Source organism: Pleurodeles waltl, chromosome 1_1 (assembly GCF_031143425.1).
Source record: "Pleurodeles waltl isolate 20211129_DDA chromosome 1_1, aPleWal1.hap1.20221129, whole genome shotgun sequence".
Taxonomy (NCBI): domain Eukaryota; kingdom Metazoa; phylum Chordata; class Amphibia; order Caudata; family Salamandridae; genus Pleurodeles; species Pleurodeles waltl.
Window position 1 is genome coordinate 653875843 of NC_090436.1, and position 288358 is coordinate 654164200.

The window sequence follows — 288358 nt, forward strand, 5'->3', positions numbered from 1 at the left end:
CCCTTCCAAGTACTGTTTCCGCCGTGCTTTTGATGGCGTTGGTACCGCCCCGGAAAAGCTGGCGGATGGGTGGGTTTTAATGGGGTGGGCGGTACATTGTCTTTCGTCTGGCTGTTGGCAGTTACCGCTGCGGTGTTTGTTGCTACCGCTGTGGCGGTCGGAGTGTAAAAGTGGCTGTATGTGTTGACGGTTTCCACAGTGGTCGTGATCAGATTTTTTTTACCGCCGACCTGTTGGCGGTATTACTGCTGCTTTAACACTGACCACCAGGGTTATAATGAGGGCCACAGTGTTGTTTCTATAACATTAGTATATGCCAATGAAAAGCTGTCTGAATTGCACCTAAAAAGTAGAGCTTTGAATATTTATTTTCTCTAACCACAAGGCACTAACTTGTACTCTCTCTTATACACAGTTCAGTAAAATGTGTGTAAAAGAAAGCAAGTCGCTGAGTGGATATGAAGGTCTAATGATTTCAATTGTCTTAGTAAAGTAAAGTGGCAGCATTTCAAATTAACACAGTTCTAAAAACAAATCTTGAACTGCATATATTACACATACATTGAGTAAAGCGACTTGCCTCTTCTTTCTGCTGTCAAGCCGATTTTGTCATTTTGGCATCCAATAATTTTCCTATGAAACTGAACTTTCTAAGGTATGTGGTTCGCTCTATAAACTTTGCAGAAAGTGAATAAAATAATTCAGGGGCATAGTAACAAAGAGTTTAGAAAACAGGCTGCTACCCTCTGAAGCAGCTTTGCCGAAGCGAACACTACATACTATCACAGGGAGAACTATTTTAGGAGTGAACATAAGAATGTTGCAATCACCAACGATAATCCCGATGCAATATGCGTATTTATTATTTTATGGTTATGCGCCTTCGAATTTTTTATTTGTTTGTTAATAGAATGATATTTAGGTTTGCCACAGTTCAACTTAGATGAACATCGCTGCTGGTTTTACCCTATCTTTGATTGACTGTGACGCCTATTCTTTCTGTCTGAGGACATTTAGAAGTCACAGGGCAGTATCCATGTGATGTGTTTTTGTCCTTCACTGGTGTCATGGGGCATCAAATACCAGTTAGCATTCAAATGGATAACCAAGTCGCTCCCCTTGTACGGTTGACTATCCTGTCCTTACCTGGATGCCGCAGTTAGAGCTTAATCTAGAAAGTGACAGTGGGTTTCAGACTTGGCATAGTGATGTTACACAATACAGATCAATTTGGCGTTATTACATTAAAAATGAATATGCCTTTTATTTATAAAACCTGGGCAGTTAACATTATTCACACCAGAGAAAATAAGGGCTTGGTAACTTAAGGAGCTGAAATAAGGCCTTAAATCACGCCTCTAGCATCTTGAAGTGAAGTCATAACGACAAACACTGTAACGTCTTCCAAAAATAGTGTTTAAGGAGCTTATTGGAAACAAATGAACATATACAAGTCTGCTCTACTTTCAAAGTTTTTAGTGACATCTAGGGTCATCGATTGGGAAACTAGTTCTCACCAGTAACTGAGATAAGCCATATGTCTTTAGACCTGTACATTACAGACGGATGGTTGAAATAGTTCCTCATTTATGGCTCTGCCTCATTCCAATTATGTAGCATGAAAATAAACCTTTTCTGTCTCTCTGTGGGGGAGTCAAGGAACAGTGCAGGCTCATCAACAAGTGCAGTTCTTTCATGGTCCCAGCACCTCCTCAATCTTGTGTAATGCACGGCAGATGCAGCTGTGCTGCAGATCCTCATGACTCCTGGGAAGGCTCATGGCCACAATGTGCTTGAAAAAGAAGACAGGAGATATCTTTAACCTTTCTGACCTCCTCAGGTAGGATGTTGCACAGTATAGCCCCTTCCACCTGCCACTAACTAGCCATCTCTGTCCTGGGCTTTTCCTTCAGTCTGACTACTCACATGTGCACTGGATCGTTACCTGGACTATATCTCCAGATCATAAGGTCTCCCTGGGACACGCCGCCTGACTTTATCTGTTATGTCTTACATAGTGAGGTCAGAACGTGATATGCCACCTAACTCTCCAGGCGGAGCCAATGAAAGCTATTAAATACAGACATTATTTTGTCGCTAACATAAAAAATTCTGTGTAGGTTGTGGCACTGTAGCTTACCCTATAATTTATTTCAGGCCACCAAGAGCATAGTATTGTAATAGTCTAGGAGAGCGCTAATATTTGACCTTGCTATTGTTGTTCTATCTTACTTTTCAAGAAAGAGCTGTAGCTTGGCCAGTATGAATATAACTATTTGAGACCAGTGGTTAACTGGTTGATGGGATCTTCCAGGGTCAGGCGCTTATCCTGCACAAAGACCACTGGTTTCGCTGAATCAGGAACTCTCACTGATGTATCTCCTATCCTGATCAATCAGTAGCCTTTATCACGATTAGTGATGGCTGTTTTAGACCACATGAGAACTAGCACAGTTTTTCTGAGACTAGTGCCAGCCAGCTTTCCTTCATCAACTACTGCATGAAATTCGCAATCACGTTCATACTACTGGTGTCCTACGCAGTGTTCCCACTAGGTACCTTCAGCATACATACATAGAATCCAAAGCCTCTCACCATTATTAAACTACTTGCTATGGTGTCTGTTTTTTGATTGATACGGAAAACCATCACAAGCATTCAGACACAGTTTAAGAATTAGCACACGGATTTTACAAAACAACTAGTACAATAAAATATTTTTTTAAGCCATTTATTAGATTATAGAACTTTTATGCTCTATTGGGATCTGTGTGTCACAACAATTCTATAATGAAAGAAGTGTGAACTAACTATAGGACAGGTAGAACCCTATACACAAAGCTTTTCCAGTAACGAGTTGCACCTTACTCCTGTGGTAGGTGTGAACAACTCTTGGATTTCTAGCCTGGTTTAAGTAGCCTTTTCTGTGACTGATTATGTCTCCTCAAAGAGATAGCTGTGTGTTAGGAATGGGTCTTTGGTTGTCAGTCAGGTTACCCCAGTCCAAACAAGGACCCTCCCTTTAGTCAAGCTAAGTCACACACAATTCAAATTATCCTGTGCCCACCCTCTGGTAGCTTCGCACTGAGCAGTCAGACTTAACATAGAAGGCAATGTGCAAAGTATTGTGCAATAAATCATACAATAACACCATAAAGCACCACAAAAATGCACCACACAGTGTTTAGAAAAGTATATAATATTTATCCGATAAGATGCAGGTAAAACGATTAGAATGCAATAAGTAGATGTTGAGATATCCCTGTAAAAGTGATATAAAGTGTCTTAAGTCTTTAAAAAGCAAATAAATGTCTCTTAAGAACAATAAATGTCTGTTGCAAGCAGAAAGTACCTGGTTCGCGTTCAAAATCCCTGCAAGGGACAACAGAGGAGGCGATGCATGGAAATCGGGGAGGTGTGCGTCGGTTTTGCCCCTTTGCACACTGACTTGCATCTTTATTTTCCACGCTGGGGAAGACTTTGCTCAGTTTTACAGCGCACAGACTTGTACCTCTTCTGGTTGCGTGGTTTTCTGGTGCCCCAGTAACGGTGCGTGGAATCCTGGGCTTTCGGGATGAAGTCACAAGCGCTACGTCGATCCAGTGGGCGTTGCGTGGAAATTTCTCCCACACGGCAGGCGCTGCGTCGATTCCTCTCTGGAAGTCAGGCTGGTTCATTCCGGCCCGGCTGTTCGTCGATCCAGTGGGGCGTGCGTTGAAGTTCTGGTTGCTACGCTGGCGCTTCATCGATCTTCTTGTTGAGAAGTCGGGCTGCGTTATTCTGGTTCGGGGTGCAGTGAATTTCTCACTGCGATGCAGGCTGTGTGCCATTTTTTTTACTTTTTCGACTTCAGGGAACAGGAGGCAAGCTCTATCCAAGCCCTTGGAGAGCACTTCCCAGCACAGCCATAGAGCAGCAAGGCAGCAGTCCTTCTCAGAAAAGCAGTCCAGGTGAGTCCTTTGGGCAGCCAGGCAGTTCCTCTTGGCAGGTCTGGTTCAGGGATTCTTCACCAGCAGGTTTCTTGTCCAGAAGAGTCTGTGAGGTAGAGTGTCTACCCCAAGAAGTGTCTAAAGTCTGTGGTTTTGGGTGCTCTTCTTATACCCATTTTGGCCTTTGAAGTAGGCTTACTTCAAAGGAAAGTTTCACTTGTTTGTGAAATCCTGCCTTGCCCAGGCAAGGCCTCAGACACACACCAGGGGGTTGGAGATTGCATTGTGTGAGGGCAGGCACAGCCCTTTCAGGTGCGAGTGACCACTCCTCCCCTCCCTCCTAGCACAGATGACTCATCAGAATATGCAGGCTACACCCCAGCCCCCTTTGTGTCACTGTCTGGAGAGAGGTGAAAACAGCCCAACTTTCAAACTTACCCAGACAGGGAATCCACAAACAGGCAGAGTCACAAAAATGGTTCAAGCAAGAAAATGTCCACTTTCTAAAAGTTGCATTTTCAAACACACAATCTTAAAACCAACTTCACTAAAAGATGTATTTTTAAATTGTTCTAAAGAGTTCAGAAGTCCCAAACTCCCCAAAGGGAATCTACGATTCAATCATGTTTAAAGGCAGCCTCCAGGTTAACCTATGAGAGAGATAGGCCTTGCAACAGGGAAAACCGAATTTGGCAGTATTTCACTATCAGGACATATAAAACACATTAGTATATGTCCTACCTTCCCCATACTCTGCACCCTGCCCGTGGGGCTACCTAGGGCCTACCTTAGGGGTGTCTTATGTGTAGGAGAAGGGAAGGGTTAGGCCTGGCAAGTGGGGACACTCTCCAAGTCGAATTTACAGTTTGAAACCGCACACACAGAGACTGCAGTGTCAGGTCTGAGAGATGATTACAGGGCTACTCATGTGGGTGGCACAACTAATGCTGCAGGCCCACTAGTGGCATTTGATTTACAGGCCCCGGCCACCTCTAGTGCACTTTACTAGTAACTTACTAGTAAATCAAATATGCCAATCATGGATAAACCAATCAACAGTTCAATTTACACAGAGAGCAAATGCATTGGTTAGCAGTGGTAAAGTGCTCAGAGTCCTAAAGCCAACAAAAACAGGTCAGGAAAAATAGGAGGAAAGAGGCAAAAAGTTTGGGGATGACCTGGGAAAAAGGGCCAGGTCCAACATTATGACTTACAAATTCCTACTAGTAAAACCTGTCTATTTGCTCAAAAAGTGTTACTAAGCACGAATGGAAATTCTGGAATGAATAACAACTAAGACTGGAACAAGCCACAAACGCTCACAGAAAAAGGTTTGTGGATCCGATCTTAACTGACAAATGCATCCAGTACTACAGAGCAAATTACATCCGAGGAAGGTGAGCCAAGCAATATCTCTATAAGTCTGTGCTACTGAAAGAGTCTTTTTATAGTTTTCTTAAACAAAAGAATGTGTATTATTATTATTAAACAATAGTGGAATGCTTGGAACTAAAACATTACAAAAATACAAATGATTTAATTAAACATTTAGACAAGCAAAATCTCACTAAGTCCAATAATAATTTAAGAGAAAAGTGCATCGAGGCCTATGTGGCATCCATTGCTCTAGCAATGAGTCAGTGTCTTGTGAGATGAGCACAGTTCAGGAAAAGAATTGCCATTGATAGCGCGTCGGTATCTTAATAAGTAAACTTACAAGGGGACACATATAGGTCGATGAACCTTCTGACTCGTTTAAGATATTCTTAACATAGTTCCAGAACAGAAACAATAATCAATACACAATAATCAATAATCATTAGTCAAATCAATAGTCATTAATTGTCACACACCATGAAGTTTCCACACCACACCTTCAATAAAGTTTAGTAAGTTTATTTCCCTTATATTAACAGTGCTAAAGTCATGAAGATTAATCTCAAAATCAAATCAAACGCATATAAGAACAATACTGGTTGACCAATGCGACTGAAAAAACACAATCTAATCAAGGCTTAAATCACAACACATTCTAAGGCAACGGTGCAGATCAATAGCAAAGTCAGCTGCAATAGTGATATATGATACAGAGAATTCAGCAAGATAGTTCATCAGACATTTGTCCCTGCCAATTGTCAGTCGTCATGTGAATAACCTCAGATAACCCAGATTAGCATCAGCATGTGGGGCTTCATGCAAAATAATTTAGAACACAAATTTAGGAAAAACATCTAGCTAAGGAAACTATCAAGACAGCGCAGTTGGTACCTAGAAAGAAAAGGCATAATAATGCAATTCAGTCACATTGTCACATCTACCCATTCACGGTATGGGTCAGCAAGCAGAATCAGTCTTCGCCCTCAGGTCATCAGTCGATCAGAAAAAACATCAAGCTCCCAGTCAGAGAGTATGAGCCCAATGACAGAATCTCGAATCTCTTCTTCTCCCAAAGTCACTCTAGATCTCTGGTCTCGTCATCTGTCTAAGTTCCCTCTGTCAAGTTGTTATATTAAAGTCACCTAAACTATCCTCTAATTCCCTGTTGGTCAGTTATTCGTATGTTTATACACTACCCAATAATATTTCCAGCCCAAAACTATGAATTCTAATATTTCACTCTTCACACGAAGTTGATTGGTCCGCTTCACGATGTTCTCATCATCCGGCTTGTCAGGTAACAAATTTGTTGCATCTTCGTCTTCAGTCAGTGTCTTCACTGTTAGCGTCCTGGGAAAGTACATCTCACACACATTACACACAGCTTGTTACAAATTTGAGGGACATCATCTCCTGTTAGTTGGATCTCATGAAAAGCTTCTGCTAAGCACTTTTAACAAGACAATGAACATTTCACAGTTTAATTCACTCAATCAGCAATTTTTATTAATAGCTAAGAAATACAGCTTCTGCATGAGGCCTGGCAAACTAGGCCAAGACACTCGCTAAGTTAAGGCCTACAATTAATAAGCTAGAACATACTTCTTAACCCTAAATATGACATATTATTACTACATTAATCTAATACATTTTTTCAATATTTCATTTAGTATTAATCATCAATTAGTACATTTCGTGATCACTGATGGCCATTCTCTGAGGTCACATTTTCAAATGTGTGCATTATTTTTCTCTACGTTATTCATTTTCTACATAATTCATTATTCAAAACACATAAGATTCATTAATAATTTCTAATTAAGACACTTGCTTCCGCACCATCAATAAATGAATGGCATCACAATCAAACTGACGAGTTTGGAACAGGCGTGCTGGCAGCCACCAGGCATATTTGATAGCGCTGTTTGTGAGTCTGCTAGTCCTACTAATTCCAAGATATGGCAACCATTTAAAATGGACATGAACTGCCTTCAATTTGGTGTGCTGTGAATTTCTTCGCCTTATTATCAACTTTTGGGACTCTTTTGATTTAAAAGTGCCTGTCTGTCTTGAGGAGGGTCTTGTGTACTTTTGAAGATTTGAGACCGAAACATCGACTTCAGTTCTGCTGCCAGTTAATTATAAGGATGTATCTCCCCTACTTAAATAAATAACTATAACGGATAGCTAGTAGTCCTCAATCAGACAGCTGTTTATTCATATATCTTGAGCTGAGCTCCATATTTTGTTTGTGATTTTTGAGTGTATTGGTTTTTGTGCTCTTATGTTTGTTTGTTATTAATACATACATCAATTTAACTATATATGTAAATAAAACAAGTTCTTTTCTAATGAAATAAAGGCATCAGTACATTTCAAGAAGAGTTCACTAATATTTTTTCATGGTGCTTCTTTAGCTGGTAATTCAGAATAAACAAGATTCTCATGTTGCTATTCAAGCCTATAGAGGAGTTTAAACTTTATTCCAGCATTAATCATGCTATTTCGTGCATAGCAAAACAGTGGTACAGCTCCCCCATAATGCCATTAGAGTTCATGGGTTGAAGACGCATGCCGTATAGTACTTTATTTCAAACATTTCTCCCCTCTCAGCAAATTTTCATCTACTGATTTATTTAGGAATTGACTGTTCAATCACATTGGACTACTAAGCAGAAATGTGCAGTGGCGGACTGCCAACTTCAATGTAATAAAACAGAACATCTTCTCACCATATATCTAAATATGTGTGCATCCCCAAAAAGCATTATGGCCATCTATAGGCACTGGCTACATAGTGTGATTTCAGTTCATTGAAAAGTGAATGCTTTTATTCTAAGCTAGAAATGTTGTGCTTTTTCAAATGATTGACAAGAAAAGTCTTCGTATTGGACCTATTAAAAAAATGCTGCATGAGTAAATAGGGCTGCGTTGCTTACTTCTAGAATTAGAGAGAGGAATGCAGATAATATGCCTCTAAGACTGTGATACTCATTCTTGGCCGTGGTTCTAAACAAGAGTGGTTATACCCGACTGAAAAGATGTGTATGACTTCCACCATCAGCCTCTACACCGACCGACCACTGGATTTTAAACTACATATTCACTACTGTGCTGCCACAGTAAGGAAACAGTTTTTGATGTTTGCTGCTTAAAGGTGTATCTTTGCAGGTGCAGTGGGGTGCCTGGTGTGTAGCAACCCCTAAAATTGTGTTTAGATGAGAAGCTGGGTATGGAGACTCCAGCCCTCATTATGAGTTTGGCCGTCTTCGGGTAAGATCGCCATGCAAAATCCTGCCACCATCCCCAGTGTTGGCGGTACAGTGTCCGCTGTATTATGAGTCACAAACACCACCTCACTACCAATGCCAATTACAGCAATGTCAAACAGCAAACCCACAACTACAATTGATATGAAAAGCATGGCCCAAAGGCCATCCACCATGCCGTGTCAGCATTGCTGCAAATGTCATTGCCATCCCCGAGTAACAATCCCACCCACTAAAAGCAGCGCACCATTACACTACAACAACGTTTTCATGTTTTAACTCTCCCACTTTCTATCCACAACCAACCCTGCTACTGCCATCCAGCAGGAGATGCCAGGGTCAGACAGCCCTCCCCAGGATGAAGGCCCCAGTAGATGTCTGGAGGACGACAAATTGCCTGGACCATCTGCGGCGACTGGTCAGTCCACCTCCAGCAGCCCCAACCTAGACACCCCAGACTTACCCTTCTGTGTGGCTACAACACCATAGCTAGCCCTCTTCCCCAAACCTGTGCCTCAGGGAATACTCAATTAGAGGTGTGCCCCACAGTACAGGGGTCTGAGTCAAGGGCACCTGCCTCAGACAATAAAGGCCTTGGTGCTACTGGGAGTGGGCACACTGTGTCAGGGGCACAGACACAGGGGGCCAGGGCAATTGGGAGGGGATCTGTTGTCCAAAGGAAGGGGCAGCAAGAACATCAGACTGGACAGGAGGCCCTCAACCAAGTCCTGGGTGCATACCACCAAACCCAGGACACCATGGTCCAGATCTTCACTACCCCGCAGGAGAGCCAGAGGCTACAGAAGGAGAACCATCAGGAGGCCATGCAGCAGTGGCAGACCCACAATGCCACCATGGCCACCATAACAGGGGTGATGATGGAACTTACCACCGTCCAGCGTCAGTCCACCTCCCATCAGCAGGCCCCTACTATAAGTCAGATCACAGCTGAGCCCTCCAAGTCAACCACAACCAGTGGAATGGAGGTGGTGCCACAGGACACACAGGACACCAGCACCCCTTCCCCTGTAGCTGAGGAGCCCCCACGCAAGTGAGGACGTCCAACCAGACATCCAGCCTAAACTGATCCCAAGACCAAGATCACCACCAGGAAGTTAGCCACTTCAGAACATACCCCCCCTTTGTGTGTCACAGCAACACGCTGTTGACTGTCCACTGTCATAACACTTTTTTCACATGGCCATCATACTGGACAACGACTCCCCACAGGTGGGCTAAGTAATCTGATGATCCCACTTGCCATGACCCCACTCATCAGGCCTTGCACTTGTATTATAAAAATAAACACCTTTGAGCGCAGTTTCTGTCTACGTCTTTACCTACCATTAGTAGAAAATGTATGTGACAGAGCCAGAAGGGGGAGCAATCACTACAAGTTCTGTAATACAGTTAACAGCACCACATCTAAAGTAATGGGTTCACCAAATACCCACATTGAACACACAATCCTGGTAGCAGCCCTGCACATGGCACACATTGCTACTGGTTACATAGCATAGCTCTGATACATACCTGTATGTCAGTGAAAGTATTATTGTATCAGCTCTGCTCTGGAATCAGCTGCATCCTCGTCATCATCCTCCTCATCACTCCACATGTCCCCTTCATCAGCCACTGGCACAGCTGCACCCTCTTCAGCATCCAGTAATGGGATGTGACATCTGAAAGACAAATTGTGCAACATACAGCACGCCACAATGATCTGGCACACTTTGCTGGTCTGTACAGTAGGGCCCATCCAGTAAGGTGCAGGCACCTGAATCTGGCTTTCAGCACTCCAAAGAGGCGTTCAATTACCTGTTGGATCCTACCATGGGCCTCACTGAAATATTTTTCTGCTGCTGTAGTCGGATGCCTGAGAGGTGTCAGTAGCCATAGCAGGTTGGGATAACCAGAGTCACCTGTGTGCATAGAAGTAATAGACATATTGAAAACTGTAGGTAAATCTGGAAGGTGGTGTGGAGCGTGCAGAATACAGAGGCACAAATATGACACAATACATACCGATGAGACAGGCATGATCCCTTGCAGTGGTGCCATCAGGTATGGGATACTGCTGTTCCTCAGTATGTAGGCATCATATACTGACCCTGGGAACCGGGCAGTCACTTGACTGATGTAGAGGTCTGCGAGACATACCACCTGAAGATTGTTTGAGTAGAAGTTTTTATGGTTCCTAAACACCTGTTCACTCCTCCTGCGTGGCACCAGGGCATTGTGGGTCCCATCAATAGCCCCGATCACATGTGGCACATGTGCTACAGCGTAGAAGGCTGCTTTCACAGTGGACAGATCGCCACGTGGGGGAACCTGATATAGCTGTCAATATGTTCCAGGAGGGCACATAGGACGTTCCTCAAGATGTTACTGAACATGGGCTCGGACATTCCGGCAACCCAGCCCACTGTTATTTGGAAGGACCCTGAGGAAAGGAAGTGGAGGACTGCCAACACCAGTACTGTGAGTGTGATGAATACCAGGCCGCAGATCCATCTCCAGCAGCCTCACAAGATCCATGATAGTCTGACGGTTGAGCCGATAGCACTGGATGATGTGCCTCTCCTTAAGGGTGATTGACCAGGGGCCTGTAGACAGGAGCATTCCTTAAAATCATTCTTCCACCGTATCTGGGAATAGGAGGGAGTGGCAACCATTATGTGCATAAAGGACTGTGTGGACCCAGCTGAGCTGTGCACAGGTCACTATTAAATGGCTTTCATTCTGTACTGAATTGAATGTGTGTCAGCATGTGTGAAACTCATGTGCATGACTGAGGTGGCATACATGGGCTGTCATTGCAGTGGCATATGTGTGTGAAGGCATGGCATGTAATGACATGTTACTGGAGTATTTTGTAGTGACTTGTGTGTGGCTGTTGTGCTGGCAATGACCACTTGCTCTCTGCTTCTCTTTCTTCCACCCTGTCTCTCACTGTCCTACCATCCCTCCCTCTGCTCCTCTGTCTTTGTGTGCAACAGCATCATCTGCCAAAGGAGAAGAGGCACTGGCAAGTGGGGAAGCTGCATCCCATGGGACCCAGGAGGCTGATACCAGAAGAGCTGAGGGGACCAGTGGGACGGAGGAGAACCACAGGGGAGACAGGAACATCTACACCATCATCTGACTCTTCCTCCAATGGTGTCTCCCTGGTGGTGGCGGAACCTTCAGGCCCTATGCCTGTACCATCCTTGTCCACCACCCCCTTACCAGCACCACCCTCCCTGTAGCACCCCACCCAGTTTCCCGTGCCCGCTCACCCAGGGGGGGTGGGCATCTCCTTTGCCGCAGGCAACTCTGCCCCTGCCCCAGTCAGCCCTGCTGCCCGAGGTCAATCTCTGTTGGGCAGACAACCATCATGAATGCCATCCAGGGACTGGCATCCCAGATGCAACAGTCAAATGCATTCCTGGAAGGCATTCACAGTGCCCTGTCTGCCCTCAGAGATCGTTTCAGGCTCTGGCCTCCTCATTGATGGCAGCCAGTGTTCCTTCTTCTTCCACCCCCACTCCAACTACCTGTTTCGACTCCCACATCCCTTTCCCATTCCCCATCCAAAGCACACTTTCATACCAGCATGCATCCCCACCAACAGATCCAGAGCGCAAGGACAATCACATGCACCACAAACACCACCATACCCATTCACACACCCACCATTCAGATGCACACACACCAACATCCACTACCTACCCTGACTCCCCTCTCACAGTCACATCGCCACTCACACATGCAGACACCACATCATCAGTTCCAGGTCCAGACACATGTCCTGTCACTGCCACTGTCGCAGACCGCCATGCACGCACCCCATACACCACATCCGCACAAATAACAGTCAACAGAACCACATGCAGCACATCCACCAGACCTCCACTCCTCCTTCCAGTATACTTTTGCCTCCACACTCATCCACCCAACAAACACCCAGCACACACATATCATACACCCATGCACCAGCATCCAAACCACATCCACGTACACACCTGTCAACCATCCCCTCTACCTCCACTCCCAAACACCTAACCCATGACCGATCCTCTGCCCCAAAAAAGAGATTCCTGCATGAGTTTTCCCTGTTCCTGTCTCCTGGTCCAGTCCCTGTTCCCCCCAAATGCCCTGATACCCTTCCCAGACTCCTGCCTTCTACCTCCCAGTCCTCCTCTGGGCTGAGCCATGTCCCGCAGTCAGCAGTATGCAGTGCTGCCACAACAGGCACACCTGCCCCTCACTCCTCCAGCCCTGGTAGCACTCCATCTGGGTCCCCTGCTGTGCTGGCCTCCACCACTGTCCAACCTAAGAAGGCAGGAAAGGGGGGCAAGGCTAAGGCATCCCCCCGAAAGCAGGACAGTAAGGGGGGAAGCCTGATAAGAATAGGAAAGACCCCCATACAAACTCTGATCACATCACCCACCCCCCATCCCTGCCTGCAGGATCCATTGATGCGCATGCCCAGTGTGCCCGGGACATTTGGACAATGATGCTCTGGCTCTTGAGGCATTTTGTATATAGTTGTTGTCATTACATTTTTTATATTTCAACTAATATTTACCTACAATGGCACCATTGGTGTCGATGCTACATAGCTTGTCCTGGCTTTCCTTGCGCATGTAGATGGTGACTGTGAGTTTGTGTGTGTGTGTACTAATTTCCTTCCCGCCAGTGTGTGCTAGGATGGGGTACCTACGGCTAGCCACTGCCAGGGTTCAATGCCCATTGAGTCCAGCAATGTCCTCCCTCTGTCAGCAAACCACCGCCAGTACACCACCTGCAGGGCTCTAAAATCTAAACACAGCAGGTGGAACACAATCAACTTGATGGTCTTCTCGGGTATGCTGTCGCTGCAGTTTGGAGGTAACACCACCAAGATCTAAATTGAGCCCTTAGTGTTAGCTCCAATTTGACAGGAGATTTGAAAATGCTCCCACCAGACAGGAGTAGGGCAATTGAGCCTACCATGGGGCATTGGGTCCCCGGGACCATTACAGGCTCAGGAAGGGGGTCATGTGGCCCCTCTACCTTTCATTTAAAATGATGTCCCTGGGGGATGGAGCCCCCTGAGAATTTTTAAAGGCTCAAATAGGGGGGCTGTGCCATGCTCTGGGAGTGGGGGGCAGAGAAAAGATCATCATTTCCTAAGTTTTTGCAGCCTTTCTTACTTGGGGTACTGTTGGGCTACTATGTGCTATTTAGGCTACTAATCATCAAACTGCTACCTGACTATATGAGGTGAGTGTACTTTTGCTTTATGTTTCCTGAGAGTGCCTTTCTACAAGCAGTTTAACACAGCATCCATCTCCTCAGAAGTAGAATACCCTGCCACATAAATGTGTGACTATTTCAGTTTCATTGTACAATTCCTTTACTGGCAATTCACTTCTAACAGCAACTTGACTGAGAAAGACCAGATGGAACAAAAGATGGGCATGAAAAGATTGAAAACAAGTCATCTGATCCCTTAATCTCCCCTTAAGCCCAAATGTGAATCACTGTCTACTATGTAGGTGATACTTAAGAAACTGGATAAGGCACATGATCTGGCCACCTCTGCTAAGAGCAATACAGTCAATGGGCATTCTGACAGACCTACGATCAAAAATGAGGTTAAGCAGATAAATAGCAGAATTTGCAGTGGTGGAGGACAGAATCAGAAGTTTGGAGGACAGAGAATCTTTCCAAGGGAAGAAGATTGCTTTTCTTATGACCAGCTCTCTCACATTGCATAGAGAAATAGTGGATTTGGAAGAATGGAATAGGATGGGCAACATTCGGATTTTTGGCTTACTTGAACGATCATAGGGCCAGGACTTTAATGCTTGTATCAAATTCTTTGAGGCGTGGATTCCACAAATAAAAGACTTCCTTTTCAAAGAGACTTTGAATTAGAAAGAGTTCATAAGCTCTCTGCCCACTTTAACCCAAATAAGAAGTCTCCAAGACCAATTGTGTACAAACCTCTCAGATTCTAACACACAGAACTCATACTGATCTATATGAGGACAAAGAACCAATGCATTTGTAAAAGTCACAAGATATATATATGCCAGGACTTCTGGAAAACCACAGTGGATATTAGGAAAGCCTTCCTGGCCCTTTCTTTTGCAGGTCCATCAAAATATCAAGTTTATTTGAATGGTTCCGCACATATCTTTGCATCGGGCATGGAGTTGAAAAAGCTCCTGGATGATCTTGATGATGCTGATATGGATACTTCATTGTCTAAGTCTACATCTTCTCCAGCCTGAGACAAGTAGAAGATTTGCTACAGCTAGTTCTTCATGCAGCTGTTACTCTTTTTGACATTCTATATGTTCACACCGTATTGTTCTGTTTCCTGATAACAGAATCTTATCAGCTTTGGTGTAAATCTCAGAAATGTATAAAGAGGGGACATCCTTTTATGTCATTAATGTTAATGCACCAAATAGGGGACAACAAGGTTGTTGGGAAGAGCCCCCTTCAAATATGACCTTTATACCTGACAATGCATTGATACTCTGTGGGAGAGACTTTAACTTACCTGTAGATTATACAAAAGATAGCTTATCAATTGTTCCTACTGGCCACTAAAGCTCATAGATCCTTTAAAAACCTATGCTGAAGGCTTAATCTAAAAGATACATGGAGATTCAAGCATCCCGATAAGTTAGATTTCACATTTTTCTCCCTGCTGCACCTTTCTTACTCAGGGATAGAAGCTATCAGTGTAGGAAAGTGTAGGAAAGTGTCCAGTTTGTGTGTGGTCATCCCCACTTTTTGACCCCAATGCTGATGTTTATGTCCTTTAGTACACTGGAGCATGCTAACCAGACCCCAGTGCTCATGCTGTCTCCTATAACAATTTTGTCAGTTTGGTAATTCTCTAATTAGCAAAGACTTTACCCTATAATAATTCCCTAGTAAATAGTACTCAAGGTACTCAGTGCATAGGTGGTAAAGGAGTCCCCAGGGCTGCAGCATGAGTTTCTGTCACCCTAGGCAACCCAAACAAAATACTGATAGCATGTCAGCCATTTCAGACCGCAGAAGCAGTGCAAACTGCTCAAGTGGGATTGTGCCCCCACCATGAGTGGCAACGTCCAATGCACTGCCTTACATATAAGTCAGACACACCTAAGGAAGGCCTCTGCAACCCAAGAGGCAGGGTGCATTATATTTAGTGTGTAGGCATGTAATCATGAGCTTATATATCTCTATACTGTCTTCTCCATTAAACTACACTATAATTGCTGGTCGGTTCATAGGACAACATTGGACTTGCACCCAGGCAGACCCGGGTTGCTAGCTCTATTATGACACGCCTGCTGCTGCCAAGACATGGTTCTGGCCTCCTGCCAGGTAGTGTGGACACTCCCAGGAGTCAGAGACAAGGCTGGGGCAGGAAGGAGGTCACACCTCCTGCTTCCCAACCAGGGTAGTGAATAGGCAATTCAGGGCAGTGAGCTTCAAAGGCCTCACCGCCCCTCATAGCCATCTGTGCTGTCCTACAGAGGAGGAAACAACCCCCCGCCACTAGGCACATTTTCTCGTAGTCAGGTGGAAAATTAAATATATAGAACAGTGCACACTCCCAGCAAGCTGACCACACCTCCAGGGTGAACAGCCGGGTATGTGCACTAAATTTTGATTTCTGACATTTTAGGAATGGCAGAATAGAAGGTTCTGCATAGCAAAGGGTGATTAGCTCTAGGAGCTAGCTTCCCATTGGCCACTAATCTCCACACCCCTACATCCCGTAAATCCAGGATGTAAGGGACACTCTTGATACCGGAACCTGAAATCTGACCAATGACCTTCTAAAAAGGACCAGGAGGAGCCCTGTATCACCGACAAGCAGACTTCACCCACTGCAACAAAGCAAAAGAGGGATACCCTGTCCATGAGGCAACAAACTTGGAACTGCATAAATGAGTCTCATCCTTGGCGCAAACTCAGCAGTCCTGACCAGAGGGACCCCTCTGGATGACAGAAACACCCTCAGTTTCCCTTGGGCTAGTGGCAATAGTCCCCTGCAAACTTCTTGTAAAAATGCTTGCAGGATCACAACATTCACTGGCCATCAGGGCCTCCATGTGATCACCCAAATCCAGGTGGTCCAATGTCTTCTGGGAGTTGTAGTCTCACCTGCCCCAAAGGTTCAGGCCACTACGTCACTCCCCCGGACCAGTGAAGATCCCAAACCTTTTCATCACCTTTACTGCTGCTGAGGCTCGATAGTTGCCATTGTGACAACTGACCCCCACACTCAATGCTGCAACTGCAGAGCCCTCTATGCAGCCTTCAGCTGACATTGCCAACCCAGCCCCAGCTGAGTTTTTGTATCTTCTTCACTGCATCAATGAGTAGGCCAGGTAAAACTATATAGACTGTTGTGGCCTGGTCCTAGGACCTGCACAACATAACCCTGCAAGGGTTCCAAGTAACTCGACCTCTAAGTGTTTTTTTTGTCACTGTTGTGTTTTTTCTCTATTGATTTCAGTGTAAAGTTTAAATGGCTTTTTTACTGTGATTTAATTTTGCTTCAAAAATCCATAACTCTGGTTATACATATGCACTTCTGTTCATTTTGGTGTATGAAATAAACTGAAAACAAGCTCTATTTTTATAATTTGGTGTCAGATTTCTTTCGAGTCGTGCCAATTACTGAACGTCCATATCGATACTCTGAAATGCTTAACCTGATCCTCTAAGTAAAGCCTGACTGCTCATTGCCATACTACCAGGACTGAGCTAAGGATTTACTGGTGTGAATCCAAGGACCATTTCTGGGATATTGTGAGAATATTATATGATGAAGACTAACCCCCACACAATTTAATACTCCACTTTTCTACAAGCTGCATATTTGAAATGTAAAAACTGCAAATCTTCGATAACAAGTATAAGAGACTCTAGTGGCATAATAGACACCAATCCATATCGGATAGCTCAACTTTTGATATATTTCTATATAGATCTATTTTTTTAAATATCAAACAATTAGATTCTGAGCAGTGTACAGAATTCCTTAAAAATTGAAATCTCCCTACCATACTGATGAGGAACGAATAACCGTTGCTGCACCTTTTTCTGTAGAGGAAGTTTGTTCAGTGAAAAAACTATTAGAAGTCCTCCACGGCCCTATGTCCCAATGGATACAAAGCATCCTGCTAATAACATTTTGGGCAGAGCTAAATTCCCCTTTGTTATATTTATACAAGCCATTTTCCTCCAAAGGAAAAATTACTGGCACACTGACTGACGCAGTTATTGTTGTCATTTCTAAGGAAAGTAAAGATCTTTCACTACTGGAAAATTACAGGCCAATATCATTGATTAATATAGATAAATCTAAACTAAAGTTCTTGCCACATGGTTGGATAAACTAAATCCTAAACTAATCTACCCCACCCAAGTTGAATTAGTTAAATAAAGACTGTCCAGTGATAACACCGGATTGTTTTGCCATCTTATTCAAAAGGCCTTGCTGTCAACTTCCCCTACATTTGCAACAGCCCTTGATGTTAAAAAAGCATTTGACAAGGTATCCTGGCCTTTCTTGAAAGCAGTTCTTAACAAATTCAACATAGGAGAAGGCTTCATTAAAATGGTTATGATCTTATAAATGTGTCCTAAAGCTAGAGTTAGACTCATTGAGAGCATTTCTGACTATTACCATTTCTGACTATTGCGACCTAACAGAGGGTACGGGACAAGGCTGTCACTGTCAGCAGCACTCCTTCTTCAAGTAACTGAACCAATTTAACAAGCCATAAGGGATAACAAGGATATTTAATCTTACAGTTAAAGCAAGTGCATACACAGAGTACATGTTAACATTTATGGAACACACTGAATCCTCTATTCAGGCCTTGACAAAAAATACTGAAACTTCTTCATGAGTATCAGACATAAAGGGCCATATTTATACTTTTTGATGCAAAATTGCGCTAACGCAATTTTGCGCCAAAAAAATTTGCGCCGTCTAACGCCATTTGGATGCGCCATCCGGGCGTCAAATTTATACTTTGACGTACGGCGGCGCAACCAACAGGTGGGAGTCATTATTTCGTTACGCAGACAGCGTCGGTCTGTCGTAAAGGAAACCAACGTAAATGCGACGCACATCACTGTGGGTCGATTTACGACAGCGCAATCGTGAAAACGCCGTTTTTTTTCACGCAATTGCATCACATTTTTGCGCGAAAACTGCCCTTTCAGGAGAGGAGACCCAAAATGGATCCTAGATGCCCCAACAGACCCCAGGAGGATGAGAGCAGACCAGGAACCAGCCAGGAGGAAGCATACAGGAACCAGGACATTTAAGAAAAAAAAAGAAAGTGTCGCTTCAGTGCAGAGGAGCAGGAAATCCTGGTGAAAGAGGTGACGGAACACCAGCACCAACTTTTCATCACCTCCAAATTGCCACTCAGTAGGAGAGAGGCCATCTGGAAACAAATTGTGGACAAGATTAACAGTGTGGCTGAAGAACGCCGGACAGTCACCGAGTGTAAGAAACGCTGGCATGACTGCAAACGTAGGACCAAAGAGAAAATGGCCAGGAACAGGAAGGCAGCAATGCAGACTGGAGGGGGGAGTCCAGCACAACAGGAGGCCCTGGACCACATGGAGGAGATGGTCGCAGCCGTCATCCCGGAGGAGATCGTCACAGGGATTCAAGGACTGGACAGCGCAGACTACCACGACACTACGCACATGCAGGGTAAGTCGCATGGGGAATCATGATACAATAATGGGGACTGTAAGCAGGGGGGGGATACCTACTACACAATGCATGTAAGTCAGCACATATATGAAGTGGCATGGGGAAAGGGGCACGGCAGGGGGGCATGCCCAGTACTGACCGAAGCTGGGGCACGACAAAATACAGCAACAACAACAGTCCCACGGGGACATCCTGTAATTACAACAAGAGAGCCAAGGGAAAGCAGTGACAGGTGGGAAGGACACTACCTCAAATCCACATCCAGGCACTTGTATTGCAAAATCTATTCTACATCAACTAGGTCCCTATCTGTAATGCAGTAGCAAATACAACAACTGTAACTTAACTGCAAACACAGTTGACAATAACACCTCTCATCTCTGTGCAGCTATAGTACCAAATGGCAGAAACCCCACCCTGGAACATACATACCTAAATTAGGGGGTGAGGGTGACATCTGCAATTACTCCTAGAAATAAGACAAAGGTACCAGTACACTCAAATGCCGAATGTCCATAACTGACACATACATAAGCCTAAGTAAACAGCAATAGGAGCCACACAGCACTAACGATACACACATGCTGCATACGTCAGGGTCCCTCACGTGCCTGGCTAACAAGGCTACATCACTAATGTCATACTGCTCAGACAACAACATTGAGGAGGGGACACAGGCAACTGGTCACTGAAACACACCTGCAAAGTCGGACAAACAAATAGGACCTTCATACGATAAACAGGCCAATCCAATTCAAAACACATCACCCAACATCATCTCAAAACATCAAGAATGTTTACATCCATACCACATCCTAACATTGACATGCATAGGTAATGCCACGTAACATGTACAGATCATGCAATGTGAATAAAAAGTGTATGGGGCAGGGCCTGAGAGGCAAGTGTGCTGGCAGGGCAGTCACAACACCCACAGTCAGTCAAAGTGTAGTGTGGCAAGTGAAACGTATACTTTGCGCATTAGCCTCAGGCTGGAGGCCTTTGTGCATCTTACCCTGAATGTACTTATACTCATTTGCTCACATCTAAGTTCCTCAGAGCAATTTGCACTAAATGATTCTCATTGCCCTTCCTATCAGTTAATGTAGCAAATAGTCAGTCCTAAGGTGTTGTCAATTAGTCAAATCACACTGTTTTGCCTACTTCTGCACTGGAGTTTGCCAGAACATATTCACTCTGTGCCCCAGTCAAGGATACCGTCTGGTACGTTGCTGATAGATGTGGTAGGGGTCAAGGTTTGGCATTCCTGCGTAGGGAAACTTTGTCATCACCATGACATATGTCTTTTACATTCACTCCCTTGTCCCAAGACACGCATGGGGGAGTTTCCAAACAGAAAATAACAACTAGATGCTGCCTGCCTTGCTGCTGATGCACAACCAGATCCTAGCCCATTCCTCTGATATGAGGGATGATGTCTCCCCTGTGATTCTGACAGGCAACCTCCAAACTTAACAAGCTGTGCTATACATAGAACATGCAGGGGGAGAGTAGAAACAGTTAGGCACCATGAAAGCTGTGTACTAATGTATTACTCTCCTGCGGACTATTTCAATTCTAACATTGTGTATTGTTTCTGTAATTGGGGCTCACACCTAAATTCCTACAAGTCAGTTGTACAATGAAACTTCATATCAAACTAATACTGTCTTTGTCATTTGTGTATGGGAACATACCGGAAAAGATAGAAATGTGTAGGACCTGAGTGACCACCACTTCCCTGAGAAGTTCCAAAGATGTCATGCGCTCGGATGTCTAAACATTCCTTTGATGTGGGAGACCAGAGGCACTGCTAGTTAGTCTTAGCTAAATTGAATATCTGGGTGACAGAGTTATTTACAAGTGGGTCAAACTTAGTCCCCCACACCATTAGCTATCCTGCTGCCTAGAAAGCCAAGAATCACATGTTGGATAATGAGAGCCCACCCTACAAAATGTCCCTCCATAACAATAGTGAAACACCGAGTGAGGAGTAGGAGAAAAAAACGCCTATTCCTAAATAATTACAAAGCAACACATAGAGGCGACCTGGCAGACATGTCTGAAAGATCCATATCAAACATGTGACACACAGGTGGGCCATAGGCCTACAACAATGCCCTATGATGGACAGCAGATACCTAGACAAACACAGAGTACAATGTTAAGGCATCCAAAGGCTTGTATCTTACTGCAAAATTGTCACAACACAGACACACTAATTGTACCCTGTTTCATTGCAGAGGAACACGGATCTCCTGCTGATCTGCCTGTCCATGAGTTCCCTGATGACATGGATGATGAGACCATCAACCTCCCACAAGAGACCATTGACATGGTCCTTGAAAGCCTCCAAACCCCACCTTCAGTCACAAGGAGGAGCACAGAAGAAGCAGCCACCACAGTAGAACCACCCGCCACCCCAATTGTAAGACCTGCCAGCTCCAACACAGCTGAGGACTCTGACGACACTGGCACCAGCTTCGAAAGAACTGTCGTTGGGGTCCAGCGGGAGCTGGCCAAGGAGGTGCGGGTGGGGATACAAAGTATGGCAGCCAGCCTTGAGGGGGTGCGTTCGTGCATGTTGTCAACTGCTGATCAGGCAGCTGCAATGCAAGCCAGAAATTTTCTCTTGGAGGACATTTCAAAAACACTGAAGGAAATTGGCACAGCTGTCATCCAGTTGACACAACAACTCAAACTGCAAGCCACTCAACGTGTGCACGAATGCAACATAGAACCCCTCAGGGCCGACCTGGCTGCCTACCATCGGGATGTGGCTGCCATTCTGAAAAACCAGCAGGCCCTCCTTGCTGCAGTACTGCCCTTCCTTACTCAACAGGGATCAGCCCCCGGGATGTCTGCCTCCATGTCTTCTAACACTGAGGTGTGTGTTGCCCCTTCACAACCAACAACAACAAGGACACACCAGGCAACACACACATCAGAAGAAGAAGACATGGAACAGATAACATTCACACGCAAGAGTACCCGGAAGCCCTAGTCCCTGCACCATGCCCTACTCTGACCAAGATCCTACGTTTTGACACATGCCAGTCTCACTACAACTAACCTCAATGACTGTTCGGCAATCCACTGTCTGACTTGTCCACCTTGCCAGTGAATGTTTCTCTCCTACCATTTGGCATTTCATGTTCCTCTGCACTGTCTGTGACATCACCCCAGCATGTCAGGAGCATCATCCACACCCCTTCTGTAGGATCACCATGTAATAATGCACCAGAAAGGAGTCAGCAAACATGGTGAATGGACATTTTGCACAACACCACTTATAAATAAATATCACTTGCACACCTATTGTGTCTCTGTGTCATTTCAAAATTCAACTGTGCAGTAGATAACTCCAAAGTGGCTGTGTGGAAACCATGTCGATTCTCTATACTACTGTCCTGATTTCATGTATACTGAATCAACTGTGCAGTGGCCAGGATTGCATCATAGCTTTACTATACTGAGGAAAATAACTGATGAAGGGACTAAGCACACACAATCATGCTGTGTTGGACAGAATGATGCACCATCTATAGCTATTCTACACAACTAATGGTGGCTGAGAAATGTAGGCACCATGCAATACTAAAATTTGAAATTATGCTGTAGAATGAAAGGAATGATAAACAAATTACACTGCATCAATCACCCTTACGGCGTACACTTCCATGAAGGAAAGTCATGCTGAATCAGTATACACATGATGTAGGTCAGCAATGATAGCAACAAGACAAGAGTGTGAACAAATCATCATCTATAAAGCTCTCCCTGAACTTCACAATGCTGTCCGACCTATCTATTTACCTACAATAACAAGTCTGGAAGCACTCTTTGTGAAGTAGGATACATACCAACCCCAAACCTTGATGATCAATGCACACTACCAATGGTGGCTCTCCAACATGGTGGATACTTACCAAGTTAGCACACGGGTAGCTGGCATGTTAAACCTCATAAGTCTGGGGATAGGGAGCATGGAACACAAATGTCATACTTAACATTTCTGCTACACTGATGTCAAGGCCATGAAAAGGTAGCACCTAACGCATCAGGTAAAGGGTTAACAATTTTTTTATTTAAAAGTAGTAATAAAAGAGGCAACTAAGGGAAAGGTAAACCTACACTAATCTAACCTGACTACTACTAACCCACAACTGTCCCTAACTAACCTAAGCTAAACTTACTCTACACATGTAACGAAACGATCTAAACATCAACCCCCCGCCCACCATTAAGAGACAAGACACATGCAGGACAACACTTACTAACCTACACACATACTATACTATCCTAAACAAACATATATATATATATTTTTTTTTTTTTATTAAACAGGAATCCCAACATTGCCCCCCACCCACCCACCCACACAAAAATATTAGATAGAAAGTATAAGGACCCCCCACCCTCTTACCTAACACTAACTAAGCTAATTACCTATACTTATCCTATAACTAACCCCCCAAACCCAACTAACAGTATGAAAAGAGGAAAGAGGGGAGAGGGGAGAGGGGAGGGGTAAAAGTTCAGGAGGGCAAAATAACTAAAGATTTGCCCTCTGAAGTGTGCGCCGGATGGAGCGCACCTTCTTTTTAACCTCCGCCATGTCCTCCGTCAGGTTGTCCACATTTCGAATTAACCTGTCCAGTTTCCTAGACAATGCCTGGAAGGCTGCAGGGTCAATTGGAGGGTCACTGCTGGTCTGCGTGCCGGTGGAGGTGGAGGTTGTCGCTGGAGTGGAGTGGCCACGGGACAGCCCTGCTCCCAACACACGGCTGGGTCCAGGTCTTGAGGAAGATGGCTGGTCCGTCGCTGGGTCCCCTTGGGCAGACCTGGTGGTTGTAGGTGGCACCGTTGGTGGAGCCTGTGGTGTGGCATACCACGCCCCGGAGGCCCGATCGGAATTGTATCTGCGGGCCATCCTCCGATACCCACACTGCACCTGCAGGATGTGACTGTACCTCATTGCCCTGCGCTCAAAATGGTTGCGCTCTGCGGCACTCAGGTTTGCAGCTGTGAAGAGAAAAGGGAAATATTGAGCATTGAATTTACAGTGGGTTCAATCCCACAATGGCTCATTTGTCCATTACTAGAAATATATTGTATGCAGCAATTGTTACAACATAGTTCACGGAAATGCTCAGAGGAAGTACATGTGAATCATGCATCCCTAAGGTCATATCACACCTAGCATATCCATGTCTCTACATGATGGATGACATCACCCTAAACTACTCATCCAAATCATACCTAAGGCATTTGACATTATGGCACCAGCTCTTCCGCATACTGACTTCAGTACATATGTCATTCTATGTGATTACACTCACACTCCTCACTCAATAGCATTTTAATTAGTTGTCTGCTAAGATTGAACCCCTGGCCCAGAATCATGTGTCCACACTAGGTGTCAGATGTAGGAATTTAGGAAAATCAACTAGCAAATTGCAAAGCAGAACGGTGTCTCTGACACCGTCTGCGAGTCGCTATGGGGTCCCTAAAACCCACCTCATGAACATCAATGATGTGGGTTTCAAGTTGCCCCACCTTAGCAACATGGGCACTCACGGGATGGTGGCCTGCTGGGACCAGCAGAACTCCATAGACGTGACTGTTTTTAAATTAAGCAAGTTATTTCTCCCCAAGTGTAGGCCGTTTACCGGAAAGAAAAATGAGCTGCAATTATTTTTAAATCACAACAATTGTACTTGGAAATTTTCACTGTAATTATTGGTCCCTTAGACCACTGGCTTTTTTGCGCAAGATTTTTTTAGTCCACTCACAAAGGCTGAAGCTTTACAATGAGGACCCCTTCCAGTCAGCAAGGTGGTTACCATCCACTTCAAGTGGATGATAACAGCTACTCACTTTGCAACCACGTACTCGGTTGCAAATGGGATTGCCTACCACTGTGATTTGCAAGTAGGTCTGGTAAAACCCTTCATTATATCAATTTTGAAAAGCATTTTACTCATATGTACATGACCACCAAATAGATTTTGGATTAGGAAACAGACGTTTGCAAATCCCACACATATATTTATGCCATTTGCAACGTGTAGACATTTTTCTCACTCTGGCCCAAGGTACTAACTTAAGTCACAAAAGGTGTTAAGTACGTGTAACATACTGGTTGCTACAGTCCTAGGTACCCGGTTTCACAGTAACATCCCAGTCTTTGTGGGTGGTGTGGGAAGAACAACCAACAATCCCATGTTCAATGCACACCCAGGAGTGTACAGAAAGTTCAACAATTATGTGTCTTCACACACAACACCTATGAAGGGCTAGCAACACGTTGTAGTCAGCCCAACCTTGTCACATCCCAGGTCCACACATGTCAAAATGTTATGACTTAGCCCAACATAACATACTATTAGTGAGGCATGTTTAACAACACACACAGGGGAGGTAGTACACCCATTCACATGATTCAACTGAACACCTAGGGCATTGCACTCAAGTCACACACACTTCGAGTTCACCTTGTGGAAGTACATGCCCACGGAAGATCCAACCTACAGTGTACACAGTCCATCCTCAACTAGGAAGAAGCACTTGTCATCAATGCCATGTGCCTAAGCTATCTGGGAGACTGTCAGTCTGATATGCAGACTCAGTTCATGGCAAGTCCCTGACCAAGTCTAACATTGACCAGTCTATTCCAAATGAGTCATACCATTCCCAATTGCCGCCATAATTGAATGGGCTACAGCCCCTCAATCTGAGAGATGACTATGTATTGCTTTGCAGAAACATTATTCAAATTTGATATCACACTAAAAGAACAAAGCCAATGAACGGCCAGCACATCAAATCATGAATTCTCTTGAACACACAGTAATCCATCATGCGTCATTACCAAACAATGTAAATAGCACTCAGGCGACACTCACTGTAGGTATCGGGGTCGTCAAAATGGGCCACCTCTCCCACGGTGTACGGGGCTGGTCCACCTGTAAAGCATGAAACAAAGATTATACTCAGACTGGGTGAACGGATTTCTGTTACAATGACACTGTGTGAAAATGACACGGTAATGATAGACTTTCACACATGCTCATCCTGCATGGATCACTTTGTATTCAACATTAACATTGGATGAGTCTCCTGCTCCAGTGTCACACCCTACTACACTCATGCAGTGGTCAGGACAGTCATGTGTCGTCCAAGTTAATCCTCCATTAGTATGCCCCAACAATAATGTTATCCATACATCTCAGCATGTGCATCCCCGAGAGACATTCCAAAACTGGTTCCATGAGGACTGCATGACCACTCACAATTAAACAGGCTATTTGGACAGGGTCAACAGACAGCAAACAGACACACATGTGACATATGTGTGAACAACATGACTAACTTCATGTGACGTGACGGCAACACACATGTATAGCATCATCATGTGTTTCCAATTTTCTGTCTAGCTATGGCGTCTGCATATGTAGGTATGTTGTTTCTACATGACGTACTCACTGGCCATTATGACCAGTGGAGTACAAATAGAGCCGTTCACGTGTTGCTTTTCTGACAAAAATGCAACACTACATTACATGCAGCTACAGGCATCTGGTATGTGTTGCAAAAATGATCCATCGGACTGGTAGCATAGGTCTTCATACACATTCTGCAACAAATACACATTAGGACACATATGTATACCTTTGTAGCGTAGCATTTGAAACATTTTGGGACGCAGAGAGGGGGCGACTTAGCATAATACAAATAGATGTTGAATTTATAAAGCTGTCATTGCGTGTACATGTGTTGCAAGAATGGGGATTAATGTGTATAACCATGGGCCTAGGTTTCCCTGGCATTACACACACTCAGCTACTTATTTTGCAGATTCGCTAACAATCATCACATGTTCACACACCGATTTCTGTCATTCCCATGTAATTGTTTTTTACTCACCAACATGGCCACCAATCCGGAGTCCCAGGTGGTCCAGCAGGTCCTGTTCCCTGGTGATCAGATCTGCCCAGCGGTGCTTGAGTTGGTGTACATTCCTGAGACTCCCATAGACCCGGACCAGGTGATGGCGCACCTTCTCCCACCGGATTTTCCTGGCCTCCGTGTGATACCCCTGTATCACACGGCCCCCAGCTTCCAGCATTAGTGGGAGGAAATGGCTTACGAGCCATATGAACCCCCCCAATTCGTCTTCCCCCATCCTGGACAGGCGAGGCCTACCTGACATATTGAGAGGGATAAGAATGTACCAACAAAATATAAAATATAAAGGGGGAAATGGGGAAAGGTAGAGGTGTGAAAGAAAAAGGAGAAGTAGAAAAATAGCCCAACTAACCCCCAAAACTATGCTACCCACAACAGACTCCCACAGACAATACAAACTATCACTGGTATAGACAAAATAACACTAAACAGACTGAGACAATGTGATACAACAATAATAGATTGACACTAAGACAAAATACAAGGCACACAGGACACAAAAGCAGTAAAACACAGGACAACACCTTTCACACAACCACACAGTCTAGAGAAATCTGAGACTGCAAAGTGAAAGTGAAAGTTACCTCCCAGTACATATTTTGTAAACAGGATATCCTATTACATCACTTCCTGCATAAAATGGCCGCCGTTTTTATTTTCCCGGTATGCGTCATATTTTCACGCATACACAGTTGTGCGTCAATTTTTTATGACGCATTACAGTGCACATGATGCGGAGTGAAAAAATATGATATGAATATTAATAATTAATACTGTACATGAAATGACCAACATATTGTCCATGTAGCGTCAATTTCACCACGCATACATCATGGGCGTCGTTTTTTTTACACGTACAGTGGTGCACATGATGCGGAGTGAAAAAATATGATATGAATATTAATAATTAATACTGTACATGAAATGACCAACATATTGTCCATGTAGCGTCAATTTCACCACGCATACATCATGGGCGTCGTTCTTTTTACACGTACAGTGGTGCACATGATGCGGAGTGAAAAAATATGATATGAATATTAATAATTAATACTGTACATGAAATGACCAACATATTGTCCATGTAGCGTCAATTTCACCACGCATACATCATGGGCGTGGTTTTTTTTACACGTACAGTAGTGCACATGATGCAGAGTAAAAAATATTGTGGATGTAAATAATATTTTGAAGGCGAAATATCAAGACACTTTTAGATACATTTGTATCTGACTCTGCATTGTGTGCACTCATGTACGTGAACAAATTATGACGGCCATGCTGTATGCGTAGAATATGGAGCAAATTTATCCAAATGTCTTCATGTGTTTAGCTTTGGAAAGGTGATTTGTCATGGTCAAACGGTGCGATGTGAGACACATTTGTGTTTGTATATGACAAATGTCCGTACTTTTATGTATAGAAGGCCTTCACACTGTGATGTTTGGGATACGTTAACTAATGTATTGACCATATTTGACAACATATTTGGTGTAATTGCTGATGGCTATTTTGAAATGATGTTTTTGATACCATTATGTATTCCGTCTCCAAAATGTGCCCACCTTTATGATGGGGATGCTTTTATCTGTAGTCCTAACAGGGAGTGGGAGAGTCACTTTCAGTTTTTATGGGGCTGACCATGTCCCATTATGATTTTGTGTTTCATATTTGTGTAGGACTTGTGACATGGAGGCCACACATGTGCCTTATGCATGTGTTTAGTTCACAAGTACATGATTCTTGTATGTTTTGGGGGTGGTAGAGGTGGACTTAGGCCCCCAGCACCCTAGGATTTGACCATCCAGAATAGCTACTGTATCCATGGAGTATTTTTATCATATCATGGCAAACCTGCAGCAGCGTGCTAATGTAAGGCCATATGGTATGAATGACTGTTGACCATTCATTCATCTCATTAGCCCATTTGACGTTTGCAGTAATGATGATTTGGAGCTAAGTTGCATACCATTTTCATATGACTAAGTTTGCAAGACACTCAGCGTTCACGATGTGATAATGCGAATAATTTTTTGCTTGTCTGTGTCCCTTTCTGCATAAACTGGTTTAGTGTCATGTTACAATCTTCCTGCTAGGTTCAAACTGGGACACAACTGTGATGGTCTACTTTCAAATATTATGTTGGTTGTATGACATATGTGTACATGTGTGTGGGAATGTGGATCCAGTATGACCTGTCTGTGTGTATGTTGTCACTGTAACTTCAAGGTCTCCTCCTGAGTTAGTGGCAGCTGATGTTGTTGCAATTGTGTATTGCTCACATCATACACTTGAGAGAAGCCATTGATGACATGTTCACGTACACATGGATGGTTCCACCCTGTCTCTGAACACGTGTGATGTGACTTTCAAATGATCTCACATTTTGGGCTGGATGAGAGACTGTTTCAGTTGTTTGGATCCGGCATGTGTAATTGTCACATTTGTACTCTTGTTGGGCTCTGTGTATGGTAATGTAACATGTCACATCCTACCCTCTGTGCATACAGTTGTGATGTTTATTTTTGGTGTGATTAATTTTAATGGCATTCTTGATCAATGAGACGACATTCATCTTCAGCTATTTCAAACTAAAGGTGGTCAGAAATGAATAGGCCAAAGCATGATGTAGTGTTTGTTATCTGTGTTTATTTACAAGTGTGGAATACAAGTGATTATAATAACTTAAGTAAAAAAATTGTTCACAAGCTGTTGGCGCCTACGCACTCCTGCTGCCGTGTTAGGTTGTTCCCCCTCCTGTTGCAGGCCAGCATCCTTCTCATCATCATCCTCAGCCATGTCTGGGTCCGGTTCAAGGAGGGGAATGTTCCTTTTTACACAAATATTGTGTAATATGGCACAAGTGAGTATGATCTTGCAGACCATCTCTGGGGAGTATAGTAGGCTTCCGCCAGTGATGTCAAGGCAGCGGAACCTTGACTTTAGGATCCCAAAGGTCCTCTCCACAATGCTGCGTGTCCTCTTGTGGGCGTCATTGTATGCCCGCTCAGCAGCAGTATTTGGGTTCCCATATGGTGTCATTAGCCAAGGCTGGATGCCATACCCCTGATCAGCTGAAAGAGAAACACAGAATGGTATCAATTAGATGTAGGAGGCACTGTTGTACGTATCTTTGATGGCAGTAGTTGTGTTGTGTTGTCTGTGACTATTTTGTGTACTAATGTGACAACCTATGGTTGTTGGTGGAAACTTTGGCATTGTTTTTTTTCCTTGACTGAGCAAGTGTTTGTTGTCTAACTGTTTGTCAGCAGGATGTATTGGTTTCTCAAGTACAGTGTGCCCTCCCTTGCATTGTGACTTGTGACACAGGTGTCCGTGTGTCCTCACTGGGGGTGTGATGATAGTTCCATGCAGAGTTGAAACATGAAAGGGTATTAGAAACGTTCATATGAACATACCCAGGCCATCCCATCCCTTAAAAGTTATGCATTGTATTAGTGTACAGGTTATTGTGAGACTTCCAATTTGCAAGGTGACTTTTAGGCAACCACAGTCATGAATGTCTTCACACTAAGCTGTGGAGTAAATTCAAATGTGTGAGAGGTTCAATGGTGACTTGTGACACATGGCTAGTGATGTGAGTACCTCAGTGTGTTCCTGTCTAGGTGTTGCTATTGTGGTGTATGTGATGTTTATCCTAGAGGGTTTCTGTGCAGTGAGTATATAAGTAGATTTTTGTCCTTACCAACAAGTAGTCCATTGCCATACCGTCCATCCTGGAAGTGTTGGTTGATGGTGCAGTGAGGGAAGATGAATGCGTCATGTACACTCCCAGGATATTTAGCCACAATGTTGCTGATCAGTCCTTGGTGATCGACTATGGCCTGCACGTTGATGGAATGTGTGTGCTTCCTGTTGCGGTAGAGGTGTTCAGTCGCAGCAGGTGGCACAAGACGTACGTGTGTGCAGTCGATTGCACCAAGGACGTGCGGAAAGCCACTGATGGCGTAGAACCCCTGTTTTGTTTCCTGCTGCTTCTGCACTCTGTTAGGGAAGCAGATGTGGCGGGGTGTCAGTCCAATGATGGCATCCAGTACTTTAGGCAGGAATGCGGAGAAATATGGTTGTGAGATTCCACCAACCAGGGCACCAGTTGGTTGAAACGAGCCACTTGCCAGCAGGTGAAGTACGGCAAGCAGCTTTGTTTCTGTTGGGATAGTGCGGGGAGTCACTAAAGTGGGGGCCAATTGCTGTTCAATATTTGTCAGCAGCTGCTGAATGGCCTGCCAGTTCAACCGGTACCTCTGGATGATGTCTCGTTCCCTGAGGCCATGCAGGGTTGTTCTTGGGCGGAATATCCTGTCCTGCCTTCTGCGCTGTCTTTGGGGTCCCTGCTGTTGTTGTTGTGGCTGCTGTTGTTGCTGCAGGGCTCTGCGTCTACGTGCACGTTGAAGAAAAAGCACCTCCATGTCTCCCTGTTGCTGCTCTGCTGCTCTGCTGCTCTGTTGTTTGTTCTGTGTGTTCTGATTAAGTACAGGTGTGTTTGCCCCATTTTAACGCCTGCCCTGACCCAGGCGTTAAAATTTCACGATATTCGTGCTTTGCGCCATTTTTTTGCGCCGCCTGCCGCGCGGGAGTGATTTTTGCCCTCGAGCATAAATACCACGCACCGCTATGTGCGTCTGTTTTTGGACGGGAACGCCTACCCTGCATGTCATTAACGCAGGGCGGGGTGCCGCTTCCAAAAACTGGCGCACATAGCGCCATTTTCCTGGTGCGCCGGATCGGGCGTCAGGGTTTAAATATGGGGCAACGTTTGCGCTGAAAGTGCGTCAAAATTTTTGACGCACATTCGGCGCAAACGGAGTATAAATATGCCCCAAAATATTAAATATCAGACATTAAATAAAAATAAATCTGAATTGATGGCCTTGGAAGGGTTGGGAGGAAAGCACTCATAGGCAAATCTGGCCTAAAGTGGTAAAATACAATTATAAATACCTAGGTACTGAATTTATTGATGAATTGAATGAATCCCTTAAACATAATGAATCTATCGATAGCGAAAATCTTGGACGGCTAGTTCCCAGAATTTATGACTTGGTGGGAGAGAATTGAAACACTACAAATGATGATCACACCCATGATCAATTATATGATTTCTAGGATTCGGGTCTCCTTATCGAAAGACTTCTTTTGCAGACTGGACAATCTTATTAACAAATTCTTTTCAAGAGATCAGAGAGCTCCCTGAAAAAAATTAACATTGCCTAAAAACTTGAGATGGTCAGATTATATCATAAGGCCTTCCCCTTCAAACAAAGCTCTAAATGGTTATCACAACCAGACCAATACTAACCAGTTTAGCTTGAAGTAGAACTTCAGAAACAACAATCCTTCAATCTTATCTCTCTTTTTTTAACAGTTTCTAGGGTGCATCTTCCAGACCTCACTGAGATATTTAATCAATCCAGACAAGTGAAATATCTATTTTCTTGAAATCAACCATAAAAACTTTAAAAAAATAAAAATTCAATGTAGCTTCCTTCTGGAATAATAACTTAATTAAACTTGATGGCACAAGTGTCAACTGGCAAAGTTGGAGCTTTGTTGGTATACTTAAGCTGGACCAACTTGATCCTCCTCAGTCCCCTCTGTCATTTGCAGACATTTGTAAACTTACAAATGAAATATTGCTTACACATTATGGAATTCTACTAGTTCCTTAAATTGAAATCGGTCATCTCTAAACTTAACCTCTCATTATCCTCCCCATCTTTTCTAGATTTGATAGCCTTGTACAATCGTACTGGTCCTTTTGTTTCCACAGACTATGCCTCCCTTCTCTAAAAATCCTCTGTTAGTCATGTCTACACAATCTAAATGGGAATGTGCAACCAATATAGATAACTCCCCTTATAACTGGCAAGAGAAGTGGAGCTGTAGTTTTAAATATAAATTCATACCTTCTTTATTGCAAACCAAATATTTCATACTTAGACCTTTTTGGACCCCGCAATGGTTATCTAAAATAAAGTTAAGGAATGACCTGATATGCTGGAATTGTCATGTTTTAACAGGAGACCTTTTTCACATGTTTCTTTATTGTCATTTTGGCTAAAACTCTTTAGCTTTATTGAAGATGTTTTGGAAATTAAACCAATATTTTGTCTTTTATATCTTGTTTTTGGTCCTCATGATAAATGGCTATCAGATGTAAATGACAGATATCTTCTAGACTTCATCCTTATAACTAGTTGTAAAACTAAACTCAGCAAACTAGAGTTTGACCAAGATCCACTCCCAAGACTGGAAAGAACTGCTATTCTACATGAGAGGAGTGGATAACGTCACATCACAGCAGTTTCCCTAGCGGACACAAGACCCGAACATTTGGGCCCAGATTTATGAAAAATGACGCACAACTACACTAGCACTGTTGTGCACCAAAAATTGTAACACAAGCTACTGTCATTCCCTAATGCCATCATTGTACCATACTTAAAAAAATACACATGATGGTGCTAAGGAATGATTAGCATAAAAAACATTACACTAACCATCGCTACATGCTGCTAATGCTGCAAAAGTGGAGCTGGAATGTTTTGCATCACGTATTTTTTACGTAAAACAGGTCAGCTCCATATTTAACCACATTAGCATAAAAAAATACACACAAGCAAGAAACAAACATTTGGGAAGACAAGATGGAGAATGCAGGCCCAGGGAGACCCCAGTCATTCAAGTATCAGCCAGGAGGGTCCAGCAAAGTCCCAGGAGTAGGAGAAAAGGGAGCGCAAGTATCGCTTTAATGGGGAGGAGCATGACATCGTGGTCAGAGAGATGAGGAAGCACGAAAACCAACTCTTTGTCACCTCCAAATTGCCAATAGGTAGGAGAGAAACCATATGGCAGGCAATAGTAGACAAAGTCAACAGCGTGGCAGAGGTGAGGAGGACTGTCACCGATTTCAAGAAGCGCTGGCATGATTATAAGCACAGGACTAAGGAGAAACTGGCAATGACCTGGAAGGCAGCACTGCAGACTAAAGGTGGAAGTCCTGCACCACAGGAGGACTCGGATAAGCTGGAGGAGATGGCTTCAGCGGTTATCCCAGAGGAGCTGGTCACTGGAATCGCAGTACAGTGCAGGCCACCAAGAACTACCACAAGTGCAGGGTAAGCTGCTGGGGGAACTTTCTGAAATTTCACAAATGGTAGAATGGGGAGGCATACAGGACACACTCAATGCATGCAAAAGGGTTGCATCGGGACAGATAGGCCCTGAATCAAAACTTGTAGTGATGCTGTGGTTGTGCAATGCACTCTGACATATACAAAACATTGAGATAAGCCACTTACTATTGCTTTACATCACCATTAAATATGCAGCACATTGCCTGGAAGGGGCGTGCAATTAGTGTGGCTGTAGCTGTGCCACAACAACACCCATAGCATATTGTCACTTCCCCGGATCCAACACAACATGTACATCAGCGACTGGGACTGAAGTCAATACTACCCCAGGGGTAGTGTCAGAATGGTGTTACAAGGCAAAATGCTTTCCTTCCTCCTTGTGTCATTGCCCTTCTCATGTGTGCTGCATCCTGCAGCACACATTGAAATGCCACCTTGCCAACATAGCTTGTACATTTGCAGGAAGGGACCCCTCCCTGCACATAAACAAATTATCCCCTCAACGCAGGCACCCCTTCATTATTGTGCAACGATTCCTGTGTTGGTGCAGGGAGAATAAATCTGCGCAGGCACAGGGGGATTCACAGGGGTGTGCCATATTCCAGTAAACATGTCTGCGTTTCAAAACTTGCACAGCGCCATACAACACATATTGCTGCTGCTCTGAGCTGTGCCACTTGAGAAAAAATCAGGTCTTAAGTGTGCAACCTGTGGAATGCAAACCGCACAGGGTGGACCAACAATCATTCTCACACATTTCCATGCACCATTTGGGAATGGCCACAAAAGTCAACTCATACAACACATGGGGCATGTCTGTGAACATCATTTGTGCAGCTGTACAAGTAGCTGCAATCTCACCATCTAACAAGATTGAGTGTGTTGTGTGAATGGTTGGTGTTATGCTTAATGGGACATTCAACATGCGTAAGAACTGGCACAAGTGGCATCAAAGTTGCACTACAGACACTAAGGGGGTCATTACAACCTCGGCGGTCTTTTAAAAAGACCGCCGAGGCTGCGGGAGTCAGAATACCGCCATTGACGGCGGTATTCCTGGCTCCCTATTATGACTTTTCCGCTGGGCCAGCGGACGGTAACAGTGTTACCGTCCGCTGGCCCAGCAGAAAAGTCACATCAACATTGCTGCCGGCTCGTAATAGAGCCGGCGGCAATGCTGATGTGCAGCGGGTGCAGTAGCACCCGTCGCACATTTCACTGCCCGAAATTCGGGCAGTGAAATGCGCGACGGGGCCATGCCTGGGGGCCCCTGCACTGCCCATGCCAAGCGCATGGGCAGTGCAGGGGCCCCCAGGGGCAATCCAAGTCCCCTTTCCGCCAGCCTTTCAATGGCTGTGTTTACTGCCACGGACAGGCTGGCGGTCGGGGACTCATAATCCCCAGGGCAGCGGTGCTTGCACCACTGCCCTGAGGATTATGACGGTATAGTGGAGGGGCCGGCGGTATGGCAGTGGCTATTGCGCCACGGTCATAATAGCTGGCGGAACACCGCCAGCCTGTTGGCGGTGTTACCGCCAACTTACCGCAGGCCGCCAGGGTCGTAATGACCCCCTAAGTCACTAGCACGTAATGCAGCTGTATCATCATACAAATAGTTGCCCATGTGGATCCAAGCTGCACTTTCCCTTTTTGCCACATCAACAAAGTCTCAAAATGCATGCATTGATCCACATTCTACATCCTTTGACCAAAATATACATGTGGCAGATATGCTGTATGCAAAGAAATGTCCCAAATGTAGGGAGGGACAAACTAATGGGGCAGACAATCCATAATGGTTGCACCGTCTCTTCTAATTAGTACATGTGTGGGGCCTGATAGAGGCAGATGAGAATGTAACACAACCATTGTTTGCAATGGACCTAGCTTTGCTATGCTTCACTTGTGTCATCATTCATGGGGCCAATGCATTAGAGTCCAAAAGAGAGACTGCACACATTACACTACTATTGCAATGTCCATCATGGTGAATAGGAAGATAAATTATATGCCACCATGGTGTCAGGGACAGGGACAAGGAGCCTGCAAGGAAGTAGGTGGTGTGGGATCGAAGCACAACATACCTTGTAAGGTTGCTCCATGTGTGATGCACAATGCTGCACATAATATACAACTACAACCTGGGGTCTATAACGTGTTACCTAGCCTCTATTAGCAAGTACATCATGTGCTATGTCAACAGCCACCACAATCAAAGATTGACATATCACTATTTCATTGTAGAGGACGATGCTTTACCTCCTGCTGACCTGCCTGTCCTGGATTTTACAGATGACATGGATGACCAGCTGCCAACCATCAATGAAGAGACTCGTTGTGAGGTCTCCACATGAACCACCCCGCTACCAACACACATCACTAGGTAGTCCTGACACAGCCCTCGTCTCCAAAGACCCAGACATCACCTTCAAGAGGACAGTGGTAGGAGTCCAGTGAGAGCTGGCCAAACAGGTGCAGGTGGGGATGGAGACCATGACAAGCTGCCTAGTGGGAGTGCAGAGGTGCCTCAGTCCAATTAAGAACAACTCAGCTCCAATCAGAGGCACCCACTTCCCCCTACATGGACTCTAGCAGTCCCTGACCGACATAGCTGCTGGCATGAAGAAGAGGCTTCAACAATTGCCCTCCCAAAGTGGCAGCAACATGATAGACAACCGGCTGGGGGCTATACAGAATACCCTGAAGTCAATACAGCGGGAAATGGCCTCCCTCAGGGAAAACATGGCTGCCTACCACCGTGATGTTTCTGCCGTGTTGAGAAATCAGCAGTCCCTCCTTACTGCACTGATCCCTTATGTGTTCCCACAAATGGCAGATGTTAGGTCCTTTACTCCACATCCCTATCCCCTGATGTGTGTGTGGCCCCCTCAACAAAAGCACCTCCAATGGCACAGGAGGCACCACACACCTCAGAGGATGAAGATGTGGAAGACAAAACATCCACAAGAAAAACTACCCGGTAGCACCAGTCTGTGCCACATGGACAATATCTCCTTAGTTCTGTGCTTAAGATCATGCCAGTGTTGTGGCAGCAGGCAATGCGACCCCTCCACTCAACCACTGCTGACCTGTGTGCTATGTACTGTCATTGTCACAAATCTTACCTATTGGCAATGTGGACACCTCCTCACTAATGCAAACTTCTTCTAATCATGTCTCATGACATTTCCCTCACCCCTAGACTCTGATTGTGCAACAAATGGCTCAGGATCTCTCATGTGGTCTGAGAACTGGACATTGTATAGCATTGGAAAATATACTTGTCCCTGTAAATAACTCACCTTGCTCACATGTAACATTTCAGTGTTTACTGTGATCCATCAACTCAGCCAAATGTATGTAATGTGTGAAGCTGTGTCAATGAGAACAAAACATAATTACATGTGTGAATTACAGTCAGACACAAAGCCACACGATAGGATCTTAACATGTAAAAAGGTGAATGACGGTGTTGTAGGCTACAACCAACTTACAGAGTCTTAAATACATGTATTGAAAATATATCCATGGAAGCTGACCTATGGCATGTATGGGTCTGAACCAAGTGTTTGGTAATTTATCCAGATGACCCACATGAGAGCACTAGTTCAACTAATATGTGCGGTTTAAAAGAGGCAACACAAATCAGTGACAGGCAGCTCTCAGTGTGGCATGATACAAACCCAAATATGGCAAATGTCATATGTGCCACACTTTCCAACAATACTATGACGCCAGCTATGACGGTTGAAGTTCCATATTTACCTGTCCAAGATTCCATATTAATACACAATGTGAATGGCTGGAACTGTGGATGACAAATGTTTGGACTAGCTGATGTCATTTAGCAGCAATCTGACAACTCCTTGGTCATAGGGGATGCACATGGTCATCCATGGAAATAAAGACAAAAAGCATACCCTAAGTCATCCCACATACTTGGCCAGTGCACACATGAGAACACCCAGACACTCAATCAACATGGAGAAATAAATGTCTAATACTAACAGGATTTATTACAACATATTAAAAACCTAATATCAAAACCTATCCTTTACACTACCCTATACTACACTAACCTAAACTAACTTAACTTAACTTACACGTACACCAATCTATCCTATTCTAAACTAATCTTACACATGTAACGCTCTAAACATTGTCCCCGCCAACCCCTCTTAAGTGACAAGACACGAATAGGACAACAAAAACTAAGGTTACACATGTACTAACCTGAACTATTACCTAAACAGATATATTTTGTTTAGATTTTTTTTCTTCATTTTTTGTTTATAAACATAGAATCCTCAACATAAATTACCCCCCACCACCCACCCCAAGATAAAAACATTACTGAAACCACCCCATCTAGACTTACACTAACCTACACCGAAACTACACTAATTTACTATCCTAACACTACCCACCTAAAACCCTCTTAATACTTTAACATCAGTAAAAGGGAGAGGTACGAACTGGGATGATGTGGCACACATTATTTTATTACTTTTTGAGGTTTTTTTCATGCAGTACTTTAGACGTTTATAATTTGGGCATTGCCTCTCTCCAACTTATCCAGCCTGGCCATATAGTTGTCAAGGCCCGTCTCATGTCTAATTCGAATGTATAGTTTGTGGCTGGAGCAGGTGACTGTTGGGGTGCCTGGCTGTGGATTTGTGTTGTTGAACTGGTGGGGGTAGGGTCAGGAGAGCCCCCCTTAGTCCCAGATGTCCTCCCCGAAGTGGCCTGACCAGTTGTGGGCTATAGCGGAGGTCCCCCATTTGAAAATGCACACCAAGGCCCAGTCGATTTCTCCCTCCTATGTCTTTACTCCATCATTTGGTACCTGGCCTGTACTACCATTATGTGGCGGTACCTGTCAGCCCTCTTCTCAACAGTGTGTTTTTTACACTGGAGTCATATTTGCAGCTGAAACATGAGGAGAACATGGCAATAAATACAGCTTTGGATGGATGTAGAACAGATAAAATGTACAAAGCATCCTCAAATTACACATGCTGTTGATCACATATTCCATAACACTGACACACTCCAAATCGATATAAACTTCATACCAGCCATCTATGGTATCATGTACATGTCACTCGGGTAACAGTTATCCATTATTGAGCATGAGGGCCCGGAGTTAAGTGGACTACTCCGTCCTTGCTCAACATGTAAGTCATCAGACTAGTGAGGATCAAGTGGCCCTACAATTCCAGAATCCCTTGCCATTGTTAATATGTGGTGAAATTTATGCAATCCACCACTTTGACACCCCTGGTGCCACATGAAGCCTTGGCCAGACATCATGGATGGAAGGTGGGGGTCATCTGATGGGGGGACAGGAAAATTCCTTCTGGCAATCATAAGGTTTGGCAAAGCATCATTCATGTGCCCTTGGATTAACACCTGCTCAAAGCATGCATTACAATGGGGCACACCATTGCTCACAATGTACAGTTCAGGTTTGGCGTCCATATAGTTTGGCCAAAGCATGAACAGTACATCTATGTTGTCTACAGAATTGGTACCTATTGGCCGCTACCCTATGTTGTGTTGTGCAAATTAGGTAATGTGGCACACATGGTTGCTGTATGGGTTCCCTAAGGGGCACAGTAAGATTGGCAATGTACTGGGTGCAACTTCAGTATTCCTATGTGTTGAACAACATGTGCACATGTATGTCAGATATCTCCTATGTACCAGGTACACACTCAGCATTCACATTCTATGCACGAATGATGTCACAAAGATCACCCACAAATATCATGATGGGTAGACCATGTTGGTAAGTCTGCACACATCTAGCCTGCTACATACCGTAGATATGTACTGCAACCTACTTGAGCAGAGTTGATTCTCATTGTGTACACAATTGACTGTGGGCCAGCACAATAGGGCTCCTTTCTCGACTGCTGCCTCACTCAAAATCAGAAAAATAGTGAGGCACAGGGGTTGCAAGTATCTGCTACATAAGGCCCCTAGAGACCTCTAAACATGTACATCATCTGTACAATTTCCTGAGTAGCTGAAAGCTACGTCTGGTACACAGTGCTGTCAAAAGTGCAGTTACATATATGTTGCAACAGGCATGGTAATCAGATAAACAGCAGCTCAGACACATATCATGATTGACATCAATGTATATATGGACATGCTTTCCTATTCCTAACACCCACTATTCCATAGCTGCACACGTTGGCACTTGTGCAAAAATCAACTCATACTCCATGTTCAACATAGCAAAGACATGATGTCCATATCCTAACTCAGATGACGTCATATCATTGGTCACACATTACATTTCATCATTGCATTGCACACATCAAAACTTCTCACACGAAAATCAGGAATGACATGTGACGCATAAGATGATACTTACTGGCTACACTGGGGTCTTCAAATCGGGACACTTCACATCCAACTTGTTAAGCTGAATAAGCAAGTCAACTTAGTGGTAGTTCAGAACATCTGCCAAACATTTAAAATCTGTTTGTGAGATGAAGGGCCAGATAATGGAGCGTTTCCCTGACGCTCCTGTGGTGCACTTCACTGCACCATATGCACCTGGATTTGTCATGCAGCTGTTTATTAGTGTTACACCTCCAAATCCATATGGGACAGCATGACACAGTATTCTGCATCAGAGGGGCATGCAATGGTTGTTGATGTGGCTGTCCCATTGTAACGTCCATTGCTTTTAACCCTTCCCCAGATGTTGAACACATCTTAGTCATTATTAGCTCTAAAAAATCTAACAGCTGTCCAGGAGTGGTGTGAGCATAGCAAAATGTTGAGGAATGCATGGATACATCCTTGTTTCTTGTCACTAATATGTGTGTGCCAAGTCAAGGCACACACACTAGAGCTACAATGCCATGACAGTTTCCTCATGTTCACATAGTTTTCCCTTCCTGCACATTAACTGAATAACATTACGAATGTCTTTCTAACACTGTGTGGGCAGCCATTGTCGCCATAGTAGACCAAATATGTCCAGAAAGGGATACCAACCTGTGCATATATACTCCCCTCAAAACAGACACACTTGCACTGTGGTCCAAGTATGCCTGTGTTGGTGCTGGCTACTGAGTTATGTGCTAGTGCTGCTGCAGATGTAGGCCTGCCTCATACTGTCTGAAAAATGGGGCAGGCCTGTGGTACAAAATTTGCACATGTGTGTCAGATTTAATTGCATAATGTGGTGTATGTGATACACGATGTACACAAAGAGGAATGTGCAAGTAGTCTGGACTCTAATCTCCCTTAAGTGCCGTTGGCAAAAGACACAAAGGGGCTGATTTAAGGAAAGTGGTGCCCTGGATTAGCGTCATTTGTGAATTTCACAATGGCAGCACTAAGGTGGCACTAGGGGCTCTTTAATGTATCCCACAACAACCTGTCCTGACCCTTGACAAAACATGCTGCAGTCAGCCTTATGTGCACCTGTCATACACATGCAAATAAAGATGTGGCTTTGCTAATGGGGTACTTACCAACTGGTCCACCAATCTATATACCCAGGTGATCCAGTAGATCCTGCTCTCATGCTGTCAGGTCAGTCTAATGATGCGTCAACTGGTGGTCGGTGCGCACCTGCCCCACTACAGCTTCCTTGCCTCTGTGGGGTAGCCCTGGATTACGCAGCCACCCCAAACTAGCATTATTGGAAGGTAATGCTGCACTAACCAAATGAACCCTCCCACTTCATCACCTACCATATTGGTTGCCCTCCCTTTCCTTGACATTATGCAGTGTGTACAAACTGCAAAAGTACCAACCCAAAATAAAATATTTAACAAACCACCCCACCTAAACCCAATTCCCCCAACAAACTATCTTACCCTAGGACAAACACCGCACAATACAATAACACATACAGGACAAAAACACTACAAAAGACTGAGGAACAATATAACCCCTTCGCTGCCAAGCCTTTTCCCCCTCCTGTGCCAGGCCTTTTTTTGGCTATTTGGGGCAGTTCACGCTTAGGCCCTCATAACTTTTTGTTCACATAAGCTACCCATGCCAACTTTGCATCCTTTTTTTCCAACATCCTAGGGATTCTAGGGGTATCCAGAATTTGTGGGTTCCCCTGAAGGAGACCAAGAAATTAGCCAAAATACAATGAACATTTTAATTTTTTCAAAAAAATTGGAAAAAAGGGCTGCAGAAGGCAGCTCGTGGTTTTTTATCTGAAAATGGCATCAACAAAATGTTTGCGGTGGCAAGATCACCATCTTCCCAGCTTTCAGGAACAGGCAGACTTTAATTGGAAAACCCAATTTTTCAATACAATTTTGACATTTTACTGGGACATACCCCATTTTTACTATTTGTTGTGCTTTCAGACTCCTTCCAGTTAGTGACCAAAATGGGTGAGAAACCAATGCTGGATCCCAGACAGCTAAACACTTCTGAAAAGTAGACAGAATTCTGAATTCAGCAAGGGGTCATTTGTGTACATCCTACAAGTGTTTCCAACAGAAAATTACAGCTGAAATAAAAAAATATTGAAATTGAGGTGAAAAAAACAGCAATTTTTCGCCACGTTTTACTCTGTAACATTTTCCTGCAATGTCAGATTTTTTAAAACAATATACCGTTACGTCAGCTGGACTCTTCTGTTTGTGGGGATATATAGGGCTTGTAGGTTCATGAAGAACTCTAGGTACACAGAGACAATAAATGAGCTGCACCTTGTAATGGGTTTTTATTCTATACCGGGTATACAGCAATTCATTTGCTGAAATATAAAAAGTGAAAAATAGGTATCAAGAAAACCTTTGTATTTTGTTGAGAAGCAGTGGTTCAGTGGTTATTTGCACATCTCTGAATTCCGGGGTGCCCATACTAGCATGTGAATTACAGGGCATTTCTCAAATAGACGTCTTTTTTACACACTGCCTTTCATTTGAAGGAAAAAATGTAGAGAAAGACAAGGGGCAATAACACTTGTTTTGCTATTCTGTGTTCCCCCAAGCCTCCCGATAAAAATGGTACCTCACTTGTGTTGGGAGGCCTAGCGCCCACAAAAGGAAATGGCTCAAAACACAACGTGGACACATCACATTTTTTCACAGAAAACAGAGTTGTTTTTTGCAAAGTGCCTACCTCTGGATTTTGGCCTCTAGCTCAGCCGGCACCTGGGGAAACCCAGCAAACCAGCGCATTTTTGAAAACTAGACACCTAGGGGAATCCAAGATGGGGTGACTTGTTGGGCTCTGACTAGGTTCTGTTACCCAGAATCCTTGGCAAACTCAAAATTTAACCAAAAAAAACCCTTTTCCTCTGAATTTCGGTGACAGAAAGTTCTGGAATCTGAGAGGAGCCACAAATTTCCTTCCACCCAGCGTTCCCCCAAGTCTCCCGATAGAAATGGTACCTCACTGGTGTGGGTAGGCCTAGCGCCCACAAAAGGAAATGGCCCAAAACACAACGTGGACACATCACATTTTTTCACAGAAAACAGAGGTGTTTTTTACAAAGTGCATACCTGTGGATTTTGGCCTCTAGCTCAGCCGGCACCTGGGGAAACCTAGCAAACAGCGCATTTTTGAAAACTAGACACCTAGGGGAATCCAAGATTAGGTGACTTGTGGGGCTCTGACCAGGTTCTGTTACCCAGAATCCTTTGCAGACATCAACATTTGAACAAAAAACACTTTTTCCTCTCATTTCGGTGACAGAAAGTTCTGGAATCTGAGAGGAGCAACACATTTCCTTCCACCCAGCGTTCCCCCAAGTCTCCCGATAAAAATGGTACCTCACTTGTATGGGTAGGCCTAGCGTCCACGAAAGGAAATGACCCAAAACACAACATGGACACATCAAATTTTTTCACAGAAAACAGAGGTGTTTTTTGCAAAGTGTCTACCTGTGGATTTTGGCCTCTAGCTCAGAAGGCACCTGGGGAAACCTAGCAAACCAGCGCATTTTTGAAAACTAGACACCTAGGGGAATCCAAGACGGGGTGACTTGTTGGGCTCTGACTAGGTTCTGTTACCCAGAATCCTTTGCAAAACTCAAAATTTGACCAAAAAAACACCTTTTCCTCTCATTTCGGTGACAGAAAGTTCTGGAATCTAAGAGGAGCCACAAATTTCCTTCCACCCAGCGTTCCCTCAAGTCTCCTGATAGAAATGGTACCTCACTGGTGTGGGTAGGCCTAGCGCCCACGAAAGGAAATGGCCCAAAACACAACGTGGACACATCACATTTTTTCACAGAAAACAGAGGTGTTTTTTTACAAAGTGCCTACCTGTGGATTTTGGCCTCTAGCTCAGCCGGCACCTGGGGAAACCTAGCAAACAGCGCATTTTTGACAACTAGACACCTAGGGGAATCCAAGATGGGGTGACTTGTTGGGCTCTGACCAGGTTCTGTTACCCAGAATCCTTTGTAGACCTCATCATTTGAACAAAAAAACACTTTTTTCTCTCATTTCGGTGACAGAAAGTTCTGGAATCTGAGAGGAGCAACAAATTTCCTTCCACCCAGTGTTCCCCCAAGTCTCCCGATACAAATGGTACCTCCCTGGTGTGGGTAGGCCTAGCGCCCACGAAAGGAAATGGCCCAAAACACAACGTGGGCACATCACATTTTTTCACAGAAAACAGAGGTGTTTTTTTACAAAGTGCCTACCTGTGGATTTTGGCCTCTAGCTCAGCCGGCACCTGGGGAAACCTAGCAAACCAGCACATTTTTGAAAACTAGACACCTAGGGGAATCCAAGATGGGGTGACTTGTGGGGCTCTGACCAGGTTCTGTTACCCAGAATCCTTTGCAAACTTCAAAATTTGGCCCAAAAAACACTTTTTCCTCTCATTTCGGTGACAGAAAGTTCTGGAATCTGAGAGGAGTCACAAATTTCCTTCTACCCAGCGTTCCCCCAAGTCTCCTGATAAAAATGGTACCTCACTTGTGTGGGTAGGCCTAGCGCCCACGAAAGGAAATGGCCCAAAACACATCACATCACATTTTTTCACAGAAAACAGAGGTGTTTTTTGCAAAGTGCCTACCTGTGGATTTTCGCCTCTAGCTCAGCCGGCCCCAGGGTGGGCAGAAATGGCCTAAAATAAATGTGTCCCCCCAACCCCTCCCCGGGGAGCGACCCTTGCCTACGGGTCGCTCCCCCTGCGTGACATTGGCGCAAAAAAAAAGATCCCCGGTGCCTAGTGGTTTTATTGACCTAAAATCAGCCGATCTGCCCCCAAAGGGAACAGAAATGGTCTAAATACAATTTGCTCCCCCAGGGGACGACCCTTGCCTAATGGGTCGCTCCCCACCTCTAAAAAAAAAAAAAAAAAAAAAAATTCGCCCTGGCGCCTAGAGGTTTCTGCCCCCCCGGGGGCAGATCGGCCTAATACCAATAGGCCGATCTGCTCCCGGGGGGGGGGGGGCAGAAATGGCCTAAAATAAATTTGCCCCCCACCCCCCTGGGGAGCGACCCTTGCCTACGGGGTCGCGCCCCTTGCTGGCGCAAAAAAAAAGATCCCCGGTGCCTAGTGGTTTCATTGACCTAAAATCGGCCGATCTGCCCCCAAAGGGGACAGAAATGGCCTAAATACAATTTGCCCCTCCAGGGGAGTGACCCTTGCATCACATTTTCCAATATGCCCCGTTTTTCCCCTCATTGAAGCTGACAAGGTCTCAAGACTTGCAATTGACGTGCAGAGGCCAGGAGTCATTTTTTCCTTAGCAAAGTTAGTAGTATTTGCGTTTGCGTCTAATGTTTTGATGCATGACGGTAATGCGTGATATTCCTTCCCATTTAGCCTGGCAAGGCCTGTGGACATGAGATTGACACGCAGGGGCCAGGCTTCATATTTTTGGAATAGTGGAGCATTGCTGTCTGTGTCAAAAATGTTGACACATAATGGGAATGCGTGGATTTTATTGGAAAGGCTGACAGTGCACCCAGATTCATATACCAAGTCACAGGGCCTATGCATGTATGTAGTAAGTATGGTATGGCTACCTGTACGTGCATGTTTATACAGATCTTAACGATAACATTCATATGTGTTACCATTTTGTTTGTATGTGTGTATGATGCAAGCGATGACGAATACCGTTTGCATATGTGCATGTGTTGCTAGGCTTTGTGCACATACATGTTACCACATGTGTACTAGGAGTGTACATATGTGATTTAACACAAATATGTGGGTCTACCACATTGTAATGTCTGATTTCCAAATGTACATATGACTACAACACAGTAGATATGATGGGCTATGTCCAATGCATGGTAATGCATGTGATACCCATGACAAATCATATTCTGTGGGTACAGTGGACAATGGCTGGGTTGATTTCACTTTACACCTGGCAATGTTAATGCATGTGTGGCCACACTGAGGTGTGTTGTTAGGTTCAGGCTTCATGATGCTCTGCTGCACGTGTGACATATAGGTCCCTATGCATCTAAGATGCAGGAGATGGTGTACTCACATGTTTCAATGAAGGTTGGTATGTGGTGTGTGGGTTGGAAGACATGTGTAGTGTCATATGTGCAAAATGTACCTCTGTGGTGTGTTCATGGGATGTGAAACCTCAGAAATATAACTTCCTGCATGCACACATGTTGGACTTTGTTAAATGGCTGTGTAGTCATATCAGTCCCACCTATGTTTCCGTATGTTGGAACTCATCTGATGGTCATTTAAGTATGTCAATGATCATGTGATGCAAATGCATTTTCATTAGTGGAAAGATGACTTTTCTACAGACTCTAACACAAAATACCAGCCCTGTAACATTTAAGAGGTACATGTGTGCTGCGTTCTCAAACATATGTGTACATGTGACAAACTAGGTACTTACAATTGACCACAATATGTTTGTTATTACTGTCACATACAATGCAATACCACTGTGGAGCAGTGTGGCACTCAGACACTGATGGCAGCCTAGTGATCCTTTGTACTGTGTGACTATTTCTGCCCACACAGACAAATGGCCGCATGTTTAGGAGTGCTCCACTCTGCTCAGTCCACTGTGCACATGCACCAAGCTCCTGGCTGTGTCAAGTGTCAATGCAGCCTCAGCATTGGGGTTGGGGTGTGTTGGGAGGGGATCTAGCCTCCTCATGGTAGCTCTTCAGCAGAGCAAGTTTCCAGCAGACTGACACGTACATTTGTGATCAAATGGCCTGAGATTTACATTTTACTTTGAGGTACTTGATGTCAAGCTTGCCTGTTCATGTACAGAGGACTGGCTACTTGTACGTGTTGGACATGTCTCATCACTTGGCATGGTCTGACAGACATGGTAATACATTCTTTGTAATTTTCATTTGCAGCTTGGTTAGGGCCTGTATCTCTAGTGTAACTTGTCATTTCTGTACGATCCACAGGATAGATGTTGTCATCTGTCACTGCCTTCAGTCAGAATAGTATGCGATGGGCAACTACAACGTTGTTGTTGTAACAAACATGAGTGGGTTATGCACTGACCTAGCCATCCATTCTGTACATATGTTGGGCAATCACATGGTGACATAGTTGTGTTGCACAGTCAGTATTGGTCTACGTGTGTACCTTCTCCATCATTTAAGGCATATCTTGTTTGGGGTAGATCAGGTTCTACATTGCTGGAATTCTTTAGGCTGCTTGCACGTTGTACACATCTTCTACTGCAACATCGTCCGATCATACATGGGCATGATGCAACTTCTGACTTATGTAATTTGGAGATTTGCACATGTTTTACTACTGGCTACATGATAGTTTCCCCCCCATTTCCAGGCTTTACAAGATTAAATGACTTCCACACAAACATGACAGTGTACCTCCCACAGCACTTGTGTAGTTTCCAAGTGACCTGCCCATGTTGTATCTACATTTCTGTGGGATTCTCTCAGCTGTCCTTCCACAGCCTATGTCAGTGTCACCATGAGTGTATCTTGCTAGTGTGTGAGATCATCTCAACGCTATAATATTTTTTGTCCCTTATGCAACATATCTGTCTCCTTCTTCTGACATACATTTTATGATGAGTCTGTGACATAATTGGATATTGCTAAACGTACTTGCACATCCCACACCTGAGTGGCATTTTAGAGACCTAGACATTTTAGGGAATTTTGTCAGTGTTGGTAACTTTCCCTTGGTCAGGCATGTGAGTGTCAATGAGAGGTGTGTTTTCATGTTTGGTGTGTGATGTATCATACAGACTATACTAGGTGACGTTGCTAACACATGTCAACCATTGTAGGTAATTTCAAACCCTTTTCCTGTCTAGGCCATATACCCGTACATCAGTCGACACATGTATATATTCAGATTAGCTGAATGCATGCATCAAGACAGCAGATTTGTGACAGACTGCCTGCAATCCACACAGAGATTAATTTGGTGGTGCATTCCCCCAGTGAAGAGTTAAATCGTGGCTATGGGCCATATGTATGGACATTGGATCAGCACCAATTGCTGATCCACTTGTCTAGCAACCCTTAGTGCACTCCACAGCCAACATGTGCGTGCGATATATGAGGGATAGCATACCATGTGGCAGGGTTGGACCCAATGGTGGTGTCAGAACGTAACGCCTTTGATATATGGTGCAGGCTTAGGTTTAAACTTTGGTTCCTACCCCTTAACAGTCAAGGAAGGTCCATTGATACCAATGGTCTCACCCCTTGTTACACGTGCTCAGTGCTGGAATAGCAGCTAGCTGCCTGAGATGTGACACAGTTCAGTACCTATTTTTCTAATGCACCATTTGGAAACAGACCCTACAGTAAGTATGCCCACCTTGCATACATCTCTGCCATGCAAAGGGTTGATGTGGGAAAAGGGGTAGATATTTGCACAATGGCCACTTAATGCCACAGAGTTTTTGTGGTGCGTGGATCTAGGTCTACGAGAGCCACATGGCCATGAGTTATATGACACTGATGTATGGCATAGAGGCGCTATACCCTCTTACATCACAACCTATGTTTCAACCATATTTATTACTGTTGTGTTTCTTTCCTGTTCTTTGAGGTATGAGCAACATTCCAGTGGTATATGTAGTGGAGAATTAGTAGATCATGGACATTCAGGTGCAAAAACTTTATTGGTGATAATTACAAAATGATATTATTTGTAAAGTGTCTAGGTGTAGAAGTTCTGTACAATGTGTTGTCTCCTGTGAACTCCAGCAGCAGTGTTTTGTTGTTCCCCTCCACTTGTGCTGCACCATTGTCATTCTCCTATTCATTAGGGACATCTACCAGTTCATCCCAGGAAATATTGGTCAGTATATATATGTTAAGGAGGATGGAACATACAAGTATCATCTTGCATACCTGCAGTGGTGCATACAACAGGCTTCCTCCTGTCAGGCCCAAATGTCCTCTCCACCACATTTTGGGGGTCATTCCGACCCCGGCGGTCCATGACCGCCATGGCGGAGGGCGGCGGAAGCACCGCCAACAGCCAGGCGGTGCTTCCTGGGCTATTCTGACCGCGGCGGTAAAGCCGCGGTCAGAAAAGGGGAACCGGCGGTTTCCCGCCGGTTTTCCCCTGGCCCAGGGAATCCGCCATGGCGGCGCTGCTTGCAGCACCGCCATGGGGATTCCGACCCCCTTCCCGCCAGCCTGTTTCTGGCGGTGTCCACCGCCAGAACCAGGATGGCGGGAAAGGGTGCCGTGGGGCCCCCTAACAGGGCCCCACAAAGATTTTCACTGTCTGCTTTGCAGACAGTGAAAATCGCCACGGGTGCCACTGCACCCATCGCACCCCTGCAACTCCGCCGGCTCCATTCGGAGCCGGCTTCCTCGTTGCAGGGGCTTTCCCGCTGGGCCGGCGGACGGCCTTTTGGCGGTCGCCCGCCGGCCCAGCGGGAAAGTTGGAATGACCGCCGCGGTCTGTTGACCGCGGTGCGGTCATTCGGCGGTAACCGCATGGCGGGCGGGGACCGCCTTTGTGTCCTTCTGTGCCCTTCATTGTATGCCTGCTCTTCCACCGTTGTCGGCTTGCCAAAAGGAGTCATCACCCATGGCTGAATGTCGTAACCTTGGTTGGCTGCAAAGGAATGAGAAAACATGTGTTAGAAATGCATATTGTGGTTTTGTATGTTCCATGGTAGATGTTAGTTTTAGGTAGAGTGGTGACTCCTTGCTTCTGGTATTGTGTGTGCTCCTGTTTTGTAGTATGGTTTCATTGGTTTGTGTTGATGGACATTACTATCATGGGTTGTTGCTCAAGGACCTGGTGATCGTCAAATTAATCCAAACTGACAGTTCAACCATGCAAAGCATGTGTTATGTTGTCCATACTTGAGGCTGTGTCCTATTGTTAGTGAGACCTACCACCTCTTTGCACCACAATAGTGTAATTTGTTTTGACACCATGGTAGTCCTACAAAGCCAAACTCAGGCCCCCATGTTACCATGTGGCACTATGCATGCAGTGCAACACTTTGAGACCCTTTGTGGCAGATGATGGCTATGTCAGCCATCATGTGTAAAAGGGTGTGATTCACACAATTGGAGGAGTAACAAAATGAATGCATTGCAATCGCCAAGGTTCCTATACATGATTTCTCACAGACACTTTCAAGACATGCACAGTGCAGGCGTTGGGAGGGAGACACCATATTTTTGCATTGGTCCCTATGTATAGTGCATGAAAGGTCAGGTGTGTTTTAAATGCTCCTACAGAGTCCTACTATGGCATCATAGTATTGCACCTAATGTGTGTCATATTGGCCCGTTACTTGTGTACGGTGCACACATGGTGGGGTTGCGGGACCCTAAAGGGCGCATGTGAAGTGGAATTGGACTAGGTGAAGCACCACGTCTCATTTATCTGCCCCATGGTCTTTCATGGCTGGTGATGTTGTATTCCTGTGTGTGCAGTACAATGCAGCAGAGAGGTGAAGGTGCTCACTACAGGTGCCTCAGGTATTGTAGTTTAGTTGGTCATGCCATCACTTGTGTGGCGTTAGATATTGGTGCTACACCATGGTAAATGTGGGGCAGTGCCTATGTGTGACTTTCTTCACGTTGACATGGCCTATGCCACTCACATGGCTGACCTATTCATTGTTTGGTGTTAAGGGTTTGGGATCACTAATTAGTTGCCAACCAATGGACACTTGCAGTGGTTTGGGCCCCGCTTCTGTTTGCAAAGGGGACATAGTAGGCTATTACCATATTGCCCATCCTGGAACCACTCGTTGATGATGGAATGCTGGCATATGTAAGCATCATGGACGCTGATGGGATATTTGGCTAGTATGTTTATGAAGACCCCACAGTAGTCCACAATGTCCTGCACATTTATGGAATTAGTTTGTTTGCAGTTCCCGTAGAGGTGTTCCATTGCAGCAGGTGGCACCAGTTGGACATTAGTGCAGTCCATTGCACCCAACAGATGAGGGAACCAAGCAATTTGGTAGAAACTTTGCTTGGCCTCCTGTTGCAGTTGCTTGGTTTTGGGAAAGCAGATGTGCTGGGGTGTGAGGCGAATGATTGCATCCAGAACCTTTGGTAGGAAGGCTGAGAAGGATGGCTGGGAGACACTAGCCACTTGTGCACCCGTTTTCTGGAATGATCCTGACTCCAGCATATGGAGGACTGCGAGGAGTTTGGTCATGGGTGGTATATTAGTTGGAGTGTCCACCCTTGCAGTGATGTCTGGTGCTATGTGGTGCAGCAGGTGTACAATGGACTCCTGCTTTAGATGGTAGATTCTGATAACTTCTTGTTCCCTCAGCCCAAGGATGGTTGTGCGCTGTCAGAATATCCTCTCCCACCTTCTGCGCTGCATTTGAGGCTGCTGTGGTGGTGTTTGGGGTTGCTGTGGTGGTGCTGGAGGGACCTGTTGTCATCGCTGTCGTCTGCGGTGTGTGCCAAGCTGGAGAATTAACAGTTCCATGTTGTCCAGGAGGTGGGCAATGCTCTTTCTTTGTGTTTACCCTGAGTTGTGGTGTGTGGGGCTCATTGTAATGCCTTGTCTGACCAGGCATTAAAATTTGATGGAAATCAGGCTTTGCATAATTGTTTGAGACTGATACCTTCCAGTGTGTCATTTTGTGCGTCGAGCATTAAATATGAAGCTAGAGGGTTAGAATCTTTTTTTGGAAGGGAACGTCCTGCTTTGCAAAATTTGTTGTGTTCAAGAAAATAAATGTCACTTTACATCTAAATGGAATTGTGTTGTTTAAAATATCACGGGTGGAAGCAGCACCTAATACCCAGTGGTCGAATTAAAAAAAAGCAGGTGTGGTTTTAGTTGACAAAGTTTTTTTTCGGCCTGTCAGCTACATTTGAACATTCATGAGTGAGTCAGGAATAAATCATGTATCCGTACATACAACTGTTTGTAAATCAGGCCCAATGCGTATATATACATTTCTCTGGTTGTACATGGGAGGCCCGATTCACAAAGGGACTTACAACTCGTAAAGTTACAAGTGCGGTGTCTCCACACTCGGATTGGAATCTGTCCACCCCAAGATGAATCTCTGCACTATGGGGCAGTAGCTCCACACTGAGCACTGTAGTGCAGAGATTCCGGCCTGACTGTCAGTCACGGCTCACGGTAAGCAGACGGGGCGGTGTGGGGGAAATTAAAATTAAATTTAAAATAATTTTAAAAAAACACTTACCTGAACGCTGCACGCTGCTCCGCTCCTCCGTCTCCTTGCTGCATGCACAGGCTCCCAGTCTCCCCTGCGGGGAATCCTGATGCTGCTCAAAGCAGCGTCATGGTTTGGCTGGCAGACTGGGAGCCCACGCAGGCCCTCACCAGGCTGGCAACGTTATTGCTGGGCTGGAGAGAGCCTACTGCATGTGTGTTTGGTCAGCCTGAGACAGCCGGCCCAACACACACACGCTTTGAGGGGCCCCGCCCTTTTACCATTTTTTTAATTGTTTTATGCTGATATTCATCAGATGGTTTTTGGGTGTTTAATGAGATTAGGGAATACTGAGATTCCTATAGTATTTTAAATGTGTTGTTACCATTGTAAAATCCAGGACCTGAAATTAATACATATGGAAATTAGGAACCAAAATAGGGTAATATTTTCTGTTGTTCCTAAAGTCATAAATAGGACATTGTCTGTTCCTCGACCTGGATATAACGTATTTCCTGTCATCTTTTTAACAGGCAATGGGAAGAATGTTATTTTGTAAATACACACATTAGCTGTAATTATTTACATGTTATATTTACAAGTCCCTTAAATTGCGGGTAATGTTTTGTAAAATTGTTTTAATTTGAGAAACAAAGATAGGTTCTAAGGGATTAGGGGCCAGATGTAGCAATTTTTTTTCAAATTGCGACTTGCAATTTGCGAGTCCCAGCGACTCGCAAATTGCAACTCGCAATTTGGAATGCAGAAAGGTGTCTCAGACACCTTCTGCGAGTCGCTATGGGGTCGCAAAGACCCACCTCATTAATATTAATGAGGTGGGTCGCAATTTGTGACCCCATAGCGATTCAGGGCACTCACGGGGATGGTGGCCTGCTGGGAACAGCAGACCACCATGTCCGTGACTGCTTTTAAATAAAGCAGTTTTTTTTTCCTTAAAGGAAAACGAGCTGCACTTTGAAAAAAAAAACCGAAACCTTTAGTTTCGGTATTTTTCAGGGCAGGTAGTGGTCCATTGGACCACTGCCTGCCCTGAAAAATTCTTTTTTGTGCCAGACACAAAGGGGAAGGGGTCCCATGGGGACCCCTTCCCGTTTGCGCCTGGGTTACCATCCACTTCAAGTGGATGGTAACTGCGCTTTTATTTGCGACCGCAATTGCGGTCGCAAATGAAAATGCATACCATTGCGACTCGCAAATAGGAAGGGAACACCCCTTCCTATTTGCGACTCGGAAATACATTTTGCGAGTCGGTTCCGACTCGCAAAATGCATTTCTGCATTCCGGTGAGGCTTTTGCGACTCGCAAACGGCGTTTTCCGCCGTTTGCAAGTCGCAAACGCTTTGCTACATCTGGCCCTAGATGTACACAAAGCCAATCCAAACATGTGTGAGACATAGCCATCAATGTATTACAGTGAGTGTACAGAGAAAAGTCACTTAGCATGCATACTCTAACAGCATGAACATTCTCACACGTAGTTATTTTGTTATTCTACTGTATTAGAACCACCTTTCCTGCAGCCAAGCATGTGTACAAGATTCACACACACCATACAAAACATAATTCCTCTTTGTTGATGGTACACGGAACACAGGCAGCAGCTTCTGAAGTGTGAATAATTAGATTTTATTTAGTTATCTGACAAGTCGTTGTGATTCACTTTTTCACCTTCAATCTGCTTTGATATTTTAATATGCTTAGGTTAGGAACTGTAGCTTGGCCATTGTATTTATCTTCCACATTTCCCATTGTCAGATAACCTATCCATGACTGCATCATTTCTTATTATGACTGACTGGACACTACTGCGGTACGTCTATTTTACTTACTTGGTATTATTTCTTCATATTGTCTCTCTTTTACCCTGGCCTTTTGCCAGGTGGAATCTTCGTCTTCCTGGGTATCTGTTTCTTGTATACCATTTTGACACGTCCACTTTCTCCAATATAATTTCTTCACATTCATCTTCTCTTGACTTTGAATACTGATCTGCACTTGGAGGACATTTTTTTTTTTGGGTCTTTCACTGTACCAAACTATCTCCTTTAATCTGTAGTTTTCCTTGCCGGTTCATCCTTACTTATTGTATGCTGCATGCCTTTGAATGTTTAAAGATACTTCTTATTTGGTTTTGATAATATCTGGGCATGATTATGCTCTTTTACGTGTGTTTGTACAGTTTGCAATAGGTTCTGGTCATGTTGTTATGCAGCACATTATCATTTTCATACTCATGTTGCTAACTTCTTTTCTTTCATTTTTCATTTTTCTGTATATCTGTATATTTATGTTCTATGTTACGTTACAGCCCTGAAGAAGCCCTTTGTTGATGGGCGAAATGCGTTGGCTATCAATCCTAAGTACTTTATGATGCAATAAGACTTCTGTGTGAATACCAAGTATCGGAATTGAACAGTAATAAATGGAAGATTTGCTTCATCATCATCACTGGAGTATTTGACTCTTTGTTAACTGTATTTAAACAATTGCTTTCCTAGCGGTGCACCACCTTTTCGATTTTGCTGTGTTTGGGGCTTTCCTGCCTCATAGGCTCTTTATGCAGTAGGGGCCAAGGTGGAGTTGCACGCTTTCTGATACCTACAACTAAAGGGTACTTATAGGGATTTTTTGCGTTATCTATGAGCTTGCTGCATGTTGTGTTGTTGGTTTACCATGTCATAGAACCTGTAATTTCTAAAAATGTAACACACAAAAAAAGAGTACTTCAAATATATCTAAACCAGCATTTGTACTTATGACTTGAAAATGCCTAGAGCTTCAGTACTACACAGTCTCTCATGGAATCAAGTTATAGTTTCTAATTGACTTCTAGGGAACTTTAACAACCATTTTAATATTATTTGTCTCTGTATTCTTGTTAATGTGCATGTGCGTGCTAGAATTTTAACACAATAGTGTGAAATTCATCTATACATGTGCTAAGTAGTGCAGTTTAAGGTTTACGGATAATTTCTGTTCGTTACAAGAAAACCCCAGTAAAATATAGACCTGGTCATACATTTGTGTAATTTCCTTTGTGTGAAATTATGTAAAATGTAAAAACAATGATGCAAAAATTACGCCAATGGGTGACATTGTGCTCTGCTTTTAAACACCTAGGACCTGAGTTAAGAAAAGTGGTGCTGCCTCTAATGTAGCACCACTTTTCTTGGCCCCCTTAGCACCCCACTGCTGCCACCATGTGTGTTCTGTATTTAATATACAGCGCATCGTGGTGCAGGGAGGGGCAATAGCGCCAACATTTTTCACGCTATTGATGTACTGTGTAGGGTTTGAGCCAAAATTTTGGGGCTAATCCTGCACAGTACATGGGGGCCCATTTAAAATAATGGTGTGCCCCTGTTCTGTGCAGGTGTTAAAAGTAGCCGCAAAAATGATGCAGTGGAATCTCTAAGAATTCCACGGCATCATTTTTGCAGTTCCCCCTAAGGGGGTAACACCCCCCTTGCAGATATTATGCCTGGTGCAGGCATAAGGTGGCGCAAGGGGTTACAAAGTACTTTGTAAACATGGTGTGGCGATTTTGACCTAGTTGGGCCACACTAGCATACAAAACTGGTGCTAATGAGGTGCAAGGAGGGACCAGGCCCTCTTAAATCTGGGCCCAAATGTATCCTCAAATAAATTTTTGGCATAAGGACAAATTTCACACTAAAAGAAAATAGTGCACAATTGAGCATGCTGTAAACAATAGCTGCTTGCATATGTTTGCGTTCCTATCACTCTCCGCAATGAGATTTTTACCTGAACATAGTCACAATTACACAACGTGGTGGGATGGTACAATCTCAGGCATTTTTCATAATAATTGTAATGCAGAATGTTATCAGTTATGTGAAACTGCACCAGTTAAATGAAATTTCACCAAATGTAGAAGTGTTCATATAAGAGTTCAAGAAATAGTTCATAGTTTGTTTTCATTAACATTACTTTCTGAGTACTTCTCTATATAGTATCAAAGGCTTCAATATAAATCCATAAAAGACAATACACTTTGGCAATACAATTAGAGATCCCTGCAGATTTCCAGGTTGCAGAATGTTTTTTAATGACTGCCTAGCAAAGACTTGATGGGCAGGAAGGAAAGGTATACCCAGATATCCAATATGGCTTCCTCTCTCCAGAGGGGCAATGATGGAAACAAAACAACCATTCCAGACACCTAACAGTGTTCAACTGTATGAACAGGTAACCATGCAACTAAACTGTAGCTTGAAACTAGTTGCCTACTGCTATCATTCCTTAACATCCCCTTGAACAACCCACTCTTTCCCACGATCCATCTTGATTGGCTTTTTCAGCTTTCCCATAGCATTCCCCATTTCCTCCAATGTGCCTTATCAACTATTGACCGTCCCGCAGGGGTGGCTCCTCCATTAGGGCACCCCCCCCCCGCCAGCAGCGGCAGATACAAAACCTTTCAAAGAAAAGAATAATAAACTTTGTTTATTATCCTTTTCTTTTAAAGGAGCAGGGCCACTTGGGTGACCAGCAGCGAGGGGGAGTGCTCAAAACTCCCCCTCACTGCGCATGTATGTTTGGCCAGCCATCTCGGACCGGCCAAACACACATGCGCAATAGGCTCTCTCCAGCCTGACAACACAGTTGCCGAGCTGGGGAGAGCCTGCACAGGCTTCCAGTCTGCATGGGAGCACCCTGGCTGGGTGCTCCGAGCCAATCCTGAATCTGCTTTGACAAGCGTAAGGATTGACTGCAGGGCAGGCTGGGAGCCTGTTCCTGCAGCTTGGAATGATGAGGAACAGAGGAGCGGCGCGGAAGAGGTAAGAGTTTTTGTTTCTATTTTCTGTATTTAATTTTTATTTACACCTGACCCACCGTGCCCGTGCCACCCCTCCCCTTCTCATTGACGCGAGCAGCGACTGCCGACCTGCCTCACTCTCAAATCTTTGCACCTCTGTCAGAGCTGTGCTTTCCATGCCCAGGAAGAGTGAACTCTAATAGCTAGGTGTGCTTGCATGCTATGTACTGTGAGCCCTAGATTTAGGCAAGACAAATGGCCATGGGGACAGATGATCACCTGCAGGTATCAAATAGTTAGGAATACACAATTTCCTTGGTGCTTCCAAAATAGCAATTTTTCGCCTTCACCCTTTAAAAAAAAAGGCTAAACAGATCATCATAAATGAATTTATCTTAACGTTTAGTAAAGTATTTCACATCTTGTTAGAAAAAAGACTTAAAACAGCACACAAACTTTATGGGAACAAGTAAAATATTGTAATGGGATATATTAAAGATGGATAAGAAGAAGGGAGATCTATTCCTATACCAGGTGTCAGATCACATAGGACATAAGCACAGTAATTGCTAATTTAAGGCATAGGCACTCATTATGAACATGGCGGTCCGTACCGCGTCACTGGCGGTGGCAGTAAAAAACGCCAACAGAGGAGCTGTCCGGACCGCCAAATAATGAACCAAACGAAACACAGGCATCCAGAAAACCACCCACCGCCCGCAGTGGAGTGCCGACGACGATGGCAGAGTCCGCCCACAGACCGACGTAAAGGCCCAACCCGCCCATCAAAAAATTAACCACTAGTCTGCCGTCAGTTCCGGGGCAGGAACCACCGCCACGCAAAGTCAGACGGAAATAAACCAAATCCAATGAAACACTCACCGGAGGCCCACACAACGCGCCGAAGTAGACATGGGGAGAGAGCTGCAGATCATGCCAGCCCTGCTCCTTGCTATATACCTCCACGACCGAGACCGCCGAAGAAGACGACGACGGTAAGTACTGCAACCTATGAAACAAGGGAGGAAAGGGCACAGTTATATACCCACCCACACCACCCACCCTGCAACACCCCCACAACCCTTCACAGTAGCACAACCCATACACCCCACAGCAAGAGGTACTTACCCGACACAAGGCAAATCCAACTTGACCAATAGTACATACAAATGCCACACACCCATAAACAATGAAACTAAAGAACAGGGTTCAACAGTGTGCCACCAAAGCACGGGCCACACAGAAATATTTTATTAAAGATCACTGAGCCAACTACTTCAAACAGGGCCAATGGACAGTCCGTCACTCTACAAGTGTCAAGGGCCACAATGGACCTAACCTGACTCCCAAAAGTGCATGATACTCCACCTAATGGGGCAACAAAGGGGCATCCAGGCACCTCACGGAACGGGGGCAGGGAGTGGTGGGGATTTGCCACAGGGGTATGGCTTGGACTTTTGTTTGGAAGGTGGAGGGGGTGTGGACTTGTCCGCTGAAGGCGGAGGGGGTGTTTCGAGCGGGTGGAGCTAGATGGACTTGGCTCTGCCCGGGCCTTTTTTTTCTCTGGGGAAGGAGCACAGTAATGTGATGGGTGGACAGGGGTGGGCTGTGAAGTGGAAGGAGTGGAAAGGGCAAGGAGGGGAGCACGATTAGGGACAAGGAGGGGTGGGCCAGTGTGTTGGAAGAGGTCAGCATGGGAGAGGAAAAGTTTCTTCAAAGCAATTGGGGTGGTCCTGGATGAGGGCGAGGGAATGGAGGCAGAGGCAGTGGATGTACGTGGTGTAGGGGTGCGTGTAGTGGGTGCAGGTGACTCGACAGTATGCTGTGGTGTGGTGGATGTGCGATGGGTGGGTGTCTTTGTGCGTTTGTGTGTTTTTGGAGGAGGGTGTGGACACAGTGGGAGAAGACAGGCAGCTAGTGTGGATGTATGTTGTGTGGGTGTCTGCAAGTCTGGTGAGTGTGCTGCATGTGTCAACTACAGTAGTTGTGGTGAGTGCAGGTGTGGTGTATGGGGTGCATGTATGGATGTCTGGTATTGTGGTGAGTGCAGTAAGAGAAGCAGCAACATTGACTGAAGGTGCAGTGCATGAGGGTGTGGATGTAGAGGGGACAGACAGGGAGGCGGAAGAGGTGGGCACACTGGGGGAAGAGGATGTTGTGTGTGCATGTGTCTGTTGACTGTGTGAATGCTTGTGGTGGGAGGTGTGGTGCTTGTGTTTAGAAGTGTTCTTCTTGTGTGTTGATGTGCTTGACTGCATGTCAGAATGTGTGCTTTGGACGGGTGAAGGGAGTGGGGTGCTGGAAGGGGTAGGGGAGGATGGAGGGGGGACATAATGGCCAGGGAAACTGGCTGCCATTCAAGAGGAGGCCAGAGCCTGAAAAGATCTCTGTAGGGAAGACACAGCACCGTGAATGCCATCCAGATAGGCATTTGTCTGCTGCACCTCTGATGCTAGCCCCTGGATGGCATTGACAATGGTTGTCTCTTCTACAGAGATGGTTCTCAGGAGGTCAATAGCCTCCTCTGTGAGGGCAGCAGGACTGACTGGGGCAGGGGAGGAGGTGCCTGGTGTGAAGGAGACGCCCACCTTTCTGAGTGAGTGGGCACGGGCAACTCGGTGGGGAGCAGTAGGGAGGGCGGTGATGGAATGGGGGTGGTGGAAGATGTCAGTGTAGTGGTGTGGCCACTAGGATCCACCACCGCCAGTGAGCCCGCATCGGAGGAGGTCTCGGACTCACTACCTCCAGTGGTAGTTGCCTCCCCCGTGGTACTCCCCTCACCCTCCCACCCACTGGTCCCCTTGGCGTCCGATGTCTCTGCCTCCGAGGATCCGTGGGCCACTGCTTCCCCACTTGCCGTGCCTCAGCTCCCTCGCCAGATGTTGCTGCTGTACAAAACCAACACAAGAGAACAGGGATGGGGAGACAAAACAGGAGATACACTTGTAAATAGCTGAATGGAGGTACATAGTGGCCATACATACACCCACCCAGAAGACACACCCAACAGGCAGCACTGTTCACTATGCCCATGGCCATGCTCCTGACTACTGGCTCTACACTCATCCCCTGAACTACCTAAGGAGGCGATGTGTGAGAGACCTGACAAAGACACTCCTACACCCTTTGGGGACCATCATGTACATGGACACTAGTCAGAGTCCCTGCCTCTAAGCAGCATGAACCCTAATGCACACACAGAATCCTTCGAGACTGAAGTTTGTGACATGAGTACTCACCCCCTTGTGACTGCTGTGCAGCCTTCAAGGTCCCATCCAGGTCTGGGTACGCCACCGCCAGGATACGTTGCATGAGGGGGTCAGTGCCCGACGGGCACCCCTTCCACGTTGGGAGGACTTCCCCAGCTGGGCCCCACAGATCTTACGCGCCCAGCGCCACAGGTCCTCCCACCTCTTTCTGTAATGGGTGCTCCACCGGTTGTAGACACCCAGGGTCCGTGTAAAATGGCATGCCAAAGTGCCCTCTTCTGGCGGGCTCTGACCTAAAAGGGTGACACAGATATGGAACACAGAGGTCAGGCACTTGCAAGATAGGTACAGCTGTCTATTCGTCCACTATGGGACGGACAGTACTCTCAGACTTACAAGCCATACACACGCAGCATGCCATGCACCACAGCCCATGCAGGCTCAGAGGTGCACACATATGTCCATTCATCACCATCCATTACACCCAAACAGTGCCCCCCAGACTCACCTGTACCTCTGGCCGTCCGTAGAGTTTTGCGTACAGGGGCAGGACCCCGTCCACTAGCCTCTCCAGTTCCTACTGGGTGAAGTCCAGAGCCCTTTCCCCAGCAACACGAGCCACATCCATGACCAGAGGCAGGCCACAGCAGTACACACAGTGGAGTACCTATCCGCACAAGATCAGGGACTCAAGTGAATAATAGATGACGAAATTGTGTACATACTGTGGCAATGTGCACCGTCACCACCGGCGGCGATCATGATACGCCATGATTCATCATTGGCATCCATGTTAACCAATGACGGTGCGAATGGCGGTAAACACTGCCTTACGCTGTGACATCAACCGCTAGCGGTATGAGGTCACTTCCACAACGAAAGGCCTGGATTACAGTAGGCAGACATTTTAACAGTAACTACACATCTATAAATAAAAATGTGCAGAGGGCAGACCCTACTAGTCACACGAAGCACCTATGCATGTGACCATTCCGTAATATACCACACATGAAAAACACTGTTCCCTCATTGAGGTGTAGATGTAGATCTGTCGAGAAGCAGTTAATGTTGAGTCACTACAATTAAATATGCAGTGCACAATTGATGACAATGTGTGCCTATGTATGTGTGTTCATCACACCTTTTTGATACCCCTCGTAGGTACCGATCCTTGTGGCGAGGAAGGGCACCATCGGTGTACAGACTACTTGTGGATATGAGGACCATTGTGGAGCATCAGATCATAATCAATTACAGACTCACATGTGCAACAATTCAGGAACTTTGTGCTTTACTGGATCCTGCACTAACTACAGCATGCCATCCCTACTGAAGTGCAGGTGTTCTCTGCACTCCATTTCCTGGCCACGGGCTCATTTCAAGGGACAGTGGTCATGGGTGCTGGATTTTCACAGCCAATGTTCAGCATGATACTGACAAGATTTCTAAAGGCATTTGTACGACACCTGCAGTCCTATGTCAGGTTTCCCCAAAGTACTCACCTCCCTGCCATCAAGTCTGAATTCTATGCCTTTGCCAACATACCCCCTGTGATAGGTGCCATTGATGGCACCCACATACCGATCATCCCCCCAAGAGTCAGTGAACAGGTGTATAAAAACAGAAATAACTTTCACTCCATGAACATCCAATTGGTTTGTACTGCAGACCAGTACATCTCACATGTGAATGCCATGTTCACAGGTTCAGTCCATGATTCCTTTGTGTTGAGGAACAGTAGTGTGCCACAGAAGATGGAACAACTCCAAAAGGACAGCGGGTGGATCATCGGTAAGTGTTTCTGTCACTAACTGACACATAGCAGACAGCCAGGCTGTCTGACTAAGGGGCTTGACAATGACTACTCTGTATTGCACCTTTTTTTAGGTGATTCTGGCTATCCAAACTTGCGTTGGCTCCTGACACCAGTGAAGAATCCTAGGACGGATGCAGAGAGGAATTACAATGAGGCCCATGGACATACTAGGAGGGTGATAGAGCTCACAATAGGTCTCCTGAAGGCCAGATTTCGTTGTCTACATATCTCTGGGGGTTCCCTGGCCTATGGGCCTGAAAAGGTGTGTAGAATAGTGGTGGCCTGCTGCATGCTGCACAACGTGGCAGTGAGACATTCTATCCCCCTCTTGGAGGTGGAGGGTGCTGTATGTCCTGACCAGCTACCTCAAAGAGAGGAGGATAGTGATGGTGATGATGCAGCAGGGGAAGATGTAAATTTCAGGACCCAACTGATACAACTCTACTTCCAGTAACTGTGTAGGACTTTTTGCTGACATTGGGGTTTGTGACACATACTGTCAGTGTGCTCTGTCATATGGGGGGTTGATAATGATATGTGAAACATGGTCCAGTTCTGCATGGTACAGATTTATATTTTCTGCATTTACTTAGGGCCCACATTTAGGCACACAGGACTCCCTTCATGCAACGATTTGACAATAAAGTAGTTATCAGCCAGTTGCACCCATACTTCACTTTGTTCACATTTTAACACAGGGGACAGTGTTACAGGTGTGATATGTGTTTTATTGGTTGCAGGGAGTGAATAGTGCTATTTACAGTGATGGCAAGTCGTAAGGGGTGGGTGTCCTCAAAGCCAACATGGTGCCAGCCATGTTGGTAGTATTGATGGGTCCATCACTTCTTAGTTCAAATTGCCTCTCAGCAATGTGTGGTGGCTGATTGAGTGGGACGGTTGCTGTGCAGATTGTTGCTGAGTTACTTCTTGAAGGGGGCCTTGTTCTTTGCTAGGGTTCCAGTGCCATATCTTGGCCTGAGGGTACGTTTGGGTGCCTGCTGTTGATCTTCAGGGGACGACATGGTAGGCCCTTGGGTTTCCTGTGAGGGATGTTTCTGCTGATGGTGTAATTTCATGGTGGGTGTCCGGTGCTGTAGTGGAGGCCTCCTCTCCTGTGTGGGTCTCAGACTGGGTTTCTACCAGCTGCAGCAGTGCTCCAGCTATGGTGGCCATTTTGGCGTTGTGCTGTTTCCACTGCTCCATGGCCTGTTGGTGGTGTTCCTGCTGCATCCTCTGACTGCGCTCCAGGGTGGACACTGTCTGTGCCGACCTGTCAAGGTATGCTTGTAGGCCCACAATACCTCAGATATCACATCCTAGGGGCTGCATCCATCCTTTGGCCTCCACCCTAGCCCACTGAGACCCTTGCACTAGCCCTAGCCCCCTGTGCCTGTGTCCCCTGAACAGGTCTGGAAGTACCACTTGTACTGGGGCCCTCACCTTCTTGCATGTTGGGAGTGGGAGACTGTGGCCTCTGTACCTGTGTTCCACCAGTCTGTGGCCTGGATACACTGGTGTGGGGACGCTTGCCCTGGGCTGCTGGTCTTGACTAGGTGGTAGGGGTGACAGTGGTTTCCTGGGTGGGACTGCTGCATGGTGATAGTCCAGGACTGTGTGAGGGGCCTGCCTGCTCATCAGTGTCCAGGGATCTTCACCAGTGTCCTGTGAGGTGCCACTGTCCCCCTAGGGGGCACTGGCACTCCTTTCCGCTAGGGTGCCATGGGTGGTGGTGCTTGTTGGGGGACATAGACATGTCTGTTACAGATGCATGAATGTTTCGGGTGCACAGGACTGGGCTATTTTGTGCTGGGGTTACCTTCAGTGGCCTTACAGGGTGCTTTTGTGAGGTTTACACTGCATTTTGCTTCGACTGTGGGGTTGTATTGTGGTGAGGGGTGTCATTCCATTGTGGGTACTTGCAGGGGTAGGTGGCTGTGCACAGGGGGAGGGATGTGGACCTGTTAGTGGGTTTGTGGTCATGGAGGGGGGGTGGATTTAGTGGCTGTTGCCTGGGTGGGGTATTGGTCCTCGTGGGTGTGGGGGGGTGGGGTGGTGCATGCATTACAGGTATGGTGTATATGGGGTAAATGGTGATGACTTACCCGAGTCCATTCCTCCAGTAAGTCCAGTGAGTCCCTCAGGGTGCAGGATGGCCAGTACCTTTTCCTCCCAGTCTGTTTATTCTGGTGGTGTTGGTGGTGGTCCTCCCCCAATCTTCTGGACTGCAATGTGGTGTCTTGATGCCATGCCCCTGACCTTCCCCTGCAGGTCATTCCATCTCTTTCGGATGTCTTCTGTAGTGCGTGGATGGTGTCCCACTGCATTGACCCTGTTCACAATGGTCTGCCATAGCTCCATCTTCCTTACGATGGGTGTGTGCTGCACCTTGGCCCCGAATATTTGTTGCTCCACCTTCAGGATCTCGTCAACCATGGTCCTTTACTCCCTTTCTGTAGAGCGTGCAGGTTTGGGGGGGTGACATGGTGAGTGTGGTGAATGGTGTCGGGGCTGGGAACGCAGTGAGGGTGCTCTTCTGTGGGTTAGTGTGCGTCTCGTGTATGGTGGCGTTCGGTGTCTGCCTCTGGTGCTCTCCATCTTCTTGGCTTAGTTTTGTTGCAAAGGATTGTGGGGTGTGTCTAGGGGTGTTTTATGGGGTTATGGATGTGTGTCAGGTGTGTGGGTTACACGCTTATCCAATGTATGCACTTCTTGCTGTTAAGTCCACTTGCCGCCCGTGGCGGTCAGCACCACCAATGGTCGTCTGGCCTCCACTGTCCGCCAAGGTGATTTGTGGATCATTATTTGGAGGGGGATGTGGGTGTGCTCGGCGGTGGCAGGGAAGAAGATCCAACATTTCTGCCGACAGGGTCATGGCGATGACTGGTGGACTGGTGATTTTTGGCGGGTTCGGGATTTTGGTTTATTACATGGCAGGTTTCTATTCACCACCAATGGCGGTCTTCTGTTCACCGCCGCCACGGCGGTCAGCGGTATTTACTGCCATGTTCATAATGACCGCCATAGTCTCTACCATAGTGTATAGACTGACTAATGTCCTAAATAGCAGAAGACCTGGAACAATGGTAAGTTACCACCTTAGACAATGGTAACTGAATGGTTGTCCCTAGAACATGAATCCCTTCCCCGCCATAGATGTAACGGTTACATTCTTGGCTGGGCCACTGAATCGCTTCCCCTTCCGCCCCTACCTCCCAGTGACTTCTGATGACGTCAGTGCGCAATCGCGCACTGACCTCATCAGATGCTGCCCACATCATGCTGGAAGCTCATGTTTTCATTTCTCTTCCGATCAGGGGTGGAGGCAGGAAGAGAGGCCTTTCCTTTCCTTTGATGTCTTTCTGAGCATTTCTGCAGCCCGATCGTGAAACGATCGGGCTGCAGAAATGCCACCTAGACACCAGGGAGTTTGTTTTTGTGTGTTCATGTGTGTTTACAGATAAGGGCAGTGACCCCTTGAGTTATGGCCATAACTCCACCGCAAATAAATGGGAACAAAGTTGGTCTTCCCACCGGTCAGGAGATGGGGCAATCACCCCAGATCCACTCTCAGGGGGGCAGAAAGCGTACTAGATGGCACAGAATAAAAAATAAAAAAATAGTGGCGTGGTGGCTACCACACTGTATGGGCATGGTTATGCCCACACCCCAACTGAAGGGGGTAACAGTCTTTCAGCCCTCCTTTGTAAACAAAAACATTTTATCCCATGGCATGCAAGAGGACGTTTGATTATTTTGGGTTTTGGTTTTCCATTTGGGCCATGAGAGCTTGCCTAACCCTCAAAATCGTCCCACTTGGAATAGTGAGGGCTGCACTTTTTAGACTTTGAGAAGCTGCCTTGTAGAAAAATCTATGAGATCTTGACACATCTGAAAACCAAAAATCTGGGCGAGTCCAGGGTGGTGTGCTTCACATGCACCTGAATCATTTTCTTACCCACTATGCCCTGCAAACCTCCAACTTTGCTTGAAATCACACATTATTCCCACATTTTTGTGATGGGACCTTCTGGAATCTGAAGGAATCCACAAAATTGCTATCACCCAGCATTGTCGGATCTATACTGATAAAAATTCTCCCCCACTTGTCAGCCTAAAACCTTTTTTTTTCAAACTGCCAATTTGGATCGGCTTTGGTTCCCCCTCATTTTCCACATGCTTTTGGCTCTTCCCTGTCACAGGCACTTGGCCCACCTACACAAGTGAGGTGTCATTTTTACCAGGAGACTAAGGGGAACATTGGTTGGTAGGACATTTGTGCCAGTGCAGTGATCCCACACAGAAATGTGGGAAAAATGTGATTTTGTTTTTCTTAATTTGAGGTTTGTAGAGGATTCTGGGTAGGAAAACAGTGGGGGATCCACGCAAGTCACACCTCCCTGGACTTCCTCAGGTGTCTAGTTTTCAGAAATGTTTGGGTTTGATAGGTTTCCATAAATGGCTGCTGAGCCCAGGACTAAAAACACACGTGTCCTCCCGCCAAAAACAGGTAGTCATATGTCCACGTAGTGTTTTGGGGCATTTCATGTCGCGGGCACTAGGCCTACCCACACAAGTGAGGATACATTTGTATTGGGAGACGTGGGGGGATGCTGGGTAGAAGGAAGTTTGTGGCTCCTCTCAGATTCCAGAACTTTGCAGCACTGAAACATGAGGAAAAGGTACTTTTTTGCCTAATTTTGAGGTTTGCTAAGGATTCTGTAATCGAACCTGGTGAGAGCACCACAAGTTACCCTATGCTGGGTTTCCCTACGTGTCTAGTTTTCAGAAATGTCCAGGTTTGCTAGCTTTTCCTAGGTGCCTGATGAGCTAGAGGCCAAAATCCACAGCTTGTCACTTTGCAAAAAACAGCTCAGTTTTCTTTGGGAAAATGTAATGTGTCCACGTTGTGTTTTGGGGCATTTCCTTTTGCGGACACTAGGCATACACACACGAGTGAGGTACCATTTTTATAGGGAGACTTGAGGGAATGCTGGGTGGAAGGAAATGAGTGGCTCCTCTTAGATTCCTGAACTTTCTGTCACTGAAATGTGAGGGAAAAGTTTTTTTTTTTTGCCAGATTTTGAGGTTTGTAAAGGATTCTGGGTAACAGACCTGGTCAGAGCGCCACAAGTTATCCCATCCTGGGTTCTCCTAGGTGTCTAGTTTTCAAAATTGCACAGGTAAGTTTCCTAGGTGCTGGTTGAGCTATAGACCAAAACCCACAGCTAGGCACTTTCCAAAAAACATGTCAGATGTCAATGTAAAAATTTGATGTGTCCATGTTGCATTTTGGGGCGTTTCCTTTTGCGGGCACCAGGCCTACCACACAAGTGGGGTACCATTTTTAATCGGAGGCTTGGGGGAATGCTGGGTGGAAGGAAATTTGTGGCTCCTCTCAGATTCAGAACTCTTAGTCACCGAAATGTGAGGAAAAAGTGTGTTTTTGCCAAATTTTGAGGTTTGCTAACGATTCTGGGTAACAGAACCTGGTGAGAATGCCACACGTTACCCCATGCTGGGTTCCCCTAGGTGTCTACTTTTAAAAAAATGTATAGGTTTGCTAGGTTTCCCTATGTGCCAGCTGAGCTAGAGGCCAAAATCCACAGCTAGGCACTTTGCAAAAAACAGGTCAGTTTTCTTTGGAAAAATGTGATGTGTCCACATTGTGTTTTGGGGCATTTCCTGCCACAGGCACTAGGCCCACCCTAGTGAGGTACCATTTTTATTGGGAGACTTGGGGAAATGCTGGGTGGAAGGAAATGTGTGGCTCCTCTCAGATTCCAGAACTTTCCATCACCGAAATGTGAAGAAAAAGTGTTTTTTTGGGCCAAATGTTGAGGTTTGCAAAGGATTCTGGGTAGCATAAACTGGTGAGAGCCCCACAAGTCACCCTCATCCTGGATTTCCCCAGGTATCTAGTTTTTAAAAAAGCACATGTTTGATAGATTTCCCTAGGTGCCGGCTGAGCTAAAGGCCAAAATCCACAGCTAGGCACTTTCCAAAAAACAAGTCAGATTTCACTGGAAAAATGTGATGTGTCCATGTTGCATTTCCTGTTGTGGGCATTAGGCCTACCCGAACAAGTAAAGATTACATTTTTATCGGGAGACTTGGGGGAGCACAGAATAGAAGAACAAGTGTTATTGCTCCTTGTCTTTCTCCACATTTTATCCTTCCAAATGTGAGACAGTGTGTAAAAAAGTGGTCTACTTGAGAAATTCCCTATTATTCACATGCTAGTATGGGGACCCTGGAATTCAGAGATGTGCAAATAACCACTGCTTCTTCAACACCTTATCTCGTGCCCGTTTTGGAAATACAAAGGTTTCCTTGATATCTATTTTTCACTCTTTATATTTCAGCAAATCAATTGCTGTATACCCTGTATACAATGAAAACCCACTGGTAGGTGCAGCTCCTTTAGTGGCTTTCGGTGCCTAAGGTTCTTGTTGAACCTACAAGCCCTATATATCCCAGGAACTAGAAGAGTCCAGCAAACATAACAGTATATTGCTTTAAAAATCTGCCATATCTGGAAAAAGTTATAGAAGAAAACATGGACAGAAATGGCTTTTTTTCACCTCAATTTCAACAGTTTTTTATTTGAGCTGTTACTTTCTGTAGGAAAACTTCATACGATCTACACAAATGTCCCATTGCTGAATGCAGAATTTTGTTTACTTTTCAGAAATGTTTAGCTGTCTGGGATCTAGCATTGGTTTCACACCCCTTTCTGTCACTAAGCGGAAGTAGACCAAAAGCACAAAAAATAGTAAAAATGGGATATGTCCCAGTAAAATGCCAAACTTGTGTTGAAAAATTTGTTTTTCTGATTCAAATCTGCTTGTTCCTGAAAGCTGGCAATTTTAGCACCGCAAACTCTTTGATAATGCCTTTTGCAGGGAAAAAGCCGCAAGCCTTCTTCCGCATCCCTTTTTTTTCTTTTTTTTAAAAAAAACACATTTTCTGCTGTATTTTGGCTTATTTCTTGGTCTTCTCCAAGGGAACCCACATACTCTGGGTACCCCTAGAATCCCTAGGATGTTGAAAAAAATGGACATAAATTTGGCATGGGTAGTTTATGTGGACAAAAAGTTATGAGGGCCTAAGAACAAACTGCCCAAATAGCCAAAAAAAGGCTTGGCACCTGAGGGGGAAAAGGCCTGGCAGCAAAGGCGTTAAAGGACTCTGCTGGTTTTGGCAAGATTTAGTGATGTGTCTAGTGTAATGACATACAACATCAAAAAAGAAAGCAAAATAACAACAAAGGAAAAAGTAGGGCACAACACAAGAAATCATTCAAACAAAGTCCAGCATAACACTCATATAATAAAACTGCACAATACAGTGCCATAATACTACACAAACGTGCAAACGCCTAAAAGAAACATAACTACCACACAAAATGCAACACAATAGCACAGAACAACACACTACCAAAACTACCAAAACAATACAGCACAGCAGCCTAAAACACTCTACAAAAAACACAAATCAATCAATTAGGGGGTATTGTAGAGAGCGGCTTGTTATCCTACAAGATCTCTAGGCGCTGGTAGGATTCTGCGTGCCTCGTCTGGATGGCGCTGTTGGTTGAAGAGCCAAGTCTTGAGCTCTTTTCTGAAGTCCTTCAGAGAAAGGAAGGTGCTCAGGTGTAAGGGAGGTTGTTCGTGGACTTTGGGGCAAGGGCGGAAAATAAGCAGCCACCAAAGTGGTTGTGGCAGATGTGAGGGGACTTGGGCCTGGGCAGGGGTGGCTGTGCAGAGTTCTCTGGGTGATCAGTGGAGGGTGAGACATGTGTTGATGTATGTGGGTCTGGAGTTGTGGAGGGCTTTGTAGGTGTCAGTGAGGGGCTTGGAGGGGCATCTTTGCAGGATAGGGAGCCAGTGGTAAGCCCTGAGGTGGGGAGTGATGCGTGTTCTTCTAGGGAGGTTGAGGATGAGTCATGCTGACGCATTTTGGATAGAATGTAGGCAGTTCATGAGATGTTTTGTGGTTCCCTGTGTAATGTACATTGCCATACTTTAGTTGGTTGGAGATGAGGGCCTGGGTGACTGTCTTCCTGGTGGTGATGGGGATCCATCAGAGGATCTTGTGAGCATGCTGAGAATGTGGAAGCAGGGAAGAGGAGACAGCGTTGATATGTTGTTTCATGGTAAGTTGGGTGTTCAGGATAATTCCGAGGTTGCGTGTATGGCCGGTGGGCTGGGAGGGGTACCATAGGGTGGATGGTCACCACCTGTTGTCCCAGGGGGAGGGCTTGCTCCCGTAGATGAGCACGTCTGTTTGTCTGAGTTGAGCTTGAGGCACTTGGTCCTCATCCAGGAAGCGATGATGGTCATGGTGTTTTGGAAGTTGGTTCGTCTGGTGGTGGCGTCATCTGTGAAGGATAGGACGAGCTGGGTGTGGTCAGCGTAGGATACGATGTTGAGTCTCTGGGTGAATGTGAAGTCTGCAAAAGGTGTCATGTAGGTTTTGGAGAGGGTGGAGCAGAGGAAGGAGCCCTGGGAAATACCACAAATTATGTTTTTGGGTGCAGAGACGAAGGGTGGTAGGTTGATCCTTTGTGCTTGGCCAGAGAGGAAGGAGGAGATCCAGTAGAGTGCATTGTCTGGGATGCCGATGTGGTTGAGACAGGTGAGAAACTGTGTCGAAGGCTTTCAAGGAGGATGAGGGCAGCTGTTCCACTAGGCCCAGGAGGCATCTGAGGCATTTGAGAAAAGGTATAGAAGGCTTTCGAGGAGGATGAGGGCAGCTGTTCCACTAGGCCCAGGAGGCATCTGCTGTAATTGGTTGCTGCGATCAGGACGGTCTCGGTGCTGTGATTAGGCCAGAAGCCAGATTGGGATAGGTGGAGCAGGTTGTTGTCTTCGAAGTAGTCCATGATCTGCCGGTTGATGAGGCGGTCGTGGAGGGAGGTGTGGGTTCAGGTGCAAGGGTGGTTGAGGCCAGAGGGCTGGGGGCTGAAGTTTCTGTAGATGTTGGCGATCTTGTTGTGGAAGTAGTCTCATAACGTGTCCACAGAGGGCTTGGGAGGGGTGAATCATGTTCTTTGTGGCAGAGGGGCAAGAGAATTCTCTGGTGTTAATGGAAAGATCTTTGGCATGGTTGTTGCTTGCTCGATGCAGGTAGTGAGTGCCTCTTTCTTGGTCTCCCTGAGTCGGTGGTGGCAGCTGTTGAGGGCAGATCTGTAGGAGTCGAAGTTGGTGGGGGACTTGTTGGAGCACTAGTGTCTTTCAAGTGTCCTGCAGTCACGTTTGAGGGTCATAATTCTGGGGTTTTGCACGTGGAATTCGAGGGTGTCTGCAGAGATGGGTCTAACTTCTTTAAGGGCTACGATCCAGGGTTTTTTCCTGACTTTGCCCCAGTTGTGACAGACAAGGGAAGTGGCCCTTGTTGAGGCCTCAAGCTGTCTGTCGATGGTGAAGTGGAAGATGTTGTGGTCCATCCATGTAACCTTGGTGATGTGGGAAAATGTGTATTGTCACTCCTGGAGCTCAGGGTGTCCAGTGTGTGTCCTAAGTTGTGCATGGGGGCCGTGACCAGCTGCGAAAGGCCGACGATGCTCATATTTTCATTGAGCAAGGTGGAGTGTGTGTCATCAGGGTCTTCCAGGTGGAAGTGCAGGTCTCCAAGGAGGATATAGTGGTTGGAGTTGATTGCCAGGGGAGCAATGAATTCCAAGATGGAGTTGTGGACGTTGTGGCAGGAGCCAGGGGGTCTGTAGCCATGGGTTCCTGTGATGGTGGTTTTGGCTTCAGGTTAGATCTGTAAGTTGAGGTGCTCAATAATTGGTGTTGTGTCCTCGTCTGCAGCAGTGCAGTTGAGGGAGTCCTTGTGGATGATGGCGAGGCCTTTGCCGTGTCTGTTGGGCGGTTGCAGTGGATCATCTTCTATCTGGGAGGAGTTGCAGTGGCGATGTTTGGTGCGGATGCTGGGTGAGCCAGGTTTTAGTGATAAACATTATGTCGGGGTGAGGGTGGTTACGGTGTGCTTGCAGAGGGATTGGAATGGCAATGTGGTGCAAACCAAAAATTGTGTGCAAATGGAGCAGAATGGCACATCACAAAATTACACAGTTACATGCCTAATTACCAAAATAACAAAAAAACAGAACCCAGTCACACAACCAATGCATCAACACAATGCACCACCATATCATACTAGAATTAATTTAGCACATGAATATGGCGCAGAGCAATATAGCAAAAAAGAATAGCATCTCAACAACCACAAAATAACACCAAGCTACAATACCATAACACAAAAACAGAACACAACCTAACACAATGCAATTGCAAAATTGTGCTGCTCATATTGGTGTATAATTATGTTGTTTTTTAGCATGTAGATATGCTCTGATTCATTGATCTGTTGCTAGAATTGCATTGTGTTTTGCTTGTCACTGTGTTTTGTTAAATTCGTCTGGTACAATGTATGGTCCTGTTGTGTTTTTTTGTATAATTGTTGCACTGTAGTGTTGTTATGTTGTGTTATGTTATGCTTAATTATTGTTACTGTAGAGTTTTACTGTATTATGTTTTTTTTTTGTTGCTGTACTTCCACAGCAGTCTTCTCAAATATACACAAATATAATTGTCACAAGTTACTAATCTTTTCCTATAATTTAGTGGTGAAAAGTGTTTGAAGCAAGCAGTGCCTTACTTGGTACCAAGGAAAAAAAATAATGCCATCCGAAAATGTTTTGTAATCCAGCTACCAAATATTGTTTGTTCTAAAGAAATTGCCTGCTTGGCTATGTAACAGGGAAAGACATTTTGTAATTGAAAGACACTAGATTTGAATACCCTAGAGCCTCTGTATAGATTTGCTGAACTGAATAGTAATAGGGCTTATAACATTACTATGCAATCTACATATGGTATGACAACTGTTGCATCTTCAAAATAAGCATTACCACAGCTAAATTAGAATGTTTATGCTCCTATATAATCCACAATTTCAGGACATTCACATTCATACACAAGGTGTGATACATTACCTGGTTGTCTTGTATGCAGCTGAAATATTCAGTTTGGGTTTAGTTTGGTCAAAACATCTACACCTCGAAAGCGCACCAAATGTGAAAGACTCAGAAACAGGGTTATTTTGAACCAAATTGTAGAACATGCTTTGAGTGTTCAAACACTTTTATTTAAATTTTATAAATAGATGCACAGTATGACATACAAACATATATAAATCTCTGTTGAAGCATAAAACTAAGTTACAAAATGAAATAAAAAGTAATGAGCTAATGACTAGTGCAAAGCAAATGTGTACAATTTAAAATGTGTTTACTAAGAATAAACAGTACATGAATATGAAGAACTAGAATTATAACAATCTTAAAATTTAATTAATTATGATTTGAAATATAATCCTCCCGCAAGGTTTTCTAGAACAACGCATGAGACCCAGGAGGTCTCAGTAATTTGGATAAAGATATTCCAAAACCTTTTCTATAAAAACAATCCAGGACCAGCATTCATGTACAGAAAACAGTATTAGTATGTTTCTAATTTAAGGCAATAGTTTTAGTAGCTTCAGAAATATGCAAATGTATCATAAGTGATAGATAAGCAAGAGGTACTTATATTTGCTTTACAAATGATCATGATTTAAGAAATGTTATCTGAGACAGGTACAATGTCTGTAATTACAACCCAAACCTCATCCCAAAACTGTGATATAAGGAAGCATTCAAATAACATGTGAAATAGTGAACTGGTGACTTTAGAACAATGCCACCATAAAAAGGATTCCATTATTTTAGCTTTATATTGCTTTTCAGGGATACAGAAGCATTCACTACAATCCAAATACCTGTCTGATAGACGGTGACAGGAAACAATCCATAAATGTTGATTAGCCATATTTTCTGACAGATTTTCACAGAAAGATGATTTAGTTAGTCTTCATTCCATTTATGCTAATAAAGGTAAATTAAGGAATGGATTTGTTTGTAAATTGCAGATGCTTGGAGTCCCAAATTATGACAAACAGTGAGAAAAAGTATGGAATCTGGAAGTTTGTTAATGGATATCCTGAAAGTGAATGTATGTTATACAAGAATAGCACAAAAGTTAATCTAATAAATTATGTGAAGAATATAGGTACAGTATGTAAAGTTGTAACATGACTGAAGTTCTTCAAATGAATAAAAAACATCAATGTGGTAAATGTCATGTTAGAGAACTATACCTACTTTAATTTATGCATTCCTTTTTTGAATGTATTTTTATTTGAAAAAAATCCACGCAGTCTGACAAATATAAATTTAGATTGGACAATACTATATACAATAATTCATTGGAGAAGGACAAACTAAGAAGAAGCAGAAGAGAGGAAAACAGAGGATGGGGAAGCAAAGGAAAGATAATTAGCACTTTTATACCTTCATATCACATTATGGGCCTGATTTAGAACTTATCGGATGTGGTACCCAATCACAACGGTGATGGACAGCCAGACTGCCCAAATATAAATCCCATTCGAGAGAATGGGATTTATGTTTCGCTGGACAGGATATCCATTACCATAGTGACTAAGTGACCCGTCCACCAAGTTCTAATCAGGCCCTATACTATAAATTGCCACACTTCAGTAATCAAAAAATGCTCAATAGGATAAAACAAAGGATTGATAAAGTAGAATTAGACAATCATAAACAACCAGGGAATGATCAAGTAAAGAGCGGAGCCCAAAGCAGATTTAGGAATCTGCCACCATTTCCCCCCATAGCCCAATGACTGGTACATCTATCTCGTATATCTGGCCCAATAATGCCAACCAATGTTACAATAGCAATAGAAGTGTTAGCGCGTCAGTCCTTAATAAGTAAACTTAGAAGGTGACGCGTATAGGTCGATGAACCTTTTGATTCGCATGGAGTCAATATAAGCACTAAACATCACACCATGACCTTTCAGCCATGAATAAACCACACCTCAGTATACGTTTTAGTAATTTTATTTCCCTATTGATTACAATACTAAGTCATGAGATTAATTCAAACGCAATTCAATTTGATTGAAACCCAGCATCAATTTGTTAGCAGACGTCAAAAACATAAACTGATCAAAGCTTGTAATAGAGTACATTCTATAGCATTAACATTGGTCAATAAGAGAATAACAGACAAATAATCCTTCCTAATCATGAAGTTCAGCAAAACAGTCCGTTAACCACTTATATCGGTAATCTGCCAACGTCATGTAAGCAAACCCTCAACTAACACAGATTAGCATTCGCATGTGGGACTTCATGCTAAAAAAATTAGAAACAAGAATTTAGAAAAAGCATCTAGCTAAGAACACTATTTAGACAGCGCAGTTGGTACCTAAAAAGAAAAGGCATAAAAATGCAATTCAGTCACATTGTCATATCTACCTATCCATGGAATGGGTCAGCAACAGAGTCAGTCTTCGTCCTCAGGTCATCAGTCGATCAGCATCACATCAGGCTCTCAGTCAGAGAGCATGAGGCCAATGACAGAATCTCAAATCTCTTCTCTTCTCAATATCTCAGTTCATAACGAGGTAAGATCTGAAGTATTTTCCCTCTGTCATGTTGGTATATCAAACTCACCCGGACTATCCCCCAATTTCCAATTAGTCAATTAGTTGCGCATTGTTATCCTGACCAATAATGTCCACGTACCAAATCTATGAATTCTAATATTTCACATTTCACATGTAGTTGATTGGTCCGCTTTATGATGTTCTCATCATCCGGCTCGTCAGGTACCAAAAATGTTGCATCTTCTTCTTCAGGCAGTGTCTTCATTGTTAGAGTCCTGGGAAAGTACATCTCATACACGTTACACATTATTAGTTACATTTCTAGACATCATCTCCTGCCCGTCGGTTCTCACAGAAGCTCTAGTTAAGCATTTCATTAAAACAATGAGCACTTCACGGTCAGTTCATTTTGCCAGCATTTTTCCATTAGATGTTTAAGAAATTCAGCTTTTTGCATGAGGCCTGGCAAAACTAGGCCAACGCACTCACTAAGTTAAGGCCTACAATTCTACAGAACATAGGTTAATCAATCAATCAGGGATTTGTAAAGCGCACTACTCACCCGGAAGGTCTCAAGGCACTGGGGCCTGGGGGGGGGGAGAGCTACTGGTCGAACAGCCAGATCTTAAGGTGTTTCCTGAAAGACAGAAGGTCATCGGTCAGGCGGACGTGGAGAGGTAGGGAGTTCCAGGTCTTTGCGGCGAGGTAGGAGACTGATCTTCCTCCGGTGGTCATGCGGTGAATGCGAGGAACGTAGGTGAGGGCATGGTTGGCGGAGTGAAGGTTGTGGGTCGGAGTGTGAAAGATGAGTCTGTCGTTGAGGTATGTTGGACCCGTGTTGTGGAGGGCCTTGTGTGCGTGGATGAGGATCTTGAAAGTGATCCTCTTCGATACTGGTAGCAAATGTAGGTCTCTGAGATGGGGGAGATGTGGTCGCAGTGTGGAATGTCCAGAATGAGACGTGCCGATGCGTTCTGGATTCTTTGAAGTTTTGTCTGGAGTTTATTTGTTATTCCTGCATATAGGGCGTTTCCGTAATTCAATCGACTACTGACCAAGGCGTGGGTGATGGTCTTCCTGGTTTCAATGGGAATCCACTTGAAGATTCTGCGGAGCAGGCGGAGGGTGTAGCAGCAAGAAGAGGAGATGGCATTGACCTGTTGAGTCATGCTGAGTGTGGAATCCAAGATGACGCCCAGGTTGCGTGCGTGGGTGGTTGGTGAGGGTGCGGGTCCTAGGGAGGTGGGCCACCAGGAGTCGTTCTAGGCTGAGGGGTTGGTGCTGAAGATGAGTAGTTCTGTTTTGTCTGTGTTTAGCCTTAGGTGGCTAGCTTCCATCCAGCTGGCTATGGTGGCTATTGAGGTTATAACTCTCAATATGGCATATTACTACATTAATCTAATACATTTTCAATATTTCATGTATGTTAATCACTCATTTAGTACAATTCGTAAATGCTGCTGGCCATTGTCCAAAGTCACAATTTCAAACGTACACATTATTTTTCTACGGTATTCATTTTCTACCAAATTCATTAATCAGAACACATAAACATTCATTAATAATTTCTAATTAAGACATTTGCGTTAACAGAGGCAAACACAGAGAGACATTTCTCCACAATCTATTTATGACCCAGCACAATATCCCTCATATTAAATGTCAGATTACATTGTAGTTGTTGAAAAAGTTTACTAAGCTCACAGAAGAATTGGCAACTTCAAAAGCATCCTTTAAACCAGACTCCTTTGCCTCTATCCCTATTTTAAGACTCCAACTGCTTGCCAATCGGCCTCAATTGTGTCCTTTATGCTCAGTTAATATACAACAAAGTTCCTGAACAGTTCAATTACGATCACACACACACACACACACACACACACAAACACACACACACACACACACACACATATCTATCTATATATGAGAAGCTCAAAGTCATCACTGATAGTTCTATGGGAAACATTGTAGTTGAAATAGTCACATACATGTAGGTTCTTCTGAGGCAAGCCATGCACAGTTTGCAAGATAGCAGAAGAATAAAACCCTTGACAGTCAAACAATTGACCAACTGTTCTAAAACCTCCAAAAGACCATGACCTGGCCACCGCATCATGAAATAAAGCTGATAAAGAAGGACTCCCCTAGAGATGTGCATAATTATGTAATGGTGGGACCTTAAAAACAGAACACATATGAGCCCAGATTCTACAAACCAGCTTACAGTGTACCCCATTAAAGTAATAGGGATCAGTTTGTCTGGCCAAAAGAAACTTCGAGTCCTTCCCCATCACAATCTGAGAAGCAAAAGTGTTGCATTCTGACTGACAATCTATGAGGAGACATTGTAGGCAGGATACAATTATGGCCCAGAAGTAGCTCTTAAAATTGGACAGCATCCAACTGCCTTTGAAAGAGTGGAGTTTCAACAAATGGATAGTCCGTCAGGCCCTTTCATAACAGAAGGCTAACTACCACCCCTTTCAGATTTTCAGATACTGAAATAAAGTCAGGAACCCGTAGGGGGGCAGAGCAAAAAGTGAGATAGAAATTTAGGCAAAATATTTTAGCTCAATGATAGGGTTAACATTTGAGGTAATCTTAATGCCTAGATTAGTTGAAACTGAGACTACACTCTGCTGCCTTGTGGCAATTGTGAAATGATTTTTTTATATAAATTTGGATGATTCTCTGGGAAAATCGCAAATTCCTTGGCTTCTTTGGTAATTATCTTGATAGAATGGAGGATGACAGATGTATAAATGGCAACATCATCAGCATAGGCACTTATTTTAATATTGTAGCCATGAATCTAAACTGGTACTATGCCAGCATTCTGAATTACATGCCTTAAATAGTGTTCCAAATAAAATATAAGCGTGGATAGTGGCATCCCCTGTCAGGTATCATTAGTAATAATATATGCCCTGCTAAGCGGGGCACTGGGCTCCAATAGAAATTCTGCATCCACCTTAAAAACTGTCTCCCAAACCCCATAACCTGCAGAGTTAACCACATACATGGGCACGAGACCCTATGAAAAACCTTCTCAGCATTGAGTAAAATCATACAAGCCTGTATCCCAAGAAAATTAGAAGCATCAGCTGATACTATGGCCGCATTGAAATGGCTTGTAGTATCTTAACCTGGAATACAAAGACATGCTGCTGCAGGGATACAAGCCCTTGAATGTAGGCAGCCAACTCTGTGGATAAGGCTTTAGCATAAATTTTAGCATCAGCCTTAAGCAGATATATGGGGCGATAAGTTCCTCTCTCTTCTGCAGGTTTCCCCTTTTTATGAAAGACCACAATATTAGCATGACTCCAAGAATCAGGCATATCATCTGCTTGCTCAACGTTTTGAGTAACGGAGAAGAACACAGGTGGCACAGTATTTATAAAAGTTTTGTAGAACTCAACAGGTAGAGAATTGTGATGTGCAGCCTTACTAGAAGGTAGTGATCTAATCGCATTTCAGTCTCTGCAATTGTAATAGGTACCTCCAATGCCCCAGCCTTAAAAATCCATGCATTCCAAAGGGATATATTTTTCAGAATTTGTTTATGAAGAAAGAATATCAATTTGAAAGCATAAATCAAATTGTACAAAAGTTTTATTTGTCATGTAAATAATAGGTGAAGAAAGTAACCTATTCCTAACAGAGACAGAAAATAAAGCTGATGATGGAAAAGGATCATCAGATTTCATACTATAGTGTATTTAGGTTCCAACTTATCATCAACATCATATAATCAACGTGTACCTGTAGCAACCAAAAATGGAATATACATTGAGCAATCTGATAATTCCAAACCACCATTTATGTTAGCTCTTTTAAGTTATTGGTAACAAATTTCTGATTATTTAATATTTCATAGAACTTTTGAAAAAGTTCTATCAAACTGAGAGCAAAATGTGGTTGGAAATTAGACAATAGATAATGAAAACAACACTTGTGTCTCTGAATACTTTTTACAGCGTCTGTTCTACCGCACAATGAAAAAAATAAAAGGTCACCTTCTTTAACTCCTATCCACAATCTTTCCTTAAAATAGTGTTGCAATTTTTGTCAACTGTATCTCTGTTGGTTTGAAAGAAATAAAGGCCTAAGGACCATATTTACACTTTTTGACGCAGTTTTGCTTCCAAAATATTGCCGCCGGCTACCACCATTTCTGTGCACTGTGCACGCGTCAAATTTATACTTTGAAGCACGGCGGCGCAAACCACAGGTGTGATTCATTTTCTTTGACGCACACCGCAGTGTCACATCGTAAAGGAAAACAACGTTAACACGGCGGAAATGACTGTGAGCCGATTTACGACACCGCAAACCAGATATGCGGCGTTTTTTGACTCAATAGTATCAAAATTCGCCGCAAACACAGCTATTTCAGCAGAGAAGAGCCAAAATGGATCCCAGATGCCTGTACAGACCCCAGGAAGATGACAACAGACCAGGAACCAGCCAGGAGGACCCACACAAGACCCAGGACAGGGAGAAGAAGAAAATAAAGTGTTGTTTCAGTGCAGAGGAGCAGGAAATTCTGGTTAAAGAGGTGACAGAACCCCAGCACCAACTGTTTGTCACCTTAAAGTTGCCAATCAGTAGGAGAGAGGCACTATGGCAACAAATTGTTGACAAGATGAACAGTGTGGCAGAAGTACGCAGAACAGTCATTGAGTGCAAGAAACGCTGGCATGACTGCAAGCACAGGACCAAGGAAAACATGGCCAGGAACAGGAAGGCAGCACTACAGATTGGAGGTGGGAGTCCAGCACCACAGGAGCCCCTAGACCACATGGAGGAGATGGTCACAGCCGTCATCCCTGATGAGATCATCTTAGGGATTCAAGGACAGTACAGCGCAGACTATCAGGAGACAACACACATGCAGGGTAAGTCGCATGGGGAATTAAAATGCACTAATGTTAACTGCAACGGGGGGAAATACCTACTACACAGTGCATGTAAGTCATCATATACATGGAGTGGCATGGGTAAAGGGGCACAGCACAGGGGCATGGCCCGTTCAGAGAAAACCTGGGGCACACCATTCATTACACAACACCAACAACGTTTCCATGGGTGTATGCTGCCATGCCAACGATGTAGCAAAGGTAAAGCCACGCCAGGAGGGAAGGGCACAATGTCAAACTGGCATCCCGTCACACGTCAGACACTATACTCCCTACATTAACTAGGGCCAATGTGGGGCATAGGCCACGGAGAATGCCCACCTGAAAGACTGGATCAATGAACAGGAACCAAGATCACAATGTGAAAAGCATCACAAGGCAGGCATGTCACATCACAAATGCCACAACACAGACTCACTAATTGTACCGTATTTCATTGCAGAGGACGATGGATCTCCTGCGGATATGCCTGTCCAGGACTACCCTGATGACATGGATGACGAGCTGACAAACATCAGCCACCAGACCCTCCAAGAGGTCCTTGGAACCCTCCAGACCCCACCTTCAGTTACAAGGTGGAGCACAGAACAAGCAGCCATCGCAGAGGATCCACCCACCACCCCAATTGTACAACCTGCCAGCTCCAATACAGCTGAGGACTCTGACGACACTGGCACCAGCTTTGAGAGAACTGTAGTGGGAGTACTCCGGGAACTGGCCAAGGAGGTGCGGGTGGGGATGAAAACTAGGGCAGCCAGCCTAGATGGGGTGCATTTGTGCATGATGTCAACTGAAGAACAGGCAGCAGCTATGCAAGGGCGAACAACTATCTTGCAGGAAGTAGAAAAAAGGCTGAAGGAAATCAGCACAGCTGTAATACAGTTGACCCAACACCTACAACAGCAACCCTGTTAACGTGTGCACGAATGCAACATTGAACCCATCAGGGCCGACCTGGCTGCCTACCATTGTGATGTGGCTGCTATTCTTAAGAACCAGCAGATCCTCCGTGCAGCAGTACTGCCCTTAAGACCCCCACAGGTAGCAGCTACCTGGATGTCTGACTCCACGTCTACACACACTGAGGTGTGTGTTGCCCCTTCACAACCACCATCACCAAGGGCAGAGGAGGCAACACACACATCAGAAGATGAAGACAAGGAACAGGTCACCTTCACAAGTAGAAGTACCTAGAAGCACTAGTCCCTGCCACATGGCCACCTATTACCAAGGTCCTGCGCTTTGTAACATGCCAGTCTTGCAGCAACTGTACTCAGGCACTGTTCTGCAACCCACTGTCTATCTTGTCAGCCTGTCCAGTGATTGTCTCTCACTGACTCATTGACAAGTCCTGTCCCTCTGCACTGTCTGACACTTCACCCTAGTGACATGTCCTTTTGCACTCGTGTAGGATCACAATGGAAGATGTCACTATAATGGACTTACAATCATGGACAATGTACATATATCACTACAGCACTTTTCAATAAATAGCACTTACACAACCACTTTGTCTCTGTGTAATGTGACACATCAACTGTGCAGTAGATCACTGAATTTTGCCTCCTGTCAAATATCATAGATTGTCAATACAACTGTCCTGAAATAATGTGGGCTGATAACTATGCACAGTGGCCTGGATTCTACCATACTCTGCCCTTGCTGAGGGTAAAATCTGAGGAAAAGAGAAACTACACACCATAATGCTGTGTTGGACAGATCAACACTTCCTCAAGGGATACTAAACCTTAAAATAGTGCCTTCAAAACGTTGCTTCAATGCAAAACTAACATATGTAACATTGCCCACAAATATAAGCTAACACTCACCAAACTGCATGAATGGAGGTGTATGAGTTTACATCCAAATAAGTAATCATGCTGAACAGTGTAACAAATGATCTATGTCAGTTATGTACACTATACTACAAGAGAGCGTACTACCACTCCCCTTTTAGGGTTTCCTTGGACATGATAGACATAACACAGTGTACCCAATACTAAATCTGGAAGCACTGTATGTGACATTGAAAACATACATTACGAAAAAAAAACACTTTGGGATCCATAGTAACTGTGATTGGTGGTTGCAATGAATGGCCGAATTTTTGCAAGGTGGCTTTGGGGTAGCTGCCAATGTTGCAGCTCAGTTGTGATTTGTTAGCAGCACAGGACACAAAATGTAATACAAAAGAAGCACTGTACACTCATGCCAAGGCCCTGATCTACAAGCATGTGACACATACTGTAAAGGGTTACCTACATTTTTATTAAACAGTAAAAACAGAAGTGAAAACTCGGGAAAAAGCCTTACCTACCCTAATCTACTCTGACTACTCATTACCCACAACTGTCCCTAACTAACCTAAGCTAAACTTTCTTATCACATCTAACGAAACTTTCTGAACATCAACCCCTGACCCCCCCTTATGAAACGTGACACATGGAGGACAACAGATACTAACCTAAAGACATACTATCCTATACTAAACAAATATATATTTTTTTGTTTTTGTTTGTTTTAATTGGTAATTTTTTTTTTTTTTTTAAACACACAAGAACCCCAACATTGCCCCCCATCCACCCACCCACCCATTTAAAAATAAACATTAGAAATATTCAGGACACCACACCCTACACCCACTAACACTAACTAAACTAACATCCTATACTAACCTAACACTAAGCCCCCTAAACCCACAAAGTATAAGAACCAGGAAAGAGGTGGGAAGGAATCATGTCAGTCTATTCATCTACAGGTTGGCCCTCCGGAGGGTCCTCTTTATCGAACACACCCGCCGGTTGACCTCTCGTACCTCCTCCCACAGTTGACTCATCTTCCGAAGGATACGGTCCAATTTTCGCTGCATTTGTCCAAAAGCAGCAGGGTCAATGGCTGCAGCTGGGGTGGTCTGGGTGCCAGCCGAGGAAGTATATTGCCACGTAGTGTCCATGCCTGTGGGCTGCCCTGCAGGTGGTGCTGTGCTTGGGCCTGAAGCACTTGCTGAGGATGTTCCTGCAATGGTCCCAGCTGCTGGTCATGCCACCTGGATGGTAGTGGTGGTGGTGCTGGTGGTGGTTGTGGTGAGCAAAGAAGGTCCGCCTTGTGGAAATGCCCTCCAGGCTCCAGAGGCTCATTCATGCCGATATCTGCGGGCCATTTTTCGGTACCCAGATTCGACTTGAAGTATGTGTTGGTACCTCATTGCCCGCCGTTGAAACTCCCTGACCTGGATGGGTGTCATATTTGAAGCAGTTAAGACAAATAGAAAATCTAACATTAGGTACTGCATTGTGTGAAATGGCACAAGAAGTAAATCAGACAATACATCTATTGTACTTGTAACAGCTCATATCATCATACAGATCATTGATTGTCCCGGAAGAAGTACATGGCAAGGCAGCCTACAAAGGTCCTATCGCACATAGCACATCCAAACCCTACAGGATGGGTAACAACAGCCATGATTTTGGCATCTATGTTCTGCCAGTTGTCAGCTAACAATCATGCTGCACATCCACCACTACTGCCAGGGCTACAAATGTCATTGTACGCGATGGAAATCTAGGGCCACATGATCTGCAAGTTGTAAATGGACTTGCCAGTATAGTACTCATGTGTGAAACATGAGTGTGTATACTAGGTTCAGACAAGTGATTGACTGATTTACATGTCGGTGTACCAAACTTCTATTGTCAGTCCTAGGTACACTATTCACAAACCTATGCCTGTGTTTGAGGGTGGGGGGTGGACTAACAACTAATAATTTCTAACAACAAGGACACCCAGGAAGCTCAGGAAAGCTGGACATGTGTTTGGCTCAGCACACACACCACATGTAAGGAGGATCTCCAAATAGGAGACAGCAAACCCTTGACCAATCCCAGCGCCACTCATGTTTGGAAATGCAGACCTTTGTCCACATCATTTACTGCCAGTAAGCCATGATTTACAACAAACACAGAGATGCAAGAACACCCCTGGCCGTGAGTTGCATGCACACCTAGGGCATTGCACTCAAGTGCCACATACTCTTAGAACTACATGTGGAGCTACATGCTGCTAGGAAGTTTAACCTACAGTTGAATAAGTACATTAGTGATTTGGGAAGCAGAAGTCTGTGGGTAAGCATTTGGCAGCCCCATTCTGGGAGAATTTGGGTCTGACTGTCTGACTAAATCACAAATTTGGTCCAGTGCGACTCTTTCTGATTTAAGTTTTATCCACATGACTCATCCCTATTCACATTGCGGTGCCTACAGGACTGACCTAGAATACCTAAATAAGACAATAGGATAAGGATTGGCCAACTCACAGATGGTGATAAAATGATATTCCACTCATGGAACAAAACAAATGATTGGCCAGCGCATCACACCTTCCTATGTGTCCAACACACAGGAGTCCATCACAAATCACCAGCAAACACAACACATAACAGACATATCAACACTTACTGGAGTTGTCTTGGTCCTCAAATCGAGCAACCTCGCCAACAGTGTAGGGTGCCGGTCCACCTGTAAGGCATGGAAGGGAGAAATGTGCTCAATGTCTGTGCACTGTACAACAATTCCAAAGACAAATACTATGTGTAAGATTACGTCAGCAAATAAACCCTCTCAGACATGATGATACTGCATCCTATATAGCACGGCTAACATGTACATACCCTGGGTCTCCAGTGAGTGTTACACACATATCTGCACACATGTAGTGGCCCTAAATATCATGTGGTGGCAAACATGCTCTTTCATTAGTGAGCAGACATAATAATGGAGTGTATTCGTCTCGTCATGTGTATCCAAGAAAGACATCCAAAGACACTTTCCGTGAGGACTGCATTACCAGTCAACCAGACATTGTGACTATGACAAATTTATGACACACAGGTACAATGTACAGAGGGGCAGGGACAGTTGTTAGCCCTCATGTTGTTACAGTTTCTTCATTTGATGTGGCACAGCTATGATGAGTTGCACCAACCATAGAGATATGAACCCATGTGCATACCTTTGGCCAGCCATCCCTAATCTAAATGTGGCACAACAAACTCCAAATACCAGTCTAAGATGTTAGCTGAGCGCAGCTAAAACTTGTTCCCTATGTGTTCAAATCCAGATCAGACATGTATCCTAATGAAGGAGGGACACAATAATTCCTAAGATTTGTGGAATTTCCATGATCGGTTTCCTTGCACACTCATGAGACATATGTTCGGGCCACATTGCTATCATCAATTGACGTGAAGCCTGCACTCATTTTCAGCCTCATGTAGTGTTTCAAAAGTCAGTCTAGCTGTTGCCTCAACAAATGGTGGTAAATATTTGGAAATTTCTATACCTCACAGGCAACTGTGGCCTATATCTATACATAATTGGCTCCTGATTTGTGTTGCTGTTTGACACAAAGGTGGCACTAACTTACATAATGCAAATGTATTCCGTAAGTTTGCGGAGCTCTTGCTTCCTAACAGCTAGCAATTGTGGTCCTTAACAAAGTAGATATATGACCCCGTATGTTTCAGTAGCATTCCACACACTCAACAACATTGCCGACAGATATTGTAAAAATTAGACAATGTCACTACAGAGCATTTAAACGTGCACATTTACATGATTTGTACTCACAAACAGGGCCACCAATCACAATCCCTATGTGTTCCAGCAGATCTTGCTCCCTGGAGATAAGGTCAGCCCAGCGGTGCTTCAGCTGGTGGTCGTTTCTTGGTGTCCTATAAATCCGTTGCAGATGATGCAACACCTTTGCCCACCTGAGCCTCCGTGCCTCAGTGTGATACCCCTGTATCACCTTCCCACCTGCCTCAATCATTAGGGGTATGAAATGGCACACCAGCCATATAAATCCACCCAGCTCCTCCTCTCCCATCTTGCCAAGACGAGGCCTACCCAACATCTTAGCAGCTACAGAGAAATAGGGGATAAAGGCGAACAAAGGAGAATAGGGGGAAAGTAGAAGAGGAAAAACTTCAAATAAACAACTAACACAGCCCAACTATACCCAAATAACACTACCCACAACAGACTCTCAACAAAACAAAGACAATATTTTACAACACAAATGAGCACACAAAACACTCAGACAGGATACTACAACAGGTTTTTAATCACAAAAAGACAATAAGAAGACAACACAGGAGACAAAAGCACAAATTAAACAGACAAAACTCTGAACACAGCCAGACAGTCAGGAAATATCACAGACTGCAAAGTGAAAGTGAAAGAACACCCACTGTACAAAATCTGTAAACAGGATATCCTATTACATCACTTCCTGCCTAAAATGGTGGGCGTTTTTATCGTCATGCGTCAAAATATTTTGACGCATACAGTCTGCGCGTCATTTTTTTCGACGCACAGGAGTAGATTTGGGCCCACATCCATATGTTTGGAAATAGTTTTATAGTTAACCAATTTTCTGAGGTACAGTGTGGAAGATACAGCTTAGGGGCAATGGTTATTTCAGAGCATTATGCGTTGTTTTTCGGCCATAAGCGTCATTTTTTGACGCTTGTGCGTCATTTTTTGACACATATGCAGCAAAATTTCAGCCATTAACTGGGTGTGGGTCATTTTACCATTTTAATGATATATTACAGTTGTGACAATACTGAGATAGGCTGATTGCACCCACTTTTGTCATGACGGTGTATGGGCACATGTGACACATCATACTACTGCGGACCACGATCTGCTACTTCTTGTACATGATTTTCACTATTGACTGACGCACTAGATGGCCAAACGTGTGGCCTACATATCTGTATTGCACAAATTGGGCATGTTTGGCATCAGGAGAGGATAGCAAGGTGACGCACATAAGTACAATACCTCAATGCCTATGGCTCAATGTGTGTGCATTGGCACTAATATTGTTGTTGACCCACTGTGTGAGCCTCACAAGATGCATTATTGCAAATATGCTTGTATGAATGTGGAGTCAATGAGTCCAACCCTCAGATGCAAGTCAGTGTGGAAATGAGAGAGGACATGTGTTAGTCATACATGTAGCAACATCTGCTGTGTGCACTTTCTAGTTTTTGGGTAACATAAACACCACAAATCATGCACCGGATAGATAGCAGACGCTTGTTCATGTCAATGGTCCAAAACTTGCCCATCACATGTCCTGGAAATTTGGATACTGCTTCCTAGGCACTTGTTGGTGAACCCACCATGAGTCAGGCATATGTACAGACTAAGTGGGCACCGTGTTATTGACACGGAAAGCCAAAGGTAAACCACAATTGTAATATCACGCCACAGTTGTGGTCACATGACTGAGCCACAACTCTCCTGTGGCAGTGGTGGACCAAGCAGCACGTGGCCACATATTTCTAGTGATCAATTGCACAGAGGTGTCTGGTTTATGTGTGTGGTCCAATGTTGATCCTGTATATTTTTAGGGGTCTATGTTGTCACAGTTACTTCCAGGTCTAGTCACGAGTCAGTGGTTGCTATTACTGTATCTACTAAGTATCCTTCTGAGATCAATGGAAGTAAAGCCAATGAGGATATAAGAACCTACATGGGGATGGTCCCACCCTGTCACTGCAGACATGTTATGAGACCGTCAACAGGGCAACCTTGGTGTGCTGAGTGAGATCATATCTCAAGAGTCTTGTACCAGCAGGTGTCATTATAACATTTGGACACAGGTTGGCCTGTAAAGTTCCCATTGCATCTGGGAACATCATAGCCACTGTGTTGATTAATCGTGCAGCTAATCACCATGCACAGCCCATCAATATGTTGTGAGCAATGTGATTCAGCGTGTGAACTGTCAGGGTCCTAACATGTGCGGACTTTTCATGCACATTATCTGACGTTGCTGGTTCTGCTGGAGGCACCATACCCAATCCCTGCATACGGTCATGGTACACTGTCACACTTTGTCACTCATGCATACATGAGACCCAGAAAAGGGATAGGCCATGATTTGGGTATTTGGAGACAAGCTCCCAACTATGGTATGATAAATAAGCAGATTATGCTAAGTAACTTATTTGAGTATGCATTGAAGAACCACCTGACAACATACCCCTTGAGGAATGTGAGGGTTGGGAAAGCATGTATGATACATATGTAGCCACAAGGAACCTTTAGGGTAACGCACAGACAGGTGCCAGTCAGGTTGACAGGATGCAGGGTAAATCAGGATCCAGCAATTTCAAAAGGTACATACTCAGTGGTCTGACTAAGACTGGTCGGAGGAAGAACAAGACAGTTGACATGGAAAACTGTTTGTCCTGTGTTTTGGAAGGTGACACATAAACCCAAGTGCTGGGTTACACAGCTTATTTTTCTAGCAATGCATAACAGTGTAATCGACAAATTAGCAGCTTCTATGCTGTTCCAAGCATCTGCAAGGGCAGTGCATGTTCAAATGGCTGGTCTGCATTGAGGTGCTCACAGGTGTGTGCTGCATCAGTTTCTCACAAGTCCTATAGGTGAGATTTGAGTTCAAATGGCCAACAGTACCTTTCACATGGGAAGCAAACTACAGGTGATAACAGGGCTTAGAGACTACAAGCCAGTGCATTATTTAACCTGACGTCCATGCAGACAGATGTACAATGACTATGACATACTATACTAAATGGTGAAACACACTGGATCAATATTGGTAGTCTGTGTGTGTATAGAGGAGGGAATATCTGGGTACACATATTACCATTCCAGGGACCTCTTAAGTCAGGTGGGGTGAGCCCAGGAACATCGGTGTGTCAGGACTTAGGACATGGGCTGACATGTACATGGAATGTCATGTGCGCAATGCTTGTCATAGGTGTGGCACTTGTGCTCTCTATGGTCTGCTTATATGGAATTCTAGTCACAGATAGTCCTTGCAAAGATAGGTGCTGTACGACTTTCTGCTTTCAAGGGTCTGGTCATACATTCCTGTTACAAATGCAATAGCACATCCACTGCCTCAGGTATGAGGCATTTTTTTCCCTCATTGACTAATGGTGTCTTTGTTGTGTGCCATATGTTGCGATGAACCATGTTGCCAACATGTATGTGTGAAATAGGTGTGGTCCTCTGCTATTGCCCTTCAAATGTGAAATGTACAGGATATATGTCATTTACAGTATGTGTGAATGTGACTGTTGAATAATATGCATCACAATTGCTTTGGAAATTTCTGTGTCCTGATCGGTATATCAGCAATGCTCCATGAGGCTACACTCTTATTCTGATAGTTAGAGATAAAGGTGAGCAAAAATGATTACCCAGACCATGATATGGTGATTATTATAGGTGTTTATTTACATATGTTGATACAGTGGTGATGGTGAGTTGTTTCAAAAGAAATTGTTGACAATATGTTGGCGCCTACGCAATCCAGCAGCTGTGTTTGGTTGGTCCCCCTCATGTTGCAGGCCAGCATCCTCCTATTCCTCCTCTTCAAGCATTTGTGGCTCTGGTTCTAACAGGGGAATGTTCCTTCGTACACAAATGTTGTGCAGGGTTGCCAAATGGTGTCATAATCCATGGCTGGATCCCATACCCCTGATCAGCTGAAATAGAACATGATTGAGATCATGTTGATGTAGCTTACTCCATTAATATCACCTTGCATGGCAGCAGTTGTCTTGTGTTGTCTGTAACTCTTTTGTGTTATTGTGTTGATTCCTAGGCTTCTAGGATATACCATCAGCATTGTGTTGTTTCCTTGGCTGAACAAGTGTTTGCCTGCTGACCGATTGTCAGCAGTATGTTTGGGAGTTGCAGTACAGTGTGTACTCCCTAGCATTGTGACTTGTGACACAGGTGTTCCTGTGTCCTCACTGGGGATGAGATGATAGTTCCATACAAAGATTCAATTTGACAGTGGTGGTAACACTTTAGCATCTATGTACCCTGGACATCCCATACCTTTAGACATATGCAATGGATTAAATTAAACATCAGTGAGACGCTTACATTTTGCAAGGTGACAATTAGCCAAACCTCTCCATACTTTGTGATCATTGACGTCTTAACATTTGACTGTACACTAATTTCACATGTGTGACAGGTTCACTGCAGACCTATCAAACATGCCTAGCGGTGTCACAACCTCTGTTCACATGTCGCTGTCGTGGTGTATGTGTTGTTTGTCCTAGAGGGTTGCTGTAAAGTGTGTATATAAGTAGGTTTCTTTACTTACCAACAAGTAGTCCATTTCCATATCGTCCATCCTGGAAGTGTTGATTGATGGTACAGTGTCGGAAGATGAATGAATCATGTTCACTCCCAGGATACTTTGCCACGATGTTGGTAATCAATCCCTGGTGATCCACAATGGCCTGCACATTGATAGAGTGTGTGTGCTTCCTGTTGCGGTATAGATGTTCAGTTGCAGCAGCTGGCACAAGGCGTACATGTGTGCAGTCAATGGCACCAAGGACATGTGGAAATCCATTAATGAGGTAAAACCCCTGTTTTGTCTCCTGCTGCTTCTGCTGTGTGTTTGGGAAGCAGATGTGGTGGGGTGTGAGTCTGATGATGGCATCCAGTACCTTGGGCAGGAAGGCAGAGAGTGATGGCTGTGATATCCCAGCAACCAGGGCGCCAGTGGTTTGAAAGGAGCCACTTGCCAACATGTGTAGTACAGCTAGCAGCTTGGTTTCTGTTGGGATGGTGCGGGTGACTGCAAGCTCGGTGCCAACTGTGGCTCAATGTTGCGCAGCAGCTGCTGAATGGCTTGCCAGTTCAACCTGTACCTCTGGATGATGTCATGTTCCCTGAGGCCATGAAGGGTTGTCCTGGTGCCGAATATCCTCTCCTGCCTTCTGCGTTGCCTTTGGGGTCCCTGCTGATGTTGTGGAAGCTGCTGTTGTTGTTGCTGTGCTCTGCGTCTGCGTGCACGCTGGATGAGAAGCACCTCCATGTCTTCCTTTTGCTGCTCTGCTGTTGCTTCTGTGTGTTTTGATTAAATATAGGTGTGTTTGCCCCATTTAAACGCCTGCCCTGACCCAGGTGTTAATTTTTGACGCAAATTGGGCTGTTCGTCATTTTCCGACTCCGCCTCCTAGGCCGTGCGGGATTTTTGCGCAGTAGCATAAATACGACGCACAGGTGTTTGTGTCATTTTTTACCTTGCATATCATTAATGCAAGGTGGTTTCCCGCATCCAGAAAATGACACACATGGTGGGATTTTGACGTCCGCGGGCTAGGGCATCGAAGTTTAAATATGGGGCAAGGTTTGCGCCAAAAGTGCGTCAAAATTTTGGACGCACATTCGGCGCAGACAGAGTAGAAATATGTCCCTAAATATTTTAGTGGATGGTTGCAGCACTTACAGCCTTTGTCAGCAATCACCATTTTCTAATAAATAGTGTATAACCAGATACATTTGAATGATTAGAAAATATGTAGTTAAGTGGTTGTTGGACCTGGCCCTTTTGGCAGGTTCATCCTCTGACTTTTTGCCTCCTTCCTCTTATTTTTTCTGACCTCTCACTGTTGGCTCTAGGACTCTGAGCACTTTATCACTGCTGATCAGTGCTAAATTGCAGGTGCTCTCCCTTCTAAAGTCGGTATGATTGGCTTATACCTATTTGGCATATTTAATTTACCTGTAAATCCCTTGTACAGTGGCATCTCCATATCCAGGGCCTGTAAATTAAATGCTACTTGTGGACCTGCAGCACACCTTGCGCCACCCACTGAAGTAGCCTTTCAAACCTGTCTCAGGGCTGCAAGCGCAGGACCAGCATGCACAGTTTTCTGCCACAGGGACCTGGCATCTAAATTCACTTGCCATGCCCAGAACTCCATTTTTACTACATGTAAGTCACCCCTAAGTTAAGCCCTAGATAGCCCTATGGGCAGGGTGCTATGTATGTAGAAGGCAGGACATGTGCCTGGTTGCGTGGCCTGTCCTGGTAGTGACAAACATCCTATTTGGTTTCACACTGTTGTGAGTGCTGCCCTCTCATAGGATTGCATTGGAAATGCCCTCCCTTATGTCTAGGGGGTATTGTCTGATTTATGAGGGGTAGCATAGGCATGTTTTGTGTGGTTATAATGGTAGTGAGAAATGCTGCTTACTGGTGTAAGTGGATTTCTTTATTACTATTACAGAAATGCCACTTCTAGAAAGTGAGCATTTCTCTGTGCTTATGACTCCAATCTGCTTCTGGGCAGTGACAGTTGGGCTTCGTGCATACTTTTCAGACAGCCTGTACACAGGGAAGGTGAAGGTGTCACACTGAATAGTTTTCCTGGGCTCAGAGAAGAGAGAGGCGGGGCACACCTGCGTTTGTAAAGGCTCTGCCCTGACCTCACACAAAAGGGTTGTTTACCCCCAACTGATGTTTGAAGCCTGGGCTATAGAAGAGAGGGGGCACTCCCAGAACCAGTTGTAGCTGGTTGGAACTGCCTCTCCCCTTCTTTGTAAACACACTGTAAAACTGAGTGTAAGTGTGGGGGAAATTCCCCCCACGATTGGTTGACATTTTGTGAACTGGACACAGAACGCTGGAGAGACTCGCCGGGAAACACCATGTACTGCTGCTGCTGAGCTGACCTATGACCTGCTTGGTCGTGTGGAGGAACTGCCTGCATTCACCTTGTGCTGGCCTGCTGCTGGGCCCTGCCGCCCTGTGCTTCTTGTGTACTTTGTCCCCCAGGGGCAGGGTGCTGTGGTGCCTGACCCCTGCAACAGTCTGAAGCTCACGAGGAGCGCTTCTCCTTCTTTGATCCAGCACCTGGAGGCCACTCTGCTTATTCCTACAGCCAGCGCTTAAAAGTGCCTTACTTTCTTGCCCCCCAGTGCTTGAAAGCGCTTTCTGCTGCCAGAATGACCAGCGTGACCCAGGCTTGTGGAATGCCCCCAGTGCTCGTAAGCTCATTGCTGTTGACTTAAAAAAATTCACCGCTGCGACCCAGGATGTTTTATGTGAGTGCGAGAGACGCGCTGTTCCTGGGATCCTCGGGCACCATCCATTGAGGAAAAGGAGCGAGCATGCTCCTACAATGCTCCCAGGGCAAAGTGTGCTCTGAGGAGTGCCCCCGCGGCACAAGCAGGCACCTACTTTGGAAGCAGAAGACGCCGGGCGGGGAAGGAAGCCTCACCAGAGGCTCCCCGCCCCACCGGAGTCCCTTCTCCCTTGTTGCTAGGTCGGGCAGAGGCGAAGGAAGCCTCATCGGAGGCTCTCCCTGCCCCACTGGACCCCAAGCCATCTCCAGAGGACGCAGGTGGCGTGGAAGCCTCTCCGGAGGCACCCAGCATCACTTTGTCCTCCCTTGTGTTTTTGGGCCCCTGCAAGAGTCGGGTGAGGCCCCCAGAGATCGCAAGCCCCAAGAGAGGCCTGTTCTGAAAACCGGAAGCAGTGCGTGTCACCCACCCTCCCCCCAATCACCACGAGGGCCCCGTTGTCCGCAGAGGACCGCCGGGGGCCCCATTATGTTACTTCATGGCACTAGAGGTGTCATCTCTTCATAGAACAGGTACTTTTTAAAAGGACATATCATATTCAAATGTTCCTAATATGGACATGATTGATTTATGTGTTAACCTGCTTATTTTTGATGTGACGTATATGTGCCAATGTTCCTTTCATGGGCATGACATGCTGATATGTTTTCTCGACTTGCCATGTATTTTAAAATACTCTTGCCATAAGAATTCATGATACTTTAATGACAAGTGTATTTCTTGTGCAATGTGATTCCTGACTACTGCTTAGGTTTCAAAATAATAAGTAACATGTGTGTTACATGTGACTACTGCTGGTTATGCAGAGTAACTAATGTGTAACGTTCTGACAACTGCTTTGGTAGCAGGATATTACTGACATGTTGTGTTTGGTCCAATAATTGTGTTGTGTACAATACAGTATATTTTCATTTAACTTGTTGTTGTGTTTCCTTTGTGGTGGGGATATTGCATCACATGTATTATGTGTGTTGTGCAAACGCTTTACACATTGCCACTGGGATAGGCCTGACTGCTCGTGCCAAGCTACCAAGGGGGTGAGCAGGGGTTATCTTGGACATGCAACTCCCTTGCCCTGTCTAGAGTGGGTGGGTTCTGCCTGACTTAGGTGCATACATTAGTTGTAAGCAGTGACTACAGGACTTGCGCTTGCACAATGCCAATGTGACTCATTATTTCACTATAAAGATTGCGTTTAGACCATCCCATGTTTTGCTTCTCCTAACTTTCTCTTATTGGTCATTCTCCTGTTTTCAGTTCTCACGCTTGGGCATTTTGGTTGTCACACTTGTGTTTACTGTACGTTTTCAAAATGGAGCCAACCTTTAATTTAGAGGACCTGCCATTTTACACACAGGAGGAATTAGAGGGGTTCTGTAGAGAGAGAGGACTGCCAGTGGAAGGGGACCTCGGGAGAACTTTCAATTTTTTGAAAGGTTTGTTACATATGCCCAGGGGAAGAGTGTGCTTAGGGGGTACTCAGAGAATCTTGATTGTAGTGAGGATCAGAGGAGAGGGAGTGGGGGTGGGCCGTGTCCCAGGATGTCTGAGACCCAGTCTCATAGCCTGGTTGGTTCCATGAGGGAACGCCAGGAGGGGAGCCTAGCCTGCACCATAGGGCCAGGTGCTCAGAGGGATCCCATTTTGCCAGTAGGACTTGGGCGGGTGGCTGGTGATAGTGTTCCTCTGGCCCTGGTGTCTGGTAGTCTCACTCCAGAGTGGAGGAGGTGGAAATCCAGGTGTAGGGTTGAGAAGGGGCTGCGGGCCCCAGTGGAGAACCTGGAGGGTCAGGGGTCAGCTCTGAGGTCAGAGCCCCCCAGGAATGACCTTGGTGAGACCATTTCTGGGTTGGGGGAATCCAGATTCTGCCAGATGGGCAGAGGGCAGGAGACCTGCACCAACCAGACTCTCGTGTGGCCCTTGGCAAGGGTATTTTCCTTGTAGGGGGTAGGTGTGCCCCCCAAGAAGTCCTGGTACCAGGCAGTGGTTCAACCTCAGGGTGATGATTATGGGCTGGATGGTCAAGTTCAGGGGGTAAGCTCTGACCTACCTGATGGGGGGTGGGTGTGCTCCCCAGGTAGTCTCCCCATTGGTGGCCCCAATTCTTTTTTTGCTGACTTTGACCCCTCACCCCCACTGGAGGGCCCATTATGAAAACCGGAGGGGGTGCATGCTGCCCTCACCCCCTAATCACCACAAGGGCCCGTGGTCTGCAGAGGAGCGCTGGGGGCCCCATTATGTTACTTCATGGCACTAGAGGTGCCATCTCTTCAAAGAATAGGTACTTTTTAAAAGGACATATCATATTCCAATGTTCCTAATATGGACATGATTGATTTATGTGTTAAGCTGCTTATTTTTGATATGACATATATGTGCTAATGTTTCTTTTCTGGGCATGACATGCTGACATGTGTTCCTGACTTGCCATGTGTTTTATAATGCTCTTAGTATTGGCATTCATGATACTTTGAAGACAAGTGCATTTATTGTGCAATGTGATTCCTGACTACTGCTTAGGTTGCAGAATAATGAGTAACGTTTGTGTTATATATGACTACTGCTGGTTCTGCAGAGTAACTAATGTGTAACGTTCTTACAACTGCTTGGGTGGCAGGATATCACTAAAATGTTGTGTTTGGTCTAATAATTGCATTGTGTACTATACAGTGTATTTTCATATAACTTGGTGTTGTGTTTCCTTTGTGGTGGGGATAGTGCATCACATGTGTTATGTGTGTTGTGCAAATGCTTTACAGATTACCTCTGGGATAGGCCTGACTGCTCTGGCCAAACTACAAAGGGGGTGAGCAGAGGTTATCTTGGCCATGCAAATCCCTTGCCCTGACTTGAGTGGGTGGGTTCTGCCTGGCTTAGGTGCACACCCTAGCCAACCAGAAACCCCATTTCTAACAGTGGTGGATGGATGGTCAACAAATAATACAACATCAGCCTATGTCAGATTCTTTAAATGAACTTTTGTAGTAATGATTAGTAATTAATCGTGATTTATGAATCAGACACTAAAAGGGTTCACTAAAAAGCCAACCTTGAGCAAATCAAATGAGCATGCTCTATGAATGTAGATGAGTGGAACAATTAAAGAAACATTTTATGGAGAAGAGCACCTTTATTGTTGGGAGTTCAAATGAAAATCTTCAGATATTGGTAATTATTTGTAATGAACAAGCCAAAACACTAATACCCCACAAAGACAGTTCTAATGAAAGGTATTAATAACTGCTCTGGATATTTTTTTTAATATAAAGAGGGAGCACAAATTCCCATTGTGGATAACTAACACTTGAATATGATCTCCCAATGCAATACTTCTAATGTTGTTTTTATTGAATAGAGAGGATCTGACAACACCTCTGAAAATGTCTGATAAGGCTTCCTTCAGCTGTATGTTGTATAGTTCTGCACTATATAATTTTTGCCTTGGAAGCAAATGGATGGTTCTGTAAAGCATTTCCCTACTTTCAGTGAGGCCTATAAACAGCTTTAGCAGTCTCACCAGCTTCATTTGATCTCTCAAAGATGTAAACATCATATTTTAATAATGCAGCTTACATATAGGGTCTTTGGACCAGTTTTATTCTGTCATTGTTCAGTTGGACTTCCCTTCAAACATTGATTCATCCCACAGCACAACATAAATACAGTGTGTAGTGGTTCAGCCATCTTCAACTTTGGTTATATATGCAATTTCAGTCTCAGTTTGGCTCAGCCACAGGAGAGCTCTTTTGTAGTTAGAATTCCAGCCAGGTTGAATAACATTATTGTGCTTATTCGCTTGTGCTTCTAAGAACCAAAGGTGATGGGGTGAGGACAAAGACACACTTTGCCACCACATCTGCAGCAGGGTGTATCCTGAGAGACTCATGGCCACATACATGCACTTATATGCAGCAAGCAGTATTGTAAACAGCAAAGCCAGTCTTTCCTTTCAACCCAGCCCCTTCCTATTTTAAAGCACCCACTGGGGCGCTTTGAATCTTGGGCAAGGATTGCAAATTATGTGGCATAAATCAGCACATTTGGTGAAATAATGACCTCTATGTTTTGTCATTTTTACATGTTTAACACAATCTGGTCTGATGTTTACCACAGTAGAACCAGTTAGGCTCCCAAATAGAAGAATAATCAAAAGAAAGGACAGAGGTCAATCTTTGTGAAGGGTCTGTGGGCAACACGTGCCACTGCAATCGTAGTACATTTTTATCCATTTAAGCAAGAAACAATTTTTTTGTAAAACTCTGAACATTATGCAGCAGATGATAGATTATGGAACAAATTCTGTATATCAATAATTATGCAGGAAACACAATGGTTGTAAAATGGTATAATGACAGTGGCCAACTGAGAGATTGTTTTTAATATTTAGAAAATAACGTTTGATTCAAATGTACTTAAGTTAGCATAACCACCCTTTGGTTGACATGACTGGGCCACAGTCAGCTTGCATTGTCATTTATTCATATTTGCAGAAAAAGAAATGTTTTTTTTTAATTATTTGCCTTTCCATTTCAGAAAATCATTTTAAATATTGCCTCAATCACGGTCTCTGCTTATGAATTAAACAATGATATATTGATTGGCTTCTCTTAAGAGGAATCGAGGGTCAGGATTTTCTTTTCTCTATAACAATTCAAAGTCATTTGCTTGGGGCTCTTGCATGGGCCATTTAATTCTTGAATGTAATATTCCATTAATTTGCTATGAAATGCACAGCCATCTGTACTATTGGTTCCGATGGCCTGCAAATTGAATGCTACTAGTGTTAAGTAGTCCTGTAAACACTGCAGAGTATGTGTGTGCACTTTTAACTTGCCATTTGGACCTAGCAAAATAAACCTTTTGCAGGCCCAAACCTTTCTTTTTAATATATATAATGTATCCCTAAGGAAAGCCCTGGACAACCCCAAGAGCAGGTGGCAGTGTAGTGGACATGTACTTTTAAGGTTTACATGTGCTGGTAGTGAAAAACTATTAAATTAATTTCTCTCACAGAGGATAACATTGAAGTTGCCTTATTATATTTATAAATGCAATTTCCAGACGCGAAGAGATGATTGGCTCATGTTTGATATCTCTGGAATCCTAATTTAAAAATCTTAATTTATGGTGATGTCAGATTTTAACTTGTAATTCTGAAAATGCCACTTTTAGAAAGCTGGCATTTTGTTGCTGTGTCCACCTAGTACCTGTAGTCTGTGATGGTCACATGACTGGGTGTAAATGATAGTTGGGCTTTGTGTATTCCTCCTAGACAGCCACACACAATAGGGAGCTTAGGTGTGCCTTGATGAGCCACCATTGGTAGTATGGGAGGGAGGAGCTGGACAGAGCCCCATGTACACCTGAATAGGCTGTGTCCTGGCTCCACACAAAGGACTGAATATCCCCTGTAGTTAGTCTGGAGCCAGGATAGCGACGTTAGGATGTTTTGGGACTTCAAAGGAAAACCTCTGAAAGAACCTCCCCCTCTCCAAAGTGACAACTGGGTATAAATACTGGGCCCCAGACACCACCAGTTCAGTATACTTCTGGACCTGTGAATACTCTGCCAGGAAGAAAGATTGATGTGCTGTTACAAGGACTGCCACTCTGCTGGACTACTGCTCTACCAGGAACTGCTTTCCTGCTGTGTTGACCTGCTACCCTTTTGCCTGTTGAAGACGAACTGGACCTGCAACTTCTCCTTGAACCCAGGACCCCAGAGAAACTCAAATGGCTATTCTGCTGGCCTCCAGATCTGAGCTTCAGGGGCATAAAAGGCTCCTGAACAACTCCTGGATGCATCTTCAGTGAGTTCCTGACCCCCAAGTGGGATGTCTCAGGTCGTGGATCCTTGGAGTGGCTCTCAAGCGCTTGAAATCAAGCTTTTGAACTCTTTGCCACCACAAACTGGCCAGTTTGCACCAGAGCCACTCCACTTGCTCCGAAAATCAGTGCGAGCTGCTATCAGCCTGCCTGTTAGCACAGCAGCATCAACAGCCTATGAGGGACCACAAACACGAAGCTCCAGCCTGCCTACCCATGACGTCCAGCCTGCTCCTAGCACCACACTGACCACCAACCGTGATGCTCTCTTTGATCCCATTAACTCTCTCCAACGTGAACAGGACACAAAATTTGAGGTGGTAAACCTTTAGCAGGACTAACCTGGGGCTATATCCGACCCACATTCCATCGTAGTCAGTCTACTCTCTTGACTTTGACCTGGTCCAGCATGGCCAGATGTCACTGTGTGGCACTTTATGCTTTTAGGCACTATTTTACAGTTCAATCTTTAAAAATGCATAACTCTATTGATTGTATTTTTGTTCTTTTAGTCTTGTTTTATTTATTAAATTAAGATCTATTTTTCTAACCTGGTTTGTGAGTCGTTTTGTGAAGTGTTTTTACTATTTTACTGTTTAAAGTAGTGCTCAAGTACTTTACATATTGCCTGTAAGTTAAGCCTGACTGCTCTGTGCCAAGCTACCAGGAGGTAGGTGCAAGTTAATTTGGGGCTTGTTTGTGCCTTACCCTGACTAGGATTGTGGTTTTGCTGCTTTATCAAGGCTCACACCCTGGTTAACTAGTAACCCAATTTCTAACACCACCTAACATGACTCTTGGAATCAGAGTGTGCTCATCCTATACCCTGATATATATTTTAGAATTCATTGTCAGGACACAGGGACCATGTCCTTGAGTCCTGGGATGGCTGCTACAACATATTGTTCAGCCTGTGACCAACCAATTAGGACTGATTATTCCCCTTTAAAGTGACTAATTAAAGCATATCTGGACACCAACAGACCACATATATCAATTTTTATGCCCTTCATGACCACCTATTTTTTAATGCAAATTTCTCAAAAATGGCTTAACAGTTTTCACAAAAAGCTACATTGTTGAATAAATTCTAACTTTGTGGCTAGGTCATGTTGAAACCCCAGCTGGAGGCTGCCGACTCCATGCTGACCACGGCGAAAGGCCTGCAGCCAAGCCCTGCATTCAACCCCCCCAGTTAGCAGTCAACCCCCCATGCTGTGCACAGTCTTCATCCATGTATACCTGGGGATTGGCCACAGGGCATGCAGCCAACCCTCAGTGCACATGGCTTTTGGCTGTGCACAGTGGGAGGGGTTGAGCAAAGGGCCTCGAGCCAGACCCATTGTCCAACCCCCATCACAAACAGCCAATCCCACACCTGCATGGTCTTTGGAGTGCACATCTTAGGGTAGGCTGTCAGGCAGCTGGAGCACATACCTGGGCCTGTTATTTTTATAGAGGTCCTGGTGTACCCTGTAGCTATAATTGTTTCATAGGAAAGGCATTTTTTTGGTTTGCTTATATCATTGGCCCCATTCGTTGAATCTTGTTGGAACTTTACAAGGTTTTTATTTCTACCTCAAATCCTAACTGGAAAGTTTCAGGGGATCTGGCGAATGGGGGCTGTTTTCCCCATTCATTATTCCACAGGAAATTTAGACACTGCTACAACCCAAACCGATGAAGGGATTCTCACCAAATTTGGCAGAAAGCTAGATCTTGGCCCAGAAAGAGTGAATTTGGTGATTCACTGACCCAACAGATCTGTTGGAGAGATTGGATTGGCTGCCACTGCATCAACAATGATGTGGCAGGAGCCATTTTAGGACTAGGGACTCAGTCCTGAGCCCTGACAAACAGGTGAAAAAAGACACAAGGGGCAGGGTAGGATACCCTGACCCCGTAGGTCTGGTAGTAGAGTTCCAGAGGTGAAGTAAAATTAAAATAAATAGCGCAGGCTCTGGCACATCTTCGCGTTGGCCAGGACCCAGGGAGGTGGCAACATTTCTTTTTTTGGGGAGAGGTGCGTACGTGACCACCCTCCCTAAGCCTCAGTGAGGTCCTGAGGACCCCATTGCCCAGGGCCAAGCCAAATATGAAGGGAGAGTGCATGTGCCCCCCCCCCCCAAAACCTTATTAGGCCATGGGACTCCCATCCCCTTCGACTGAAATGTATAAAAAATGGGAGGATGGCCACGTATCATCCTTCCTTGAGCCTTAAAAGGCACCATGAACCCCAACCCCCTGAGGCCATAAAATAACTTAAAAGGAAAGGGGCCACATCCTCCCCGAGCCTCTAAATGCCCCAAGAACCCCATCGCCTGGGGCCAACTCAAGTACTCTTTCCTGGGGAGCCCACTTCAGGACATAGGCCCTCATTACAACCCTGGCGGTCGGTGTTAAAGTGGCGGTAATACCGCCAACAGGCCAGCGGTAAAAAAAATGGAATCACGACCACGGCGGAAACCGGCAACACAGACTGCCCCTTTAACACTCCGACCGCCACAGCGGTAGCAACAAACACCGCAGCAGTCACCGCCAACAGACAGGCAGAAGACAATGTACCGCCAACGGTATTACAAGGCACCAATCCGCATCTTTTCCGGGGCAGTACCAACTACATCAAAAGCACAGCGGAAACAGCCTTTAGAAGGGAAACCACTCACCTTTTGACACTCAACGAAGAACCAGGATGCCATGGAGCCTGAACTACAGGTCCTGCCCATGCTGGTGTATCTGCTAATACACCAGGAACATCACAGAAGGCGGCGGCGATGACCACAGTGAGTACTGCACCTAGCACACAGGGGAGGGGAGGAGGAAAAAGAGAGTGACACACACATGCAACACGTAACACCCCCACCCCTACCCTCACCCACAAAACTATACACACAAACACATGCAGCAACATCACAGATACACCCAGTTACCCCCTGGAAGAACGTAAGGACAAAAGGAATTGAGTTAAATCAGTGATATTTAGAAAATGCAGATAAAGTGAATGATTGTAAACAACAGCATATATAAATATTTACAATATGTACAGAGGGCCGTACACTGTCCTTTGCAAATGTACGTGGACCAGTGGTCCAAATAAACAGGGGCGAAGCCCACACTTGACTCCTGCCTCAAAACGGAGAGAACACTGCAGGGGCATCAGGTTGAAAACACACAGGCACCTCAGGGGGAAGGGGACAGGGGTACCTCAGCTGGAAGATGGTACTACGCCACTGCTCCTGGAGGCGGCAACATGCCCACAGCGATGTCCTGGGGAGTGCAAAGCCACAGTCTCTCAAGTGGGTGGGTTGCCCACTGCTTGGTCCTGGGGAGTGCAAAGCCACAGTCTCTCTAGTGGGTGGGTTGCCTACTGCTTGGTACTGGTGAGTGCAAAGCCACAGTCTCTCAAGTGGGTAGGTTGCCCACTGCTTGGTCCTGGTGAATACAATGACACAGTCTCTCTAGGGGGTGACATGTTCCACTGGTTCTGGAGGGTGCTTTGTGCCCAGTGTGCTTCTTCCTGCCAAGGAGGGGGTGAGTGGATGCATATCTCCACAGATTCTAGTGGGGGCTTTGTGCCCAATGTGCTTCTTCCTGCCAAGGAAGGGGTAAGTGGATGCATATCTCCACTGGTTCTGGAGGGGGCCTTGTGCCCATCGTGCTTCATCCTGCCAAGGATAGGGTGAGTGGATGCAAATCTCCACTGGTTCTGGAGGGGGCTTTGTGCCCAATGTGCTTCTTCCTGCCAAGGAAGGGGTAAGTGGATGCATATCTCCACTGGTTCTGGAGGGGGCTTTGTGCCCAGTGATGCTGCACCTGGGGTGTGGCAGTTCCCATTCCCTCACCTGGGTGTCTGAGCCAGGGGATGTTCAGGGAACAGGTAGCACGATACTCCATGGAGGCAGAGCTACTCTCCATCCTGCAGCGACTTAGGCTGCAAACTGCTGGTAGTGCCGGTGCTGGTGGTGGTGCTTCAAGTGGTGGGTGGAGGGTCCAGGCCGCCTCCTGCATCCCCGGATGCCTGGCCACAAGGCATGCTGCTGATGACAGATGTAGTGGCACTGGCTGGGCATGTGGCAGTGCAGATGGTGGCGCAGGTGGCGGTGCTTGCGGTGGTGTCTGCGGCGGAGATGCTGCCAGTGCAGGCCGTGGTGCAGGTGCTGGTAGTAGTGGAGGGAGACACCAGGCCATCTCCTGAAGCCTCGGACGGCTGCCCACTGGGGTGCTGCTGACTGTTGATGTGTCAGCTGCGGTGAAGGTGGTGGTGCATGTTGCAGTGCAGGTGGGGGTGCAGGTGGCGGTGCCTGCCGCGGTGCCTTCTGCGGTACAGGTTGCTGGGCTGTCATTACTTATGGTGGGCACCAGTCCCTCACCTGGAGGGTCCGAGGCCTAAAGTGCTGTGCCCTGGGTTTTCTTGCCCTTCCCCACCTTGCCAGACGCTGCTGGGACCTTGGTAATGGCAGATGCAGCTTTGGAGGAGGCCTTGTTGGTTGGGTCCTGCTTTTTGGCCGTGCTGCTTCCTAGCACCGTCTTCACCTTGACAGGTGGCAGAATGGGTTGGTCCTTTGCAGTGTTCGCTGGCACACTGGCAGCCCGGACAGGTGCCCCCTTTGATCCCTTGGGACTTGCAGGTACCACCATGGACGCCGACTTGGTGGCTGAGGTGCTGGGCTGGGATCTTGACACCCTGTCCTGAGGGGAAGAACGGGGGGAAGGCGTGGGGAAGAGGTCAAAGTTAATAAGGAAAAGTTTTTTAGACACACTAGGACGGGAAGATGGAGAGGGTTTCGGAGTGGAGGAAGAGGGAGTGGTTGTAGGAGGTGTACGTCTGCTGAGTTTGGGTGAAGGTGCATGGGCTGGATGCTGTTGTGAGGTGGATGGCTGTTGGGTGGGTGGGTGCTTACGTTTGTTTACTTTGGGAGGATGGGTCACAGACACACTGGGAGAGGACACAGGGGACGTGTGCCTGGTTGTGGGGGTGGTGACTGCGCATGAGGGGTGTGTAGTGATGGGCGTGCTGGTGATGGAGGTAGTGGAGGAGGATGTAGGTCATGCAGGTGTGAGTGGAGATGACACTGGGAGGGGGTGGACGAAGAGGAGGAGGGGACACAGTTGAGGCAGTGGATGTTGGTGTGTCTGCCTGGGCATGGTGATTGTGTGAGTGCCTGTGAGATGAGGTGTGGTGCTTATGTTCGCCTGAGCCAGTTTTGTGTGTTGATTTGGGTGAATGCTGGTCTGAAGGTGTGCTTGGGATAGGTTGGGGTTGAGAGGATTGGGACTGGTTAGAGGAAGTTGGAGGGGGGAGGCTAGACACAGGGACAATGGCTGCCATCAGTGCAGAGGTCAGAGCCTGAAATGCTCTCTGTTGGGCTGCCACGCCAGAGTGAATGCCCTCTAGGTATGCATTTGTTTGTTGCAAATGCCTCTCAACACCCTGGATGGCATTCAGAATGGTTGACTGTCCAACAGTGAGGGATCTCAGGACGTCAATAGCCTCCTCAAACAGGATTACATTGTGTGGCACACCTAAAAACACTAATAAAAATAGTCCGTAGAAAATTCTACAAGTTCGAGTATCAACTTTTAATACAAATTCAAAAAAGTCCATTCAATGCTTTACATATTTGCTCCTCATAGGTATAAACATATCTCCAAAATGGTACAATTCAAGCCAACACGTGTTTCGTCTTGGGAACACTTCAAATCGATCCCACACGACTTCTTCAGGGCTAAAATTGTAAATAAATTAATTAAGTTAGAAATCAAAATCCTACAACTTAGTCCTCAAAGTTAACAAAGAAAATGTTTAATGGACAATCTAACTTGAGTCCAAAACAAATTGGCCGAAGTGTTAAACCGTATAATAACATTGTCTCTGAAATGCGTGTTCCTAAATAGAAAGAAAGAAGAAGAGGAAAAGAGAAAAACAATGTGAAATGAGTGCCCAGATAATCCCAAATGGACTATCCATGTGTAAGAAGTTAGAGAGGCAATTATATATAGTCAAAAGGAAAAATCTCCCAACATGCACTAGCTCTAACTCCACACTTATGTATGGAAAGTTAGAAAACCAATTATATAATTATAAGGAAAAACAACACCTAACATGTACTAGAACCAACTCCAACAATCCATGAAGGAAAACACCACTGTGTCAATTATCATGCAATAACCTACAGAAAATCATACCTCTTAATTTTTCAAAAGGTTGACCCAACTTCAACAAACACAGTCCACGAAATATCACACAAAAAGTAAGTGATGCTTATCTGAAACAAGAATATTAATGCCAATTATACCTCCTATTTCAGAAATGCTCAAATAGAATTAAGTCAACAAGGTTCGCAATACAGTTACCTATCATCACAGGATTTCTATACTCCAATGTACGGTTTTGAACCATCAATGATGATAATTAGTCCATTAATCGGTGAATGTCAAATACAGTTACCTTTATTACGCCTCCAGATCTAGCAAACAAATAAACAAAATCAATGGCAAGTTAATAACCATCTCCTATCAATAGTCTGTATATCATGTTACAGGGGAACGTAGTTTTATTGTTTAATCTAATGCGATCTCAGGAAATCCCAAAACCCATTACCGATAACATTGCGTGTAACTAGGGGCACCCTCAACCACCAAATATCAATCAAAATCGAGCGTCAGTGAATACTATTCAAATGCCGACAAACACCCCCACATCAGGGTCTTTTAACATACAAAACAAACATCAACCTGTTCAAGAATCCACAACCTGATACTCACCGTATCGACAATATGAGCAGAATTAAGCTCCAAAAACTACTGCGCAGAAACCGGAGAGGCGAGTACGCTAGTCTTCGGCTCAGTGAAATTGCAAGACCAACAGGAAACGCGAGTACGCGATTATTACAGCTAGCGTCTGGAACCCGGAAGTCAAATAGACACACAATCAGTAACATAGAAAACGGACTACCGGGAAAAAACGAAGGCATCATCATAAAACTAAACAAAAGACTCACATTGATTATAGATACAAAATAGCCTCGTTAAGCATCAGAGGGAAACCCCGATGTTAATGATCTAGACTGCTTATTTACACTCACGACTTGAACAGGACAGATATAAATGATGTATATTTGACGAAAAAATATTGCCTTAGAAAACACTAGCATTCAAATTAGACGATAATCCAAGATGCCCCTATAAATACTGCAAGCAACCGAATCATCTTATTAAATAGATAACCTCATCAACTCTAATGTATCAATTCAAGGGGCATAATAACCCAAATTGAATAATCACAGGTTCAAAATAACGAATTTTAGTGATAAAAAAGATTTTTATAAAATATGTGTGTTAATTTGGTGATGGAACCCGATCGAATAGTCCCCGTTGTATATAAAGGAAATGAATTGAACCACAGACGACTTTGTTGAAAGATTTTGATTAGTAACTGAAACAATGCGACCCTGTTAACCAAAGAGAGAATAAAAAACAAATATATCACATACAGTACATTCAATTGAAACAGAGAGCAACATATGACAACAATATTGATTGATTGATTCAAACTGAAATAACATCAATGCATAGGTAACCCATTTTTTGATTATTCTACAAGGAAGAATTCCAACTCCCTATCAGTATTAAGACCAGACTCAACGGCCTTTAATCTCATAATCAAGAGTGCCTCCCTTTGTCGCAGGGCTAATTCCCTATTGCCACCCCTCGGGTCTTTGGGGATGTGTTCCAACCCAAAGAACTCAAAACTCTTATGATTGGTCTGTGAGTCACAAATCATTATGTGTGTCACTAATGGATATCTCATATCCATATTCTTTAGCGCTCTCATGTGTTCACCAATTCTAATTCTAAGTGCACGAATTGTGCTGCCTACATAAATTTACTGGCATTTACACCGTAAATAGCCTCCTCACTGAGGGCAGCAGGGCTGACTGGGGCAGGGCCTGAGGTGCCTGGGGTGAAGGAAATGCCCACCCTCCTGGGTGAGCGGGCACAGGAAACACGCTGAGGGGCTGCTGGGAGGGCGGTACTGATGGGGGTGTGGCGGCTGTACCTGTTGTTGGGGTGGGCACAGAGGTGTCCGCCACCGCCAGGGAGCTTCCATTGGAGGAGTAGTCGCTGGCACTGGTCTCCCCTCCTGTCCCCGTCTTGGTGCTCCCCTCACCCTCCGTCCCACTGGTGCCTTCACGCTCAGTGGATTCGCCCTCATGGGCCACGTGGGATGCAGCTCCCTCTGTCGCCTGTACCTCTGCTCCTCTGCCAGATGATGCTAATGCACACAAGGACAGGGTGACAAAACAAAAAGGGGGGGATTGACAGAGGATAAACTTGGTCAATGCCAGCAACAACACTACCGTTGGTGTACACAACACACAGGGAGCAGCCCTATGCACTAGGCCAGGCACTTCCAGTTACTAAGATAGTCATGGGGTACACTGGCTAACACCAGCATCTGCACACCTGACACTCAGAGGACCCTGCCCATTAGGTGTTTCCCACTTGTACCATTGGGGTAGGAGTGCTTCAGAGCCTGCACACAAGGGACCTACCCGGCCATGATCGCCCTGGCCTAGGGGCACCCACAGCTCACATCCCCCACCCAGCTGGCTCCTAAAGCATGCAAAATCAGGATTCAGAATCTGTACTCACCCCCCTTGTGGCTGCTGTGATGCCCTCAAGCGCCCATCCAACTCCGGATAGGCAACTGCCAGGATGCAGAACATCAGGGGGTCCATAGTGCGATGGGCACCTCTTCCACGTTGGGAGGCCAGCCCCAGCTGGGCCTCGGCCATTTTCTTGGTCCAGCGGCGCAGGTCCTCTCATCTCTTGCAGCAGTGGGTGCTCCACCTGTGATCAGCCCCCAGGATCCTCACCTTCTTGGCGATGGCACGCCAAATACCCTTTTTCTGGTGGGAAAAGACAGCAAAAAAGGAAAAAACTCACCTGTCCAGACGGCATACTCATTGCCCACCAGTTCCCACCCATGCCCTGACGCAAATACACTGACCACTTCTCATGCAGCACTCAGGCCAGGACGCCTAAGCACCCCGACATGTGGCTTACATCCACACCACTCAAAACATGCATTTCCCACACATCATGCTCTCAGTGTACTCACCTGTTTGTCTGGAGGACCGTAGAGTGATGTGTACTGAGGTAGGACCCCATCCACCAGTTTCTCCAACTCCTTCACAGTGAAGGAATGGGCCCTTTCCCCAGACACTGTAGCCGTTGCCGCTTCCAGACTCAGGTCACAGCAGCACTTGCAGTGTCTGTCCTCTCCTGTTGACAGTCAGTTTGCAAGTGAGTGAGTAATTAGAAAATGGCGGTCATGTCAACGGCGGTGCGGACCGTGACCGTGACCGCCGGGGTGCATTGCTATTGGCTCCTGGAACCCATAGGGCCCAAGGATAACCAATGCGAAGTTGCGCGTCAGTCATCAACCGCCTACCACGACAGCGCACAACGCCAGCGCACTTACCTCATTTCCACTTGTCCTTCCTCACAGGTCAGACAGCCGCCATTTCAGGGGGGCACATGGCATGGCACCTAACTGTGTCCCAGCAGACATTGGCGCATCAAGGGACTCTCGACTTCACATACTGCTTCTGTGCCCAAACTTCAGCAACAGTTGTGCATTGTATATGGAAATATGACCTTCTGCTCACCGTTCTCCACTGGTTCTGGTTCTGCTGAGGCAGATGATGAGATGGCGGCATCCTCTGGTGTACAGACCCCTGGTGGACCTGTCAACAATGGAGGACAGACACATTATCATCACATACGGACTTGATCGTGCCACAATTCAAGAACTGTGTGCCCAATTGGAGCCAGACCTGATGTCAGCTATCCGCCAGCCCACAGGAATACCCCCTCTAGTGCAGTTTCTGTCAGTGCTTATTTCCTGGCAAGTGGTTCATATCAAACTTCAGTGGCCATGGCATCAGGAACGTCTCAGCCAATGTTCTCAAACGTGTTGACCAGATTGTTGTCTGCCCTGCTGAAACACATGTGCAGCTACATCGTTTTCCCCCAGGTGGAGGATTTGGCCACAGTGAAAGCAGACTTTTATGCCCTGGGACATACCCCCAACATCATCGGTGCCATTGATGATAAACATGTGGCATTTGTTCCCCCCCGGAGAAATTAACAGGTTTACAGGAATAGAAAAAGCTATCACTCGATGAATGTGCAGATGGTGTGTTTGGTGGACCAGTACATCTCCCATGTGAATGGCAAATATCCTGGCTCTGTGCATGACGCCTGTATCTTGAGGAATAGCAGCATCCTTTATGTGATGGGCCAACTCCAGAGGCACCGGGTGTGGCTATTAGGTGAGCCCAATGTCCCCACCCACTATAGGAAGGTGTCTGGGCATGGGGTTGTCCCTAAGGGTTAGTGTGTGTCTAACAGTTGCCCCTCGATATTTACAGGTGACTCTGGTTACCCCAACCTGTCATGGCTACTGACCCCAGTGAGGAATCCCAGGACAAGGGCAGAGGAACATTACAATGAGGCACATGGGCGTACAAGGCCGATTATTGAGAGAACCTTTGGCCTCCTGAAGGCCAGGTTCCTGTGCCTCCATCTGACCTGTGGATCCCTGTACTACTCACCCAAGATGTTGTGCCAGATCATCGTGGCATGCTGTATGTTGCACAACCTGGCCTTGAGATGCCAGGTGCCTTTTCTGTAGGAGGAGAAGCCTGGAGATGGTCTTGTGGCAACAGTGAAGCCTGTGGACAGTGAGGAAGAGGAGGCAGATGAAGAAGATGTGGACAACAGAAAAAACATTATACAGCAGTACTTCCAGTGACACACAGGTAAGAGACTGTAACTCAATTTTACATTCCAGTAAACTTTTGGACATTGTAAATGGCATCCTCTTACCCTCTGTCTATGGACCCTGACTGTTCCCTTTGGAATCACTATTTACAGATCTGTGTACCCCAGTCTGGCTAATGCTATATGTACTGCTGTCCACCAAAGGTCATCCTGTGGTATATTTCACTGAACATATACTTTGCAATGCTTTGTTAATGTTATATCATTACACTGACTCGAGTATGGTGTCTGTTTCAAGGGTGTTTATTTTCTGTGCAAAATAGTGGTATCACAGGTGCATTGTCCAATGGGGCATTGGAAGTGGAGCAATGGCAGTTCAAGGTGGACAGGGTGACAGAGTGGGACAGGAGGGTGACAATAAGGAGAGTCTTATTTCCTGGCGGGGGTCTTGGCAATGTTCTCTGTCTTCTGCCTGGATCGCAGGGACCGTTTGTGGGGTGGTTCTCCTTCTGCAGGGGGTGGGTGCTGGTGGCCTGTTGGTCCTGTGGCGGGGCCTCCTGTCCACTAGCGCTGGCAGAGGTGGAAGGCTGTTCCTCAGTTTGGTTAGTGTCAGGGGCCACTGCCTCCCTCATGGTCTTGCCTATGTCAGCCAGCACCCCTGCAATGGTGACCAGGATGGTGTATATTTTAGTTAGGTCCTCCCTGATCCCCAGGTACTGTCCCTCCTGCAGCCGCTGAGTCTTCTGTAACTTGGCCAGTACCTGGCCCATCGTCTCCTGGGACTGGTGGTATGCTCCCAGGATGTTTTAGAGTGCCTCATGGAGAGTGGGTTCCGTGGGCCTGTCCTCCCCCTGTCGCACAGCAGTCCTCCCAGCTTCCCTCTTGTCCTTTGCCTCTGTCCCCTGAACTGTGTGCCCACTGCCACTGACCCCAGGTCCCTGATCGTGCTGTGTTTGTGGAGTGGCCTCGGGTCCCTGTAGTGGTGGACACACTGCTGATTGACATGTCCTGGGGACAGTGGCATGGGCCCGCTGGGTGGGTGCTATGCTGGTGTTTCCTGAGGGGGGAGGTTCTGTGATGGGTTGGGACTGTGGCAGGGTAACCGACTGTCCAGAGGTCCCTGATAGGCCAGGTTGGTCATCGTGATCCAGGCGTGCAGAGCTGCTGTCATCACTGTTGGCCTCTTCTTGGAGGGGGGCGGATGTAGCTGGCACCTCCTCTCCGTTGACGTTGGGTAGGGGTCCTATTGGGATGCAAATGCATTGTTAATGTATTTGTGTATGCCATCTTGTGTAATGGGTCTGTTTCCCTGTATGATTGTGGTTTCCCTGTCGGCTTGGCCTTGTGTGAGTGGTGATTTTGTGGTCTGGGTGAGTCTCTTTTGGGCATGCTGGGATGATGGGTGTTCATGCAGGTCTGTGATCGGGGTCCATGCATTGTTGTTGCATGCAGGGCTTGGTATTGGGATGGGTGGGTTGTGATGGTGGGGTATATGTGAGGTGTTGGAGTGATGGGGGTGAGGGTAGGGGTTGGAGTTGCTGATGGCATGCAGGTAGGGTAGGGGATATAATAGTAAAGATTTGCCTTACCAGAGTCCAGTCCTCCTGCTACTCTTGCGAGGCACTCAGGATGCATGATCGGCAAGACTTGCTCCTCCCATGTTGTCAGTTGTGGGGGAGGAGGTGTGGGTCCCCCGCCAGTCCTCTGTACAGCAATCTGATGTCTTGAAACCACGGAACGTACCTTCCACCTCGTCCTGATGTCATCCTTTGTTTTTGTGTGCTGTCACATGGCGTTGACCCTGTCCACGATTCTCCGCCAGAGCTCCATCTTCCTTGCTCCACCATGACCCTTAGCTCCTCCTCAGAAAACCTGGGGTGTCTTTGGGGTGCAATGGATGTGGTGTGAGTGATATGTGTGAGGATGTGTGAGGTGATGTGTGGGGTGATGTGTTGGGGTGTATTCTGTGATGTGCATGGATGGTGTATGGGTGATAGTGTTCTGTGCCTCTGAGTGAGTGTGTGCTCTTTGCTTGTCTCTCTGTGCTTGGTCTCTGTTTTTTTCATTGTAAGAGGTTGTGGGTAATGTGGGTGGGTGTTTTAAAGTGGTATGAGTGTGCGGGTGTGGTATGTGTATGTGTGTCAGGTGTGTGTATTTTGAATTGTCCAATGTGGTGTGTATTTTTTTAAGTGTGTGAGCATTTTGAGCGTGGCGGTGTGTACCGCCAATGGTTTACCGCGGTTGAAAGACCGCCGCGTTGATTCATGGGTCGTGATACTGTGGGCATATTCCTGTTGGCGTAACGGTGTGGGTTTTGCTATCGACAGTTTATCACTGACCTTTGGTGTGGCGGACTTGTGTGGGTGTCTGTATTGTGGAGGATTTCTCAGTGTGGGTCATAATACCCGTGGCGGATTACCGCCACAGTCACGGTATGTTGGCGGCCATCGGCATGGCAGTAGACAGAATTTACCGCCACAGTTGTAATGAGGGCCATAGTGTTCTTGCCAGCCTGGTGCGGGCAGGGAAGCAAATGTTTGTTCTTACCTGGTGGAAGATTTTTTTTTAAATCCTTTGCCAGAAATGCCTACATCAGGCGGGGCAGGGAAGCGATATCCACACTGAATATATCCTGATTTATTATATGGTATATATCTATACCACAATGCTAACAATGTTTATACTTTGAATAATTAATTATAATGGGATCCATCACTGAACTGTGGGGTAAAATAAATCATAAAGATTTGTAAAAACACCCTGCATATTTGAAATGTATCAAAATAGAATTTTAAAGAACAGTTTCTTGACATTACAGGTGGAAACTGAAAATTGCAATTTTAATTTGCAAAAGAGCATTATTACTATATTTATGTAAGATGTTTGTAGAATAGTCATTGATACTTATTAACTTATTTTAAGAGAATTTCATATTTTAGTATTGAAAGAAGTTCATTAATTTATCCTTTGTAAGCCACACAACGAAAAGGAACATGAACTTTCAAACTTTTCTGTCCGCTCATATATACATAGCGTTTTGTAAATATTATTTAATTTCTAAAAATGTGACTCCAAAAATATGAAATAGAAATTTAGAAGTTTTGAGGGTAACCTTTGCTTGACTGTAAGTCCCATGTCATTACACTCAGTCCAGCCACATGAATTTTTAAGGTTGTCAGTGTAGTGACCAGAGTTGATTGACTGTCCATGGTGAAAAACAATGGCAACAATAGTGTATATGTTTCTGTAAATTGATATCTGACCAGCTTTAAAGTTAGTGATATCTGTACAGACTTTTTTCTCTTAACGAATGAAGACAGCAGTTCTGATCTGCAGTGTGGACAGCAGTAATTCTGCACAAATGTGGCAATTTGTTTTCAACAGCTACTGATTTGCAATTTGGTACTTTAAGGTACACAAATAGGTCTGAATCAATGCCTGTTCTTCCTGAAAAAGAACAATTAAGACAGTAATGGTTTCATTATTTGCTTGTTCTAAAGAAGCCATTAATTACAATTCCCTCATTTTCTAACACATTTCGCACTACCTTAAAAAATTCCTCTGTATCCTATTGCACATTCAAAGAGAACTGTGAACCACCATTAAAGTGGGTGACAAGAATACATATATATGCAGTTGAAGATCACACATTTTTCACTGTGTAGTAGACTGAGCATAGTTGTGACAGCTTGACTTAAGGGTTTGTCTGTTTTGTTGAATGTTTTCAACCACCCACTGTAGGTGGAATAGAGCATTGCCTACTACATTAAAGTAACATGAACTCCTGAAGTGTTTGAAAATGGAAAACCTGTTACATATTTAACTTCATTAGTTTTTATTTATTGGAAGTCTGGGAGATTCTTCACTTAGTTTTGACACTTTTGAAAAATGTCCAGCTTCATTACTTTTTCAGCTTCCAACAATGGGATATAAGCTCAGATGACGAGAATACAGCCCTCTCAAACAATTGTATTCTATCACACATGATGAGTCAGTATTGACTGGATGGCAGGATGGAAGGAAATGGGATGTTAGCTCCCCCATTTCCTTCTTTTCTCTTTGGTCTCCAATGTAGGCCCCTTTGTCCAGCCCCCCCACTTCACGGCAGCATTTTCGCCCCTGAAAAAATTTAAAAAATACAGGTACAATTAGCATTTTTCTGCCTGGGCAAATATGGCTCAGTCACCAGCAATGGAATGGTACATGCACAATGTATTTTACACATGTGTCATGCATATGCTTACCTTTGGTCAAAATGTACACACCTGCATCGACATAAATGTAATAATATACTTAGTAATGCTGACCGCGTCCCAAGCTGGTCCACTGCCATCAAGTACACAGCCGCTGGGCCAGCAGTAGCATTGTAATACAGTAAGCGAGATTCAGTCGACTCAGCAGTCTTTTTGGGACTACCGTCTTGGCGGTCCAACTGACAAAATCGTAATCAAGCCCTCAACCCTTGAAATTTATAAGTGGTTACAGCATAGGCCAAGCACAGAGGAAACTCTTGTCTCCTCATGTAAAAGTCTTTTACCTACAGAAATCTAGCAGTGCATCTCCCAATGTTTTTTCCCTTTTCAATATGATTAAATGTTATCAAAATATACTTGTGTTCTGCTCTATTGAGATATGCAATGAAGTGTACTGCATTCCCCCATTTCACCATTAACTAATCCCTCCTGGATGTTCATTTTTCATTGCAAAATTATTCTGCAATTTTTACATAGGTTTAGAGTCTTTTCTAAACAGCAGTACGTGAAACTGTTTTCTCAAGTGGTTTCAGTTTGTTTCCACTGATTAACAAAGTGGTAAGTTTAAACCTTGATGTTCCATTTTATCTCTACTATTAAGATTCACCTTCAATTGCGTTTCCAACTGAAGTATTTCTACGTTAAACTGAGAGCCCTCATGCAATGTTGGAATGAGGCACACAATATGTTTGTGACTTTTCAACAGATGTCACATAACAGAAGCAAGTGAATCATTGTGTGGGAACAGCGTGCTAATCATGCAAGAAGCAGTTTTCTCTGTTTCTTTCCTAATAATTCCTATTCTCAGGTCTTTTAGTATTGCTATACTCCACATCTGCAGCCTGTCTTATATTTTAAGTGAACTCAGTGTACTGAAACTGTAACCATATGTTAAAATTTCCAATAGTTCCTTAGGACTTTTTGGTTTCTTCATGAAGCAGTTTCTTAAAAGCTGGTTGTCCTTTGACAGGATGTAAATGATCACCAAAAACTACTAAGCTCATCACCAAAGAGAACATTATAGCGAGTTCTGAGAACCTCTTGCATCCTGAGATGAATGAAAGCTAGCATTAGGCTTGATAACATGCTAAATTCATCGATAATAACTTTAATTTCTTTTCAGAACCTTGGAGACCTCATAACAAGCATGACCAGACAGCGTGTTGTCATGTTCCACAGGCAACCTAAGTGGTATATGTAATGTGACTGCTTTAATGTTGTGAGCAGCTAGTCCAATCACAACACATGATACATCACAACTAGTCTTTTTGTGAACAAATGCAGTAACCACTTTAAAAAGAAAATGTTTTCCTCTAAGTGTCTGACCAGTAACATAAAGACGTCAAGGTTTGAATGTTATACATGAACATTTAGACTGACCATGTAAGATTTCATGCTCTGCAGATTACTAATGTGTTAAAAAATTACTATCTGTTTATAATTAAGAAATCAAATGTTCTAAATCAATGGTCTCACATGTCACTTTGTCCATAGGGGATCTTGAATATTAGGGCCTGAACTCTGACTCTCTTGTGAACTGTCTTTGCAACCTCTCTAGCAATTGTTTCCTCTTGTTGAATTTCATCATGTTGCATTTTCTGATACATGGGAAACAATTCACATCGAATACTGTCTTTAACAACATTGAAAGTGTCTTCATAAGAGTCACAGTAACCTAAAAATTCAGTCTCTGAATGCCAAGTTATATAAATTTGCAAAAGAGTCAGAAAATAATTCTCTTTTCTCAACCTTTTGATGGCTCAGTTTACAATGATTAATGAGACTTTGCCAGTTACCTCAAACTTTCCTTGTTCAATATATTTATCCCTGTTATTTCTGTATATTTAGTACTACAATACTTCATACAGACAAAGGTTTTCTAGATGGACCAACTCCAATTAGGGCAATATGGCCCTCATTATGAGTTTGGTGGGCTGCGGAGGCTGCCCGCCAAACTCGTACTGGCATCAGGCCGCTTGTGCGGCCAGAACACCACTGGCCCTATTAGGAATTCACCACAAGGCCTTTACATTGATACTTGCTCATAATCGAGCTGGCACCAAGGTGGTGGTTCGGCTGGTGCAGCAGCACCGTCACACTTTCCACTGACCATAATTTGGGCAGTGCAAAGCCCAACGGGGCTGTCCATTAGGGCCCCTGCACTGCCCATGCCAAGTTCATGGGCAGTGCAGGGACCCCCATGGGACCACCCGCACCCCTTTTCGGCCAGCCTTTGCATGGCGCGGCTACTGCCCTGGCGGATTGTGCTGTCCTGGCAGATTACAACCACTGTCGACTGTGCCAGCAGTCCAACTGTGGTGTTTTCACCACGGTTGCATATCGCGGTTGGACCGCCACATTGGGGGCGGTCTGACCGTGATCGTGACTCTCGCTGTCTGATGACTGCCAAGGTCATAATGAGGCCCTACGTGTCCATCATATTGGTTTTAACTAGGTCAGTGATTTCTGGATCAAGCTGAGCAAGGTAGTTAATTTCAGGAAACGGTTTTTGTATTTATGCCAGACCTAAACTTGTCCAAATTATTGATTTGAACTTCCTGTATAAGCTACAAGAACTGAGCTTATAACAGGCTTCATAAGATTCAGTCACCCTGTAGGAAAACATCTTTAAACTGAAACTATAAAGCTTTTTTCTTAAAGACTGTTCTGCTGCTACATCTTCCCATGCATCCGTCATTTCTGTCTTTTCTGACTTTGTTAAATATGAAGTGACGCATCGAGCAACAGTAAGAGTAGTGTCTGCTACAAACTGAACATCCATATTGTCATTCCCCATGGATAAGTTTACAGGATTATAATCATTGATACTTTGAAGCCTCACTGTTTCTTAGCTAATATGCATTTTGGGTGATTTTCCAGTAACAGTGTGTCTGACTACAGACACAAAACTGCTTAATCTTCCTTTAGAGATTAAAGACCTAGGGAATCCCAAGCAAAATTTAGTGGAGTATTTTCTTTTGCTCTGTATATCCATCAACAATATTTGCCACATTTATGGGACTGGAGTCGCAAGACTTGTTGCCTAAGGGTTCTGGTTTGAGACTCTTCTGGAATGTCACAAGTTACATACTGCTCAATAAATGATAGCACTGTATCTTGGCCAAACTTTGGTGCAGCTTTCACCCACAACAGCATATGTATATGTACCTCTAGCATGATATTCTTTTTTTCAGAAAAAATCCACAACCTCACCCAGTGGGTTGTACTTTTTGTTACAGAGAAAATGGAGCACTACTTCAAATCAATGCTTAAAAGGTTTGCAGGATCTATAGACCACAATTCACCAGGTGTTTTAACATTAAATCCTACAATGTGTGCATTAGCGTGCATGAGACAATCATGAAGATCATCCCAAGCAAACTCTGCTAAGCTCAAAGTGACAAACGTGGTAAGTGCACCTAAACTGCATAGCATACAGTTTAACTCATCATGGTGCTTTTCATTGGTACAACACCGGCAAGCCTTCAAATTCATCAAATTACTTTCTATTACTCCATCTTTAGAATTTACTTTTTCTACTAAATATCCCAAGGTGATATCATTAAACCATGTCCCTGTTTGCATAACATGGCCTACAGCATAAGATAGCACTGACAGATCATTTCCATACAAAAGGTGAAACATCTATGGAATGTTTTGCATAAACCGGGGATTTTCAGAATATAATCTGCTTGATCCATATTTTGATGTAGGAATATGTATTGGATGTTCATCATAATGACGACTATCTCCTGTTCAGAACAAAATTGGAAAACACCATGCTTCTAAGCTCTTGTCCCACACACCTGTTGGTTCTGCTTTTGCTTGCTTCATTTGAATCTATCCTAGAGCATCACCCATCATGTTTCTTGATTATAGAGGATGAATTCTATAATGTTCATATGTTTCTTCATCTTTTCCTAAGTCTTAGGGGGTGATTCTATCGCCGCCCGCCAAGCGGGAACCGCCAGAAGACCGTACCGCGGTCAAAAGACCGCGGCGGTCATTCTGGGTTTCGCACTGGGCTGGCGGGCGACCGCCGAAAGTCCGCCCGCCAGCCCAGCGGGAAACACCCTTCCCACGAGGACGCCGGCTCAGAATGGAGCCGGCGGAGTGGGAAGGTGCGACGGGTGCAGTTGCACCCGTCGCGAATTTCAGTGTCTGCAAAGCAGACACTGAAATTCTTCGTGGGGCCCTCTTACGGGGGCCCCGCGGCACCCCCTACCGCCATCCTGTTCCTGGCGGGAGACCCGCCAGGAACAGGATGGCGGTAGGGGGTGTCTGAATCCCCATGGCAGCGGAGCGCGCTCCGCCGCCATGGAGGATTCTCAAGGGCAGCGGGAAGTCGACGGTACACCGCCGACTTTCCGTTTCTGGCCGCGGCTGAACCGCCGCGGTCAGAATGCCCAGCGGTGCACCGCCAGCCTGTTGGCGGTGCTACCGCCGACCTCCGCCATGGCGGTAATTACCGCCAGGGTCAGAATGACCCCCTAAGTTTTCAAACCGAGCAGACGGAGCTGAGATAGAATTGTCTTTTCTGACACATCTATTATCCTTCTACATCAACATCTTTGTAAAACACATTTTCTAGTTTAAGATATTGCCAAGCTTTCTTAACTCTGCCAGTGCTTATGAGTTCCTGCTAGTTTTCTTTTTATCTTCAGTAGCCACTTCATTTACAAGAACCATTAGTGTTTTTTCTTTGTCTTGATTTACACCTATATTTTCAATCACTTTACCTTTCAGACTTTTTATCAATTCAGAAGGAGGTAGTTTCTGATTTTGGTCTCCATTCTGACATTTGCTTGAAAGGAATACATTGTCTGTATGAGAACACTGTCATAAATACTGAGGTGTCAAAGCTCAGGAGGAATTGAACAAAGCTTCCAATTTATTATGAACACCCTTGGAGGCACTTTGTTATCATCCAGTTTATCAATACAATATTTACAGACAATCTGGTGTATGTACAAATCAAGCAGATCTTCAGATCTTAAGTAAAGAACCAGTTAAAACCACTGTACCATATCTTTCACTTCTTTTTTTCACAAATAGATATCTTTTTGGTTTTGATCTGTTGTGGGTTCACCCAAAACAAACACAGACTTTGTCAGGAATTTATGCAGCCACTGTTGCAAATATAACAGTTTACTTTTAAATATTTTCTAAAACTGTGTTTGTATTAGGAATTTCAGTGCTGGTCTCCACAGACAACCATTCTCTTCAGTTGGCCTTTCAGGTCCAAAGTGTGTAATCTGAATATAATCTATAACAGAACTCAATTCAGAATGACTACCTCATAGTATCATATAATTTAGTTTTTGAAGCTGAAGAGCTGGACCTTTGACACAATATAGGTGGTCATTCCAACCCTGGCGGTCCATGACCGCCGGGTTGGAGGACCGCGGGAGCACCACCGACAGGCCGGCGGTGCTCCAATGGGCATTCCGACCGCGGCGGTAAAGCAGCGGTCGGACCGGCAGCACTGGCCGTCTCCCGCCAGTGTACCGCCGCCCATTGGAATCCTCCAGACAATGTATTCCTAGCTGCGCCGCCGAGGGGATTCAGACCCCCCCTACCGCCATCCAGTTCCCGGCGGTCCGCCCGCCGGGAACCGGATGGCGGTAGGGGGGGTCGCGGGGCCCCTGGGGGCCCCTGCAGTGCCCATGCCACTGGCATGGGCACTGCAGGGGCCCCCGTAAGAGGGCCCCTAAATGTATTTCACTGTCTGCTGCGCAGACAGTGAAATACGCGACGGGTGCAACTGCACCCGTCGCACAGCTTCCACTCCGCCGGCTCGATTCCGAGCCGGCTTCATCGTGGAAGCCTCTTTCCCGCTGGGCTGGCGGGCGGCCTGAAGGCGGCCGCCCGCCAGCCCAGCGGGAATGTCAGAATTACAGCCGCGCTCTTTCGACCGCGGAACGGTAACCTGACGGCGGGACTTTGGCGGGCGGCCTCCGCCGCCCGCCAAGGTCAGAATGAGGGCCATAATCTTCTTACTACATTGTGAAATTAATATGGCACACAGACAGCACCCAAATGTAATGGAAAGTACTGTCACAAATCTGATGTGATAAGAAAGTCAATGAATGTCCTAGAAGGGTTGTTAGTCGCCAAACTCGACAAACATCAAGACATTGCAGTAGTTTAATTCATTGTTTCATAGTTCCTCTGCTGTCCTAGTTTAAGAAGAGTCTAAGTTTGTCAATGGACTGTTGTCTTATATTGCATACCATCCTGACCTTCCACTCAAAAACTGGTTGTTGGGGATGTTGGACTAACACTTAACTATTATTTCTTCTCCTACATTTCTAAGCACTATTTTTTTTTGCTCAGTTGATGTACCTTCATTCATTTCAAATGCACATGTGCACAACTATCTCTGTCAATTGCAAACATTAACTCATTTTCCTGTAAGTAATTTTCCTCAGTAAAAAATGCCTCACTACTGAAAGTGTGTAGTGTCTCGCATGATTTCAAACGGAACCTTTCTGGCTCCTAGTGGACTGCGTATCAGTGTGACATAATAACTAGAATAGAATATACTGAAAGCTTGGTTTAGAATGTGGGAGTTCACAAGTACAAGCAGAGAAAGAAAGATGTGTGATTAACAGTTCCAAGTGTGGCCTGGTCATTGGTGGATACCCAGGCTGGGAAAAAGCTACAAATAGTACAAAAGTTAGTTTTATTAGATTGCACCTTCCGATGGCATTTCTTTTTAATTGAATTAACCAGTTTATTCTCCTCGAAATGAGACTTAATAGCTGTCTCTTTAACACAAAGGTTTTGTCTACTACACACTCAACAAACTCTTTTTGCTGTTGCAATGATTTTCTCCTTTTCACCCTCTTCATGCTCCTCATGTAATGTGACACTAATCTTCTACAGAAGACCGTCTGATGAAGTTATTTGATATTCTTCTTCTTTAACCTACTTTGTTGGTCAGTTTCTTTTCTGGTCTTTAGTTTTTTTAAAAAAGAAGTACATACATTTTTAGATTCTAAAACATCTTCATTACTATTTACATCTTCATGTGAGTTTCATGCTGTTATTAATTTTTTTATAAAAGCCTGTGTGCTCTTACCAGATGTAAATCTTTTTTTAAATCTTTTCTATCTGTCTTTCAACTCTTGAGGTCTTTTCACAGTAGCTTCACCTCTTCTTCTTCTTCTGAGGTTGTATTAGCATCTTTGACTGCTTGAAAGACCTACATAAAAAAAACATATCCTATACATTTCCTGTCGTCCCAAACATTAGTAAAGAATGCAGAACATTTCACATTACTTCATATATATATATAATGGTGTGTACAACAGGCTCTACTAGATAAACTCCGGTAGTGAAAGTCCTTACTAGAAACTCAGGCCTGTATTTTGGTTAAGTAAAAGTAGGCTCTATACTGACAGCAAATGCTATGTGTAAAAGGATTTAGACAAAGAATAGAGCATGTGTTATCTTATTATAAGACAGTGCAGATCCTGTATGGTACAGTTTTATGAGAAACTGGCTCCTTCTCTTACACCTCTACACAGACTGGATGATTTAGTTTTTATACTAACATGGCCTCTCTGCTGAGACCTGTCTATGGGGTGAGCACTATGGCCCTTATTACGACCCTGGCAGTCGGTGATAAAGTGGTGGTAATACCGCCAACAGGCCAGCGGTAATTACTGCCAAATTATGACCAAGGCGGAAAGATCTCAGAAAGAGAGCCAATGTACCACACCGACCGCCAGTGCGGGAACAACAGCCACCATGGCAGTAGCCGCCTACAGCCAGGCGGAAGTCATTGTTCCGCCAACCATATTAAGACCCTGCAAACCGCCACCTTTTCCAAGGCAGTACCAAGGACATCAAAAGCCTGGCGGAAACAGAGCTTAGAAGTCAAAGGACTCACCATTGAAGACACAGGGAACACCCACGCCGCCATGGAAGCAGAACTGCATGTATTTCCGATGATATTCTATGTTCTGCTCCACCACGAACACCAACGCCGACGAAGACGACGATGGTGAGTACAGCCGCCTAGCACACAAGGGAGGGGGGAGGAGAACAAGAGTGACACACACACACACACACACACCCCATACATACAACCAGATGCACAAGAAAGCAAGTTACTCTCCCTAAATCGGCTGAATAATGCAAGGACAAAAAGAATTCACTAAAGTGAGTGTAATATTATCAACACACTATAAAAATAACTTAGCCAATGTTACAGCTATCTACAAATGTACAGAAAAAGGGACAGTAGGCCCTGTGCTACCACATTATAGCGCAGGCTGACTATGTGAAATTAATCATTTCTAAGAGTAATGACTAGGTGCAAAAGGTTTCAGCGAGTAATTAAGCTCTACAAGACCTTTCCATCCCTTACAAAGACATTATTGCTAAAAGAACATGATGTATGAAACATTTACAGACAGCAAGGTCTCTACTGATACCTCTCAACAGAGTAAAGCGTTAGTGTACAAGGTTTTAGATAGACACTAGGCCCTCTACTAGCACATTTGAACAGGGTACATATTGTGCATGGTAGAGTTTGATGAAAAACAAATTATTTTTCAAACAAGTACATACAAAGTGAAAAGTTCAGTTTTATGACAAGATACCATCTCTGCTTCATGTAGGCCCAGATTCTCAAAGGTTTAGCGTTCAGTTAGCATTACTTTTGTAACACTAAAACGATGCTAAACTTTTTTGGGGATTCACAAACCAACACAAATTGGTATTTCAGTTGGTTTGTGTGGCAAAGTAACACAAAGCAGCTGCTGCTTTGCAATACTTTGCATCAAGGGAGCGTTATATTGGTGGTACTTGGGCGTAACCGTGCTACCACCCTTGCTTCTTGGTACTAAACCCTATTCTTAAACATCAGAAGAAAGGGTTTAACGCCAAAATTTAACACCGATGAAAAGTTGGTGCTAGACAGAGAATGTTTTTATTTCTCCCTGCTTTTCTGACTTTGCATTTGTGCTGTACTGTGCAGCACACATGCAAAGTAGGAAAAGCATTTTCACTTGTCTAGGCATAGTTTTTTGTACAGGAAGGGTACCTTTCCTGTACAACACCTATGCTAGACTCACGCACACACCCTAGCACTATGGCGCTAAGGAGTGTGCATGGAGCACAGCAGCTGCATTTTTGGCTGTTGCACTGTGCTGCATGACACCTTTCAGAATCTGGGCCTGAGAGTGGGTGTAAAATGCTTTAGTGCTGAACCAATCTCTCTCTACGAACCAATTCTTGGTGTGAAAAGAACATTTGACTCAATTTACAATTCCTTTACTGAAACCTCTTAAAAGAGTCAAGAATTGGTGTAGAAAGCTACATGGAAACACTGAGTTTTTTTCTGAGATAATATGGTTTATGAATGGGTTTACAAACAGTAAGCTCTCTATGACCTCATGCAAAGGCTGGCAAAAAGGGGGTGTTGGGGAGCCCATGGACACTTGACATGGGCAGTGCATAGGCCCCCATTGACAGCCTGTCACGCATTTCACTGCCCGAATTACGGCCAATGAAAAGCGAGACGGGTGCTGATGCACCCAATGCACCATTTGGAGCTGGCATCAATGTTGTGGTGAGTTTCCCACTTTTGCCGGTCGGCCCAGTGGGAAACTCGTAATAGGGCCTGTGAAGGGAAGGCCGCATAGGTGTTATCCTGACGCGGCCACCACTGCCCGCCAAAATCGTAATGAGCCCCTGAGTTTCTCTCATATAATGCCATACTACGGGAATACTTTAGTTTATTAACAACATATCCTCTTAACTGACATCTCTCTAAGTGATACCTAGGTAGTATACGTTTCACTGAAAAAGCCTCTCTCCTTCAAACACCTTTTAGATTGGTGAGCACTCTTTATGACTGTGTTTGTTACGTCCATGCTCCAAAATCACCTAAAAATCTTCCAATATACAACAGCCATGCCTAAGAAACAACAAGTACATAATACAAAAATATCTCTATAACCACCTGTAAACACAACAACATATCACAGATAGAATCAGCTAAGGTTGAATAAGAAGCCCTCTTAATTAACATATGACATTTGATATTTTAAAACTTCTGAAATTTCAACAGCAATTAACACAGTAAAATAAATACAGAGCGCATAGACAAAACAAACCAATTATCACCTGCCAACAAAATTATTTAAACATTTTAAATATTCATTTCTTGTAATTTCTTTAAAACAAAATCAATACTGAACCCTTTACAATCACCTTTTAAGTATTAAAATTATTAGTACTCTCACAATGAATACATATTTAATCGCTGACATTTTTTTAAGTGTTTTTAGAAATATTACAGTAATTAAAAAATATTTAGGGCCTCATTTAGATCTTGGTGGTATTACCGCCAAGCTGCATCAGCAGTGGACCTGAGGAGACCATCAAGTACTTAGATGTTCCAACTCTGCAAGCAGAGGACTGGCGACAAATTGCTGACGGAGGGAGACAGTAGTGAGACCCAATGTACTTGGGCTATGGAATTGAGGTAAGTGGCACACAAACACTGTCCCTGAGCCAGATGTGTCCCTCTGCACTACACACTACACAACACATCAAATACACACCATCATCCATCACAATTGCAACACAACACAACCTGTACATGCCTAAAACACACATTGACATACATCCATGACACAACATACAACCACCATTAATACTGCACCAACGCACAACACAACAACCAGCACAACTACACACTCTACACAAACAAACACACAAGAACACTTGTGCACATCACAACAATGTATTCCACACAACAACACTCACCTGAATGTGTCACATGGCAACACAACATACACAACATCGGTCCAACATGCAAGTGACACACATTCCGACACAACCACATCACACACTCCAGCTACCTCCAGCTCAAGCAAGCAATCCACTCACATATATACGTACTGACTCACATGAACAAAAGATAGCAAAAATCTACCCATACACACCCCTTTGCAATGTTCACACAAAGAGAGTGTTGCCCAGTGTGAGTGTACCATCATTGTGGTGCCAGCATTCATTTTGCAATGAATGATGACATCACAATGACAGTGGTGTATGTGTGCAATAGGCATGTTGTGCTAGTGTGTCACAGCTATTTGTGACACAATTGTCTCCCCAACATATGCATGTCACAGTGATTTTAAAAAACTGCTGTGACATTTATATGCCTCCCGTGCAGTGTTCACCTAACATTCCCTGGCAATGCGGCATCCCTACCTTCGATTCTAGCGAGGGAGGGGCATTGTCTTTTCTCTGTGGGACATGGTAACAGTGACAGCAGGTGTTGTCTAGTTGTGTACAGTTGAAGAGGGAGGTGGAATGGGGAAAAGAGAGAGTTTTCATCCCTGTTCCCCCAATCCACCAGCGCAGAAGTGGAGACCAGACTGCCACTTTTTTCTTGGCAGTAAGGCACATCAAAATCTGCATGGCAGGAAGGGTGGCTGGGGTCTTGCCGGCATCCACTTTTCTTTCTCCCACTGTCGATGCGGACAGTATTTCTTGGCAGAAACAGCAGTGCAAATGCAGGCTTTTGCCTATGGGATCGCCAGCATATAAATACGATGGCCCAACTGTCACAGATACAGATGGGTTTTCAATCAAAGAGGAGACAGCAGAACCATTACTTACAAAATTTAAACCAGGCCCTTAGTTATAGAGGCTATACTTTAATTACCCTATGTTTTAAGTAAATGCAAATTAAGCTGTATTTTGTAGGTAATTGAATACATCAATCTCATTTATTCAAAAATTAAATAACCTCTACCTAGTGCAAGTCAAAGAGATTAACTTCCTTAACCCCCAAACCACCAAGGGCAATCTCAGGGGTCTGAGGTTCTGCAACATATATAGGTATTTGAACCTTCAAGTATTGTAGCCAATCACATTATCATTTTTTTAACTTTGTAGAGGGAATGTCAACTATTGCTTGACCGTAGCATTACCTCAGTCTTGCATTCTTCACACAATAAATGTATCTCTTTCTCAGTGCATGTACTGCATGTACCACAATCCCCTTTAATAATCTTTGCAAGATATCATTTTAACTTAATCATTAACATGTAAAACCTGTTGTTTATTTCTATTGCTTATTTCTATTGCTTTGTGGTTATTTTAACCAGTTAATGACACTTGTAGTACACAGTTTTAACCCTGCCTGTTCAATGCGCATTTTAAGACTCTTTCAGGATCATAAAGCCACTACATGTCAGGGTCACTTAATAAATTTCCATATGACTCTCGCAAGTGTCTTGTGGAATCGTACAAGCCCATACAGCAAGCTTCACCTGCAGAAGCTTGGATATGAATCTTGTGAGACTCTCACATGATTGTAGCAGGAATTTCAAACTCATCAAATAGTAAAACTCTCCCTGTTTAACCAATACATGTGAACTACACAAATACCAGTTTCTCACAGCCTAACTTACTTCTGTAGCTGCCAAAAATCTTTCAATTGCATGTGAACGTTTGCCTCCCTCCTAATTTTCTTTTCTCATATAACTCCCTGTTCCTCCTGAACTTTACTCATTCTGTTGAGCACTCCTCTTGAACTAACATCTCCTTACAGCATCATGGTCTGCCTCTGTATTTTAAGACATAGCTTCATCCATTGGACTAGAGAATTTGTGGTGTTGACAAAAATTGGATTGGCCACAGAGGTATGAAGTAGCATCACATCAAATCCCGGTTTATAAACCTCAACTACTCACCCATAAGGGTCTCAATGTGCTGGGGGGTTAGTCCTCTGAGCTTCAGTTGAAGAGCCAGATTGTAAGGTCCTTCCGGAATTGAGTTAGTGATGGTGACTGCCTGAGGTGCAGAGGCAGGATGTTACAGCATCAACTGTTGCCAATGGTTAAGAGCATTTTGGATTGTGAGCCACCAGACCTCATGATTGTGCACTGTGGTGCCAATGACCTAGGCACAATCACAGGAGTTGTAATTTAAATCCAAACGAAGGAGACCTTTTCACAATTGCTATCAGTATTTTCCCCGCACAGTCTTTATGTATTCTAAAATATGTCAAAGGCAAAATATGGCAATGGTCAAAAGAGTTTGGTCCTAAGATTGAGAAGTCCCGGAAGCATGGTAATAAAACAATTTCTTCATTTCTTTGGGACCATGATGTGGGCTCTATTTATCAAAACAATATCTGTTTTTATATACAAGGTGTCTTTAGGTGAGATGGAGAGCGCTTCACAGAAGAAGAAAACAAAATCTTCCTTAACAACATCAAGGAATGCATCCAATTCTATGTGCAACTGAACACGACACACTATTAACCCAAAGGCTCTTGTCAGAGCCGCCCTAATCCTGCATAATGTGATAATTTCATTTTATAAGTCTCTTTTTTGGCTGTATTGACCTGTGAGATTCTTGCAAGAGTGGGAGTACCAAACAGCTGTGGTTACGTGTATATTTGTTCAGCTCCCGCAAGAGTCTCGTGAGCTCGTACATCTTACCTATATCTCATGGATGACAACTGGGCATAGTATAGCTTAGGGAACGACTTGCCTCTCTGCTGAGACCCCTCTCTTTTTTACCACAATGGTACATAATAGGGTGTGGGGAGAAACTTGCCTCTCTGGTAAGACTTTTCCTCATGGTAATGGGTATGGTTATCCATAGGGATCTGTGCACGTAGTAGGGTATAGAAAGAGAAAGGATTCTTCTTCGATGCATTTCTCTGGAATGTATATCTACATAGTGGGGTATGGAAAATGACTTGCCTCTCCACTGAGATCTCTTCACAGACTGACATCTGTTTAGTAGAGAGTGTGGAGAAACTGTCTTCTCCATTAAAACTCCTTAAAGTTTATGGGTGTTTGTAGTAACGTGTGAAGAAGGACTGGCCTCTGTGTTCAGTCCTCTATCATAAGTGACAAGTGTGCATAGTAGGGTGTGGGGAGGGACTGGTCTCTAAGCTGAGAACTATGTCTTGCATGACAGGTGTGAATTGTTGAATGTGGGCAGGGACTAACCTTGGCAAGAGACTTCTTGCCAAGGTTATAGGCATGCAAAGAAGGGTATGCAGAGGGAGTGGCCCCTTCACTGGCAGCTCGCCCCAGACAACAGGTGTGCGTAATAGACTTGAGAAGTGATTGGCGTCTCCACTGAGGCCTCTACCCTTTACGTAAAGTGTGCATAGTAGAATGTGTCAAAAGATTGGCTTCTCTGCTGAGACCTCTCCCTACGGTAAAGGATATGCATAGTAGGGTGGGGAGAGAAATTAGAGTCTCAGTTGAGACCTCTCCCTTGGGTGATGGGTATGCATAATAGAGTCTGGAGAGGAACTATCCCCTTTGCTGAGACCGCTGTCTTAGATGATGGGTTTCCACAGTTGAATGTGGGTAATGTGGGGCGGGACTAATCTTTAATTGAGACCTCTCCCCATGGAGACAGGTGTATATATTATGGTGTGAGGAGGAGATTAATTCTCCACTGAGATCTTACCTCAGGGTGACAGGAGTGCAGGAGTGGATAGTAGGGTGTGGGTACAGACTGGCATCTCCTCTAAGTCCTTTCTCCAGGCTGACAGAAGTGCATAGTAGTCTGTAGGGATATACTGTGCCCTCCACAGATACCCTTTGTCAGGGTGACAGGTGTACATAGAAGGATATGAGAAGAGACAGGTCTCTCCACTGTCACCTTTCCTCCTGGGGACAGGTGTGCATTGTAGTCTTTGGGAAGGGACTGGCATCTCTACTGAGACCTCTCCCCTATATGACAAGTATGCGTAGTAGAATGTGGAAGAGGCTGGCTCAGCTAATATCTGTCCCTGGGGTGATGGATATGCATAATAGGTTATGGGAAGTGCCTAGCCTCTCTGAGACTTCTGTTTTGGATTCATGGATGTGCATATGAGGGTGAGGAACTGGCCCCTCTGCTGAGACTTCTGTCTCAGAGGATGGGATTTTCTATTGGACTGTGGGGAGGGACTGATCTCTTGCTGAAACCTCTCCCCATGGGTACAAGTGTTCATAGTAGACTGTGAAGACAGAGGGCTCTCTCAACTAATACTTCTACCCAGGGTGACTGATAGGCCCACTCCACTCCACTAGCATCTCTCCCCGAGGTGACAGGTGTGCGTGGTAGACTCTGGGATGGGTCTAGCCTCTCCACTGAGACCTCTTCCCTAAACAGCAAGAGTGCCTGGATGAATTGGGAGGAGAGTGACGTCTCTGCTGAGACCTTTCCCTGGGGTGACAGGTATGTGTAGTAGATGTGGGGAGGGACAGGCCTCTCTCCTGAAATCTCTCTCTGGGATGACAAGTGTGTATCGGTGGCTGTGAGGACTGAGTATGCTCTCCATCGAGAGCTCTCTCATGGATGACGGGTGTGCATAGTAGAGTGTGAGGGGAAAGTGCCCTCTCCGATCAGATCTCTTCCCAAGGTAATGGGCATGAATAGTAGACTCTGATTAACAAATACCAACTCCAGTAAAACTGCTTACTACATTGACAGGTGTGCATAGTACAATGTATTTGAAGATCACCTACTCCTTTCTACTTTTCATGATCCCACAAGGCTTCCCCAAGATTGCAACATTTTTTTTTTTAAAGAATTTACATTTATTTCATCACAGTTCATATGCCTTACAAACATCTTCTCAATAATAAGGAAGACAAGATGTCTTTCTGCTATAGCCTACTCCTTTCTAATTTTACTATTTCACGAAAACCCTGCAAGATCGCAAACTTAAAAAAATAAATAAAAAAAAATTCATTATAGTACCTATGCCTTAGAAACCTCCTCTCAATAACTAGGGAGGCAACATTCCTTTCTCCTGCCCTCTTATATAGCTCTTTTAGTTCATTCTCACAATTTTCACAGAAAACAGTAATAGTGGCTATTTCATTTCTAAAACTGCAAAAGCCAATCAGAGTGCTCACTCCTGTGAGACTTATCGGAGTCTCTGCAGGAGCAAGAAAAAAAGGACCCTCGATCGATCCCAGAGCTCCATTTTCGACATCACACTCTTGCTGGTCCAACCATCCAGATATACAAATCTCAGAAACTACTGAATGGATTTACACCAAATCACAAAACCATGATTTTAGGAGCAAGGTCTAGCTTCATGCCAAATCTGGTATGATTTAGTTCAGCAGTTTTTGCAGTACCACTGTCTGAAAAGGTCTATGGAAAAAGCAATAGAAATTTTGCATTTTGCCCCCTCCTCCCGCTTTCTTCGCCCCCTCAATTGACAGATCATCCCAACACATTCCATACACAAACTAGGTAAAAAAGAACACTTTCATGGAATATTCCTGGAGATTTGTCTAAAGCGCCTAGATTATTAGTAAATCAAAAAAGGCATTTCCTATACAAATGCTGATCGAACTATAACTACCCAGTGGCGACCGCTATTGGGTTTCATATAATGGCAATCATCACTGGGTAGTAATAGTCAGGACCAGGTTTCAATTGCAAAATGGATATTTTGATTTGCTAATAATTTTGGTTTTGACGCTGTTTGGAGAATTTACACAAAACTTACCACAAAAAATGATTGGGCCAACTCAGCTTTTTCTTGGAAAGCTTTGGGGTGATCGCTCAGGCGGGGGTCGAGAAAAAGCAGGAGGTCTCAAAAAACACTTTCCTCAAGCTATTTTCCATAGCAAAATTGAACAGCGATACAGCATCAAATGGCTTAAGCGAAATACATTAAATTCGACAGAAAGCTAAATATTAATTCGGAAAGAGTGTTTTTTGTGATTTGGTGTAAATCTGTTCAGTAGTTTTGAAAGCTTAAAGTGCATGTATATAGAGCACCTCGGTGATTTAATGGCTTTTCTGGAGGGTACTGCGGGACTGAGAGCTCCAAATATGTGAGCTTATTGGATTGTGTGGTGCTCCCTTTGTTCTATCATAGTACTACGAGGTCCAAACATGCAATATGATTGGCTGGCTGCAACGTGAAGAAAAGGTTGCAGCCACTGTTTTATCACTTGTGAACTCAGTCCCTCTGAGGTAAAAACAAAGCAAAACAAGAAATAGGAGGGCAGGATAGGGGTACTTAAAACCCTGGCACTTGTAAGGTGTGAGTCACAGAAAGACATTCTCTGGGGTCAATATGAAAAGATCTTTTTCAAGGCAGTGCAGTACTGGGATATTACTTTGAGGCTCAAAGCAGCACCTATGTAATTTTGCAGAAGTGCTTTAAAACCAAAGTGATACAAAACAAAAGGGATGGGGCCCTCAGGTGCTGCAAGGCTATGGGAGTCGGCCTACAACTGTGTCTTGGCCGCACGTGGGGAATTGAGCGTAGGGCCTGGCCACAGGCTGTGTGTGGCAGGTGCACTGCTGCCCAGCAGGTGATGAGCATAGGGCCTGGTCACAGACCAGTTTCTGCATCCAACTGTACGTTATGCTCTGCTGAAGACTGTTCCCAATGAGGGGTTGGCAGCCCATGGGGATTGAATGCAGGGCCAGGCCACAAGCCAGACATTGTGGCCAACTCCATGCCATGCAAAGCCTAACTAGGTATGGTAATAAAATATTATTTTTTGTTAAAAACAAAACCCTAGACATTCACTGAAAAAAAACCAAGGTCAAAGTGACATTATAATTAGGTGAAAACGTCAGTTAAAACATAGGGCCTCATTTACAAGAATCTGATGCATTCCCATCGATGTGTCAGGTTTCTTGCTCTTCCTGCACATCCTCTAATGATGCCATGGATGTGCTGTATTTACAATACAGATGCAAAAAGAACAGATGATGGTCGGAATGCTAAACAATGCAAACATTCACCCCCAGTCACAAAGATCTGTGTTTAATCCATTGTTTTTTTGGTCACCACGCCACCCCAGTTTGGACCCAGCCATATGCAAATCAGTCTTGATCCTGTTCCTCATTACAATACAGAGCTCCATGACGTATGTTTTCACATCCCTTGGGGCACTCCCCCATGCACAGTTCTTTCATCAAAAATGTTACTGCAAATATTACATTGATATTATTAATGATGTTATCAAAGATGTCACGAGTGCCCGATTTTGTGGGGTAATTAGCAGTGCATGGCAAGGGTGCGATTTAGAGTTATCTCAGGGTAAGTGTTATAGTTACTTGAGATAACTCTAAAAGGTGAATTTCTATGGTTTTGTATGTTTAAAATGGGAGCTGTAACCTATGCTTTTTAAGTGAATTTCTATGCTTTTTTTATTCTATTTCCTAGCTATAACATCCCTGTAACCTTTGTTTTTTTCACTGAATAAAGTAATTTTCATTCCTATACATTAATCCAACAACCACCACCCGCAACTTCTGATTGTGTGGGCAGTGATTGGCCACAGGGCCTGTGGTCCACCCCTTATAACCACCCAATGTTGTCCCGTGCATGGCAGAAGACCACAGGGATTTGTCACAGGGCCTAGCCTGTACTTACCCATAACTTTGGCACCGTTTGATGAATCTTAACATTTTGTTTCCAAAAAGAGTGTGCCACTGTGTCTCATTGTGCATGGTAAGTTTCAGGGTGATTTCTCAAGTGGGGGCTTAGAAAAGAGAGATCAAATAAGTGTGCTTCCCATGTTAATTCCCACAGGGATTTTGAACATGACTACAGCCTGAACCACTGGACAACATTTTCACAAAATTTGACATAAAGCTAACTCCTGGTCCAGGAAGCACACTTTTTGTGATTTGGTGTAAATTTGTTCAGTAGTTTTTGAGATATTAAAGAAAAAAGAAATATAGATATCCGGACAGAGCCTAAGCACATATCTCATGGTGAGACCTTATTGTCTGGCAGCCTTTTTGGAACACATATACATAATAGCACCAATTGAAATGCATTGTAGTGAATGGCATGTTTTGTTTTAGGGTCACAGAAAGGAGAATGTATAAAGGGTGATAACAGATTTTAGTTGCAATATTAATAATTGTTTGCTAAGGTGATTTTACCCGCTGAAAATGCCCTCTGCTGGGATTTCATGAATCATGTTTTCTCAGGATTTTCAGATAGAGGTTATGGAAAGTGATCCAAAAGCTAAAATTAGAGCATATTGTCTATTAATTCACACTATCTTTCTCAGCCATATGAGTGTGAAGTCTGGAATTCTCACTAAAGCATGTACTTCAAACAGGAGCAGCCTGCGAGCTGATTCCCTTATGTTCTGCTGCAGCCTCCCAGAGTGTTCTAAATAACAACTAGATTGCTAACAGTCTGACTATGGCAAAAATGTGGCACACCAGAAATCATCTTGATTGAATCAATCTAGTAAAACATAAAACATTTAATTTAGAAAGGAACAAAATGAGGGGTTACATTTTGTCATAGAAATCATGGTTAGTGTTCTAGAAAGAACAATTAGGAAACATTTTCAGTGAGTTTTCAAATATCTTCCTTTTCTATTTCATTAAAACATTCTGACATTTACATTGAAGCATGCACTTTCAACACTAGCAGCACTCCACCAGTTAACTGCCTGGTGATCAGCAGTTTACTATAGTGTTCTAATGAGCAACTAGAATGCTTACATTCTGAATCTACACCAAAAGTGTGGCACATCTGACTGCCATCTTGATGGAATCGAAGTGGAAAATAAAAGCATTTTCTATAGAGGATACTACACTAAATACGATTCAGGAGCTTCATAACAAATAAACCTCCCAAGATGGCCACCAGAGAAAAAAGAGCTCAAATGTAGCCCAAGTATAGCCCAATGACGACTGAAGTGTGCAAAACACCTAGGCCCATATTTACAAGGAGCTTGCTCCATCGCTGCATCATTTTTTTTAATGCAGCGATGGTGCAGGTTGCTGACCCATATCTACAAGGCCACACAAAGCACCTATGCATGGCTTTACAAGACCTTGTAGCTATGGAGTTGGACAATGCAGCGCAGGTCGCTGCGTTCCTTTACTTTGCAACAGAGAGGTGTTTCCATGGGTGTTGCATGAGTGTTCCCACGCAATATTCCTGGGTTTTGACACATTCCCAGATGTACAAGGTTTTGTAAACCTGAAAGGTGTCAAAAGCCATGCCACCCCAGGGGTGGCATAGGACTGATGTAACAGGGAGAAATATCTTAATTTTTTCTGTTTTTTCTTCGTTCTATGTGTGCTGCAGAATGCATTGATTGTTTTTGTGCAGAAAAGTGTCCCTCCCTGCACAAAAACAATCATCCCCACAATGCAGGCGCCCTTGGAACATGGGGCAGGGGTGCATGCGCTGGTGCACTGGCAGCAATTTTTGCACCAGGTAAAGGTGAGATGACAGAAATATGCCATATATTATAGATATGGCGCATTTCTGCCCTTTCCCAGTGGCACAGGGCAGCACAGCAAGGGACTTGCTGTGCCACCCTAGGCCACCGGGCCTTGTGAATATGACCCTTATTTTCTAAGTTTTTTTGCAGTTTTATATAACGCAGACTAAACCCAAAGGTATTGGAGTGCTTTGCATGATCCTCAGTTTCATTACACATGGGCACACTCCTTTTGGGTTTTAGGCATTGTGAGATTAAGTGGTTTGTCTGGAATCACAGGATGTTGAGCTGACACCTTAACTTGAACTTGGTTCCCAGTTGCAGAGCCTGCAGCTCTGGCCGTAATGCCACATTCTCCCCCCTAGGTATAACATATAATCAAGTGATCAACTTGATGAAAAAAATCAAGATAGCAACTAATTTAAAAGTGCTTTGTCGCTAGTTGAGAACCCAGAAAATATGTCCTCATTTTGTTTTATAGTGCACTAACCATAATTTAAATGGGAATAAGACCCTTTCAGTTTTATAATTTCTAAAGAAAATGCTTTAGGTTTTACAGTTATAAATTCATCAAGATGAAGTTAGGCGTGCAACACTTTTGTAATAAATGTAGTTGTTCATTAGAATATTGTGGGGAGGCAGATGTCAGGGGCACAGACTCGGATAATTGAGGGCAGGGAGGAGGGTGCAGAGACAAAAAGTTGACTATTCTGGGCAGGCAGGAGGGTCAGTGGCAGCACAATGGGCCATCTGAAAATCTGAAGCCAACTATAATGACTGTGTGAACAGTGTTTTTTTAGTAAACATATATATATATATATATATATATATATATATATATATATATATATATTATATATATACCGTTCATCGTGAACCAGACCCTGTTTGGTCAAAACGCGTTTAAAGTTTTGGGGCTATAAAACACCCTGCCACAGCATACCTGAGTGCACATTTTTCTCTAATGTGGGATGAGGTTATGTGATATGAGCGATAGCTCCACCGATTCAAACGTACCACATTTAACAGGGCTCGAAACTAAGGACCAAGTACGGCAGAGGAAGATGTAAATATATTATATATATATATATATATATATATTCAAGCCCTGTCGAATGTGGTGCATTTGAATGTATATTTCCCATTAGGATTTTAGACACGACTACAGCTCAAACTGCTAGATGGAAATACACCAAATTTGGCAGAAAGATAGATCATGGTCCAGAAAAAAGTGTTTTTTGTAATCTGGTATAAATTGGTTCAATAGTTTTGGAGTTATTAAAGGAAAAAGAAATATAGATTTCTAGGGAAGTGGATCCTTTGTGGATCCACTTTACGGGGGATCCGTGGATCCGAGGCCCTGATTAGCTGATTGGCTGAGAGGCCTGGGAGGTTGCAGCCACCATTTTGTTTATCGCATTGGCCAGGGGGAGGGTCAGTCAAAACCTGGCATAATGGGTCAGGCCATCAATATCCTGACTCATATAGAGGTCTCCCTGAGGAACCCCTCTTGGGAAATAATTGGCCCCAGTTTTTTTTCTATTGGGCCAAGCCATAGATCCTCTGATTCACTGCAGCGTGACGTCCAGGTTAAATCCACAAGGGATCCAAAATTTTATGGAAACAATATTTACCCACTCATACCAAACCCAAGCAGTTTGGGTGCATACACAAGGGCAAGTCGCTTGGCTGTAGGCCAGGCCAGGCTATTAATTCCAGTCGCACACGGCCAAAGGCTATGCACAGTAGTGGTTATATTAACATATGTTAATTATATATGACTTTATGTTGAGAAAAAACATACAAATTCACTGAAAAAAAGTAAAGGTTGTAGGGACGTTACAGTACGTTGACATTTCACTCATGCAATACTTTAGAAATTCAGTCATTATAGTTGTACTCAATGGTTATAAACTATAACTCATTGTTAAGAAATGTTAGGTCACAAGGTATAGTTTCTTAACATAAGTATAACTATAAGTAAAACTAAAACTGCTGAATCTTCAATTTGATTGAAGATCAAAATAACTATAACATCCCTAGAACCTTTTGTTTTTTCACTGAAGATAGATAGGTAGATAGATAGATAGATAGATAGTAACACACTCTGCTCAATATAAGCAACTGCTGTCCGCGAATTAAGAATGCTGAACTATCCTCTACTGCCCATGCATTCCCATTCCTTTAGAAGTCCTTGTCAAGGCAAAAGGGGCAAGGGGGGCAAGGCAAAATAATATTTTGTTAACATAAAAATTAAGAAAGTGTTCATTTCAATTGCAAAACCAAAAACAATGGGCCAGATTCACAATTTAGCATTTAGTAGTATTAAAATATTACTACTAAAATATTGCAAAGTACTACTCACAAACCTACATGTATAAGCCTCGAACTCCTACTCTCCTATACGGTGTTCCTCACACATGTATGCTTAATACCAAGTAGCAAATGTGGGTGGGAGCAGGAACAGTGGATGTAAAAGGAGCATACTTGCTTCTAAACAAGAAAAGTTTAGGGAGGAATAAAGAGGTATATAGTGGGATTTAGGGATGTATTTAGGGAGGGACATGGACCCACCCACAAAAGAGTAAACCAATTGCCATTCACAAAAGACACTTTTAAAATTGCTAGAGGTCAAAGAGAGGTCCAAACTAATAGTGACTGACTCAAGCTCAGAGCTGGAGAAAGTCCAACACCAAACACGGCCAACCACTCGTACTGCAACATCCTCCCACAGAATATAATGGAGGTAGGGGCTTAATCTAAAACCCCATAGAAAGAATGTTACATTAAATTAAATTATGTAAAATAACTAATATATACATAATTATAAATTAGTGCTAAAACAATAAAAATGAAACATTTATTATTCAATATGAAGCATTTTAACAACCTAATTTGAATTCATTACTAAAATAACATTAATTTCCATTAAAATACAATTAGACTACTTTTAATCAATTCCATACATAATTTTGAAGAATTATCATGGCATAATAAAGACATTTTTTTATTTTAGCTGGGAAAATGGTTTTAATTTGCACTTCAGGAAAATATTGTAATTTAATTTAATATATTTATAATAAACAAAGATTGAACTTCAAAATAAGTTTACATATACATTTACATTCATATTAACATACAAATATATTTGCTATTTGTTTATTAGATAAATGAACATTTTTACTTTTCCCTATACCTTACTAGAGGTAGACTCCACAATTGGGGTGGGAATATCCATTGAGAATTTTGTTAAATACCCAAATGGTAAAAATAAATCTCCACTAATACATTTATATGTTTTCTTAAGAAATAAGGCTCTAGTTTATCAAAGATTAATGGACATTTTAAACAAGACTGAGGGCTGTAAGCAGGGCAGTGTTCATTATTACAAGATCTAAGCTGTAGTCAGCTTAACAGCATTTTTTTCTAAAGTGCTATCTGGAAACAGTTAAAGTATGCAATAACTACTTCAGGTATTTTAGAAGAAAGTTATATCAAAACATATTTTAATTTCATAAATAGAGAAGAATAAAGAAAACACAGTTACTCCAGAGGCTGAAAATTCACAAAAGGGAATCTACTTGTAGAATACTATTCACATGTGGATTTCCACATACGTCTAGGCAGAGATCTCTGCCTGGATGATATTTATCTAGTAGTAGGAATTATGAGCCTCCCTCCCATAAACAAGGGAGTTAAGCCTTCTTCTTCCGTTCACCTGTTTACGGAATTCGCTGTTGTGCCAGGGTGGAGAACTTCATCTAGAAAGGAATAACCCAAAACACAAACAGCTGACACACAATAACACTCCAAGCATATAAGAATAGCGCACAATATTCTCTGCCCTACTCCTGTTGGACTGCCGAACTGCCAGAATGCCCCGCAACATCTACAGGTTCAAGGATGCAGGCAGCCCCACTCTAGTGGAAAAGGAAATTCTCTGAGAATAAGACAGAAAATCATCGTCTTACTCCGTACACTATCAGTGGAGTGGAGAAGGCAGCCACATGACAGGAGCTTGCAGGATATGTCTGTCCAGTGCTGGAAATGATGGTCTTGCCTTCTTTTCTCATCGAGGCTTCCAAATGTAAGGGTGACTCCTTCTTGTAGCCACAGTGTTGATTATCACTTCCAGTTATTAGATGGTAACGGCAGTTGCCTTTCTGAAGGGCCAGTAACCTAAACAAACTTCAGGGAGGTAGGAGAGCCCAATAAGAGAATAGTAGTGAAATCTGCCTCTACACACTCTGGAATAAAGAAGATGAGGACTTAAATTAGCTGGTGTGAAATTCCAGGAGATGGGGCAGGTTTCCTGGAGATGAAACAGGATTCCAGGGGATGAAACAGAATTCCAAGAGATGGAGCAAGTTTCCAGGAGTTCGAGCAGGGTTACAGGAGCAGAATCAGGATTCCAGGAACAAGTAGGCAGAAGGAAGAAACATACTAATTCATTTATTTAAATTCAATGTTATTTTGCACAACTTGCCACCTCAGTTTTGACCCAGCTATGTGCAAATCAGACTTGACCCTGCTCCAATGAGAACAGGGTCAAGGCTGATTTGCATTTAGCTGGACCAAACTGAAGTGAGATGGTGGGCAAAATAACAATGGATTGGCATGCAGCCCTGAGTAATTACAAGTGGGTGAGATTAATTCAGGCATTACAACCATCACATATTAAAGAAACTGTGGTATGCACTGTATGACTTGTGATCTCAGAATAAATGTTAAAGACACAGGACTTGATTAAGAAAGCTGTATTTTAATAGTGAGTTTACGAGTGCAGAGACTCTGCAGTTGGGACAGAGAACTCAATACATAAATAGATAGGACAGGGCTATCTTTTAGGTGCAGAGTTTTCTATCACAACTGCGAAGCCTCTGAACTCATTATTAAAATGCAACTTTTTGAATGCTTAAAAAGCGTAAACTTACACAAACGTGCAATCTTACCTTTGTGAATCAGGCCCATAGAATCCTGTACCTGCTCAGAAAAGAACACCTAGTGAATGGAACCTTAAATGCTCACAAAATGCAGGCTGAGAAATACAACATGCAAGCATTTTCATGCCCTGCACTGAACCATAATGTCATTCCTATCTGTGTAAGCATCAACATATTGACCTGACTACCCCCGGTGCATGAGGGAAAAGTGAATCACTGGTTCTGCACCTTTGAAGTACAGAAGCATGATGTGGAAAGCAACAGTGGCAACTGCATTAGGTACAAACTGTAGGGAAACTCAAGAAACATTGGCATAACTAGAGCAAGCAGGCAACAGAGAGCTTCTCCAGGATGCAGTTAACAAACACTCTTCCTGGAGGCAGACCTAGATCCTGTCTCCACAATATTGCCCTCAAGGATCTTGTCCTCACCATCATATACCCTAACCTGCTAAATAGCCTGTCTGTTTCAGGGAATCTCAATGTAAGAACTGAACACCACTTCCTCACATATAGTTCTTGTATCAGAATTTATGTTGCTCTATCCTCCCCTACCATTCACAGATAGACAGACATCATAAATGTCTGCCTACCTACCAACACATAAGATAACTAACAACATATAACTCTTAAGGTTACATAAATCACACCTAACTAACCAACTTAGTGTAAGAGGCTGGCCTGGCTTATAGTGGGTACCTGATGGTACTTAAACCTTGTGCCAGATCCAGTTATCCCTTATTAGTAGATTATCAGTGTTCTAGCAGTTTATACTTAGAGTCACTAAAAATAAAGGTACTTTATTTTAGTGACAATGTGCCAAAAATATCTCAGAAGATATACTCCCTTAGGAGGTAAGTAAAATACACAAATTATACACACAAACCAAAATCACGTAATTAAACATTTAGAAAAGTAGAATACAATAGGATGCAATAGGCCTAGGGGCAACACAAACCATATACTAAGAAAGTGGAATGCCAACCACTTAGGGACCCCAGGCCTAGTGTAGTGTGTAGAGGGTTGCTGGGAGTGTAAGAAAACACTAAGGGTGTCCAAGATACCCCACCCCAATACCCTGAAAAGTAGGAGTAAAGTTACCCTACTTCCCCAGAAATACACTAAAGTCATGAGAGGAGATTCTGCAAAGACCACAACAGACTGCAAAGCACTGAAGACAGATTCCTGGACCTGAGGACCTGCAAAGGAAGGAGACCACGTCCAAGAGTCACAAAAGTGTCCGGGGGGGCAGGAGCCCACTAAACCCCGGGTAAAGGTGCAAAATGGCTGCCTCCAGGTGGAAGAAGCTGAAGATTCTGCAACAGCGGAAGACGCCAGGAACTTCTCCTTTGCACAGAAGATGTCTCGCAGCGTGCTGGAGGATGCCGAGTTGCACCCGTAGAAGCACTTGAACACGGGTTCAAGAAAACTGAGCATGGTGGTCATCTCAACACTACAAAGGAGGGTTCCACGAAGCCGGTGGTCAACTCAGCAAGTTGAGCAATGCAGGACGGAGTGCTGGGAACCTGGTCTGTGCTGTGCATGAAGGATTCCTTGCAAAAGTGCACAGAAGCTCTAGCAGCTGCAGTTCACGCAGTACACAGGATTACTGTCGGGCGTGGGGAGGCAAGGACTTACCTCCACCAATTTTGGACAAATGCATCACTAGTCTGTCAGGGTCACTTGGATCCAGCTCCTGTGTTCCAGGGATCATGCTCGTCACGATGAGAAGGGACCCAGAGGACCAGTGAAGCAGAAGTTTGGTGCCTGTGTTAGCAGGGGGAAGATTCCGTTGACCTACAGGAAATTTCTTCTTGGCTTCCAGTGCAGGGTGAAGGCAGACAGCCCTCAGAGCATGCACCACCAGGAAACAGTCGAGAAAGCCGGCAGGATTAGGTGCCACAATGTTGCTGGTAGTCTTCTTGCTACTTTGTTGTGGTTTTGCATGTGTCCTGGAGCAGTCAGCGGTCAGTCCTTGGCAGAGGTCGAAGAGGCAGATGCAGAGGAACTCTGGTGAGCTCTTGCATTCATTATCTGACGAGAAACCCACAGGAGAGACCCTAAATAGCCCTCAGAGGAGGATTTCATTTGTCCAGTTTCGTACCAGAGCAGGGGCTGGGGGATCCCTGAACCGGTGTAGACTGGTTTATGTAAGGAGGGCACCATCTGTGCTCTTCAAATCATTCCCAGAGGCCAGGAGAGGCTACTCCTCTCAGGCCCTTAACACCTATTTCCAAAGGGAGAGGGTGTAACACCCTCTTTCAGAGGAAATCCATTGTTCTGCCTTCCTAGGACTGGGCTGCCCAGACCCCAGGAGGGCAGAAGCCTTTCTGTGGGTTGGCAGCAGCGGTAGCTGCAGTGAAAACCCCAGAGAGCTAGTTTAGCAGTACCCGAGGTCCATCCTGGAGCCCCGGGGTTGCATGGGATTGGCACCCCAATACCAGATTTGGCAATTCCATGATCTTAGACATATTACATGGCCATATTCGGAGTTACCATTGTAAAGCTACACATAGGTATTGACCTATATGTAGTGCACGCGTGTAGTGGTGTCCCCGCACTCACAAAGTCCGGGGAAATTGCCCTGAACTGTGTGGGGGCACCTTGGCTAGTGCCAGAGTGCCCTCACACTTAGTAACTTTGCACCTAACCTTCACTAAGTGAGGGTTAGACATATAGGTGACTTATAAGTTACTTAAGTGCAGTGTAAAATGGCTGTAAAATAACGTGGACGTTATTTCACTCAGGCTGCAGTGGCAGAATTGTCTGAGCTCCCTATGGGTGGCAAAAGAAATGCTGCAGCCCATAGGGATCTCCTGGAGCCCCAATACCCTGGGTACCCAGGTACTGTATACTAGGAAATTATAAGGGTGTTCCAGTGTGCCAATCAGAATTGATAAAAATGATCACTAGCCTGCAGTGACAATTTTAAAGACAGAGAGACAATAAGCACTGAGGTTCTGATCAGCAGAGCCTCAGTGATACAGTTAGGCACCACACAGGAACACATTCAGGCCACAAACTATGAGCACTGGGGTCCTGGCTAGCAGGATCCCAGTGAGACAGGCAAAACAAGTAAAAATGCGTGTAACATGTCAGGCAAGATGGTACTTTCCTACACTTATGGGCTCATTACGTATTCGGTGGTCAGAATACATCGACCGCCAAAGCTGTCATATCGGCTGCCTCCCACCAGTCATATTATGATGTTCCTGCTGGGCTGACCGCCGGGGACATCGTATTATGACATTCCCGTTGGTCAGACCGGCCTTTACAGTGCTCAAAAATGCCTTTGTGATTTGTATTTTAGGTTTTCATCAGTTAGAAGTGCGGTTAGTATATCTATACAACAATGTGACTGGTTAAATAATATGACTGTATCTAACAGAGAAAACAACGTTTTGTAACTATTCAGCTGCAAGTCAGTCAAGATAGAGGACGTTCGGTAAATTAAGAAAATATTGCAAGGTTTACTAGCTGTGCTACAAACCCCAGACTGATTTGCCTCCATAGTAACACTGTATCCTCTTCTTTCTTTGACTACGGATTTAGTTCTTCTGCCTTTCTGCCCAGTGCCTTTATTATGATTGAAGTGTGGAATATGTATCAGTCTCACTTCATATTAACCTTTTCTTATGAACCCCCCATTGCCAGAATAAAGTATTTGCTCATTACAAGAAGTTATTATGGAGGGACAAAAGCAGATTTGAAGAAAAACTGAATCTTTAGGTGGACTGGGAATATTCGCCTTTTAAAGGTCATATGCTTTTTTTTATCTCCAGACCACATTTGGCAGTCTTGATATCACATAATGAAAAACTATATTAGCAGCTCAGATTCAGAATATTAATAAGCATGGCATGTGCATGAATATTAAACAGATGGAGCATTACTTAAATATGTTATCTTCTAAAGACATTATTAAAAACGAGTATTACCTTTCTTCGAAAAAAATTATAACAGATTTTCCATGCAGACATGCCAGCAATACTTTGCAAAAGCGTATCTTAATTTTATAAATATGAAATGATAAAGAGAACAAGAATAACTGAATCGTTATAGAGGTGCAAAACAATATTTTTCATTTTAGGTAACAGAACTGTGAGCTAGAACTGTGGGACCGTAAGTGCATAACATTTATGAAAATGAAGTACATCTGCCTCACAAACGTAGAAAGTGTGTATTCCAAGCAAGGTGTCAAAATAAAATAAATAAGGTAAGTAAATATATAGATTTTTTACACAACAACGCATATTTCCACAACACATCTTAACTTCCTCCTCCACCTTATTTTCTATTTATGTGCTTACGGCCCTTCAAGCTTGCTTCAGTAACTTCTATTTTTAACCTAGGACCCTGAATAAGTACAGAAAAGTAATGCTGATCATTTGAAACCCTCTCAAAATTAAGATTGTGTTGATGTGTGCCACATTACCTACACAACCAACTAAACTATGGCCCTCATTATGACCCTGGCGGACGGCGGTATTTTGGAGATGATTACTGCCAACAGGCTGGCAGTACTCTTCCCCAAAATATGACATTGGCAGTGTGGCTTAAGCCAAGCCGCCAATGTACCACTCCATCCGCCAGGGTGGTAACAGCTGCCGAGCTGGAGACTTCAGTCTCCAGCCAGGCGGCCGTCACTGTGCCACCCGTGGGATTATGAACCCGCCTACCGCCATGATTTTCGTGGCTTCCTTACCGCCACGAAAACCATGGTGGTAGGCACTATCAGTGACAGGCAATTCCTTCCCTGTCACTGATAGGGCTCTCCCCCCCTCCTCAGAGTCCTCCCCGATCCTCCCCCTCCCACTTCAGACCCCCCCCACGACATACACACACATTCACGCCCCATCATACACATGCATACACACACTCATACCAACATTCACCCATGGATGCATACATCCATTCACACACACATCCACACACACTGACATACATACATGCACCCACGCTTTCACACAACACAACATACACGCACCCTCACAACCATGCCTACACACGCATTCCACATGCCACACACCCACACCTCCACACATACACACAACACCCCCCTCCCTTGTCGGAGCACCAGACTTACCTTTTGTGAGGGGGTCCTCCGGCAGGAGACGGGACGGGGCGCTGCTGCCAGCAGGAGCGCCCGCCAGCAGAACACCACCAGGCCGTATCATGTGTCATGATACGGTCTGCGGTGGTATACTGGCTTGGTGCTGCTGCTGGTAGCAGCGCCACCTCACCGCCGTCCCCCGGCATGGCCGCAGCTAGAAATCTGCCATCCTTCTGACAGAATTCCGCTACAGGCATAATATGGCGGACTGTAGGTAGCCGCAGCGATGGTGTTTTGGCGGCCGTCACTGCGGCGGTAGGCGGTCAATACCACCAATGTTATAATGAGACCCTATCTCCTTTAGTGGCATACTCATGATCCCATCCATCACCTTTCATTAATTGTGGGTGTGGTCATTTCATGAAGTTAACATAAGTGAGTACTCCTTTTGTTTCAATATATGTAATTTCAACACAATGAAGAAATATTTTTTCAAAGTAGAATAATGCATGAATTGGCTCATAAAATACAGACACATAGCTTTACTTACTGTGGGATGCACGTAAATGTCTCTGAGCATAAGTGCACAATTGATGCACCATCCGCAATGACAAAGGCTGGACATCTGGCAATTTCTATCACACGATGTGGTAAACAACATGTTCAGAGATCACCCAATGGATTTGACTGTAACATTAATCTTAAATAGCGGTCTCAATATGTACTTCACACAAACGTTCAAAATGTCTCCATCAGCCAGTTGCACAAATAACACGTAAAACTCTCAGATATTGAGATTTTGCCAGTTCCACACCGTATGAGAAACAAAGATTAACACATACACACCAACAAAATCACAGTTGTCGCTGTCAACATGTGCAGACCAGTCACCCCTTCACTAGTCACTTGACACACACAGTCCTTCACATTTCCAACATCAGAGACAGACAGAGGCAACAGAAAACAAATCGTCTTTCAATTCACCCTTAAAGGAAAAAGTGTATTAACAAGAACACAGGGAAGATGGCAGCAGAGCTAACCCACTCACTCTGCTGTTAGCACACGCTCCGCCGCCCCACCCCAGGAAGCACGCACATAGAGCTGCTGCACGGAGGAGACGGAGGAAGATGCTGAAGTGATAGCAGATTGTGAATAATGCTCCACAGTACTACTGGAATTAGACTTGGGCAGGAATTGGCCTGAGTCTGGAAACAAAGATGGAGGATTATTGGAAGAATATTTGTAGTTGACAGCCAGCTGATACTCCACACATGGCTCTGCGTAAGTGTTTTAGTGACAGCAACAGTGTTCTATAAGGCTCGCTGAAGTGGTATAAATGTGGTGATTGCAGCGCGTCGAAAGGAGTTGGGGCGGGCCGGGGGTCAACCAGTGTCTGCTCTCAGGCCCATGGAAAGGGGCGTAGCAACTGGAGGGGGCTGAGAGGCTGCATACTTGATGTTTGTGCTGCATCTATGTCTAGAAACTTAGACAGAGGATTATCGGAAGACCATTGGCAGCTGGCAGCCGGCAGGTACCCCACTCACGGCGCTACCTAAGGCCCTGATTTATACTTTTTGATGCAAAACTTCGTCAGCACAGGTTTGGATCAAAAAGTATACCACTGGCTAGCACCATTCCTGGACACAAGCCGGGTGTCATATTTAAGCTATGACGCTAGCCAGCGGTAAGGTCCAATTAGCACCAAAATATTGACGCTAACCGGGTGGGGGAGGTGTAGGGAAAACTAGAGGTTGTGCGTGAAAGAATGGTGCCAGTCAGGTTAAAGTCAAAATAATGACTGTAATCTGATTAACGTCATTATTTCTATGCACAAACCCCATGGACATGACTCCTGTCTATGTAAAGACAGAAGACATGCCCCCCAGCCCAGTGGGGCCCCCCTATGGCACTTTGCAAAAAAAATACAAATAGTTACCTGGACTTACCTGGGATGGGCCCCCCATCCTTAGGGGTCCCCTAGGTGTGGGCCAGGTGGGTGGCTTTGTCCCTGGGGGCAGGAAAGGGCACCTGTGGGCTATTTCCATGGTCGCTGACCATGGAAAAAGGACTACAGGTCCCCTAACGCCTGTCCTGACCCAGGTGTTAAATAATGGTGCCAAGCAGGCTATATTTAAGGCCCTCCTCCTCCTGTGTGTGATTTTTGCATGGGAGGATAAATAAGGAGCTAGGGCCTTTGAGTTATTTTTTGCCCGGGAATGCCTACCTTGCATCTCACTGGCGCAAGGTAGTTTTCCACAGACAAAAAATGACTTTAACTCCAATATTTTGCCGTTAGACATGCTGAGCGTCAAAATGTAAATACGGAGTTAAGTTTGTGCTGGATTTGCGTAAAAAAATTAATGCAAATCCGGCACAAACAGAGTATAAATATGCCCCTAATGTTTTCGCTGCAGCAGCAGCGTTCTGTGAGGCTCGCTTAGGTGGTATAACTATTGTTAGTGCAGCGGGTCGAAAGGAGCTGGGGCAGGCCATCGGTCACCCAGTTCCTGCTCTCAGGCCCATGGAAATGGGGCAACAACTGGAGAGGGCTGAGAGGCTGCATACTTGATGTTTGTGCTGCATCTATTTGCTTGTTGAGACAGTAATGCCACCACTACCGTTGCTGTTGTTCTTATAACCTGTCTCTCCGCTGAAAAGAAAAGTGAACTGCTTCTGTGGAGGTGAGCTTCAATGTATGGAGTAACCACTTTTTCTTTCCTGCCTCATCCAATGTTTAAGGATGAACTTCACCTAGATAAGACTGCTATAAGGTGAAACTGTAGCATTTTTGGCACCCACTTAGACGAACCCTGGTTTGTGAGCTTAGTCAGTGACCATGCGAACACTTCAACGTAAGGGGACTGGGTCAACAATTGCGCCAGGATTATCTTCTTCATTGCAGAAGCTGAAGTGCAGAGGGGGCCCTGCAAAGCCAGTCAATCCCAGGGTCAGCCGCAGCTTGCAGCAGGGGATTGAGTTATGAGTCCGAGAACTCCTTGAAGAGGAGCAAAATGGGGCGAGCAGAAATTCAGCGGGTGTGAGATAAGGTGGAATGGTGAGAGTGGGACAGGAGGGGACGGATTGGCATCTCAGACAAAAGATTCACTCTCAAAGTATCTCATTACTGATGCCGAGACAGGAAGGGAAAGCTCTCCCAATGTGGGGGATGGCCTTGCTATGACTGTTCCATTCAAGCAGAACCCCTTATTTTTTAAACTACCTAGAAGCTCTACACAGACTGAGGACCTAACTTTCACCACAGATGCAGAGAATTCCAACAGTAATCTATCTCGCGTCTCCAAATGATGCCCTCTGCATGACGTCATTGGTTGAACCGCAGAGTATGGAGGCAATTGAGGCAACTGATGAAATCACACAGCCCTCACCACAGTCAGGAACTGCCCCAAACTGCCCCGAACTTTGGGTAATGCCTGGGACAAACTTAAGCAATCTACCAGGAAGATGTTTGAGGTTATCTTAGCTGAAATTAAATATTTGAAAGGTATGCAGGCACATAAAATCGCAGCTTTCCATAATCGCTTGGCTAAAATCGAGGTAGTGATGGGCCAGGTGCCCAGCAGGCTAAAGGAAGCAAAAGTTAGAATTTCTAATATGGTGGACAATATGGAAACTATGCATTGAAAAGTCACCCAGCTGAGAAACAGTGAAAGTCTACTAGAGGATAAGTTACAGAATTTAGAAAACTGTAATAGGTGCTCTAACCTCAGGATCATTGGGGTGCAGAAGGGGTTGAAGGACAAAAGATGCCTGATTGGGTGGACACTCAATAGAAAAAAGCTATTCCTGAGTTAACGGGTGATCTAACAATAACTCGGGGCATCAGGTGCCTGCTCAACGCCGTCGAAATTCTGATTATCCACGCTCAACATTGGTGAATTTTGCTGACTTTTGAGTTTGAGATCACAATCTATTGCATGTTATAGAGAAAAGAACATTTTCTACCCCAGAGTTGTCCCAGTTCAAGGTCTTCTCTGATATGCCAGCATTGGCTGCACGCAGACGCCTAGAGTTTATCCAAATGATCAATCTGTTTAAGACTGAGGGCGCGCAGGCATCAATCTTTCAGCAGGCCAAACTTAAAGATCTGGTGAAGGGCCAGTTCCACCTTTTTACCAATACTAGAGGGGCCCAGGCCCTATTGCAGAACCTAGTTTAGGTGGCCCCTTTTAGTTCATTATCTCAGACTGGGACTGAGATTTGAGATGTGATACAAGACTGGCAGATGTATATATACAATGTGCGGGTTCTTGCAGCTATGGCAGAAGGGTATAAACTGAGGTGCCACTGATGTATCTAGATACGTGCTCCAGGGGGTGTGCTGGATGGAATTCCCAGGAAACTCTTGGGGGGCCAGAGTGCGATGGGGTACAGTGCCATTGCACCCAGGGTGAATGGCAGGTATGGCAGGAGGTGCGGGTCAATACACTCTTCCCCTGGGTGTGTGGGTTGGTGTGTGGGTTGGGGTGGAAGGGGTGGGTCGTGGTGGGTTTTATTGGGGTTTCCACATTGGGAAAATGGGAGAGTTCAATACAGCATTAGTTAAGACTACTGGATTTGAGCAGGAAGTGATGTCAGATAACAATAGATCGAGTCGGGCAAGTCAGGCCCATTTGGAATCATGGCAGAAATAGATACGTATCAGTGTCAAGGGGTGGAAAGTTGTTTGCCCCTGTACGGATGCAAGCAGGGTTTGTATGTTTCCACTTGTGGTGGGAGAGTAGGTGGGAGAGTAGTCGGGTGTTCAGGGTGGGGGATTTCTGCCATACAATATAGTGAGTTACAATGCCTCTCTACACAGGTTGCAGTTTGCACATTCAGCAACCTAAGGGGTTTCAAATTGCAAACAGCAGGAACTGTCTTGTTTAGGGTAGCAAATGTTCTTGCAAAAATGTATTCTCAACTCTTATTTTAAGGCATTGCACTTTGTCGAGCAGCCTTATTATCTCTACTAAATGGAGCAAAATGGCCACAGCACACAGAGAGTAAAGTCCAACAATGAAGTAAGAAAAGGTGTTGCTGAAGTGGTTCTGTGGGTTAGGAGAAGAAAGATGTTGAAACGAGTCTCAAATCCTGTTTATAGGTGGTATCTTTATTTGTAGGTGTTCCGAAAGCATTGAATCATCGTGGAGATACAGCCAACACGTGTTTCGTCACACAGGTGACTTCATCAAGGCTGTAATACAGTAATGAAATCATACGTTGGATACATATCTGTGTGTTTGGTTCTGGTGTGAAACCAGAGAACGTCAATGATAAGTGCGAGTTTGTGTACGTGAGAAAAAGGTAAACATGGCTATAAAGGTGAGTGGTGGTGGGAACCCAATTAAAAACATGAAATTACAAGTTAAATCACTGTGGTCATGTGGAAATTGTCTAAAGACACAAGTGTTGTAAAGTAAAACATTAAGCATTGTGTAGTAGTGTAAGCACGTAAAAGGTATGCAAATGGGAGAAAAAAGCAAGACTAGGAGAGAGCAGGGAGATATATTCAATAGAAAACCGACGGGAGATAAGGCTAGGTGCATGGTGCAAATGAGAAGAAGTAACGAGGTAGGTGTGTCCCGGAGGGCATAGTGGAAGGGTAAAGTTCATACCTGGGGTCACTGGTATAGGTAAGTAGGTAGTGGCGTAAAGTAGCGAAGTTGCTCTGTTATCAGTAGAGTGGGCTGGAAAGAAAGTAAGTAGGGTAAGACACAGAAAGAACAGGTAATGGCAATGGGTGGAGGGGATAGGTAATAGTGTGTGACAGGGCAGCTGGAAAGAAAAAGTAAAGATAAGGCAGTCCGGAGGAGAGAATGGTAAGATAAGTAAAAGGAGAGAAAGGAAAAAGCTGAATGAATAGATAAAGATTGGTCAGTGAGAACATACCTGAGTTTGATGGTAAGAACTATAGTTAGTGAGGTTGCGTCAGACAGCTACAGGTACGTGGGTACAAGGCATGTATGATAATGAAGATTAGGGAGGCCCTGATAAGCCATAGATCTCTTTAAGTTCATACGTAACCTCAAACTGAAGAAGTTCTTCCATAACAAACCTGTCACTGACAAAACTGCTCACACGACACTACCCATTTGCAATCAAACCATTGGGGACCTTCAGGACATCCACACGGTTCTCGCTCTGGACAACACATCTTCACCATCACCCAGCTTTGACGAACTATTGGTTCAACTCAATATTACACCCAACTTAGATGTCAACAGTGGGCTCAAACCCAACTCTATGTTTGTCCCTACGTTACCTCCAGACAATCACATTGACGTCTTCTACCAAGCCGTCAGTACGGAACTCTACAACTTAGAGGACAAAAGGAGCACTAGCACCCACAGACCTTCCACTAATCTCAACTCCGGTGAACTCCGGGCACTGCATAAACTCTCCACATGTCCAGATATAGTTATCAGGGAGGCTGACAAAGGTGGCAATGTTGTTGTCATGAACAGGAGTGACTATGTTACAGAAATAAACAGACAACTTAGTGACACCCAGGCGTACTCCCCACTACCGAGTAATCCTCTTTTCAACATTACGAGCATGATCAGAAAGAAGTTTACATTCTGGAAAAATCACTGTCTCCTGACTGATTTAGAACACAGATTCTTGCATATCGAGGCGCCCCGGGCTCCCTGCATATACATCTTACCAAAAGTCCACAAACCAGGGTTTTTTCCTCCTGGTAGACCCATTATCTCAGGGATTGGTTCACCTACGGAACACATCTCCGAGTACATTGACTCCTTTCTCCAACCCTTGGTACACAACCTTCCATCCTACATACAGGACACCCGTGATCTGTTGTGCCAATTGGAAGACATCGATTGGTCAGAAGAGTTTACATTTGTCTGCCTCGACGTCAGTTCTCTATATACATCCATTCCCCTGGAAAGGGGACTAGAAATGCTCCAACTCACACTTAGTACCCGAGATGCCACGTTATATGATCACACACGCATGCTTCTTGACCTCACTCGGCTAGTACTAGAGAATAATGTATTTTTACATGATGGCAGATGGTTTCGACAATGTCAGGGTGTGGCCATGGGAGCCAAGTTCTCCCCTTCATATGCCAATCTCTATATGGGTCAATTCGAGAAAATACACTTATGGTCCAACTGCCCGTCACACCTCACTGAACACATCCTGTATTGGGGTAGATATATTGACGATATTCTGGCTATCTAGTCTGGCAACGCTTCAGACCTTAATATACTCTTCGAGCACCTCAACACCAACGACTTTAACTTAGTGTTTACTCATAAAGTAGACACTACCAAAATCGAGTTCCTAGATCTACTTCTGTACATCTCCAACAATAAGATCATGTCAAGATTGTAGAGAAAACCTACTGCCTGTAACTCTGTCCTACACGCTCAGAGCGCCCATCCCCTTTCACAGATTAGAGCCATCCCATACGGTGAAATGGTCAGAATTCGACGCAATTGTACTGACAATGATGTTTTCAAACAGGAGCTCATAAACCTGACTTATCGCTTTCAAGCTAGAGGGTATACCAAGAAACTCATCACGTTTGCCAGCAAACGTATACGTAACAAGAACCAACACGATTTACTGATTAAGAGCCGTAGAGAACCAGTGACCAAAAGTATCTCTAACAGTAGACCAGTCTCCTTTATTACCCAATACAGCCCTGCTAGTAAGGATGAGCTGCGCATTCTCAAGAAACACTGGCATCTGTTAATGTTGGACACATGCCTCAAGGACTCAATAGGCGTGTCTCCAACCATCGTACATAGCAGAGGTCGCACCCTTAGGAACATTCTGTGCCCTAGCTTTCTCTGTCCCTCACCCCTGACACCGTCTACAGGGTGGATGCCTGTTAAACCGAATGGTTTTTACAAATGTGGTTGCTGCATTTCCTGCCAACTAGCCCTTAACAAAACCATTTCCGTTTCCTACAATACCGGGACCACGCACCACATCAAGACTTTTATGAATTGCAACACAAAGTTCACTGTCTACTGTCTGATCTGTGTATGTGGTCTGATCTACGTTGGCAGCTCGATACGCCCGCTTAAAGAACGTATTCAGGAACATGTCAGAGCCATCAGAAACGCTAATATCAACTATCCTATGGCAGTCCATTTCAACACCTCACATGGGGAACAGGATCTTCTGAGCCTTAGGTTTCACGGCATCACTCATGTCCCTAATTCACCGAGATGGGGAGACAGAACCAGAGATCTACGTAGATGCGAGTCTAAATGGATCATAAAACTACGTGCAGTGGAACTAGGCCTGAACACAGACCGTGAAATGCATTTTTTCCTTGCATGATTCGCCATTCCCCCTGTTTGTAACAATGTACGTACCAATTTCACCTAACCTCCATTAGACTGTGAACTAATGTGTATCCCATTAATGCACACTTGCCTGTACACAATTGTATTAACATTTGGACTTAACCTCCATTAGACTGTTTACTACTCTATATCCCATTAATGTACATTTTCCTGTATACACATGTGTTAACGTTTGGACCTAACCGATTATTTCCTAACACTATTAACATTGGGGGTTACTTTATATCCCACTAATGCACCTATGTTTTTATACAAATGTGTTAATTATTGCACTTATTTTCTGTACTTTACGGTCTCTACTTTCACATGTTTTACTTACCGTCACAATGGTACAGGACACCCATATATATGAATTGCCCAATTTACCCTGTCACTGTAACACATGCTTTTGGCTCATATACACTTCATTTTTCACCTTCCATTGTCCCTGCAGCTATGGATTATTACACTCTTGCATTACTTGTGGATAACATCTCACTTTTTACATCCTCTAGTCTTGACTCTTGTCCACTCTCTCGGTGCCTTGCACCTTCTTAGTCCTTGTCGCATCCTTACTTAGGAAACTGCCTTTGCTGTTTCCCATTTCATCATTATACGACATCTCGGAGCCACACTTAAGATGGCCGCCGCTTTTATCATTTTAGCCCTCACACCCACTTTAGACGCCGTTTTAGTGATCCTTGACTAGTCCCTTTTTCATCTCTTCTACCCTACCATACCTTCTATTTAATTGTTTCAGCAATTCTCCTCGCAGAGCAACACACGCTCTTGCGACTACCGGGTAACTCACAGCTACGCGTCTTCCAGGTAAGCTTTTAACTCGCCCACTACGTAGTTCGCTACGTTTGATTCACCGCTACCAGGCCAGGCACTTTACTTATGACCTCTCGAGATCAAGATTCGCCACTTTAACTGTATATTTAACCTTTGTTTTTCTCATACTTTAAGTACCATCTCTTAACTCCTGCCTCTCCCAGGTATTTAGTTTATGCCCACACCTCGACAGTCAATTCTCACCGCTACGAGCTTACGTATTTTTGCTCACTATTCCGGTATCGAGATTTGCTCGTATATCGTTTCATAGCTGCTTTTATCACCTTAATTCCCATCTCTTTACTCCTGTTTTCCCCGTTGACTGTATTTATGCCCACGCCCTCACGGTCATATTTTCAACCACGCTTTATATTTTTTTGCTAATCCCCGTACTACCACCGATTATACACTATTGGTGGCCACGTGCCTACCCTATTTCTTCTAAATGGTTGTGACTTTACCTCTGCCGCACCTTTTCCTTTACTTAATCACTTCTTACTAACCGGTCGAGTATTTATCACGTACTTTGCACACATGCCGGTTTCCCAACAAATTACTTTTTGCTAACATTTCTGTTTCCTTTATACTTAATATTTATAGTTATTCCTTTTTAGTCCTCCTGTTCCAGCCATCCTGCCTTTTTCTTTATACTCTCTTTTTCTTCCTTAACAATGTTGCAGGTCACCTTTCAGGCTTATCAGGGCCTCCCTAATCTTCATTATCATACATGCTTTGTACCCACGTACCTGTAGCTGTCTGACGCAACCTCACTAACTATAGTTCTTTCCATCAAACTCAGGTATGTTCTCACTGACCAATCTTTATCTATTCATTCAGCTTTTTCCTTTCTCTCCTTTTACTTATCTTACCATTCTCTCCTCCGGACTGCCTTATCTTTACTTTTTCTTTCCAGTTGCCCTGTCACACACTATTACCTATCCCCTCCACCCATTGCCATTACCTGTTCTTTCTGTGTCTTACCCTACTTACTTTCTTTCCAGCCCACTCTACTGATAACAGAGCAACTTCGCTACTTTACGCCACTACCTACTTACCTATACCAGCGACCCCAGGTATGAACTTTACCCTTTCACTATGCCCTCCGGGACACACCTACCTCGTTACTTCTTCTCATTTGCACCATGCACCTAGCCTTATCTCCCGTCTGTTTTCTATTGAATATATCTCCCTGCTCTCTCCTAGTCTTGCTTTTTTCTCCCATTTGCATACCTTTTACGTGCTTACACTACTACACAATGCTTAATGTTTTACTTTACAACACTTGTGTCTTTAGACAATTTCCACATGACCACAGTGATTTAACTTATAATTTCATGTTTTTAATTGGGTTGCCACCACCACTCACCTTTATAGCCATGTTTACCTTTTTCTCACGTACACAAACTCGCACTTATCATTGACGTTCTCTGGTTTCACACCAGAACCAAACACACAGATATGTATCCAACGTATGATTTCATTACTGTATTACAGCCTTGATGAAGTCACCTGTGTGACGAAACACGTGTTGGCTGTATCTCCACGATGATTCAATGCTTTCGGAACACCTACAAATAAAGATACCACCTATAAACAGGATTTGAGACTCGTTTCAACATCTTTCTTCTCCTAACCCACAGAACCACTTCAGCAACACCTTTTCTTACTTCATTGTTGGACTTTACTCTCTGTGTGCTGTGGCCATTTTGCTCCATTTTGTTCTAGGGTACTCCCAGTACCTACTTTGGTGCCTACCGGGCAGTAAGGCACCTGGCCGTTTTGCACCGGACTTTACTCGTATCTATCTTGTTTCAATTATTTGGTTACTGCATAGAAGTGCGGCGCCTTTCACCCTTACTGCCCTCATTTCTCTTTTCCTTAATATCTCTACTATACTGCTATTCATGGGATGGAAGGGTATGGTGGACATGTTACAGATAAGGAATGCATTAGTAATATGTAATCCATAACAATTAGTAAGCATTAATGTGGCCCATCTCACAAGGTAGATTGGAAATGTATCATGACAATTCATAAGGCGGGGCTTTGTAGTATTACATTTAACACTAATTGTTTAAACCTGTGGTCCGGGGACCCCTGTGGTCAACAAAACCTCATCAGGGGGTCCACGATTGCTTAGAAAATTTAATAATTTTAACTGATTAGGTCCCCAGCTTTCACAAATGACTCAGTGGGGGGTCCTTAGGTTCTAACAATGATTCAGTGAGGGTCCCCAGGTTTGAGTATTGATGAACAAGTTACTTACCTTCGGTAACAAATTATCTGGTAGAGACTCTATCTAGCTGCAGATTCCTTACCTTAGCATTCCCTGGTGTCAGCTTCGAATCCAGAATTTTTCTGCTGAGCAGTATCCTGCGTAAGCCGGCAGGTGGCGTCGTTTGGATCCGCGTGCGTTGACCGGTTCTGCGTGGCGTCGTCAGCATCGTAGGAGCTGTCTGTGACGTCATGGTCTTCTGTATAGGCACCGCCCCGGCATGCGTACGTCAGTTTTTTTCCACAACTTCCTACGCCGGAAGCGAAGAGTCATGGAAGACCCAACTTTTTTGTCTTTTCTTTTTTTTCATTCTGATTGTCTGAGCAAAAAGACATGCCCTGGAGAAAGGGTAAAAATCTGAAAGAACATAATATATATCTGCAGAGGGGGAGGCTTGGGTGGGTGTAAGGAATCTAAAACTAGATAGTGGCCCTCATTATGAACACGGCAGTCCATACCGCACCGCCGGCGGTGGCAGTAAAAACCGCCAACAGAGGAGCAGTCCGGACCGCCAAATAATGAACCAAACGAAACACAGGCATCCAGAAAACCACCCACCGCCAGTAGAGGAGTGCCGACGATGACGGCAGAGTCTGCCCACAGGCTGACAGAAAGGCCCAACCTGCCCATCAAATTATAAACCACTAGTCCACTGCCATTTCCGGGGCGGGAACCACCATCACGCAAAGCCAGACAGAAATGAACCAAATCCAATAAAACACTCACCGGAGGCCCACACAATACGGCGAAGCAGACATGGATAGAGAGCTGCAGATCATGCCAGCCCTGCTCCTTGCCATATACCTCCATGACCGAGATCGCCGACGAAGACGACGACGGTAAGTACCACAACCTACGAAACAAGGGAGGAAAGGGCAAAGTTACATACCCACCCACTCCACTCACCCCGCAACGCCCCCACAACCCTTCACAGCAGCACAAGTCATACACCCCACAGCAAGAGGTACTTACCCGACACAAGTCAAATCCAACTTGACCATAGTACATACAAATGCCCCACACCCACAAACAAAGAAATGAAAGACCAGGGTTCAACAGTGTGCTGCCAAAACACAGGCCACACAGAATTATTTTATTAAAGCTCACAGAGCTAACAACTTCAAACAGGGCTAATGGCCAGTCCGTAGCGCTGCAAGTGCCATTGACCACAACGGATGCAACCTGACTCCCAAAAGTGCACGATACTACACCTAATGAGGCAACAAAGGGGCATCCAGGCACCTCACGGGATGGGGGCAGGGGTGGTTGGGCTGGGGATTTGCGACAGTGGTGGGGCTTATACTTGCGCTTGGAAGGTGGAGGGGGTGTGGGTTTGTCTTTAGAAGGTGGGGGGGTGTTTGGAGCGGGTGGAGCCAGATGGACTTGGCTCTGCACGGGCCTTCTTTTTCTCTGGGGAAGGGGCACGGAAATGTGAAGGGCGGACAGGGGTGGGCTGTGAAGTGGAAGGAGTGGAAAGGGCAAGGAGGTGTGCACGCTTAGGGACAAGACAGGGTGGGCCAGTGGGTTGGAAGAAGTCAGCATGGGAGATTAAACATTTTTTCAGAGCAATTGGGGTGGTCCTGGATGAGGGCATGGAGTGGAGGCAGAGGCAGAGGATATATGTGGTGTAGGGGTGCGTGTAGTAGGTGCAGGTGACTGGACAGTATGGTGTGGTGGATGTGTGATGGGTGGGTGTCTTGGTGCGTTTGTGTGTTTTTGAAGGAGGGGGTTGGACATAGTGGGAGAAGACAGGCTGCCAGTGTGGATGTATGTTGTGTGGGTGTCTGCAAGTCTGGTGAGTGTGCTGCATGTGTCAACTACAGTAGTTGTGGTGATTGCATGTGTCATGTCTGTGGTGCATTTATGGATGTCTGCTATTGTGGTGAGTGCAGTAAGAGGAGCAGCAACAGTGAATGAAGGTGCAGTGCATGAGGGTGTGGATGTAGAGGGGACAGACAGGGAAGCGGAAGAGGTGGGCACACTGGGGAAAGTGGATGTTGTTGTGTGTGCATGTGTCTGTTGGCTGTGTGAGTGCTTGTGGAGGGAGGTGTGGTGTTTGTGTTTAGAAGAGTGCTTCTTGTGTGTTGATGTGCTTGACTGCATGTCAGATTGTGTGCTTTGGACGGGTGAATGGAGTGGGGTGCTACAAGGGGTAGAGGAGGTTGGAGGGGGGACGGAATGGCCAGGGAAACTGTCTGCCGTCCAAGAGGAGGCCAGAGCCTGAAAAGATCTCTGTATGGCAGACACGGCACCGTGAATGCCATCCAGATAGGCATTTGTCTGCTGCACCTCTGATGCTAGCCCCTGGATGGCATTGACAATGGTTGTCTGCTCTACAGAGATGGTTCTCAGGAGGTCAATAGCCTCCTCTGTGAGGGCAGCAGGGCTGACTGGGGCAGGGGAGGAGGTGCCGGGTGTGAAGGAGACACCCACCTTTCTGGGTGAGCGGGCACGGGCAACTCAGTGGGGAGCAGAAGGGAGGCGGTGATAGAATTGGGGGTGGCGGAAGATGTCACTGTAGTGGTATGGTCACTAGGGCCCATCACTGCCGGGGAGCCCCCATCGGAAGAGTTCTCGGACTCACTACCTCCAGTGGTAAGTTGCCTCCCCATGGTACTCCCCTCGCCCTCCAACCCACTGGTCCCCTTGGCGTCGGATGTCTCTGCCTCCGAGGATCCGTGGGCCGCTGCTTCCCCACTTGCCGGTGCCTCAGCTCCCTTGCCAGATGTTGCTGTTGTACAAAACCAACACAAGAGAACAGGGATGAGGAGACAAAACAGGAGAGACACTTGTAAATAGCTGAATGGAGGTACATAGTGGCCATACATACACTCACCCAGAAGACACATCCAACAGGCAGCACCGTTCACTATGCCCATGTCCAGGCCCCTTACTACTGACCAGAACCCTGCTCTACACCCATCCTCTGAACTACCTAAGGAGGCGACGTGTGGGAGACCTGACAAAGACACCCCTACACCCTACGGGGACCATCATGTAGATGGACAACAGACAGAGTCCCTGCCTCTAAGCAGCATGAACCCTAATGCACACACAGACATCCTTTCAGACTGAAGTTTGTGACATGAGTACTCACCCCCTTGTGACTGCTGTGCAGCCTTCAAGCGCCCATCCAGGTCTGGGTACGCCACTGCCAGGATACGTTGCATGAGGGGGATCAGTGCCCGATGGGCACCCCTTCCATGTTGGGAGGACTTCTCCAGCTGAGCCTCACAGATCTTACGTGCCCAGTGCTGCAGGTCCTCCCACCTCTTGCTGCAGTGGGTGCTCTGCCGGTTGTAGACACCCAGTGTCCGCACCTCCTTGGCGATGGCATGCCAAAATGCCCTCTTCTGGTGGGCACTGACTTAAAAGGGTGACACAGATATGGAACACAGAGGTCAGGCACTTGCAAGATAGGTACAGCTGGCTATTCCTCCACTATGGGATGGACAGTACTCTCAGACTTACAGGCCATAAGCACGCAGCATGCCATGCAGCACAGCCCATGCAGGCTCAGAGGTGCACACATATGTCCTTACAACACCATCCATTACACCCAAACAGTGCACCCCAAACCCAGACTCACCTGTACCTCTGGCCGTTCGTAGAGTTTTGCGTACTGAAGCAGGACCCCGTCCCCTAGCCTCTCCAATTCCTCCTGGGTGAAGGCTGGGGCCCTTTCCCCTGCAACACGAGCCACATCCATGACCAGAGGCAGGCCACAGCAGTACACACAGTGGAGTACCTGTCCGCACGAGATCAGGGAGTCAAGTGAATTATAGATGATGAATTTGCGTACGTACCGCGGCGGTGTGCACAGTCTCCGCCGGTGGCGATCATGATATGCCAGGATTCCCCATTGGCATCCATGTTCACCAATGACGGTGCGAATGGTGGTAAACACCGCCTTACGCTGTTACATCAACCGCTAGCGGTATGAGGTCACTTCCACAAAGAAAGGCCTGGATTACAGTGGGCAGACATTTTGGTAGTAACTACGCATCTATAAATAAAGTTGTGCACAATGCAGGCCCTACTAGCCACATGAAGCACCTATGCATGTGACCATTACATAATATACCACACATGAAAAACACTGTTTCCTCATTGAGGTGTACATCTGTCAAGAAGCAGTTACTGTTGAGTCACTACAATGAAATATGCAGTGCACAATTGATGACAATGTGTGCCTATGTATGTGTGTTCATCACACCTTTTTGATATCCCTCGTAGGTACCGACCCTTGTGGCGAGGAAGGGCACCATCTGTGTACAGACTACTTGTGGATATGAGGACCATGCTGGAGCGTCAGAGCATAATCAATTACAGACTTACCTGTGCAACTATTCAGGAACTTTGTGCTTTACTGGATCCTGCACTAACTCCGGGAAATCATAATCAGCATGCCATCCCTACTGAAGTGCAGGTACTCTCCGCACTCCATTTCTTGGCCACGGGATCATTTCAAGTGACAGTGGGCATGGGTGCTGGATTTTCACAGCCAATGTTCAGCATGGTACTGATAAGATTTCTAAATGCATTTGTACGACACCTGCAGTCCTATGTGAGGTTTCCCCAAAGTAATGACCTCCCTGCCATCAAGTCTGAATTCTATGCCTTTGCCAACATCCCCCATGTGATAGGTGCCATTGATGGCACCCACATACCGATCATCCCTCCCAAGAGTCAGTGAACAGGTGTACAGAAACAGAAAGAACTTTCACTCCATGAACATCCAATTAATATGTACTGCAAACCACTACATCTCACATGTGAATGCCATGTTCCCAGGTTCAGTCCATGATTCCTTTGTGCTGAGGAACAGTAGTGTGCCACAGAGGATAGAACAACACCAAGAGGACATAGGGTGGATCATAGGTAAGTGTTTCGGCCACTAACTGACACATAGCAGACAGCCAGGCTGTCTGACTAAGGGGATTAACAATGACTACTCTGTATTGCACCTAGGTGATTCTGGCTATCAAAACTTTCATTGGCTCCTGACACCAGTGAGGAATCCTAGGATGGATGCAGAGAGGAATTACAATGAGGCCCATGGACTTACTAAGAGGGTGGTAGAGCACACAATAGGTCTCCTGAAGGCTAGATTTTTTTGTCTACATATCTCTAGGGGTTCCCTAGCCTATGGGCCTGAAAAGGTGTGCAGAATAGTGGTGGCCTGCTGCATGCTGCATAATGTGGCAGTGAGACATTCTATTCATTGTTGCTGAGTTACTTCTTGAAGGGGGCCTTGTTCTTTGCTGGGGTTCCAAGGCCATATCTTGGCCTGAGGGTCCGTTAGGGCGCCTGCTGTTGATCTTCAGGGGATGACGTGGTAGGCCCTTGGGTTTCCTGTGAGAGTAGTTCCTGGTATGTTTCTGCTGATGGTGTGATTTCCAGGTGGGTTTCCGGTGCTGTAGTGACGCCTGTGTCCTGTGTGGGTCTCAGACTGGGTTTGTACCAGCTGCTGCAGTGCTCCTGCTATGCTGGCCATTGTGGCATTGTGCTGTTTCCACTGCTCCATGGCCTGTTAGTGGTGGTTGCTGCATCCTCTGACTGTGCTCCAGGGTGGATACTATCTGTGCCAACCTGTCATGGGTATGCTGGTAGGCCCCCAATACCTCAGAAATCACGTCTCGGGCTGCTGCATCCATCCTGTGGCCTCCGCCTGGCCCACTGAGACCCTTGCCCCAGCCCCCTGTGTCCCCTGCACAGGTCTGGCAGTACCACTTGTACTGGGGCCCTCACCTTCTTGCATGTTGGGAGTGGGAGACTGTGGCCTCTGTACCTGTGTTCCACCAGTCTGTGGCCTGGATTCACTGGTGTGGGGACGCTTGCCCTGGGCTGGTGGTCTTGACTGGGTGGTAGGGGTGACAGTGGTTTCCTGGGTGGGGCTGCTGCATGGTGACAGTCCAGGACTGTGTGAGGGGCCTGCCTGCTAATCAGTGTCCAGGGATCCTTCACCAGTGTCCTGTGAGGTGCCTCTGTCTCCCTGGGGGGCACTGGCACTCCTTGTCCCGTCCGTGAGGGTGGCATGGGTGGTGGTGCCTGTTGGGGAACATAGACATGTCTGTTACAAATGCATGGATGTTTGGGGTGCACAGGACTGGGCTATTGTGGGCTGGTGTTACTTTCAGTGGCCATCCATGATGCCTTTGTTAGGTTTACAGTGCATTTTGCTTTGAGTGTGGGGATGCATTGGGGTGGGGGGGTGTAGTTCCATTGCGGATCCTTGCAGGGGTAGGTGGCTGTGCACAGGGGGAAGGATGTGGGCCTGTTAGTGGGTTTGTGATCATGCAGGGGGGGTGGATTCAGTGGCTGTTGCCTGGGTGGGGTATTGGTCCTGGTGAGTGTGGGTGGGGTGGTGCATGCATTACAGGTATGGTGTATATGGGGTAAATGTGGATGACTTACTAGAGTCCATTCCTCCAGTGAGTCCAGTGAGTCCCTCAGGGTGCAGGATGGCCAGTACCTTTTCCTCCCAGTCTGTGCATTCGGGTGATGTTGGTGACAGGCCTCCCCCAGTCTTCTGAACTGCAATGTGGTGCCTTGATGCAATGCCCCTGACCTTCCCCTGCAGGTCGTTCCATCTCTTACAGATGTCATCCCTGGTGCGTTGATGGTGTCTCACTGCATTGACCCTGTTCACAATGGTCTTCCATAGCTCCATCTTCCTTGCGAATATTTGTGGCTCCACCTTCAGGATCTCGTCCACCATGGTCCTTAACTCCCTTTCTGTGAAGCGTGGATGTTTGGCGGGGGGACATGGTGAGTGTGGTGAATGGTGTCGGGGCTGTGAACGCGGTGAGGGTGCTCTTCTGTGGGTCGGTGTGCGTCTCGTATTGTGGCGTTCGGTGTCTGCCTCTGGTGCTCTCCGTCTTCTTGGCCTGGTTTCATTGCAAAGGATTGTGGGGTGTGTCTAGGGGTGTTTTATGGGGTTATGTATGTGTGCCAGGTGTGTGGGTTTGCACGCTTATCCAATGTGTGCGCTTTTTGCTGTTAAGGTAACTTGCTGCCCGTGGCGGTCGAGACCACCAATGGTCGTCCAGCCTCCACTGTCTGCCAAGGTTATTTGTGCATCATTATTTGGAGGGTGGGATGTGGGTGTGCTCGGTGGTGGCGGGGTGGGGAGGTCCAGCATTTCCGCCGAAAGGGTCATGGCGGGAGTGGTGGTCTGGTGATTTTTGGCTGGGTCGGATTTATGGTTCATTATATGGCGGGTTTCCATTCACCGCAATGGCGGCCTTCTGTTCACCGCCGCCACGGCGGTCGGCGGTGTTTACCGCTGTGTTCATAATGACCACCAGAGTCTCTACCAGATAGTTAGTTACCAAAGGTAAGTAACTTGTTCATCTGATAGAGACCTCTAGCTGCAGATTCCTTACCTTAGAATAGATATCCAAGCTATAACTCCTGGTGGTGGGTTGTGAAGATATAATTCACAAAAGGAAGTCCTGCAGGACTGAGCGAGCAAAATGCCCCTCTATTCTAACCTGGCTATCAAGGCAGCATTATCTTGCAAACGTGTGCAAGGAAGCCCACTTGTCACCTGGCAGATGTCTAGTACCGGCATGCCTCAAGCTAATGCCGTAGTAGCAGCTTTCCCTCTGGTAGAGTGAGCTCTCAAGCCCTCAGGAGGCTGCTTCTTAGCTAAAGCGTAGCAAATTTTAATGCAGAGAACGACCCAGCGTGAAATGATTTGTTTCTGGACTGTCGACCCCTTCTTTGCACCAACGAAACTCACAAAGAGTTGGTTGTCCACCCGGAACTCTTTTGTGCGGTCAAGGTAGAATGATAACGCTCTTTTTGGGTCCAGTCGATGGAGATGCTCCTCTTCTTTAGAGGGATGTGGTGGAGCAAAGAAGGTGGGCAAGGTGATATTTTAACCCAAATGGAAAGGGGTCACCACCTTGGGGAGGAAAGAGGCATGACTTCTGAGGACAACCTTATCAGGATATATTGTGATATACAGCGGCTTTGATGATGAAGCCTGCAGCTCACTCACTCTCCTGGCAAATGTGATCGCCAATAAGAAGGCTGTTTTGATAGTGAGCAGCAGGAGAGGACAATTATGTAAAGTCTCAAAAGGAGCATACATTTGAAAAGTAAGCACTAGATTAAGGTCCCACTGGGGCATAACAAAAGGTGCAGGTGGAAATTTAAGAATCTCTGTACAATAGGAGACTTAAACAAAGACTGTTGATCAGGCAAGCGAAGAAAAGCGGATAAGGCAGAAAGATAGCCCTTGAGAGTTCCTAAGGAGAAACCCTGCTGGGCGAGTGACAGAATGAACAGAAGGATATTAGAAAGAGAAGAAGAAAGAGGATCAATAGACCTCTCTGTACAATATGATACAAAATGTTTCCAACGGCAGGCGTAAACCGTCTTAGTAGAGGGACGCCTGGCTGCCAGAATGACATTACAGACCTCTGGAGGGAGGCCATAAACCATCAACGCTCAATCTCCACACATGAAGTCACCGAGTTGACAGGTTCGGGTTGAGAACCCTAGCCTGCTGCTGCGACAGAAGATCCTCCAGAAGAGGCAACCTGATAGGAGAAGTGATGCTCATTTTGAGAAACTTTGGATACCAGACTCTTCATGCCCAATCCAGAGCCACTAGGATTACTTGGGCCCAGTCATTCTTGATTTTCTTGAGAACTCTGGGCAGAAGTGGTATAGGCGGAAAGGCGTACAAGACGCCTAAGCTCCACTCATGACAAAAAGTGTTGCCTAGCGATAGCCACCTTGGAAACTCCAAAGCGCAATACTGCTGACATTGCACGTTCTCTTTGGAGGCAAACGGATCCTTGCACCACCTCTGAATGGAGACAACATTATTGATCCGCTAAGCATCACCAGCTCATCGTTCTCTCTGGTGTTCAGAGAACCTGCCAGGTCTTGAACCACCAGGGTTATGCCCTGATGTTCCAGCCAACATCCAGAGACATAGAGCCTCTTGACAAAGGGTCCACAAGCCCACACCGCCCTGCTTGTTGCAGTACCACATAGCAATAGTGTTGTCCGTGAACACATGCACTATCTTCCCTTTCACAACAGGAAGAAGTGCCTTTAATGCTAGCCAGATCGCCCGAAGCTCCAACAAGAGTCCGGATTCCGCTGGAGACCAGAAGATCCTGATCTCCACCTCTCCCAAATGGCCGCTCCATCCCAGAAGTGACGCATCTGTCACTACTGTAAAATCTGGTTAGCGAAGGGAGAGGAGTCTGCCCTTGACCAAATCAAAGTTCACTAACCACCACTGCAGATCCTTTGCAGGTCCCTCCGAGATCTGAGCCATGTCAGTAAAATTTCCCTGATGCTGTGCCCATTGGAACTCCAGGTCCCATTGCAGAGACCTCATTTGTCATCTGGCATGCTTGGCCTATAGAATGCAGGAAGCCATGAGTCCCAATAGCCTCAGAGTTTGACTCACTGAAATCCAGGATAGAGGCCGAAAAATCAGTATCATAACCTGAATATCCTGGACTCGCTGCTCGGGAGGATAGGCCCGATACTGCACTATGTCCAGAACAGCTCCATTAGCTTCTGAGAGGGAGTCAGGTGTGACTTTGGCAAGTTTATAGTGAACCACAGCAAGTGCAAGAGGTTCGTCGTCGTCTGGGGGTGGGTGACGAGAGCCTGGGGCGTCGGAGCCTTCAACAGCCAGTCCTCCAGGTAGGGGAAGACTGAAATCCCTAACCTGCGCAGATGAGCTGCCACCACCACCATCACTTTCGTGAACACCCGAAGGGCACTGGTGAGACCGAAATGGAGCACGGTAAACTGAAAGTGCTTGTGGCCACTTTGAACTGCAAGTAATGCCTGTGGGCGGGCAGGATGGGGATTTCAAAATACACATCCTGCAAATCCAACACTACCATCAAGCCTCCTTGGTCTAGGGCAGACAAGGCCTGGTCAAGAGTGAGCATCTTGAATTTCTCCTTTTTGAGGAAGAGATTGACGTCTCTTAAACCCAGGATAGGGCGAAGGCCCTTGTTCTTTTTGGGAATCAGAAAGCGGGAATAACAACCACTGCCTACGTCTGACATCAGGACCCTTTCTATGGCTCCCTTGGCCAAGAGAGCAGTAACTTCCTCACGGAGCAAGACCAAATGATCCCCCATCAGCCATTCTTTTACTGGAGGGATACAGAGAGGGAAATACTGTAGGGGGAGGGAAGAGCCCTTCTGTATGATTTGCAAGACCCATTTAGTCCAATGTGATGGACTGCCAGTGAGGGAGATGAAATTGAATCCTCCCTCCAACTGGACGGACATGGTCTTGCGGAACCATACTAGGAGGGCTTGGGCGCTGTGGAAGAGGGGGTCTATGTGGTGGCCGACTTCTGGCTAGACCCTCTGGGTTTGATGGTACCACAACCTTGTCCTCACACGGGATGCTTTAAAGCCGGAGGACGGTGGCTAACTTGTGGCTGGCGTGGTACCGGGCCCCTTCCGAAGCCTCAAAAGGGACAAAAGACAGAAAGCTGATGAGCGGGTGCTGAAAGGATCTGGCCGTAGCTCAACAATCCTTGAACCTCTCAAGTGTAGAGTCTGCCTTCTCACCAAAAAGGAGAGAGACATCAAAAGGGCATATCCATCAAACTTGACTGGACATGCCCTGAAAAGCCAGTAGATTGTAGCCAGGCATGGCGACGGACGGCCACTGTCAAAGAAATCACCCTGCCCAGCGAGCCGGTCGTGTCCAAGACACACCTGATAGTAAACTTGGCTGCATCTCTCCCATCCTTGATAGCCTGGGTAAGAGTGTCCCGTACGCCTTCCGGGACCTGGGGCAGCACCTGTGCCACTGTACCCCATAAAGTACGGGAAAAACAGCCCAGTAGACTAGAGGTGTTTATTGACCTCAATGCCAGGCTGGAGGAAGAAAACAACTTCTTTCCAAATTGGTCTAGCCTCTTGGATTCCCTATCCGGAGGGGTGGAAGGGAAGTTACCACGGGAAGTGGAGGCTTGGACCACCAAGCTCTCCAGGGTGGGGTGTTGGGTGAGGAAACTAGGGTCATTTGGAGCAGGTCTATGGTGGTGGCTAATTGTCCTATTCACAGGAGCCCCTGTGCTGGGTTTGGACCATGTTCCCAGAAGGACATCCGTGAGGGCCGCATTGAAGGGTAACATCGGCTCCGATGTAGCAACCCCTGGCTGACGCACCTCCGTCAGGTGATTAGTCCTCACTGACACCGTAGGCAAGTCTAGGTCCAAGACCTCTGCTGCCCTACGCACCACCATGGCATAAGATGCACCCTCCTCCGTAGCCACAGCGGGAGGAGAGAGAATGCCAGCATCTGGAGAAGTATCCAGTCCACTGACTTCCCCTAGATCCTCATACCAGTCCTGTTCGTGCTACAATCTATATTCAAAAGGGTCCTCAGACCCCTCCCACTCCTCTCCTGTGCCTGGCTGTTCTGAATAAGCCTCAGGCACTGATCTGGTCCTAATCGGCGCCTTGGAAGTCGGAATCGGCATGGTATGACATCATTCCGGCTCCAGATCATCCGTAATGAGGATGGGGCTACCACCACCAGAGGTGGAGGGAGCGCCGACTTCGGGCCCAGCGCCGGAGTAGTTCTACTGTCAGAAACAGGTGCAGGTCCGGATCTGATATCGGAACCCAGGGACCCCAACGGCACTGAGGCCGAAGCTGCTGACGTCGAATCCGATGTGGTCCCTGCTGAACCCTCGGGGCCTGAAGACCAACCCGAGGGTGCAGCCCACTCAAAAACAAGGCGCATAGCCTCATAAAATCCTTTGATTTGAGCGGGGGCGCTCCGGTCCCCCAAAAAGAGGGAAGACGCAGAGTAGGCCCTGGCGACGGCTCTGCGGAACCGTGCTCAGAACGTCGACATTCCCTGGATGCCTCGTCAGCCGATGGCCATGACGAAGTCGATGTCCGCTTAGACTTCTTCTTCTTCTTGTGCCTCTTACTTGAAGGCCCCGAAGACTTCGAATATGAGGATGATGACTTGAGGCTCCTGGAGCAGTGCCACGACTTCCTGCTAGAGCGGGACCGTGACCTCCTCAGATTCGCACTAACTGAAGACGGCTGTTGGCCGCTAGAAGCTTGAGAGATCTCTCTCTCAAGGCATTCAGAGCTATGGCTCAACAGTCGGAACATGACTTCGAATCATGGTCCTTTTCAAGGCACCAGGGACATCCTGTCTTTCTCTAAGACATCGTTCAGACAATCGAAAAGCTTCGACAAAACCATTGCTGTTGCTCTTCCCGGATCTGAGCTTAACCGGCGTGGAAGGAAACGAACTGACGACTCCACGCAGAGCTGGTCAACGCATGCGGACCCGAACACCCCACCTGACAGTGCGTGCAAGGCTACTGCTCATCAGAACAATTCTGGATTCGAAGCTCACGCCAGGGAATTCTAAAGTAAAGAATCTGCAGCTAGAAATCTCTATCAGACAAAGTGGGAGTCCACATAAGTCAAAATGTTGGGAGCCACAGTGTTGTGGGTATTTGAGGGCTTAACCTGACCTGGCTTATAACTGATAAAGAAACTGACATCCGACTCCTTATATGGGGATGAGAACGTGATTTATTTTTATTTTCTATATATAGTCTTTGATCTTCTTCTTTCTTTTCTTTTCCTTCCTCTCTCTCTTTCTCTTTCTCGTAGTCTTCTTCCGTAACTTTTAGGAATATCTTATTATTTCTTTTTCTTCCTAGGTGTGTCTCCATTTCCGGATTCGTTGTTTCCCACAGAAGGACGGACAAAAGTGGAAAAAGAAGGAATAGAGGGGAATAGGTAAGTATTTTAACGTTTAATATTGGCTAGTAAAGCCCGGTAGGAGATGGAGGGGGAGGGATAAGGAAGAGTCCGGGGTCAGTGAGGGACCGTGCCTAAGAGTGTACATTTAGTGAATACTCTTTAAGTTTCAGATGGGTGGCAAGGTGCTCTAGTTTTTACTGTGCAATTCAAGATGAAGAAGAAAAAAAAATGAGCAAATAAAGAAAATGATAAATGAGTCTTGTTTATGTTCTACTTTCTATGACTTCATGTCTGTTTCTGGCAGTTTCTATTAATATATTTACTTTTTCTCCTCATCTCCCCCTTCTCTCATTCCTCTCTCCCCACCTCCCCCTTTCTTCTTCCAAAATATGTACTCGGGTTTAGAATACAGGCACGTACCTGCATTAGCCACATCCCTCCTGGGATGTGGCGGGAAGTTTCCGTGTCTTTCGCTGTCTGCACCTCTTCGGCTTGGGACCTCGTTTCCCCAACACCTTCTGCACCACTGGGACCTTCCACTCTCTCCTCCGTTTTCACGGTGTCCTCCTCCTTTTTTTGGTTTCCCGGCTCAGCGCCTTCCTTCTCTGTGCCTTCCCCATATGCATCTTCCTCCGCCGCTTCCTTCTCATCCCCGTCTCTCTTTGCCACACTCTTCTCCCCCGCTTCGCCTCGCAACCCTCCATTTCCGGGATCACGTACGTGGCACTCCTCTGTCGGCCCCGCTCGCGAAGTGGTGCCCGATGTAACAGTTACCCTGTTACACACTGATTTAAACTGATTGAAGATTGGATAAAAGGTCACTCACCTGATTTAGTCCTTATTCAGGAGACACATTTTCAAGCTAAAAAAGTACCAAAATATAAAATATTTGAGCTCTGAGCTGGTCATTAATGGGTATCATCAGCGAATGTCGCTCAAAGTTCATTCCATTTCAGGTTGTCTTTTGCCAAATAGACATAGACAGATGATGGGCTTTTATTAGTGGGTTGATTAAAAATTGTAGATTGACCGTAGCCACGAGTTATACCCCCATTCCTGATGATCCTGCTCCAGTCCTTGAACTTACTCAGGCATTGTTAACTAGTCCTGGATTTTTAATTTTGGGGGGAGGATTAATTTTCTACTAAACCCAGCCTTAGATTCTACATCTGTTATGTGCAGACAGAGTAAGCCAAGGGTGGTAAAAGCCATATGCGAATGCATGAAAATGTTGAGTTTAACTGATTTGTGGCAGGAGAAGCACATGACAAAATGCAAGTATTATTGTGTCTCGGGTACATGTAACTCTGCTGCTAGAGTAGATAATATTTTGTCCTCCCATAACTTGAAATTAAGTAACTAAATCCATACTTCAAGTCGTTTTTTCAGACCACTCTCTGGTGGAAATGGATATCCTTGGATTAAAGGTTGAGAGGCCCACTCTGAGGTGGCATTTGGATAAGGTTAACCTTGATAATGAAGGATGGTGCACTAAATGTGGGCTCTGCTAGTGTGGATTGTGTCTGGGTTGTGAGAGAGCGTAGCTTATATAATCTATATTAACATGAACTGTTTATGTATTAATGTGTGATAATATCGTCTAGAAATTATATTAGTAGAAGTTTTGCTTAAATGTGCTCCTGAAATTATGACCACGAAGAGTGGCCACCAATGTATACGCAGACTAATAATGATGAATAGAGTGTTTATGTTATGTTCAATTAAGCTTATATTAACATTCGCATTAATTAATCTGTATTGAAAATCCTCATAGGCTTTAAGTTAGCGTGAGCTGCAGCTTAGTTGCCTGGCTCTCATATTAAATGCTTTTTTTCTGTTTTCCAGTGTGCTGACTCACAAGGGGCCATGACCCTGCAAATGTTCTTTTCTCCAAAACTTGGAAGATGAATGTAACTATGTGAAACCCGTTCCCAAGTGCATATTCGGTGCCTTGGTCTAAAAGTTATAGATGAAATTGAAACAAATGTAGATTAGTGAAATGTACAAGGACATTTAGACCGGTGGACAATGAATCTCCTGACCCAAAGGACGTGCCAAGGAATGAAGTAACGCCGGATGTGCCACCTCCGAAGACGTCAATTCTGAAGACCAATCAAAAACTTATTAATTCATGTGGGATGACAATTGGGATTACCAAATGTTAAATTTGATAGGTTAAAGATAGTGGGGTATAGTAAATGACCATTAGAATTTTTGGGGGAATGTATTATGAAAAGGGGATAAAAACCCATGTCACAGAGAGGTCGAGGGAATTAGGTAGGGAATGCTATTGATTTTATCCAGAAACTCTGTCACTCTGTTTGGTGACTTGAGACTTATTAGAATCCATCCTCATCCATAGTCTGCCCATTTTCACTTATCCTCCTTATGAGGGAAGTGTCCCTTTTGTCGTTTAGTTGAGTCCTGACTGATGGCGATCTGACTGATGTCCTGAGGACGAAGACAGAACCTGTGTGCTGACCTAATCATTGGAGGGTAATTATGACAATGCAACTGTGATTTGGCTATTTTGCTTTTCCTTTCTAGGTACCAACTGCTTGCTTTTTGACAGAGACCATAGCTAAATGTTTTCCAAATTGGTGTTTCAAATCGTTTTGCATGAAGCACAACATGCCAATGCTAATTAGTCGTTAGGACAGGTGTTCATCAAATTGACGCAAATAGACAAATGACCGAGACAATGCTTTGTTGAACTGATGTAATATTAATATTCTGCTAATCTTGATCTATGTTCACGCCGTGTTATATTCTAATGTTTGTGATTTTTGCATTATTGAAATCTTATCAAGGGTGCCATATTGTGACTATGCTGTTGTGTTCCTTGGCTTTGAGGTTAACGCACTTAGGGCCTGATTACAACTTTGGAGGAGGTGTTAATCCGTCCCAAATGTGACGGATATACCACCAGCCGTATTACGAGTTCCATAGGATATAATGGACTCATAATACGGCTGGTGGTATATCCGTCACTTTACCGTCACTTTTGGGACGGATTACCACCTCCTCTACAGTTGTAATCAGGCCCTTAATCTTAGATTGTAATTAATAGGGAATAAACTCATAAAATTCTACTAAACCGGTGTGATTATTCATGGCCGGAAAGTCATGGTAGCGTCGATGTATTGATTAATGACTTTGACTAAGGTGAAATGTATTGTGGTAATAAATATGGATGATGTTATTGATGTATTGATTGATATGTTGATTAGCTATCTCGTCCTACGGTGTCTCTCAACTGGATCAAAAGATTCATTGGCCTAAAACGAGTCCTGATGTGAAATAAATTATCATAAAGGGACGCGTTATCAGTTCTGGTAGCAGAGCGACGGTTTGGTCCTTTGGGGCCCTAGGACGGAGAATCATTGTTTAATTTGTTTTTCTGTGATAATGCAAATTGGAGGTATGATGTGTTTCTAAACTCACCATGACTTTCCCGGGATCTCAGAGCCTGCCTAAGTGAGATGGGGATGTTCTCGGCGTCATAATGTGTGTGGTATAGGGTTTTGCGCATGCTCAGCTTATGCCTTTCTACAGGTGATCGATGAAGTTTGTGTGTATCTAGGCCAGGTAAATGTTGTTTTAGAAGGTATGGGCGTACTCCGCAGTATGAGAGTAGGGAAGTCGGCGTACTTCATATGAGTGTGGCGCTTTGTGCTCAAAATTATCCACGTGGTTGGTTGTTTTGTACGGACCCATCGTGGTCTAAGACTCCGGAGTATATTGACAAGTGTAGGAAACACTTGGGTTTATGTTGTAATCTGTACGGTTTAATAGGTCAATCGGGCGTGGTTGACAAGTCGAGTTCGAGTCAAAAAACGTATGTGTGAAACCTTTGATGGAGATTTGGCAAGTTCTAAAGTGCACTAGGACGAACCATTGACAAGTCGAGAGTAGGATTTGCGGGTCGAATTCTGCTTGCGTATGCGGGAATTGAGAAGGAGAGAGTAGCGGCCGAGGCTTCAAGTGAAATTTTTTAATACCTTTGGATTGAACGTCCCATGTTCGGGGAAAGCCAAACATCCCTCTTTCTCTGTCAATTTGCGCCACTGTTTCATCCATAAACAAGGCGCGACACCCTTCTCCTCCATAACCATGTAGGCTGGAGTATCCTCAGGCGGTGTAGGCTCCCCATCAGTTGCCATAACATATGCGTCTCCTTTCAGAGCGCTCCTAAAAGCCTTGACAAAATTCATCATTGCGTTATCATGGTACCTAGACAGCAAATGCAATTACCAATGGCTCTGATGGGACAGCAGCAGGTGATGCTTCCTCAACAGGTCACAGGTCAGCTACTGAGTCAAAATAATACAGTACAGCAATTCCCATTACGTGGTGAAGATGGAATGAATGAGGAGTGGTCGGATGACAGCTCAGATAGTGAAGTGTGCAGGTTTGCAGCATCCCTAGAGGTAGATCAGAGGGGACCCTATGTAGAAGGAAAGGTAATGGGCCACAAAGTTTCATTCCTGGTCGATACAGGAGCTCCACGCTCTACTTTTAGAAGTGCAGAGGTACCAAAATTGCCACTTTCAGGGCGTACAATAAGGGTGGTCGGAGTGGCAAACCAATACCTGACAAACCCGATTACAGATCCAGTACAAGTTGAGATCGGTAACTTTCAGGGACTGCATAAGTTTGTAGTCTGTGATTCAAGTCCGGTATCCCTATTGGGAAGAGACTTACTGTGCAAGACAAAATGTTTGATTATCTGTTCCAATGATGGAATCGAAGTGCAGACAAACAGTGATGATGAAGGGGATGATGGTCAATTCTCAGAACTAGAGACAGGAACTGTAAATGAAGATTACCCTTTGATTACATTGTTCCCGATGCTTACAGTGATTGATCTACCTGCCGATTTACAGGGAACCGTGACTGAGAAAGTGTGGGTTTTAACAGGAAAGGAAGTGGGACTAATAAAAGGTGTAGAACCAGTCAAAGTACAAGTGAAAACAAATGCAGTGTTTCCCCAGGTGCCGCAATATCATATGGCACAAGACGTTCTTATTGAAGTGTCACAAATAATCGCAGACTTTGTGAAACAGGGAGTTCTGAAAGAGGTGCTGAGTAGCCCATGTAATTCACCAATAATGGGTCTGAAAAAGCCCTGTGGGAAGGTTCGAATTGTGCAGGATTTGAGGAAAATAAACGAGATTGTGGTAAAATGTTGCCCAATAGTGCCCAATCCAGCAGTGATTATGTTTCAGGTCCCGTGTAATGCCGAATGGTTCACCATTATAGACCTGTCACAAGCTTTCTTTTCGATACCTCTTCACGAGGACAGCCAATTTTTGTTCAGTTTCAAATTCCTGGATAATGTGTACAGTTGGTGCAGAATTCCTCAAGGGTTTTCTGAATCACCGTCCATCTTCAATCAGATATTGAAAAAGGATTTAGAATCCTTAGTACTGCCTTTTAACTCGACTCTAGTGCAGTATTCGATGACTTGCTGATTGCATCCAAAACAAGGGATAACTGTAAATATGACACAATTGCCTTACTGAATCATTTGGGAAAAAACTGACATAAGGTGTCACCCAAGAAGCTGCAGTACTGCCAGAAAGAAGTGAAATACTTAGGACACTTAATTGAAAGAGGGTCCAGGAGAATATCGAAAGAGAGAATAACAGCCATTTTGCAAATGAACCCCCCGACGACAAAGAGAGATGTCAGAATGTTTTGGGAATGGTGGGCTACTATCGCCAGTGGATAGCCAACTTCTCGATTATCTCAAAGCCTTTGATAAAACTGACAGGTAAAGAGATCAAGGATGAGCCATATACCATAGCTTTGACCAAAGAAGAACTTGAGTCATTTATGGAACTGAGAGAGTGCATGTGCAGGGCACCAGCTTTGGGTATGCCTGATTACACGAAGCCTTTTCTACTGTTTTGTCATGAACGTGATGCTTGTTCTTTGTCTGTCTTGACACAGGTCCATGGAGGTGCGAATCGCCCAGTAGCATATTTTTCGGATACCTTGGACCCCGTCGTAGCAGCCTTACCGGGTTGTTTGCGCACAGTTGCAGCAGTTGGTCAAAGCCTTACGCAGTGTGAAGGCATAGTAATGGGATACCCCCTAACAGTAATGGTTCCGCATTCAGTTGAAATTTTGATGACTCGAACTAAAACTCAGCATATGACAAATGTTTGACTTACCAAATATGAGACAATTATACTGGGGTCACCAAATGTTTCTCTGAAACGATGTACTGTATGGAACCCGGCAACTCTACTTCCTGCTGAGAAAACTGAAGTCAGCAATGAAGAGGAAGCGGAGCACGATTGTCTTGAGGTGACAGAATTATGTACCAAGCCCCTACATGATATTCAAGACACACAGTTAAAAGAAAATGACTGCATTATGTTTGTTGATGGGTCCTGTTTGAGAGATTCAGTCGGAACACTGAGAGCTGGTTACGCTGTATGTACCATAGCTGGTATCATTGAAGCTTTCTGGCTCGAGAAAGTGTTTTCTGCACAACTGGCAGAATTAGTTGTCCTTACTAAGGCATGCCACGCAGCTGCAAATTTGAGAGTCACTATTTATACTGACAGCAGATACGGATTTGGAATTGTACATGATTTAGGCCAATTGTGGTCACAGAGAGGTTTCATGACCTCTTCTGGTTCTCCTTTGAAAAATGGTGAACAAATTAAGGACTTGTTACATGCGATTCAGTTACCTCTTGAAATTGCTGTGGTGAAATGCAATGCTCATGTTAAGTCACAAGACTTTGTGTCCATGGGTAATGGCTATGCAGATCAAGTCGCAAGATTTTGCGCATTGAACTGTATATCGTTTAAAGATCAGTGGGAATTGTTACCGCAAACTGAAAATGACACATGCTTGAACCTTGCATTAAGGGTGGTAGATACCCTGGATGAACTAAAGACATTACAGAGTCGTGCTAGCAAAGAAGAAAAATGCTCCTGGCAAAGAATGCAATGTACACAAAGGGCTGACGACTTATGGGTCTCAGAGGAAGGGAAATTAGTTTTGCCAAACAGTCTTCTATCACAATTCGCGAGGCTCTATCATGGACAGGCTCACCTTGGGAGGGATTGATTGGTTCAACCCAAAGTTCAGACATGCTGCAGAGGTTGCTTGTCACAGGTGCATCATCTGTCAACAGATGAATGCTGGGAAAGGGACAGTGGTAACTTTGAGCCACATTGGGAGAGCTGGTGGTCCATTTAGCAAAATGCAAATGGATTTCATTGAGATGCCTGTTTGTGGAGGATTGAAGTACGTGTTGGTGATTGTGTGTGTTTTCAGTCATTGGATTGAAGCCTACCCTACACAAAGAAATGACAGTCTCACAGTTGCAAAGCTGTTACTTAGAGAACTAATACCCAGGTTCGGGTTTCCGGTCTCTATAGAGTCAGATAGGGGCAGACACTTCGACAATGAGGTGATTAAACTTCTGTGTGCCACACTAGACATTGAACAAAAGCTGCATTGTAGCTACCGCCCTGAAGCATCAGGACTAGTAGAGCAAATGAATGGTACTCTGAAATCGAGAATGGCAAAGATGTGTGCAGCTACCAATATGAAATAGCCAGATGCATTACCCTTAGTGCTGATGTCAATGAGGAACACCCCTGATAAGAAGACAGGATTATCACCCCATGAAATCCTCATGGGCAGAGCTATGAGATTACCAGCAGTGCCCGCAAATGCTCTAGTGAATATCACAGATGATATGGTGTTGGACTACTGCAAAGGTTTGGCTGATGTGATTCGCTCTGTCTCTCACCAGGTAGAGGCTAACACATTGCCACCGATTGGAGATCCAGGTCACACACTACAGGCCGGTGACTGGGTGGTTGTCAAGAAGCACGTGAGAAAGTCGTGTTTGGAGCCGCGCTGGAAAGGGCCGTATCAAGTAATCTTGACAACAACCACTGCTGTGAAATGTGCAGGCGTCCCAAATTGGATACATGCCAGTCATACAAAAAAGGTAACGTGTCCAACTGACGAGGAATTTGAAGTTTCCGGCACAACAGTCCCAGAAAGGGAAGTCTCAGGGTCAGAAAACAGCCAACTGCAGGAGAGCCCACTGAGAACAGCCTTGTCCCTCAAACAGTGAATGAGTTCGAGAGAGGTGACAGAGTGCCTATCTCAGTAGAGGCAGCAGGAGAACTAAGCCAAGGAGAGGTTCTCCCAGAAGTAGACGGATACAGGTTTGAACTAGAACCTGTCACAGACCAAGAAGAAGAAGAAGAAGAAAGAGAAGAAGGGGAAATAATAGAAAGAAATCAGAGTGTACCAGCATCCCCTGAGCTAGTTGCAGGTCCATCAAGTGAAAACACCATATTACAAGAGGAAGGTGCTGTCCAGCGTCCTGAAAAGACATATCGGAAGAAGACGCATAACGGTGATAACTGGCCAGAAAAAACAGTTTTAAAGATAAGAAGCATACCAGGTGAAACAATAACAGAAGAAACTGATACATCCCAAGTGGAAGATCTAAGTGAAGGAGAACTGCAAGGTGAACGCAGACTGAAAAGAAAGAGAATCGCAAACAGAAGATATACAGGTCCTGAATGGGCGTATGCCACAACATCTGAATGGCAACAAGAATTCCTAGCATTCTGTTTTGATTGAGAAGTACCAGGCCAATATTACGGTACCTGAACTAATTCAAAGAAAAGACTTTGTTAAAATTGAAAGCTGAAAACTAAAGAAAAGAGACTTATAAATTACCAGATGCGACACTGATAACCTGATTTGACTTTTGGAAACCTGATTATAACAAGCTGCTAACCTGATTTGACAAAATGGGGTCCTGGAGTGAATGAAAACGCTGTAAATACATGCAAAGAGAGAAGAGAAGTTTATATTGTCCTCAAGTTGGTTGTTATTCTACTATCTGATTCTATACAGACATGGCTTATAATAGAAGTAGTAACAAGAAGAGTAAAATGTGTGATTGGTTAAGCCTTATAATAGGTATTGTGTGTGCAGTAATAATTGTGGGAGTGATTGTGGGAATGCCGTGGTTAGATAAGAAAACTACTAACGCTACTTCAAAACCTGGGACTACAACATTAACACCATGGAAAAAGTTTGAGCAGGATGCAAGGCACTTGCATGAGGGGACTAATTCAAAGGGGGAGCTCTCTACTAATGTCTTCTGTCACTTGCTAAATGAGTATGTCGAAACCATGGATGCGAAAGACTGTTATGTGTGCACCAAGATTCCTTCATCAGTGCAAGAAGGGGTCACCTATCATAGCTTACCGCTAACCTATGGGATTAGATGTAGCTTGCTATTAACCAGATTCTATAATCAAGAGCATGTGCAATACTTTTATTCGAATTTGGATGTTGTGTTTTCCTTTGTGCCTGTGATTGAGCTTTTGAAAAAATCAGCTAAAGTGCATGACATAAAAATAGTTAGAGGTTTCTTCGAACCAACGCTTACATTTGGAACTGCTTATACATATTGCAACAATCTGACCTGCTTGCTGTCACCTGTAGAGAAAAGCTTCTTAGATCATACTGATGATAGACGCAAAGCATTAAAAGAAAGACTAGAAAAGGGGCTATAAAAACGCACATATGCAAATGATTATGCTTACACCGCAATCAAGACACAAGACAAACTAGCTATAGATGCATTACATGTAGCTAGGCTTTGTATATATAGGCCAAAATCTGAGCAGGACAATTTGTTTGTGGGAACGAGTGAATGCAGACATGTGTTTTTGTTTCAGAGTAAATGGACATTTATGTTGAATGGACAAGATCCAGCGATCCCAGGGATCTATTACATCTGTGGGCTTAATGCTTATTACCATCTCCCTATGGGATGGTATGGGACATGTTATTTGGGAATAGTTTTCCCAAAGATTTACCAGATTGATGACTTAAAGCAAATACCTAAAACGTCTGAATTACAACATGTTAGACAAAAACGAGAATCAGTGGCTGCTGTCATTGGTGATATATTTGGAGCTATAATCCCTTCAGTAGGGGTTATATTGAATTCAATGAAGATCCAAAAGTTGTCTACTATTGTGGACAACATGCTGACAAATTTTACAGGAGCTATACTCTTGATGGATACTGAACTTGCTGCGGAAAGAGCTATGACTCTTCAAAATCGGCTTGCTTTAGACATTCTTTTAGCAAAGAATATAGGGGTCTGCAAGATGCTCAACGAGCGTCATTGTTGTTCATTCATTTCTGATAACAGTAAAAAGATTAGAGGTATGCTTACTAACCTAACTAGAGATAGTGCAGATTTGAAGGATTTGAAGGAACTTGGAGTTTGGGAGAAATTCGGAAAGGGAGTTGCCAGAGTGGGAAGCTGGTTTACCAATATTTGGAATGGGGTACTTGCAAAAATATTAGGGGGTCTATTAATTGTTCTGGCCTGTCTATTAGGATTATGGGGAGCATGCAAAATTAATGACAAAATTAAGAGAAATTGGACAAAAAGAATCAGGAGAAATGAAGAAAGTGGAAGAGAGAAAATGTTCAACGAAATTTGGGAAAGTTCACATAAAGGACAAGGGGCCAGATGTAGCAAAAATAAAATTTGCGACTCGCATTTTGCGAGTTGATGCGACTCGCAAAATGCGACTCGCAAATTGGAATGTCAGAAAAAAAAGCGATCCGATTTTGCGACTCGCAGCCGGACTCGCAACGCTCTGTGCGAGTCCGCAGTTTGCGAGGTCGCTGTTTGCGAGTGTGCAAAAAACGAACTCGCAATTAGCGAGTGGGTGTCGCAAATTGCGATTACCTTCAAAATTGCTTGCAGGTGCAGCAGAACACTCCAGAAAGCATACCAGAACACTCTGACAGAATTACATCATAAGAGACAGAGGAGGGAGACCTCTTCTGCGATAGTGGGAGATATTTTTGGTGCGGTGCAGTGATTCCTTGATGGCGATGTGGTTGTTCTTGCTCTTCATCATCAGGATCTGGGTCTGCAGGGGTGAGAGGTAGCCCACGTCGGGTGGCTATGTTGTGGAGGATGGCGCATACGACCACGATTTTGAAATCGGTAATGGGGGTGTATTGGAGGGCGCCTCCACTGCGGTGGAGGCATCTGAATCTTGCCTTCAGCAGTCTGAAGGTGCGCTCGATCAGGTTCCTGGTCCTCTTATGCGCACTGTTGTATTGCCTCTCTGATTCAGTTCTGGGTGTTAAAAACGGAGTCATGATCCAAGGCCTGAGAGCATATGCACTGGCACCTGTTGGGCACAAAAGTACACTGTTAGGAAGTCCAGATAGTCGTGCACAGTGACCTGTGTGTATGTCTGCAAGTGTCTGTGGCTCTACCTAGGAGGTAACCGTCTCCAAATTCCCCACGTTCCAGGCGTTGATGTATCCCACTATGCCTAAAAATGTATGAGTCATGGGTACTGCCAGGAAACTTAGCTACGATGTCCGTGATGACATAATGGGCCTCACAAACAACCTGTATGTTGAGTGAGTGGGTACACTTCCTGTTGCCGAAAATGTGTTCCAGATTAGCAGGGGGGCATATTTGAATGTGTGTCCCATCTACACACCCTATGACATGAGGAAAGTGGGCAATGCGGTAAAAGTCCAGCTTGGTGCTGTTAATTTCTGCCTCATTCCTTGGTAAGTATATGAAGTGAGACATGTGCGTGACTAAGGCATCTAGGAATGCCCTGAGGAACCTTGACACTGCACTTTGGGATACCCCACCTGCCACGGCGATGACCCCCTGATAGCTCCCTGAGGCCAAGAGGTGCAGTGCGCATAGTACTTGCACATGCGTAGGGATGGCGCAGCCACGCCGAGTCTTGTGTTCTAGCTGTGGTTTCAGTAAATCTATTAATTCTAGAATGGCTGTGCTGCTACGGCGGTATTTGTCATAGATCTCCTCTTCAGTTTGCTGAAAAAGAGTCTGCCTGGTTCTATATATCTTCTCCTGTCTGTGGCCCCTCCTCCTCCTCTGCTGGGCTGCGTAGACTCTCCTCCTCACTGCTATCAGGTATATCTCCACCATCTTGAGTAAGCTAGATGCCTTCTGGGTCCCCTTTTATACTTTGGTAATGGTTACCACCTGCTCTGAGTCAGTGGTAAATGGGACATGCAAACTGGGCTTTTTGCGACTAGTCGCAATTTGCGAGTTGCAATTGCATATGGGTTGCGACTCGCAAATTGCGACTTGCAATTTGCGGGTCGCAAAATGGGGTCGCACCGGATGCGACTCGCAAACGGGTCCCATCGCTTTTTGCGAGTCGGAAATGGGCTTTTTGCATCCCATTTCCGATTTTGCACTGTCGCAAATTGCGATTCGGCCCGTTTGCGAATCGCAATCGTTTGCTACATCTGGCCCAAGATGTTGAAATGCGCATTATGCGTAAAGTGAAAAATTAAAGTAAAGGGTCTAAGGGAAAGGTTTGTGTGATGACGAGCGTCATCAGAGGAGGGACTGAGAGAGCGTAGCTTATATAATCTATATTAACATGAACTGTTTATGTATTAATGTGTGATAATATCGTATAGAAATTATATTAGTAGAAGTTTTGCTTAAATGTGCTCCTGAAATTATGACCACGAAGAGTGGCCACCAATGTATATGCAGACTAATAATGATGAATAGAGTGTTTATGTTATGTTCAATTAAGCTTATATTAACATTCGCATTAATGAATCTGTATTGAAAATCCTCATAGGCTTTAAGTTAGCGTGAGCTGCAGCTTAGCTGCCTGGCTCTCATATTAAATGCTTTTTTTCTGTTTTCCAGTGTGCTGACTCACAAGGGTCCATGACCCTGCAATTGTTCTTTTCTCCAAAACTTGGAAGATGAATGTAACTATGTGAAACCCGTTCCCAAGCGCATATTCGGTGCCTTGGTCTAAAAGTTATAGATGAAATTGAAACAAATGTAGATTAGTGAAATGTACAAGGACATTTAGACCAGTGGACAATGAATCTACTGACCCAAAGGACGTGCCAAGGAATGAAGTAACGCCGGATGTGCCACCTCCGAAGACGTCAATTCTGAAGACCAATCAAAAACTTATGAATTAATGTGGGGTGACAATTGGGATTACCAAATGTTAAATTTGATAGGTTAAAGATAGTGGGGTATAGTAAATGACCAATAGAATTTTGGGGGAATGTATTATGAAAAGGGGATAAAAACCCATGTCACAGAGAGGTCGAGGGAATTAGGTAGGAAATGCTATTGATTTTATCCAGAAACTCTGTCACTCTGTTTGGTGACTTGAGACTTATTAGAATCCATCCTCATCCATAGTCTGCCCATTTTCACTTATCCTTCTTATGAGGAAAGTGTCCCTTTTGTCCTTTAGTTGAGTCCTGACTGATGGCGATCTGACTGATGTCCTGAGGACGAAGACTGAACCTGTGTGCTGACCTAATCCTTGGAGGGTAATTATGACAATGCAATTGTGATTTGTCTATTTTGCTTTTCCTTTCTAGGTACCAACTGCTTGCTTTTTGACAGAGACCATAGCTAGATGTTTTCCAAATTAGTGTTCCAAATCGTTTTGCATGAAGCCCAACATGCCATTGCTAATTAGTGGTTAGGACAGGTGTTCATCAAATTGACGCAAATAGACAAATGACCGAGACAATGCTTTGTTGAACTGATGTAATATTAATATTCTGCTAATCTTGATCTATGTTCACGCCATGTTATATTCTAATGTTTGTGATTTTTGCCTTATTGAAATCTTATCAAGGTTGCCATATCGTGACTATGTTGTTGTGTTCCTTGGCTTTGAGGTTAACGCACTTAATCTTAGATTCTAATTAATAGGGAATAAACTCATAAAATTATACTAAACCGGTGTGATTATTCATGGCTGAAAGGTCATGGTAGCGTTGATGTATTGATTAATGACTTCGACTAAGATGAAATGTATTGTGGTAATAAATATTGATGATGTTATTGATGTATTGATTGATATATTGATTAGCTATCTCGTCCTACGGTGTCTCTCAACTGGATCAAAAGATTCATTGGCCTAAAACGAGTCCTGATGTGAAATAAATTATCATAAAGAGACGCGTTATCAGTAGCATTTAAGGAAACAACACGTGGTCAAATAATTTCATGGAGTATCAGGGATAGAAGGGCACTCAGCGTTTGTCAGGCGGGTTTGGAGACTGCTCTTCAACAAGCAAATCTGGCATATTCCCATAACAAGAGCAATACTAACAAAGCAGCGCTTAAGCCGGCGAGAGCAAACATGCAAGATTATTAATATGAGCGTGGCTATGTAGCAAATGCTGCCTATTTTCAAAAGGTGTATGCCAGGAAAATGTTAGCCTGGCAGACGTGTGAGCGTCTGATGCAGAATACAGTTACCACCCTATTTGATAATAAAACTAAAACTAGGTTGACCGAGCCTGCCCAGATTTATGAGAATTTTCTTAGGCACTACAAATCACTTTATGGTGTGCAACATCAGGTCGACATGGATCAACTTAAAAAGTTTTCTATCTCAGCTTTCTCTTCCAAAGCTTGGTGTAAGCCAAGCACAGGCCTTGCTATCCACAGTTACCGTTGAAGAGATAGAGGAGGTGGTGAAGTTATTGCCCTGTGAGAAAGTGTGTCATGAAGATGGACTGCCAGCAGAGTGTTTTAAGAAATTTACACTCGGCTTAACTGGTGTGACTCACAAATCATTTAATAGGTAGGGAGAGGTCCCGGCTTCATTCCGCACCGTGCTCGTGGTTAGCTTTCTGAAACAGATAATAACAAAGAAAAAGTAAATTCCTATAGATTTACTAGTCTGCTAAATGCGGATGATAACATTATTTCAAAAGAGTTGGCTAACCTGATGGCTCAAATGCTAGGGTCTAATACTCATCTAAACCAACGTGGTTTTATTCCCGGGAGACAGCTCTTTTCTAACACACATTTCTTAATTGAAGCTCTGGATTATACTTCACGAAACCGGATTTCTGCTAGGTATTTTGCTGACCGTGAAAAGGCATTTCACCTTCGGTCTGGGGTCAGTCTGTTTGCCATTCTACGTGAGTTTGGGTTTCCTGAGAGGCTGATAGAGAGCATATCACACTTGTATGTATGGGCTACAGCTCATTAATTCTCATAATAACATCGGACCCGTGCGATTGCTAGGGGCAGGCGGCAAGGATGCCCTTGGTCGCCTATTCTTTTTGTGCTATTTATAGAGCCCTTAGACATAGCAATATGCACTGACAGAATTATCGAACCCCCGTTAAGTGGTCCGACCCATATTAAATTGTAAGTAGATGATATAGCATTATTATAAAGCCAGAAATTGTAAATTTAAATCAGGTTGTTAACATATTCTAAGACTTTCAAGACGTGGGTAGGTATAAAATAAATGAGCTGATAACAGAAGTTTTTGCTATGTAATTGTGCACTAGACACTTTATTGATAGAATTCCGCCCCTAGTGAATTTCTAGGTGGATTGATCTAACTCTTTCATTATTAGTTCATAATGCTTTGATTAGAATGTCAGTTCTACCGTTATGCATTTTCTTATTTTCAGCGGTCCCAAGCACCCTTCAGATGAAGTTTTTAAAGGAATTAGAGGGTATGTTCTTGATCTTTATATCGGCAAATAAAACACATAGATTGGCCATAGAGGTTCTCTATTGGACTGTAAAATAAGGTGGTCTTGCCTTGCCTGATTTGAAATTACATTATTTTGCTAATTTTTCACATTGTTCATGTAGATTTTTCAAAGAAACTCATGGTAGGATGAGTGTAGACATTTTTTTTATTAATCCGAATTTTCAGGAATATAAGACTTTCTGAGCCTTACAAGATCTCCCCAAAAAGTTAGATACAAGACCTTAGGGTGGCTTCTTAAACATAAAGATCAACTGTGTAAACATTACAAAATTCCAGGCATTATTGGTACAACCTGCCGGGTCTATATTTTGGTCGGGAATTGTCCTGTATTAGATAAGAACATCATGGTCAGATAGGATTCAAATGGGTATAGTAAGGTTCTAGAGTTTTTTAAACTCAGCAAGCTGGAAAACTTGGACAGAAATAGGGCACTCAATTTGACATTACAAGATACTGATGCAAGGGTCTTTTATTCATATAAGACAGTTTTTAAGCAATTTAAACATTAACACAATTTGGGACAGATTAGAGTTGGCTGAGGACTGGCTAGACACCGCTACTTGCAGATCCATCAGTTTTTGGGTCGGTATTCTTAGGCATCAGAAGGTCAATACACTATACCTAAAGGTCCGAAATAGGTGGCAGTCCAAGAAAGGTCTCCTAGTTACAGAAGAGACATGGAATAGGATAAATATGCTTAATTTTACATTAATAAAAGGGGCTAATTTTCGTAGAATGCAGATTTACACAAAGTGGTTACTTTATAAGACTCCAGTATTTCTACATGGAATCAATCCCCAGATACCTGATAGATGCTTTAGGTGCTTAGTGGAGAACAGAGCCAACTGGAGTCAAGTTATCTGGGAATGTCCTTGAATAACCTCTTTCTGAGCAGAAATTCAGATGGACTGTACACGCACTTTAGGGTTAGATCATGATATAGATATTTACCTTGGGTAAATATTTTTGTCCTTGGGTACTGTTTGGATATGAATATTCCATCTTTGTTGAAAAAAAGATTGTCCATAGGTGCATTGGTAGCCAGATCATTAATTTTGCAAAACTGGCGATTTGAGCTGGTCCCTACATATTCGCAATGGTGCCCCAAAGTGCAAACAATTTAAGAATTAGAACATCATTATTTTGGGCTAGGGGATGTAGTGGTGCGTTTTGGATGATGTGAGATTGCAGAGGTCGACAATATTAATACGATGTCTATTGGAGACTGTGGAATTGCGCAATTTTGGCTTTGAGGTAGTTATTCATTGTATTCCTTTTACACTATACTATTTAAATCATATAATGTCATGATGCTGTTAATTCTTTTGCTACGTTATTACCTTTTTATATGCTGTATAAATTCTCTCAAATTAAAAAAACACAGTTCTGCTCTTTAAGGAGTGTTGGGACCGTGGCATTGAATATCAAAGAGAATAAATGTGAATTTCCCAATTAACCATACAATATACCATTACCACTGATGTAGAGACCTTTTTTAATGTCATTCATTATATAGCCAATTATGACAAAATGTTCACCACTACAAATCCTTTTCCAAATCACGAATTGGGAACACTGAATATTTACCAATATAAACCCTCTTACATATCATGATTGTGCTACCATGGCTTAAACCATCCCCACTATGATTTAAAAGCAACAAAACATAGGGCCTGATTTAAGGCACTGTGTGCAGCGCCACTTTTCTTGCGCCCCTTAGTGACCCCCTAACGTCTCCATGTGGGTGCTATATCGAAGATAGGGTGCAGCATGGAGGTAGTCAGGGAACTGGCGTCAGACTTTTTGACACTAGTTTAGAGCTCTTTTACTTTAACCCTGCAAAGCCCATTGAGGCTTATTGTAAACAATGGTGTACCTCCTTTTAAGGCCTGCTCTGAGCACTTCGCATTGAGTTTCCCATCCATGAACAGTTACCTGTTACAGCTCCAATGCTCCTGAGAAGTCAGCATAAGCTCCAGCACGCCTGAGAAGTCCAAGCAAGCTTCAGTGCTCCATCCAATTCTGTAAAGAAAGAAAAGGAACAGGTTATTAGGAATCTCCAAGGAACCAAGGTAACAAAGCATAACAGCATTGCGACGGTAGGGATTATGTTTGTCAGGACACATAGCTGTGCACAACCACACTTAAACTCCATAACCCTATTCCTCGCAACATTTAATTTCACTAGTCTCGCCATCTCGCCCAAGATAAGAAAAGTGCTGTATTAGCAACAGTTGTTTTGTGCAAAAAAACTATTACCATATGTATGTTGTTGTGAAGCGCAAAAACTATTACGATATTTGGCTAATGATGTGTATAGAACTATTTCAAAATTTGCACTGTTGATATGCACAGTGCACTCCCTCCTAAATTAGAAGTGACATAACTTCTACTGACTTTTTAAAAGCCTTTAACTCCAGGAATGTTGAGTATGTGACTTGTTCAGCTCTGATTCAGACTTTTAGAGTTATGCTATGTGATACCTAGTGAAAAGTATGTCTAATTAGGTTCATGTTTTTGCAGTAATCTTCCCTAAGTGAAAAACCACTTGATAGCAAATCATTGTCTAATGGGTGAAAGATAACCAAAGCAACTTAACACACTCCACTCAAGGCCTTCCAGTTGTTTGCAGGTACTGTGTCAAATCTCAAAAGGTTAGGGTAAGAGGGTGATGGGAACTCCAGACACAAGAAAACCTTAGTAATTTTCACCTCTTTTTAAAAGGTTGACTTCAGGACTACAAGACTCCAAAGACAACATCCTGGAAGGCCCTCCTCCCTGAACCTTACCCAAATTTCCGGAGTAAATTCCAAAATCCTGAACGAAAGGCGGGATGCTAGGAGGTGGGTCCCTATCGTCTCCGCAATGTTGTGGTGCATGATTGAAAATAAGAGTGCACCACAGCCCTGTTACAGAATGCGAAGCCCACAATTTAAAATGGTGCTCAGGCAATACAGCCCCACAAATAACTCTGCAAGACATAGCTAACATGTTAGCAGCTATTCCAGTGAAAAAACTGGCATTAAGCAGGAAATGCTTTCTCTTCAGAATCAGTTAGATCAAAAGGAAGACACCTATGAGGAAACACAATCTTTTGTGCAACCCTACAGGTTTCCTGGTCTGAGTGGGCAATTGGCAGCTTCTGGTGCTGAGGCATGGATGCCAACTATGCAAATACAGGTAGTGACCCCAATTCTGGGTTTGTTAGCTTCACTGTAATGATTTTATGGGGAATAGTCAGAAATTTGGCCTTTTCATGAACCAATGCATTTACACTTTATGGCAATACCAACAGCCTTTTCCAATGATGCTACTAAGGTGGCTTTCATCCTTTCATATTTTGGTGGTTCCGTTGCTGTGTGATCAATTCCATTAGTTGACAGGGATGACCCCCATATTGTCCAAGTTTTGGCACTTCAAACTGTCAATGCAGAATCTTTTGGCTCGTCACACATTTCTACAAGCTGCAGAGAATAAAATATTAAGTCCCAAACAAGGATCATCACATCTATTACATTATATGACAACATTTAATTGATTAGTCCTTGAGGCTGACACCTCTTAATGCGCAATAGGAGGAATTCTCTCTCAACATGATGAAATCACAGGACAAATGCATCCTGTTGCATATTATTCACGTAAGTTGCTCCCAGCAGAACACAATTATCAAGTTACAGATTGAGAGTTACTTGCTATTAATTCAGTGTTTGAAGTGTGGTGACAGTATTTGTTGGGTGCAGGGTATCCTATAACCATTTTCACCAATCATTGCAATTTAAAGTTTTTAGGCTCAGCTTGAGCTCTCATAGCCAGGCAACTATGTTGATCGTTATTCTTTAATGATTATCATTTTGTTGATGATGATTGTTTATTTTATTAGTTAATTAAAACCATAAAAGTAATCCTTCAACATAAAACGTAAACAAAACCGTGCTCATACATTAAAACATATAAATTACATAAAATGTTAAATAACTGAGAGGAAGTATATTTCACAAAGAAGAAGCATCCCTACTTGACTCCGGGTTCTAATACAGTACTTCATAGTGGTCTGGCCGTGTGGCGAATATTACCAACATACCTTTCTATCTTTGTTGTTTTTACTCAAAGTGGGTGGACTATGTCTCTATTTGTGCCCTCCCTATCCCAGGCTTCTTTCAGCAGACGTTATTTTACCGGAGTAAATTTCCAAAAATTGAACCAATCTAATATTCAATATGGTGTTTTGTGGGTTGAATGCTTCGATTAGTACTTGTCTGCAGGATCTAATCCCTAGGCCGTTTATTTCTTTTTTCAAAAACGTTTTCTATCTTCAGCCAGGGCCGGGCAAATGCAGACCACATCCATCAGGTTTTCTACTGCCAGATGACAAAGGTGGCACTCCTGTGCGCCCATTTGTGGCCCTTTCTTCCAAATTGGGAGGAGGTCTGGCGTTGGGGCATCGCCCAGCCTAAGCCTTAAAAAGCATTGCTTAATTTTCCGTGAATAGGGGGCGGCCAAGAGTGTAGATTCTTTTAGAGTTTTATACGAATTAAGGGTCAGCCAGCCATGCGACCTTTTGGTCAGAGCCTCTTTGTCTTTTAACCAACTAAGCAGTTTACATGACTTATTGACTGCTTTGTTGAAAGCCGTCGTGGTAAGCGACTGATCCCAAACCCCACCTAGATTCAAGAGGCTTACACTCCTTTCCAGATACCTTTTGTAGTTTCCATTGCCTCTTTCCAGGATGATTTCCTGCCAGACTAGTTTGGCTAGAGACCCTTCTTGGGCGCGGCTCAGTTTGTAACAGCATTTGATGAAAGCTCCCGGTCGAGCCAGTGATTGTTTAACCAACATGAATTCTAGTCTGACCTGGGCAGCGGCAGCGTGCCTTGGTAGCCGAAAGACACGCTTGTACGTCTTTATCAAAAGCTTCTCCAAGAGAGTTTCCTCCATACCCCTCATTATTTCTGCCCCATACGAGAGAGTTGGCAATAGTTTGGCTCTCATTATGGCTGATAAGGGATTCAAGGCGTGACCACAGATTGAATTAGCGAGTTTGCAGAATGCGTAAGCAAGGGTCTGCGCCCTGTTTTTTATTGCTTCTTTTTGAGCCGCAAAGTTGCACCTGGCGTCGACCACGACTCCTAGATATCTGTAAGAGTTTACTTCCTCCAGGGTCTTTTCGTTTAGGAGCCATTTACGCTGGCCGGTATGCCTGCGATTGATGGTAATAATTTTGGATTTTTTGTGATTGATTTCTAACTCGTTTACCCTTGCAAACTCTCCTAATTTATTTAGCAGTTTCTGCATGCCTATTCTGGTGTTACTAATTAGTAGCAGGTCATCTGCATATAACATATTAGATATGCTGGCCACCCAAGGAGGGGGAGTGGGATGGATCCACGTTTAGCTTTGTAGACAGATCTGCTATATACAGGTTAAAGAGTGTTGGGGCCAATACACAGCCTTGTTTAACACCAGCTGTTGTTTTAACTGCCCTAGATAAATGAGAGCCGCCCCCTAATTTTACCTTCACCCATGTGTCAGAATAAATTAATTCAATGGCTTTTAAAATAGTAGCTGGAAGTCCCCAAAGCTGTAGTTTAACCCATAGTTTACCACGGGGAACACAATCGAAGGCAGCTTTAAAGTCTACAAAACACAGGTAGGTGGGGGTCCTGGTTGCTTTTGCTCTATTTGTGATGAGTCCCAGTGCCATCAGGTTCGTAAGTGTTCCTTGATGTTTGGTAAAACCGCTTTGATTGAATGGCAAAATGTTATTGTCTGTAACCCAAGACTGTAGATGTTTTAACACACAGGATGAAAAATACTTAGGGTTGACATCTAGGAGAGCTATAAGTCTGTAATTGCTTGGGGAAGCTGCGTTCCCTCCTTTGTAGATGGGATGAATTATTGAGCCTCTCCAGGTTGCCGGGACAATTCCCGTTGTGAGCACGCAGTTGAACATCTCAGCCAGGAAGTTGGCCCATCTTTCTGTTTCCTGTTTAAACAGGGCCTGCGGTAAACCATTAGGCCCTGGGGTACAATCCGTTCGCGACTTCCCAATGATATTTATTAATTCTGATGCTGAGATCTTTAGGCATTCTGCAACCTCGGGTTCTTGGCTCTCCGAGAACCCTTGGGATTGCAGAGCGATTTTGGTGTCCAATTCCTTTAGATGTGACTTTAGATGGTGTACCCAAGCTTCCTCAGAAATATTTGTGTTATTAGCTGCCACTGGTCCCTTGTCCATTGTGTTGATGATTTTCCAGAATCTTTTGGGGTCGGATGATTTAGATGCGTAATGTAGTTTGGCCCAGAGCGTCTCCTGCTGCAGTTTTTTAAAAGACCATAATTAGCTTTTTAAGAGTTTCCTCTGCTCTCGCAGGGCGGCCAATAGTGGACCGTTGTCTGGGAGTGTTCGCATTTGCCTTAATAATTTAGCTACAACTGCTTTCCTTCTCCGTATAGGCTGTGGAAGATATAAACGCTTTTGGTGGCTCAATTGCGCTCCCTTTCTTGTGCTTCCTACGTTGACTTCGTTAATGAGGTTGGTGGCAAAGTTCTCCCAGACCGTTGTCAAATTCACCCTACCTGTGGCCATTAATTCTAGCCTTAGTAGAGCGTCTTCTGCTTGGGTTACGATGGTATCGGATAACCATTTAAGTTGTTTTAGGTTTTCGGTGCCAAAAGCCCCTTCCAGGGCTACTGCTTTTTCCGGTTTGGGTGGTGATGAGTGGATCCCTATTACCTGAGGCTTGTGATCACTTTCCACCAAGTCCACAATGCTGAAGTTACTCACTACTATGTACAGGGTGGGGGTTACCAGTGTATAGTCTAGGTAGGAGACTGATTTCCCAGAGAATCTTGTCCATACTGGAGGAATGTCGAGCAGCTTTAGACCATTTAGTGCAAAGAGGCCTATAGCTTCACAGGTGCGGATGAAACTCTCACCTAAGTTGTCTTTCCTGATTTTAGTTGGGAGAGACTGGACGGGCACTGTTGCCACTGTTTGGATGTGATTTTCGCCAGGCATGTGGAATAGATTGAGATTAAAATCGTCCGATATGAGCCAATATGCTGATTTTACCATGCTTTTCATCCTTATCAATTTGGATAGTAACTTACTAGCTTCAATTATTTTAGTTTTTGGATTGATGTATATATTGACTAGGATCATTGGATCCTGTACATTTTGTCCCCATCCGTCGAGCCTGATAATTTGGAAGGGTAATGTTGTAGTTTAGCAGCGATTAGATTAAGCATTAGCAGAAGACATCTGTATTTGTAACTATTGTGAACATTTCGCAGAATCCATTTTGTATTCGTGGCAGCCATTTTCTCTGCCACATGCTGCCATGTGCTCACCATGTGCTCTGTCCTACCTTTCTGTTAACTACTCTTGAAATCTGCCTAGTGACAAGTTATATTTAGCATCTCCAACTTTCGCACATGCTCAGTAAGGTCTGCAGCTGTTAGTCCTTGGAAACTGTCAGTTCCTCCTACCTGTCGACTGTGCATTTTCCACATGACCTTACATGTATACAAGTCTTGCTTCTATAATTGTACCACCTCCTTTTAGCTCCTGCGTGGGTATAAAAGGACCATGCTCTCTCAGTTCAGTGTGCTACTTCAGACATTACCTAAGGGTGCTGTTTGAACTGTAGTACCACCTCATGAGGTTAATAAACTTTGTCTTTTATTTCAGTTCCTGTGCCAACTTCTTCCTACATGGTCTGAGGACTTTGTGCAGAGAAAGGTGAACCCCTTGCACTAGTAGGCCTTGCTGAGGCTTACTTCAACAAATTGGCACCCGAACAGGGACTCATCGGCGACTCGGATGCCCAACGGATTGGTCGCGACGAAGGATTGGGATCTCGCTGTGGATGATCAATGCCTGAGGAGACCCGAGTCTTGGCAACCACGGCGTTTTTCCCTTCTTTCTGATTTGACCATCCAGGTGGCGCCGGTCCTCGACTGAGATCCTTTTTGTTCATTCGTCATGCAGTGACCATTTGGTCGATTTTAGAACTTGGCAGTTGGAACCTGGACACCCTGTGATTGGTAAGAGCCGTTTTACGGCACTTGCTGTGGGTTTTGATGCCTTTGTTTGGTAATGTAGTTTAGCACTACTTACTGTGGCTCTTGTGTTTTGGGTGACTAGTCAATTTGTATCCTTTGAATTGATATATAAATTGCAATTTATATAGGCAGGTAATGAGGAGAATTTTCTCCAATTTAATTTTGATTTGAACGGCACCTTAAGTGCTACTTTGATTATAATATTGCATATTCTGCACTATTTTTTGGCATGCCTGTTTTTAGTGCACTTCGTAGGATGTGTTGCTTTTGTAATGGTACCAATTTGAGACTGGAAGAATCGCAACCGGCACCCCCAGAGGGGACGCCAAATAGAGATATGTATGTTAAACATGGTCTTTCTTCTATAATGTACAGCACATTATGGAATAAATACACTCGTGCGGATCCTGAGTTTCGTTGGCCTATGCATGGGTCATTTGATTTGCGAAAGATTGAGTATGTGGAACAATGTATGTGTAAGCGAAAGTCTAGGCAAGATATGCTTGACTGTGTACGAATGTGGGAGAAAGAAGTGCATGGATGAGTGAAGCGTGAGCAAGCCTTGCTTGAGAAAGTGCAGCGGAAGAATGTATATGTGAAAGCATTGGAAATGAGAAAGAAAGAAATAAATGACTTAAAGGAGCTAGAAGAGAAAGAACGTAAATTACAGGTAACTGGCCAATACACTGTTAGGCAACCTCTCTATCCTATCCTTAAAAAACCACATGATGATTTATTGTTACTAGATCGCCCTCCACCTCCGTATGTCGTCCCTTCTGCCCCTCATGAGTTAGCTAAGGCCTCCAGTTCGGAGCAACAGAAGATGCGAGACAGTCGCTCTATGTTGCCTTCTGACCGTGCGTCTGAGCTTAGATCTATTGCTCGTAAAACAATTCGTAGCGTTGTCTCTGCTTCTGAACTTTTAGACAACATGAAAGGGTGGACGGAAAAGGAGCAGCTATATTTTACTGAGGCATTTGACTCAGAAGTTATTGAACTATATCGGAAAAATATTCTGATGAGTTAGAGCCCGATGATGCAGCAGCTGATCATAAGCAAATGCGTGATGGTCTTTTTGTTTTCTCCCAGGTGGCTGATGCAATCAGGCGTTTAATGAAATTATGTGTTGTGGCAGTCCGCTTGCAAGAGGAGAAAAGGGCTGTGGACGAAGTTGCATGGACATCTCAGACCGGTGGGGTACAAGCGTCCATCTTCGGAACAGATAAGACTATGATAGTTCACGCGTAACCAATGCGGGAGGCCGCGCCTTTGTATGTTCCTCCTAAAGGATTGGGTACAAGTGATGATAAAACTTCTGTTGATGCTAAGGGTTATTTTATTTATAATTGGGTGTATACTCCTTGGAATAGGGCAGATGTAATGGCACTTAAAACAGCATTACCTGACCCGCGGAAAAATCCAGCCGCCTTTTATGAGGAAGTTGAGGGAGCAATTAGTTCTTGTACTATGACTTTGGCTGACTTTGATTTATTTTTCGGATTGATATTACCGCCAGATATGTGGAGAACTGTTCGTAAAATTGATGATCATGCAGTTTTTGGGGCGTCATGGAAAGAATTAGAACAGATGGCCTGGGATAGGGAACCTGCGAAAAAGCCATATCAGTTGATTCTAGATCTTCCTGCAGCCATATTAGTTAAGTTAAAAATGATTATTCCCCCTAAAAAGATAGATTGGACTGTTTTAGCGTCTTGTAAGCAAAAGGCAGATGAATCGGTCTTTGATTTCTTTACACTTTTGTAAGAAGCATTTCATGATTATAGCGGTCAGTCATTGTCAGATGATACGGGCAGACATTTGTTTGTCGATAAATATGTTGCAAATCTGTTACCAGGAATAGCTAGTCGTCTAAAAGCTAGTGAAAGTTCATGGACTACCTGTACTCCGGTTTCTCTTTTGACTATGGCTCAGTATTATGAACGTCAGGAATTAGAAGCAAAAGGTAGCGAGGAGAAAAAGATTAAAGAATTAAAGACGAAGGTTATGTTGGCTCAAGCTTATGGTCCGCCTTTTAGAGGTAGTGATAGAGGTGGACGTGGATCTTATGGTTCTTCTTACACTCATTCGAATTTGTCTGTTGATCAGTGTGCGTATTGTAAGAAATTTGGGCATTGGGCTGCCGATTGTCCAGCACTACGTGTTCAGCAGTGTTCACGTGGTCGGGGACAAATGAGAAATCGCTCAGGATATTCAGGACCTAGAAGAAGCACGAATGATCATGCTAGGGTTGATGCTAATGTACGAGGGCAGGATGGGTTTAATACTTTTGATAGACGGAACCAATACCAGATGTCTAACTATGTGCAGCCTGATTTCCAAGATTCTGCTTATGCATAGGATTGCCTAGGATGGGGTAAGGAATCAGTTGAAGTTCCAGTAGATCAGAGGTGTCCCTATGTTAAAGCACATGTTTTGGGTTCTACTGATCAGTTTCTGGTTGATACAGGAGCTACTCGTAGCGCCTTGTCTAAACATTTGATTCCAAGGGATCCCCTGTCTGGCTTAACCATTACATCGATAGGTTTCGATGGAACACCTTCCCCTAGCCCATTGTCACAACCACTTGCATTCCATGTTGATAAATTTACTGCTCCATGTCCATTTTTGCTTTCTCCAAATACACCAGACAATATTGTGGGTCTTGATATGCTCAAGTATTTCAGGGCTACAATACGATGCTCTCCTGAAGGGGTGTGTGTTATTTTAAATGATAATCATCCTGTGATGGAAAGAGTTTGTCTTGTTAAAGAGGATATTGCATTAGCTTCACTCCCTAGTACTTTGTGGGCTACTTCAGATACTGATGGACAAATGATTATTCCACCGGTACATATTAGTGTCAAGGAGGGAGCTGTATTGCCACGTTTGCCTCAATACAAAATTTCACAGGAGGGTGAAGAAGCACTCACATGAATTGTGCATGATCTTATTGCAGTTGGAGTTGTTGAGAAAGTTCTGTATAATGTTTGTAACAGTCCGATTCTTCCTATTCTGAAAAAGGATACTGATACCAGGATTTACCGATTCATTATTGATTTACGAGAAGTCAATAAGATTGTGATACCACAATATCCTGTGGTATCTGACATCACAACACTTCTTACTTTGGTTCCCCCGACAGCAACTCTGTGATAGACTTGAAGAATGCTTTCTTTTCGATCCCTATTCATCCTGACAGACGATATTTGTTTGGTTTTACTTTGAATAAACGATCATTTAGATTTTGCAGAGTTCCTCAAGGCTATACGGAGAGTCCAAGTATTTATAGTCAAGCGTTAAAACGACAACTTGATTCTTTTGTTTTGCCTGAAGGTGTGACTCTCATACAATATGTCGATGATATTTTGCTGGCGGCTGATACCCCTGAGCAATGTGAAAAGTGCACTTTGTCCTTACTTTCTTTTCTTGCTTCACACCATCATAAAGTGTCACGAAAGAAATTGCAATATTGTAGACCAAAGATAACCTATTTAGGTCACCTTTTGTCTAAGGAGGGCCGTGCACACACATCAGATCGTATTCAAGCAATTTTAGACACACCAGTACCCTCTACTCAGAAAGATGTTTGTGCATTCCTTGGTCTTACTTCTTTATGTAGGCAATGGATATTAGGGTTTTCACACATTGTCAAACCTTTGCTAGCACTTTTGACTAAAGATACTCCAATGCCCCTCCCATGGGCAGATGAATGTGAGACTGCTTTCAGGCACCTGCGACAAGCCCTTTGTTCCGCACCAGTGTTAGGTACTCCAGATTACATGAAGCCTTTTGCACTTTACGTACATGAGAAAGATGGATGTGCATTGTCAGTTTAATACAGACACATGGCGATAAGCAGCGTCCCTGTGCATATTTTTCAGCAGTACTTGATCCTGTCGCTCGAGCGTTGCCTGGGTGTTTTCGTTCAGTTGCTGCAACAGCTGTGTCAATACGTCAGAGTGAAGGGATAGTTTTGTCACATAAGCTGTTGGTGTTAGTACCCCATGCGGTTGATGCTCTTTTAAATCAAACAAAGACACAACATTTAACTAGCGCCCGTATGACAGGATATGAGTTGACATTGTTGGCTCCTCACATTACACTGAAGAGATGTGCAACACTAAATCCAGCCACTTTGTTGCCATATCCGGTGACTCAGCCTCAGTCACAAGAAACACATGATTGTATATTCCTTACTGAAGAACAGACAAAGGGTCGTATTGATTTACAAGATACGCCCCTTTTAGATGTAGATGGGTAATTGTGGGTTGATGGGTCTTGTTTGAAGTTGCCAGATGGTACGACCTCAGCTGCATATGCAATCACCACAATACACACGGTAGTGGAGACAGCTCGTATACCACAGAAGTCAGCTCAAGCAGCTGAACTAATAGCTTTGACAAGAGCATGTGAGCTTAGTACTGAATTACGTGTGAACATTTATACAGACAGCCGCTATGCTTTTGGAGTGGCTCATGATTTTGGATTGCTTTGGAAGGAGAGAGGCTTTCTCACATCCCACGGGATGCAGATAATGCACGGAGAATTAGTGCATAACCTCTTGCCTGCATTGACATATCCAAAGAAACTAGCTATTGTGAAATGTAGTGCACATAAGAAAGTGACCGATAAGATAGGGCAAGGTAATGCTCTTGCAGACCGCGTAGCACGTGAGACTGCGATGCAGCGAAGTACTACTTCTATGTATGTAGTGAAGTCACAAGCTGAACATTGGCATAATGCTAGACAAGACGTATTAGATATACAGAAATCTGCTTCTGTGAAAGAACGTGAGCAATGGTCTAAAGATGGAGAATTGGATGATGAGGGCTGTTGGCGGAATAAGCAGAGGGATAAATGGAAATTGCTTATAGCTTTTGTACAACCTATGGTTCAGATGGCACATGGGCTGGCACATGTTGGAGCTTCAACAATAACGAAGTTGCTTACGCAAGTTTGGGAGCATACAGAAATTTCCAGTACAGCTAAGAGAGTAGTACAGTCTTGTTTGATCTGTTTACAATACAATCCTGGAAAAGGGACACGTACTCCTGCGGGAGGGTTTGCTGCACCAACTGCACCTTTTGAAGTTCTACAAATGGATTATATTCAGCTTGAACGCTGCAACAATTTAAAGTATGTCTTGGTGGTGGTTTGTGCCTTCAGTAAATGGATAGAGGCGTACCCCACAAAGGATAATACTGCCATTACCACAGCGAAGGTGCTTTTGGAAGAATTTTTCCCTAGGTTTGGTGTTTGCAGACTTTTATGGAGTGATAACGGACCTCATTTTGTTGGGGAAGTTATTAGGTATGTCCTGAAAGGATTAGGGATCAAACAGAAGTTCCATGCGGTTTTCCACCCACAATCAGCAGGGTTGGTGGAAAGGTATAATGCCACTTTGAAGCTGAAGTTAGCGAAGATACAGGCTTCCACATCCTTAACTTGGCCAGATGCATTACCGTTGGCATTATTGTCTATTAGGTCAGTGCCACACTCCCGACTCGGCCTTAGTCCTTATGAGGTGGTATTCGGGAGGCCAATGAATATTTGGGGAGTTCCTAAGCCAAAATCTGTATATGATGTACCTTGTGTCCTGATGAATGATTATTTGGCACAGTTAACCGACAATTTGGTTTCTATTCATCAACAGGTTCGAGAAGCCCTTCCTGACAGATCTACAGGTGAAGGCCATGAACTCCGACCTGGTGACCAGGTGATGATTAAGTCCTTTGAAAGATCAAGCAGCTTGGAACCAAGGTGGCGAGGCCCAGAACAGGTGCTCCTTGCGACAAGGACAGCAGTTCGAGTGACGAACCGAAAGAATTGGGTCCATAGTACTCACTGCAAGAGAGTGCTACCTACCTTGGTGGAACCTGCTGTGCTGACCGATCATCAAAAGATTTTGACTACGGAGAAAGGCTGTGCCATGTCACCTGACGAATCTGCAGAGGTCTTCCCGGACCATACGACTTCTGGAGTGTCGCAATATAATTTGAGACCGAGGAAAGAATCTGAAAATGTTTTGAAAAAACTGGTTGAGCTACCACCCTGGGTTAGTGAAACGGAGAGCCAATGTGGCAAGGGGGTGGGGATCAGCCATGCATTAGAGTAGTGACACCCGTCTTGGCCCGTGGTGAAGAAATCAGCGGCTGCCCAGGGATAAGAGCTCCAACGATTGTTTTTAATCCATTTCTGAAAGGGTTGATTATCACTGTTGCTAAAATGAATAACAAACTGATCATTAGTACTATGGGGTTTGTTGTTGTTTTGATGGTTACAGCAACAATCACCTGGTTTGTTGAAAAGAAGGCTCCTGCTCGTGAGTTTTTTGTTGCCACTACTCCAGTACCAGAGGATCACTATTACTTTACGCTTCCCTATCAGGAGCAGAAGCACCGTCAATCGTACTTCAATAATACTTTCATTCAGATGTTGCATCATACTCATAATGCTACAAATACTACTAACTGTTGGGTATGTGGAATGATACCTGCGCATCAAAAGAAAGGAGGAACACCTTTCATTCCTCTTACTTTTTCACACAATGGTTCTTGTCAAGCTTGGTACACGCTTTTGTTTGCATCTGGAAAACGTACAGAGGGCGGACTTCTTTTTCGCCTTAATAAAGTATGCTACCAAGACAAAGATGGGTATCCCCAAGCCAAAGGAACTAAATGGGAATGGGAAAAGTATCAACCGGACAATGTTTCAATACCATATGTCTTCACAAATATAAGAGACTCTGACAAGAAAGAACAATTTGTGATTTCTGTTACAAAAACTAAAGCAGATTTATGTATACGTAGCATTGGGCAAATTCCAGTAGGGATAAGCGATTGTACCTTGATTTTAACTATTGAGGGTGTAAATAATAGTAGTTTTACAGCTTCACATAATACATATTTTGTTTGTGGTAACTATGGATATTACCAACTACCTGTTGGGTGGTCAGGTGTGTGTTATGTATCTTTTCTATTACCCCCTGTGTTTTTGGCCCCTGCATCATATCACTGAGATTTAAAACTGTTCAATGACATCATTAACAATAGATATAAAAGGGAAATAAGTACAAATGAGGTAGACCAAACGGATACTAGCCTGCAACAAAATGTTGATTTTAATTTAGGATTGTTCCCCTTTGTGGGTGCTGCGTTAAACAGTAGGAAAGTGAGACGATTGACTAGGGTTGTGGAAGCTGTTACCAATCAGGCAGCTCTGGCACTTGGGAATATTACTGAGGAGCTCCAAATTGCGAGGATTGTAGCGTTCCAAAATCGTATGGTACTAGATGTGATATTAGCTGATCGAGGTGGTGCATGTCACATCATCGGTAGTAGTTGCTGTGTTTTCATTCCCGATCACTCACCTTCAGTATATGATGCAATATCTAAACTGCATAAAATTGCTGCAGAAATCCACACAGAGACTGGTACTTGGACTTTTTCTGGATGGTTTTGGGCTCTTGTTTCCGCCTGGGGCTGGAAACTACTGACTATCCTGTGTGTAATGATTGCAATATTTTTCACATGCTGTATCTGTATTCAGTGTGGTCCAATGTTCTGCTCCATGTGTATTACTGCTTGTATGCCTACCAAAAGAAATATTACAGAAATTAAAGCACAACATATGTTAGATAAAGAAATAGCTGAAATGATGAGCATAAATATACAAGATGAATATTTAGATTATCCCAGAAAGACGAATGTCTTCAGCTAATGCTGAAAGGGTCGTCCGTTGTAGTTTAGCAGCGATTAGATTAAGCATTAGCAGAAGACATCTGTATTTGTAACTATTGTGAACATTTAGCGAAATCCATTTTGTATTCATGGCAGCCATTTTCTCTGCCACATGCTGCCATGTGCTCACCATGTGCTCTGTCCTACCTTTCTGTGAACTACTCTTGAAATCTGCCTAGTGACAAGTTATATTTAGCATCTCCCACTTTCGCACATGCTCAGTAAGGTCTCCAGCTGTTAGTCCTTGGAAACTGTCAGTTCCTCCTACCTGTCGACTGTGCATTTTCCACATGACCTTACATGTATACAAGTCTTGCTTCTATAATTGTACCACCTCCTTTTAGCCCCTGCGTGGGTATAAAAGGACCATGCTCTCTCAGTTCAGTGTGCTACTTCAGACATTACCTAAGGGTGCTGTTTGAACTGTAGTACCACCTCATGAGGTTAATAAACTTTGGGGGTCATTCTGACCCTGGCGGTCACCGACCGCCAGGGCCAACGACCACGGAAGCACTGCCAACAGGCTGGCGGTGCTTCCTGGGCCATTCTGACCGTGGCGGTAAAGCCGCGGTCAGAAAAGGGGAACCGGCGGTTTCCCGCCCGTTTACCCCTGGCCCAGGGAATCCTCCACGGCGGCGCTGCTTGCAGCGCCGCCATGGGGATTCCGACCCCCTTCCCGCCATCCTGTTCCTGTCGGTTTTTACCGCCAGGAACAGGATGGCGGGAACGGGTGTAGTGGGGCCCCTGGGGAACCCCTGCACTGCCCATGCCACTGGCATGGGCAGTGCAGGGGCCCCTTAACAGGGCCCCACTAAGAATTTCAGTGTCTGCTTTGCAGACACTGAAAATCTCGACGGGTGCCACTGCACCCGTCGCACCCCTGCAAATCCGCCGGCTCCATTCGGAGCCAGCTTCCTCTTTGCAGGGGCTTTCCCGCTGGGCCGGCGGGCGATCTTTTGGAGATCACCCGCCGGCCCAGCGGGAAAGTTAGAATGACCGCCGCGGTCATTTGACCGCGGTGCGGTCTTTTGGCGGCCTCCGCCCGGCATGCGGCGCCCGCCACCCGCCGGGGTCGGAATGACCCCCTTTGTCTTTTATTTCAGTTCCTGTGCCAACTTCTTCCTATATGGTCTGAGGACTTTGTGCAGAGAAAGGTGAACCCCTTGCACTAGTAGGCCTTGCTGAGGCTTACTTCAACAGTAAGTCTTCCTCCTTGTGCTCTGTGATCTTTGCTCAGATGCTCGTGCTAATGTATGTCACTAGACCTCCCCTTGGCCGGCCAGGCCTGTTCATTTTTATGGCTGGACTGAAAAGTTCAATGAATCCTACTAACGGTATTGAATCCATTGCCCAGGATTCCTGTAGAAGTATAATATCAAAGGTGCTAAAAAACTTTGTTACCTCTGTGTCCTCTATTTTTGCCCGCAGGCCACCTATATTCCACGAGCAGATATTCAATACTCTTTGTGGGGATAATTCCCCAGCTGTTCAGCTGTTACCCGATGCTCCCAAAAGAAGAACCGTGGTACCCGTTCCCTTCCAAGGTGGGATCTCTGAACTTGGACCAGCCTTTTCTTGCCTTCCTGCTTCCAAAATTGGACTTGCAATGGGGATTTGGGAAGCCTTTTCTCGAAAATGGTTTTTGCAGGCCCTCTGCTGCCTGGGGTGGCTGCACATGCACCATGCAAGATGGACCGCATGCCTTTTGGCGTTTCCAGAGGATGAGAGGCTAATAATGGAGGTGGGTATTGTTCACCTTTGTTGATGCCTACCTCAATACCCCAGGTTTTCAGTAGGTCCTTTCTTTCCAAGATCTGCATGGGTAGGGCCGGGTCCGCAAAAATACTGAGCGTGGGGTCCGTGTGTTGGCAGCCTCTGGCTTGGATGAATTTAATTGCAGCGATGTCGTCTGAGCCCACGTGCTGTAGATCCGGGAGAGCTTTTATCAGTCTTAGAATAGAGGAGCGATTGAGAATATCAGTGGTAGATCTTGGGATGAACTCCGGAACCCACAGCAACTGGGGGGTTGGTTCATCATTTTGGGTGCCTTCGTGAAGGGGCTGGAGTTGCTCTATGTGGTCGGCATGTTCCATGTAGGCCGCTTCGCCCGGCATTGTGCCAAGGACATACCTCTTGCCCATCGGATTTGCCTGCGATGTCTGCCTGTGTTGTTCAGGCTTAGTGGTTTTTAGTTTTATGCTCTGGTGGTCCTCTTGGGGTCTATTGCCATTATCCGAGGGTTTGCTCCACACAGCGTGAGGCCCCATCTGGGGCTTTGTTAGCTGGACCGTCCCTATTATGATAGAGGGGGTCTTGGGTCCTGCTTTTGTGTTACTGCTAGTGCTTGCTGGGACGTAGATATCACCGTTCTGCCTACCACTTGGAACCAGATGCTCCTGACTTTGATCATGTGAGATGATTTCAGTGGTCTTTGGGATGGATAATTGAAGTGCTCGAGCAGATCGTCTTCCTTTTCTTTCCCGTTTGCGTTCTCTTTTTGATAAAATCCGTGAAGGGGGTTTCTCGCCATTCCCGGGTTCGATAGTGACTTGCGATGGGAAATAATTCTCCATATCTTCCATTCTAGGGCTAACTGAAGCAATACTTTCTACCTGAGAGCTTTTCTCTCTTATGCTCGACGGTACAACTGTTTGAGGTGAGCGAGGATTTTCCTCTTGATTTTGTGCAAGCGGGACAGCTGTTAACAAGGTAGCGAGGGGAGTTATATGAACCTGTTCATCCTTCCGGGTGGAGGTGATTTCTTTAAGTATACCTTCTAGGATTTGCGGCAGTTGAGACAGTTTATCTACCACCTCCTTGCAGGAGCAGATGGTAAAGTCGTTTGCTTGATTAGTTTGTGCCCTTGTAATTAAGGCATTTAGGTCTTCCAGCTTGCTGTCGATACCGGCGACAAATACTGCCATTGTATTTAACAGGTCTACCTGAATGTCCATTTTATTTGAGTGGAACTGCAGGGCCATAACTGTAGCTTGCATTGAGTTTAGGATTGCAGCCCACATATCATCTGACCTTGCCATGTCCGGGGGACGTGGTTGTAATTGAGGTTGCAGATTGAATTTGTAATCCATGCTAGAGGTACTTCCGGTTTTGGTTACTTTAATTGCTTTGCGGGCATGGATCTGAGCGACTATCTCAGTTTCTTTCTCGGGTGTCCTAGATGGGTAACCCTGTTCCGAATTCCAGTGTTCTAATTCCTCATTTTCACATCCAAGTGCTGGGAAGGAATGGAGTTTGGCGTTTTGGCACAGGGGGGCGTCTTGCCAGGGATTGTGTCCTAGGATTTCCGCAGTTGCTACCATCTCTGATTCCAGAATTGATTGGCTTGCTGGACTGGCTATTCGGTGGAGCATTTCGCGATCTATACTGGCGTTCCTTAAGGATTTCACTAGCCCCGGAGTGGAGGGCGCTCCTGGTGCCAGAGTGCGGGGATCCTGTACTGCATCCATGCCATCTGGGTTCAGGGGCTGCTTCCTCACAATTACTATTACTGGTGAAAGTGGAACGGGGGTGGGAGCAGGTGAGTTCACTCTGGGACTCTCTCCGCGGGTTCCTGATATTTGCAAGTCGGGGTGAGCGATAGTTCGTGCCCTAAGAATTGGTAACTTGGAACCAGTGATCCGGTCCTTTTTTTGGCAGCTGGAGTTGTTACCGCAGCAAAGTAGTTGGTTATCTTGCGGAAATTAGCCTGTGAGTTCCCCACTTCCATTTTCGTCTGGATCCCCCCAGATTATTTCTTCCGTGCGGGAGGAATGTTCAGCCTGTACCCCGCCAATGCCGTGGGCTGTCGGGTGTCTCCTGCGTGAGATGGGGTGGTCCGGGTCCTGGCCACTGCCTGCTCTACTTTTTACTGCCGTGCAGTCCGTGGTTGGTTCTCTTTTCCTTTTTCTCTTCGTTAGATTTACGGGTTGACTTCGGGCCTTGCCTGATCTCATGCTCCTACCCCAGATGAATCCCTGATTGATCAATCTGTTGCTGATTTACTTGTGGAGGGTCTACTCAGATCTTCGGGAGTTTCCAGTTGAGAGAGGCTGTGGTTGCTTTCACTTTTCTTGTTGCGTCGTCAAGTGCGAGCGTCAGTGAGCTCTGTTGCTTGCCACCTGCTACTGGCTGCCCTCTCGCTGTCCGTTACTGACGGAATCTGGACACTGGACGCACGCTTCCACACTTCCTGCTCCGCACTGTCAGTGTGCAGCTGGTCTCGTCCCGGGTGTCAGGGCTGCCTGGCAGGTGTGGAGGTCTGGTCCGGTCTGGTCCGGTCTGGTCCGGTCTGGTCCGGGGTCTGATCAGGTAGGGCTGTGCAATTTAGAGCTGAGGCAGACGCTGTAGGAGCTGCTGAGGGGCTGCAGAAGTCACCTGCCAAAGATGACGACGATCTTAAGAACCTGGATCCTGGAGCCACCTCCCTACAACTCCCAGTGAAACTTGCCGCACTCAGACAGGCAGGCAGGGCGGGGGTGGGGTGGAGCAGAGCTAGCGTTTGGGTTAAGTGGCAAACCCCTTGGTTTTCCTCGGCCCTTGCACCCCTCGCCCCCCGCAAGCCGCACCCACGTTCGGACTGCTTCCGCAGGGGCCCGTGGAGGGGTTGAGCGGGGCTGCTTTTGCCTAATGGGGTCTGGCTGGGGTTTGGCTGCTCGTCTGGTCTGCTCGCCTCTGGGCTCCCGCCACCGATCTTGATGGGGGCGGTGAGGCAGGGGCGCTCTCCCGGCGCTCTCCCGGCGCTCTCCCGGCTCCTGACGCCTGCTACCTGAAGCCCGATGCCGGCGCTTCGCCTTACCGAGATTCAGGGGGTCTCGGGGGTTCGGGGCTTCTTCCCACACCGATTCCAGGTCTCGGCGATCCTGGGGGGGCGATGGACTGGTGGGCTGATGAGCTGAGTGCTTTTCAGTTTCCCACGAGGCCCAACAAAGTCTCCTTTTCGTCCTCCGGCGACTTTTAGTCCTGTCCCATTTTTTTTTCGAAAAGCAGTTTGGCTCCTGGAACGCTTAGTTTCACTCTTCTGTCATCCTGTGAGCCTACAAGCCCCAGCATGCAAAGTGCTTCAGAGGTGAAATGAAAATATGTTTTCTGAAATGGTGTCCCTCCTGTGGTACAAAGCTCCCAGCCAGGGATGGCGAGGTCCTAGGAGGTGTGCATCACCCGCTCCGCGGTGCTGGCTCTTCACAACACTCTGCAGTTTGTGTTTCTTATTGTCAGGGCTTAGCCCGTACCTCACGAGTGAAGAAATAAACAGCCGCTTCCTGGCGCTTGAAGAACGTGTGTGCCGTCCCTTGTACGAGTGCACAGGTAGGATTCACCCCCCGCGTGGGTCTGCAGTCACCTGGCCTCACTCACTTCTGTTTTTCACATGTATTAGTGAATGCAAGGAGAACCTCACCCGCTATGACACCTCTGCTGCACGAGGGGGTGAGGGCAGCTAAGAAAAGCCCCAGGTCCCGTCTATGGCCCCCCTTGCATCAGTTTGAGGCTCCGTGTGGCTCTGTGCAGCTCCTGAGTGGCTCCTGCGGTCCTGGCAACTCGGAGCCGCGAACACTGTGATCGGCGATCTCCTCTCTGCACTGCGTTACTCCTGGGGTTTGGCGTCACTCCTGGGGTTTGGATTATCATTTTGTAATTACATATAGGCCTAGTAAGGAGAGTGCAAAGGCAGATGCTCTATCTTGAATCAGTGAGAAAGAACCATTACTGGCTAAGGATGAAGCAAAACCAATCATTTCTGACAACCATTTTCAAGGTGGAGTATTTACTTCCAGTTTTCTTGAGAATTTAGCACAGGGCATGAATACCAAACAGTGAGAAAACTGGGCTGATTGCAGAGGCCCTCTAACTTTTTTCCCCCATTATTCACTTTTTGATGGTGTTTTCCTGACTTCGATGGTGCCTGGGTACTACTAACCAGTCCTAGGGCCTGTGCTCTGTGTAAAATGAGTATGCAAATTAGGCTAGTTATAATTGGCTATATCAACCTACCTATAGGTCCCTAGTATATGGTAGGGCAGATAGGGTTAGGGACCCCAGCATAGGTGGTGCATAGGTGCACTGCTGAGGTGCCCAGGGTCATTTTAAAGGCAGGCCTGCCTTGCTGGCTGCTTTTAAATTAAAGTTACCTGAAAATTTGACTTTGGAATCAAAAGTACTTCCAAAGTCTTAAACTACCTTATTTTTACATATAAGTCACCACAAAGGTGTGCCCGAGGTGTCCCCAGGGTTGGGTACAGTGTAACTATCAGCAGGGGCCTTAAAAATGTATTTTATAAGCCTTGGTGAGGAAAAATAGCTATATTTGTTTTCCCTCATTGAGTGAATAGGTTCCATAGGCTAAAATGGGGAGACTTTATTTTAATTAATAAAGTCTCCAAAGGAGCTAGATATGGCAAGTTTGGTCTCAAACTGATTGCTATAATAAATGCAGCAACTTGCAGTTGATGGATTTAATATAACTAGTTCAGGGAAAGAGTTTTAGAACTCTTCCTAAAAGTTACCAGTTCAGCTCTGCAGTGCCGTTTTCTGATTGGCCAGCCTCTGGCAGCCTGGCCAGGCTGCCTTGATGAGGTGTGAAGTGGCCTGGGCTGAACACAAAGTAAGTGTCTGGGGGAGGAGATATGCCTCAGCAGATGATGAAACAGGCGGGGGGAGAGCAGCCAAAATGGTCTTCAAAGAAGGGAAGGAGATTTGGAGCAGCTCAGGACTTCCCCCATTTACTGCAAACCCAGACAACCAGGTTCCCTCTTGATTAGATTAGGAGAGGAGTGTGTTAAGGATTTTTAGCCACACCAGTGGGTAGGCTCACCAGCCCTAACGTCCAAAATTCAGTGTCTGCCATTTTGGATTTTTAAGGAACGTTGCTCCCTGGGATTGATTTTTCCCACTCTTCCAGGTGAAGTGGTCATCCAAGAGTGCCCTTCCTTTGATTGAACAGTTGGTTCCCCTGTGCTTTTCACCCTAGAAGCAAGGATACATTCGGCGGATCAGTACCCACACTTCAGATCCCTACAAGGAACAAGATCAGAAGAAGAAGGACTGCCCTGCTGGACCCCTGACCTGCACTCTGAAAGACTGCACCAGCTGCACACTTGGGTTTCACCACTAAAAGGACTTTGCCTGTCTGCAACTGCTTCAAAAAGGCACTCCCTATAAGCTACAGGTACAAAGAAGCTGCCCAGAGTCCCCTGCATCAAGGCCCGCAAAAAGAGCCCCGTTGACCAGTGTCCAGTGGCCATTTGAGGATTCTGATCAGGTGCATTCTCGGAATTGTAGTCCCAACTCTGATTGAGCAGCTTAGAGCTTCTGGATCCTTGCATCAAGTTGTGAACACTTCAAGGACCCAAAAAAGGACCTCTGGAAGATGATCCAGAAGTATGGAGACATTCAGATAAACTGTTGTAAAGAGCTCCATCAGATGAAGAGGTGCATTGTGGGTGTTGTAGTTCCAGACCCCGAGAGGCAAACCAGAACCTCTGAACCCTTGGCTGGAGCTGCTGACCACTTTCCCTTATCAACAAACACATCTGAAAGTAAGTGTAACAGTGTTACAATGTGGGTTACCTGAACTCTGGATTTTGTCCCTGTCCAGTGGGACCTTTTTTTAACTCTTTGAGCACTATTTGCTTCTGAGCGCTAGAATTACATTTATTGTTTGAAAATTGATATCTCCGGTTCCCCTTATCTGATTTTATTAGTTTTGGTGTCATTTTAAAGATAAAAATATACAATGTACTCTATGTTTATAAATTGGTGTTGGATTTTTATTGTGTTTTGTGATTTACTTATTCAGTCTTTTGTGGTTTACAAATGCTTTACATGCCTGTCAACTAAGTTAAGCCTTGCCGCTTGTTGCCAAGCTACCAAGGGTTGAGTGGGCATTAACTTATTGAGACCTGACTGGACCTAGTGGGGGTTAGTGGCCTATTGCTAAGTGTAGGTACTTACCTGCCCTTACCAATAATCCACTTTCCAACACAAACCCTTACAAAGCCAGTTTAAAACAGAAACTAAATTATTACTAGGAAAAGGTCTTCTAACCTATGAAGGTTGTTTATTTTTACCAAGTCAAGTCTTACAGGAACAAGCCCTTCAATTATGTCATGACAGAGCACAAGTAGGGCACACAGGAGTGAAAAAAACTTTACAACATCTAAAATTAAATTTTTGGTGGCCGTCAATGCCCAAAGATGTGCAACAATTTGACTCCTGCGCAGTTTCGGCTCAAGGAAAGAGTTCACACAGTTCCCCATGTGATTTGTTATGTCCAATTTCGGTCCCACCAAAACTATGGCACTTACTATCTATGGATTTCGTAGTTGAACTACTAAGGACTGCCACTGATTATGCTAGGATCCTAACAAATATAGATCATCTTTCTAAAAGGGTCTATCTCATACCACTAATGAAACTCCTGACGGCTCTAGGATTTTCAACAATCTTCTTACAAAATGTGGTACGCCTACATGGTTTACCATCAGTGATAATCACTGACCTAGGCTCTCAATACATTTCCAAATTCTGGTTGGCTATGTGTAAATCATTGGACATGGAATCATGCCTTTCATCTAGTTACCACCCAAAGACAGGCGGGCAAGGTGAACGCCTGAGCAAACAAACAGTTGAACAGTGCCTTTGTTATTACTAACCTAAGGAGAGGATAGGTTAGGCTCATGTGGGCCATGGAACTCACCCACAGCAACACTGACCATGCCTCTCTAGGCATGTCAACATTCTTTTGTCTAACTGGTGAACACCCACAAATGATTTCTTGGGAGGAAACATTGCATAGACTGGTTTCAGCAGCATATGATTATCATGCATGCATTTAGTACAAGCAAAAGAAATATACAAGTCATGGCAGACAAACACTGTAGCCCAGCACTACAATAGAAAACCGGGCTCAAGGTATGGTTGTCCACTAGGAATATTCCCCTGACTTCCTCAATACATAAGTCCTTTTGTAATCCGTCAAGTAGTCAACACGTTTGCTATGAAATTAAACCTCACTCCATCCTTAAGAATACAGCCAGTATTCCATATCTCATTACTAAAGTCTTGGCATCCTAACACAAGAATCACATAACCTCCACCTCCTGCAGAGGTAGAAGAACACATGGAATATGAAGTGTGCAATATCCTAGATTCCAGGTGTATGGATGGCAAATTACGTATTTTAGTAGATTGGTTAGGCTGAGGCCCAGGGGACGCTCTTGGGAGCCTGTGTCTTACGTCTTCAATGCTCCTCACTTTGGTTTGCAGATTTCATCAGTGGCATGCAGAGTATCCTAATTCTAGTGATGGAGGCTATTCTAAGAGGAGGGTACTGTAAAAAAACATGTACTTGACTCTCACTGTAAAGTAATCATTGCTACATCACATATGCTTGTCTGTACTAGTGTGTTACTTGTCGTTGTTACATTGAATATGCTAGTCTGTACCATTGTGTTAGTTGTTGTTTTGATATTATGGATTCTGCCAAAGTGTCAACTTGGCAAGCACCCTTTCCAGCTTCTAGAATGACACTGGAAACCATGTACGAACCTTTAGGCAAAAAATGGTCTAGGATGTACATGAAAGGCTGAACTCTCGTGAGAACTTCAGAAACACTTTGGACATCTTTGAGTGTGGTTTTGGCACGATCTATGTAAACCACACCTAACCTCTGCAAGCCACTTTGTGTTGAGCCTCCCATCTGTGAAGGCCTAACTGTTTCAGCTCTGTCACTCCTGAAAAGTCCTCATAAGCTCCAGACCCCTGAGAAGCTCAAGCAGGCTCTGGCGCTATATTTGCTCCACAAAGAAAGGAATGGAAGATGTTATTAGCAATCTTCATGGAACCAAGGTAACAAAGAATAACAGCACTGTGGTGGTGGGGATTTTGTTTGCCAGGATACATAGCTGTGTGTAACCATGCTTGACTGCCATAACCCTTCCTCTCTCAACATGTAATCTTTGCATGTTGCACAAGATAAATAAAGTGCTGCATCATTACCAGTTGTTTTATGCAAAAGAACAATTACTATATTTTATGTTCTTGTGATGTGCAAGAAGTATTGTAATATTTGGCTGATGATGTGTAAAGAACTATTAAATGATTTGTACTGTTGATGTGCACAGTACGTTCCCTCCTAGATTAGAAGTGACATAACTTCTATGGACTTTTTAAAAGCATTGAACTCCAGAAGTGATACCTAGTGAAAAGTATGTCTATCTATGTTTATTTTTATGCAGTAATATTCCATAAGTGAACAACCACTTGATAGGAAATCATTGTCTAACCAATGAAGAATAACCAAAGGCAACTTAATCCACTGCACACAAGGCCTTCCAGTTGTTCGCAGGTACTGTGTCATTGTTCAAAAGTATACAGTGCTTGGTATAGCCTACGAGGGTGTTGGGAACAGCAGACACAAGAACACCTTAGTAATTTTACCCTCATTTTAAAAAAGTAGACAGCAGGACTACAAGGCAGAGAAGACAACATCTTGGAAGGCCCTTCTTTGTGAACCTTACCTGAATTTCTGGAGTAAATTCTAAAATCCTGAATGACAGGTAGGGTGCTAGGATGTGGGTCCCCATCATCTCCGCAATGTTGTGATGCATGCACCCAGGAAAGACTGCACCACAGTCCTTTGACACTTACTCCCTTCCTTTAAGTCAGAAGTCCTCCCAAAATATATGAGCAAACAGTACCAGCAGAATACCTAACCTCCAAATATATGTATGGAGACCTGCAACATCATACTATGAAATTCAGTGCTAGTGATTAAATCCTGGTGTTGAGGATACTCACCATAAGAGGTGTAATTGAAAAAAGATCAGACGTAAGTCACTTAATCAGTCTTACTGCAGGAACTATAAAACCAACTAGTCTCCTACCTCATCAAGAGTGCTGAATGTGTCCAAGTCTGTCCTTAGAGTTTCTACAGGAAATGAGATGTGAACAAAATATATGCTATATCTGATGAGTTAGTGTAAGCATATTCAACATGTAAATAGCACAAACCTCCTTATCTTGCTGGAGCCAGAATAATCGTCATGAGACTGACTTTGTCCCAATGTCCTTTAGCATAACTTGAGACTGTAACTAGATGCAAAGGTTCACACAGGAACAGCGTATACCACATCAGAAGCCCAAGAGACCGTTGTTACAATACAGGTTTAAAGTTGTGACAGAATCCTAGGCCGTATGTGCAGGGAACAGTACTGGGGTGCAACATTAGCCTCATTTGCCAAACAAGTTGACATTAGACTTCTGGGAAGATTTTCTGCTTTATGGCTTGAAGGTAATATTGGCAGGAGAACAAAGAACACAGATCAAGAGTTGCATCTGAGAAAAGGAACAGAGCTGAAGATCAGAGCACAAGCAGAGGCTTCCTCTCAACAACATGGAGGAATGCTAAGTGTCTGGCCAATTCCTAGGTTTGGCTTATATAGGCCAATGATCCTTGAATGCTGGAGTAGATCTTCAAATTTTGGGACTCTAAAATCTTTTGGTAGATCCTCGAATACCAGGATCCTCAAATCCTGCGGAAGACCCTCAAATCCCACTGTAGCCTGTCTCTCAGATGGGGCATACAGTCATAGCTTTTAGTGTGCTGGTATTGGGGCAGGATTGACTGTGTTGTTGATGGGGGATAACAACTAGGCATTAGACATACAACAGCCACAATTTTGGGCAGTATGACTTCTCATACTTCAGATGACATCCTGACTGGCAATGCCCTGAGGATACGGTAAAGTGATGGCCCGTAATGCCTAGGAATGGTGTGGGGGAGCATCTGTGACAAGCAGTGACTACACATCTGTGGCAGTATCATAATACAACATCAAATATAGATTGAGAAATGGTCTGGGAGGAACTCTCTCCAAAGAAATTAATTGGAAAGCAGATGTGTTTTAGAAGTGTGCCTTTGTAGGTGAATGGCATGAGTACATGCCAAATCATAACTTGCAACTGATTTATGGGCCCTGGAGGTTGAAAGTGCATTTGAACATAGAATATTTCAAATATTTCCCCAATTTTGATGCAATAACCACCTCTTCATAATGCTGTCACTAAGTTCCAATAGAGAGATGTTAACATGACAGCTAAGTAAACACCCAGACATTCTGACTCTCAACGCTTTCATTCAGGCTGCTTTCAGCTGTACGTAAATGAAGGACCATAAGGAATTCTATATGGAGAATTAAATGCTCCACATTACTATACATGTTTAATTTGACAGTTTCCTACTGTACACGACAAGACCAAGACTTGGCAAATATATGTTGACTTTTGATTGATAAAGGCTGGAGACAATGCTTCAGAAAGCTGACACATTGTACTGTCAAGGTAACAAGTAACAGAAAGCCTCCTCACTGGAATGCAAACCGGCACTGGCCAGAATCTTTGGCTTCATGAGGTGGCGAACACGCGCTCTTGAAGAAGAGACACTAAAGCTGCAAGACAGCGCGTGCATGTAGATAAAATCGACTTGCCAAGTTTGTTTGTCCATTTTTAAAATGAACCTGTAATGCTGGCTATTCTGCACTGTCCCTTATAACAGGAATAATAATAACCTCATTTTATTAGAACAACATTATATGTTAGTGTAACATTCCAGTCTCTACAATTCAAAAGAGGAGCTCTTCATCAACAAATGGTGTAAGCTACAGTATAAGTTTCCTAGGTGATAGTATTTATTCTGCATTAAGACACACCATCCTCCTTATAGGGAGGTGAGCATAGGTGAGTACAATCATTAGTACAAGCTACATGACATGATTCCCACAAGATAGTCTCTACTCTGAATGAAGCCAAACCATTCTATTAACGTTGATTGCATGTGAGCTGTAAACAAACAAACAACACAATTGTTACAATCACTGCACACCATTAATATTTTGATGTGCGTCCTTTTCACTTCAACAGAGATAAAGAGTAACTGCATTTAAAAAATAATTTGAAAAACGTATTGATATAAAAGACTTGGCACCTTGAAATGGTAGTCATTCTGTCTCTCATTTTCAGAGAAGACTGGCTAATGAGCATCGCACTAGCTCTTATGAACACCTCCCTAAAGAAATATTGATACCTCAACATTTGAAAGTTTTAAAACTTATTGATGAAGATCTGAAAACTATATTGAGAAGGTGTCTAGCTTACATTCAGTAGTGAAGTGGGCTCTTCAAAAGAGGGGATTCACATATTGAATTATCCTTGAATAAATTAAAAACATTGAAATCATTAAATATAATTGTAAGAAAATGCCTTCTTCTGCATGATTATTCCCAATTTTTTCGACTGATGATGTTGTTTTTTGCGCTCTGTACACTGGGACCCTGATAACCAGGTGCCACTGCATATTCTCTGACTCCTAAAAATGTGTTGAATTTGTTAAAATCCCACCTCAGCATATTTATCTAATTTATAGGTCCTTAGTATATGGCATCTTGTGTGTCCACGGCATGTAAATTAAGTGGCACTAGTGGTCTGCAGCACTTATGGTACCACCACTAAAGTGACCATGTAAAGGGTGCTTCTCAGTGTGACACAGCAATGTTGATGAGCCGTTTTAAAGTTGCCACTTCGACCCGTCAAAATTACTTGTTTGCAAGGCCTAAACTTTCCCTTCAAATAGTAGTAAGACACTCCTAAAGTAGGCTTTACCAGCCCTAAGGCAGGGGGTATAGTATTTAAAAGTAGGACATATGTAGTTAATGTTTTTACCTGCCCTTACAATGGAAAAGGCCCTAAACCCATTTTTAACTGTAGCGGGCTGGCTGTGTCATAAAAAACACCAGGATACTTTAGTTCACTTAATAAAGCCTGTCTGCTCTGTGCTACAGCTATCAAGGGTTGAGCTCAGGTGCAAATTGTTGAGACCGAACTGCATCTCGTACAGAATTGTTGAATTATCCAAATAATATTCCACTTTCTCACAATTATATTTCTGAGTCCAGTACAAAACTGTTATTTTAGTCAAATCCTATATACAACAATGTTTTGGTTTTCTTCTCCATTTCAATCAAAGTGGTGATGATTTAATTTCACTGGAACACACACTGCAGAAAATCTTTATGTGGAAACGATTTATATTCTAGATCTGAAAAAGGACTTTGTATTGCTTAATATGTTGTTGAGATTGTCTTAAGTGACTATGGCCCTCATTAAAACCCTGGTGGTGGGTGATAAAGTGACGGTAATACCGCCAACAGGCTGGCGGTGAGTACTGTCAAATTATGACCATGGCGGTGATATCTCTGATAGACAGCCAATGTACCACACCAACTGTCAGAGCGGAAACAACAGTCACCACTGTGGTAGCCACCTACAGCCAGGTGGAAGATAAAGTACCACCCACCATATTTGGACTTTTTCCGGGACAGTACCAATGCCATCAAAATCCTGGAGGAAACACATCACAGAAGAGAAAGGACTCACCTTCAGAGACATGGGGAAGAACCATGCCGCCATGCAACCTGTTCTGCAAGTTTTCCCGATGATCTTCTACCTTATGCTCCACCTGGAACACCAACGCCGGTGAAGATGATGATGGTGAATACAGCCGCCTAGCACACAAGGGAGGGTGAGAGGAAAACGAGAGCGACACACACACGCACAACACACACCCAACACACACACAACTTACACACAACCATATGCATAAGATAAACAATTTGTGCTTGGTCCTGGGGAGTGCAAGACCACAGTCTCCCAGGTGGGTGAATATCTCACTGGTTCTGGAGGGGGAAACATGCCCTGTGCTTGGCCCTGGGAAATGAAAGGCCACAGTCTCTCATGTGGGTGACTTGCCAACTGGTTCTGGAGGGGGCAACATGCCCTGTGCTTGGTCCTGCGGAGTGCAAGGCCACAGTCTCTCAGGTGGGTGAATACCCCACTGGTTCTGGAGGGGAAAACATGCCCTGTGCTTTGATCTGGGGAGTGCAAGGCCACAGTCCCTCTGGTGGGTGACTTGCCCACTGGTTCTGGAGGGGGCAACATGCCCTATGCTTTGTCCTGGGGAGTGCAAGGCCACAGTCTCTCAGGTGGGTGACTTGCCCACTGGTTCTGGAGGGGGAAACATACCCTGTGCTTTGTCCTGGGGAGTGCAAGGCCACAGTCTCTCAGGTGGGTGACTTACCCACTGGTTCTGGAGGAGGCAACATGCACTGTGCTTGGTCCTGGGGAGTGCAAGGCCACAGTCTCTCAGGTGGGTGAATACTCCGCTGGTTCTGGAGGGGGAAACACACCCTGTGCTTTGTCCTGGGGAGTGCAAGGCCACAGTCTCTCAGGTTGGTGACTTGCCCAGTGGTTCTGGAGGGGGCAACATGCCCTGTGCTTGGTCCTGTGGAGTGCAAGGCCACAGTCTCTCAGGTAGGTAACTTGCCCACTGGTTCTGGAGGGGGCAACATGCCCTGTGCTTGGTCGTGGGGAGTGCAAGGCCACAGTCTCTCAGGTGGGTGAATACCCCACTGGTTCTGGAGGGGGCAACATACCCTGTGCTTTTTCCTGGGGACTGCAAGGCCACTGTCTCTCAGGTGAGTTACTTGCCCACTGGTTCTGGAGGGGGCATCATGCCCATTGCTTGGTCCTGGGGAGTGCAAGGCCACAGTCTCTCAGGTGGGTAAGTTGGCCACTGGTGCTGAAGGGGGCAACATGCCCATTGCTTGGTCCTAGGTAGTGCAAGGCCACAGTATCTCAGATGGGTGACTTGCCCACTGGTTCTGGAGGGGGCAACATGCCCTGTGCTTGGTTCTGGGGAGTGCAAGGCCACAGTCCCTCGGGTGGGTGACTTGCCCACTGGTTCTGGAGGGGGCAGGCCGCACATCAGCCCTTGCAGGCTGGACTATATGGTGTTTGCCGGCAGTGACAGCTGCACTGTGGTGGTGGTTGTTGAACACACCTGCTCAGCCCATGCACCCTCCGATGGCTGCACTGTGGTGGTGGTTGTGGGAGGCTCCTGCTCAGCCCCTGCACCCTCCAATGGCTGCACTGTGGTGGTGGTTGTGGGAGGCTCCTGCTCAGCCCCTGCACTCTCTGATGGCTGCACAGCCACGGCTGACGGTGGAGGCTCTGTGACAGCTGCTGGTGGTGGCGGTGTTTGGCTGGCAGCTTCAGCTGGAGTAGATTGCCTCCTCTCCTCCTGCTCATGGGTTGGGGGTCCCTTACCCTTCCTGGCACTGGTGGATGGGCTCCTCCCCCCTCTGCTTGCTGGTGCAGTCTCCTTCCCCTTCTCTGCAGCTGGAGCAGGCTCCTTCCCCTTCTTTGCAGCTAGTGCAGGCTCCTTCCTCTTCTTTGCAGCTGGTGTAGGCTCTGTCCCCTTCTCTGCAGCTGGTGCAGGCTCCTTCCCCTTCTTTGGAGCTGGTGCAGGCTCCTTCCCCATCTTTGCAGTTGGTGCAGGCTCCTTCCCCTTCTTTGCAGCTGGTGCAGGCTTCTTCCCCTTCTTTGCAGTTGGTGCAGGCTCCTTCCCCTTCAGTATTGTTGGCCTGGAATCCTTTCCACCACAAGTAGGTGGTGCTACCACTGGGCCCATGGAATGTTTGGCTGAGGTGCTTGGCTGGGTCCTTTCTACCCTGCCCATAAGTGCAGGACGGGGGTAGAGGGGTAGGGAAGAGGTCAATCTGGGGAAGGAAAAGCTTTTTGGGGACATTGGCGTGGGAAGAGGGAGGAGTAATGGGAATGGAGGAGGAGGGCATAGTTGTTGGAGGTGTCTGTCTGCTGGATTTGGGTGCAGGCGCATGGTCTGTATGCTTTTGTGAGGTGGATGGCTGTTGGGTGTCTGAGTGTTTGCTTTTGTGTTCTTTAGGAGGGGGCACACACACGGTGGAAGAGGACACAGGGGACGTGTACATGGATGTTGTGGAGGTGTTAGGGTTTGTACACAGCAAAGAGCATGTCCCCTCTCACTGCACTAGTGGGTTCTGTAATAGCTCCCTTTTAAACTTACTATTGAAAGCCTTTCTTGTTATCTCACCTCCCCCCCCCCCTAGGCTTCTGTGTATGTTGTTTAATGTGCTGTTTTGTTTACACATTGGGCCTTGCTTTTACCAAGGCTTCTTTAAAACACTCCTCCCTAGGCCATGTGTTAATCCAACTCATTTGCATAATAACTGAAACTCTGCATACCTTTCAAGAACATGTGCAGCATGTGAGGACCACACCCAGCTCTTCAAACCACACCCAGCTCTGCACACCTTCCAAGAACATGTGCAGCATGTGAGGACCACACCCAGCCCTTCAAACCACACCCAGCCCTGTCTATAAATGGCATCCCCCGAGCCTCACCCAGTGCTTGTGCTCGTCTACCTCCCGCTTACCTGAGAACAGATCCCTCGGCGCTGGCACTCCTGCTATTTACAGACTTTCATTGACTTCAATGGGCGCAGCTTCTGGCTCTTCCTTCTTCCGGTTTCCGGTTCTTCCTTGCTTCAGCCTCTCTCCTATGAGTAACCTGCAAAAGAGAAAGAAGACAAGGTTAGACTGATCAGTATCTCTTGCCAGCAACAAGTAAGTGCAAAACCTTTTATTACCTGAAAGAACTTTGACAACAATTTCTGGATTCGTGTATAGACAATTTGAAACGAAATACCTTCCACGAACATTGTGATTCAAACTCTTTGTTACAAGAATATTTTGCAGAACTTTGTGAAGCAAACATTGTTTTTTCTCATGGAACTTTTAAGAATCGAACAGTGGAAACCATTAACAGCAAGGCAAACAGTAAATCAAGGACTTGCACAAATTACATGCTGTATTTTGATGTAAAAGTACAGTATTTGTTTTATAAAAGATTCTGGAAATATGGGAAAAAAGTTTTACAGTAATAGAAAACACATCCCAGAGCAGTAACACATTCCAAACCTGGAAACTAGAGACCAGGATCCAAGAGGTACTTTTAGAAGAGAATTTCTAATAAATAAAGGGATAGTCAGGAACCCATTTAGGAATAGGTTGCACTTATCTGTTCTTTGTTTATGTTTCATTAGGCACCAGTTTCTACAGAAGTCAGAAAGGGCCGCAGATTTGTGCAGCACTTCAACAGTGGAAACGAAAGAACGGTGTTGTCTCTCTTTTTTTTATTTTATCCACTTCCCCCCTTCCCTTGAGCTTCTGTTCTTAGTGCACTGTTTTAAAAACTAGTGTGCTGGAACAAGCAGTTTCAGGGTGGGGTCGGATTGTCTTCAACCTCCATCAGAACTGAACAAGAACTCAGGTGAGCTGGGCTTTGACAGGAGGTATCTGCCAGTGAGGTGTGTGTTCTGCTTTGTGTGGTGATGTTGATAGTGGATATTTATGTAGTGCATGCAGGTGTGAGTGTGGACGTAACTGGGTGGGAGGTGGAGGAGGAGGTGGGGGAGAAGGGGGAGATAGTAGCTGTTGTTGTGTCTGCAACTGAATGGTGTTTGTGTGAGTGCCTGTGGGATGAAGTGTGATGCTTGTGTTTGCCTGTGACACTCTTGGGTGTTGTCTTGTGTGCATGCTCATCTGGCTGTGAGCTTAGGATGGGTTGAGGAGAATAGGACTGGGAAGTGGAAGTTGGAGGGGGGACAGTTGAAACAGGGACAATGGCTGCCATCAGAGAGGAGGCAAGAGCCTGAATCGATCTCTGTTGGGCTGCCAATCCACCGTGAATGCTCTCCAGGAATGCATTATATTGTTGCATCTGGGCTGCCAGCCCCTGGATGGCATTCACAATGGTTGTTTGCCCTACAGAGATGGATCTCAGGAGGTCAATAGCCTCCTCAATCAGGGCAGCGGGGCTTACTGGGGCAGGGCCTGAGGTGCCTGGGGCGAAGGAGATGCCTACCCTCCTGGGTGAGCGGGCACGGGCAACTCGCTGAGGGGCTACTGTGAGGGTGGTGCTGGTATGGGGGATGGTGGCTGTACCTGCAGCTAGGGGGGTCACAGAGGTGTCCGCCACCACAAAGGCGCTCCCATGGGAGGAGGTATCAGAGTCTGTATTGTCCCCTCCAGTCTCCACCATTGTGCTCCTCTCACACTCCATCCCACTGGTGCCCTCAGCGTCGGTGGACTCTGCCTCCAGGGTCCTGTGGGATGTAGCTCCCTCTATCGCAGATGCCTCTGCTCCTCAGCTAAATGATGCTAATACACATAAGGACAGGATGACAAAACAAGAAAGGGGGGGAGAGAGACAAAGGATACACTGGGTCAATGACTGCACCAACACCACAGTTGGCGTACACAGCACCCTCACACACAGGGAACAGGCCTACACACTATGCATGGCACTACCAGTGAAATGGCTACTCAACAAGGAATGAGGAGGGGTACACTCCGCCAACTGCAGCACACCTAGGACCCACGCAGCACTGACCAGTAGTGAATACTAACAAGCTAGGTTAGCAGTATTTCACAATCAAACCCTTAGCCACCAGAGGACCTACGCTGCTATGTCTGACCTGGGCTAGCGGCAACCACTGACACACAACCACCACCCAGGTACCACCCCTCCAACCGTGAGTTTCAATGATAGCCACTGTACTTACCCTCTTGTGGCTGCTGTGGTGCCCTCAAGCACCCATCCAGCTCAGGGTAGGCCACCGCCAGTATGTGGGCCATCGGGGAGATCAGAGTCCAAGGGGCACCCCTTCCTTGTTGGGAGCCCATCCCCAGCTGGGCCTCTGCGGTCTTTCATGCCCAGCGTCTCAGGTCCTCCCACTGTTTCCATGGAAGGTCAGGAAACAAGTGAGGAATCAGATAGAAAATGGCGCTAACGTCCGCGGTGGTGCATACTGTCACCGCCGGCATAGATCACTATTGGCCACTGTACCCCATAGGGCCCAATTATAACCAAAGATGAATTGCACAATGGTTCACGACCGCCTACCGCCACGGCGCACAACGTCAGTGGAATTCCCTCACTTCCACCTGTCCCTCGACACAGGGGGGTGAACAGGCCTATGGATTAATGCTGCGTCACAGAATAAATAGGCACATACTTCACAAATTACACTGTCCCATAACATGTTTGCACATTGCAGACTGCTGTTGTGGCTCCATTGTTCAGTTTGTGACAGCCTACTCACTCTTTTGTCCCTTAGATACCTACCACTGCGGATGAATAGGAGATGGAGACATACACCCGTGTACAGACCCCTGGTGGACTTGGCTACACTGGAGGGCAGGCACATAATACTCACCTATAGACTGGACAGGGCCACAATCACTGAGCTCTGTGCCCAATTGGAGCCTGGCCTGATATCTGCTATCCATCACCCCACTGGGAACCCCCCTCTTGTGCAAGTGTTACCAGTTTTCCATTTCCTGGCAATTGATTCTTTCAAAGTGACGGTGGGCTTGGCAGCTGGAACGTCACAGCCAATATTCTCAAATGTGCTAACAAGAGTGTTGTCTGCCCTGATGGAAACACATGTGCAGCTACATTGCATTCCTCCAGGCCACTGTAAAGGTCGGATTCTATGCAATGGAACATATCCCAAATGTAATTGGTGCAATTGATCGAACACATATAGCATTTGTGCCCCCACGCCAGAACGAACAGGTGTTCAGGAATCGTAAGAGTTTCCACTCCAGGAATGTGCAGATGGTGTGATTGGCAGACCAGTACATCTCCCATGTCAATGCTAAGGGTCCAGGGTCGGTGCATTATGCCTTTGTCCTGAGGAATATCAGCATCCCAAATGTGATGGCCCAACTACAGAGGCACAAGGTGTGGCTAATAGGTGAGCCCTAGATCCTACCCAGTATATGTTGGTGTATGCCTATGGTATGTGCCATATAGGAAAGTGTGTGGCTAAATGTTGTCCCTCAATATTTGCAGGTGACTCTGGTTACCCAAACCTATCCTGGCTGCTGACCCCTGTGAGGAATGCCAGGACAAGGGCAGAAGAACGTTATAATGAGGCACATGGGCGAACCAGAAGGATCATTGAAAGGACATTTGGCCCCCTGAAGGCCAGGTTCCGGTGCCTCCATGTGGACAGGTGGATACCTGTGCTACTCACCCAAAAAGGTCTGCCAGAAAGTAGTGGCATGCTGCATGTTGCACAACCTGGCCCTCAGACGACATGTGCCTTTTCTGCAGGAGGAGGAGACTGGAGATGCCCCTGTGGCAGCGGAGGACCTTGAGGACAGTGAGGATGAGGAGGCAGAGGATGAGGATGTGGACAACAGAACATCTGTGATACGTCAGTGCTTCCAATGACACACAGGTGAAACAGTGCAATTTTACATTTCTATGACTTTGGTTGTATTCTGTGTGGCATTGGCATGCTGGCATTTCCCACTTCTTGGCCCACTTACTGTTACCTCTGGATATTCAGTTTGCAGATGCTGGTGATATGACAAATTCTCCTGGTGTAATCACAACAGCCGCTAGAGGTCATTAATTTTTGCTCATTCTATGTACAGTTCATTTGCAATGGTTGTAGCTGTTTCAATCAATACATATTTGAAATACATTAAATACTCGTAGTCGATTTTAATCCAAGGGTGTTTATTGTAGTGCTAATAAATAAAGAGGAAAGTGCAATGGGATAGGGTGATGATGGAGGAAGGTCCAGGGTATTGTTCCAGTCTGATTGTAGCACAGGTGCATTGTCCATGGGGACATAGGAAGGGAAGCAATGGCAGTTCAAGGTGGACAAGGTGACAAAGTAGGACACAAGAGGGACAATCAGGAGAGTCTAATTTCCTGGCGGTGGTCTTGGTAAGTGTCTCTGGCTTATGTCTGGGTCAGAGGGAACGTTTGCTGGGTGGTTCACCTTCTGCAGGGGGAAGGGTGCTGGTGGCCTGTTGGTCCTGTGGTGGGGCATCCTGGCCACTAGCAGCAACGGAAGTGGAGGGCTGTTCAGATGACCAGCTAGTGGCGGGGCCCACTGGTGCAACACTGCCTCCCTCAAAATGTTGTCCATGTCTGCCAGCACCCCTGCTATGTTGATGGCCTGCAAGTCCTCCCTGATCCCCTAATAATGTCCCTCTTGTAGCCGCCTGTTCTCCTGCACGTTGTGTAGGATCTGGCCCATCATGTACTGGGAATGTTGGTAGGCTCCCAGGATTTCGGAGAGTGCCTCCTGGAGAGTCGGTTCCCTGCTCCTGTCCTCCTCCTGGTACACAGCAGTCCTCCCAGTGTCCCTGTTGGCCTTTTCTTCCGTCCCCTGAATGGTGTGCCCACTGCCACTGACCCCAGGTTCCAGATTGACTTGTGTGCGAGGTTGGGCTGGGGTCCCTGTACAGGTGGGCACACTGCTGATTAACGTGTCCTGGGGACAAAGGTTTGGGGGCACTGGGTGGGTGCTGTGTGGGTGGATGTGGGGGTGCTTATGATGGGGAGGCTCTGTAGTGGTCTGTGACTGGGCTTGGGTGACCAACTGTCCAACTGTCCAGTGGTCCCTGATGGGCCAGGTAGATCGTCCAGATCCTGAAGTCCAGAGTTACTGTCATCACTGTGGGCCTCTTCTGTTGGGGGACTGTATAGTGATGGCACCTCCCCTCCAGTGACATTGGCTGGGGTACCTGTGCGGATGTAAATGATGCATTTTGCTTCATGTGTATGTCATTTGTACATCCCTGGCTTCCCCTCTATGGTTGGTGTTGCCCTGCCAGCTATGTTGGTGTATGGTGGGATTTTTAGTTTCCCTTTGCTGTGCATGCTTTGGTGATGAGTGTCCATTCAGGGCTGGGAAGGGTGTCCATGCAGTGGTCTTGGTGTCAGTCTTGTGCGAATGATTTGTATTTGTAAAGGGTTGTGGGTACTGTGGGTGGGTGTTTTATATTGGTGTGGGTGTGGTGTGTGTATGGGTATCAGGTGTGTGTTGTTTGAATTGTGCAATGTGGTGTTGTTTTGTCTGTGGGTGTCCATAGTGAGTACGGCAGTATGTACCGCCAATGGTTTACCACCGTTGAATGTCTGCTGTGGTGATTCGTGGGTCATAATGTGATGGCCGTTGTTCTGTTGGCGTAACGGTGTGGGTTTTGAGACCTCCAGTTTAGCACTGACCTTTGGTCTGGCGGATTTGTGTATGTGGCTGTATTCTGTCGGATTGGTGTGTGTGTGCAATAATATGGTGAACGGATTTCCCCCGCCGCCGCGGTGAGTTTGCCGCAGTCAATGTGGTGATAAGCGGGATTTACCGCTAGTGTCATAATGAGGGCCTATATATGTTATACAGAAAAGATTGTGAAGTAGATTGTGAAAGGGTTAATAAATATACGTTGTTGTTAGAAAAAGGTCCATACCTCAGTATTAAAATTAATAGTACAATTTATGGTTTATTGGAGCAACCTACTTTTTCTAGAGTGGGAAGCCTTTCTGACAAGAGAAATGCTCTTAGAATTGTGCCAGGGACTGTGGAAAAGCACAGGGCAGTTGAAAATCAAAAAAGGGACTGCCCTGGGGGAACAGATTAGTAGGCTTTTCCGTTTTGAGGACATTACCAGACTGTATGGTTGCATTATAGATACTACGGTGCAAAAATAATTCTTTAATCAACTCACAGTGAGAACATGCTGGTGCAAACTTTATTCAGCGATTGGCACATTCTTGAAGAATGCATTATGTGCACTGCAGAGGAATGCATTTGTCAGGCAAGATAAAATATACCCCACAATATATTCCCACTAAGCATTCTGCACGCATGTCTAAAGGAGAGTGCAATTTTAAAAGAGAGTACAACTTAAACAGGCACGTATCTAACCTAATTCAGTGGCTGAACTACCACAGATTATTACGTGTCATGTTCCTACCTTCTCTAAGATTAATGGATTGTACGTGTTAACTCTGAAATTTTACTAATAAATATTCATGTATTTTGAATGTTAAATCTGCACAGAAAATGACTTAATATAGAAGAATAATACACAACTTTTGAAAATGTGCCTACTTGAGTGACTGTCAATAATCATGAAGTGTCCTTATTAACTGCTTATTAATGTAAAATGTTGTGCTCATGTTTGGATTAATGTATTAGTATGTTATATTAATGGTCATGTAGTATGTATTTGCTTTATTAATCATAGGCCTTAAATTAGCGAGGTCTTGGGCCTAGTTGCACGGCCTCATATCAAGCTGCATTGCTTAGACGAGTCACATAAAATGGCTGCAATTAGATTTGTAATTTTCCACTGCGTTGACCAGATGCTAGTAGCTGAAATTCTTTCCCATGAGAACTGCTTGCTAGAATTTGTTGTACTAGCTATTGATACTTTGTAAAACTAAGGCCCATATTTATACTTTTTTTGCACCGCATGTGCGTCATTTTTATAAGCAAAAGCAACGCAAACTTATAAAATATAAATGTATTTTGTATGTTTGCGCCGCTTTTGCGTCAAAAAATGACGCAAATGCGATGCAAAAAAGTACAAATATGGGCCAGTGTGTGTAAAGGCGATGTTCCCAGGAAGTAACAATGGATGCACTGACGTGAGTATAAGGTGATACTAAATTGTTACCTGACAAGCCCAATGATGGGAACAGGAGAAGAGGAGCCAATCATCCACATGTGAAAGACAGTTTTGTTATATCTTAGATTTGAGGTTCTACTTTCATTGGACTAAATGTAAACGTACGATTCTTTGACCAATAGCAAAGTGGAAAGAAGTTTTAGGGAATCTAACTTAGCAGCCTGCACAGAGAGAAGAGAGCACACTCCTTCCTAAATCTTTACTGAGAAGTACCCTTCCTATTTTGCCTGTTCCTGAGACATTTCTATCTTTAACTTTATTGCTGAGTCCCAATGTCTTGCTGACTCAACAGATGTCCAATTGATGAAGACTGTTGCAGCTCGCTGAACCATAGTGAGGCAAGGTACAAGACTATGTTACTGATTGTCATGTCTATTTGCTTTTGTCTTTAGGTACCAACCGCTAATTTTGATAGAGCAATAGTTAGATCTTTTTCTAAATTTGTGTTGACTAAATTGTTTTGCATGAAGCCCAAACATGCCATTCTAATCGGAAGGTTGCTTAGGAAGATGCTTACTAAATATTAGCAACCGTTGATGTCTTTTCTTTGCTGAATCTAAATGTATGCTATTTCTATTACAGTTATTCTTGCTACTGATTTGTACTGTAACTCTGGAATGTGTAGTGATCCATGCATTGATCAAATTGAGATTCTTTAGAAGATTTGGTCAACCAGTATTGTTTCTGTATGTTTATCATTTGATTTTGTTACTAAGTTACGTGATATTAGCATTATTAATATAAGGAAATAAGCATTCAAACGTTTACATAAAAGCGTGGTTATTCATGGCCAAGGGGTCATTGTGCGTGGAAATTACTGACTCCCAAGATCCTATTGATTGCTATTCTTATTAATTGTTATTGAAATAGAGTCTTATGGTGGGAACTACTCCAAGCGCTGTCAAAAGGTCCACCAAACCTCTAATGCATCCCTTATAAATGAATGAGAAGAAACCAAATTAGGTCAGCCGCATTAACATATGCCTCCTGGAACTCGAGAATATTGGCCATGCTATCTTGCCTCTTGCATACATGTCACATACCACTGTATTGCAGGGCAAGAGTCTGTCAATATGGTATTTACAGCTTCACATTATATTCAGCAATGTGATACTGCTGTGCGAGGCATTTCAAATACCAGTCCCAAGCCAACATGACTGTGGAATTACTTGGGTTCATTACAAGTGCAATGTCTTTGTGCAACTTCGAACATGCATGTGAGAACACTATAAGATATGAAACTGCATTTATGAATCGTGGGTACATGTTGTATGCAAGTCAACTCACGGTGCTTAGTTTGAAATCTGCACATTCTCATTTACATTTGAAATTTCACTTTGAAGGTAATGCATCTGTATTTGCAGTTACCTATTTTCTAAAAATGTCATCAGCTTACCCCTCCACTGAAATGATTGTCAAATTACACTGATGTTTCTTGAAAACAGCCGCATTCAATGGCAGCACCGACAAACAAGGTCAAGGAACTTCCAAGAGAGTCACATGTTTGCCACGTTATGAGAAACGTTTTCAAATACCTACTACAAGTAATCTTACAGCAATGATGGCAATGTGATCTGTCAAGGGGAAGAGAAACTATATAACAATAACAATACTTTGGGCCTAATTACGAGTTTGGCAGTCACTAGACTGCCAGACTCTCGGTGGCGGTCTGGACCACCGCTGCTGTGGCATCTGAGCATCATATTACTACCCTGGCAGTCCAACCACCAGGGTACCACAGTCTCCACCGGGATCGGTGATCCCAATGGTCTGACAGTGGGTGCAGGTTGTAATCAGCTTTGGCAGCGCTGCTGATTACAACCTATTCTCCGCCAGCCTTTTCATAGCTGTTTCACCACCATGAAAAGGTTGGCGGAGAACAGGTGCAGGGGGCCACAGGGGGGACCCTGCACCACCCATGCTGTTGCATGGGCAGTGCATGGTTCCCCCTGCCCATTACCTTCATAATGCACATTAAGAGGGTGCTGGTGCCCCCTGCTCGATTACAAGCCGGCAACAATGCTGCTGCCACTTTCCCGCTGGGCTGACGGTGGGAAACATTGTTTTCCACCTGTCAGCCCAGTGGGAAAGTCATAATGGGGCCGTCAGGGAGGTCACTACTACAGTGGCGGCCACTCTGTCATGAGTTTGGAGGATGGGAGGCCCTCACTCCTCTTCAATCCAATTCAAGAACATGCATCCAACAAGCCACATCTGCTGCAGCTGGATCACAATGTTAGACATGAAAATCCATATTAAAGAATGAATCCTCCTTCATTATTCTAAAGGAACAAAATGACCAGTAACCCTGTAGTACAGCAGCTCAACAGTCACTCTAGAAATAATATAAACAATATACTGAAGGGTGAGAATGTAATAATTCATAGAAATTGTTATGGATAGGAACATTTTTGACTTGCCTATATCTTTGTCAGTGAGCTGGTGATTCTCTTTATGCACAAAACATTTTGGGGTTATCCTTCAAGTGGGGGCCAAGAATAAGGGGGGGAATGTGTGTTTTTCATGTTAATTCCCATCATAGTTTTCAACATGACCACAGCCCAAACTGCTGGACAGAATTCTGGTAGAAAGCCAGCTTTTGATTATTTGGTGTACATCCGTTCAGTAGTTTTTGAGATATTAAAGGGAAAATAAATTTATATATCTAGAACCACAGATCCTCCCTGACAACCTTGTGAATAATAAGAGCTGGTTCATGGAGCCTCAGAGCTCTGATTGGCTGCCAACACTTCAAAGCAGGAAGTGTTTGTAGCCATCTTGGGATTGAGCTTCAGCCGAGTCCCAGAAAATCAAAAAGTGAATTAAAAAGAAGAGGGGCCATGGTAGGGACACCCTGGCCCCTTAGCAAAGGTGCTGCAGTCATAGCAGGATCCGGCCAGAGCAAAAAAACACTTAAGAAAAAAAGTTACTACAATTTCATAGCATCACTGCAAATTTGCGGTCAAATAAAGAAATAAAAAAGTGCATTCTCCCGTGCTTGCTAGATTAAAGCGCCCAGGTAGGCTGGTCCCGGGGGCATGTTGCAACTGAGGCGGGGTGCACTGGGCCCCCCTTCTAGGCTTATTCCATCTCTGGGGACCACGACATCACGGGCTTTTTTTTTCATAATATGTGGCAGGGCTACGATGCCCCCCCTGCACCTCGGGAACTTCCACCTCCCCAGGTAACAATGTGTTTATTGTAGTAGGGGGATCCTATGGACCCTCCTGAGCCCTGGGGACTGCTCCAGGACTAAAATGTATGAGGGGGGGCACGCACCACCCGCAGCCCCAAAGACCACCTCGTCCCCGGGGCAAAAAACAAAGCAATGGGGTCTTTGGCAGACCCCACCCCTGGGAACTACCACTCCCCAAGGCAATACATGTTGGATCCAATGATGGCCCTAGGAACTGCCACCCCCCTGGGCCAGTTATAATGATGTCACACAGTAGGTTGAAGGTTCAAATCTTGGTATCTCATGCTATGTTTCATTATTTAATAAGTTACCTGTGGCACAGTGATTAAGGTCTCAGTCTGTCACACTGAAGGTTGTTGGTTCTAGTCTAGGTTGACTATGGTTGTTTCAGTATTATACTTTTTTTTAACTTCAAATATTCAAGATACACACGACAGGTAATCTCACTCTACTTTTTTCAATTTTCCTGAAAATTTCTAATTCTAAGTATATCATTCTTCAAAGCCCTGAAAAAGCTCTTTCCCTCACTCCCTTTCTCACCTTCTCTCTGGGTGGTTATAGGGGTTTGGCTGCAGGGCCAAGCAACAGGCCAAAGGCCATGCACAGTGCTCAGTTTGGTGCTTATAGGGGTTGGCTGCAGGACCTGGCCATAGGCTGTGCGCAGGGTTGGGTGGTTATAGGGATGGGCCGCAGGACAGGCGTTGCAACCAAGCCCTGCTGCAAACAGCCAAAGGCGATGCATGCACAGGTTTGGGTGGTTATAGGGGTTGGCTGCAGGTGTCTAGTGTAGGTGTGACTATGTTCATTTCCATATGAGAGACTGAGAGAGAGAGAGAGCAATTTAGAGAAAGATTTGACAGAGAGAACTTGAGAAAGAAAGACACACACAGATAGAGATAGAGTTTTTTGGGCTTTGATGATGATATACTTAGAATCAGATACTTCTGGTCAAAATGAAAACAAAAGTTTTTTGTCAATTAAAAAGAATGAGATCACCTTTCAGTATGTAACTTAAATATTTATAGCTAAAAAGAAAATAAAGCAGGAAATGACCACAGGCTCACATAGACTGGAACCCTTAAGTTTCAGTGTCCATATCAGAGATCTTAAACACTAGGCCAGAGGTGACTACTTACTGTGCATTCTCCAGATTTGGGTACAAAATTCAGCCCACAGTTTTTGAGGGGAAAATAAATCAATGTTCCATCAACAGGAATGGTTAACAGTCAAAACACTAGAAAATAAACAGACACACTGTCAAATGATACTAGGATTTGAACCTTCAACTTACTGGCAGTCCAAGAGCTTTACCATTAGGCCAGAAGTGACCCCTGTCTGCTGTGTATCAAAAACGTAACTATAATATTTGTGCCAAGCATCTTGCTAGTTTGATGCTTTGAAGTCATTGTCATTGCAATAAGAATCTCTCTTCCATCCCATTATGGGATCGAAGAGAGAGAGAGACAGAGAGACAGAGAGAGAGTGACAGGGCAGTTGAGGGAGCCTCATTGCCACTGCAGAGCTAGCTGGCTACTCGCATTCTGCGGGACCCGGCATTGCTCCCACAAGCAGGGAACTGCTTTAAATGGCAGCTCCAGGCTTACAGGATCAATTTTTTAATCTTTTTCACTGCACATATGAAAACTCCAACTTCTGCAAGTAGGAGCTGTTTGTCAGTAGCTCACCTTGCACTCACGGAGATTAAATCCCTGGGGAGGTGGCAGTCCCCAGGGCTGCGGGGGATGCATGGTCCCTCCGCACTCAATGTGATGTTTGCCCCAGGGAGATAGAGGTACCCAGGGCTGTGGGCAGTACCAGTGGGCCCACCTGCATTACAACATAAGCCCTGATGAGGTGGTGGTATCACTAAAACTACTGAACAGATTTATACCAAAAACAAAAGGCATTCTTTCTGGGCCACGAGTTACCTTTCTGTCAAATCTTGTGTCTAAAATCCATATATGGGAATTATAATGGGAAACACAATTTTTTGACTCACCTGTTTTTCTCGGCCCCCCATTGATGGATCAAATGGTGACAAATAGGCAAGTCAAAAAAAGTTTCTTCAATGGAAATATGGTCCTAAGTATAACTACCTACTGACGAATGCCAGTATGTCTATACATATATGTATATGTGTGTGTGTGTGTGTGTGTGTGTATGTGTGTATCAAACATCAAATCCATCACTCCTTGTCACTTCCACCATAGCGGGATTGGTGCGGGTCGTGGACGCTTTTTGTTAAGTTTCTGTTTTTTATAATAATTGTTAGACGATATGTGGTATCTCATTTAGTAAGTATGAGAAGTTTTTGGATGTATTAGGCTACTTTGATAAGTATTTGGTACCATCTAAGTTGGCCACTTAGTCTTGATGTGGTATGAGGATTATTCAAAACCATTTAAATATTGGGTTCAAGTCTTGTTCCCTTATTTAACGGAACGCTGTGTTCTATGTGGAATGCACAAATCAAAATGGATAGTTTAGACTTTTTTGAAAATATTTCTTCTGTAACATATTTTGTGTAAGTAGTTCTTTCTTTCAAGAGATAGTGCCATAATCATAATCTTTTCACTTTTTCCATTGTTGTGGAATAAACTTTGTTTTTACAGTTGGTGGTGCACACTGTTTTGTGTGTTGGCTTGGAAGAAGATCTCTTTGGGATCAAAACGCGTCGCCATTGAATAAATTAATTCTGCATACATTTAGCTGTGGGGTGCGAGTTCTTTGATGTCCATAACTTATGGCACAACACCATTCTTGAATAATATTTATATATATATTACATAGGAAAAGTGTTTTTTTGACTTGGCTATATCTTTGGCACAGTTTGATGAATCTTCATGACATTTTCCAAAACAGTGCCTTGTTAGGCCTTGTTGTTCCTGGAAAATTTCAGGGTGATCCATCAAGCAGGGGCAGATAAAAAGGTGGGTAATAAAAAGTGTGTTACCCATGTTGAGTCGCGTAGGGATTTTGAACAAGACTACAACCCAAACCGCTGGATGGAATTACAGCAACTTTGGCATAAGGGTAGCTCTTGGTCCAGAAAGCATGCTTTTTGCTATATAGTGTAAATCCATGCAATAATTTTTGAGATATTAAAGGAAAAATACATTTGCATCTCTGGGTGGTGCCTAAGAACAGACCTCATGGTGAGATCTAAATAACCGTCAGCACTTCAACCAGGAAGTGCTGGCAGCCATCTTGGGATCAATATACATGACAGCACCCCATTGAAATGCATTTTAGTGAATAGCAGGTTTTGAGGGTCACAAAAAGGAGAACGTAAAAAGGGTGATAACACATTTTAGTTACAATATAAATCATTTGTTGATTGTACCATACTAAATTTAGGAATTGTGGTGTGTTATAAAGTTATGTTAGCCTGCTGGGATTTCATGAATCATGTTTGAGAGAAAACAGTTTTCTCATGATTTACCCTTAGAGGTTATGGAAGGTAGGCATGAAGCTAAAATGAGAGCATATTTTCTGTAAATTCACACTATCTTTCTCAGCCATATGAGAATGAAGTCTGACATCCTCTGTAAAACATAAACTTCTAACAAGAGGACCCTGACAGTAGAGTTGAGTTGAGTTGAGTCCCTTGTGTTTTACCAAGGCCTCCCAGAGTATTCTAATAAACAACTAGAGTTCTAACAGTCTTACTTACGACAAAAGTGTGGCACACCTCCAGCCATCTTGATTGAATCAAACTAGTACAATATAAAACATTTAGCAGCATGTTTAAGAGCCCCTAGCACCACTGCAGCGTCACTTTTAGTGAAGCTCCGGTGGCGCTATGCACTGCACCTTATTTTCAACGGCGCGTTAAGCCACTTTTTGTGGTTTAACGTCACCTCACAAATACGGCCGCTTCACACGCAGCACTTTGCGTGAAAGGGGTGTACAATGGGTGTTGCTTTGTGCATGCCACAGCAACACCAATTGCATTTTGACGCTGCCTCACATTTACAAGATTTCATAAACCTGAGACAGTGCCAAAATTTAACGCCACCCCAGGGATGGAGTTACTGTGATGAAATGGGGAGAAATGTTTTAATTTCTCCTCGTTATATGCTCTGCCTATGTGTGTTGCATCCTGCAAAGAGCCATTTAAGAAGGTGTTCGTTCCTGCACAAAACAATCTCCCCCTCAACGCAGCCATCTTTGTACTATAGTGCATGGATGGCTGCATTGGTGTACGGCAGCATATTTAGCGCCGGCACAGGGGGAAACACATGGGTGCAACTTATTGTAGGAAATACAGCACATCCCTCCGTTTTGTAAATGATGGTGCCCAACGCTGCCAAATTTGGCGCATCGATGCACACCATCATTTTGTCCTATATCTGCCCCTTACATTTAGAAAGGAACAAAATGAGAGGGCTCATTTTGTCATAGAATTTAGGGTAGGTGCTGTAGAAAGAAAACATTAGGGCACATTTTAAGTGAGTTCTCAAATATGTTCCTCTTCTATTTCATTAAAACATTCTGAGAAGCAGACTGAAACACAGACTTTCGAAAACAGCAGCAGACTGTCCATTAACTCCCTGGTGAACAGTGGCTTAACTACAATGTTCTAATGAGCAACTAGAGTGCTAACATTCTGAATTTATGCCAAACATGTGACACATCTGAACGCCATCTTGATGGAATCGAAGTCAAAAACTGAAAAACTGAGGATACTGCAGTAAATGAGGAAATTAGGGAGCTTCCTAAATGGCCACCAGAGTAAAAAGAGACCAAATGTAGCAGAAATGTCACCCAAATGTATCCCAAGTACAACCCAATGACAGAAGTGTGCAAAACACTTAGGACCTCCTTTACAAGGCCCTGGCGCCACCGAAGCGCCACTTTTTGCAACATTTTAGTGGCGCTGTGCAGTGCACCTTATCTACAAGGTGGTGTTGAGCCACTTTTCCTGGCTTAACACAGCCTTCTTGGTATGGGCCACCCCAACACAGTTTTCTTTGGCTAAGGGGCATGCAATGGGTGTTGATGGGGCATACCCACGCAACACCCATTGCTTTTTGACACTGCCTCAGATTTACGAGAAATCGTAAACCTGAGGCAGTGCCAAAAACTAATGCCTCCCCTTGAGAGGTGTTAGAGTGGCGCAACAAGGAGAAATACTATTATTTCTCCTTGTTTCCTCGTTTTTTGCTCTTTCTATGTGTACTGCAGCAGCACACATAGAATGAGGAAAAAGCCATTAGAGAATCTTTTTGTGCAGGAAGGAGTTCCTTTCTGCACAAAAACAATTTTCCCCACAGCGCATTCTTTTAAATACGGCACCTTCCTGCATTTTGGAAATGACACAGCTTGGTGCAGCAAGATTGCTTGCAGCACCACGCTGTGCCATTTCCTTGTAGATGAAGCCCTTAATTTTTTTGTTGTTTTGCAGTTTTATATAGCACAGACTTGACCCAAAGGTATTGAAGTGCTTTATATGAGCATCAGTTACGTTACACAACAACACATTCTTTTTGGTTTCGGGCATCGGAAGGTTGCGTAGAATCGCAGGATTTTGAGCAGACGCCGAAACTCGAACCTGTTTCCCCATTTGCAAAGTCTGCATCTCTGGCCGTAACACCACATCCTCTCCCGTAAGTGAAACATGTAATCTAGTGATTAACTGGATAAAAAAATGCAAACACATGAAATAATTGTAAAATGTTTTGTCACTATTTGAGAACTCAGATACTATGGGGGTCATTATGAACACAGAGGAAACAACCGCCGTGTTCATGCTGGCAATCAAAACAGTGACCGCCAGCGACCCCGGAACCCTGCCAGCCACATTATGAACATTTCTGAGAGCCGGCGGGCGGAAACATTGTTTCCACCCGCCGGCTCTCAGAAAGGCTCGGCCGGGACATTGACGGCGGCTCCATAGGGAGCCGCCGCCAATGCCTCTGTGCGGCAGGTGCAGTTGCACCCGTCGTGCAGTTGGGCAAAGTTCATGGGCAGTGCAGGGGCACCCCCTCCGCCAGCCTTTTCCTGGCGGGATATCCTGCCAGGAAAAGGCTGGCGGCAAATTAAACATTATCCGCAGGGTAGCACCGGTCAGAGCACAGCCTTGGATAATTGAGGGCAGGAAGGAGGGTGAAGAGGCAATAAGTTGACTACGCGGAGCAGGCGGGAGGAACAGTGGCAGCACAACGTACCATGGAGGGCAGAGGAAAGGGGGTCAAGGACTACAAACCAACCATGCAGGACAGGCAAGAGAGTCTGTAGCAATATAACAGACCATTGAGAGCAGTAGCAAGAGGCAGTGGCAGGACAACCATACATGCCAAAAGACTCGATTCAGGCAGGAGACCCCAAAGTTTTACACCCAAAAGGGCTTTATTTTGTCTGCCTCCTGCCCCAAATCTCCTCTTTCTCTATGTAAGTCTATGGGGAAAATCAATTCCCCAGGTTTTTTCAAAATCTTCCTCCTACCAAGTTATAAAATGTTGGCAAGTAGAGTACATTGGATCATGAGTGGAAGGAGGAATGAGTAGGGACATGGATAACAGATGGCAGGAGGGAGATGGGCCGAGGCACCAGCCTGACCTTACAGGGCCAGTGTCAGGGGTTGCAGCAGCACACTACACTGCACAGGGCGAGCAGGATGGCAGTGCAGCAAAACAGACCATGGAAAGCAATAGGAAGGGGACAGGGCCATGCACATGGACAACAGAAAGCAGTAAGAAAAGAGGTAAGGGTAGCAAGCTGACCATACCGGACAGATAGGAGTCAGTTGCAGCATAATGGGCCATGAAGGGCAGGAGGGAGGGGTCAGGGGCATGACAACAGACTAGACAAGGCAGGAGGGAAGGGAAAGGGGCCTGCAGTTGGAAAATGGGCAACGGAGCAGGGCAGGAGCAGCAAGCTGACCATGGAGGGCAACCAGGGTGGGCACTGAAAGCACAACACACCAAGGAGGGCATCAGTAATACTGTAATGGCATACACATAGACAACTGAGGGAAGGTGGGAGGGGGTGAGGGGAGCAAGCTGACCACACAGGGCTGATGGGAGGGGCTGTGGCAGCACAGAAGGCCATGCATGGCAAGCAGGAGGGCTAGTGGTAGCACAACGGCCATGGTGGGCAAGAGGGAGGGGGAAGGGGCATGCACAAAGGACCATGGAGGACAGAAGGGAGGGGGAGGGACTGGACACAATCAGGAGAGGGCAGGGGAAGGGACTTCACAACATACCACGCAGCGCAGGTAAGAGGAGCAGTTGCAGCACAACAAAGCATGGAATGCAGAAGGGCGTGGCAACAAGACGGACCATGGAGGATAGGATGGAGGGGACAGGGGCATGGAACACAGACAGCCAGAATGAAGGAGGAAGGGACAGGCAGCAGCTATTTGACCATGATAGGCAAGGAGGATTGTGTCAGGGAGACCAGATCCTCGTGGCTTGCGTACGCTCCGAACTAGACAGCTTCAAAACTCTGATAGAAATATCACAGAGCCTGAGAGAGTCCAAGCGGGGGAAAAGGGGTTTAGGATGGGAACAGCTGGGAAGGAGACCTGTAAGAAGCAAAAGGTTAAACAACGCAATATCAAGATATTATCACATTGATTTTTACTAGACTATGATTCTAAGCATTATTATACTGTAACCATGGATAACTTAAGAAAGGTCTATAACTAGACCTCAAAATGTCTGGGTACCTGGGAAGGAATCAAGAATGGTTAATACAATGTTTCATATGAACTTTTCATGAAATGTCACAAACTGTCTAGGAATATAAGAATCTTCTAGAATTATATTTCAGAACAAACATTGCCCCTTTACATGAGGACAAAAGGTAATCTGAACATTCCCTGGAAAACAATAAGAATTGTACTAAGGACTTAACATGCACATAGAATGTAACATCTTGAATTTTAACACCTTTGCAGAAAATTTAAAAGGCCCTGGATAATCGTGTACACTTCAGGAAACACTACACATCAAAGTTTTAATTGCCATAAATTGATTGCGCACACTGTAAGCGATCTGAACACCTAGATTTAAATGCGGGAAATGAATCGCGCACACTGCCGATTCCAACAAGTATATGTAAATGCCATGAAATGATCACGCACTCTGTAAGCGATCTGAACATCAAGGTTTAAATGCGGGAATGAATCGTGCGTCTTGCCGATTCGAATGCCACCATGCAAATGCCAAAAAATGGTCGCGCACAATGAATATCAAGTGTTAAATGCAAGGAATGAATTGCGCGTCTTGCCGATTCGAATTCCACCATGCAAATGCCAAGAAATGGTAGCGCACACTGGATAACAAGAGTTTAATGCCAGGAATGAATCGCGCATCTTGCCGATTCGAAAGCCACCATGCAAATGCCAAGAAATGGTCGCGCGCAATGAATATCAAGAGTTAAATGCAAGGAATGAATCGCGCGTCTTGCCGATTCGAATGCCACCATGCAAATGCCATGATATGGTAGCGCACACTGAATAACAAGAGTTAATGCCAACAATGAATTGTGCGTCCTGCTGACTCGAAAGCCAACATGCAAATGTCAAGAAATGGTCGCGCACAATAAATTTCAAGAGTTAAATGCAAGGAATGAATCGTGCGTCTTGTCGATTCGAATGCCACCATGCAAATGCCAAGAAATGGTAGCACACAATGAATAACAAGAGTTTAATGCCAGGAATGAATCGTGCGTCTTGCCGATTCGAAAGCCAATATGCAAATGTCAAGAAATGGTCACGCACACTGTTGCCGACCCGAATCTCAAAAGTCAAATGCCAAGAATGAATCGCACGTGTTGCGGATTCGAATACCAATATGTAAATGTCAAGAAATGGTTGCTCACACTGTTGCCGACCCGAATCGCAAAAGTCAAATGCCAAGAAGGAATCGTGCGCCTTGCCGATTCGAATACCAACATGTAAATGTCAGAAACCACGAGCACATTCACACGCACATGGAAAAATCTTTCAACATGAAAGCTGGGCCCAAAAACTCGAATGCCTTTGAAAACGGGGTCGGGGGCCCAGCCCGACCTTCGTCTTACCACCCTGTTCAAGGATCACCACTACAATGAAGGGCAAGGCCTGCAAGGTCAAAGTAGGACTCCGGAACAGGAGCTCAGGAAGTTGCTGCTGCTCTGCACTGGGACCTCTGAATAGTGAGCACGTGGAGCTGGATTAGCTCCCTTATATAAAGTGTGGCCCAGCCCACAACCACACCCAGTCATGCTGCAGAGAAAGCTTCTGGAAGGCCCTAGAAAGGGACCACACCCTAACACACTCAGTAAGTCTGCAGCAATACCTTGCAAAAGAACAGTTATTGCAAACATCATTAATAGTGTTTTTCAAGGTTAAAGTCTGCAATGCAAAAGGTTAACTTACTGCATATAAACACAATACATGAATTATGCTCTTGCATAAAGGCTGTGTCTTTGCATTTTAGTTGTCCATAGAGCGCGCACTGCCCTGATGTTGACAGAAGGGCAGTAGGAACTCAACAGAAAACTCAGAGTAGATTGGAGGGGCAGTGACAGCCCCATGCAACATGGTGGGCAAAAAGGAGGGAGCATGTGCATGCACACAGACATCAGAGGGCAGGCGGAAGGGTGGTAGGGGCACCAAGCTAAGCACAGAGGCTAAACAGGAGGGCAATGATGGAACATAGAATTGGGCAACGGAGGGCAGGTGGTGTAGGCAGGGATATCAAGCTAAATGGATGGCAGTGGCGGCACATCACACCATTCAGGGAAGGAGGGAAGGGGCTAGTATATGTACTCGGACAACAGAGGGTCGGGAGGGGGTGGGTGAGGCAGCAAGCTAACTGTTCAGGGCAGGCGAGAAGGCCAGTGGCTGAACAATGGCCACACAGGGATGTAATGAGGGAGCAGGGACATGGAATTGGACATTTAATGGAAAGGAAGAGTAGGGGCAGGAGCAGCAAGCTTGGGTGGTGAAAGCACAAGACCATGCCATGCCCTGCATCCAACCACTCCACCATGCTTTGCTATAGGCATCTTACGTAACGTTAAAAAACTGTAGAAGTTCACTGGAAAAAACATAGAAATTAACTAAAAAACTTAAAGTTACAGGTATGTTATAGTTGGATTTTACACACACAAAGCCATCCAAATTCAGCTAATATAGTTAGAGTCATTTCAAGTAACTGTGACTTGCGCCCTAAGGTAACTAACTCACACCCTCACCATGCACTGCCAATTATCCCAGGTATTACATCACTCATGACATCTTCAATGACATCATTGATCAAATCACTGTAACATTCACAGTAAAATTATTGATGAGAAAAGTGTGCATGGTGAGGGTGCGATTCTGCCTTAAGGCAGGTTTTCAAAGAACCCAAGGCACCCAGAGCAAACAACTGAGCTGCACGGTACAATGGTTACAATTCTTGAAGTGAAACAGTCAGAGTGAAAAATAGGTGTCAGGAAAACATATGTATTTTTTAAAGGAGCACAAGATATAGAGTTTAGGAGCAGTGGTTATTTCTACATATCTGAACTTGTGGGTACCTATGCTAGTGTATGATTTAAAGGGTATTTTACAAAATGTAATCTTTCTTACACAATGGCTTTCATTTGAAGGGGACAAATGCAGCAAAATCCAATCCGTATTAACAAATGTTCTACTATTCTATGGTCCCACAAGTCTCCAAATAAAAATGAGACCTCGCTTTTGTGGGTAGACCTAATTCCAACCACAGGAAACAGCCCAAAACGCAACATGCACATAGCACATTTTTCCACCGAAAACTGATCCTCTTTTTCCAATGTGGGTAGCTATATTTTTGTACCCTAGGTCAGCAGGAACCCAGGGAAACCTAGCCAACTTATATATTTGTAGGAAGTAGACACCTAGGGGTATCCAGGGTGTGCTGATTTGCATCACTTTCAACATGTTTTGTTACCCAGAATCCCTTGCAAACCTCAAACTGTGACTAAAACACATTTTCCATACATTTCTGTGATGGAAAGTTCTAGAATCTGCGGGGATACATAAACTCCATTCCACCCAGCATTTCCCCAAGTCTCCCAAAAATGATACCTCACTTGGATGGGTAGACCTAGTGCCCACCACAGAAACAGTCCAAAACGCAACATGGACACAGCACATTTTTCCACCCAAAACTGACCCTCTTTTTCCAATGTGGCTAGCTCTAAGTTTTGGACCTTAGTTCAGTTGGCACCTAGGAAAACCTAGCCAACCTGCACATTTTTGAAACTAGACATACAGGGGTATCCAGGGTGGGCTGACTTGCAAACCTCAAACCTTGACTAAAATAACACATTTTCATCACATTTCTTTGTTGGAAAGTTCTAGAATCTGTAGGAAGCCACAAACCTCCTTCCACCCGGCATCCCCCCAGGTCTCCTGATAAAAATGGTGCCTCCCTTGTGTGGCTGGACCTCGTGCCTGCACCAGAACAAATCTGAACAAGGTCAATGAGGGTCCCTTTGCGAGGACTCCCATTGATGTCTGTTTGATTAGTTCCTGTCACTGTCACTAGATCCAGGGGCAGTATTTTTATTGAAACCAGTGAGGAAACACTGGGAGGCTGGCATTTTGTGATTTTCTTTTGATTCTGGAAGAATACAGCACAGAAATGCAAGGGAAAAGTGTGCTTTCAGTCACATTTTACGGTTTACAGGGTGTTATGGGTAAGAAAACTTGTTGGGATCAACAAGAGGCACGCCATCCTGTACTCTCCTGGTGTCTAGTTTACGAAGATATCTAGAGTTGGTAGGTTTTCACTAGAGACAATGTACACCACAGTAAAGACAGACAGAAAGGACAAATATTACTGCATAGCCATCTATTGCTCAAGTACACACACATACTGGTTGGATATGGCACAAGTGTGAGTGAAAGTTTAAAAATGTAAATTTTATTAACAAGACATTTCACAAAAATTAAATACATGGTTAATAATTGAAAGGTCAAAAAACTGAACCAATCACACAGCTCGTGAACTGTAAAGCTGCAACAAGGCAGCAAAAGTTTCATAGGCCATTCACACACCTTTCATGTGTGACACACACAACACAATTTGATACCCCCAGCCATAGGCCCACCACATTACAACACCAACATCAATACACATCATTCATGGACACATCACTTTCATACGCCCACATGGCTGATACAGCAATCACACCAACTGGCAGCTAACGGAAAGTGTGGACTGGCGTTAGGCTAGCAGTGTGTGGAGTTACCAGCAGCAAGTCACAACTCACACACCGCCAGCCAAGCATCTGTCGACGCACACAGCCAGCCAAGTGTCAGTCTACACACACCGTCAGCCAAGCACCAGTTCACGCACACTACCAGCCTATCACTAGTTCACACACACTGCCAGCCAAGCTCCAGCTGACGCACACAGCCAGTCAGGTGCCAGTCCACGCACACTGCCATCACATTGTTTTTAACAAAAAAGAAAACACAAACCAATTGAAAGTAGATGCAAAACTATAACTGCAAACACAACAGCTCCAACTAAATACATCACACTAATGCCAACCGTGAAATCTGGACAAAAAATATAAAATGATACAGACCAGTCAGTTCAGTTTTAGGCTCATGGTTGTTCCCAATAATTCTGTTGCATGTCGTACAATTTAAAACATGTGGGCACACATTGTCCAGAATTAGAAGTACAGTTGGGGCAGTATATATGACCCTCCTTATGCACCCCTCTTCTGAACACAGACTCTACATCTCTTACAGGGATAGATTCTTTTGGGGTGTGAGAAATGTGGCGATCTTTCAATCTAAAAATAAAACTATAACGATCTAGCCACATCCCCCACCACTCCAACTCTAGGAACACTTGCCTGTTCCATTACAACAAAGATGCCTATCACAGACTGTTGAAACTGAACAAAAGTCATCTTTTAACCTGGAGAACAATCCTTCAATACAACAAAAGCAGTGAAGATTGCTAAATGGAAAAATGGATAACCAACTTCTTATACCAAATGTAAGCCTTACGAACAACAGTGTACGGTTCCCACCTCTGATCGCCTCTATTTATACAACCCATGTGCTTATTGTAGTCTAAATGGACCCAGGTTTGCTTGCTTCAGCAACATAATTCCAAACAGTTACAGGTGAAGCACTTTCATCATGAATGGTTGTCATGAATGGTTGAAGCATGTGGACATCTCTCCTCTCAGCAAATTTCACAGCTAGAAGATCATCAGTACACAAGGCACTCGACTGTTCCCTCTGAAGCTTTTTATATATAAGCTTCTTAGGGTAAGCTTTGAACAATTCCCTGAACAATTGCACACCAATGTAGAAGTTATCTATGAATTAAATGATGACCTTTGTTGAAACGCCCTTTACCAAGTTCCCACACACTCCAACATTGGATGGACAAGCAGGGGAGTCAACAGAACAATTCCTACCATTCTACACCCCAAAATTATAGACATATCCAGTACTTCTCTCAGGCAGCATATACATCTTAAATCCATAACATGCCCTTTTGCTAGGAATGTACTGCCTAAAAACCAAGCGGCCCTTGAACAGGACCAAAGATTCATTCACAGCTATTTCTTTCCCTGGATCATAGATCTCTGGAAATCAATCTACAAAATGATCAAAGACAGGCGGGGTCTTAAAATGATGGTCACAATCACTCCACTGTTCTTTCTGAAGCTTTTTATATATAAGCTCCTTAGAGTAAGCTTTGAACAATTCCCTGAACAATTGCACACCAATGTGGAAGTTATCCATGAATTAAATGATGACCTTTGTTGAAACGCCTTTACCAAGTTCCCACACACTCCAACATTGGATGGACAAGCAGGGGAGTCAACAGAACAATTCCTACCATTGTACCATTGTACACCCCGAAATTATAGACTTATCCAGTACTTCTCTCAGGCAGCATATACATCTTAAATCCATAACATGCCCTTTTGCTAGGAATGTACTGCCTAAAAACCAATGGGCCATTGAACAGGACCAAAGACTCATTCACAGCTATTTCTTTCCCTGGATTATAGATCTCTGGAAATCAATCTACAAAATGAACAAAGACAGGAGGGGTCTTAAAATGATGGTCACAATCAGAGTGATCTTGTGGCAATGCTGAAGCATTATCAACAAAATGCACTATCCAAAGCAGAAGCAAAAAATCGATCATGACTCACGGTTGCAGGAAATATAGCCATTACCAACAAGGGACTAGTCGACCAAGATGAATATAGTGACAGCTTCCTTATCAAGCCCATCAATAATGTTAAAGCCAATAACTTTTTCAATTCATCCAGATTTGTGGGAGTCCACAGGGTAGCACTAGAATGGAGATTAAGGCCCTCATTATGAACTTGGCGGTGTGGGATGCCATGCCGGCGGTGGCGGGAAATCCCGCCATCCGGAATGCCGGCCCACACCGCCACATAATGGAGCCAGGGAGGGCTGCCATAGGTGGCCCTCACCTACTGCCAGGCTGCCTCCGACAGGCAGCCTGGCGGTGGAGGGCATCATCATCCAACAGGGCAGCGCTGCTGCCCGTTGGATAATGATTCCATTTCCATCAGCCTTTCCTGGTGGGTTTCCCCGCCAGGGAAAGGCTGGCGGAAGGGGTGCTCTGGGGCCCCCCAGGTGCCCCCTGCACTGCTTATGCGCTTGGCAAGGGCAGTGCAGGGGCCTCTGTGCAGTACTGCCCGATTTATGGGCAGTGATCTGTGCGACGGGTGCAGCTGCACCCGCCGCACAGAGGCATTGACGGCAGCTCCCTGTGGAGCTGCCGGCAATGTCCCAGCCAGGCATTTCGCCCGCCGGCACAGCAGAATGTTTAATGTACGGCCGGTGGGTTCCAGGGGGGCTGTCGGTCACTGGAAAGACCGCAAGCATGAACACGGCGGTGAAAACCGCCATGTTCATAATGACCCCCAAAGTCTGGCACTGTGGTCCTTCAAATACTGTTCAGCATATAAATTAGTCTAGTCAACAATGTCATCCAAAAATACGTAGTTCATAAACAACTGAAAGAAATTTATAGGCAAAGCATTATCAATATTCATTCTACACTTTGAGACACTAGTAAAGGCAGGCAACACCGGCTGCACCATGTTTCTGGCAATCTAGAGTTCAGCACTTTCAAAGGAAGCCTTTCACTCTCCTCCTCAAAAAGAGGCACACCGTCCATACTGAGAATGGCTTCATCATCAGACGGTTCCTCTCGGACTGAAAATTCACTGCCAGAATCTTGGACTTCCTCCTCTGCCTTAGATGCAGAGTCAGTCTCATAATCATGGTCAGAGGAAGAATCAAAAAGCATACCAACAACATGCTGAGAGGTAATCCTGCTACTAGCCATTATTCTTACTAATATAAGTAACACAAGTAAGTCAACAATAACTAACACTGTGTAAATAAGTAATAAATAAAGTGTGGCTTCACCAAATAGAAAGTAGAACTACTGGCATATAGTAATCTGAAAGGAAAAGGCAATCAATACAAAGCACAAAAAACGATATACTCAAGTACGATACCACTCACTTGCCAGATAAATCTAGATCCGGGATCAGGTGCACCTACTTTGAACAGACACAGCAAGCACCAAAGATATCCCACTAGAATGGAAAAACAATAGACAATTACACACAAGACAACACAATACACATTGTGCAAAAATCCAAGGAGAATTACACCCACAGTAAGACAGACGCTAAATATGCTGTATTATTACACCATTTACAAAAACACATTAATGCAGGGAAATGATAATCATTTGGAGTAAACAGTTCAAAAAATTGTTCTTTCCAAACACATGCAACTACACAAACTACAGATCTACCAATGCCAAAAACGCAAGCATGAGTCACAGTAAAGGAAAAGAAAAGCTTGCACTAGAATAAAAAGAAGAAATAAAACATTACGATCACAAATGCAAATGATAACAAGAGACAAAAAGAAGTAACATTATAAAGCACTATGAAGTGTTCCCATCACCATCCAAGTGCAAGTCCACACACACTGCCAGCCAAGCAGCAGTCAACACCCACCACCAGGCAAGCACCAGTCTACAAACAATACCAGGCAAGCACCAGTCTACACCCACTGCCAGCCAAGCGCTAGCCCACTTTTACTACCAGGCAAGCACAAGTCCACACACACACCAGCAAAATCCAAATACAAACACAGCCAGCCAAATGCCAGTACATGCAGACCATCAACCCAACTTCACTTCATACTACACAGAAACTTTCCCAGGTGGCAGATCAACCTACAAAAATGGCAGATCTGTCCCCAAAGAGGGCAGTAATGGCCAAATCATACAGTCCCTAAAGTGGCGCAACCCTTGCCCAAGGGGCCACTTCCCAAAACAACAAACTTCCTCTGCACAAAATCCCTGATAGCCCAGTGGCTTCTGCCTCCCTTAGGAACAGATGTGCCTTAAAAAAATATATGTTTGATCTGCCCCCAAGACGGGCAGAAACAGGCAAAACATAAACCCCTAAAGGGAAGTGACCCTTGAGCAAGGGGCCACTATCAAATCAACAAACTTCCTCAATAAAGAATCCCCAGTGATCTAGTGGCGTTTGCCCCCCTTGGGTGCAGATGGGAATACAAATATATGGCTGATCTGCCCCCAAGATGGGCAGAAAAGGCCAAAGCATACACTCCACAAAGGGGGGCAACCCTTGCCCAAAAGGTCAGTCCCCAAAACAACAAACATCCTCAATAAGGAATCCCTGGTGGTCTAGTGGCCATTACTGCTGCACAATTGCAGCTCCATGTGTGATTGTGCAGCAGGAATGCACTGCAAAGAGACATCAAGGAAAAGGAAAAACTCTTTCTCATCTCTGATGCCTCTTTCTAACCTCCAGAACCCCCCTACCAGAATAGAAACTAACCTGTTCCTCCTCGGATATGCTGGAAGCAAATAGCTTCTAGTACATCTCAGCAGCTTCTTATGACATCAGTGCCACGTGCATACTGACATCATCACATGCTGCGGGGGTCTAGGTGGCTGCAATCCCTAGTGGGGAGCATAAAGGGGTGGCCCACGGGGGAACACCCACGCTTCCCACTTGGGTGGTGGCGAGGATGGCTTGAAGCTGTCCTACACACATGTCCATTGTGTACATAGACTCCAAGCCGTCTGATACACCAAAAGGGTTAAAAACATGTACCTCTGTAAACAGCCTTTGACTCACTAAACCTTGGATAAATGTATCAACTGTAGGGCACTTATTGATACTTCTCAACAAGTTTCCTAAAGTATATTTCTAATTACCTGAATTTAGAGCAGTTTGTTATATGCGGCTGAAGACACAAGTCTCTCTCAGTTCCAAATTCAGTCATTTCTTTTGAGTACAACTACAACAGGCTTTCTTCTCCTCCAAATCGCCAAGCACAATCAAAGCTATCACTGGTTCTACACCCAATCACATCACAGCATTTCTCCAACCATGCAACAAGAATGGTAACTATTGGTTGAGACATGGCCCTTTTTTTAAATCTTCCCATACAATCTTGTGAGACTCTTGTGGAATCGTAAAACACCTTGTGGCAGGCCAAGTCATTTTCCATGTGAGTCTTGTGGGATGCTCGCGAGATTGCACAACCCCTATAAAAATGAATCATCTAATCATCACAGTAATTATCTGTCACACACTGATCTACTCCTTTTTACTATCCGGGATCCAGCCAGAGTTCCACAAGATCATTAAAATAGTTAAAAACAAGATACATTTATTTTCTTCATAGTTGTTATCACTTAGACACGTTCTCCCTAAACTTAAGGGGACAACATCTTTTTCTGCTGCCCCCTTATATGGCTTTTTACTTCATTTCCACAACACCTCCAATATTTCACAGTAAACTCCCTGGACCAGAAACAAGCGGTTTCAGGTTATCACCCCTCATCAGCCAAGCTAGTTTGAATCTGGTGGCATAGCGAGCACAGGATATGTTTCAATACTCCAAAGTCATTATTGAGAAAGAGAATAGGAAAAATCTAAAATTCATCCCTATTGACAAGATACCAGAAGAATGGGATTTTGAACAACTATGTAAAAAAATTGCACTTCTCGAAATAACTGATACATTAGAAGATTTTAACTTAAATAAAGCACTGGTGCCTGACAATATTGGCCTGAATGATCTTTACAAGATACACAATGAAGAACCAAGGCTGCTGCCCAATAAATTATCGACTTGGTTATCTATGAGAAGAGTCCCAGAATGTATAAAGAAGAACTGTTTGATCCTAATTCTCAAAACTTTATCAATTGATGAGCTAAACAAAATAAGTTACTGGAGACCGATGACAATTGGTACATCTTTCATGAAACTACTCACACAAATACTTACCAAAAGACCACTTCATTTGTTATTCTGAATATGAGCCAAAAAGGCTTCCTGAAAGTATGAGGATCTCTTGAAAACTTGACATTGCTTCAAAAAATCATAAAAGGGGCACAAAAGAATTCAACACTCACTTGCAGCGGTGGTTATAGAAATTTCAAAAGCTTTTGACTTTATCAGGTACTGTCACAATTTACGTATTCTTGAGAGGCACATAAGTACATCATATATACGAGATCTAATAAAACACTTGCATACAAAATCAACAACATTTTCCAAGGGTAGAAACAACAAATCTACACCAGAAATAACAATGAAACCTGTAGTAAAACAAGGTGTCTCGTTATCTCCACTGTTGCTTTATATTGCCATGGATCCTTTATATGTTATCTTCAGAAAAATGTCAAGGGTTTTACCTTTGGATCTGAGAACTTATTGAGCAGATCACCACTCGAGGCTTTGCTGATGACATCGCAGTACTCAGTAACACATGAGAAGGTATGTGTACTAATCTGAAGATCATTGAAGATTTCAGTACAACAGGTCTAAAATTGAGTGTGAAGAAGACACAATAAAGACAAAGTCCTGGTAAACAATTGTAAACATGACACTTTGAAAAACAAGATATTGAGAACATACATCCAGGTGACAGATTCCTCGGATTGAACTTTGATCCTCACACTGGTCATACACAAAAGAGCAAAATATATGAGGTTCCATCAGGCTGGGCTCAAAACCTTGACAGACTGCCACTCAAGGCCACACAAAAGTTTAAAATACTATTCCATTTTCTGGTTCCTATGCTGTCATTTAAACTGGAAATGACAGGCTCAAAGGCAAAGACTCTCATCAAGCTGAACAAGACAGTAATTACAAAATATGTCAAGCACTATCTCTAAGTTACTGTATACACTGTGATGGTATCCTCTACCACAAAAGAACAAATGGGGACCTAAATATACTTGAGCTATGTACAACAGTGGACTTAACAAAATCAGCGATCTTATATATCTTAGAGAAATCCCAGACCTATACATAGCTCACTCCTACCTGTATGCAGGAGAAATCATAAGCAACAAAACTGATCATACCATCAAAATTCCCCTATTGAATATTTTGGATAGATTTCTAAGCTTTGATTTGAAATTGCTAGCAGCATATGATTAGACAAAGGAACATTTTGAAAAATGGAAACATCCTTGGTGGAGGCATTACTTATCTAGAAAATAATCCAACCCCAAACTCCTGGATTAGGAGCACATAAAACTGTGGGAAAACCAATATATAGCTACATTGGTGCTAAGAGTGAATATTTTGGACACCAGGGAAACTACCTTGAGAGGGAGAAATCAAACATTTTCTACTTGCAGATCTGGCAAAGATGTTAGAGAAACAATTGCTCATGTATCAGGTACTTGTCCCAAAACAAAGGACACAAGGATAAAAAGAGAACAAAATCTCAGAATGTCTCATTGACAGAGCAAGAAAGGTATGGTTGGATAAATGACATATAGGGAACCTAACATTAGAAATAATCAAGGTGAATTAAGAAAAGCTGATGCAGTGTTCCCCAAAGATGGTACTGCTGTGGTGATTGATATTTCAATTTCTTATGAAAACTCACAAAACACCCTTGACCAAGCATTTGAAAGTAAAGTCAAATAATATCAAGACCTACCCCAAGAAATCAAAAACCTCACAAACTGTTCCAATGTGAAATTCATGGTTTCATTATTGGATGCCAGGTATTTGGCCTCAATGTAATGATGTTGCTCTGGCTGATCTTTGACTATAAATATCTTCCCCCTTTAGGAAGAATGCTTGCCTGACTACTCTAATGGACCCCGTGAGTCAAGTATTCATGGATAAGTAGTTGTTTAACCTATTGAATTACACATATTTTAGATTTCATATTACACATATCTCATTACTACTAGTATAGTGTTTTAACAATGTTGCTTGACACCTAAGTTTAGTATAGTTGACAATGTTTACAGTTGAATAATAGCATTAGTTATAGTTCACTGTTTTCTAAATAGTTGTATGTGTGTGAAGTTAGAAATGTTTATATGACCATGGTTGATGTGCATGTGTCAATTCAGAATAGCTATAGAGTAATTACTTACACATAATCAGTGTAAATCAGTGTAAATCTCATAAATGATTCTTAATAACATGTTAATCATCTCTTATTTTGCACAGGGTATCTATATCTGGGTAACCCAGTAGTGCAGTAAGACAAAGACAATTGATAGTGTTAGAGATGTACTGGAGGGTGTACTGTCTCTATCCAATATGGTTCATGTTCCAGTAGAGACAGCTTTAAGGGTATCTGTACTCTAGAACAATTGTTGTGTTGTTGGAAACAAGATGATTTGATGCAGATCGGAAGCAATAATAACCCAGAATAAGCCACTGTGTTTAAGTACAGGAATAGTCAAATGTGTTATCATCTAATTAGTGATGCACATGAATGGATGAATCAGATTCCTTTTCTCCCTACTTACTATCTAGCAAAACCACAGCCAAGGAAACAGATTTGGCAGACTCAGATGGGAAAGAGACACAAAAGGTGTTGGATAAGTGGAAGGCCCGCGGGCCAGATGTGAAGTGTCACTGCTCTTATTGTTTTTTCACTTATCCAGTGGGAACAAGTTTGGGGGATCTAAGCGCCTAGCGCTCACTGGATGTGACCCACTTTAGGGACAGTGGCAGATTGGGAGTTTGATTGGGGGCCGGTCCATCTGTCAAACAATAGTACAGGTGAGCTGAGGGAGGACATAGTCCTGCTGAGTAGAGGGACAAAAGCTCGCTTGATCTTGATTTTCAGTATTAGTGCAGACTATGAAAGCAGGGCTTTATGATCCTTCTGACTTTTTGAGTTTCAAGCAGAAGGTGTCAGAAAAGTTACCATAGGGACAACTGGCTTGTAACAGTCAAGCATTCTTAGCAACATTGCATTTTGATCCTTCGATGTCCCCTTTTTCTATCATTGTGAAGCAGAGTTCACCAAGCATTGGATTAGTCACTTACTAATTGGGTACATGATCTTGGTTTAGACTATTCTGAGGCTGAAATGCTGTTGTAATAGTAATCCTGCTCTGTACAAGAGGTGCTACAGGTTCAGACATCTGGTGTATTTCCTTGACTGAGGAGCCAATCGGTTGAAGCCACCACCTGAGGGATTTTGACTGATCGCCTCTAAGTCAGAATACCCCCTAAACTGCAATGATATAGCAGTGCCGTTGAGCATTGGTTAGCCTGGGATAGCCGGTCTCTGGCCATGTGCATAGGGCCACTTGCTTGGGGACCAAACTGCGGATGGAAGAGGGCTGACTCCATCACCCCTAGTCCACTTCATGTTTTTGGGGTACCAGGTGCTAAATCATTCACAGACAACCTGATTCTGGGTAAGGGTTTCATAAATAAGCACAAGCAGCTACCTAGCTGCAATCTATTGAAAGTCATCCCCTGAACCAAGCATTTGTCTCTGTCAGTGGGTGCTCACCCCCCCCACACCTGGGGGCCCCTCTGCCACCAGGAAGGGACAGGAGGAAGCAGGCCCACAGGAGGCCACCTCCACTGTGTGCCACCCAGCATGAGGGACTTCTCCTCCCTCTCTGCACTGCTGGGTGCAGGGATAGGGACCACGATCCCTTGTAGGTCAGCAGGGTGACCAGATGGCCAGAGCAGGATCCCTCCCACTGCAAGAGTCACCAGGAGGAAAGTAGCCTCCTGAGTACTTGCCGCAGAGTACACAGCCACTCTTGTCATTGTCGGACTGCTATGAGCTTTAGGTCTGTGCTGCTCTGTTCAGCATGGGTCATCTGGTCGCTGGGTCAGCCCAGGCCGTCTGGTTGCTCGGTCAGCTTGGGCCATCTAGTCACTGAATCAGCTCAGGCCACCTGGCCACTAGGCTGGTTGACCAGATGGCCAGCAGGCCAACCTGGGGTCTGACTACTTCTCCCCCCTCCACATCTTGGGGGCTTAATAGTCAAGGAATATCTGCTTCTGAGGCAGGCCAGAGGGGAGAGCATTTAGAGTGGGCTCGGCTTAACCCTCCTTGACTCCTCAGGCCTGGGCACCAAAATGGTGGAAGGCGCCCACTAAATGCAGCACTCTCAGCCCATGGTATGGTGGCAGCAGTCGCTACATAGACTGCAGACTTGGGAAGCAACTCTTGCACTTCCTCTGTCTTCGGTCCTAGAGCAGAAACCAGCTCTGCATGAAGGCCCAGCCCCCCTCAGGGTTCGCCCTGGGGCACGAGTGCAGGAGAGTTCTGAGAAGCTCTCAGCAGATGCCTCAGTCCGATCTCAAGGGCAGAAACTGTTGATGTCTAGTGCCACTGTTAGAAATGGGGTCTCTGGTTGGCAGTCATTTTGCACTCTGTCCAAGAAGGGACCCTCACTCTGGTCAGGGCAATGGAGATACACACTTAAGATAACCCCTGCTCACCCCCTTAGTAGCTTGGCACAAACTCTCAGGCTTATCTCAAAGGCAATGTGTAAAGTATTTGTACCAACACACACAGTAAGACAGTGAAAACAATACAAAATCGACATCACACCAGTTTAGAAAAATGGCCAATATTTATCCAAATCAAACAAGACCAAAATGACAAAAATGCACAAGCAAAGTTATGATTTTTAAATTAAAAAGAGTCCTACTCTAGAGAAAACAATGGATGGGTTGTTGTTACATTAAGTACCTGGTTTGCGTCAAAAATAAAGCCACACGGGTGAATGTGCATTGGAAAAGTCAGTGATGCGTCGATTCCTTACTCACAAGTGACGCCTTGCATCGCTTCTTCTCCAGTCATGTAGGAGATGCTTAGTTTTTCCCTACCACAAGAGAGTTATGTGGCGATTTCCATATGAACACCTTGCATCCGGGCAGTTTCACATTGATTTTGACACCCAGCAACAATGCTGGATGCACAGTGATGAGGAACTGAGCTGCATGGTGGTGGCATTGATTTCAGCAGCCACCAGCGGGTGCTGTTTCATGTTTCCAGCCAAAATGCAGGTGATACATTGATTTCAGCTTCACTTTTCAAGGGCCCAGGGACTGGAGTAGGCACCACCTGGCAGGGGAGGAGTCTCAGCAGAGAGTCCAGGTACTGGCAGAGGAAGTCTTTGATGGCCCTGAGACTTCAAAACTGGAGACAAGCGAAGTCCAAGCCCTTGGAGACACTTCACAAGTAGGAATATTCCACAAAGTTCAGTCTTTATCTTCTTTCAGGCAGAATCAGTAACTGCAGTCCAGCCTAGCAAAGTGCAGTCACAGACAAAGGGGCAGTACTCCTCCTCCTGCTCTTCAGCTCTTCTCCTTGGCAGAGGTTTCTCTTGAGTTCTGAAGTAATCTAAACATCTGGGGGTTTGGGTCCACTGCTTATATCTCTTTCTGCCTTTGAAGTAGGCAAACTTCAAAGGAAAGTCTCTGTTGTTCACAAGATCCTGCCTTGCCCAGGCCTGGTCCCAGAAGCACACCATGGGGTATGAGTCTACATTGTGTGAGGGCAGACACAGCCCATTCATTTATAGGTGTTAGCTCCTCTCTGCGCCCTAGCCAAGATGACCCAGATGACCCATCAGGATATGCAGGCTACACCCCAGCTCCTATTTTGTCACTGTCGAGTGGAGATTCAAAAACAGCCCAACTGTCAGCCTGACCCAGACAGGGAATACAAAAGCAGGCAGAGTCACAGAATGGTTTAAGCAAGAAAAGCAAGAACATGTCCACTTTCTAAAAGTGGCATTCTTAAATTGACAATCTAAAAACCAAGTGTACCAAAATATGTATTTTTAAATTGCAAGTTCAGAGACCTCAAACTCCATGTCTCCATCTGTTCCCAATGGGAAACTGAACTTGTAGGAAGCTGGCCTGGTGTGTGATGGGTACCCAAGGAACTTACACCTAATACCAAGTTCAGGTAACCCCTCTTAGTGAAGTGTAGGAAGTGTCTAGAAGCCATGCTCTCTAGAGGGAGCTGTGGGTGAGCAACCAAGGGTGATCTAGGAGACATGCAAAGTTCATGCAATACCACTGTGGTCACAAAGCACTTACACACATGAAAAAAACACTAATTTATTCAAAAATAAAGGTACTTCATTTTTGGAACACAATACCACAAGACACTAGAAGGGCAATCCTCCAATAAGAGGTAAGTAATACACTAAATATATACACTAGTACTCGGAAATAGGCATAGAAAAGGTTAGAAAACGAGCAAATAGCAACAACCAATAGTGACCCTAGGGGGAGCCCAAACCATATACTGAAGAAATGGAATGAGAACACACAACTCCCACCTAGGTAAGTGGAATGTATAGATGGGAGGTGGGAGCAATAGAAAGCCACAGAGATAAGTAACACAGTACCCCCCAGCGACCAGGAAAGCAGGAGCAAATCACTGGGATTTCCCCAAACCACCCAAAAGGATGAACAAGAAGAAAATAAAACACCCAGACAAGACTGAAAGAAACCAGCAGTGGATTCCTGGAAGACCTGTAGAAAGAGGGGACCAAGTCCAAAAGTCACAGTGGAGTCCAGGAGGAGTAGAAACTACTATCCTTCCAGCTTTACTTGCAGGAGTTGGTCCACGTTGATGAAGAACAGGTCAGAACTGCAGCCCTGGAGCCGGAGAAGAGTTCCTGATGGATGCAGAAGATGTTCAACGCTGGAGTGAAGATTGCAGATGGGTGTCGGTGCAGGAATTCCACTAACAAGCCTTGGCAAAGGCAAACTCGTGAATAGTGGAAAAGTGGTGCTGCCGGGGACCAGCAAGGCCCAGGAAGACTCAGCCCAGAAGAGGGAGCCAGAGGGTCCCCTCAGCATTGCATAGAGTCCATAGGAGCAGAGGCTGCATCCATAGGTGTCCCACAGGACGGGGACACAGAAGTTGCAGAAGGAGCCCATGCAGCACTACAGAAAGGGATCCCACGCTGCAGGAGGACCTCGCAGAGGGGTGTGCATCACAGGAAGGAGTGCTGGGGACTGGAGCTACATGTCACCTGAAGATCCCTTGAAGGAGATGCAAACAAGCCTTGGTAGCTGCAAGAGATGTGGTGCATGGGGGGTACTGACCTGCGTGGGAAGGCAAAAGTTTACCCCCACCAAAGTTGGACAGCTGGCAGAGAGGACCAAGAGGACTACTCTGGACCACCACCCATAATGCAGGATCTATGCAGCTCAGTATGAGAGGAGATCCGCACAGCCAGTCATTGTTGCAGAAGGTGCCTGTGGATGCAGGGGAGTGACTCCTTCACTTCATGGGACATTCCTTCTTCTTCTTGTGCAGGCTGAAGAGTTTCTGTCTTCTGGGGATGCACAGCCATGGAAAAGTTGCAAAGCTAGGAGGAGCCAAGGCAATAAAGTTGCAGAAGAGTCTTCTTTGTGGATTGCAGCGTTGTCGGTTCTTGGAGGGTCCATTTGCGGTTCCAGTGGCCAGAAGTCAAAGTGGAGGTTGCACAGGAGTCCTGCTGGAATCTTGCAAGCTGAATCCACTGAAGAAAGAGACTCTAAATAGCCCTGAAATGGGGGTTGTTCACCTAACCAGGTAAAAGCCTATCAGGAGGGGCTCTGACATCACCTGCCTGGCCTGGCCACTCAGATGCTCCCAGAGTTCCCTGCCACCCCTTGAAACAGGATGGCAAAATCCAGGGACCCTCAGGAGGAGCTCTGGGCACCACCCCTGGGGTGTGAAGGACAGAGGAGTGGTCACTCCCCTTTCCATTGTCCAGTTTCATGCCAGAGCTGGGACTGGGGGTCCCCAAATTGGTGTGGACTGGTTTGTGCATGGAGGTCACCATATGTGAACTTCAAAGCATACCAGTGGCTTGGGGAGGCCACCCCTCCCAAGCCAGTCATACCTATTTCCAAAGAGAGAGGGTGTTACCTCCCTCTACCAAAGGAAATCCTTTGCTCTGCCTTCCTGTGCTTGATCAGATCAAGCAGCAGGAGGGCAGAAAACAGTCTGAGGGGTGGCAGCAGCTTGGTCTATCCAGAAAACCCTGTAAGACTGGTGGTAGCAATGCTGGGGGTCCTCCAAGGAGCCCCCAGAGTACATGGAATCCTAATTCCAATACTTGCAACACTATTGGGGTATGATTTTAACATGTTTGACCTCAAACATGCGTAGGTTCTGAGTTACCATGACGTAGCTGGACATAAGTAGTGACCTATGTCCGGTACATGTGTAAAATGGCATCTCCACACTCACAAAGTCCAGGAAAAGGGGCCTGGAGTTTGTGGAGGTAACTCTGCTAGTGCAGGGGTGCCCTCACAGACAGGTACTTGCACCCTGCCCTCTGGGCTGAGAGGGCCTTCCATAGGGCTGACTTATAGTGACCTGGTGCAGTGACCTGTAGTGAAAACCGGTGCATGTCCCCGCCTCACACAGACTGCAATGGCAGGCCTGCAAAACCCTTTGCATTGGCTCCCTATGAGTGGCAGAATAATTGCTGCAGCCCATAGGGATCCCCTGTTAACCTAATGCCTTGGGTACCTAGGTACCATATACTAGGGACTTACATGGGGGGACCAGTATGTAAATTGTAGGAGGAAAAAGGTACAGTTACCAAGTCAGAAGGGGTAAAGCATAATCACTGGGGTCCTGGTTAGCAGGAACCCAGTGAACACAGTCAAATACACTGACAACAGGCAAAAAATGGGGGTAACCCTGCCAAGACAAATGGCACTTTCCTACAGCGATTAAAATATATTTAAAGGCAGCCCCCATGTTAAATTATGAGGGATATAGGCTTTGTGACAGTGAGAATCAAATGCGTCAGTATTTCACTGTCAGGACATATAAAACACATCAGTACTTGTCCTACCTTTAACATACACTGCACCCTGCCCCTGGGGCTACCTAGGGCCTACCATAGGGGTGCCTTCCATGTATAAAAATGGAAGGGTTGGGCCTGGCAAGTGGGTACACTTGCCAGGTTGAACTGGCAGTTTAAAACTGCACACACACACTGCAGTGGCAGGTCTGAGCCATGTGTACAGGGCTACTCATGTAGTTGGCACAATCAGTGCTCCAGGCCCACTAGTAGCATTTGATTTACATGCCCTGGACTCCTCTAGTGCACTTTTCTAGGGGCTTACTAGTAAATCAAATATGCCAGTCATGGAAAAGTCAATTACACATACAGGGGGTGATTACCAACCCTGGCGGTTCAGCCTGCCATGCCGGCGCCGGCACAAAAGCCCGCCACCGGCATGGCGGGCTGAACCGCCATATAATGAACAGCTTGAAGGCCGCCATAGGCAGCCCTCACCCACTGACAGGCAGCCTGACGGTGGACGGCATCATTATCCGACAGGGCAGTGCTGCTGCCCCTCGGATAATGATCCCATTTCCTCCAGCCTTTCCCAGGTGGGATTCCCCGCCAGGGAAAGGCTGGCAGAAGGGGTGCTCTGGGGCCCCCCTGAGGGCCCCTGCACTGCCCATGCACTTGGCATGGGCAGTGCAGGGGCCCCTGTGCAGTGCCCCATCGCGCAGGTCACTGCCCGATTTAAATGCAGTGATCTGCGCGACGGGTGCAGCTGCACCCGCCGCACAGAGGCATTGGCGGCGGCTCCATGTGGAGCCGATGGCAATGTACCGGCCAGGCATTCTGCTGGGTCGGCGGGCAGAAACAATGTTTCCGTCCACCGGCCCAGCAGAATGTTTGTTACACGGCCCGTGGGGTCCCAGGTGGGCTGGTGGTCAGTAGAATGACCACTGGCTTGAACACGGCGATGAAAACCACTGTGTTCATAATGAGGGCCACAATGTACACAGGGAGCACATGCACTTTAGCACTGGCCAGTAGTGGTAAAGTGCACAGAGTACCAAAACCAGCAAAAACAAAGTACAGCACACAGTCAAAACATAGGAAGCAGAGGCAAAAAAGACAGGGAAGTCCACGCCAAGAATGTCAGATCTAACAGCCACCCAGGAGGTACCATCGGCAGTCCCAGCACAAGGCTTACCATTCTCTGCTGTGCATCCTCCATGAGAGCAAGTCTAGCAAATGAGAAGTGACTGGCCCAGTAAGCCCTTTCCCCACCTCTGGCAGGGAGGAAAGCCATGATCATGCCCCTGGTCAGTGCTGCCGCAGGACCTGGGCTCCATTGGCAGGCCCTCTCTGCCGCAAAGAGTACAGGGCATAGCTCTTCTGTCCAATACAGGGTGGCCTGCATGGGGACTCTAGTTAATCTGGCATACTTAGGCCTATTTAGTGATGGTTGCTTTGTTGGAAACACCTGACTGTGCCCCTCCAGATGAGGGATTCCGAGACACAAAGTGCATGGGACAGGGTTGTCCAAAGTCAGGGAGCCAGCAGGCCCAGGTCTTCAAGACCACTGAACCAGCAGGCCAAGGTCTGCAAGCCCACCAGGGTCCTAGGCCCCCTTCTCTTGCCCTCCCTGTTGCACAGTGCCCAGGACAGACGAGGATGACAAGCTCTAAAAGGGCACTGCATCAGAATTCCAGCTGACCATGTTTAGAAGCTTCTCACCGGGCTCCTTACGCCAGTCCCCAGTGTCATGAAGCACCCAAGATGGGGTCTTGTGGGCCGAGGAAAACTTCACCTGCTGTGTCCGGGCCTGGGCCTGGCCATGGGTGGCCACCCCCTTCATCCTAGGCTCCATCCACCAGCCTGCCATGTCACAAACTGCCCAGGAAGTGGTCTTGCAGGCCTGGGAAAGCTTTCCCTGATCAGCTGGATTCAGGATTTATGGTCGAGTTGAAAAGCTCTGACTAGGGCCCAGGCCAGGGATCTAGTAGGCACTGGTTTGGGAGCCACCTTACTGCATTTTATCCTCCAGCTCGCCATGTTGAAAGTGACCAGGACGGGGTCTCATGCAACTTGAGAGCCCTTCCCTAATGGCCCAGATGGAGAAGCTCTAATCAGATCCTGGGTCAGAACCTGGAGCTGGCCCTAGGGCAGTAACCCTCAGGCCAAGGGCTCCCTTCTCTGGCTCACCATCTCACAAAGCACCCAGGACTGAGTCCCGTAGGCCCTGGGAGGTCCTTCCTTGCTATGATGGCATGTAAAGGTGCCTCAGGTCTCTGGATCCTAGCTCCGTCAGGCCCCCCTCACCTGAAGCCCAGTTCGGGCTCAGAGAACCCAGCCTCAGAGTCCTTGTCCCCTCCAAGGGCGAGCAGAAGCCTTTTCCTTAAGGGACTTCAGAAACAGGTGGCTGTCCCTCGAGCTTAGCCATCTCATCACTCTGAGCAGCATCTGATCATGCGCTGTGGTTTCCTTTGGTGCGTTCAGATGGCAGGGATGGAATACTGTGCCCAGGATATGTAGTAGCCTTTTTTCCCCATACCCCCATGTAAACATTATCTGTTCAAAATGCCCTAACAGGTCCATTATAATATTGGGAAAATGTATTCAACAACTGTTTAAAGCCCATTACCATTTCCTCACAGTAGTCATGAGAAGACAGGGGCAGTATGTGAAAAAGTCATTTAACCCCCATCATCCCCAATATATAGAAAATCCCTATTTCCTACCTGGAACAATCCTAATACAGTCCCAAATTTATGCAGTGGTCAAGTAACACCTGTCATCTGCCACACAGAATACAACCATGCCTATTTAACTTCTACTAAATAACAGTACCAGGAATATGTGCACACCAGTTAACCCCCATAATTCCCATGCAAAAGCATATGTATGCCCATTTCCTCACAACACACCACTAAACTACAATGGCAGTTGTATTTAACTGCCATTTAACACCTGTCATCCCCTATGTAGAAAGGAAAAGAGTCATTGCAACGTGGCTGTTACCACAAGAGTGCCATTACCATGCAAACCTTAACCACATAGGAATTTACAACGCATCTGCCTTTGCCACACATGCCTTTACAACAAATTTCGTTCTAAAAGCATGAATTTAAAGGCATACGTGTTTTAAATGGAAGCAGTAGGTAAGCACATATATATTAGGGAACTTTTTTTTTAAAGGGTTTAGGGTGGGCAAGTTTAGGGTGGGTACGGGTTTTTGGGTGGTAAGGGTAATTTTAGGGTTTAGGGTAGGTCTAGATTTTTAGCTGGCAAGGGCAATTTTAGAGTTTAGGGTGGGAAGCGGTTTTTGTGTGGCAAGGGTAATTTTAGAGTGGGTAGGGAGTTTTGGGTGGCAAGTGTAATTTTAGGGTTTATGGTGGGTATGGGGTTTTTGGGTGTAAAGGGTAATTTTAGGTTTTAGTGTGGGTAGGGTTTTTTGGGTGGAACGTGTAATTTTAGGGTTTAGGGTGGGTATGGGTTTTTGGGTGGCACAGGTAACTTTAGGATTTAGAGTGGGTAGGGGTTTTGGGTGGCAAGGGTAATTTTAGGGTTTTGGGTGGGTAAAGGTTTTGGGCGCAAGGGTACTTTTGGGGTTTAATGTGGGTATGGGTTTTGGGTGGCAAGGGTTATTTTAGCATTTAGGTTGGATTAGGGATTGGAGGTGGCCAGGGTAATTTTAGGGTTTATAATGGGTAAAGGGTCTTGGGTGGCAAGAGTAATTTTAGTGTTTAGGGTGGGTATGGGTTTTTGGGTGGCAAGGGTAATTTTAGGGTTTAGGGTGGATGGGTTTTTTTTTAAGTAGGAAGGGCAGTTTCAGGGTTTTAGGTGGGTAGGGGTTTTTGGATGGCAAGGGTCATTTTAGGGTTTAGGGTGGGTATTGCTTTTAGGTGGCAAAGGTAATTTTAGGGTGCATGTGTGTTTTGGGGTGGCAAAGGTAATTTTAGGGTTTAGGTTGGGTATGGGTTTTTGGGTAGCAAAGGCGATTTTAGGGTTTAGGTTGGGTGTGGGGTTTTTGTGTGGCAAGGATACTTTTAGGGTTTAGGGTGCGTAGGGGTTTTTGGGTGGCACGGATAAATTTAGGGTAGGTATGGGTTGAGGGGCTGTGGGGTTTTAAGGATATTTATATATCTATGTGTATTTACTTTATATATACATTATTATATATATATATATATATATATATATATATACACTCACATTCTTATGTATTTATGCATGTGTATATATATATATATAAAATACATACGTATGTATAAATATATATGTGTGAATATATATGATATATATATATTTATATATATATATATATTTATATATATATATATATATATATATATATATATATATATATATACATATATATATAAATTGTTTATACTTACGTATAAAATACTTACATTTACCATGCCTATGTTCTACCATTCATGCTTTAACAAGAAAATTCCTTGTAAATGCATGCGTGGTAAATGCATATTCATTGTAAAAACATATGTGGTAAAGGTTATGCATGGTAATGGCATTCACATTGTAATGACTGTATCGTAATGGCATGCATTACAATGAAATGTGTGGTTCCAGCATGCATCCATGTAGAAACAGTTATGACCATTATCCAAAGAAGGCTATGTAAAATACTGGAACAGTCCTAATACAGTCTCAAATACATGCAATGGCCATGCATCCTTCATAAACCCCCATGCAGAACACAGTGATGACCATTTACTTCTAACATTTACTAAATAACAGTACCTGGTATATGTACAAGCCATGTAATGCCTATTATCCCCATGTCAAAAATATGTATGCCCATTTCCTTTACACATGTCACTACACTACAATGGCAGGCGTATGTAACAGCCATTTAACACCCATCATCCCCATGCAGAAATTGTTATGGCCATTACCATTTCCTTATGGTAGTCATGAAAACAGTAGCAGGTAAATCTAAATACCATTTAATGCCCATCATCCCTGATGTAGAAATTCATATCCTTATTTCCTACCTAGAACAATCCTAATACAGTCCCAAATATATTAAATGGCCATGCAATCCCCATAGTTCCCCATGTGGGAGACAGTGATGCCCATTTACCATTTAGCATTTACTAAATAACAGTGCCAGTTATATGTACCAGCCTTTTGACCCCATCATCCCAGATGTAGAAAATCCCTATTTCCTACAGGAAACAATCCTAATATATTCATACATAGACTCAATGACATTGGAACACCCATAATCCCTAATGCAGGACAAAGCTATGTCCATTTGTCTTCAACATGTACTAAATAACAATACCAGATATATGTTATAGCCATTAAACCCCCATTATCCTCATGTAAAAGTAACAGTCAGTGCTAATTACAAGTCATTGCAATACTTTGTCCAATAATCCCTCTTTCGTAATGTATATTGTGTGTCTCCATTGCAGCTGTACGTGACCTAGCACTGTAACAGTTAAATCAGCATATAATCATCAGAAATCTACAATAGTTCAAAAAAATCATATCCTGTGAGGTAACTTATCACATTTCAGATATAGGTGAAAATATCTCTAAACGTACATTATGTCATCCTCTACCAACAAGGTACTACTGTATAAAACCACTAAAACACATCCTGGTAGGTAAACAATAACAAATGCTGAAGAGAGTTAACTGCCACTTTGTACATGTAAGCATTAAACTACAGTGCCACCGATGGACAATTAAGAGAGCGCAGCCATCATCCTATCATCCCTAATGATCCGTTTAGTACCTCCCCGAAAACAGAGATTAAAAGACATTATGCTAATTTAATATAATTTCCCCCAGGTCGAGGTGGTATCTGGTGGCTGAAAGAAGCTTCATTTTGATGCAACCTCTCTGTCAAACTCGAACTCCTGAGCAACCATAGGGCTTTTACAAGTCACTCAAGAAGTGTATGATATGAAGATTGTGCAAAGTGACAGATTTTTTTTTAACGATCTGGTCAAAATTCTAATGACAACTTTGCAACTTTTCATAGTTTTCTCGTTTTTATAGTTTTCACTTTAGGACAACCATTTAAAAATCACACCTTCAACGATGACTAAATCGAATTAAATCTTAACAGATGCAAAAGTAGTTGTTCTGCATAAAACGTGTTTTGAAGTAAACTGCTTAGGCCCACATTACGAGTTTCGATCTAGTTCTGATTTGGGTGCAAACAACCCACAGCCAAAGCAAAAAGAAAGAATAAATAAGAAACAACGTACATTTTTTCAAAGATTGATAATAAAATACATGACTGACTTCTAAACCAATGCATTGATATAACTGAACAGGCAGATGACTTCTGGCCCAGTTGCCTTTGATGTCATTCATTCATTCATGAGTGCACAATATCTGCACGGACATTTCTATGTTTCGCTGCAGAAGATAAGAATGTTCTCATAGCATAACTAATCAGTGGTGTAGTAGCGAGAAATGTGTCATATCCCAGAACTTCTAAATTGGGCATCTCTTAGCAACGCGACACTGCTCCACTTGGGTATAGAAGAAAACGTGCAATGACACGGTCACGTGGGAAAACATGCACGATTCTAAAGGTACCCACTAAGTGGAAAGTATTCATCCAAAATTGAAATATTTACAATTTGAAGAAGTGGCTGTCGAAGGTCAAAATACTGGAAAGGGGCTGCATCAGGTGTATTTTCATGGACCTTGAAATATGACTGCTGATGAACATATCTAATAGTCCAGCACTAAAGAAAGAAAGGATGGAGTGCAGGTTAGAAGGATCTAATGTTCCAGATATTTCACCCCTGGCCACAGAATGAGAAGCTAGTTTGTCGTCAGATATCAGTGTGATTTCAAATTCAATAACGCAACGAGTAGGGCTAGAAAAGGGGCAGTATTAAAAGAGCTTCTTGTTTAGCGACGGTGTCTCGTGTTTGCAAGATGTATGTACCTTATGTCAGATCCATTTCTAAATGTACCAGCAAGGACTTGGGATGGACAGTCATTATGATTATGCTCAGCAGCCACAGCTTCTGTTATTAGCAGGGCAAGTAGATAAATTACCAGTGACATATTTTTGCTGGCATTGGTATCTCTTGGCAGGCAAAACCTTGAAAAACACTTTGAATCAGCAACGTATTCCTTGTTTGCCATCTGGTTGTTTATTTTCATTTCCGCATAAATTACACTGTAGTTTCGAGAAAGTGTTATTCATTTTTTGCTTTTTTGAACAATGCGCCTTTAAAGGGATGCTTATAGCAAAAACACAAGTTGCTGTTGTTTGCATGCTCAGATTCATATTCTTGTTTTTGTACAGTGTTTGTAGAGAAGTAGACACGTCGAGCAATTTGATTTCCGTGGAACTGACATTTTGCATTGTAGCACCCAGAGGATGCAATACAGATCTGGCGTACTATGGGATAAATACATTACTAAACATCTAAAGACATATTTGAGCAATGCAGAGCAGAAAGAAGCACTGCTCAGGGCTGAGCAATAATGGGTCAATTGTCACTGACCAATATAAAAATCCCACTTCATCTTGTGAGATGAGGGCCAGATTTCTGCTCAGCAAAAAAATCGGTTTTCGATAACACACTATTCCATGGGAAACACCACTTTGTTTTTTACTAAAGGTATACATTTCAGTGGCTTAGCCTACAGAGATTATTTTAATCTACGGGGTCGGGGAGAGGGGAGAGGGTGGGGGATGGTGGGAGGGTTTACCAAAGAAGCCCAACACATTTCATATACAGTCTTGTGCAAATGTCTTTCCTGGGAGAGGGCATTATAGCCCATAGAGTGGATTGGTCATCTAGCTTGGAACTAGAAGAGTTTTCTTTGGTGTCAAGAAACTTATCACTGGCAGAATAAATTAATTTGACGACTCTGTCTCCTTTCCCACACTGGATATGGACATAATGAGAGCTAGGTTCACTATAAAGAAGGCTGAGTGTCCAAGTTGGCATACGAGAAATGCAAACACCTTAAAGGAGCAATCAGCCAACTGTTGCAACCTGGACGTTTGCTCAAGGGGCAATAATGTACATCTCCCAGGAATGCCTGGAGGCCCTAAAGAGGCAAAAATCGAGTTAATCCTGAAGCTATTCCCTACAGGGTTAAAGGACTCTGAAACTGTTAGGGACTTTCATATTAAAAAGACTCACCGAGCACAAACACAGCCATACCTCTGAGACCTAAATCCGGTATGGTAACCATTCAGTATGAGCTTTACAAAAGCAATATAGCTGTGCATTCAGCTAACAAGAGCCAGAATGATTTATCATACAATGTGAGTGTGTTCTCCCTCCGTTCTGATTTGAGAGTGGAGAGACTGCAGGCCTAGAAGTCATTTGGTAAAGAGAATTGCACAGTGAATCAGGAACAATATGCACTACTTCCACCGACACATTTGCAAATCGCTCATCTAGTTTAAAAATGTAGTGAACCTAGTGTGGGGATCACATTTTATTCAGACATATTTTCTGTTAACCCAGTACAATAATAAATTACACCACCATCAAGAAATTGTTTGAAGTAGCAAGGATTTTCCTATTAGTCAATTTTTTTTTTTTTCTTATTCTTTTTTTTCTACAAAGCATAATAAGGTCAGACATGGGGTTTATTCTTCCTTGCTGTTTTTCGTTTAAGTTCCTTCCCTATTGTTGTTGTCTTAGTTGGGTCTTCCGTGCCCCTCCGTGCCCCCCCCCCCGCTTTTGCAATTGTAGGCTCAGGGTTTCCTCTTCCCTTATATTTAGGGTTGTATGAGAAATGGATATGACAAAAGCACACCTGGCATGTCAGAATGAGGATCTTCATGGATCTATTTTGTTCACAGTTGCGGTTTTCCTCTGCTCATTTTTTCTTGAAAGGCTACAGAGTATAAGCTCATGGATACAAGCTCATGGATGCAGCCAAATATGTTTATCTGTGTTGAAAATAGATTGGTTCTTTGTCACTATGCTGAGGGCTTTGTGACAAGAAAAGATGGAGAGTTTCACGATGGTGAAGCACCAAATAAGGAGTTTTTGATATGATGAAAGGTAATTCTAACCTCTTGGTATGTGAAGGAGATTAGATCATAAGCAACAGAGAATATAGTTGTACCTGAGGCAGAAAAGTCATCTCATAGATAAAGTTGGCAGATATGATATTCCTCTTACTCTTCATCTGCTAGAGACCTGTCCTTTGGATTAGTCTGACAGTTTCAAAACACTGATTCCCACAAGTTATTCTTTATTCTAAACTGAATAATATGGGATCTACTTAAGACCCCTGTTGGACTTGACATTCATGGCGTAGACTTACCCCAACTTTCTCCTGTTTTTGCTGACTTTGTTTTTGCTGGCTTTAGGAATTTTTAGGACACTTTAATACGGCTCACCAGTGGTAAAGTGCTTGTGCTCCCTCCCTTAAACATGGTAAAATTGGCTTACATCCAATTTAATTACTTGTAAGTCCCTAGTAAAGTGGTACTACTTTTACCCAGGGCCTTTAAATTAAATGTTATTAGTGGGCCTTCTGCACTGATTGTGCCACCAACTCAAGTAGCCCTTTACACCTTTCTCAGGCTTGAGCTGTCATTTCACCCCGGCAAGATAAATCATTTTAAAGGCGTAAACCATCCTTTTTAATAAATATGCCACCCCTAGAGTAGGCCCTAATTTGCCCTTAGGGCAGGGTGCGGTGTATTTAAAAAGTTGGACATGTACTTTTAAGTTTGACATGTCCTGGTAGTGAAAAACTCGTATATCTGTTTTTCACAACTGCAAGGCCTACCTCCCCCATAGGATAACATTTAGGTTGCCTTAATACATTTAATAAGTTATAAATTTCAATTGGGAGCAAGTGAGAATGTTGAATTTGGTGTCTAAAGAATTGCAATTTAAAATCCTCTTTAGATAAAGTCACAATTTTGGAGATACCAGTTTTAGAATGTTGTCATTTTATTGCCTTAACAATTTGGTGCCTACAGTCTATATCCTTGAATACATGGCTAGGTGTAACTGGCAGTTGGCCTTTGTGTACAGCTCCCAGACAGTGAGATAAAGGGGTGAAAGGTGTTGTCAGGATGGACAAGTCTGACTTGATAGGGGAGGAGTGTGTCACTCACCACACATACACATTGCAAAGGTTCTACCTCAACACACTCACTAAGGGTTTCTCACTAGATTCTTGTACTACCAGACAAGCTAGGGCCAGGCCAGGGAGACAAGCAATTACAAACTCGGCTCAGGGTGGAATCCTCCACAACCTTCTCCTACTTCAAAGCTAGCACCCAGAATAAATATTGGATCTTCAGACCAATTATTCAGTAAACCTCTGGGCGTGTGGAAGTCTCAGAAGCACTGCTGTGTTGCTCTGCTGCCAGAAGGACTGCTATTCTACTTCCCTACTACTCTGCTGCTCTGCTGTCCACCCGACCTGCTGCTATGCTGCCTGAGTGAGAAGGACACACAATGGAAGCTTAGGTGTGACTCGATAGCCTTCACTGGCAGGATGGGAGGGTGGAGCTGGGCCCAGCCTCACTTACACCTGAATAGGCTGTGTCCTGTTTGCACACAAAGGGCTGCATACCCCCTGTAGTTAGTCTGGAGCCAGGGCAGGGATAGCATGGCATCTGTGAACTTCAAGAGCATGCCTCTAGAAGCTTCTCCCCACTTCAGAGGCACAACTGTGTACAAAAGAAGGACCTCAGACACCAACTCTTCAGTACACTTCTTACTTGTGGATGATCTACCAGAAATTAGGATTGCTGTGCTGCTGAAAGGACTGCTACTTTGCTGGACTACTACAGTGAAGGAGCTACTGCCCTGCTGTGCTGCCCTCTTCTCTGGGGAGGAAGATCTGGACCTTCAACCCATCTTGAACCCATGACCCCAGAGTGACTCAAAGGGCTAATTTGCTGGCCTTCTGATCTGAGTCTTAGGGGCAGAAAAGGTTCCCCACCAGCTCCTGGGCCCATCATCAGCGAGTTCCTGACTTGAAAGGGCTGCCCCTCAGGTCCTGGACCATTTATGTGTCTTAGCAGGCTCTGAAGTCAAGGTTTTGGGCTCTTCATGACTGCAAACAGGCCTTTCACACTGGAACTGAGCTGCTCGCACTGAAATCCAGGTCAAACTGCCACCAGCCCGTCTATTCATACAGAAAGCATCAATATTCCACAGAGGTCTGCCAGCGCGAAACCCAGCCTAAACATCTGCAGTGCCCAGCTTGTTCCTCATACCACATGGACCACCGTTCACAACACTCTCCTTGCTCCCTGCAACCCTCTCCACAATGAACAAAACTCCTGATACAAAACTTAAGAAGGTTAACCTTCAGCCAGACTAAGCTGGGACTGTATCTGACCCACACTCCATTGCGGTCAGCTTGAACTTTTGAATTGGACCATATGTAGCGTGACCAGATAATGGTGGTTTTTTACTTTAATGTTTAAAAAAATCATAACTCAGTTTATACTGATTGGGTTTTTGTCTTTCTGGTCTTGTTGTATTTATTCAATTAAGCTCTGTTTTTCTAACCTGGTGTGGGATGTTTTGTGTTGTATTTTTACTGTTCTACTGTTTAAAGTGTTGCGCAAATACCTTACACATTTCCAATAAGTTAAACCTGACTGCTCTGAGCCAAGCTACCGGGCATTGAGCATTGGTTAATTTGGGGTTTGCTTGTGCCTTACCATGACTAGGATTGTGGTTGCTGCTTGACCAGGGCTCAGACTCCAGTAAACCAGTAACCCAAGTTCTAAGAAAGCGGTTCTACCTGGGCCCAGAATGAGTAGTACAAAACTGGAGCAGTTGCAGTTCTTAAATCTGTTGCGGACTCTGCATAGTCCCACTGAAGTTTTTTCATCCTACTATTCTTCAAACCGTTCATACTCCCTGGTTTAGTTTTCTATGGTTGTGGTAAATCAGCCTCAGATGCTTTTAAAAGTGGAGTACCTCAAAAGATTGCAACAGGTCATGCTTCTCTGCATTTCCGTCAGCAGTTGCGGGCCATTGGTTTGCACACATCCCTTGAACATCTGTATGTGACTACTCTTTCTCACACTGTACTTTGTGTAATTAGGTAGGCACTGAGGCATTTTCAACATTAATATGCACTGATTAGACAAATAGCTCACAGCCTTCAAGGTGCCTAGTGTTGTCTGCATTAGTTCAACATACGACGTAAAGAAGGATTTGGAAAACCACATTAAACTAACATCAAGGAGGAGGCTAGTGATCAGAAATATTCTACGAAACATGATGTGAAGAATGCTTGCAGACAGTCTAACCAGTGGCAATCACTTGGGCTAGCATGGCAGCCTATCATTTTTTGCCCACTCTGCCACTTCTTATTAGGCTCAGCCAAGTGCAAATCAACCATGGTCCCGCTCTTCTTGGAAAAGTTGAGTCCGGAATGCTATGGGAGGTCTATCTGACCTAGCAAACAAGCAACCTAAGACCAGTTTCACCTTAGTTGGGCCTCTTCGATCGGGTGCAGCTGGGTTCCAGTAGCACAGTGAGCACAGTGGGTGGTAAATTATGGGTTGGAATGATACCCTGAGTGTTTGCCATTGGTTACGTTATTTGCAAACATTCCTTCCATTACATTTTATGTGTTTGCCAAGAAATCTATGACCAACAGAAATAATCAATCATTCAACACATTAAATTAGCTGGGAAAGTATAATTACAAAGTATTCAGGGTAAAAAAAAAAAACTGATAAAGGAGACAAAGTAGACAACACACTTGATGGGGTGCAGGTGACACAGCTTTCAAAGGGGTCTGACATAGGAGTCGGTAGATAGTCCGATAGTCTTCATAGTCCAAGATGCAAGTCAGTTGATAGTCTGAGATCAGATTAGAATTAACCACAATGTTTAGGTCCTTTCAAAGTATTTATATATTCAATAGGTGTGTTTGTGTAGCGTGTTTGTCTGTGGGCTGCGTGTGTCCGTACACTTGTTCAGATGTGTAGGCCTTAAACAAGTACTAAGTAGACAGGACTCACATTATCCCCAGATGACTGTAACAATTTTTTTAGTTTACTGATTTACTGAAACATCTTCTAGATTAGAGAACAGTAAGATGGGCTGCTGAGTAGCTGAGCTCCAAGTGAAGATGGATTGTCATGTGAATTTTATAAAACTTGTATTCACTTGTAGTGCCAAAGTTATTTGCAGTACATCATAATGAGCTAGCGTGTGGAATGCTCCTAGAATCTTTCAGAAATTGCATCATTGTCTTTGCATTGAAAGAGGGGAAGTAATAGTTAGTGCTGGTCCTATCGTCCATCTAATAGAACAATATAGAATGGTCTGTTTAAAAAAAAAAACATAGTTTAAGTCTGTTGTATAGACTCTAGGGGGCACAAAGTTGCCCACTGTTGAGGGATACCATATTGCAGTTTCTCCAGCGCCCTTCCTATATTTGGGTATCCAAATTAGCATATGTATGGCAGAGCTGTTGTCTTTAAATGTCAAGATGTTTGCTATGTGCATGGGGAACCAGTGGTTTCCTTGCTGAAGTTTAGATTTGGCCAAAGTAATTTCGATACGTACAGTATGTGTTTAACACTACATGCCAATGCATATCCTAGCGATTGTTTCAAGATATAGAATAAATATTTGACCCACTTGATATGGAATGGTGGTTTGGCTCGAATCGCTCTTCATAGACCGAAGCTGCCCTTTGAGGCAGATAAACTGGTATTGTCTGACTTTGAGTCATGTAATCATGTTTATTAACTGTAATATGTAATACCTTATAAAGATAAATGGGCTTATGCTAATGTTACCCATGTGGTGCAGCAACCTTAGGGCACAGACCTGTGCTCACATTGGAGGTGAGCTTAGAGGTCCTGTTCGATGTTCGAGTTGTGAATAATATTAACTACCAATCTGTGTTTTGTTTTCTTCAAATGAATCCATTTGGAAATGGTCCTTCATACTTTGTTTTAAAGTTTTATGGTTGGACAGTACCAGGGGTGGCTCCTCTGTTAGGGCGAAGGAGCGTTGCCCCCCGCCAGTAGCAGAAGGTGCAAACCTCTCAGGGTGAAAGGATAATAAACCATGTTTAGTATCCTTTAGTTATGAAAGGAGCAGGGCCATGGGGGTGACTAGCAGTGACAGAGTGCATGTGTGTTTGGTCGGCCGTCTTGGGCTTTTCAGAACAAGCCTGCATCATGTTAATGCAACTCAGAAGGAGGGATTACAGTCACTGAGGTGCACAGAGCTTGTTTACCTACGTGCTTTTAAAGAACTTCGAACTTGTGGGAGAAATGGTTAAAGAATCTGGGTGTCCCGGATGATGATATGATAAGGCATAATGTAAGTTGCTCAGACAAAAAACATTATCTCTATTAATTCATTTCAAAGGTGCATAGTGACCCTGATGATTAGACATAAGGTCAAGCTAGAATGTAGAAGGACATGCCCAAATTATAAGAAAAGGTCAGGATAATTTCTGGTTGTTTGGTGTTTCTATGAGGTAATACAGTCCTTTAAGTTCTAAAGAGGTGTTCATTACCTGTGAGGTACCAGGTTTAGCCTTAATACTATATCAATTTAGTCTTCCAGTTAGATTCTGTGTGCTGACTTTTATACTGGCCAGACAATATATTGCATTTAAATGGAAAAGTTAATGGCTAACTTATGATTGCTGGATAGCTTATGTGAAGAATTGGTCACTGGCTGAGAGAGACTTAAAAGGTGCTCCACATGTAGCACAGAGTTTTATGGCTAGATTTACAACCTGAGATATCTTTTTCAACATTTCAAGCTTGAGATAGCTGGCTGGCTTGGGAATAATGAGATATTGGTACACCTCACTGTGTAGCAGATTTCTGAGCACAGATTAATGCACCTTAAACGTAATAAATGGTACTCGATGTATTGATGTCCTTGATGACCTGAAATCAATCAACTCCATTGTTTGGTCTTCTGCCTGATGTGCAACTGTTTGTGATAACCTCGAGCATGATATAAACTGTGTTCACTGTTTCAATAGTGCTTGAATCTGATACAAAATATGCAAAAACATCCTGGGACCGGTTTCAGGGTATCACCCTTCATCAGCCAGGCTAGCTTGAAACCAGTGACACAGTGAGCAAGGGATCCACATCTGGGTATACCCTTCCCACTTAGGGCAACTTTAGTAACACAAAAGGATGATGGACGGAGTGCTGAACAACGCAAACACTCACCCCCAGTAACACATCTGGGTTTAATCCATTGTTCTTTTGCTCACCATGCCACCACAGTTTGGACCTAACCATATGCAAATCAGTCTTGGCCTTGTTCCTCATGGAAACAGCCCATCCTGAACTGCCAGGTCAGGTCTGCCCTGGACCAGACACAAGCACCCTGGGACCGGTTTCAGGGTATCACCCTTCATCAGCCAGTCGCTGCGCCACTGGATTCAAGCTAGCCTGGCTGATGAAGGGTGATACCCTGAAACTGGTCCTAGGATGCTTGTTTCCTGTCCAGGGAGAACTTGGCCTAGCAGTTCGGGCTGGAGTGTACCTATAGGGAACACGGTCAAGACTGATTTGCATATGGCTGGGTCCAAACTGGGGTGACGTGGAGAGCAAAATAACGATGGATTAAACCCAGATCTGTGACTCGGGGTGAGTGTTTAAAAAGTTTCAACACTCCGTCCATCCTTTTATTTTGTTTTGTGATGCTGCATAAAACGATAGTATACAATATCGAATAGGCTGAATCACAGTTTCCAAAGAGTTCTTTTATGACACGTTTTTCTAGTAGTAAGGCTTTGACTTCAACAGCCTGCATGAGGTAATTGCTATCATTGATGGAGGAAGGGGGTTCTATATTTTTTAAGCAGATCCGGCAAAAGTGCAGCCTTAAGTTTTCCTTTTTTTGAATCTGTCTGTCTCTGGTATGAGGTATTTAGCATGTCTAGAGTCTCATACACCTCCTGATAGCCTAATCCTGCTCAATATATATTGAAGACCAGAAATGTGTAAATCTTTGTGTGTCATGTATGCAACTTTCAGTTACATCCTAGCTTCAAGTGGGAGGCAGGTGAGGGCTCTGAGTGATGGGGAGAGATGATCGTAGTGACATGTGCCTGTCTTGCTGCTGCATTTATTGTCATTTTCATTGAGGCTAAAAGTGTGCAGAATGTTCCAACAATGGAGATCACAGATGAAAGCACAGGAGAAAAAATCTGTGGTGCTGATTAATATTTATCCTGGAGTGCACCAAGAAGGTCCTGTAGATATGAACTTAGCAATGGTTTACGTTGTTGTGGAGAGGTCATAGCAGTTGTGACATTTTCCTTGTCAGGTAAGCAAAGAGATGCAAAGAGAAGACGCTTGCAAAAATATTAGTGATGCTATGGTTCAGGCCAGCATTCTTCACTTATAGCAGCAACAATACTGGCAGATGTCAACAACCTTTCTACAGGTGAATGTTGAGCTCATCCCCACATTCAACACATTTTGTCAATGAATTACTTTTTTATCATATTTTTTTTTTCATAAAGCATAATCCTTCTTCAAGTGTCCAGAATCTCTGCAAATTGCACATGGTCATTTGCAGTATAGGATTTGGCGCAACACCAGATCCCTGATGTTGTACCCAAATCTATGAAAGTTTTTGTTGCACTTTTCTGGTTTGATTTCTTTCGTATTTTTTGATTTTATGTTACAGTTTAGAATTACATTTTTTACAACTTTTTCATATTTTTAAATGTTATTTTTGTTTTTTTTATAGAGATCCCTGTGATGCATCTTCAAGTGGATAGTCAGTGCTTTCACAAAATCTTGTTTGTTTGACTCACCCATGCTGACGACTTCATGGCATTTTATACGGTATGTACTGCCAATCTTCATCCTCCTGTTGCAAGACATCTGCAAGAGCAGTTTCCACCTCTCCTTCAGCAGCTGAATGAACCTTTTGGCACTCATCAGTGGCAATTTCTTTAGGATGCATACAACAGAGATGTCCACATCCATGATGTTCCCATTGAGCACTCTCCAGATTGGCCTCTCTGCAGCTCATGATTGCAGATGTGCATGTGTCAATATGTGCATCTACTTTTTTCCTGGGTTAGACTGAAATACTGCCACACAGTTGACTCTTTTCAAGGCTTACTAGTAAGCAGTATATCGGAAGTTGTTGCAGTCACACATACTTTGTCCTTCTGGCTGTTACGAGGAGTACTTGGTGTACTCATTGCAGTACTCAATACCTGCTAGTTTGTAGTGTCTCCAGATGAGGCTTTGGATTGCTTTTGACAAAGCGGGTCTGTCTGAATTAGCAATATATAAGGTGATTCGGGGAAATCTTTCTGTAGCCTCTGGGCATTTATTTTGACTACTATTCATGTCACAGCCTTTATTTTTACCTCCTTATAAGGTACCACAATGCTTCAGTGGGACCCATAGAGCTAATATAGAAGTGTTGTGGGTATCCTGCATGGAATTTACTTCCTGTTTACAGTCCTGTGAGACTGGGAAGGGACAATGGGACCCTATTATTTTTTTTTCAAAGAGGAAGAAGAAAAGTATTACTAACATGGTATGCAAACATCATAAAACAACTTCTAACATGACAGTCAAAACGCCGAATATTCCTTGAGTAGATCGCAACTGTTACAAAGTAAAAAAGAAGATACCTCGAATATGTCTGCCAACAGGTAATTGGGTGGTGTAGAGTACCTTCGTGATGTTAACATCTGGGGCCATGCCCCCAATTCGGCAGGCAACACAGCACCCGTCAGGCGTCTTGCACCTCCAGGTCAGTGTACATGCAGGATGTTAGCACAATGGCCACGCCTAGAATATGGCCAGTGGCACCCAGACGATCTGGTGTTTTCTGAACCACAAGGTATTTAAGGTTTCAGCTGGGAACCAAAATAGGTGGAGAGACGGGTGCTAACCTTTGATGAAGTAAGTGCTGGGGCTTTTAAGGTTTCAAGCATGCTATGGGTTGATTTTCATAACTTTGGGCAGCTATATAAATGGAAGCACGTCTTTTGTAGTTTGTGACTACAGGATTCACCCCAGGAAACCCATCAAAAGGGTGATCTACCGGAAAAAGGAGTAGGTGTTTACTTTTGGTACTTAAGGAGGCACTCGTAAATAAGCCACTCCATCCATGAGGGTTAGAATGCATGAGGGAACCACATTGGAGGATAAGATTCCCCTAAAGAACAAGTATTGAATTTATCCTTTTTCACCTCACATGAGTGAGCGTGGTGTAGAGGGTGAATCTCTTGGAGAATATGATTCCCCTTTTTAAGAACAAGCATACTATATGCTGATAAAAATGTTACATTTTGCTATCGGTGAGACAATTTGTTCACTATAACAGGGATTGGGCAGAGGAACACAGCTTTCAGGTTTCTTTATAAATGCATGCAATCCTCGTGGGGGTATGTGTGCCCAACATAATATGGTGAAATAATGGAGGGAAGATCCGTTTTAATGCCACAGTGGAAATGGATATAATTATCTTCTGTTTTCTGTGCTTCTTATTGCAGGGACTCAAAAGGACAGGCGCCATTTCACAGCCATTTACACTGCACCAGGGCACTTATAAGTCACCTATATGACAGGCTTTCCAATCATGAAGGTCAATACCTATGTCCAGCTTCACAATAGTAACTCTAAATATAGCCATGTAAGGTGCCTTACATCTGGGAATTGTAGCCCAATCCTGATTGTAGTATTGGTTTTACAATTCCATGCACTCTGGGGGCTCCACAGTGGAACCCTCGAACTGCCATACCAGCTTTCTGAGGTTTTCCAGGCAGGCCCAGCTGCTGCTACCTCACAGACAGGTTTCTGCCCTCCTGTTGCTTGAGCAGTTCAAGCCCAGGAAGGCAAAACAAAGCATTTCTTTTGGAGAGGGGTGTTACACCCTCTCCCTTTGGACATAGGTGTTACAGGCATGGGAGGGGTAGCCTCCCAGAGCCTCTGGAAATGCTTTGAAGGGCACAAATGTTACTCTTCTTGCATAATCCAGCCTACACCTGTTCAGGGACCCCCAGTCCCTGCTCTGGCGTGAAACTGGACAAAGAAAAGGGGAGTGACCACTCCCCTGTCCATCACCACCCCAGGGGTGGTGCCCAGAGCGCCGCTCCCGAGTATCCCTGGGTTTTGCCATCTTGGATTCCAAGGTGGTTGTGCACTTTGGGAGCATCTGATTGGCCACTGCCAGCAGGTGACGTCAGAGCCCTCCTCTGATAGGTGTTTACCTGTGTAGCTGACCAATCCCCCTTTCAGGGCAAATTAGGGTCCCCCCTCAGGGTATTCCTCAGATTTGAATTGCAAGACTCCAGCAGGAGTCCTCTGCATCCTTTACTTCACCTTCTACCGACAAAACTGCATCTGGACCCTCCAGGAACTTTACAAACTGCAACAAAGAAGCAAAGATGACTTCTGCAACATTGTATCAGTTTCCAGGTCATGCATACTCTGAGGATTGCCTGTCTTCAGTCAGCACCAGAAGAACGAAGGAATCTCCCTTGAAGTGAAGGAGTCACTTCCCTGCTTCAGCAGGCACCCCTCTGCAGCAACAACCAGTGGGGTGGGCCCCCTCTCCTGATGAAGTGTGTGGATCCAGCAACATGGGTGGTGGACTGAAGTTGTCCCGACGGTCCTAAGATCCAGCTGTCCAACTTTGGTGGAGGTAAGAGCTTGCATCCCCACGCTAGGCAGTACCCCTGTGCACTGCGTGATTTGCAGTTGCCAAGGCTTGTTTGTGACCTTCCACAAATGTCTTTGTGCACAGCACAGCTCCGGCCCCAGCACTCCTTCCCACAATGCACAGCTTCGTGAATGGTTCTCCAGCGGCATGGGAATCCTTTGTGTCATGCTACGTGGGACTCCATTTGCATCTTCTTTGTCCCTGTGCTGTGGGGCTCCTGTGCATGCTGCCTGGTCGTCTGAGGGCTCTCTGAGTTGCTGAGAGCCCCCTATATCTCCTCCTCCTGGGGAGAGGCCACCAGGTCCCTCCTGGTCCCAGGCAGCTTCATTTTCCAATTACCACAAGCTTTGCATATGCCGAGGCTTGTTGGTGGAATCCAGCGATGCAAACCAGACTGCAATCTTCCATCCAGCGTGGGACATCATCTACACCATCCAGGAACCTGTTTCCATCTTCTTGGGTGCAGTACTGACTGTTCTTCACCAGTGATTCTTCTTTTGCACCTTCATCCGGGTTAGCAGGGGCTCCTGTTCTCCTTGGACTCTTTAGTGCTTCTTGGACTTGCTCCCCTTCTTCCATGGGTTGTCAGGTCCAGGAATTTACCATTGGTGTCTTGCAGTCTGTTCTGGTTCTTGCATAATCTTCTATCACAACTTCTTGTGTGTTCTAGCAAACTTACATTGATTTACTCCTGTTTTCCTGGGCTCTGGGGTGGGTTCTGTTACATACCTTTGGTGTTTTCTCACACTCCCAGCTCCCCTATACACACTACACTTACCTAGGTCGGAAACCGACCTTCGCATTCCACTATTTTAATATATGGTCTGTGTTCCCCCTAGGCCCATTACAACCTATTGTGATTTTCACTATTTGCACTGTTTTCAAACTGTTTTTACATCTATTTCTGCATTATAGTCTATATACTGTGTATATTACTTACCTCCTAAGGGAATATGGGGCCAGATGTAGCAAAGGTTTTTACCCATTCTGTGTCTATGGGAAAAAGGGTTCGTACATATGGTCCATAGTCTCTAAGGTATTTTTTGTGTTGTGTCACTAAAAATAAAGTACCTTTATTTTTGTAACACTGAGTATTTTCTTTCGTGTGTGAGTACTATGTGACTACAGTGGTATCGCAAGAGCTTTGCATGTCTCGTAGATAAGCCTTGGCTGCTCAGCTACAGCTACCCCTAGACAGCCTGGCATCTAGACACTGACTACAATTCACTAATAAGGGATAACTGTTCTTGGTATAAGGTGTAAGTACATTTGGTACCCACAAAAAGCCAGGCCAGCCTCCTACATAACATGTTGGAATTCGACCTATTACATGTTGCAATGTCTGTTTGGCACCACAGATCAATGACTATGTCACTTGAAGAGTAGGGGATGCATTTGGGTCAGCTATGACCATGGATGAGGAGAAATGGGGCCTAATCAAATGCCTGACACAAATGCTACTCCCTTTTGAGGTTTACACACAGGAAGTTAGCAAGGAGGGTAGTGCCATGGGCCAAGCTATCCCATTATTGCAACTGCTGCAGTACCAGCTAATGAAGGTGTCTGATAGGTTTGCAGTTGCAGGTGCGAATGAAAACCCAGAAGCACATGCTTTGTTTGAGAGCCTCATCCTTAGCATGGCTCATAATGCAATGCTGCAAAATGACACAGGGGGGTCATTCTGACAACGACCACGGAAGCACCGCCAACAGGCTGGCGGTGCTTCCTGGGCCATTCTGACCGCGGCGGTAAAGCCGCGGTCAGAAAAGGGGAACCGGCGGTTTCCCGACGGTTTTCCCCTGGCCCAGGGAATCCTCCATGGCGGCGCTGCTTGCAGCGCCGCCATGGGGATTCCGACCCCCTTCCCGCCACCCTGTTCCTGGTGGTTTTTACCGCCAGGAACAGGATGGCGGGAACGGGTGTCGTGGGGCCCCAGGGGGCCCCTGCACTGCCCATGCCACTGGCATGGGCAGTGCAGGGGCCCCCTAACAGGGCCCCACAAAGATTTTCACTGTCTGCTATGCAGACAGTGAAAATCGCGACAGGTGACACTGCACCCGTCGCACCCCTACAACTCCGCCGCTTCATTGTTGCAGGGTGTTTCCCGCTGGGCCGGCGGGCGGCCTTTTGGCGGTCGCCCGCCGGCCCAGCGGGAAAGCCAGAATGGCCGCTGCGGTCTTTTGACCGCGGTGCGGTCATTCGGCGGTTCCCGCCGGCCGCCAGGGTCAGAATGACCCTCATAATCTCGTCCAAAGAGTACATTTGAGCCATAATACTTAATCCATGCTACAAGAAAATCTGCCCACTTTCATTCCTTTTTCTGAAGGGGATGTTTCAAAATAAAAGTGCTGGATTGTTGAGCAAGCTGGAGACCTGGAAAAAGAACAGCTAGAAATTAGAGTCCCACTCCGTAGTTCTGGGGTGCAGTCTTCAACTACCACAGAGGGCAGTCTTGTCTTACAAATGTTAACACCAGCAACAAGAATACCAGCAACAACAGCAACAGACCTAACCTCTGCATTGCCTTGTTTTTAAGTGGCAGGTCTTAAGTCCAGTGCAGTGGCGAAGGCAATAGAGGTCAAGCAAGTGGCAGCACCAAAGACCATTCAGAGGATGTTCCAGGAGTATCTGGATGACCCAAAAGAGATCTATGTGGATCAAAACCCATTGGTGTATTGGTATGGGAAGATGAGCCAATGGTCACGGATCAGCAGGCTGACAATAAAGTATCTGGCTTGTCCTGTAATCAGTGTGTCTGCCCTACATCTGTTACTGTACCTAGTGCCAGCGACAGGAATGGATCCAACCATAGTCCATAGGTGTCTCAACGCAAGGGCTACATTTGTTCTTGGTTTGATCCATTCCTGTCACATCACTAGGCCCAGTCACCCAAGTGGGGTAGCATTTTTATTCGCACAGTTAGGGCAATGCTGGGTGGCAGGAATTTTGTGGATTCCTGCAGATTCTGGAAGTTTCCATCACAGAAATGTAGTAAAAATGCTTGATTTCAGGCAAAGTTGGAGGTTTGCAGGGTATTGTAGATAAGAAAATGGTGTGGGGTGCAGGTGAAGCACACCACCCTGGACTCCCCCAGATGTTTAGTTTTTAGAAGTGTCTGGGTCTGGTACATTTTTCCGGATTCCAATCTGTGCAGCAGCTGTGATGGGTCATTCCAGCTGCTGTAAACACCTTAGGTCCACTTCCAAAGGTCCAGAACTGGAGTGGCACCACTTGGCCTGGCAGACTCACAGATAGCAGAGTCCCGGTGTAGATGTAGGTGACGTAGAAGTCTTTTATGTTTCTGAAACTTCAGAAAACAGGAGGCTAGTATGTGGCCCTTGGACTCACTCGGGGTTCTGAATTTTTGTGATGTGGGTACAGTCCTTCTCATGCAGGCAAGCAGGGCAGTAGGCAGCAGGAAGCAGGTCAGCATAGCAAGTAAACAGTTCTTCCAAAGCAGCAGTACAGCAGAGTGGCAGTCCTTCAGCAACAAAGCAGTCCGTCTTCCTGACAGAGTATCCACAGGTCCAGAAGTGTACTGAAGTGGTGGTGTTTCAGGTCTTCATTTTATACCCTGATGCCCTGATCTTAGGAGGTGACAGAAGCTTCTAGAAGAGTTCTTTGAAGTGCGTTTAATTTCCTGCCTCCTCTGTCCTAGTTCCAAGGTGGCCTCAGTGACAAGCTGTGGATGGTTTGCCCCATGGAGACACAATGTCGACTCAGGGTGCTGATTCACAATTCCACCTGGGCATCTGAGCCCTAGTCACTATAGTCACATGACCAGTACTGAGGTGAACCAGGGGTAAGGGGATTGGGGGAGAGAGACAGAGAGAGATGTCTTCACTCTGGTGGTGGATGATTCACGTTTGAAGTCAGGTCCTATTCTTGTAGTCCTTTGCACTCCTTGTAACACATGTGCCCACTTAATATCTGGTGAACCTATGCAGAGTATGATAATCTCTTACTTAATCTAATTTACTAGCTGCAAGGATCACATAACATACACCAAAATATTGTTCAGGGTATGCCATCATTAGTTTTAGAACGAATGCTACACAGTTTTCCTCCAGGTCAGGGCAAGCTTTCAAGTCTGCGGTGCTGCACGATACTGCCTTTCATTGAAAACTGAAGTCTTGTTTACCCTTTCTGTTCTCCTCAGGGACATGTTGTGGAAGAATAAAGAAGAACAGTAATCATTATGGCCGAGCGCAGAGCCAGAAATGCCGCTGCACTGAAGAATGTCTTCTACAGCACGCAGAGAATCAGAGTGGGCGCCGTTTAAATACCAGAGGAACACACACCCTTGAATCGAAAGAGCAGGATACTTGTGTTGTTCCCCGTGTTTCTACCAGAACGGACCACACGTGCCCCAGAGTAACAGCTTCTTGTCAGTTTCAATTGACACACGTCCTTGCGAAAATCCCTTCAACATGCATTGGGCAGTGTAACAATAGTGCATAAACAAGCATTGTTCAATGTAAATAGTAATACTTATTTATTATCAGACACCAGACATGATTTTAAACTGTTTGTGAAATTGGCACAGTAAAGTGCATTATTCAATGTAACAATTATGCATAAACAAGCATTGTTCAATGCAAATAGTAATACTTCTTTATTATCAGACACTAGACATGATTTTAGACTGTTTGTGAAACTGGCACAGTAAACGGAGATCCGCAAGCCCGTATACACTTCCCAAAGCCCCTCCCACAGGTTTGGGCTTTTCAGGGTGTCGCTGGTGAAACTGACAGACCAGTCATTAAGCGTGTACATTACCTCCAGTCTCCCATGAACTACTATTTGGTCTGTAGCCTTTCCAGTCTAATAAATAGAAAGGTTTGTTTTGAATTCTTTTTAGAATCCAACACTGCCTTATCTTATATTCAGGTTCATCGGGGGAGGTCCTTTTGGACAGACCATTGTGTCTGACACCGGTTTCAAGAATGAAACATCAAAGACTGGATGTATTGTCAAGGTGGGAGGTAGATTCAGTTGTATTCTACCTCATTCATCTTTTTATTGATTGTAAAGGGGCCTAGGCATGTAGGGTGACATTTTCACCTTCCTTTCAAATTATTATGTTTGGTAGATAACCAAACTCTTGCACCTACTTTATAATCTGTCCTGGGATTCTTTTCTCCTCAGCGTACACTTTGTATGTTTCCTTGTCCAACTTGAAGTTTTCTTGTGCTTTTCACTGGATATCTAATAAATTCCGTAAAAATTATTGTACTGCAGGCACGGGTCCAGAAGGTACAGTGTTAACTTGTAGCATGCTTGGATGGAAGCCATAAGTACAGAAAAAGGGGGAATAGTGGGTGTATGAGTTCACAGCATTGTCATGTGCAAATGTCTGCAGTCCACAAACACTGTGCCCTATCCACTTCAGAACTTTACAAGTAACAACTGAGGTACAGTTCCATACATTGATTCACTCGTTCAGTCTGCCCATCTGTTTGTGGGTGATGACGAGAAGGGAGGTGACCATCCATATCCAATTTAGTACAAAGGAATCTTCAAAATTTGGACACATATTGCGTCCTGTGGTCCGATATTAAAACTGAAGGGAGACCATGGAGAGGGACCACTAATTGTAGGACAATATGTGCTAATTGCAAATAGCTGCGGGTAAGGTCTTTGGAATGAACTGTGCCGGTTTGGTTAGATGGTCTACAGTAACCAGAATGTTTGTGAACCCCATTTGTGGTTTTGGTAGCTCTACCACAAAATCCAGTGAAACCGGGTGCCAGTATGCAGGTGGTGTTGGCAAGAGTTGCAGAAGTCCTGCAGGTACAAATTGTGCAATCTGCAACAAACTCCTTTGTATCAGTGTGAGAAGTTATAAAGTTTTTGTTTTTCATGAGTGACCTGCTAACGTACTGGCATGACACCACTGTAAAACTTTATTTTGTAAAGCTTGATTGGGTAAATAGAGTCTCTGTTTAACATAAGCCAGCCCTTCATGGTTTGTGACCTCTAATGTGTGTTGATGAAGTGTGCTACAGCTGTACTACTTCCTTATGCTAATTTTACCTTATGCAAAAAATCTTCATCTACCATGCTGGCTCTGGCTATTTTTCTGTGGGGATTATTAGAGGGAATTCTTCCTTTCTGTTGCTATTGGTGTGACAGTATCTGGACAGAGCATCAGCTTTTCCATTTTTACATCCCGGTCGGAACTGAATGATAAAGTCATAGTCATTGAAAAGTTGTGACCACTGGAGCTGCCTGGTGGACAGAGCTCTTGCTGATCTGTTAAGATGGTTACAGTGTATGTACTTCCCAGGAGGTAGTGTCTTCACTCCTTAAAGGTTCGCTAAATGGCCAATAGTTCATGATCTACCATTGCATAATTGACCTCAGCTGAGTTCTTTTTACATGAGAAGTATGACACTGGATGTAGTCCTACAGTTTGGGGATCTCGCTGAGAAAGGACCACTCCTACTACCACCTGTGAGGTGTCAGCCTCCACAATAAATGGCTGTGTGTGATCAGAGTGTTGTAATATAGATGCCTCACTAAACCTAGTCTGTAAGAGTTGAAAGGCTTGATCGATTTCTTTTCCCCAATAGATTTTTACTCCCTTATGGAGTAACGTAGTAATTGGAGAGACGATCGTGGAAAAATGGCCTATGAAACGTCTGTAGAAATTTGCAAAGCCTAAAAAACCTTGCACCTCCTTGATGTTTTGGGGGGCCTTCCTTTGGGTAATAGTGTCAACCTTTCGTGGATCCATGCGTGCACCATCAAGAGTCAGAATGTAACCAAGGAATTCTACTGCCTGAACGTGAAAATAAAAAAATTCCAATTTAGCATATAGCCTATGTTGCCTCAGGGTTTACAGAATGGCAGTGACATGTTGAACATGATCTTCATAAAAGTTGGAATAGATGAAGATTTCATATCTATATACTACTGCGCAGGCATCAATGAAGTCTTGCAGCACCTCGTTGATAAAGAATTGGAAAGCTGTGGGGGCATTGCAGAATCCGAAAGGTATGACAAGGCACTTGTACAACTCAAACTTGGTAGAACAGAATGTTTTCCACTCACCATCCTCCCAGACACTTACAAGGTGGTAGGCTCACTGCAGATCTAAGTTAGAATAAATTTGAGCATCTTTGACCTGATCTATAAGTGTAGAAATGAGAGGTAAAGGATATTGCTTTTTTTTTGGTAGTCTATTACAGGGCCCTATAGTCAATGCAAGAATTGTAATTCTCCTCCTTGTTTCTTGATGAAGAACAGTGGAGAAGATGTAGGGGACTGTGAAGGTCATATAAAGCATCTGCCAACATTCCCTCTAAATATTGGCAGAGGTGTGTGTTTTCTTTTTCGGTTAAAGTGTAAATTCGACTACAGGGAATCTGTGAACCAGGTCGTAAATCAATTCTGCAGTCATATGGACGATGCTGTGGGAGGGTTGTAGCCTTCCCTTTGTCAGAAACATCCACAAAGTCTGAGTATTCTGGGGGCAAAATGGAAGCATCATAAAATGGGGGTACTGACTGCAGCTACCTCACTCAGATGGTGTTGCTCATTACTACAACAATGAGCTTCACAGTAATGAGAAGGTAGTGATACCTCTTGTGTAGCCCAATTCATTGAGGGATTATGGCTTTCATTATGAACACTGCGGGAAAGACCGCCAACAGGCTGGGGGGCTGGGCCGCCAAATAATGAAGCACATAAAAAACAGGCAGCCTGAAAAGCACTCACAACGACGGAAGAGCTGCCTACAGGCCGACGGAAAGGCCCTACCTGCCCAACAAATAATGAAGCACTAGACCGCCATCAGTTCCAGGGCGGGAACCACCACCACTCAAAGCCAGATGGAAACAAACCAAATAAAAGGAAACACTCACCGGAGGCTGACACAACACGCCGAAGCAAACATGGAGAGAAAGTTGGAAATCATGCCAGTGCTGCTCCTTGCCATATACCTTCACGACCGTGACCGCCGACGAAGATGACGACAGTAAGTACCGCAACCTACTAAACAAGGGAAGAAAGGGCACAGTTACATATACCCAGCGCACTCCACCCACCCCGCAACACACCCACAACCCATCACAACATCACAAGCCATACACACTTGAGCAAGAGGTACTTACCCGACGCAATCCCAAGACAACCTGCCCAAAGTACCTACATGTGCACAACACCCCCCCACAATGAAACGAGGAACCATCGATCCAGAATGTGCCAACACCAACACTGGGCACACAAACTTTATTAAAGTTCCAGGAGCAACAGATTGTCCACATGAGGCCATTGGCCAGTCTATATCAAAAAGGCTGATGGGCCCAAAAGACCCGAATTTGACTCCCACATGTGAACATGGTACTCCACCATAAAAGGGCATCAATGTGGCAGCCAGGCACCTCAAAGAACAGGGTCAGAGGGTGGCGGGGTGGGGACTTACGTCTGGGAGGGGGGCTTGGGCCTACGTTTGGGAGGTGGAGGGGGTTTTGGTTTTGCTTTGGAAGGTGGGGGAGCGGGTTTGGACTGGGGGTGGCAGATGGTCCAGGGCCAGCATAGGGCCTCTTGCTCACTGGGGAAGGTTCACCGGAATGGGAAGGGCGGACAGGGGCGACGTGGAAGGAGCAGACAGGGTAAGGAAGTGTGCACATTTAGGGACGAGACAGGGTGGGCCAGTCGGTTCAAAAAGGTCTCCACAGGATAGGAAACGTTTCTGAGGGGCAGTCGGGGTGGACCTGGAGGAAGGAGTGGGAGTGAAGGTAGAGGGACTGGTTGTAAGAGGTATAGGTGTGTGTGATGTGGATGCAGGTGTCTGAACAGTTTGCTGAGGTGTGGTAGATGTGTGTTGGGTGGGTGTCTGTGAACATCTGAGTGTAGTGATAGGAGGAGGGGTGGACACAGTGAGACAAGACAGGCTGCCAGTGTAAATGGATGTTGTCTGGGTGTCTGCAAGTTTGGTGAGTGTGCTGCAAGTGTTGCTCAAAGTCGTTGTGGTGAGTGCAGGTGTGGTATCTGGGGTGCATGGCTGGATGTCTGATGTTGTGTTGACTGCAAGAATGGGTCAGCAACAGTGAATGAGGGTGCAGTGCTTGTGAGTGTGCATGTAGAGGTGACAGACAGGGAGGCTGAAGAGGTGGACACACTGGGGGAAGTGGATGTTGTTGTGTGCGCCTTCGTGTGTTGGCTGTGTGTATGCCTGTGGTAGGAAGTGTGGTGCTTGTGTTTTTCTGTGTGCTTCTTGTGTGTTGAGGTGTGTGTATGGCTGTCTGAACGGGTGCTTGGGATGGGTGAAGGGAGTGGGGTGCTGGAAGGGGTAGAGGTGGTAGGAGGGGGGACAGAAAGACAAGGGACACTGGCTGCCATCAAAGAGGAGGCCAGAGCCTGAAAAGATCTCTTTAGGCCAGACATGGCACTGTGAATGCCTTCCAGGCATGCATTGCACTGCTGCATATGGGATGCTAGCCCCTGGATGGCATTCACAATGGTTGTCTACCCCTGCCCTACAGAGATGGTCCTCAGGAGGTCAATAGCGTCCTCAGTGAGGGCAGCAGGGCTGACTGGGGCAGGGGATGAGGTGCCTGGGGTGAAGGAGATGTCCACCCTTCTGGGTGAGCGGGCACGGGCAACTGGGTGGGGCGCAACTGGGAGGGCGGTGATGGTATGGGGGTGGCAGAAGATGTCAAAGAATGGGAGGGCACAGTAGAGTCCACCACCACCAGGGAGCTCCCATCGGAGGAGGTATCAGAGTCACTACCTCCAGTGGTAGTTGCCTCCCCATGGTACTCCCCTCACCCTCCAACCCAATGGTCCCCTTGGCGTTGGTAAACTCTGCCTCCTTGGAACCGTGGGCCACTGCATCCCCACTCACCGGTGCCACTGCTCACTTGCCAGATGATGCTGATGTGCAAAGACAACACATGAGTAAAGGGGTGGGGAGACAAAACAGGAGAGAGAATATTAAAATCTGAATGGATGTACATATCTGGTTCACCCATACTCTAGACCAGCTAATACACCAACCTATACTCATGGCTATGCCCCTGACTACTGCCCACAACCTTAGTATTCAACCATCTCCCACATTACAGAAGGACCTGAAAAACTGCAGACCTGTCCCTTATCAACTAACTGCCCATGGGGGCCATGATGCTAAATGACATCAGTCAGAGTCCCTGCCACTAGACAGCATACATACTACAGCACCCTCAGACATCCATCAAGGAGGCATTACATGGTCTTGGTACTCACCCCCTTGTGTCTGCTGTGCAGCCTTCAAGCGACCATCCAAGTCTGGATATGCCACCGCCAGAATGTGGCGCATTATGGGGGTCAGGTACCGACAGGCACCTCTTCCTCGTTGGGAGGACTTCCCCTGCTGGGCCTTGCAGGTCGTCCTGGCCCAGTACCGCAGGTCCTCCCACCACTTCCTGCAGTGGGTGCTCTGCCAGTTGTAGACCCCCAGGGTCCGCACCTCTCTGGCGATGGCCTGCCAGAGTCCCCTCTTCTGAAGAGCGCTTACCTGTAGGGGACACACAGAATATAAACACTTAGGCCACAAAAAGCACATTTGATACCGCTGGCCATACGTCTCCTACGGGACAGACACTTAAAACAGCATCCCAGCACCTCACTCATGCTGAATGTCAATCATTAAACGGCTGTGCAGTTACAAATCGTGCACACATGCATACCGCCATCCACCACCATTACACACATCCATGCACCTCATTCGCCTACTCACCTGCATCTCTGATCGACCATATAACTTGGCATACAGTGGGAGGACACCGTCCACCAGCTTCTCCAGCTCCTCCGTGGTGAAGGCTGGGGCCCTTTCCCTTGTGACTCGTGCCATTTCTGAGACCAGAGTCAGGACACAGCAGCACACTCAGTGGAGTACTTGCATGAACAGAATCCGGGAGTCAAGTGAACCTGGGGTGATGAAATGGCGTACGCTCCGCAGCGGTGTGCACCGTCACCACCAGCAGAGATCATGATAGACCCATATTCCCCATTGACAACCTTGTTAACCAATGAATGGGTGCACAGCGGTGAACACCACCTTATGCCATTACGACAACCGCTAGCGGTATGAGGTCACTTCCACTGCTACATATCTGGATGACAGGGGGCTGACATTTTGCAAACTACTATGCAGTTATTATTCGTCATGGGCCCTATGCAGGCCCTATGGACCCCAGCCCTCAAACGCATGACCAAAAAAAAATTTATTCACCACAACAGTACAGATGTATCAGTTAGGACATGTCACTCCAGTTTAACATCCTACGTTGCTAATGTGTTACCTAAAAGGTTGACAGCAGTGTTGAATACACAACATGTTGTGAAAATGAATTTGTGTTCCTCACATGTGTTCTCCCCTCCTCCTAGGGACAGACCCATGTGACGAGGGAGGGCCCCATCTGTGTACAGACCATTTGTTGATTTGGAGACCATGGTGGAATGTCACATCATTATCAATTACAGACTCACTTGTGCTACTATTTATGAACTTTGAAAATTACTGGATCCAGTACTGAGACCGGCTAATCGGAATCAGCATGCCATCCCTTCTGATGTTCAAGTGCTCTCTGTACTCCATTTCCTGGCCACGGGCTCATTTCAGGTGACAGTGGGCATGTGTGCAGGGTTTTTACAGCAAATGTTTTGCCTTATCCTGTCCAGGTTCCTGGCTGCATTTGTACACCTGCAGTCATATGTGAGGTTTCCCCAAAGTGTTGAACTACCTGCCATCAAGTCTGACTTTTATGCCTTTGCAAACACTCCCCATGTGATAGGTGCCATTGATGGCACCCACAGAGATCTCATCACCCTAGACTAAGAGAACAGGTGTACAGAAACAGGAAGAACTTCCACTCCATGAACATTCAATTGGTGTGTACAGCAGACCAATACATCTCACATGTGAATGCCATTTTCCCTGGATCAGTCCATGATTCATTTGTGCTGAGGAACAGCAGTGTGCCACACATGATGGAACAACTACAAGGGGACAGAGGATGGATCATAGGTGAGTGTGTCTGACACTTTTTCTATACATAGCTTACAGACAGGCTGTCTGCAACCGAGGGTAGTTAGTTACAGCCATGTTTTGCCCACTTTTGCAGGTGATTCTGGCTACCCCAACATGCATTGGCTCCTGACACCAGCGAGGAATTCTAGAACAGATGCTGAGAGGAATTACAATGAGGCCCATGGACATACTAGGAGGTTGATTGAGCACACTATGGGGGTTATTCTAACTTTGGAGGATTGTTAATCCGTCCCAAAAGTGACGGTAAAGTGACGGATATACCACCAGCCGTATTACGAGTTCCATAGGATATAATGGACTCGTAATACGGCTGGTGGTAAATCCGTCACTTTTCCGTCACTTTTGGGACGGATTAACACCTCCTCCAAAGTTAGAATAACCCCCTATAGGTCTTCTGAAGGCTAGATTCTGTTGCCTCCATATATTTTGTCAGTACTGCATACTGTCAGTCTGACTTATTCTCTATGGGGGTGTGGGGTCTGTAGCCATTTACACTGTAACATGAATTTCAAGTGCCATGTGACATGATAAACAACTTGTTAGATATTTCTGTTTACTCCACAACCTGTTGTGCGTGGGGTGCAATTCCTGCAATAAAGGTCTGATTATTGAATTTACCTGGCAAATGCATTCACACTTCGATTTGATTCAACATAATGACAGGGGGCATTGAAATTGGTGTACATGTGTTTTAATAGGTGTCAGGGATGCATTGGTGCTCTTTACAGAGATGGGAGTGGGGTGATGGTGGGTGTCCATACTGGCTACAAGGTCTCAGCGATTGTTGGCAGTGGTTATATGTCCATCTGTACTTTACTAGTTGTTGAGTTGATATTGGCCGGTGAGGATGGTGGTTCAGTGGCACACTTGGGAGACAGTTAGTTTTAGAGTCACTTCTTTGACGTTGCCTTGGTCTTGGCAGGTGTACCAGGGCCATATCTCGGTCTGAGGGACCGTTTCAGTGTCTGTTGTTGGGCTGTACGGGTAGGGGTGCTGGTCTCCTATGTGTCCTTAGACAGTGGCACCAGT